Source organism: Malaclemys terrapin, chromosome 2 (genome assembly GCF_027887155.1).
Source record: "Malaclemys terrapin pileata isolate rMalTer1 chromosome 2, rMalTer1.hap1, whole genome shotgun sequence".
Taxonomy (NCBI): Eukaryota; Metazoa; Chordata; order Testudines; family Emydidae; genus Malaclemys; species Malaclemys terrapin.
This window is the reverse complement of record NC_071506.1, coordinates 138,867,547-139,133,606: the sequence shown is the minus strand read 5'-3', so window position 1 is coordinate 139,133,606 and position 266,060 is coordinate 138,867,547. Positions and strand designations below refer to the sequence as shown.

Sequence of the window (266,060 nt, the reverse complement as noted above, 5' to 3'; positions counted from 1 at the left end):
ACTTCTCATGAGACCACACACTCAGTACCCCCTGGGTGCATGCATGTCCAGGCATAGATTGGGAAACTTGGCCAGCAGTGTTTGTGTAATTGCACAGGTAATTTATAATTGGCTGGACTTGAAAGATGGTGATTCTGAAAGAGGCAAATCTTCCTGGGTCATGCTCGAGCAAGGGAGCCAGAAGTCAGGAATTGTTCAGAATAATTGCGACACACAATGAAAATGTGTCCTCACCTCTACTCTGCTCTCAGCCTCAGGAGATGGTCTTCCAAGGTCCCTTCCAAGACAGTCCTCCATATGTCTTTCTGGATGAGCCAGGAGGGCTGCTTTCAGCTCCTTTCTGTAATTTATCAACCACATGGCACCACAAACAAGCCAATTCTCCATTGTATCCCTCAGCAAGCCAGGCTGTGGTCACCATTACACCATTGGAAGTCAGGAGAAACTGTAATGCCATTTGAGATTAAAATCTTGAAGACTCCAACAAGGAAGAATCTCTAGAAGGGATGCATGTTTGGGGGTGTGTGAGAAAGGAATGGGATGCAGGCGATCTGGGTTCAGTTCTTAGCTCTGCCACAGACTTCTTCTGACCTTGGGCAAGTCATTTATGGCTAGGTTTTAAAGAGAGCTCAAAATGTTGAGTGCTCAGTGATTAAAATCAGGCCCTTTTCTCATGGAAAATGAGGATAACACATGCTTTCTCCCATCCTTGTATATCTCTTGTCTATTTAGATTGTAAGTTCTCTAGGAGAAAAACCAAGAGATCTGTGTTTTTAGTAGAAAAACATCCTGAAAATTTCATCCAATATGAACATTTTCTGCAAAAGCGTTGGAAATATTTGATCAGCTTTGCTCCTTAGAAATGCACCTAGCAGTTCAAGAAGAGGGACTCGTTACACAGTGGCCTCCACCTGGTTGTGTTGCTGCATCTCAGTGCTGGACTTCAAGGAAGGTAGGATTGCCATATAGGCACAGAGGACCATAGTGGTAGTATTTCTGTAAAGGGTCTGGGGGTGATAGTGGATCACAAATTGAATTTGAGTCAACAATGGGATGCCGTTGTGAAAAAGGCTGATATTCCAGGGTGTATTAGAAGGAGTGGCATATGTCAGACACAGAAGTAACTGTCCCACTCCACAAGGTACTGGTGAGACCTCAGCTGGAGTACTGGGTCCAGTTCTGGGCGTCACACTTTAGGGAAGGTGTAGACAAACTGGAGGGAGTCCAGAGAAGAGCAACAAAAATGATCCAAAGTTTAGAAAACCTGACCTAGGAGGAAAGGTTAAAAAAAACTGGGCATGTTTAGTCTTGAGAAAAGATGACTGAGGGTGGGAACCTGAGAACAGTCTTCAAACATATTAAGGGCTGTTATAAAGAGGACAGCGATCAATTGTTCTCCATGGGGTAGGACAAGAAGCAATGGGCTTGATCTACTGCAAGGGTGATTTAGATTAGATATCAGGAAAAACTTTCTAACTCTAAGGGTAGTTAGACTTGGTAATAGGCTTCCAAAGGAGGTTGTGGAATCCCTGTCATTGAAGGTTTTTAAGAACTGGTTGGACAAACCCAAAACAAATCAGGGATGGTCTACTCTAGGTTGACTTGGTCCTGCCTCAGCGCCGGGGTTGGACTTTATGATCTCGAGGTCCCTTGCCGCCTGACATTTGTATGATTCTATATTTATCCCTTTTATAACTCTGCTGTTCTCTACTGAATTTGACCTCATGTGTTAGCTCACTAGATAACTAGCAAGGCTCCCAAGCTGCCATCTATCCTTAGAGTCTGTATGTAACTAGGAAAACAGGCATATGGCTTTGGTGAGCAGTTCTCCGTGGCCTTAGATCATCCTGGAAGGGGATGTTATAGAAATATGAATAATGGTGGTTGTCAAGTGGGCCACTTGGGTAAGAGGGCAGCTCAGAAGTAAGCTCAGCACAGCTCAGAGGAGCACTACGCTACCTTTCCACCTCCCGGTTATTCTGCAGTCAGCTGGGGACAGTCTGGCTCCCAGCACAAGCTGTCCCGGTCACAAGGACCATTCTCTTGGCAGGCACCCCTTAGGTTCTTGCCAGTGTCTCCTCGCAACCCCTGGCCTCAGCCCCCACCCCTCACTCCAGCTGTATGCTACCCAGGGCCGGTGCAAGGAAGTTTAGTGCCCTAGGCGAAACTTCCATCTTGCGCCCCCCCCTCCACCCTGAGGCACCCCCCCCGCGGCAGCTTCCCCCTCTGCCCTGAGGCGCGGCCCCCCCACGGCAGCTCCCCCACCAGGAGCCATGCGGCAGCTCCCCACCCCAGCTCACCTCTGCTCCTTCTCCTCCCTGAACATGCCGCCCCCGCTCTAATTCTCCTCCCCTCCAGCTGATTGGCGCTGCAAGCCTGGGAGGCGGGAGAAGTGGAGTAGCGATGGCGTGCTCGGGGGGGGGGGGCGTAGCAGAAGTGAGCTGGGGTGGGGAGCCCTGCGGCTGCTCCCCCCCCCAGGCACTCCCCCCACGGCAGCTCCCCACCCCCCCGGCCCGGGGAGCCGTGCGGCAGCTCCCCACCCCAGCTCACCTCTGCTCCACCTCCTCCCCGAGTATGCCGCCCCGCTCTAATTCTCCTCCCCTCCCTGGCTTGTGCTGCCAAACAGCTGATTGGCGCCGCAAGCCTGGGAGGTGGGAGAAGTGGAGCGGCCGCTGCACTGGGAGAGGGAGTCTGAGCCGCACGTGTCAGCGCACCACCGGCAGCCCAGCCAGGAACGCTGTAAAAAAAAAAATTGGGGGCACCGCTTTTTGGCGTCCCCAAATCTTAGCGCCCTAGGCAACTGCCTATTTTGCCTTAATTATAGCATCAGCCTTGATGCTACCCAACAAGTCTCTACACCTGAGGAACTTCATCTTGCCTTTCAGGGCAGCGTGAAATCTTTATGCTACTGGAAAGGTGCAAAAAAAAAAAAAAGAGGAGACCTGGCCCTCAGAATCGGAACCCAGTCTGAAATTTGCAAGTTCCCCATACATCTATGTTAAACCAAACCCAGACCTCAGCTCTAGCAATCCCTGGGGCTATGGGTGTATTCAGTCTGACCCTTATTCTGCAGCTCTTCCCCCAATTGGCTCCAAGAAATCACCCAATGCCTATTGCATAGGACCGATCAAAGGACAAGCCTACCCTCCTGGAAGCTGTAAAAACTAGCAGAACTCGGCTATTACACAACACAGAGCGCCCTAGGGTGTGAAATGGCAAGTGCAGCATAGGCCTGGTCTACACTATGAGTTCAGGTCGAATTTAGCAGCATTAAATCGAATTAACCCTGCACCTGTCCACACAACGAAGCCATTTACTTCGAAATAAAGGGCTCTTAAAATCGATTTCTGTACTCCTCCCCGACAAGGGGAGTAGCACCCAAATCGACATAGCCATTTTTATTAGGGTTAGTGTGGCCGCAATTTGACGGTATTGGCCTCCGGGAGCTATCCCACAGTGCACCATTGTGACCGCTCTGGACAGCAATCTGAACTCGGATGCACTGGCCAGGTAGACAGGAAAAGCCCCGCGAACTTTTGAATTTCATTTCCTGTTTGCCCAGCGTGGAGAGCACAGGTGACCACGCAGAGCTCATCAGCACAGGTAACCATGCAGTCCGAGAATCGAAAAAGAGCACCAGCATGGACCGTACTGGAGGATCTGATTGCTATATGGGGAGAGGTTTCCATGCTAGCAGAACTACGTTCCAAAAGACGAAATGCCAAAACATTTGAAAAAAATCTCCAAGGGCATGATAGAGAGAGGCCACAATAGGGACTCAGATCAGTGCCGCGTGAAAGTTAAGGAGCTCAGACAAACCTATCAAAAAACAAAGGAGGCAAACGGTCGCTCCGGGTCAGAGCCGCAGACATGCCGCTTCTACGCTGAGCTGCATGCAATTCTAGGGGGGGGCCGCCACCACTACCCCACCTCTGACCGCGGATTCCGAGGAGGGGGTAATCTCAGCCATGCCTGCGGATTCTGTGGACGGGGAAGATGATGAGGAGGAGGACGACGACGAGCTTGCGGAGAGCACACAGCACTCCGTTCTCCCCAACAGACAGGATCTTTTTCTCAGCCTGACTGAAGTACCCTCCCAACCCTCCCAAGGCATTATCCCAAAAAATGAGGCCATGGCAGGGACCTCTGGTGAGTGTACCTTGGTAAATATAAAACATGGTTTAAAAGCTAGCATTTTTTAATGATTAATTTGCCCTGAGGATTTGGGATGCATTCTCGGCCAGTACAGCTACTGGAAAAGTCTGTTAATGTGTCTGGGGATGGAGCGGAAATCCTCCAGGGACATCTCCATGAAGCTCTCCTGGAGGTACTCCAAAAGCCTTTCCAGAAGGTTTCTGGGCAGTGCAGCCTTATTCCATCCTCCATGGTAGGACATTTGACCCTGCCATGCTAGTAGCAAGTAATCTGGTATCATTGCATGACAAAGCCTGACTGCGTATGGTCCTGGTGTTTTCTAGCATTCAAGCAACATCCGTTCTTTATCTCACTATGTTATCCTCAGGAGAGTGATATCGTTCATGGTAACCTAGTTGAAATATGGGAATTTAATTAAGTGGACAGAGGTGGCCGTTCCTACTGGGCTGTTTGCCTGTGGCTGAAAAGAAATCCTTCCCTGCAGTTAGCCAAGCGGGGGTTGGGGGGGGGAAGAATAATTGGCGCTGAGCTTTTCGCGTTTGGCTAGCAGGGATCTTCCACCCCAATTAGCCATGCGGTGGTGGGAGGGGTAAAGCGATCATCCCAGAGAATTGGATGGGGGGGCGGTTAGTTTGGTTTCTGCAGGGATCTTCCCTGATACCAGCCACGCGGTGGGGGGAGGAATAAAGCGATCATCCCAGAGAATTGGATGCGGGGGGTTAGTTTGGTTTCTGCTGCTGCACGTTAACAGGAAAACCGCAGCACTCAACGGGCTTTGCTTGGTATGTGGGAAAAGAGGGTGCTGCTTTAGGAAGACTGCAGAAGCCGAAAGACAATGGCTTACCATGGCTGCATGCAAGCTGAATTCTGTTGCCCGGACCTGCGTCTGTGATCTCTAACACCAAAGCCGCAGGCACTTAATATTAAGATGCAAAATGTGACCTTGTACCGAAATCACATGTGCTATGTAATGTGAATAGTGTTGTTCACCGTGAAAGAGTATAAGCATTGTTCTGTAAAAAGTATCTTTTTAAATACTTCTCTCCCTTTTTTCCTCCCTCCTGCAGCTGCAAATTTTTCAAGCCTCCCTCCTCTGTCCCGAAGGCTATCTCAGATAAGGCAGCAAAAAAAAAGGACGCGAGACAAAATGTTCTCTGAAATCATGGAATCGACCCTCAATGAAAGAGCTTATCTGAATGAGTGGAAGGACACGGTATCAAAGTACAGGAAAGATGCCAGTGAACGTGCGGCCATGAGGGACGCTCGAGATGAGAGGAGGCAGGCTGCAACGCTGGGGCTGCTGCATGATCAAACGGACATGCTCCGGCGTCTGGTGGAGCTTCAGGAATGGCAGCAGGATCACAGAGTGCCTCTGCAGCCCCTGTATAACCGCCCTCCCCCCTCACCATGTTTCATAGTCTCCTCATCCAGATGTGTAAGAACACCGGGGGGAGGAAGGAGGGGAGGCTCTGGGCACCTGCCCACTCCACCCCAGTGGACAGCCAAGCAAAAGGCTGTCATTATTTTGAACTTTTTTAGTGGCCTTTTCCTTCCCGCCTATCCTCCTCCCAAACCCCACCCGGGCTACCTTGTCAGGTCTCTCCCTATGTTTATATTCAATTAATAAAGAATACATGATTTTTAAACGATAGTGACTTTATTTCCTTTGAAAGCAAGCTGTGATTGAAGGGGGAGGGTGGGTTGCTTACGGGGAATGAGTCAATCAAGGGGGCAGGTTTTCATCAAGGAGAAACAAACAGAACTTTCACACCATAGCCTGGCCAGTCATGAAACTGGTTTTTAAAGCTTCTCCAATGCGCAGCTTTTCCTGGTGTGCTCTTCTAATTGCCCTGATGTCTGACTGTGTGTAATCAGCGGCCAGGCGATTTGCCTCAGCCTCTCACCCCGCTATAAAGGTCTCCCCCTTACTCTCACAGAGATTGTGGAGCACACAGCAAGCAGCAATAACAATGGGAATATTGGTTTGGCTGAGGTCTGAGTGAGTTAGTAACGTGCGCCAGCGACCCTTTAAATGTCCAAATGCACATTCTACCACCATTCTGCACTTGCTCAGCCTGTAGTTGAACAGCTCCTGATTACTGTCCAGGCTGCCTGTGTATGGCTTTATGAGCCATGGCATTAAGGGGTAGGCTGGGTCCCCAAGAATAACTATTGGCATTTCAACATCCCCAACGGTTATTTTCTGGTCTGGGAAGTAAATCCCTTGCTGCAGCCATTTAAACAGAGTAGTGTTCCTGAAGATGCGAGCATCATGAACCCTTCCCGGCCAGCCCACGTTGATGTTGGTGAAACGTCCCTTGTGATTCACCAGTGCTTGCAGCACCATTGAAAACTACCCCTTGCGGTTTATGTACTGGCTGCCCTGTTGCTCCAGTGCCAAGATAGGGATATGGGTTTCATCTATCGCCCCACCACAGTTAGGAAATCCCATTGCAGCAAAGCCATCCACTATGACCTGCATGTTTCCCAGAGTCACTACCTTTGGTAGCAGCAGCTCAGTGATTGCTTTGGCTACTTGCATCACAGAAGCGCCCACAGTAGATTTGCCCACTCCAAATTGATTCCCGACTGACGGGTAGCTGTCTGGCGTTGCAAGCTTCCACAGGGCTATCGCCACTCGCTTCTCAACTGTGAGGGCTGCTCTCATCTTGGTATTCTGGCACTTCAGGGCAGGGGAAAGCAATTTACAAAGTTCCATGAAAGTGCCCTTACGCATGCGAAAGTTTCGCAGCCACTGGGAATCGTCCCACGCCTGCAACACTATGTGGTCCGACCAGTCTGTGCTTGTTTCCCGGGCCCAGAATCGGCGTTCCACGGCTATAACCTGCCCCATTAACAGCATGATCTCCAAAGCACCGGGGCCCATGGTTTGATAGAATTCTGCGTCCATGTCCTCATCACTCTCGTCGCCGCGCTGCCATAGCCGACTCCTCCTCACCTGGTTTTGCAGGTTCTGGTTCAGCATAAACTGCACGAGAACGCGCGAGGTGTTTACAATGTTCATGACTGCTGTCTTGAGCTGAGTGGGCTCCATGCTTGCTGTGGTATGGAGTCTGCAGTTTTCACCCAGGAAAAAAGGCGCAAAACGGTTGTCTGCCGTTGCTTTCCCGGAGGGAGGGGGAGGATGTACCCAGAACCACCCGCAACAATGTTTTTGGCCCCAACAGGCATTGGGATCTCAACCCAGAATTCCAATGGGTGGAGGAGACTGGAGGAACTATGGGATAGCTATGGGATAGCTACCCACAGTGCAATGCTCTGGAAGTCGATGCTAGCCTCGGTACATGGACGCACGCCGCCGAATTAATGTGCTTAGTGTGGTCACATACACTCGACTTTATACAATCGGTTGCCAAAAATCAAATTCTGTAAATTCGGATTAATCCCGTAGTGTAGACATACCCATAGAGAGGATGTAACAGCTGCCCTTCCAGAACACACCGCGGCCTTTGAGTCGAGCTCCCTTCCCCCTTCAGTGCTGCCTGCAGCCACACTTCAAATGGGAGAGACCAGTGTCCTTGCATCTCACTCATAGGATAAGTCTAGCCCCGTTGAGTTCAGTGGGACTGCTCATGTGATTAACGGCTGCAATGGGGGAAAGCTAGAGCGATTTTGTCTGGGTCTGAGCAAGGGGCCAGGCTTGGCAACCTGTCTGTCAACAGGACGATCTCTGCTGGGCATGCACAAGATGCCAAGAACCCCGTGGGAGACACAAAACCTTTCCCCCCAAATACCCTGGAAGGCAGAGGGAGACTATGGCACTTAGCACCAGGCAGGATCAGGCCCCACATGCCCATCTAATCAAGGCGTTGCCCAAAGCCTCTCCTCTCCAGTCCACGGGGACTGTGTTTGGCTTCAGTCCAAGGAAAGATGGGGTACAGGGCTACAGGGTATGAATGATCCCGCAGCCCTGGCGCTAGGCACCTCAGCTGACCGTCCCAGAAAAGTCACCGCTATAAAAAACGATGATCCATTCTATCATTTTCCAATCACAGGCCAAGCGCAAGTGCCAATCAAGCCACAAAACCTTCCAGGGCATCAGCTGCTGCCGTTCACAGGCCTACAAGACTAGACCCAAGGGAGAACTCAATGTTGGACTGCTGAGAGCTAGACTAGCCAGTCCATTGGCAGAAGCCAGGTGAACACTTTGGGATTGCATTAGTTACTTATTACAAAGTCCAGACTTCGACTGCAAGCGCTACTGCGGGAAACAGCTCAGTGTGGTTCGGACAAAGGGATTAAGCATAGGTATGAATGACAGTAAAGAGGTTAAAGTTATAAAGCTTCTATGGACATCCATGCTCCAGGAAATAAGCTGATCCTTTCTGGGGTCAGGAAGAAAACTCTCCAGCATTGTTGTGGAGTGGGTTCTATCTTCCCCCAGAGGAACTGAGCCAGTGAAGAGAAGCGTTGTGCCCCTGTCCACTAAGCAGAAGTTGGCAGATAGATAAGGACCAAACTCTGTATTTTCACTAGTGTAAATCCAGGACACTGATGATTTCAGTGGATTTGCTCCAGATTTGCACCAGCACGGCAGGAGAATGGGTCCCATTTCTCTAGCATGACTGCATTAGTAATCAGCACAACATCCTTCTCATCAGTGCTCCCAAGCTCCTGTTTGTCTACGCTATGCCTCGCTAGTCACTCGGGCTTCCCACATGACTCATTCCCATGAGGGTCATCACAAGACACTGTCTGTTCTTGCCAGTTGACAATAACAATAAGTGACCTTATTGACAAGGAACTTCACGCTCGCCAGCCCGTGAGTCTGGGCAGATGCCATGCGACACACAGGGCCCTAGCTGCACCTGAGCCTGACCTCGCACTAGGTTTACACTGGTTTGAGGGTAATTCCTTCTGATTTATAGCAGGATGAGCAAAAGCAAGGAAAGTGAATTGAGATCAAGTAAATTAAGGCCATTTTAATTCTGAATGAGAGTATCCGTGTGTGTGTGTGTGTGTGAAGTGGGAGGGGGATTTATGTGGTTTAACTAATCTACTTTAAATTCAGATTAACTTTTCTGACTGTCCCCATGTAGACAAGCCCTGGGGCTTTATTTAAGTGTTCCATATGGTGCAAAATAGCACGCCACTAAGGGGGCAGAGTTCCGTTTCCACTTGGAAGACAGATCAGCTAATGCCTGCCTCCAGTTTGCTATCATGAAAATACAGGCTGCAAGTAGCTATTCACAGAACAGCATTCTCAGCCTCATCATCCAAACACAGAGCTAGATTCTTAGCCAGTTTATATCAGCTGAGGGTGTGGTTCAGAGTGCAAAGAGACAGAATAGCCTCTCCCCGCTCCGAAGCAAAGCCATCTCTATTTGAAACGTTTCCCTCTGGAAGATGGAGTTGTTTTGTTTCTTAAGACTAGATGTAATGATGTGATGCAACCACATCAATTCAATGGCCTCGTATTTTGGCTAGTGGGTGGAGAGTGTGTTAACATTTAAGTTGCAGTAGTACGTAAACACCACAATGAGGTTGTGCCCTATTGTGCTAGGTGCTGTACAAACCGTTAGTAAATAATATCCATAATATCTCTTTGTGTGGGAATAGACATAAATACTCACACACAGCATTTTTCATTAGTAGGTCTTGAAGTGCTTTGCAATCAGTATCGTTATCCCCATTTGACAGTGGGGAAACTGAGGCAGAGCAGTACAGTGACTTGCCCGGAGAATGGCTGTGCTGCAGGCCTTACTTCTTACCACCAACTCAGCAGGGACATCACAGTCTGACCTTTGGATGGGGAGAAGGCACCAAGGTGTTGGAGGAAAGGGGTGCTTTTTGTGTGTCACTGGACAGATACAGTGTTAGGAAAACAGTACGCTGCAGGACTTGCCAAAGGCCATTCAGGAAGCTAATGGCAGAGCTAGGAATAGACCCCAGCTTTCAGTCCCAGGTCAGTGCCTTAGTTACTAGGCCAGTCCCTCCCCCAGCCAAGAGGCAAGATTCAGCAGCTGGATGAAGCAAACAAGCAGGCCAGGGTGTAATGAGGGGAGATCAGGGAACAGAGATCATTAGGGCCCAGCTGGGAAGAGTGGTTTTACAGTCTTACTCCAACACAGCCAAAGCGAAGCTAGCAGAGTGTCCTGTACAGGTGTAAATTTAACTTTGCTGAAGTTACTCCGGATTAACATCGGCACAACAGAGCAGAATCTGATCCTCCGCCTAAAACTGCGAGACAATGGGGGACAGACCGTCAGCTGGTGTGAGCAAAGATCCATTCCCAGCTGAGGATCTGGCCCTCAGGAGCACCGCGAGCTTTTTTGACGCCCTAGGCGGTGGAAGGTCCTGCCCCCGAAATGCCGCCCCCGACAGAGGCGGCGGAAGGTCCCGCCCCCGAAATACCGACGACGACCAGGGCGGCCGAAGATCCGGCCACCGCGATTGCGGCCCCCGAAATGTTAGTGCCCTAGGCAACCGCCTAGGTCGCCTAATGGGTTGCGCTGGCCCTGCTGGCCCCAATTCTATTAACACCAGTGTAACTCTATTCACTTCAGTGGCATGAACCTGGCTTTAAACCAGTGTGAGATCACCAGCAGGCCCAATGACATCAGTCCCTCATACCGAAACATTCCCAGTTATAAAAATAAGGGCCTGTTCTTCTCAGACTAGTTTGACACTGGTGTAACTCTGTTGGCTTTAGGGGTGTTACTCCTCTGTAGGCTGGTATAAGCAAGACCAGAATCAGGCCCAAGAGTTACAAGCCTGCATCAGAGCCTGGCCTCCCCGGTCAGTCCATTGCATGCTTATCAAATAACCAGTGCCATGCTGTGATATATTTAATAAGGTGTGCAACAAATTTGTAGTGAGCAAATTTTGCCCTAAATTTTCCATCTGGACAAAGAGTTCATGCCGCTAGCTCTGTCCTATCATGGACGATTCCATTCTACCCTTGCATGCTTTAGGTCCTCCAACCTTTCTAGCGACGTTCCACAAAACGGCGTTCTCCATGCGGTGTGGCCTTGCATGTGGGTGCCTGCAAGGTCGCGCCGTGCAGAGGCTGCTGTTTTGGTCTATAACGTGTGTTTGGGGTCCAGATGCAGTCTGGCTGGACTACGTTTTTGTGAATTCTGGGGCTTGGGATGCACGCGTTGCATACGTAGGTGGCACCTCCCTGCAAATAACCTGCAGTTTCCGTTCTGAAAGCTGGCTCAAGCGAGCACACAGCTAAGGGGGATAAAAAGGAATCCAATCAACAAGCAAATGACCTACACAAAATGCATCAGGCAAACTCTCTTACATAAGGGCAAGCCTCAGAGTCAATCTGCTTATGTGCAGCCCTGGAAACCTGACTAACCTCATCTGATCATGAACCAGCAGCTACCCCCGCTAACCCTCCCTTGCACCTCATTCTGGGCGGAATTCCTTAGGTCATGCCAAAGGCAAGTTAGGAACAGCAAATTCCAAGACATCCCATCTCCTGCCTCTGGCACTGGCCAAGACCTGTTGCTTCAAGGGAGGGCGATAAGTTGCCGTAAGGCCCCTATCTTCGCCAGTGCTGCAGACAAGGCCCATTACGGTCAGTGGGATTCCTTCCAGGACTCTCGGGTCAGGCCCATAAAGTGGAGAAGAATTTTGTCCTGGCCCTGCGCAATCCTACACCTTGAAGCTTTAGATGCGGTTATTGCTCAGTGTATCCAGCTGTAGGTCTGACCCATTTAAAGTTATCCATCTAAGATAGCAGAGAGCCAATGCACCCTTAAACCCACAAAACAGGGCTCAAGTGGTGCAGTGGTCTTGTGTTTGCCCCCTGCACAGGGGGAACTGTCACCTTGAGCCATGTGTTGTACCGCTGGGAGGCAGGGGCTGTCTTCCTATGGGCATGCAGCGCTTGCCCTTTGTGGGTTCAACAGAAATACAGGGACATCATAATAAAAGGCAGGCAGGCCAGGGCTTTAGGGTTTTTTTGTGCAGTGGCAGAGTGGGATTTTGTGACCCCATTTGGAAGCGAACTTAGAAGGGCTCATGCAACCCTGTTTAGAGAATGATCCACTGTGGATGAGCTGCCCAAAGCTCTCACTTCCTCTCCGCTCAACACCCCCTCCTAGTAGAAGTGATAGATGCTGAACTTACCCTGCACTGGGAGGGACCCAAGACTGAAATCCAGCCAGTAACCTGGTGCCCTTTGCACTCTTTGCAAAGTACTACGGGTATTTCTTTCTTACACAACGCTGCCAGTGCAAGGCAGCTCCAGGAGCAAGAGTCTCAGATGTATCCTCCTGCAGCATACCATAAAGCACTTTTATCCACCAGCTTGGCCTCATGCCTGTATCTGATGTTGATAAGCAGCTGTGTACTTACTCAAAGACCCACACGTGGCATGTGATAAGATATTGCATGCAAGGCCACATGGGGAACCTATCTAAAATGTGAGTTTAATTCAGATTTATTAAGCTGCCTTTGTAGATTGTACAAAAGGAACCACTGAATTTTATTACATTATATCTGTGGGCAAGAACTAGGACCTTACGTGGTGATCCCTTTTCAGATCTCCAAGGTTTACTCTCAGTTCAGTCACAGATGCCCTGTGTGATCTTAGGCCTGTCTAAGATCTAGGTATTTAGGTTCCTAACTCCCATTATTCCAATAGGAATTAGGCACTTAAATACTTTTGCTGATCTGGGCCCTTGGGCCTGATTTTCAGAAGTGCTCCAGTTTCCATTGTAAATTGTGAGTGCTTAGCATCACTAAAGAATCAGACTCTGAAGCCTCCAGGAGGCTTTTTCCCATCTCTAAAGTGGATTATTTCAACACTCAATTCTTTAGCTTAGAAAGCTACCCAAGATCCTTGGATCGAGGGCACTAGAGAAACACCAACATCCTTCTCTGTAGTACACAAAGTGCTTTAACATGAAGCTTGCACAAGTGTTATTTCCCATATACCAATAAGTTCCTCACCCTAAAGACGGAGGTGTCAAATGGGGCCCTCCCCTGTTGGCTATGGCATGACTCGCTGGTTGACCTCACTCCTGTTTGCCTCAGTTTCCCACTTTGTGAACGAGGGGAATAATGAGACCGACCCACACTCCAAGTGCTAAACAGGGTCACTGTCAAACCTGTATCTCCTGTATGCAGTCCAACGGATCTGAAATGAGCGCTCTTTGAACCTGTGCTTTAAAGAGGGAGCCCTTAACCATGCACAGATTTAGCACCGCTCTTAGCCAACAGAGCACAGAATCTCCCCTTGTGACTGAAGAGTTATGTACTGGGGAAGCTCATTCCGAAGAGAACTGTGCAGCCAGTCACATCAGCTGCTTCGCAAAATAGGCCATGTCAGATCCCAAGTCACATGCTTTGGCAGACGACCTTGGGGAAGCTCTGAGCTGGCATGAGAAGCTACAGTATTAAAACAAAATATTCAGATGCGCCAGTGCCTGTTCTCAGATCTTGAAGGTGGCCCCTTTCCTTTAGCCATCTCGGGGGCCTTTCAGGCCAGCAAACTCCAAAGGAAGGAAATCAGGCCTGTGAAAGTTGCAGCAATATTTAAGTGTGATGAAATGATGGATTTTTAAAAGAGAGATGAAGGGAGGCCATCCACAGAGACAATACGTCCTTTAAACAGAACCACTCTCATTTGCCATTTTTCAGTAATTCTGTGCGGGAAACTTCCTAAATTCCTGTCCTCGTGAGAAATTGTACTGAATACCATGTGCCAAGTTCATGCCTGGTTTAACTAATGTAATGACGTCCACACCAGGGATAAGCTGGGGCTCATAGGTCAGCTATGCCAACCCGCCTGGCTTCGGAGAAAGCCAATGCCGTAGCAGCAAAAAGCTACCACACCGTATGCACACGCACAGCATCAGAATGCCGAGGGCACATTCATACTCCTCGTCTACCCCGGAGGGCCCCATTCCCCACTCACTTTCTCCTTTACACCCATGCAGAATGGGTGTAAAGTGCTGTCAGATCACACTGAGAGTGTCGTTGTGCCTTCTTTGCACAGGTGAAGGCAGCGGGGAGTCTGACCCTTACACTGTGTCTTGCACATATGGACCAGGTACTGCCAGGTCTGACATGGCGCCGGCAGTTGTAATGTAGCTGTAAGGTCCTATCGACTCAGAAATCAAAATGCCAGGTTTGCCTTGGGGGCAGTTACAACCCTGGCTGTGTGTTACCAGATTGAAATGCAGAAGCCCCAGTATTCCTGTATTCCTAGCGCTGCTTTTTGCATGGATTTAGCTACACCTATTCAAAACCAATTTTGTTACATTGGTAGAAGGAGTGGGGAGAGACAGACTGTTTAGACAAGCCCTTAGAGTCACCTTAGGTTCAGGGTAGCACAGATGTTTCTGAATTAAGTCTTGGGGGCCAGGCTTGCTCTTTGCCACCACAGCAGGGGAAGTTTCCTTGGGGATGCAATTCCACTGCTCAAGGGAGTTCAAGACTCGGGGTGGCCTCAGATAGGGGATGAAGCATGAAAGGAGGAAGGGTGGGACAAGGGCAAGGCAGGAGAAGCAGGGATGCTGTTCCACCAAATGGGAATGCTGGGGGGGGTGCCTGCCTGGGCCAGCTGCTCCAGCTGGGTGCTGCAACCAGGATGTACCCCACAGGGGCGAATTACAGCTGCTGTGGAGAACAGGGGACTGGTACACTTTGCACCTCTGCTGTGCTTTGGATGATTGTGGCTGGGAAGTGCAAAGGGGTCCCTGGCAGCGCTGTGGACCTGTGATATGACAGTGGGGTACGGGGGGCTGAGTTACAGAGATAGCAATGTGCCACCATTAAGCATACTCTGCCATCTGTGCCACAGGGGGGCTGATCCCTGCTTCTAGCCTCTGCAGGCATAATGCCGCTGGCAACGGTGCGCCACCTTTTCGCTCACGCCCCCTTCCCGTTCCTATCTTAGTGATAAATGATCCCTCATTGCATATCCCTACAAGGTGCCTTGTCCAGCCCCACCTGCTGTAGAACCAGGGTATTTTCATACAGATCAATAGAAGCAAACCACCCCCGCCCCTCAGCTTAGAACTGGAGCTGCTTGCTGCCTCTTGCATCTTTAAACACCTTTCACTTCCCCTCCCGTCTCTACCCCGTGGGCTGTAACAGGCAATTCCTATTTTTAGGGATTTATTTTGTTGCAAACCAAGATGACTGCATCTTGTATCAGGCTGGAATAACCAAAGAGCTTTCCCAGGCTTTATACCATTCAGCTTTTAGCCAGCTCCCAGGGACTGTTCCTTTGTAACCTCCAGTAGGCATCGGCACTTATATTAGCCTTCCTGCTGCACCAAATGGGGGAAAAACTAAAGGTAGTGGACTCCCGCTGGGTCCAAAGGCAGAGAGTTTATCCTTGCCTGGAACGTGACAAACTGCACGTGGATAACAGACAGCGGTGACCAGAGATGTCATCACGGTCTAGTACCCAAAGAGAGCTCACCCCAGCCAGTTTAAACAAACCTACTGGGGAAGCAGGCACAAAGGACCCCCTCAGATATCAAAGTTGTTTAAACATGTAGGGCTGTCATTGTCATGACTTGGGACCGTGCAATGGCATGTTACATGCGTTTTCTGTAAGTCCCAATGCTAGGAGCTTGTGTTTTTAGTTATGTTCCCTAAATGATTTCTCCATGCTAGCTAGTGACTGGTTCATGCATGTGTGGTTTTGCTGATTGCCTGTCAGCTGATCTCATTCATCTGTCACTGCAAACACATTGTGATCTCCTTAGATCAAAAATATGAGGGAGGGAAGCATGACCTACTTACCGGTAGAAATTGGGAGTCAGGACTCCTGTGTCTAATTCTTGGCTCTGCTTTTAGCTTGCACTGCGATTCAGGATAAATCCCTTACGGCTGAGTGGGGTATTTAGGTTCCTAACTCCCACCCTAAAGACAGGGGTATCAAATGGGGCCCTCCCCTTTTGGTTATGGCATGACTTGCTGTGACCTTGCTCCTCTTTGCCTCAGTTTCCCACTTAAAACTTAGGCTGACCTATCTACAATGCTCAGGGCTGTGAAAAATGTCATGCCCATAGCTCCAGTTAAGTGGACAAAACCCTTGGTGTAGGCTGCGCTAGTGAATGGAAGGATTCTTCCGTTGACCTAGCTACCACCTCTCGGAGAGGTGGAGTAAGTACATCAGTGGAAAAAACCCTTCAATTGATGTAGGAAGCGTCTACAGTACAGTGGCGTAGCATAGACATACCCTTAGGCTCTCACCCCAGTTTGCAGCAAGCCAGTGGCAGATGTGGGAACCGAACTCATCCCACCAATGCCTGCTCTAACTACAGACCATTCTTCTGGTGATTCTTTAGGGATTGTTTCCCTCTCAAAGGAACACAGGTTCAAATCATAACATGAGAGTGGCTCAGTGCTGGGGATAGGCAAGTAACTGAACTTTCCTCATAGATTAGGAACATCCAGGAGGCACTACTGGACAGCACGCAGCACCGTTCTGTGCTTTGCCTGGTCTCTGCTGCTCTCGATGACATCCGTTTCCAGAGACACCTCTGAAATTTGCCCCGAGGCTCAGCTTTGTTTGCTGCGCTGCCAGCCACATGGAAGGCGTAGGGAGTTCTGCGCCTAGTTTAGGCACTCTCTATCTTGGAGAAATAAGATCTGGTGCTTGTAATAGAGATATGATGTGCCTGTCCGCAGCTCCTTTCTTAATTACAGGTAATTGAGCAACCGGTTGCTAGAGCTGGTCCCTCAGGTAGAGAGGAAAACTGCTAGCTAATTAAGTCTGCAAGATGAGATGTGGCCCCAGTACATCCCTGCCAGCAGGTTTAGTCATTTCTCGTAAGTTACAGTATCTACAAGAAAGATGTGGAAAAATTGGAAAGAGTCCAGCGGAGGGCAACAAAAATGATTAAGGGTCTGGAGCACATGAGTTATGAGGAGAGGCTGAGGGAACCGGGATTGTTTAGTCTGCAGAAGAGAAGAATGAGGGGGTATTTGATAGCTGCTTTCAACTACCTGAAAGGGGGTTCCAAAGAGGCTGGATCAAGACTGTTCTCAGTGGTGACAGATGACAGAATAAGGAGTAATGGTCTCAAGTTGCAGTGGGGGAGGTTTAGGTTGGCTATTAGGAAAAACTTTTTCACTTGGAGGGTGGTGAAGCACTGGAATGGGTTCCCTAGGGAGGTGGTGGAATCTCCTTCCTTAGAGGTTTTTAAGGTTAGGTTTGACAAACCTGGCTGGGATGATTTAGTTGGGAATTGGTCCTGCTTTGAGCAGGGGATTGGACTAGATGACCTCCTGAGGTCCCTTCCAACCCTGATATTCTATGATTCTATGATCTTGCATTAGCATCACTATGCAGTGAAGAGTCTGTCATTGATTCTGCTGCTTTGAGGGGTTGAAGAGTTAAGTGTGAATGAGCTATGGGTAGGGATGCCAACTTTGATTGGATGAATTCCTGGAGGTTTCATCACATGACATAATATTTAATTAAAGATTAATCTTTAATTCCTGAAGACTCCAGGACAGTCCTGGAGAGTGGGCAACCCTAGCTATTGGACAAGCCCCAGATCCTCAAAGGTATTTAGGCTCCTAACTTCATAAATCCCTTCGTAGATCAGGGCCCAAGACCCTGTATTCAGAGTTTCAGCCCAAGAGCAAATGTTTTGGAAAAGTCTATTCCACCATATGTGATAGAAGCACAAAACCCAGGGCAGGTGTATGCAGTGGTTAGTTCATGGAGACCCAGTCCCGCATTAGAGATACTGGCAGGGCAGTGGCCTCGGAAGAGCAATGGAAATCCTGTGGGGGGCTGATCTATGTTTCTGCCCCTGCACATCATTACGCTCCACAGAGCCAGGTAGGAACCCCCAGGACCCCTCTTTCTCAGCCTTCTCCCCCTGCTGAGTCTCATCTCCCATCGCTCCCCATTCCCCCGCATCCCTCCGCCTACCAGTCCCCATTTGCAGCAAGCATCCGCCACCTCTGGATGCTGGGAGAGACTCACCCTCCCCCCCCCCCCCCCCCCCCCCGCCCGTCACAGGAGTCTGACACAGCCAAGAAGGAAGCCAGCTGTGATGACTTTGTGTTATGTGGATATTTATCCACTGGGAGGACCTTTTTTTCCATGATCACCGATCCTGCCAGTCTTTGCATGGTGCACAATGGTACCAACATAAGCAGAGTAAAATACAGCAAAGCGGCAGGCGGAGGCCTCTTCACTGAGCAACAATGAATCACAGGCCACTCACTTGCACGTGCCCAAGGTGGAGAAGGGGCAGGGCGTGGGCATGTCTGAAGAGACGTGAGTTTAAGCAAAACCCTCATGCTGCTACAAGAATTTAGCTTGTGCGTCTCTTACATCTTGGAAGGAATGACTTGGTAACATCAGAGCATTGATCAGCCTCCCTCGTGCGTATGACTGTGAGCTGGGCAACTCCCTATCTCCGCACTGAACAAGGATCAGTCCTTAAACTCTAACAACTTTTGGTTGCTCCTGACTAGAGCTGGGTGAAAAATGCCAAACCTGCCACAGAAAAATGGCAAATTTCCTGTTTTATGCAGTGGTGTTGTAGCCATGTCAGTCCTAGGATATAAAAAAAACGAGTGCATGAGGTAATATTGTTAATGGACCAACTTCTGTTGGTGAGAGAAAAATCAGCAAATGTTTTCAGGGAACTAGAGTAATTTGCCAACCAGCATTCCAACCAGTGACCAAAGAGCAAAGGGGTTCATAGGACATTAATTCCCCACGTGATCCAGTCCCCCCAGAAAATCTCAGCACTTCACTTTCCAATAAGGATGCCTTGCATCGGAGATGGAATTAAAGCCACTTGCCCTCGGTTTAAAGTGTGAGATCAATTCTCCAGAATGCCACCCTGATTAGGTTAGCAATAATGTGATTACACAGATCTGCCTGCTGGATACAGTAGCTCATTACAGTGGATTAAAAAAGGAAATTTAGATTTTTAGGGTCCTGTGACGGGAGGTGGTCATAAAAGCCTTGATGGATAATTTTCCCTCTTCTTCTGCTCTCTTTGCAGCTCATTTGCCACAGTGCTCCTGATACAGACCCTCAGCTGGGCTCTGCCTATGAGACACATTTCCCCCCAGGGTAGGGGGCCAGAACAAGGCCTGTGCAGACTTTAGCCCCGTGTTCAGCACTCACACATGCCTGGCAATAGCCCTCTGCACAGGAGTGAGTGAAAGCAATAAAGGCAATAAAAGTAGAGCAGCTCTTTCTCCAAGGAAAAGGAATGGGCCAGAGCTGGGAAGTGCGTGGACTTGTGCTGAGGAACCAAAGCGTGGTGAGTGTCTGCAGCTCCCAGGGACTTCGATGAAGTGGGAATTCCTCAGCAAAAAAACAACTGGAAGGGCTCGATCCACAGAAGAATCTAAGTTGGGATAAACCAATGCCTTTTAACCCTGTAAGTCTGCTCTTATATCCTGAGTCTTGTACCCACTTTGCCAATGTTACATACGCGTCATCTGTGAGTCTAACTCAGTGTGAGGGCGTTTGAGTCTAAGCTGGTGTTACACATACATCAAGGGGCCAGAAGGAAAAAGCGACTAGCAGGTGAGTTTAAAAATGTGTAAATTAAGGTGGGCTGCCCTTTCTTCTGCATCCACAGACACTACCCAGCTCTTATTTAATGCTTTTTATCCATTGAGCTCAAGCCACTTTACAAAGGAAGGTATCATGCCCATTTTACAGATGGGGAAGCTGAGGCATAGAGAAGGGACGTGAGTTGCCCAAGGCCACTCAGCAACTCAGAGCTGGGAGTAAAACCCAGGTCTTTGGAGTCCCAGGCCAGCGCTCTGTCCCTCCAGCAGGCCGCACTATCTCACTCAAGTAGAAGAACCTGAACAGAACCCTCAATGGGCCAGGGTTTGAGACCTCCAGGTTTCTGGCCACGAAGGCAATGCTTACACTTCGCCATCGCTGTGGTAGCTCAGTAGATCAAAAGTAAGATAATGCCTTGCCTGGGGGTTTACATTTTGCTTCTCAAGATCTCAAATCACTTTACGAAGGTGGATAATTATCCTTACCCTCCTTTACACATAGGGAACCTGAGGCACAGAACAGGGATGTGACTTGTCTAAGATCACCCAGCAGGCCAATGGCAGAGTTAGGAACAGAGCCAAGATCCAGTCCCTGCTGCAAACACAAGACCATTCTGTCTCCCCTGCGTAGTTTTAATCCTCTGACTGACTGTGCTGATGGTTATAAAAAGTAAAATCAGGGATTCATTTTCCCTCCAAGTAACATTGAGGTGGAACTACTGAGGCACATATACGTATACGCACACATGTGAGCTCAGAATAGAGTTTGAACCAAGAAGGATACTGACCATGCTATCTACTAACAAATGCCATCAGCTACTGCTCCATAGAGCCGCACTTAGTTCTTATCAGGACAGCCACGCTGAATTTTATTAACATTACTCAGCACCCTGATGTCAGAATAATACAGACCAGTTTAAATGTTAGATCCGAGCGATGAACAGTCAAGGCGGACTCTATTCTGCAGCTGCACGGCTTTGTAATGTCACATTTTAATATTTCACTGAGCAGAGAGAGAGAACCACTCCACATAAAAAGCAGTGTCTCTACAGTACACCTTTCTCCAAACAGGCAGCTCTGTTCTTATTCAATGACCAAGTGTTTCCCAGAAAGTCCACCCAGTGAGCAGAAGGCAGGAACATGTGCAGGACTCAGTCACTCTGAGAAAAGCATGTGGAAAGCAGAAGAGAAACTATTCATAAGAAAAGTAACCCACACACCCCCCCGCTCCAGAGGAAGAAGTAGTACGCTCTATAGGACGTGCAAAGCTGCATGCCTCACAAATTCAGTGAATTGAGAGAATTAAGGAGACAAATCTGGTCCTATTTAGAAACCCCTAATGCCAGCTGAAACAAAAGCAGTTACATAAGATCTTATAAAATTTGAAAGATGCGCTTAAATATTCAAGCAGATCACAGACGCTTAGCCAGTCCATCTGAGCTTCAGCAAGCTAAACCTACTGCCCCTTCATGAAGCGTGATCTCTGCAGCCCTGCATTTTTGACTGCTTTCTACCAGTTCTATCCTTAGCCCATTTGAGACCTGTATATATCAGGCAACTTCTGTGCCTGTGCAAGGAGTCTGGAGAAGGAGCCCAGGAGGCGTGAATCCTAATTGAACCCAGATCCTGTAGGTACATGAGACGAGTGAGACCCAGGGATTTCTTCCAAACCCTAGTTTTGTATCTCAGCCAAAATAAACCACCGGCATTTGCACTCTCTTGTGCGAGGGTGGGACACTGGCTCTAACTTGACTCATGGAAGACTGCCACCTACTGAGTCACTAGCATCATTTCCAGCAATGCAGAGATGTTCCTTGGGGTATGTCTACACTGCAGAAACACCCCGACAGCAGTGACTCTCAGAGCCTGGGTCAACTGACTCAGGCTTATGCTAAGGCGATGAAAATAGCAGTGGAGACATCCGGGCTCAGACGAGAGCCTGGGCTCTGAAATCTTGCAGGGGGGCAGGGTCTCAGAGCCCGGGGTTCTGACGGAGCAGGAACATCTGCGCTGCTATATTTAGCCCCACAGCGTGAGCCCTGCAAGCTGAAGGCAGTTCACCTGGGCTCTGAGATTCGGTTCTGCAGGTCTTTTTTTTGCAGTGCAGACATATCCTGAAAGGCTCCCATAAAAGTGCTTGTCCATTTTGATTTTGTAGGATCCGATAGGCTCACAGCATAAATCTCTTATAAGTTATTTGATTGTGATTGTATCTCCAAAGAGCTAAATGCAAACACTTCTTCCTAGGGAGAGCAGTTCACCCAGCTTTAGTTGGAGGTGACACTGCTAATGTTGAGGTATCTCAATATTAATACTCTTCCTAAATACAGCTGGGATAAAGTTTTGCATCAGAACAGTTTTCTGTCCAAAAACTGTTTATTTGACCTAATCAAAGTGTTCATAGAAACATATTGCTTTTGATTAAAATTTGTTTTAAAAAAATATCTGAATGAAGCGTTTCCAGTGGGGTCAAAATGTTCTAATTTGACCCTATTGAAATGTTTGATTTTATTTCCAAACAATGCTTTCACTTCAAAATTTTTAATAAGTTGCAATCAAAACAAACTATTTTTTTATCTTCTTGAAATGTTTCTGTCGACCCAAAATGAAGTTTGGGTGAAATTTTGAAGTGACCTTTTGGAACAAAAACCTGTTTCACAATCATGGAATTTCCCATCAGATGGAAATTCCAGTTCCAGCACTGCTCTAGCCCTAAATATCAATCAAGGGGATTCTCCTTCATCCTTTCATTAGGAGCAGATGTAAAGTCCATTGAAGCCAATGGAGACACACCCATTAACTTCAGTGGGTGTGGAAGCCAGATTTTAGCACAGTCTGAGATTTATTTACACTTAGGCTAGGTCTACACTAGCGGGGGGGTCGACCTAAGATACGCAATTTCAGCTACGCGAATAGCGTAGCTGAAGGCGGCGTATCTTAGGTCGATTTACCTGGCCGTGAGGATGGCGGCGAGTTGACTGCTGCCGCTCCCCCGTCGACTCCGCTTCCGCCTCTCGCCGTGGTGGAGTTCCGGAGTCAACAACAGAGCGATCGGGGATCGATTTAATCGCGTCTACACTGGATGCGATAAATCGATCCCCGATAGATCGATCACTACCCGCCGATCCAGCGGGTAGTGTAGACGTACCCTTATAGTGCTGCAGCTGTGCCTCTGTAGAGCTTTGTGAAGAGACTACCTCTGCCGATGGAGAACTTCGCCTGTCAGCGTAGTTAATCCACCTCCCCCAGTAGCTATGTCGACGGGAAATGTCTACACCAGGAGTTCAGTCAGTATAATGGTGTCACTCGGGGGTGTGGATTTCCCACACTCCTGGGTGATGTAGTTATACCAACAGAAGTTTGTAGTGCAGACCAGGGCTTTGCATGTGGGAAGCTTCGCCAACCATGAGAGGAAGTTACAGAGGGATGCGTGAGGTGGAACGCTGATAAATGAGCAACTCCTTTGAAATACACTCCCACCTGTGATCAGTGGCGTGAGGAACGCTGGCTTTCATTAGCCTTTTGGAAGCCTTCCCATTATAATCCTTGCTAAATAGAGTAGAAAGGGTCCTGCATTCTTTAATCTAACTTTGAGAGAAAATGCAAATCCAGTTTGTATTCTATATGCAACCATATCTGAGCACATGAGTTGGCTAAATACACCTATGACCCATTCCTTCCAGCAATCCCTTAATTTGAAACAAAATCTTAAATATTTTTAGTGTTTTTTATCTTCAGTGATTTCTGTGCTAGTGAAGCCTTTGGTTTAACTCTTCTGGAGTGTGAAACCCCTTATTAAATCACAGAACATGCCCAGCAGGGCAAGCATCCCACAATGCCCTGGGAATGCTACTTAACCCTCACCTGCAGTGACCATCTTCTAGGAGAGTTCAGTCTTTGGCTTCTCTGTGGTAGCTGCCAGTTTAGGATAAGCTGTGGTTATGAATTTTGTTGTAATGATATGGACACATCTCCACTGAGAATTGGTCTCTGAGTCACTCTCCATTCAGAGGACATTTGACAACAATCAAATGGGTCATATGACCTTACGCTGCTCCTCTGCACAGGGGTGAATTCACCCTCAACAAATTCTCTATGAACCATTCATTGCTCTAACAAGAAGGAGCCTGTTTCCTATGACATACAGTACTATTTGTACTTCCATCACATTAGTGAGATTGTGCACTATGGGAACCAATATCCATCTTCTATCCCACCCTGAGCACAGGTGTCAATGAACATAAGAACATAAGAATGGCCATACTGGATCAGTCTAATGGCCCATCTAGCCCAGTATCCTGTCTTCCAGTAATAGCCAGAGGGAATGACAAGTATAGGGCAATTATCAAGAGATCCGTCCCCTGTAGTCCAGTTTCAACTTCTGACAGTCAGGAGTTTAGGAAACCTGGAGCATGGGGTTGTGTCCCTGACCATCATGGCTATTAGCCATCGATGGACCTATCCTCCAAGAACTTAGCTAATTCTTTTATGAACCCAGTTATACTTTTGGCCTTCACAACATTCCCTCAGCAATGAGTTCCACAGGTTGTCTGTGTGATGAAGTACTTCCTTCTGTTTGTTTTAAACCTGTTGCCTATGAATGTCATCGGGTGACCCCTGGTTCTCCTGTTACGTGGAGGGGTAAATAACACTTCCCTATTCACTTTCCTCACACCAGTCATGATGTTACAGACCTCTCTCATATCCCCCGCTGATGTCTCTTTCCTAAGCTGAACGGTCCCAATCCTTTTAATCTCTTCTTGTATGGAAGCTCTTCCATGCCCCTAATCATTTTTGTTGCCCTTCTCTGTACCTTTTCCAATTCTAATAGATCCTTTTTGAGATGGGGCGACCAAAACTTCAGGCAGTATTCAAGGTGTGGGCATACCATGGATTTATATAGTGGCACTATGATATTTTCTGTTTTCAAATCTCTCTCTTTCCCAGTGGTTCCTAACATGCTGCTAGGAATGCCCTAATAACTCTGCCAGCACCATGAAAGGCTTTTGAATCTCCAAGGGCAAACAGAACAGCTAAAGCTTCCCCATGATGCTCCCAGGGGACTCTATCTTAATCTTTTATTAGGCTATAAGGTGGATGGTGTGGATCTCTGTCAAGCCAGGATCATTGAGGGCATGCCGCCAAGTCCTCTCAATAACCCATATCGGACTGAACTGCTAACAACATACAGCCTGCCCGTGCATGCAGGGTTACCAAATGCCCATACACCAGGGTCCAAGTTTCCAAAAGTGCTCAGCAATCTGTAGCGCTTATTGATGTGTGTGTCCTCAGTAGGGGCTGCGGGATGCCGAGCCCTTTGGGAAATGGAGCCACTGTATGTAGGTGCCTAAATGGGAGCTGTGCTGCCATCATTTGAAAATTGGTCCCCACGTTGGATCGCTAAAGATGATTTCAACTGACGAGTGAAAATGAGTCAACTTTAGACTCTGCCACTCATCAGGTCAATCCTTTCACTCCAGACCGTAGCACACTATTAATATAACATAGATGATTCATGCCAAGAGCTAGATTCATGTCAGAATTAACAGCCCATTTACACAGGAGCCTTCTGTGTTTGTCAGAAGTACAGCTCATGTGCTTCACTGAATAGAAGACACACAACTGGGGCAGATCCTGCCTTTCTCAGGCCTCACGCAGGCAAAACCTCTCAAGAGTAAAAAGTAGAGGGACTGGCTCTTGATTTTCAAATAAATGAACCCCTGGCTGTCATATAAAAGTCATCAACTTCCAGTTATGAACAGACAATAATAATAATATATTCTAGTCTCCGATAAAATACTTTACATCCATTTACTATCTCCTATAGAAGGGGTGATATTATTATTCTCTAGACCACAGGACCTGGAGTGGACTCCTGGATTGTATTCTCAACTCTGCCACTGACCCATGTGACCTAATGTAAGGGCCTCAGTTGTGGTACAGGAGGATTTCAGTCTAGCTCCAAAAATTAGTTCAGCCGGGAGAGCATGTTTGTTACCTTTTCTTTTATCCTTAATGTCAAACTCTGGCATTTTTGCTGTCCCTTGAACGGGCAGTGGAGTAGCAAAGGAGTAAGTGTGGCACAGTGACTCAAACAGAGCGCAACTGAAGACGCTTCATGAAAATATTTGCAGAGCCTGAGTTTTCCTTGCTTCCCCGCTCCACAAGTTGGCGGTTATTTGCTAATCATTTAAGGACTTGTATGCGATCATGTATTTTCTCCAAGTTACAGCACTTTTGAATTGTAACAGCATGATGGCAACACAGTGATGGGAAGTATCTTTTAAATCCTTACTGATGGTGGTGATATTTTTGTCATTTTGTGGGAAGAAGAGAAGGGAAGGATATGGGAAGAGTAGAAAATAGGCAGGTAAAATAGTGCCATCTAGTGTTACATTGCAGCTGTTGGCAAAAAAATCCCTCTCATCACTAATAATTAGATTCTCAAAATAGCAAAATCTGTCCCTAAATTCTGTATTTAGGAGATGAATACCTTTTCATGCAGGTTATGATCCACAGCAATCTTACACTCAAGTCAACCGGCAGATCACAGTGAATTCTGAGTAACAAAACTGAGGATGAACCTGCTGAAAAGCCTATAACAAGGGGGGAGGAGGGAGAGACTAGATCAAACCAGCCAAACTCCTTTTAACTGTAACTTTAGCTACCTCTGAACCCAGGTTTCCTCCAATGAATATTTTCTTACTCAGGGAAGGAATTGAAATCAATTTCTGATCTGTTAAACTGTTATAAATGTGTAGTAACTCTGTTACCACTGTAAATGAGATCAGAATCTGGCCTTAATCAACACCGGACAGCGTAAAACATTGGACTCCATTGCCAGAGCAATCCTAAAGAGTGTGGGGAAGAAAGGAAAGATTGTATTACCGTAGTACCAATGAGCCCCAGTCATGGGCCAGGACCCCAGTGTGCTTGGTGCTGTACAAACACACAACAAAGAGACAGTCCCTGCCCCAGAGATTAAAGGTATTTGGAAGGGTTTCAAGAGCAAGGGAAGCAGCGTGCTGGCTTCTGTCCCCTAAGACAACAATGCAAGTACACAAAGGACGGGAGCAAACCCATGTAAGAATTAGCAAGAAAGTGTGCCTGGTGCTGATTGTACGGGGGCTGAGAAAATCAGCCCCGCACTAGCGTCAATGCACTGAGCAGGAGGCTGTTGGATACGATGGGGGTCTTGTTTAGATACTTGTTATGCCATTAAGGAGAAGGAGAAAGTTTGCTACCTAAGCGGAGATGGGCTCATGCCACAAAGTTTGGACTTAGATTTCAACCTCCTGTAAAACCTGAGGAGTGTGGTTTGGATCCCGAGTTTTAGTCCAGGTGCAAGGTTTGAACAGACGTTTGGCCGGGTGTAAAAACAAGGGATCTCTGGTGTACTGGCCTAGGAAGCATGGAGTGGAATAGTGCCTTATTTGGATATATCATCTATGAATAATATAAAAGAAGAGCACGAGAGAATCTGCACTGCCACACATATGCTGTAGCTATTCTGTGGCTAACCAGAGGACTTTGGTCTCCAGGGCTATCAATATGGGAGCTCACAAGAGCATTACATTTAGTGGAGCTGTAAATATTAATATTTTGCTCTTTTATTGCACCTTTCATCTGAGAATCCACAAACAATTAAGTCTTGCCATAATAACTGCGGTGGCATTTTACATATGGGGAAACTGAGGCACTGAGCCGTTAAATGACTTGCCAAAAGTCAGAGGTGAGACCAGGAACATCACCCAGATCTGTGTCACGTGGTGCTTGCTTTAATTACTAGATAATTCTGTCTCCCATAATTAAATAAAACACAGCAGATTTGATAAATGAGTAACAAAGAGAGAATCTGCCTTTAATTTCTTGGCCCAGCTCACATGTGCCTTTGTATATGCTCTAGTCCAACCACAAGATATATGGGTTTAATGCAGGAGTTATGGGGTCAGATTCTATGGCCTGTCACACTAGATGATGATAACAGTCTCACAGCCTCATAGACTTTAAAGCCAGAAGGCACCACTGTGATCATCTAGTCTGACCTCCTGTACATTGCAGGCCACAGAACCTCACCCACCTACTTCTGCAAAGGCCCATAACCTCTGGCTGAGTTACTCGAGTCCTCAAATGTTGGTCGAAAGACTTCAAGTGACAGAGAATCCACCATGTCCTCTAGTTCAAACCAGCAAGTGACCCATGCCCCACGCTGCAGAGGAAGGCGAAAACCCTCTGGGGTCTCTGCCAATCTGATCTGGGGGGAAATTCCTCTGCAGCACCATTGATCAGTTAGAGGGTGAGCATGTGGGCAAGACCTACTACCCAGACCCAGTCCCTTCTAGCCAATGAATATATGGTACAATAGGTGGCTAATGAATATATTAAGTTTAGAATCACACATGCAAAGTGTGCACATTTCTACAGACCCTTTAAGACTGTAGAGCTGCAGCAGATGGGTGGTTATTTCCTGAGCTGTTTCAGCCACGTTATAGTGCACTGATAGTTTCATACATCCTTTATTTCCTGTTGCTCTAATCCCAGTAATCCAAAACAGACTGCGCTTTCCTGTTTGACCTGATGCAACTCCTTGGAGCACTCGGCATCTCATCATTTGAGAGCATTTGCCTTTCTCTGTAACTGAATGATTCCCATTTACCTCTAGCTTAATGAGCTCTCTGGAAAAGCCAATCTGTGGTGCTATTTTTGCTGATATATTAGGCCCAGCTCCTCAAAAATATTTAGGCACCTAATTTCCATTGATTTCAATAGGCATGAGGTGATGGGCTTTAGGGAACTTGGACCCAATCCTGCAAACCTCTGCACGTGAGTGACATTACACATGTGACTACTCCCACTGATTTCTATTTAAGAGCAGCCCCTCTTCGCCATAGTATCTGAGTGCGTCACAAGCTTTAATATGTTTGTCTTCCAAACACTCCTGGGAAAAGTATTATTATCCCCCATTTCAGCTGGGGAACTGAGGCACACAGACGAGTTACTGGGAGTTAGGTACCCAAATACCTGAGGATCTGGGCTGAAGTGACTTGCCCGGAGCTGACAGGAAGCCTGTCGCAGAGCATGGGTTGCCTCAGCATGGGTTACCTCGCTCCCTCTATGCATCTTGGAAAGAAAATCAAGCAGGGGAGGAGGGGAAGGTGCCCCAGTGCCTGGTCTCAGCCCCCCATTATGCACTGGGGGAGGGAAAGGGGCCCCCAATGAAGGCCTGCAGCCCCCCCAACATGCACTGGGGGAGGGGAAGAGGCCCCCAATGCAGGGCTGTAGACCCCCATTATGCACTGAGGGAGGGGAAGGCACCCCCACTCAGGGCCGGTGCTACCATTAAGGCGAATTAGGCGGTTGCCTAGGGCACCAAGATTTGGGGGCACCAAAAAGTGGTGCCCCCAATTTTTTTTTTACAGCGTTCCTCCCCGAGTGTGCGGTCGCCGCTCCACTTCTCCCGCCTCCCAGGCTTGCAGCGCCAATCAGCTGTTTGGCGCCGCAAGCCTGGGAGGAGAATTAAAGCGGGGGCGGCGTGCTTGGGGAGGAGGCGGAGCAGAGGTGAGCTGGGGTGTGGAGGTGCTGCATGGCTCCCCAGGCCGGGGTGGGGAGCTGCGGCGGGGGTGCCTCAGGGCGGGGAGCTGCTGCAGGACTTGGGGGTGGGAGGGAGGCGCAAGGTGGACGTTTCACCTAGGGCGCGAAACTTCCTTGCACCGGCCCTGCCCGCAGTGCAGGGTTGCAGCCCTCCATCATGCACTGGGGGAGGGGAAGGGGCCCCCAATGCAGGGTGCAGCCCCCCATCATGCACTGGAGGAGGGGAAGGTGCCCCCAATGCAGGGCTGTAGCCCCCCCATCGTGCACTGGGGGAGGGGAAGGTGCCCCCAATGCAGGGTTTCAGCCCCCGTCATACACTGAGGGAGGGGAAGGGGCCCCCAGTGCAGGGTTGCAGCCCCCCATCATGCACCGGGGAAGGCGCTCCCAATGCAGGACTGCAGCCCCCCATCATGCACAGAGGGGGCAGATCACCCCGCCCCACGGCTAACCCCCTTTCCAGCAAGCGGGGACAGGACCCTTTCTCCGGTGCTGCCCCAGGGCTAACCCAGCCCGGCCGCGAACAGCGCCCCCCGGCGTAGAGCGGGGGCGGGAGCGCCGTGCGGCTGCCCCAGGTGCAGCTCCTTAGGGACGCGGCGTGCGGGCTGCTCAGCGCGGGCTGCGGGCGGGCGACTTACTCCGGGGGCCTCCGTGCTGCTCTGCCCAGCTCAGCGTCTCCGGTGGGGAGCGAGACACCTCCCTGCTGCCCCTCTCCCAGCTGAGCCAGGTACCCCCCGCCCCCCACACACAGAGGGGGTGAGCAGTCCCCCACTTCTCATCTCCCCCCGCCTGTGTTTCCTGGGGGGTGCCTATTGTATTCTCTATTAAGTCCTGCAGCCCCTGCATCTTAGGGGAGCTAAGCACATTTGGGGGGCTTCTAGGGCACCCCCATTGCACCTCTCTGGAGTCTTACACCACCAGAGTCATAAGTGAGCAAGGGACACCCTGGAAGGACTGCTACTGCCCCTTCTTGTGTTTTCTGGGGGCTCCCAGAGCCGCTCACCCCTCTGGCGAGAAGTGAACCCCTCCATTGTGCTCTCTGGGGGGTTCCACTGTGGCCATGCCCAAAAATACAGCCGGTGAGCTCTGTGTTACCTGGAGGGATGTATTGAGTGCCCTCTTCCCTCTGCTCCGTGGGGCTGTCAGAGCAGCTAGCCACTGTCACCAAAATACCCCATAGGTGAGCAGTGCCCCCACCCCATTATACCTGCTAGGTGCCCCCACCCAGACTCCCACATTCCTCCTCAAAGGAGTAGCCAGTCCCGTTACCTGGGGCAGTTAGTGGAGCAAGGGAAGCTCTCTCTTCCCCCTACCTTAAGCGCTCCCTTGCCTTGTTGGACCTGAGTAGCAACTGATTTGCTTTGAGACCTCACAGATGGCGGAGCAATTGTCCGAGGAAGAGGAGCAGCCGCAGCAGCACCGGGTGCCTCTGTTGGTGACCCCCGTGCCTGAGGTGCTGGGAGATGTCCTGAGCGAGCAGTTTGGCCCCCTCCCTTTCATGGCAGCCATCACCAGGATGAAGAGGCAGCCCTCCGGGCACTACCTCTCCACAGAGAACTTGGAGGAGGTCTTGGAGAGGAGACAGACGGCTAACGCCAAGGAGAGAGAGAGGGTAAGGGGGCTGCAGGAGCCGCAGGGCCTCTTGTTCTCCATCAAAAATAAACAGCTGCTTTTTGTTTTTAAAGCTTCAGTGGGGCAAATAAGCTGTTGGCGAGCCAGCTGGAGAATTGGGCAGTTGGAAGAAATGAGTCTGAACTTCTACATTTTGTTTCTGTAACGTTCCAGCAGGATCCAGTGAGCAGGGCTCATGGTGGGAACAAGGAGGTCCTGATCCAGGACTACAGAAATTCTCACCTCAGTCTGGATTTCAAACACCCCAAATCATGGAGGGATACAGATACAAAATTTCAGTTCTGGCTCAACGCTTTGCTACAGGGTGCAATTAATGATTAGCTTCTAGCTTATCTTTGGCTCCTATGGAGATCTCTAAATTATTATTCAACACTTCTGTTGGGGTGATGCCGTAAAGTCAGTCAGCTCTGGCCCCCGTTTTGCCCACCCCTGACCTAGCACACTTTTTGGCCTGAGGGCCATATCTGGGTATTGAAATTGTATGGGGGGGGAGCCATGAATACTCACAAAACTGGGGGTTGGGGTGTACGAGGGGGAGAGGGCTCTGGCTGGGGTTGTGGGCTCTGGGGTGGGGCCAGAAATGAGGAGTTCAGGGTGCAGGAAGGGGCTCCGGGCTGGGGCAGGGGGTTGGGATGTGGGTGTGTGTGTGTGAGGGCTCCAGCTGGGGGTGTGGGCTCTGGGGTGGGGATGAGAGGTTGGAGGTGCAGGAGTGTGCTCCAGCCTGGGACCAAGGGGTTCAGAGGGCAGGAGGGGGATCAGGCTGGGGCAGGGGGTTGGGGTGCAGGAGGGGATCTGGGGTGAAGGCTCTGGGTGGTGGTTACCTCAAGCAGCTCCCTGAAGCAGCAGCGTGTTCCCCCTCCGTTTCCTACGTGGAGGCTCAGCCAGGCAGCTCTGCGCGCTGCCCCGTCTGCAGGTGCCACCCCTGCAGCTCCCATTGGCCGTGGTTCCCTGCTCCCTGGCAGGAGCTCAAGGGCTGGATTAAAACGTCTGAAGGGCCGGATGCAGCCCCCGGGCTGTAGTTTGCCCACCCCTGTGCTGGTGCTGCCAGACATGTCAATAGTCTTCGCTCTAAAGAACTTAGAATGTAAGAGTGAGATTTTCCCCCCCCCCCTCCTTTTGGAATGACTTTTTTTCCCCAACCAATGCAGCTCCCCAACTCTCCCTGTGCGGCCTTCTTCAAATTAATCAGATTTGATACTGTAGCCTTACTACAGTAGCAGCTCCATGCGCAGAGCTACTCCTCAAATGAATGGGAGCTCTACACCTGGGGCAGTTACAGAAGACGGCCCATGACATGCACCTGCTCACTTGGGAAAGTTGTCTCAGTTCAGCAACAGATGTGCTTTGAATGCTTGTGAAAGCGACTCTTATCTGCAAATGAGGAGTGTGTACTATGTATTCTAGATAACCTATCCAAATAGAGAAATGACTGGGTGATCAGCACTTGCCAAACATATTTGCAAGCTCGCTTGTTGCTGCAAAAAACTGGTTTTGGAAGACCTACGTCACGGTGTACAAGCAACACTAGATATTTGGCTCGTCACCTACTCCATCAAAATTCGCTGAGTGTAAATAATGTTATGGTCTCGGCAGGGCCGGCTCCAGCATTTCTGCTGCCCCAAGCAACAACAACAACAAAAAAAAGCCGCGGCAGGTCCTTCGCTCCTAGAAAGAGTGAGGGACCTGCCGCCCCAGAATTGCCACAGGTGCCGCCCCTCTCCCTTGCCGCCCCAAGCACCTGCTTGTTAAGCTGGTGCCTGGAGCCGGCCCTGGGTCTTGGTGCAAAAGACTCTGATGCAGCAAAATGACCAAGTTGTTATGAACAAAAAGTTAAGAAATTCAAAATTCATAGCAACTCTAGGTTGGCACCGTACCAAATATAGACTGAGGAGAGAGACCTGAAAAGATGCACAATGTCAATGCAAAATGCATTTGGCAGGTGGGTTTCAAATAATGGCATGCTGATGGAAGTGCACCCTATCCGAATGCTGTGACACATCTGGATGGTTAGAGTGGTTAGTAAACACAGCTGCAGCGTTTTCAAACATTCTCATATCACTAATTGCTAACACAACGTGGTCAAATATGCCAAAGGTCCTTGCCCTCAGCTGGCGTCAGATCCTGCGCACACTTCTGCACCAGTAGTCCTTTTGGATTCAGCGGAACTACTCACAAGTTACTTGCTTGTGTAAAGTTGTCTATAGCCTTGTGGCCTAAGGCCCAGATTTTTCGAGGTGTTTCTGCACAGTCGGCGTTGCCATGCTAAACCGATTTAGGAGCCTCAGTCTCCTTTTCAAAAGGGAGTTGGGCACATAGGCCTAAATCCCATTGGCCATTAATAGGATTTTGGCTCTAAGTATCTAAATCCTTTTGAAAATGAGATTGCGGCTTCTAAATCGGTTTAGCATTGCAAGGCTGAACGCAGCATCACCTAAGTATCTTTTAAAAATCTGGGCCTAAGTACCTGGTGAGCTTAAAGCTTTTACATCGGAATTGCAGTAATCAGACCAGTGACTCGTCTTGGGCATCTTAGGCATTCTGTTCCTGAGAGATCTTCTTGTTTAATGCTGCAGCACCCCCAGCACCTATGCCCTCAGCGTTGCTATTTGATCACAACTGTGTGGTTAGCTTCATTTTTCCCAAGATACGCAGGTGATGGATTATCCCACTTATAGTTACTAATTCAGTTGCACTTTACATTAAGGTTCCATTAATAAAGGGTTAATCAATGACTGATGCATGTGGTAGATGGCACATCAGTGGAAGGTATTATAGATGGTTACAAGCCACCTATCCCTGTGGTAGACTCTACAACCATCGATTAAGCGGTTATTAAAACTGCATTTACTCTTTTCATAAAAGGCAACCAATGATTCTTAATGCAGAATGTAACTGATCTGTCCATTTTAAAAAAATGAGCTGCCTTTAAAAGTTTCCCCTTTTCACCACTGGGTGGATGGAGTTCTGCAGCTAATGGACTGAATTTTGTTTAATTTCCTCTTCAATATCTTTGATAGATAAAAAACTTGAACAGTGGCTTCTCAAAGCTGAAGACCATCGTGCCATTGATACCTAAAGACCGGAAGCCTAGTAAGGTCGATACGCTTAAAGCAGCCACTGAATATATACGCCTGCTCCACTTGATTTTGGAAGAAACTGGAGGCTTTGAGGTACATAAGAACCTTCCCCTCTCTGTGTAATAAATCTGTAATTCTCACAAGGGGTCTTGGTACCGGCACGTATGTGAATGCAACTTCATGACTCTTAATGTCATCACTAACATCCAACCAGAATTTGAGCTTAATTCATGGGTATTTTGCATTCAATATTAAATATAATACGTGTTAAAACATCATGCCCCTTTTCTACCTGTCCCTTCTACTTCACAGACTTCTAATAGCAAGATAAAGCAGCACTTTAGCAATTGAAAAGCTGCCATTTTTAATGTTAAATGTACTGTATTTGGTCATCTCTCCCTGCCATAAATGCTTCCTGTCACTTACTCATTCACAGGAATACAAAAGTAGCCGGGTTATGAAACAAACCTTTCTTATGAGCTAAGTAATGACCTTCCAGTTATAATCCTTGGGGGCTGCTTGAAAGCTCTCAGATGAATTTTTTTGTTGGAAAATGCAAGTTTTTATTAAATAATTTTTTTGCAAGGGAAGAATTTTGTTTTTTGGCTTCTGGAAACTGAAAAATGTAAATGTAAAACCCTGTAAATGGGGGTGGGAAGTAGGGTGACCAGATAGCAAGTGTGAACAATTGGGACGGGGTTGGGTAATAGGTGCCTATAGAAGACTAAACTCCAAATATCAGGACCATCCCTTTAAAATCAGGATGTCTGGTCACCCTAGGTGGGAGAGGGAAATAGAAAACTGAAAGTGAAGAAAAAGCCACTGCAACTATGTCCATGGAGGGGAGGGAAGTCAGCTAAAGTAACTTCTTTTACTTTAAAAAGCAACAGAGAGTCCTGTGGCACCGTTAAGACTAACAGATGTATTGGAGCACAAGCTTTCGTGGGTGAATGCACACTTTGTCGGATGCATGTAGTGGAGATCTCCAGAGGCAGGTATAAATAGACGGTCTATTTATACCTGCCTCTGGAGATTTCCACTACGTGCATCCGATGAAGTGGGCATTCACCCACGAAAGCTTGTGCTCCAATACATCTGTTAGTCTTAAAGGTGCCACAGGACCCTTTGTTGCTTTTTACAGATCCAGACTAACACAGCTACCCCTTGGATACTTCTTTTATTTTTCTTACACTTCCCTTCCACTTTTCAAGTGGAAAAAGTAAAAGGGAGGGTGGGTTCCCCCCCTTCCCCCCCACTTTCAGTTTACTTTTATCCAGTGACAAAAAAGAAAAGGAGGAGGCAAAATTCCAGTGCCCAAACTTTTTGACTTTTTTTCCCCAAACACTGAAAGGGTAAAATTTTTGATTTGAAATAAAAACTGGAGTTTTGAAACTTTCTAGTTCCCCCCCACCCCCCGAGGGGAGGGAAATGGAGGGGATCCCAATTTTTTCCCCCCTACCAGCTTTAGTCCTTCAGCCTTTTAGATTTGGAGGTAGCTTCCACATCGACTACCTCTGAAAATATTTCACTGGAGCTTTCGGGAAGGTGAGTGAGCCCGGTGAGGGTTTGTATGAAGCAGCCCGCAGAATGGAACAGAAAGCTGCAGAAGCACTGAGCCGGCCTGCTAGTGTTTTTTATGCACTGCAACATTTTGTCATGAGCTGCAAGTATCTTTGAGGGCAGTCCTAAAACTCTGCATGTGTATAAAGGAGTTTAAGCTGGCATAATTTACATGCTAAGGATCTGGAAGAAGGTCTACTTTGAAGCAAGGGGGTAGTCTACTTTCAGTTCCATGTTCTTGCACTCTCCTCTCTCCTGGTAATTGAGCTGCACAAATTTAGATGCCTGTATGTCCAATTTGACGCTGAGCCCAACCCAGAGGTGATATGCACTGAGGACTGAGAGTTTGATGTCCGTATCTGCATAACCTGTATGCTGTAGGGGCTAGAACAGAGGTGGGCAAACTACGGCCCGTGGACCGTCCTGCCCGGCCCTTGAGCTCCTGGCCGGGGAGGCTAGCCCCCGGCCCCTCCCCTGCTGTTCCCCCTTCCCCTGCAGCCTCAGCTCGCCATGCTGCCAGCGCTCTGGGTGGCATGGCTGCCAGTCCTGCTGCTCTGAACAGCATGGTAAGGGGGCAGGGAGTGGGGGAGTTGGATAAGGGACAGGGGGCCTCGGGGGGCAGTCAGGGGATGGGGGCAGTTGGATGGAGTGGAGGTTTGGGGGGGCAGATAGGGGATGGGGAACAGAGGGGGTGGATGGGGGAGGTCCCGGGGGGGGGGCTGTTAGGGGCAGGGGGTCCCAGGAGGGGGCAGTCAGGGGATAAAGAGCTGGGGGGGGGTGTTGGATGGGTCAGGGGGTGGGGGGGGCAGTCGGGGTTGGAAGTGGGAGGGGGCAGATGGGGGCGGGGGCCCGGCTGTTTGGGGAGGCACAGCCTTCTCTACCCGGCCCTCCATACCGTTTCGGAACCCTGACATGGCCCTCGGGCCAAAAAGTTTGCCCATCCCTGGGCTAGAATATGGTATAACTTACCCCCTGGGATCCTTCTAGCATTTCTCAGATTCTATGAAGACACCTTCAGCCCACATCTCTCATATTTAAGGTTACAGAGATTATTCTTTGTTACCACTTACCCTCTGTTTTAGTCCTTCCTGGGCTCCTGTACAGCAGCTGCCACCCTCTGGTTCTTAAGGAGGCCAGTTGGTTTGGCTTGATACATAATGGCTTACTGCAATAGCCACCTCTGCAATGCCTTGTTTGAGGGATGGTTACCTAAGCTGTCCTGTCTTTACGCTACCTTCTATTGCTTCTAGAAATTGGAAGACCCGGTTGATCAGGAGTTAGCCAGCAGCGTTTCCATGCCAGTCTCCTTAGAGGAAGGTTTTGTGGGAAATGCCCTGCCACAGAGCGCCAGCTGTTATATCAGGACTGAAAACGACATGAGTGTAGCTTGGACAAGCAATGCAGTGGAGAGCCCTGTATACGTTTGGGGCCGGAGCATCCTTCCTTCTTACTTGGGGATCGTACAAATCCAGAAGAATGGAAGGCTGGTAAGAGCAAATGTCTGAGTTTAATAGAAGTGGGGAGGGACTTCAAGAGGCCACCTAGTGCATACCCCTGTGCTGAGGCAGGATAACACATACCTCCACCATCCCTAGATGTACCATTCTAGCCTTATTTTTTGACCTATAGAGTCCTAAATGGCCTGCAATCTTCTGACCTGGGAAATTGCTCTCCTGGTGTAACACTGTCATCGCTGTGATCAGCAAAGGTGCTTGAAGGGAAAGGAATCAGGTGTGGCTCTATTGAAATGTCCTTAAGTTGCAATTTTCTCCTTTGCCTGTTGGTCCAGAATAGCTTGAGTCTGTTGACCTCTAGGGCATGTTGCAAGGTCCACCTCTTCTCACAGACATCAAGAGAAGGCTTGGGTTTGGGCAGTTAAAGGGTGGGGGATTTTTGTTGAATTTAATTGCCTTGGCTGGCTGGCTGGCTTTACATGGACCACGTTTTTTAGCTTTGTTTTTTTGGAACACTTTTATGAGTTCTCATAGTTCAAATTTTGCGAGTATGTTTAGATCTCATGTTAGGCATTTAAAAAGTGAAACCAACATTATGAACTTGTCTGCCTAAATTAGGCACCTAAATAAATGGGTTCACTCCAGAGGTGGAGTACATATGTGCTTCCCCATGACTTTAACAAACTGGATGCTCAGTAATTCTGAAAATCCAGCTATCCAATGAAGCACCCTTGCTTTAGAGCATAAGGGGATTTAAAAATGGTACATCCTTGTTTAACATCAGGCTTCTGAGTTGCTCCATCCCAAAACCTTTATTGTGAAGTTCACCTTGTGGGAAAAGATCCTTTTTTAAAGTTCAGTAATCATTAAAATAACACAGGGAGGGCATTGTGCATTGGCCAGGCCTCCAAGAAAGTTGCAAAGCTGGCTTCCAATCTTGTAATTTAGAGTTGTACAAAGTAGACAGTAGTTCACACAAACAAGTACTTGGCTGCCGGCAACTCTGTTTTATGTATAGTCGTAACAGACGAGAGCGTGAGAGAAAGCTTCAGATATTGATTCAGAATACGACTTGCTTCTGTTAGCTGAGGCTTTAATATCATTCTTTTTTACGAAGGAATGTGAAACTAACTGCAAACCCTCTAGTTTTTCTAGTATTCATAGAGCTCAGGTCTGATACAGGCTTGTGCACTTATGTTTAAGAACTGTCCTGCAGCAGTTGTTTTCAAATTTGATTTAATACAATCCCCAGAAGCAACTTAATGAATATCCTTGAATAAAGTGTCCGAATTTCTTTTTTTAAAGGTGTATCAGACAAATCACTAAAATGGCAAGCTCTCCTGACTAGTCTGAAGTAAGTTGTCTGTACTATCTAATAACCTGGTGCAGGGCATTTTTAGTTTATGTGCTGTCCGATTATAGTGCATGGATCTTGATGCTACAAATCCTCGTGCAGTACTTAGTGTGAAAGCACAGGGTGGCTGATCTCCATAGGAGTGGAGGCTCTGGGCCAGATTCTGGAGCTATTGCTGATTTATGCAGGCTGAGGATTGGGCCCGATGTGTGGCTACAGGAAAGATGAAATCTAAGGTATTTCCTCTGCCCTGTATTAGCATGCCTCCTGCACCTGCTCCTTTGCAATTATGGAGGGTAAAAATCAAGGGGTGGCATGAAAATGGAGAGGTGACGAGGAATGATCCCCATTATAAATAAACCTAGGAAAGCCTCTAAAGGTGTCAAATTTCTGCAATTTCTTTTGTGATCTCCTTCCTCTGAAGCATCAGGCATGGCCATGGCTGGAGATGGGACACTGGGCCGGGACGGTCAGTGCTCTGACGTGGCACTGAGCATTTTCTCGGGAGGTTGGCTGGCTGATTTTTGCTCATATACTCAGAGTCTAGTTGATCTCCATAAGTGGGGCCAGGAAGGAATTTCTCCCCAGGTCATATTGGCAGTGATCTTGGGAGGTTTTTGCCTTTCCTCTGCAGCGTGAGGGGCATCAGAACGGCCATACTGGGTCAGATCAAAGGTCCATCTAGCCCAGTGTCCTGTCTTCCAACAGTGGCCAATGCCAGGTGCCCCAGAGGGAATGAACAGAACAGATAATGATCAAGTGATTCATCCCCTGTCGCCCATTCCCAGCTTCTGGCAAACAGAGGCTAGGGACACCATCCCTGCCCCTGCGACTTCCCAAGAATATCTGGGTATATCTCACTTAATAATTTCAGGGGCATGATGTGCCTCAGTCCCTCCTGTTCTCTGTCTGTGTCATAGAACAGTCTAATCTCCTGTGAGCTGTAATCTTTTGGTTGCTGGGTTTAGTGTGTGGGTGCTGGATTGTACTAGTGCGATACAAAGGAGGTCAGACTGGATGATCTGGCCTTAAACTCTGACTCTTGACAAGCACTGCCACTAGATATTTTTTTCATTTCCGGGTAACTTCACTTCCTAAAACTGCTCCAAGTTATGGTCTTTTAACCGCACTGTCTTGCAGGTGCCAAACACTATGGATACGCAGATGATCTTCTTTTCAAGTGAGATTTAATGAAAACTTGAGTTTCCCTGGATGGGTTCTTTTTGTTGTTGTGTTTTTTTTTTTTGCTTTACAAAAACTTTAATTAAAAAAATAATCAATAAACTACCCCTGATACCAGAAGCTGTGTATTCTCTCCAGCTTATGTTTTTTTCCCACTCTTGAAACCTGATCTTAGTCTTATTTCACAAAAGAAACTTTTGCCTAATGGCTAGTGGGTGCACAGATGTGCACAGAAATAAGTAGAGCTGGTTGGAAATTTTTTATTTTACAAAGATTTTTTTGTTGGAAAATGGAGATTTACTGAAACGGGGAACAAAAAAAAAATTTTGAAATGTCAATTTGTCATGAAATGGATTTTTTTTCCCAGCCAACCCTAGAAATAACAAAAGGGGTGAATGAAAACAGCTCTCATTATTTTGGTGCAAATCTGTGTGTAGACAAATATTAATATAGTAAACATATGGACTTGTGCGTTAAAAACTTCCTTCTTTTATATACAGTTAGTTTCTGTCCTCTGAATTCCTCAATGAACTTTTCATCTTTAAACTGAGATGCAATTACAAACCAGCATTTAAGGCCAGATTTTTCAAAACTGGCCCCTGATTTTTGTGTGCTGTAGTTTTGGGGATCCCGTCTCTTAAAACACCCTGGCCTGTCTTTTCAGAAGAGATGAGTTGCTGAGCAGCTTCAGGGCTTATTAATTTCAGATAAAATGGGTTGCTCAGCGCTCCTAAAAATCATCCTCTTGCATTCCAAATTGGGGAAATGATTCTTCATAGAGCCAGGGGCATGGGGTAAGGATGTGTGTATGATGGTACATACTGCCTGTCTGAAGAGGTAACAAAAGGCAGAACTCTCTTGTAAGAGGGACAGCAAGAATAAATAGCTATTTGACTGCTGGCGTGTTCTGGTACAGAAAGCAGAGGACAAGAGGGACCTGTGCGACTTTGTTCTAACTCTGTCTGACATTACCTTTCTGCAGCTTTGGACAAATGAGTTAATCAGTTGTATCTCCATTGCCACATCTGTAAAATGCGGATAATTCCTCCCTTATGGGGTATTAAAGCTTAATTAGTATCTTACATCTCCAAAGGTGTGGTTTTTTGTTTTGTTTTGTTTTTTGGGTTTTTTTTTTTTTACAAATATTAAGGATTAGTAGTATGTAAAGTGAGTAAGCAGTCTGAATATTACTTAGTACTCCAGGGCCATCCTGAGGCCTGACAGGACAGAGGCCCCGTGGTGCTAGGTGCTGTACCTAATCTCACAATCCCTACCCCCAAAGAGAAACATGCTCAGCATTGGCCTAGCTCTGCTTGCATGGAAGTCAATGGGAACTCGACCTTTGACGTCCAAGTGAGAAGAGTGAGGCCAAAGCTGAGCGCTTTTGAAAATCCCCCCTCTGCTACAATGTAGTGGGTAGAACAGGAGCTCAGCAGCTTCGGGCTCCTAAAAGCTGAGGCTGCGTCTACACTGTGGGCTAGGGGTGTGACTCCCCTGCTCGCATTCAGCTAGTGCAAGTTTAAATAGGGTAGCTGCTGCAGAAGCATAGCGTAGCCGGGCTGAGTGAATGCCTGAATGCAATGCCTCTGCTGCCAGTACCCATGGCTACGCTGCTATTTATACTTGTGCTAGTCATGTACACAAGCAGGAGAATCGCACCGCTAGCTTGTAGTGTAGACTTGCTCCACAATGATCCAGTGACAGAATTAGGCTAGGGCAAGTAACCATAACTTCTGTAAAGCTGAGAATACACCCCCGGCCCCAATCATGGGGAGCACTAGAAAAGGGCCAAGTACCTTTCATCGCCAAGCATTTTATCAATAGGAGCTGTTTTGTAATGATCTACCAAAGAGAACTTGCATTGCTCTGAGATCGTGAGCTTTGTGTAGATTGACTTAAGCCTTCTTCAGCAGCCCCCAGCAGGTGTTTAGTCACACCAGCAACTTCTGGGCTAGAGCTTGACAGCTGTTTAACAGCGCACAGGAACACTACGCAACCTTTTAGGAAGAGTGTGAAGAAACAGAGTCACGGGTGACTAGAACAGAGAGGAAGATTAACTAGAGTGGAGAGAGGAAGGATGATCCTGGCAAGATGAAGCAGTTGTTACAGGACTCAATTAATAAAGAATTAAAGGAGGGGAATATAATTAATGCCAATTAACATGGGCTTATGGAGAATCCTTTTCTGATGAGGTAACAAGTTCAGTTGATAAAGGTAATACGGTTGATGTAGTACTTAAGTTTCTGTAAGGCATTGACTTGGTACTGTAAAATGTTGTAGAAAGAGCATTGCCAGCAGATCGAGGGAAGTGATTATTCCCCTCTATTCATCACTGCTGAAGCCACACCTGGAGTATTGAGTCCAGTTTTCGTCCCCCCACTACAGAAGAGATGTGGACAAATTGGAGAGAGTCCAGCAGAGGGCAACGAAAATTATTAGGAAGCTGGGGCACACGATTTATGCGTATCAGAGGGGTAGCCGTGTTAGTCTGGATCTGTAAAAAGCAACAGAGAGTCCTGTGGCACCTTTAAGACTAACAGATGATTTATGAGGAGAGGCTGAGGGAACTGGGCTTATTTAGTCTGCAGAAGAGAAGAGTGAGGGGGGGATTTGATAGCAGCCTTCAACTACCTGAACGGGGGTTCCAAAGAGGATGGAGCTAGGCTGTTCTCAGTGGTGGCAGATGACAGAACAAGGAGTAATGGTCTCAAGTTGCAGTGGGGGAGGTCTAGGTTGGATATTAGGAAACACTATTTCACTAGGAGGGTGGTGAAGCACTGGAATGGGTTACCTAGGGAGGTGGTAGAATCTCCTTCCTTAGATGTTAAGGCCCGGCTTGACAAAGCCCTGGCTGGGATGATTTAGTTGGGGTTGGTCTTGCTTTGAGCAGGGGGTTGGACTAGATGGACTCCTGAGGTCTCTTCCAACCCTAATATTCAATGGTTCTATTTTTTTAATTTAAAAAAAATCTAGAATGATATAAAATCAACATGGCATGTGTTAAATATTGGCGGAGAGGTCTCACTGTAATTGTTAATGCCGAATCATCACTGAGCAGGTGTGTTTCTAGTGGGCTCCCACAGGGATTGATTCTTGACCCTATGCTATTTAACACTTTTATTAATAACTTGGAAGAAATTATAATCACTGATCAAGTTTGCAGATAACACACAGATTGGGGGAGTGGTAAATAATGAAGAGGACAGGTCACGGATACTGAGCAATTTGGATTGTCTGGTAAGCTGGCTGCAAACAATGTGTTTTTAATATGGCTAAATGTATACATCTCGGAACAAAGAACATAGGCCATACTACATGGAGGACTCTATCCTGGGAAGCAGTCACTCTGACAAAGATTTAGGGATCATGGTAGATAATCAGCAGAACATGAGCCCCAGTGCAATTCTGTGGTCAAAAGGGCTAATGCAATTTTTGGATGCATAAACAGGAATCACAAGTCGGGTTAGAGAGGTTATTTTACCTCTATTTGACACTGGTATAACCACGGCTGGATACTGTGTCCAGCTCCGGTGCCCACAGTTCAAAAAGGATGTTGTTAAATGGAAGAGGGTCCATAGCAGAATCACAAGAATGATTAAAGGACTAGCAAACGTGCTTAATAGTGAGAGACGTGCAGAGCTTCATTTATTGAGCTTAACAAAGAGAAAGTTAAAGGGTGACTTGATCACAGTTTAGAAGTAGCCACCTAGGGAGCAAATGTTTGAAAATGGGCTCTTTGATCTAGCAGACAGCTATAAAGTGATCCAATGGCTGGAAGTTGAAGCTAGGCAAATTTAAAGTGGAAACCGGGTGTACATTTTTAACAGGAATTATTTTGGGCAGGCTCTATGGGCTGGCCTGAGTCATACAGGAGGTCAGACTAGATGATCATAATGGTCCCTTCTGGCCTTGGAATCTATGGTTGGGGCACTAGCCTATGACTTGGGAGACGTACCTGCTCCGCCACAGACTTTGTGTGTGACCTTGGGCAAGTCACTTGGCCTCTGTGTGCCTTTGTCACCTATCTGTAAAATGGGAATAATAGCACTGCCCTACCTCACAGTGGTGTTGAGGAAAAATACATTGAAGATGGGGCAGAGCTCAGATACTATGGTGACGGGGGAAATATGAGTACCTTAAATAGAATGGAGAAGCACCATCTACACAAATGAGTACTGCTGGCCTGATTCTCTCTCCCCCCTTTAATACAGAAAAAATCTCCATTAATTCTTGAGAGAGCATGGCTGGCCTGACCCATGGTAGCTCAGTTCCCCTTTGGAAATAGAAGTAACTAGTCTAAAACCCTGACCACCTCTTCCCTGGGGGGTACATAGAACACCAGAGGTAAAATGCACCACAGGGCTTCATCTCCATCCAGAATTAACAGCCATTTTCACTGTACTAGACACAAAGCCCAAATCCTCTCTTTGGCTGCTGGATCTGAACTTGCTCATCGCCCAGGGTGGCTTGCATGGAGGGTTATGGCTTAACTTAACTTCCTGTCTATCTTAAGCTTTTATACTGCTACATGTCCCCATAGTATCTTACCCTGAGTTGCTGTAGCCTGATGGTGATATGGGTATGTCCTTCCAAGCCATAACTTCTGCCCTCAGGTGCACATGGTTATGCATCTTCTGCAACAGGCCATCCAGCATGGAGCTGGTTCACTCAGCAGCAGCAATACATGGCCTTGTAGCAAAGGTCACGATGCTCTCTGCTACCTTAATGGCTAATACGTTGCTGCTCCCAGCCAGCGTGCAACTTGTGTTAGCCATCTCTCGTGTGCTTTACGTAGTGACATCATCTCAGCAACAGTGCAGCCAACTTGTGAGTGTGGCTTCAGGGAAAAGATCTTATTGCCATGATTGTTTCCCAACGGCACTTCTCTAGAGATGGTACAGGTTCCGAGGTCTTCTGAGTACACGTTCTCTTCTTGATCGTAGAATCCTAGAATATCAGGGTTGGAAGGGACCTCAGGAGGTCATCTAGTCCAACCCCCTGCTCAAAGCAGGACCAATCCCCAGACAGATTTTTACCCCAGTTCCTTAAATGGCCCTTTCAAAGATTGAACTCACAACCCTGGGTTTAGCAGGCCAATGCACAAACCACTGAGCTATCCCTCCCCGCCTCTAAATCTTGGGCAGGATTTGAGGCTTTGATGTTGAAAAACAATAGCCGAGTTAAAAAAAAAATGCTGTGTGTGTGTGTGTGTGTGTGTGTGTGTGTAAATAAGAGAGGGCAGTGCTAATTTGAAATCTTGTGGTGTGTAATTAATGGAATAATTCTCACCCACCCAGCAACTTCCCTCTGCTAGAGCAGAATTGTTCCATAAACTGATATTCCTACTGCTCTTACATCATGTCCCTTGGGAGACTATTCCATAATCTAACTCAGTGATAGGATTCTGGTTTTTTTACACCAAAATTAAAAAAAAAAAAAAACAGTAGACAAAACTCCTGGCTCTCAATAGGTTTTGTTAATCTATGGCGGAGGGATTAATTGGATGGATGCATTTATATAAAAAAACATGGTAATAAAAATGCCTCATTGCATCATGTTTTCCACACTGCAGCAAGAGAGAGCGGGTAAAGGATTGCAGTCCCCAGTCAGTGCCCTGTTGTTGGGGACATGTACCACTAGAGGGTGCCCGGAATGCGTAGGGAGTTGGTCTTTTGTCATCAAAGGTATTGTCAAATAGACACTTTCCCCTCCAACATCATGTGAGCCCTGGATTTAATTTTGATGCCAACGTAAGGAGGGTGGGAGGAAGTGAAGTCTCACTTCTGCATTCTCCCCCCGCCCCCGGGTCTGTGTGGGAGCCCTAATTCTCTTCCAACTCTATGTCTGGGTGATATTGGCTGGAAAGTGGACTAGCAGGCAGGCGTGGTAAGGAAGCTGCTGCAGCTGACCTGTCAAATCAAAGAGCCTGCAGGATGGATGGAACAAGCTCATCTGCTTAGCTGTTTTGATTGGGAAGGCACGGGAGAAGAGATTAATTGCTGCAGATATTGGGGCTGGGAAACAGATGCTAGAAGATGCTTAAAGAGGTAAGCAATTTTGGGCTAATGCAACTCCTCACTCCTTCGGCTGTTCTGTTTGCATATCTACTATATATTTGCATAATTCAAGCCAAGGTTCCCTGCTCCTTGCTAAACCCACAAAGGTCTCTGAATGCCAGTGTGGGTGGGAGACTTTGGACATAGTGATGTTGACGGTGTTTTAATTTAATTCCTGCAAGTCTAACATGGTGCATTGTCTGCTGCTTTAGGTGGAGTCTCTCAAGGGCTAATAAGTGCATTCTTCAGGGCAAGTAAGATGAGAGTCTGTGCCTTGCTTGAAATGGTATACTCCAAAAGCATAATCTAGAAGAGATATTCCCCACCGCCCCATCTGACTGTGCTCCAAATGTCTGCAATAGAAGATCTTGTTGCACATTTTAATGGGGATATAGGAGAGATCATACACTCAGACGGCTGAGATTCCCCTCCCCACCACCAATTGCTTTTATTTAGGAACAAAAAATTTTTTCGTCTGGTGAGCCTGCTGTATGTCTTCCGCATCGTTTGATCTCAGGGAATCCCTCTTGTTTCCTAGGCAGCAATTCATGTTCTGACACTTGGCTGCAGAGGGGCTGGTCTGGGCGTTGTGGAGTGGCTGAAATGTTAAACCATTTGATGTTGAGACTAGTACGAATGACTCACTGTACTGTTTATTTTGCATGTGTGGGTTCTCTAGCCTTTTACAGGGCAGTTAAGAGAGCGACTTTAAAATCACTGGTTGTATTGTCCCTCCTGCATAATTTTTTTGGAATATCTGGGTTTGGCCTTCCCCGCTGACTGCAAATCACTTTCTTTTGTCCTCCCCCTCTGAAGCTTGATACATTTATCTCTGTGACATAGGGTCACTACACATCTGCTTGCTTCTCTTCCCCACCCCCACTTCTGATGGTACTTTGGAGAACTGTAAAGATCAGCTCTTCCCCACTAATCTAAACCAAAGATGTATAATGTGCCTGAATTTGGCACTTCATAGCATCCAAGTCTGTGGACAACCCTTTCCTAGAGTGGCCAGCATTCTGAGACATTACAAGTATGGTCAGAATTTAAATGAAGCTATGTCTGCCCATTGATATCAATACTTAATTATAGGTTTTTGTAAGTACTCGGCAATATGAAGTCACTTGGAGAAGGGATATTTTGGGGTTCTCTGAATACCTGTAAACTGGGGATATCTCTTCTTCTCCTGCTGCCTCTCCCATGTAGCTTGATTTTTTTCAGTTAATTCGTGGAAAACAATATCACAAAGTAGAATTGGAATCTCTGGTGTTCCCAGTTGTTGAATGTGGGGACTTTGAGGATGGAAACCAAAGTTTCTATGCACTGAAATACTGTCGGTCTTACAGATCTGGGTTAGATCTGGGTTACAAAGCCTATGTCTGCACAGTTAACACCCGCAACTCACCCCAATACAGCTTTGCTGGGTGTGTCAAAGATGCAGGCTGGTGTGTAGATTCAGGGGCTTTTACTACCATATCTTTTCTTCTGAGGAAGATTAGGGGACATGGATTTAATGCCAGAATCTTCCTATGTGCAAACCTTCTGAGAGAAATTTGCGTCCCTGGTATGTCATGTTTGCTACATTTCACTTGCTGTAGATATTTTTTTGTGGGGCGGGGGTCTTGAGCCCAGTACAATTGTCCCCCACTTTTCCCCACTCTCGACAGCCTTGTCTACATGTCCTATTCTACTGAGGAGCACAAATTACAGATCCTAATTTTCCTAGCGTAGTCAGTGCCACAGAGACTGGGTGTGTCGACAAGATGGCATGGGAAAAGAATGTCTTCTGTCAAGGCAAGGGACATGACCATAATAATCGTCTAAAGATGCATGTGCAACCTTTGGGGAACATTTATTTTCAGCAGAGCCTGAAGGACTTAGACAATGGAAGTTCAATCCCCTTGAAAGTAATGGGATTGTGGCACCAAGATCTCAAATACTTCTGGACATTTTGCCCTTCATCTTTCTGTATCAAAATCTTTCTTGTATCCCAGATTAAAAAGTGAGTGGCAACTAAATTTAACCCTCTTCTATTCCAGTGCCCCTTAATTCATAATTTATGACAAATCTCACTGTCTCTGTGTCAATTCTTTGATCGGGCATGTAGATGTTACCTATTCATTTCTAAGTTTAGAAATAACTCATTCACACCTACCAAAAGGCCTGTTTCATAGCAACATAAATTCTCTTGCGCCTTCTGAGTTAACAATGGGTGGATGTGGCAAGGGGATGAAAAATTTCGTAAGTTAGTGTCAAATGTGCTTTTGGCGTCAAAATGCCACAGAGGGTAAATTCAGCCAGACACAGGTGTTTCTCCCTAACGCATGACATGTGGGAATAGGTCATTTGTGATAACCCTTCAGGTGTAAACCGGCTAGCTGGAGTTTGGACTGGATCTCCATCAGATCCGCATTATTACGTGAACCACCTCTTAGGAAGTAACCCAGCCAGTAGGGTTTTTACTGCAGAACAAGGGAGCATGACTAATCAAAGTGTCAGGGCATTTGGGGCTTTCTCCTGAATTCTAATCTTGTACAATTGAAGTCAGGTGAGTAATTGCATCTCCAGAACTACAAAAACATAACTCATCAGGTTATCCGGAGGGCCAGAGGTGAACATAGGTGTATGACCTTTAGAACAGCAAATCACTGAGAGGAAAAGGGGTGTGTGTGTGTGTCAGTGTGTGTAACCACTGTTCTGCTGCTACATCCTGGATATTCACTGTAGCTGGCAATCAAGAGATGTGGTTTACATTCTAGGTGATCAATATGCAAAACAAGAGGTCACTGATTCTGGGTTTGTTAGTAGACTCCTTTGTTTCTCTGAATCTCAGACTCCAAAGGGATTGTTCCTGATTTTGTTTATAAAGGCCTATTCCCCACACCACCTCCCCTGCTGATAAATATGGGGTGAGAAGCTAATACACAGTAAGCCCAGACACCAGACTCATGCAGCTTTTTATGGTCACTATTCTTTATTTCTATTAAACTAGTTCCTAGAGCCCCCGCCCGCAACTGAGACCCCCATTGTGTCTGGACAGCGCCGACCACCGGGGCTCCATGACTGGGCCCCTAAGTGCTCAATGATACAGTCATTAATATAGTGCTCGTTGCTGTGTAAACACAGTCCTTGCCTCAAAGTTTACAGTCTTTACAGCTGAGACAGGTGGATGAAACAAGTTGCAGGCATCCGTTAAACCTTGAGTCTCTGCTGATACTTAACAAGTGCAAGTGAGAGCACACACGCTGCCTAGCCAGGAGATTGGTGCAGTAATCTAGTATTAAATACTTCTTTGGATCACCTTATATTTGCTTATTTACTATGACAGTTTTGCAATTTTTATCATCTGTAGAACCAAGCTCCACGAGTACCTATGCAACTGACTATAGCTACACAAATATTGTTTCCAGAGGCAACAAACCTACCAGCCATGTGCTGTCAGGAGGGCGACTTTAAAAAGAATTTTTGGGGGTTGCTCTAAAACCCAATTAAGCATAAAGTAACACATTTTAGGCACCTGCGTATCCTCTGAATAAACTGAAGGTGCAATTTACCTTGGCCTGGCTGGTTCCCTTTACCCCTTTTATGTGACTTCTTGGTCACTGCATTTGCACACATACATAGACGGTGGGTGATAGCCAGTGACTATGTTGGCTTCTCATAGAATCATAGAATATCAGGGTTGGAAGGGACCTAAGGAGGTCATCTAGTCCAACCCCCTGCTCAGAGCAGGACCAATCCCCAACTAAATCAATACTCCCAGGATGTCTGAGCTCTTGAAACTCAAAACATGACTGATTCTCTCCAGGTACTCTTGTTCTTCTAGGTTTTACTGCAGATGTATGGCTTTAAGGTCAAGGCCACACTTAAGGGGAATTCACTTCTTTGAGACTACTGCTTAGCCACGGAGCTTCATAGTTGAAGTCCTTCATCTACCAACAGGAGTATAGGAGGTAAACCTGGCTTTACCCTAGAGTTCTTGCCTGAAGTGCCATCAATCATAGGCCCAGACCAATATGAGTTTGTAACTTGCTCCAGTCTCTAAGCTTGGGATTAATTTTCCAACCTTTACTATATTGTGGTGTTGCAACTATGGTATGTTTCCCAGGCAAAAAAGATGTGAACAGGCTTTGCGGAGACATGCCAATTAAAAAAGGCCTCAGGACTTATTACAGGGGCACAACTAACCCAGGTGCAAGCCGGGGTAGGTGAATTACATGTCATTTCTGCCCTTGGTTCCTTAACCCAAAAACGTCTGGCAAAGATGGTATGGAACATCACTGGTGCTGGGGAGGCATTGCGGTGGGACACAGCATGTTCAGAGATCCAGGATTTTCTAAATGATCAATTAGCAACCATTCAAAGTGACCTCAAACACCAGGCCTGGCCCACTGCCCTCACAGACACCTCAGGAGTACCATCTAATCTGTGGCCATGGAGGCATACTTGGAGGTTCTCCGGGTGAAGATGTGTACAGTCCCAGTGCTCCTTCCAAACATATGAACCGGTTTAAGGGATGTGGGCTCCCACATACTGAATCCTGCCTGGTCCATGGGGAGGATGGATCTGGGACTGGGTGATTCACCGAGATATATGGGAAATAAAACCACCTGGTTTACCTAGCCGATTTATAGTCGGTGCCCCTAAAATAACACCCAATATTTGGATTGGAAAATCAATGGACACTCTGGCCATCAAAACCCCCACAGCTTCAATGCATGCATAAACTTAAACCAGGGGAAATAGTCACTGTTCATAACAATGTTTGCTGGGAGGGTAAGGGATTGAGGACCCTCTTAAATTATTTCTTCTGTTAAGAGGGTCCCCAATCCCTTACCCTCCCAGCAAACATTGTCATGAACAGTGACTATTTTCCCTAGGTTTTCGATAGCGTCTTCCTGAACCTATTTTTTTTTTCAAATAGAAAAAGGTGCCTTTCAGACAGCCTATCGACTGTCTTCCTTGTGCACTAGTCGAGACATGCTATGTACAGTAACCAAAATTATATACAAACCACACCATGTTGTTGCTATAGGTGGATTAACTATTGTATTGGGATTGCTTGTTTTAGGATTGTGTTTTTTTGCTATTATTGTTGTAAAAAATTACAGACACAGCAATATCCCTTACAACAATAATAGCAAAAACACAATCCTAAAACAAGCAATCCCAATACAAGAGTATGTATCATGTAATTGTGGTTTTATGCTATATAAGCTGTGCAATATTCTGTAATCAGGGGGATTGCTAGTTTACTGGTACCCCCCATGCATGCATGAAAATAAAAAGGCCTCAGGCGATTCTGATTCAAACACAACGCGTGGTCATTTTTCCACAACAATCTATTGAAGAGTTGCCATCTTGGATTTTTGTGTCAAAATGGCGCCCACATCCCCCAACCTGCCAAGGCCCAAACGTAGCATGCAATGTGTGAGAGACTCAGAATGAACGTTGCCCTGACTATTGATGCAGAACAGTCAAAAGGTTGCATGGCATTCCTTCCTGTGGTATAAACGACTTATAAACAACTTATAAACGAATCATGAAAGATTCTTTATTTCTGAGGTAAATTTTCTGCAGTAACAGTGAGGAGATACCAGATGTATGTGGAACTTTGGGACTAAAGTGATGTCCCTCAAAACGAGGGACACTTGAGCAAAAGGATTGGAGGAATATCAAGCCGGTGAGTATCCTTGAGCGAGCAGAGGGGGCATCTTTCCTTCTCTTAAACTTTGTGCATCACGATGCTTTCTCTCCGACTGCTGTTCAGAATTCCTTCTACCTATGTGACCTCACAGCCGCTTATTTTGTTTGTCACATTTATCTTAAACCAGGTTTTCCTTTACCTTGTTCTTGGAATTAAACAATGAGCACTAAAATCTGTATGAGATATACTTTGCTGAATGAAGTTTGATGCAGTACACTGGGATATCTCAAAAGGACCAAACAGTCCTGCTTGGATAGTGTTTATATTTAATAGAGAATGGAGCAGGGGCTCCCAAACCAAAAGGGCCCTGATCTTGATGGAATTATGGTTACTACGCTAATTGTTCTCCATGTGCTGGAGAGAGGATTCTCCATTTTTCTCAGTGGGTGCTGGGTTCTTATGGAAAAATTGGCCACTTTCATTTAGGTGCTTAAACGAATGCTGGGTTCTTTTTAAAATTTGGCCCTAATTGTGGGTGCTGTGCACTTCTGGAAAATCTGGCTGGCCAAGAATAAGTGTCTGAATCTCCCACTCCAGCTTATTCATCAGTTCTTCCTCTAGTATATCAGTTGAATTTGTAGCCATTGTGATTGGTCTCCAAAAAGAGCCGTAGGATTTGTTTGAGTGCAGTAGACTAAATAATCTGAATGTAGAGTGTATATTTTAGGGCACTCGTCACCCAATCGTTTTTTTTTTCCTTTAGATGGTCAGATTTGGCTGCAGTGAGATCCTCAATACATATATGGTGACTTTTTAAAGACCTGATTAATTCTGACAACTATCTGAGTAATAAATAAAATGGACTGGAGTAACTGGCACCATACACAAGGCATGTATTAGCTCCCCTTCCTATAGTGTCTTCCCCACTCTTGACATGCTCTGGTGATGAGTGATAAGATTGGTCATTAAAAGCAATCTAGGGAATAGTCTAGTTGCTTTTGTGGATTCTCATCCGGTTATGGGTCTCATCCTGAAAGACCTCCACAGGCTTCCCATCTACTGCAGAATTACTCTCCTGATTTCCAAGACCCTGCATAGCTCTGCTTCATTTCACTTGTTTTACAAATGCAGCTCAAAGCCTGTCATGTATCTGCTGCCTGAGCTCTGGAATCAGGACACCAGCCTCCCATGGTGATTCATTCCCTTTCGCATCCTTTGCTCCAGTTAGCACCCTCCATTGTAACATGCTTTGGTTAGTGCTGAGCGTGACAAGGTAGTTGTATTAATGCAACATTTCTCCTTCCATTGTCAGACCACGTCCATCATGTGGTCCAGTGGGTATGCATTGGACTAGGACTTGGGTCCTATTCCTGGACCTGACACTTGCCCGCTGGGCAACCGTGAACAGGCTGCTTCAATGTGTCTTTCCCTAGCTGTAAAATGCAAAGCCTCCAATGTAAAATGCCTTGATCTGTGAGTGACAAGTGTGAGACAAACTAAGTGTAAAGAGATGTTCTGGAGCATGGGGATTGCTAGACCTTAGAGATACAGCTGGTAGCAACACCTATATGAAGCTTTCCTAATATTTTCCATGTAACAAGCAGAGTTGGTTGAAACTTTTCATCAACGTTTTGATTGAAAAATGGAGGGGGGTGGGAGGGAGAACACGCACTTTCCCTAATAAATGCTTAGGCCATGATCCTGCAAACACTTAATCATGTGCTTAATGTCAAGCATGCAAGTAGCCCCATAGAAATCGCCATTTTAATTGGGTGTCTTAATGGGAAGTGAACTCTAGAAAATCTGGCTCAAATTGTAGGTGCTGAGTCAATGCTGTTTTCAGATCTGTGCGTGTGTGTGTATGTGAGAGTTGGGGCTTTTCATCTTTTTCTATGTGCCGTGACCTCCTTTCCCACCCCAGAATCCTCCTTTAATCTAGCCAGGACCAACTTCCCATTCAGTAATATGGGAAGGGCAGGGTGGTCATAACCCAATGATTCTTGCTGGCGTCACAACCCCCATGCTCTACGTGGGACAGGATCATGACGCAGTTCTGACTGTGGATCCCATTCTTTTCATACAACATCCCATCCCTTCTGTCCATACTCACTAAGTACTCCTGCTTCTACATGGGTGACCTTAACCTGATGCTCTCTACTACTCGAGCAGTCTTAATATTTCCCATTCTCTTCTTTCCGCCCTTCTCTTTGGCAATCTGATCTCATTGTTCTTGGGTAGAGACAGATGCAAAATAATTACAATCTCTCGTCTTCGGGGATGCTCCTGTCTTTAAGAGGGTTAACTTTTCCCTCCTACTGCTTGCTCTAGCATTTAAAGGAACATGTATTTTTAGTTACTAGAATAAGTGCTTTCCCGTTTTGGGGTGTGTTCTTGCATGGTTTATTCAGTGTTTAATCTGTCCAGTCCTCCCACTTACAGCTTCTAGAGTCTGTTGTTTTTATCCTCAGTGCTGTCACGTAACTCATTTGCCTTCCCCATCCTTGTTCCAATTTGTCTCTCCGTAATTAATCTCAGCTGTCACTTCCTCTGCCTCCCACCCTTGTTCCGTCATCCCACACAGATCCCACAGCCTCGTTCTCCCACTCTATCCTGCATGCCACCCTCTGTACCCTTCTGTGAAACACCTCCCACTCCTTCAAATGCCTCCTTCAAAATTCACGTGGCCCTCTGTCAATCATCTTCACTCGCTGCTGTGTTCCCAAGAGGACAGTTGCATGTGCGTTTACTAACCTGTGTGTGCAAGTGACTAGATGCATTTTCCCACTCACCAGATTTGTGTGCAGTCACAGCATTGTGCATACAATCTAGATGCATAACAGCATGCCTACATTGCCTACAGATGGTGCCTTCTGTGTATTTTCATGGGCTTTTAGCTAATGTAGGCATACAATTGTGTAGCTAGACTGTGTGTATGTAATTAAGGTTCTTGAACACTCAGACATAAATAAAATCTATCAGTGGCTTCAGAATTTTTAGTCATCAATGGCTTGTTGAAATCCATAAAAATGTTTTCTAGTCTTCATGTCACATTCCCTTACGGGCACAATCATTTACCTCTTAATTCTGCAATGTGCATACTAGACTGCTTAAACACTTTTTACTAACCATTCCTGTCTAACCCCTCAATTCTTGTACCCTGAATAAATTATTTCTTTACTTGGAAATTCTGTCTTTCTGATTGCAACACATCCCCCTACAACTATAGGCTCCATGTTCTGATACCCTAGTTGGCTAAATGAGGAAGATAGTCTTCGTTTCCATGGTTATTTTGTATTCAACTGAAATCCTTTAGCTGTTCTCTGAACAGAGCATATGTTGAGTAAAGCAGGAATTGTCCGTTCTCATGTGGATCCTACATTTAAATCTAATGGATACATTTTAAGAGGATGTGATTCTGAATAGGAAAGGTACGAAAGTACTGGTTCTTGGAATATTACCAAGATGGTCCGTGACTGCCCTTTTTTTTTTTTTTTTTTTTTTTTTTTTTTTGGCAAACCTTAACCCTCAACCCCAATTACATCATTGTTGAATGTCAAATGTGAGGCCCCATCCCAGAAACTGTTAATTGTGTGATTAGTTCTTGATAGCAGTTCTGTTATAAACCGGACGGGGTTGCTCTTATGAGTCCAGGTTTGAAATGGGTGGACCTGTGATGTAAGCTCTTTAGAGCAGAGGCATTGGGTAAGTCCTATCTTCAAGAGAGGCTAAAGCACTTAGCCTGAATCCCGCTGACTTTTGTTAAAACTAAGGCTCCTGAGTGCTAAGTCACTTTGAAAATGGGACTTAAGTGCTTTTGAAAAATGTATTACTTGTCCTTTGTTTGCAAATCACCATGTACACTTAGACACCATATAAATAATAATTTGTTTACTGTTTGTGTCCAACTACGACAACTCCTATTTTTGTAATGGTCTGACCCCCCCTCTGCTCTCCATGTCCTCCAGCTTCTCCAAACCTCAACTCCAGACTCTAACTTAGCAGCCCAGGCCCATGTGTATTTGAAACAGCAATGTATTTCCTTCTTGAATACTTTCCTCATCGCTCTTTTCTTTGGGGGAGGGGCAGGGCTGGCTCCAGGCACCAGCCTGGCAAGCAGGTGCTTGGGGCGGCCACTCTGGAGAGGGGCAGCACGTCCAGCTATTTGGCGGCAATTCGGCGGATGGTCCCTCACTTCCACTCAGAGCGAAGGACCTCCCGCTGAATTGCCGCCGCAGATCGCGATCGCAGCTTTTTTTTTTTTTTTTTGGCTGCTTGGGGCGGCCAAAACCCTGGAGCCGGCCCTGGGGAGGGGGGCAGGCAACACCCCCCCGTGGGCAATGGAGGAAGAGAGATTCATGAAGGAAATGATCTAGGTTTTAAGCATCCCAGGTGCCCATATGAAACATTGTGGAGATTTTTTTTTTTAAATGATGGAAAAATGCCTTGAAGACTGTAAAGCCTTTGCTGGTCAGTCTAATTTTTCTAGGCAAATGAGCAGGAGCCAGATCAATCTTGGAAAGCTTCCTAGAAAGACACTTCACCTGGCAAGATGAAAGAGTGGGTTGACTGGGAAGAACACACTATGGTGTAGATGTTAGGACATTTTCTGCCTTTTGGTTGACATCCATCTAACCCTATTGAATCCAGCAACGTAATAGTGTGGTTTCCACTTTATCGCTAAGTTATAATGCCTCATGGGTCCAGAAAGACACATGGGTTCTGATCCACCATTCCTTATGCACTTAAAGAAGTCAACATTTTAGGTACACAAGGAATTTCATAGCATTATCCCCTATTCCAGTGCTAGATCCTACAGGACCTATCCACTTCTTGGACAAATCTATATTTGGCTTTTTCAGCTGTGTTAACACACAGTAACTAACATGATTGTATATTCTACCATCGCCACTTTACAAATGTTTGTTCCTGAGTATGTAGCTACCATTAAAAACAAATAAGGACTAATATTTGTGTAGTGTGTACACTAGAATCAGTTCATTACCATATGTTAATTACATTAACGTGTTAACGTGACTGAAAAGTCAAGTGTAGACGTACCCTTTCAGGGCAAATGGGGCGTTCTTGCCAGCTCTAATGGGCTTCCTGGAAGCCTGCTGAGCGGGTGCTGTTTCAGATTCTTGGGCCCCTTATTGGAGCTACGTGTTATGCCGCCGCCGAATCTTGACACAGAGTCCTTTGCAACCTGGATACGTTCAGCAAAGCCACTTCCATTGTGTGTGTCAACACAAACAAAACATACAGCCTGGACCCCACTGTGATTTAAAGTGAACCTCCTGAGACTTCAATGCTGTGGAGCAGACGCTTGGGCTGGATGAATAATTGATGCTTCTGCCTGCAGCCAGAAAGCACTCTGGGAAATGGCAGTAGAAGTGCATCTTTAATCAGTGATGCATTTGAATTAATCTGGGAGGCGGGGAAAGGAAACAGAGTGCCTGCTGGTCTGAATTCCTGTGTGAATTCAGTGCTCTTGACAAGTGCCAGATAGACAGCTCTGGAGATGGATGTGTTTCAGGTACAGTGTAAGTTTCCTCCACACTTCCATGGTCACTGTGCCTCACCTCGACCAAGAAGCATCACCTCTAGGGCCAGAGGGGACGCATTCAGTTGTTGGTGCCTTTGCTGAGGCTGTGAAACAATGCTGCCAATGCAGTATTGAGCTTTATGATGTGGACACATAAGCACTGGGAGCTGAATGGATGTTGCTACTTAAATAATAATGTTCCACTGCTTTTATTAGAGTGCTCTGCACTCTCAGTATTTTGCAAAGCAAACCAGAGTTGGAGTGAATACAATAGCCCTTGATCGGTGTGCTTTCAGCCACCTGTCTTTCTGATTATCTGGCTTTCCTTCTCTGAAACTTAGTACTCCTTGTTTATTAGTTGTAAGACTAAGTGTTGGGTGACACATTTAAAAAAACCAAACAACCTTCCACTGAAGCAACAGCTCCATCGAACATGGAGAGGAGACAACGCTCTCTGTTGCTCTGTTTCTAAAAACCATTGCAGATGCTCCTATCTCCAGTATTACTTCATTCCCTTTAACAGCATGATAGAGAACTGGGAAGAACCTCAGCCAGCTTCTGAAAAATTCTGAATAAAATTCAGAACAATGTTAACAGGGTGGGCACAGGTATGGTCTTCTGGATGAGCCCTCTCGGGGCACTATCACTAGGAAAGATTGCTTTTACATCCTTCACAAGTAACACCTGAAAGAATTTTAAGGCCCAGCTTGACAAAGCCCTGGCTGGGATGATTTAATTGGGGATTGGTCCTACTTTGAGCAGGGGGTTGGACTAGATGACCTCCTGAGGGCTCTTCCAACCCTGATATTCTATGTTTCTACGAAGGTTAGAGAGACAAAACACATTCTATTTCACTTACCGTGAGGTTTTTGTTGCTCCGTGGCTGACGTACAAACACGCTGCCCCTCCATATAGCCACAAACTAGCCCGTGACAACGTATTTCCAAAGACCACATCCTCCCCTTTCCTCGCAGATGGCTCTGAAAATGGATTTTCTAAAACTGATGCCAATGAGAAAGGGGCTTATTTCCCTAGAGACTGTCTGCCCCGGATTATCTTCTCCCTGATGCAGGAGTAATTCCGTTGAAGTGAATGGATTTCCACCAGTGTGAAGAGAATCAGGCCCTATGCCCCTGGTATCTAAATCAGAGCACTTAATGCATCTGCCTGGTACAGAGCCATCTTGCAAATTCCACTGCTGTACATTATTCATACGCTTCTAAAACGAAGCTGTGTGAGTGAGCATCTCTGAAAGATTAATCAGGCATTGAACATAGCGTGTAAGAGCTTCCCCTCTGGGCTGCGAGACTGCCGGCTCTCACATGTTGGGTGTGGTTTGTACGAGGAGCAGAGTCCGTCATGTAAGCCCAGCGGGCTGCAGAAAGTGACAGCTTATTTGGAAGCGCTCTTTCCTCGGACTAAGTTCTGCATTAAAGGGGTCAGATGGGGAAGGATGTTTGGAGGGGCCCCTGTGTCATAAATGAACTGAAAGATTGTACGTGGCTTTAAGATCCCACTGCAATCTTAGCAGAAGTTGCGCTGCTTTCCTGGCATCCTATACGAATTCCATTAGGGGTTATTCTGCTCTCTGGGGACGTTATTTACAGCCTTCCATTGGATCCAGTGTTCTCTATCTCCTGTCTTTCCATGGTGTTGTCCTGTATTGCTGAAAAGCCTCTGTGTTACAGCCACATGTGAGGTGGATGTCAGTGATGAGTAAAATCATTCTACTGTGTTTAATATCGATCTATATGAATATTGGTGCACTCTACAGGACAATACGTGGGCATAGTTTACACACTGAACTCGCAGAAATGTGAGGCTGATGCAGAAAAAAAATAGTGGGAGAGTAAAAAGCCATCTTGGTTTTATATGACACCTCTTTAAATCCTCTTGTTGGTGGATTTTCCTGCCATGTTCCCTTTCTCCCCCTTGACACACACGTATTCACTGCTCACAATAGCAGATGCTTATTTACTGCTGTGCTGTTTAATGGCTCTTTGTGCCCCCTCTGAATCGGGCCTTTAAACACAGTTGCTAGCAGCCTGGTAACTCTGTTCCCCTAATAATATAATGATAATTAATGGAGATATCCTATCTCCTAGAACTGGAAGGGACCTTGAAAGGTCATCAAGTCCAGCCCCCTGCCTTCACTAGCAGGACCAAGTACTGATTTTGCCCCAGATCCCTGGGTGGCCCCCTTCAAGGATTGAACTCACAACCCTGGGTTTAGCAGGTCAATACTCAAACCACTGAGCTATCCCTCCCCCAACACACTGACCAGGCCCTAATTAGTATAGATGGAGATGAGCCATTTTACCAATGCATGCCATACTGCTGTATCCACACCTACAGCCACAGATGTAAAATATTTAAATCTCTCTTGCTAACATAGCTCTAGTGTGAGCAGAGACTGGGCCATGCTGAATGGCTTTCGTGAGGGGACTCACTAGGGACCGATCTGCAGGACTGACTTCCAGGTTCAGCCGAAGGATATCAGGACCTTGGACAAGGCACTGTCCCTGCTAGGGTATTTATATGTTCAGTTTCAGAGTGGTAGCCATGTTAGTTTGTATCAGCAAAAAGGTGCCACAAGTACTCCTCGTTCTTTTTATATGTTCAGTGTAACCCAAACAGTGATGCCCCAAGACAATAAAACAATCAGAAATAGTCTCTGAGAGTGTTGTTATGCCCACTCACCCCTCTCCCTTCCCTTGTCTTTCTGTTCAGCAAATATACTCTGAACTAAACAGCACCTGTGACAGCAAAAAATAAATAAATCCTGGAACAAACGTCGTGTTTGCTGTTGTCGCATAGATCGTTCTGTCTCTGTGTTTTGTTCCTTTCCCCCACCCATTGTTTGTGTGGAACGTAACTTCTTCAGGGCAGGGGACTATCTGCTCTTGGGTTTGTATAGCCCTAGCACAATGGAGCTCTGATCCTAAATGGTCCGTAGGCACTATCATAATAAACATTAGTAAGAAACTCAGGATCCATGTCAAAATCTAAATCAAGCCTGAAAGGAAGTAACTATGGGCCCTTAATGGGTCCTTATTTGCTAGGTTCCAAAAAGACAGGTAACAGCTGTGAATGAGCTGTTAGCTCTGGGGAAGTTCAGCTACATTTCTCATGTGGAAGAGTTATTGTTCCCACTCAGCTCTTCCTGATTCTGTCTTTTGTCTTAGACCAAGGCAAAGTGGCCTTATTTGTTTCTTTACCTGAATTTCACATTCACTTCTGCACATAAGCGACTGAGGTTTTAACAGGGGGCTTTCCCAGAAGTATTCCTCCTTAGCCTTGATAAACCTAATGTCTCTGGAGTGTGAGGAAGTGTCAAATCTATTGGTTTATTTTGCTGATTAAAGAAACACTTCTCATCATAACCACAGCAGTACCGTTTGGCAAGCAAATGTACTGCGTTCTACTTTGCTAGAAGGGCTTATGCTTTGCATCACAGAAAGTATGCTGAGAATCTTGGGTGAAATTCTATGGTCAGACTCAGTGTGATCCTTTCTGGGATAAAAGTCTATATCTTTAATAATATAGCACAATGTTTGTAAACCTCTATACTGGACCTCTTCAGATACATTGGCAAGCTTTTATTTATAATATAATGTCTCAGAGCTCTGGTGCTTGTAAGCATCGCTTCATAAGGAGGACCATGCTCAGTAGCCCATTATCAAATTGCTATATATTATTTAGATACTTTTACTATGCTTGGCTACCCCATGAATTCCCAGGCAATCTTGTTTTCTGACGTTCTTGTTGAGCTCCGTTTCTGCCTTTGGTCACATCAACACTAACAAAATCCATTTTTCTTTTGTTAGCAATTGATTCCTTAGGGGTTTTTTTTATTAGTGACCGTCGATAAATGGACAATCTGGCCTGCGTTTCAGTTTCCAGCAGGGTTGCCTTTAAAGAAAGGGCCTGCTCCAAAAAGCTTCTAGTCTACATCAAATGTACAAGGAATGAGGGGATAACAAGGGATAGAGAAAGGGTGGACCGTGGTTAGACAGATTGTAAATTGGACTATATGCTATGGGCATGGGAATAAGGATCCACCCCTTTCTGCCTCTGTATGGGGTACCTGGATTTGGGGCAGGCATGCAGGATTAGAGGAAGAGAATGAACTGAATCTCTCCCTCTCCAATGCACTGGTCAATGCAACTAAGCTGTTGCGGGGAGATTGTAACATTCTCCTGGCATAGGCTAGCAGAAAACTATTCCTCACCAGAGCCATGGGGAAACTGAGTCACAATCCCTTCCCGAGTTGTTAAAGGACTGGTGCAGTGTGCACCCCGCACCTGGCTCAGAGCTGGGCTGACCGGTGCAATCTGCCCTTTAGATGTTCGTCTTGAGCTCCTATCTACGAGGGAGAGAGGCGGCAATAGAAAGAATGTGAATCCTGTCAACAGCTGGCTGAATTTTGTCAATTTTGGAATGAAAAATGGTTCTTTGACCCAAATGAAGAGTTTTGTGGCAAATCTTCATGGGAGTTGAAATTTTCTAGGTTTTTATGAAAACGTTGCCTATTTTTTTGGCTTCCTTTTTTCCTGCAAAACATAGCTTTTGGGAAAATTTAAACGGTACATAACGTCCTATGAGAAATAATTGGCATCTTTCAATCAGCTCTAGTCACATTCTATTGTGAACAAACCTTTCAAGAACATCTTAAGGAAGGGAAATTTACTCAGCCAGGGGGAGTGATAATATATGTAACCAGTTATGGAGGGACCAAGTGTCTCAAGCTGCCGAGTGTCTTGAATAATGACTGCGAGGGTCCTCAGCTCCCATTGACTTCCTGAAGTATTGCATATGCTCCATGCCTCAGAAGTCTCTCAGCCCTAAATAACGGGTCTGCGGTATGGGCCTGATTCTGCAATGTCTTTGTAACACAGCAAGGCAGGGTATAAATCTGCAGTATGTCAGTTTGCCATGTAGCAACCTCCTATGTGGATGCAGCAACAGTGCCCTGAAAGTGTTGGAGTGTGGCTTGGCGTATTAAATGTGGCTACTTAGCTTTCAAGCAGTAGTAAGGCAAACTGCACTCCAGGACTTTCACTGCCTCATAGCAGTGTCTACACAGGCGGTTACTGCGAGGCAGGCAGGGGCACTGTAGATTCTCACCCTGACTTGCCACATGGTAACACACCATATAGACAAGCCCCAGGAGCTGGTAAATACCTTCAACTCCTCTTGAATTCTGTAGCAATTCTGGGTCCTGAGCGCCCCTCAGAATGCTCAGGACCCTGTAGGACTGGGCCCTGTGTTCTTGAGACACCTTGCTACTTGCTAAGAGGACGAGAGGCTTGATTTGTGGGAGGAGGATACTCTCTCAATGTGATGAAAAATTGAGTATGTCGCCAGACTTCTGGGAACAGATTCTGTGCTCAGTTATTATCAATGTAAATGTGACTTCGTTAATTACTCCATTGCAACTACTCTGCATTTACAGCAGTGTGGATACAAATGACTACATTCTGCTCGCATTTTCCCTTTTAAAATAGACGTTGAATTTACCCTTCATTTACACGCTATCTTTTCTGTGCAACTTGTTTCCTAAATTTGTCAATTTATTAAAAAATACAAACAATAGACGGAATGATATTATATTATGTTCTATTTATACGGTACCTTTTGCTCTCAAAATACTTTATTTATGAAATCCTCCTTCAATATTCTACCTCGTGATTGTTCTTAGATAAATCAGGGATAACATTTGTTTCATTAATCTTGCACTTAATTAACATCTTCATTTTATCTATCTGGGGAAAATACCTGTGTGTTTATATAAACAGGCTGCTCGATATTAGCACTTTCTGGTTGAGATTTTCAAAGCTGACTAGGGGCAATTACAAATAATGGGAATTGTGTCCCTAAATTCCATAGCTAGATTTGAAAATACCAACCTCTGTTACTACCTAAATTGCAGTACAGTACAGTACCTCAATTTTCCTTTTTTATCATTTACCATTTTTTTCCCATTAAGCTTGGGCAAAAACAGGACTACTTAGTTCTGTCATGAGTAGCTAAAGCAAATTTTGCACTGCAATCATGCTAGATAAAAGAAAGTGCAGTAGTGTATATTTTGGTTACTGTGTACAAAATGTTTGTAAGTATACAGTAGTGAATAGCCAGAGCCAATCCCAAAGCAGATCCGACAGCTTCATTATTCATAGGATAAAACCTCTTGAGAATATGCTCAGAGGCTGTTGTCTAGCTGTCATCTTTAAAGAGGGGGATCATCACACAAACAGATTTCATTTTGCTTTGCTTTGGTAATGCTTCCTGTGTAGCACACTCTCAAACCTAGTTACTGAAGTAACATGTTTTGCAACAATATCAAAATCCAGGTTAGCATATTTTAAAACTCGACATCAACACTTCTTTCAATCTGAGCTTCTTTGGACTTCACCTAGGCTGGGCATTCAGGAAAATACAGTAGAGAGCGTCTTGCCAAATGCATCTAAGAAAAGGTCACGTTCACCCTATCATCTGCATTGCACAGGGAAGCAAGATTTGACCAGGGGGAAAGACAAAATGTTTGTCATTTTTAAAAGACCCCCTCCCCCTTCCCAGAAGAGCATCAATCACCGTGGTCCCAATTCAGCGCAGCACCTCTGTTTAGCAAAGCGCTCAAACGTGCTTAAATCCCATTGAAATCAACAGAACTTCAGCATGTCCTTTGCTGGATAAGGATGGGTGCATGGAGGTATGTGCTTCAATGCTTGGCTGTAATGAGCAGGGGATCTCATGGAAAACGTGAATCCTTAAAGTGGGGTCAGGAAGGGAGAAAAACCAAATTAAAAAAACAACAACCCAGTTTCTCAAGTCAATGGAGCTACTAAGATTTACCCCAGCTAAGGATCTGTCACTTTACCTGTTCAATCCTTTGTGCAATAAACAGGGAAGGGTATTTTTAAGGTAGACTTGAAGCAGAAGTACTTTTGTGCCTGGAAGATGGAACTGTGAGTGACAAGATGCTCATTTGCCCGAGTCTTTTAGGGTCCGATTGTTCCAAATACCTTTGGAAGCTGCTTGGATACACAGTAACGGGCTTGGGAGGAGAACCATAGCATTGGAGAATGTTCCATTCAAATCTAGCAGAATCAGGCCGAGTGACAGGCCCAGTATTAGATAGCATAGAGCGGTTCCTATGCAATACAGAGCCGGCACCTAGTATAATTCTAGTAGTATAATATAATAGTATAATATAATAAGGGAGTCTTGCCCTGGACTTCATTGCAAGCAGGGGAAAATTCTAGCTGTACCTGAGGGCACTTGCACATCGCAGGATCGTGTCTGATTTTTAAGCTGGTTGTGACCTGCCTCGTTTACAGGCCACCCCGTTGTATGCATTCCCTGCTGTCACCCCCATCATCCCATCTCTGCAGTCTAGGTGCTGGGTTGGCATCAACAGCCTGGCTTGCAAATCAGTGGCACCTCAGTAGCACTCCAGCGAAAGGGAAGAGACACAGCAAATGACCTATCAGGATGCTTAAGCCAGGGACCCACTTTGATCCAAAGAACGGTCCCCCGCCCGTGTGCCACAGCCATGGAATATAGCAAAATCTGCTTAACAGACTTAATCATAGAAGGTTAGGGTTGCAAGAGACCTTAGGAGGTCACCTAGTCCAACCCCTTGCTCAAAGCAGGACCAACACTAACTAAATCATCCCAGCCAGGGCTTTGTCAAGCCAGGCCCTAAAAACCTCTAAGGAAGGAGATTCCACCACCTCCCTAGGGAACCCATTCCAGTGCTTCACCACCCTCCCAGTGAAATAATGTTTCCCAATATCCAACCTAGACTTCCCCCACTGCAACTTGAGACCTTGCCATCAGGCCTTAAGTAGAACCCCTGAGGCCAGCGGAGAATCCTGCTAACTCTGAGGGCCAGATCTTTGACGTCATTAGAGTTACTGATACACCAGCTCCCGATAGTACAATGTGACCCATGGGTTGACCTGCTTTGGTGGAAGGAGAATATAAGCTTTCAGGATTCTTGGCCTGCATATGAAGGCCTTGGTGTGACATGAGCGTATTTAGGGTTTTCTGTATCTGGTAGGTATTTTCTGATTATCCCCCCCCATCCTCCCCGATGTTTTATAAGTAGGTAAACTAAAGTTCCCTCTTTTTCTCTTGGAGTCTGAAACAGGGTTTTTAATGACTTCAAGTATTTTTCTCTTGAATTGTATACAAAATTGGGCTCCCTTTGAAATGGGAGATTGGTGAGCAAGGGAAAAATGTAGGTTCTCGTTATACTTATTTTCAACACTGCACAAACTGTAAAAGTCAGGGATTTTCTGTGTGTATTTAATACAAAGAGATTTATTTTGCTTCTTCTGGATTTTATTGGGTTTTAACTTACAGCAGAAGGGCCCGTTTGTATTATAGCAGCTTATGGGCTTGAGTCAACTGATGTAAATTGGGAGCAACTCCATGAAAATCCATGGGCTGGATTCTCAGCTAGTGTCAATCAACATAGCCTCAGTGACTTCCACAGCAGGACAATTTACACTGGCTGAAGGTCTGGCCCAATATAGTGAGGAGAATTGGGTGCTGTGTACTTAACATGCTGATTTTTCTGAGCACTTTAACTGATGCAATCCAAACAAGAAATAATTCTACAGCAGGTGAAAATGGATCCAAGTCTTTTCTCGCCCCAGTGTGACACTGGTGTAACACCACTAAGTCAAGTGGAGTCACGTCTTACGCCTACAAGTCTGGAGAACTGAATTCAGCCCAAGGGTGTGAGAGTTGCAGTTATTTAGTTGAGGCTTCCTTCTTTGTCGTATCAGAATTTGCATGTCCCTTACCATCTCTTTGTACTGAAAGGAGCTTTAGCCTACTGTATGCTCTGATTTGCATTAAGAGACCGCGTGGGGCACTTGGGGGAGGATCAGAGAGTGGGCTTTGATTGCCCAGGGGAGAAATGGGAGAGGGAAATGAGATGCAGTATGTAAATCTAGGAATACATACATAAACATAATGCTCCGTGAAAGCACAGACAAATAACCTATGTGCTCTGCAATCTTTAATACTAAACACCAGCATAAAATACACTGTTCCCTGCTGTCTTCATTAGATTTACAGGACAATGGTCCTTATGGTTGTGTTTCTTTTTGTAGGATTCTGCTACCTTTTTTAAAAGTTGGGTACGGCAAGAAATGGAACACACACAAAAAAAGGAACATAAATGATGCATGCTGCAGGGCGCTGTTGTTGCATCTGGTTCATACCCCAGCCCTGCCCAGTTGCGGGCTTCGTTGGGAATGTGCCAGGGGCCTGCGACTCTCTCTTGATTTGCATGAAATGGAGCAGATTGCAGCTGCCCTGGTCCTCCTTTAGTCTTGGCACTCACTAAAACGAGGTTTACACCAGCGTGGTCAACTTCGGAGGAGCAGCTCTTGATTTGTATCCGGGCAAGAGGAAATCAGAATCAGTTTTGTTCAGTATGATCAGCTTCCCAGAAGGTTAGGAGACTTGACTGGCCAGTTCCCGATTCCCATGACATTTTCCTGGGAACTAGGTGTCCAGATCTCTTCTAGGTGAGACTTTTAAAGCGGCACATGTATTTTTGGGCCTGATCCTGTTAGGTGTGCTGAGAACCTCCGGAGACCCCAGGGGAGATGCGGTGGACAGAAATTTGTACAACTGGACCTCGCTTAAGAAATAATAGCAAGAACACGTGCAGCTAGGGTGAAATTTACTCCTGTGCACAGGGGTCTGCACACGCCTGATGCACCAGTCATTGCCATAGCACTTAGGAACCCCAGCCACAGACCACGACCCCATTGCTGACTCTGTGGGTGCTTTGAAGCTGGAGCTCCCATGGGGGAAAAAGCAGTAGGTACTCAGCACCCACTGGCAGCAGATCAGGGCCTCCTCCTCCCTCCCAGTGCCTCCTGCCTGCCGTGATCAGCTGTTGAGCGGTATGCAGGAGGTGCTGTGGGGGAGGAGCGGGGGCAGGAAGAGGCATGGGCCGAACAGGATGGGAAGGGGCGGGGTGGGGTGGGAGCAGAAAGAGGCGGCGTGGGAAGAGGCCAGGTGGGGACTTGGGGGAGGGGTGGGGACAGGAAGAGGTGGAGCATGGGTGGGAAGAAGCTGGGTGGGGACTTGGGGGAAGAGATGGAGTGGGGGCAGGGGTTGAGCACCCCCCAGGAACAGAGTAAGTCGGCACCTATACCCCAAGGTGCTGTACAAACACAGAACAAAAACATGGTCTCTGCCCCAGAGAACTCACAATCTCTGGATAAGACAAGAGGTGTCACAAAACATGAGACTTCTTCTTTAGTTCCTCAGAGTAGGACTTAAATGTCACCTCCTCTTTGCACTGGCCCGCTCTGTGGAAGGGAAGTCACCCAACCCAAGGAAAATAGAACTTCAAACCTGCCTGGAAATATGGGAATAACCTTCCTATTAATAGAGAATAGTATTAAGGGACATGGTGTTAAATGGCTGCTCAGTGTATAATTCAGACACTATGCATTTATCACCTACCATTGCTGCAGAAATTATCCTGACTATATGGGAGGTGCTTTTATGACCATTTTGGCCTGTTTAGTTTAGAAATTGTATGTATGATTAATGGCCTGTCCTGGAGCATCATGCAGACCTTTTCATACACTCAAAGGAATGAATAAATGACTGGTTATCCTCAATGGAAGCGATCGATGAACAGCATGCTAATAGTGCAGCCCAATCCTGCATTGCTTGCCCACCCAAACCATCACTGACTCCTACAAAAGCCAGGATTGTGCAAAGAAGGCAGGACCAGATACAGTAGAGCCGTGGTGATAATGGAAGAGAAGGCAGGCTCATGAGAGGCAAGTAGAAATACCAGATACAAGAAATGTCTTTCCCATGCTACACAAAAATAAACTGTTGCATGGGCCAAAGCAGAATTTATCCCTATTTTTTTTTAATGGAGATACTTGGATTTTCTGGCCAGGGGCCCATTGTGTCTGTTCAGTCTGACCCCTGCTTAACGCGGGCCATAGAACTTCATCCTTCGTTCTGACGCCCAACGGAGTAAATGTGGTGGAACTAGAGCGTATCTTTTAGAAAGACATCAGGTTCTGATTTTAAGGTTTCGGGAGATACAGCCTATCACTCTGGCAGCTGTTCCAATAGTTAACTCGTTCGCTGTTAAAGAGATTGCCCCTTATTTCCAGTTTGATTCTGTCTAGCTTCAACTTCTGGCTCTTGTATCTTGTTATGCCGTTTTTTGGCTACATCTGCACCACTGTGGTAACCCAACCTAAGTTACGTGATTGAATGACATAGCTGGAGTCGACGTAGCTTAGGTCGACTTACTGCGCTGTCTACACTGTGCTGGGTCAATGGGAGACGCTCTCCTGTTGACCTACCTTAGAGCTTGTCTACACTGCTGCGCGGGGTCGATCTAAGATACGCAACTTCAGTTACGTGAATAGCATAGCTGAAATTGATGTTCTTAGATCTACTTACCCCGGCGTCTTCACTGCGGTAAGTCGACAGCTGACGCTCTCCTATCGACTCCGCTTGCGCTCCTCGTTCTGGTGGAGTACTGGAGTCGATGGGAGAGCACTCAGCGATCGATTTATCGCGTCTATTCTAGACACGATAAATCCACCCCCGCTAGATCGATTGCTGCCCGTCGATTTGGCAGGTAGTGTAGACAAGCCCTTACTCTTGTCGTTCTAGGTGTAGTACCAGGGTCGACCAAAGAGCGCTCTGCCATCAATTTATCAGATCTTCGTGGCACTGACACTTTGGTATTGTTGGTTCACTTCTTGTAATGAGAACAGCTGAGATTTGATTATTTCAATTACAAGTTTATTTCCAGTAACTAAACAAGTTACAAGATCACAGACATGGCTCATTGCCTGTTAGAGCATTTGAAATTCTTTAGTTGTATGTATGTGTGTTACAGAGATATAGAGGAAGCATCTTAGTTGTTTGCCACAGAATGATGTAAATTTACCCATGGCAAAAGCATGTGGAACCCCACTAAAGTCAGAGGAGTTCCCCAGTTTACACCAGAGCTTAATTTATGCCAATCAATTCACTCTTAAAGCAGAGGTTTTACTATAACCTGAGTTGCAACCTGCACATTGCAAAGCGTTGAAACAATCAAAGGCTTTCACACTACTCCACTATACATGGAGTTCCCTTTCTATGCATCTACTCTGCCCCAAATCCTTTTTCTGGCTCTCAAAGTGCCGTGAGTTTCTCATTTTTGTATTTCTGCAAATTGTTCCCATCAGTTGGTGTCAGTTTTTTTTTTCCATTCATTTTTCTTAAATACGGCCCATGTTTGGATGTTTCAACTTACAAGTATTGGATCCAATCCAGACACTTTAACACTGAATACAATGGGACTGCATGTGTGCTCAAAATCAACCAGACGCTTAAATACTTTGCTGGGTTAGGGCCGTGGTTAGTTAGATTTTGCAGCATCTGGATTTTCCCCTTTAGCTGCTTGGTGTGGTGGTTGGGAAACAATCAGGTGCACCTCTATGATTTCCATAAGATAATGGATTTTCTGGTGTATTTCTTTGCACCACTACCAGTTTGCAGATTCCAAAGGTGCGTGATTGCATTTGCACCCTAGGGTACGTCTGCCCTGCAATAAGAGATGTGACTGCGTTCCATGTAGGCATACCTGAGCTAGCTTTGATCTAGCTAGCTTAAATAATAGCAGTGAACAGGGCCGGCGCAACCCATTAGGTGATCTAGGCGGTCGCCTAGGGCGCTACAATTTGGGGGGGGCGACAGCGGCGGTATTTCAGGGGCGGGACCTTCGCTGCCTCTGTGGGGGGCGGCATTTCGGGGTGGGACCTTCCGCCACCTAGGGCGGCAGAAAAGCTGGCGGCGCTCCTGGCAGTGAAGCCACGAGAGCACGGACTAGCTGCTTGCATGTACAGCCCATGCTGCCATGGCTTCACTGCTGTTGTTATTGGCGCTATCTAGATCAAAGCTAGTTCAAGTCTGTCTACACATGCTGCAATCACACCAGTGACTGCAGTGTAGACAGACTCCTGGCATGAAATTGTCAAGGGATTGGGCTAAATGGATGACTGAGGGCCAGAATTTGGGAAGGTGCAAAGGAGCAGGGGCAATAATCATGTTTAGCTGAAACATATTTCAGTTATTCCTCCCTCTTGAAAAACAAACAGCAAAGGAGGAGGAACAGGCAGAGCCTATTCAACTGGAGTAAATCCGACGGAATTACTTTGGCATTGAGCCAGCATGAAGGAATAGAAATTAAACCCTAGTTGTTTGAACTGAACACTGGGGGTGAGTTCCTCACCTGCTGTAAACAGGCGTGACTCTGTTGACACCGATGGAGCTGAGGATCTGGCACATGGAAGTACAGAGGGCGACAATTTCTGGTCCTCACGGCAGTATTCTTAAGGGAATAATAAATCTGACGCTTGGCTCTCGTCCTCCTTGGTTTGTGTGCCGTGCTGATGGCACTTGCTGGCTTTCACCGATCCAAATAGCGCTGTTAAATATTCTGCTCCAAACGGCACAGGGAAGGCAATTAGAGCAGGCTGTTATCAAAAGATAATCGTGCCTCCGGAGGAGCAGAACCAAGGAGTTTCCTTTGTGCTTTGGTATATCTCAGCCCTATGATTATCTTTCCTATTAAGCTCGCCCTCCTTACTGGTGCCGGTGCTTGTGCTGTTCAGAAGCGATCAAGGCATCTCTTTCTTCACAACCCACGTAGAAAGTGCCCCAGCTGCTGTACTGCAGGAATGGCCCTGTTTTGGTAAAGAGATGACACCAGTTTCCTTATGCACACATCTCTCAAGAAGTTGCACCAGACTGGATGTGCATGACATCTTTGCCACATGGCAACTTAAAGAAAGAGCTCAGAATTTACTGTGTTTGAGCCTCTCATTTTCATGGGGTCAGGGCTTGCCAGGGGGAACTGGCTTACTTGCGCAAGGGATCAATGCATGCTAACCTGACACCTCCACAGACCTGAGATCAGAGGCGTCTTAGGTCAGCGGTTCTTAAACTCGTAGACCGTGGATCAGCCGTGATCTAAGGTTGGCCTGTTGAATTAACCCCTTTGAGAGGTGGTCCCTGAAATGCTATCTCAATGATGAAAGTGCAACGTGCAATTACGTTACCGAACCGCTGGTTGATGTCCCATGTGCAATGAGTTAGATGGAGTTCTCTTCCTTAGAGGACAGCATGCTGGTTCTGCAGTGCGTGTGCATGATTTAGTTGGGGATTGGTCCTGCTTTGAGCAGGGGGTTGGACTAGATGACCTTCTGAGGTCTCTTCCAACCCTAATCTTCTACGATTCTATGTACATGTGTGCATGCAGAGCCACCCACTCTTTTTCAGCAAATACCTGTTGTGTGATTTGGCCACCCCAGGTAGCCCAACATCACAACCCTCCCATCGGACACGAGTCTTGACCCATAGATCTGAGTTCAGTAGGTGCTTGCGAGTGGGACAGGCAGCTGGGTGTATTTTGCAATACTTGTCATATCAACAACTGGCAACGAGGGACCCATCAGCTGCATGTAGACTAAGAGAAGAGAAGAGAAATTGCTTTTACCTTTCATTCTCGTTGTTGGTTGCTCTTTCTCTTACTTTCTGCTCTGGGCTCGGAGGAAGAGCAGACTTCTAGCTGATTGAAAATCACACACCAGTTCTTAATTTCCTAGTTGTTTTGCACACTAGAAAGAAACACTCTGCTCCCAGCTACTACTGTGCAGGGGAAATTCATGCCCTTTCAGAGGGAGCTTTAAAAGCACTTTCTCTGCCTCTGGAATACTTTGGTCTCTTCACTTGTGTGAAACTGGCAGCTCTGTGTCACTGTCCACAGCTGGTTGCCACCTCTCTGAGTCTCACTTACCAGTTGCTCCTCTAAAACCTTCCCATAATTCCTTGCATCATCCTAAAGCCTCTTGTCCCCTCTCATTCCACTCCCTGTTCATTACAAGACTGGCTGATGAGCTATAGAATGTGGAACTTGACAGGAGTAGGTGCCTGTAGCCACGAGTCTGCTTCCTTACGATTTCCCCCTTGTTTCTTGTGTTGAAGACTGACACTGAGCATTGCTACAGACTAGTAGCTTATGTCAGTGACAGACTCTGTGCTCCAGCCTCGTGGCTTGCATCAGCCGGCCCGACAGTCAGGAGTTCCCCAGGAGACAAAGAATGTGATGAAGGGAAATGATCAGGGGATGCTGGAAACTCGCTGCCAAGGTAACCTCATCTAATGACAATTGTCCCTAGCACTGATGAGCAGCATGTTGCAGACAGGTTTCGGGTCAGCAGCATTCAGCCTCCAGTGGAAGACAAACCACTCAGATGTTGTTGCAGGCCTTGTCTATTATTTATTTGTATTGCAGCTGTGTCCAGGAGCCCCAGTTATGGACCCCCACCCCATGGTGCTAGGTGCTGTACGAACACAGAACAAAAAGAGGGTCCCTGCCCCCAGAGAGTTTACAAACCAAGTACTTGGGTTTTTTTTTTTTATCCAGCCACCATTCTACCATGGATGCTGCTTCACCAGAGAGTCTTAGGGAGGAACGAACACAGGATGCCACTGGTATTTTAACCACTGTGTTGTCTTGAGTTAAAGATTTTGTGGTTACAGTGCCAGCGATCAGGATTGCTGGCACAACAGACCAAAGTTACTACCTGTGTGTGTGTGTGTGTGTGTGTGTGTGTAGATTATAAAGCTAATTTTCGCACAGCCTAAGAAATCACCAAAAGAATTCAACCTATTTAGACTGCGGGTACAGCTACATTTGAGCTGGGAGCGATGATTCCCAGCGCATGCAGACATACCTGTGCAAGCTCTGCTCAGGCTAGCACCTAAAAATAGCACTGTGTCTGCAGCAACATGGGTGACTGCTCAGGGAAGCCACCCTGAGTACAATCCCACCTGACCCCCCCCCCAAGTAGCTGCCCGTGCCACAGATATACTGCTATTTTTTAGTGCTAGCTCAAGCAGAGCTAGTGTGGGCATGTCTACATGAGTTGGCTCAAATGTAGATGTGCCTATCGCAGTTTCAGGGTAACTGCACCTGTACTCCCTCCTCCATGGTTCACTCCCTGAGTGCCCAGACAGGTCTCAGGTCTCCAGCCATCACCTGGAAGGCAGGGCAGGGACCCTGTCCCACTGTCTTCTGACTGGGAGATTTAAGGCCTTATCCTGTGATATCCACAGTAAGCCAGACTACGTAAAGGCCAGCACCTGTGCTTTGCTTTCGCTGAGGGCTATGAATTTTGTATTGCCAGCAGTTACAAGTCACCACCCAGCTCTTTCTCAACAAGCACCTTTATTCTCAAGGTAAAATCACCACAGAGAAAACATGTTTCAAACAATGAAAGTTCTTCTATGCATATTAAAAGCTCACCAGAGGTCACCTACCAGTCTTAGGGGGCCTAGTAAACCAAAGTGTTTCCAATGCTTCTACAGGGGTTGGGACCCTTGGACAGAGGGTCCATGTCTGAGTCAGTTCAAAATCATCCTTTTGTACCAAAAACCCTTTCTTTGTCTCGGCAAAACCCAGCCCAAAGCAGAATATGGAAACCACTCTGGGGATGGTATCTCTCTAGAGTTGTTTAATCTCAGTAATTCACCTAATCACCGCCCAGTACTTTTAGTTGTTGAAGGAGCTGTGGTAGCCCTCCCTCATGGAGTAGAAGACAATCATACATAAACCTTTCTTAGACTTAATACAATAGGATCCCCAAAGATACTGCGGGGTGGTGATAGCTGTCCTGTACCCTGTGGGCCATGGAGGGGCCACACGTTTGCACTAGTCACTGTTCCGGTTTATGGGTTAGAGCAGTGACAGAAGTGGCCTGCCGGTGGAGTGGGGTGTGAATGCAGGTTTTGTGCCGGAGTTGTTTAAGCTTTATAACACCCCGTGTGATATAACAGCCGCATTCCCGTTTTGCAGACAGGGACAAGTGGAGCAGAGGCAGTTGTCTTTCCCACCATCACACAACTCATCAGTGACAGAACTAAGAATAGAAACTCGGGAGTGGAGCTGGGCGAAATTTGTCAGATTAAAGTATTTTCACACGCAAACAAAAAAAGGAGGTTCAGGTCGACTGAAACATTTTGTGGATTTGGGTCAAATTATTTTGGCCGTAAAAAAAAAAAAATCTGTGTTTTTGTGTATTGGCCTTTCCTAACAAAGGGTTTCAATTCTTTTTATTTGAAATGCCATCTCCTTTGGAATTTCACTGCCATATTCTTTTTTAAAAAAAATACCTCTTCCCCGCCCCCCCAATACAGTTCATTTCATGTCAATTGAAACAATTTCTTCAAACCAAAGTGAAACTTTTTCTCTTTTTTGGTTCAGCTGCTGAACTGAAAAATCCTTATACCCTCAGCTCCACTCAGGAGTCCTTACTCCCAGTTCTTTGCTCTACCCAGGAGGCCATGCTGTTCGCTCCCTTATGATGAAACGCCACCTACCTATGGATCTCGTAATGTGCTTGGGAGAAATGATACTGGATGTAAAAATGGCATGGAAAAGCAATGTATGGATTCTCTGACATGTTTTACCCAAATTGCTAAAAGGGTTTGTCTAAAAGACGCACGGAGGCTGAGGAATAATTTAATATGGCAGTTAGAAATGCTATCCCTGGGTAGCTAATTGGCTTTTTCCAGCTGTGTTGTACTTACTGAAGGACAGATGGAGGGCAGTGACCCACTGTATCAGAGAGCTTATCTGTCAGTGACCTTCTTTCCTAGTTCTGCAAGCTTCATGATGCTGTTCCCAAGAACCTGTTCAGCATCATTTTTCTGTAACACATGTGGACACTGTTATAAAGAGGCATTCTTTCTAAACCAGCATTTTACACAATTTCCATTTCCCCCTGCTAGACTGGGGAGAGTTATTCTGAATTTCTTAGAGGATTTACCAATGTGATCAGATCAGACTGAGGTCCCATTTACTACAATTATTTTGCACTAGAAATCTCAGTTTCAGTGGCATAAGTAGCTCTGATTGTGTGACCCACATAATGTCTTTGTTTTGTTCATTTGCAGTGCTTAGCTATACCTTATCTGCGGTGGAAATACTGAGAGATCAGAGTATGTGACATTTCCCTCCTCCTAGAGCTAGAAGAGTGAATAATAAGCTGCATAATCTCTCAAAATTTCTGTTTTTCAAAAACACAAATGGTGGGGGTGCAGTTCCACGTAGAGATTAGCAAAATGCAATGCAATGTAGATTCTTTCTAATCAGTTTGGTGACATTTATACCTGAATCTGGTGCAGTCAAAATGATGACAGCAAGATGTGATTTTTCCTTTCTTTTTTTGTTTTTGTTCATTTCTGAGCTCATGGGTAAAATTTTCAAAAGTGCTTACAGAACCCTAAGTTCTATTTTTAAGGGTAACTTAGGTTCTTAGGATCTTAAGTCCAGTCATGGCACCTAAATGCCTATATCCAAGCCAGAAGTTAGGCTCCTGAGTCTCTTACGGACTTGAAAAACTTTATCTGCCACTTTTACATCTCAGCAAATTGCTCTTTTATACAAATCCATTCTTCTGCCAAATTTGTCACCTGGTCCATTTGCATTAGGGGTCTGCACAGAGTCTAGTGTTTTGGATTTGTGTTTCAAGCAACGTCGGGGAGCTGGATTTTTTGTTGTTGTTGTTGTTGTTGTTCTCGTACAAATCTGAAATGCAGGCCAGGCTCACAATAAGCGTCAAGCCCTTTGAGCGACCTGCACTTCTTTGATAGCTGAACACGTTTGGCTTTGGGCCTGTCATCATAGCCTGATGTCGAAGATTTCCTACCGGTGTGGGCTACTTCAATTCTTAGGTGTCCAGCTTGAAACACCTTGTGCCTGATTTTTCAGAAGTTCTGAGCACTTACATCTCCATACAAAGTCAATGGGAGCTGGGGTGACCAGAGAGCAAGTGTGAAAAATCAGGACACTTTTTTTGAGCAGAGGCATCTAGTTGTGTATATAAGACAAAGCCACTAATATCAGCACGGTCCCAATACTATCAGGACATCTGGTCACTCTAACGGGAGCCCCGGGTGTTTGTCACTTGTGGAAATCAGGCTCTAAGTGTCTCCAGTTGGGCATTGAAATCTGAGAACTTGGCTGCATGCCTGTACGTATCCAGTCTAGCCGCTCATCTTGTGTGTCCCATACTGCTTTTTTTTCCTGACTCCATCTGCCTTCACACCTCATTCAAATTCCTTTTTAGAAACTTCTTCAAGGAGGCTTATAAACTGGAGCTTAAACATCTTAAACACTTTGAATTGTTTTTTTTTATATCTTCCTCTGCAAGGCTTCCCATCATGTCACATTCTCCCTCACCCTTCTGGTTTCCTACCCTGTCTCCTGATGTTTGTCCTTGTTTGTATTCAGGCCCTGAGTTTGCCAGGGCAGCCACAAGTGTGAACTCATCTTCTCCCAAGGAATCTCCGTGTTGAAAACTATCTGCGCCTGTGGATCCTTTTGCAAGACCAGGCCCTTGGACTCTAATTCTGTGATTGCACCCACGGTGACTTTAATGGAAATCTGCATGAGGCATAAAGCGCTGCTTGTGTGGATCCAGTTTTAGGATTGGGGCTTTAGAGCATAAGCTATAGGGAAGGGAACCCGTCCGGGTTTGTGGGTTCACGTCGCATCCGTAAGAAACAATAACTGAGCACCTTAAACGCGACCTGTATTTGTGGTGCCACAAATTTACTCTCTCCTGTGAATATTTTTCTGATGGCTGTTGGGAGCTGGTTAAAATGATACCTCGCAACACAACTCTACAGAAATAGCTGCTGTGAAATGAGTGGAAGCTTTATGCACTGAAAGTACATGGTATATTTAAACAGACTTTAACCCAGTTTTACAGAGTCGAGAGCCCATTTGCTTTAACTTTCAAACAGTGAGGCAGCTGAGGCTTTTTCAATGTTTAATTTTCTCAAAGAAAATCAGTGAGGGGTTTCTCTTTAGTGGCTTTTACCAGTGACTTCTCTGTAAAGCTGTGCAACACTCAGAGATGCTTTGGGCCTGATTCGCCTCAGTTTCACAAATTTTATTGCCAGAGTAACTCCTTTAATTTCAAGGGAGATACAGTGATATAGGACTGGGTGCAAGAGAGCCAAGAATTGGGCTCTTTAGAACACACAGTGTCCCAAAAAATTGTCCCCATCCGACATGCTTTGTTTAAAATACACTCCAAATATATCTTTTACCAGAGCAGTAAATATTCCAATCTATGTTTCAGATTGCATCTCAGAATACCAGGTATAAACTATCAAATCTGGGTTTATGGAAAATAGAGCCCATCAAACTGACTTTATATCCTTTTTTATGAGATTACAGATTTGGTTGATAAAGATAATAGTGCTGTTGTAATAGCCTTCTGTAAGACATTTGACTTGGTACCACACAATATTTTGATTAAAAAACTAGAATGATATAAAATTAACATGGCACACATTAAATGAATTAAAAACTGGCTAACTGATAGGTCTCCAAATATAACCGTAAACGGGAATCGTCACTGAGTGGGTGTTTCCAGGGGTTTGGTTCATGGCCCCACTCTATTTAACATCTTTATCAAAGACCTGGAAGAAAACATAAAATCATAACTGATTCAGTTTCTAAATGACACAAAAATTGGTAAATAAGTGGTAAAAAAGTGGTAAATAAGAGGACAGGTTACAGATTCAAGGCAGTCTAGGTCATTTCGTAAAGTGGGCACTAGCAAACATATGCATTTTAATAAGGCTAAATGTAAACATATACTTTTGGAAACAAAGAATGCAGGCCATACTTACAGGATGGGGGATTCTGTCCTGGGAATCTGTGACTCTGAAAAATATTTGGGGTTGTGTGTGGATAATCATCTGAACATGCTGTGGCCAAAAATGCTAATGTGACCCTGGGATGCATAAACAGGGGAATCTCACATAGGAACAGAGAGGTTATTTTTCCCTCTGTATTTGGCACTGGTGCGACCGCTGCTGGGATACTGTGTCCAGTTCTGGTGCCCACAATTCAAGAAGGATGTGGATTAAATTGGAGATGGTTCAGCGAATAGCCAAGAGATTGATTAAAACTGCCTTATAGAAATAGTCTCAAGGAGATCAGTCTATTTGGAGAAGGTAAAGGAATGACTTGATTACAGTCTATAAGCACCTCTGTGGAGAACAAATATATTTATTAACAAGCTCTTCAGTCTAGCAGAGAAAAGTCTAACATGAGCCAATGGCTGGAAGATGAAGCTAAACAAATTCAGAGTGGAAACAGGCGTAAATTTTTATCAGGGACGGTAATTAACCATCGGAACAAGTTATCAAGGGTGGTGGTGGATTCTCCATCACTGACAATATTTAAATCAAGATGGGATATTGTTCTAAGAGATCTGCTCTAGGGATTATTTTGGGGAAGGTTTCTGGCCTGTGTTATACAGGAGATCAGACTGGATATCACAGTGGTCCCATGTGGCCTTAGAATCCATGAATAAAACACATGCCATCAACTTTGTTGCTGTTATTAATTATCTGTATTACAGTAGTGCCTAGAGATTCCCAGGTAAGATCATAGCTCCATGGTGCTATGTGCAGTAAATATACATAGTAAGAGACAGTCCTTGCCCCCAAAGAATTTACAGTCTGTGCAGATAAACCAAAGGTGGGAGAAAAGAACTAATATCCCCATTATACAAGATGGGGAAACTGAGGCACAGAGGGAAAGTGACTTGCCCAGCATTATATAGGGAGTCTATGGCAGAGCCAAGACCTGAAACCAAATCTCCTGAGTCCCAGTCCAGTGCCTTAACTGCAAGACCATGACACAAGCTGGCTTGCATCTCATGCAACTCCAGTGAAGTCAGCAGGATTGCTTGGGGAAGATGGCAGGTCAATGCAGAACATGGCCCACCATGTTATATGGTGAGAGATCGGCAAACAGGTCCCCTTCTCTATCTCCACTGTTGATTGCTTGTTTAGCACTGTAGAATTACATGATGCTGTGTAACCGGTAACGTGTGTATTCATGGTAGCAAGTACTATGCTCATTAGAAAGTGGTGGCAGAATTGAGGCACTGATGAAGTAAACTGTGAGCAGAAGGTGACTGAAGGAGTTAAAAGGATTAAGAGTGAAAGTGAAGAGAAATAACAGTCGAGGGGGGGGGGGGTCTCTGGAAAGAAATCTGAAGCTGCTCAGTATGTTTTTTTTCCCCTGCTCATGCGTTAATGACTTGAACAGAAATCTCCCTTTGGAGACCTTTTATTTTAGCATCTGAAAAATAATCCCTGAGTGCATTGCCGCTGAGCTGTCATCTGTGGGATGAGCCACGCCAGAGTAACCGGTGATGGCTGGTAGAAGCTATCAGGTGCAGAAGAAGAGGAGCTTTTCTGTTTAGCTCCGTAGAAAAGCTTTGGAAATATATAGCCACGTTTTCTGCTGGCGCCTGTGGGCACGGCTCCACCGATGTCAACCAGAGCAGCACTGGGAGTTAACACTACACTATGAGCAGGGCTGCCGAGAGTGGGTTCGGGCCCCAGTGAAAAAAAAATTTCGGGCCCCCCAGCAAGGGCGGATCGGCTAAACAGGGCTGACGAGGGGGGAGGGGGGGAAGCCGGGGCCCGGGCCCCCTTCCGGATCTCCGGGCCGCAGTAAGGTGACGAGAGGGGGGAAAGCCAGGCCTGGGCCCCCTTCTGGACCGCCGGGTACTGGTAATTTGTACCGGCCCCCCCACCCTCTCGTCGGCCCTGACTGTAAGGGCCCAATTCGGAATGGATGTAAATGAGGGCAGCTTCATTTGGAATTAGTGAGTTTTGCCATTTATTTTCTTACACAGGGGTAGGATTGGGTCCTTATTTTGCACAGCAGCTTTCATACAAACTGCAGGCCTGACTCCGATCTCACCTCGGCTAACTCTACCCCCTGACAGAACTCCATTAAACCAGTCTGATCTTGGGCCCGGAGTTATGCAAGAGCAGAGGGAGTGAGAAGGTAAAGTGGAATGGGCCAGAGAAGAGAGACAGTCTTCACCGACGCCTGCCTTGAGATGGAGAACCCAGTTGTGTGGAAGTGATGAGTTCACTGTGAAACATAATAAAACTTGTATTTGGCTGCAGTTTCCATTAGAGGAAAAGGCCCTTGGATTAAGAGATCAGATCATCTCCAGGTCATTTCATTTAGCACAGCGCTAGTGTTCACTGAACGGAGGATGACACAGAATACTAAGATCTGCTGCTAACATGAATGGACCCATCTACCTAACATTTGAGGCCAACTTTTTTAAACCTAAAGTTAGGCTCCTAAATCTGTATCTAAGCCCATCAATAGAAGGGTTTTTCAGAAAATGCCATTATCCCTATGTATTCCCGTTGAAGTCAATGGGAACTACAGATGCTCAGTGCCTTTGGAAATCATGCTCTTTCTACTGAAAGGCTCCATATTTATACCCATCTTTATGCATCCATGTTTGAAAGTGTTGGCTCAAGTCTTTATTGGTTTCTGAGCATAAATCAGCTTCGTTTCATCTAGTCTCCAGGCTTTGTCCCAACAGGGTACCTTTTTCTATCCATGCCACATGAAGATGAAATCAGACACTCTTTGTTCATGTGTATGTCGGCCTTCCTAAAGCGATCTCTTCTGTCAGGCTTAATACAATTAAATTAAAGGGTGTTATAGCCAGAGGGGCTTGTAAGTGGGTCCCAGCCTCCTCCTGGACAAATCAATGGAATTCTGACCTTATCCCATTAAGTATGAGGGGAAATGAGAGGAAAACCTGTGTATTACATATTGATCCTCTTTGTGTCGGATGACATGCCAGGCACAATATGTTAGAAGGGAAATATACTGCATGCAGGACATCTTATAAATAGAGAGAATTTATTTAGAGTTTCTGACCTTCCCCCCGCCCGACCCCCGGGTGTACCCTTATTTAAAATTTAAATCTGTTGCCTAGGGCTACCCACAGGCAACCCAATTTTTTATGCTTCCTCTGAGGATGGCTGCTGCAAACTACCCAAGGAAGGTGAGCCAATTAAAAAGACCTTCACACATGTGGCTCTCAGTTAGCTAATTCTGCCCTTTAATCCATCTTGTGCCCTTGGCATGGGATAAGAGACAGCTCCTCCATATGTCCAGGAGGAAGGCAAGTTCCCAGAGCAGTGCATTTGGGAGAGGGTCAGGGGCAAATTAACCTCATGCTTTCATAATATATCAGGCAGGCAATATCTTTGGCCATTTACTATTCAAATCTTACACAGTCGATCTCCGAAGCCCCAGCCAAAATAAAACACTGTTGTTCTAGGTCAGGGGTTGGCAACCTTTCAGAAGTGAAAAGTGTTGTGCCGAGTCTTCATTTATTCACTCTAATTTAAGGTTTCGTGTGCCAGTAATACATTTTAACGTTTTTAGAAAGTCTCTTTCTCTAAGTCTATAATATATAACTAAACTATCGTTGTATATAAAATAAACAAGGTTTTAAAAATGTTTAAGAAGCTACATTTAAGTATGGGCATTGCCAGCAGATCGAGGAACGTGATCATTCCCCTCTATTCGACATTGGTGAGGCCTCATCTGGAGCACTGTGTCCAGTTTTGGGCCTCACACTATAAGAAGGATGTGGAAAAATTGGAAAGAGCCCAGTGGAGGGCAACGGAAATGATTAGGGGGCTGGAGCACATGACTGTGCTCCACATGGCTGGAGGAGAGGCTGAGGGAACTAGGATTGTTTAGTCTGCAGAAGAGAAGAATGAGGGGGGATTTGATAACTGCTTTCAACTACCTGAAAGGGGGTTCCAAAGAGGATGGATCTAGACTGTTCTCAGTGGTGGCAGATGACAGAACAAGGAGCAATGGTCTCAAGTTGCAGTGGGGGAGGTTTAGGTTGGATGTTAGGAAAAACTTTTTCACTAAGAGGGTGGTGAAGCACTGGAATGGGTTACCTAGGATGGTGGTGGAATCTCCTTCCTTAGAGGTTTTTAAGGCCCGGCTTGACAAAGCCCTGGCTGGGATGATTTAGCTGGGAATTGGTCCTGCTTTAAGCAGGGGGTTGGACTAGATGACCTCCTGAGGTCCCTTCCAACCCTGATATTCTATGATTTAAAATTAAATTAAAATGCAGAGCCCCCCCGTACCGGTGGCCAGGACTGGGCAGTGTGAGTGCCACTGAAAATCAGCTCGTGTGCCACCTTTGGCACGCATGCCATAGGTTGTCTACCCCTGTTCTAGGTGCTGGAGGGGCACATGATAAGAAATTTGTCCCTCCCCCAATGGAGCTGACAAGCTAAAAAGACTGGAGGGGAAACGGAGCAGTGACTTGCCCGTAGTCAAACAGGAGATCAGTCACTGAGCTAGAAATATAACCCAGCTCTCCTGAAGCCTAGGCCAGTGCTCTGTCCACTAGATCAGCGTGGCCCCTTCAAAACATGACGTGTTTATGTTTATACATGCTTAGAGTTCTAGGACATCGTTCATCGCAAGGGAGCCTAAGACACGTCACAGACTACAGGCCAACTCCTGGTACAGTGAAAGCTAATCTGAAATCTTGTTCAGCTGACATCTGCTGCAGGAATCCTGCTGGCTGCTGCCACAATTTGCTCCAGCAGGGCAATGCGGGAGAACTGAAGCTGTTCCAAGCAAGAGCAGCATACATCTTCCACTAGCGCTGGCTGCAGCCTAACTTGTCAGCATGGGCTAGCACAGGGGTGGGCAAACTTTTTGGCTCAAGGGCCACATATGGGTATAGAAATTGAATTGCGGGGCCATGAATACTCACAAAATTGGGGGTTGGGGTGTGGGAAGGCAGGTGGGCTCTGTCTGGGAGGGCTCTAGGGTGGGGCTAGGGATGAAGGGTTGGGAGTTCAGGAAAGTGCTCTGGGCTGGGATTGAGGGGTACGGAGAGCTGGGGCAGGGGGTTGGCAGTGTGGGAGGTGGTCAGGGGGGCAAGGCTCCGGGCAATGCTTACCTCAACACAACAGTTTTCCATCGGAAAATTCAGTTGCGTCAAAATCAAAATGTTCTGTGGGCATGTGTCCACTTTGACAAAATTTGGTGGGGAAAAAGTCAAAACAACTCATTTTGACACTCTAGTTTTGATAGTGGTGAAACATTTAGATTCATTTTGGTTTTTACATTATTAATTGCAATATCTATTTTATATCATGATGTTTCAACGTTATCTCAATGAAGTGTGTTTGTGTTATTGAAATGGACCGTTTCAACATTATCGAAGTGAAACTATTTGAGAGTCCCAAACTGAATTTTTTTTTGGAACTTTTAGTCAATGGAAAATTTTGATAGTTTGGCTTTTTGTTTCAATTCCGGGTGGGGGGGAGAAACGGTTGGAATTTTCTGTGGAACAAAAATTCTGTTTTCCAACTGGTTCTATATAATTTATATTTCCTGCATTATGGTCCTGAAAATCAATCCCGTGTGCTGTTGGCATAATCCGAACATATACTGAGCCACTTTTTCAGCTGTCCATTATTACTGTAATTGAACTGTGAGTGGTACTAAATTCTCAGGAGTCCTCCGCTCCTTACATTATTTTAATTTTCATGAGTCATGTTAGCTCTTGCTTAACTCCAACCTTTTACATGCTTCGGTCTTCATTCCTTCCTGGCATGTCTGCTTCTCATCCCCACAAGCCGTCTTTCTGTTCTCAGTGAAATGTTCTGCTATGGGACTTGTCATCCTTTTAACTTTTCATGAGCAAAATAAGGTTTTTTGTCCCCTCCATGCAGCTTCAGTGAAAGCAACTTCATTAAGACATCAGCTATCTAAGAAGAAAAGTGAGGAAGGAGAATTAAATACTTTTCTCCCCAAATCCTGGAATGGCTTCTGGCAGCCTGGTTTTGATGATAGCTTATTAAACACTGCAGCGTCAATGCAATGCCAGCTCCAGTTAGATTCTTAAGTTGCGTTTGAAGTTCAGTGAGAGCCAAAGTCTTAGGGAGCAGTGTGCTGTGGGTTGTGCTATGTGTTGTGTTGGTTTTAGGAAACTTTGTGGACCCCCAGAAATCTTAAACAGACAAATCTCTGCATTTCCTATGGGTGAGGAGGAAGGATGCAGTAGGTGGGGTGGGTAGAAATGTTTTGAATTTCAGTGTGGGGGAGTAGATGGGGATATTAGAGGAAATTATCTTGATTTTTCTCTCACGCGCACACACACACACTCTGAAGCTGGTTGGATTTTTTTAATTGTAAATTTTGGTGAAAAATCACTAATCCCTCCCCCCACCCAATCTTTTCACTCAGCTCTCTTTGGAAGAGTTTGTGCTTTACGGGAGGGAGACAAGTTTTACTGCCACTCTGCACAGGTGTAAGTATTTGCACAAGGTGCAGGACAGTGGAGAATCAGGCCTATTGTATTTGAATATACAGCAGAGGAAAGAGATGTCATGGAAATCTTCCAACTTTAGCCATATAATATGGCTCCAGAGTGCTGAAACGCTGTCTAAATGCTGTGACCACTCATGCTAGCTAATGGCCCACTAAAATGGAAAATAAAATGCAATTCCTTAGCTCAGCCTTCCCTGTTATGTACAAAATAATGGCCTTGTTACGCGAGCTAATGGTCTGAATCTGCTTCCGCTTTGCTGTAAATTAGGTGCCGCTCTGCTGACGTCAGTGAAGTTATACAGGGTAAAGCTGGAGAATCAGGCCTTTTCTAGAGTCGCTAGACAGGAGCACAGTTTTGCTGCTTAAATGTTTACGCTTTAAGACATTTACCATGTCTGAGCTATTTTGCTCTGTCTCTTTTTGCTGCACCACATCACTGACAATATAAATCAGAGACAACCATTCACGTGGCTTTCTGGTTTACTCTTGTTTATTGATCTATGCAACATCACGCTCTCCAGGGCAGGGACTATCTGGATTGTCTGTGTTTAGCAAACATTGTTGGTACTTAGCAAACCAGAGATGCGCCAGGTGCTTGCCAGAATTACAGGTGAAACAACTAAGAATCACTGCACCCACCTCTGAAATGCAGGCGCCTCTAGGGTGGGACATGACAGTATTTAACAGCACATAGCAATTTCATTTATTATTGTTATTTATACTTTATTTTTGTTGTGGCCACGCCCAAAATGTGCTAGGTGCTTTCAAAAGAGAGGATAACATGGCTCCTGCCATAAGAAAGCCTAATTGTTAAAAGGCAAACTGTTCTGGACACGCAGTGATGCAGAATGCCTCATACAGTTGAAACAATCTGGTCAACGTATGCAGGTCAAATGTAATTACTGGGCATGGCAAGCTGCAGAATTTTCATGCAGATTTTAAATCCCATGGTGCTTGGGGATGTATGCAATTGAGGGAGTGGAAGAAGGTTGATTTAATCCATTTAGAAATGGGGCAGGCTCCACTGATCACGCAGCTAAGTTTGAACTTGGCCAGGGCACTTGTTCTAGGATCATCCCCTCTGGCAAAAAAAATGTTCCTGGGCTGAGTCAGGGCCTGAGTTTTGCATCTTGCTTGAAAGAACATAAGAACGGCCATCCTGGGTCAAACCAAAGGTCCATCTAGCCAGTGTCCTGTCTTCTGACAGTGGCCAACGCCAGGGGCCCAAGAGGGAATGAACAGAACAGGTAATCATTAAGTGGTCCATTCCCTGTAGCCCATTCCCAGCTTCTGGCAAACAGAGATTAGGGACACCATCCCTGCCCATCCTGGCTAATAGCCATTGATGGACCTGTCCTCCATGAATTTATCTAGCTCTTTTTTGAACCCTGTTATAGTTTTGGCCTTCACAGCATCCTCTGGCAAGGAGTTCTACAGGTTGACTGTGTGTTGTGTGAAGAAATACTTCCTTTTGTTTGTTTTAAATCTGCTGCCTATTAATTTCATTTGGTGACCCCTAGTTCTTGTGTTATGAGAAGGAGTAAATAACACGTCCTTATTTACTTTCTCCATACCAGTCACGATTTTATATACTTCAGTCATGTCCCCCCTTAGTTGTCTCTTTTCCAAGATGAAAAGTCGCAGTCTTAGTAATCTCTCCTCATAAAGAAGCCATTCCATACCCCTAATCATTTTTGTTGATGGATGGGGTTGTCTGCCAGGCTGCTTGGGAATTCATATCCTTCATTGAGAGCCTTTAATTAATAACTTAAGATTCAGTATTAACAAACAAGCAGGTTCATTGGCTACAACTAGCATGGCTAAGAGTTCGCTAACAAAGCTCCCAAGATGATCTATCTTAGGCTCCAGGGTGCACTAGATCGTCTGAAAATCCTGGAGTTGGATACAGTGAGGCCTGTTTCTTTGTTGTTCCAATGAGCTGGCCTGGAACACAGAGAAGATCATTGCACAGCGTTAGATTTCTTGAGCTTTCCATTTGGTATCAACAGGGGCTGGGACACGCTTTGCATCTTTGAATTACAGTATAGTCAGCCTCAAGCATTCAAGAAATCAGGCTTATAAAATCGTGATTTATTTAAAGCAATAAACCTGGGCTTTTTTTGTTTGCTTTCTGGTTTCAGAGCCTTTCAGTTGCACTCGCTTAAAATTTTCAAGCCTTTCTCTGCAACCAGGAGCCCTAGAAACTTATTTTTAAAATGAAAACTTGAGATTCTCGTGTGATCCCTTGCTTCCAGGAGCTGGGACTTTAAGAAATCTGTCGTGAGAGTTGGCGACACTAGAACTAGCAATTGTTAGTTTATGCTTAAGCCTGGCAGAATTCAGTTTTTTATTTTTTGTAATTTTGGCAGATAATATCAAAGTTTAATTTGAAGCATTTTTTTTCATTTAAGTTTTCACAGTTGCGATAAATTATTGGAAGGTCAGGCAATAATTATATAATGACAATAGACATTGAGACTCAAAAAAAGTTAAAGCTTTATAAGTATTAACACACACATTGTCAACATCACATGTCAAATGTCCTTTCAAACTCCCAGTTCTCAAGCAGCATATTTCTTACTTTTTGCCTATCTGTAAATTTCGATTATGATGGAAATAGTTTTTGTGTATGTCTGGTGAAATCTACATGTATTGACATTTACCGGTAAGAATCTAATCCTTCCAAACCTATTTATGCTCTTATTTGGTCAACCGGTATATTAAGGACATAAGAACGGCCATGCTGGGTCAAATCAATGGTCCATCTAGCCCAGTATCCTGTCTCTGACAGTGGCCAGTTTCTGGTGCTTCAGAGGAACAGAACGGGACAATTATTGAATGATCCATCCTTTGTCATGCAGTTTATATAGCAGCTGAATGAAAACCACTGCAAACTTGTCTATATTAGAAAAACTGCATTGGTGTAAAAGAATCAATTTGCAATTGAGTTAGTTACTCTGGTGCAAACTTCTTAATATAGATCCCGTTAAACCAGTTTGAGCCTTAAAAATCGTTTTAGACTGAATCAGTAAATTTCCAAGTTGAGCTATCTTGATTCTTTTTTAAAGTAATCTTTAAACTGGCTTAAGGGTGTTCAGAGCAGGGGTTTGCACCAGAGTCTTGTAACCTGACCCAAACCTATGACAAGTGTTGGACTTGGGTCAGGTCTGGAAACAACCCAAGTCGGGTTATCAGGGTCCCTTTCCCACTCTGAACTCTGGGATACAGATGTGGGGACCCGCATGAAAAACCCCCCTGAGCTTATTTTTACCAGCTTAAGGTTAAAAACTTTTCCAAGGCACAAATTCCACCTTGTCCTTGAACAGTATGCTGCCATCACCAAGTGATTTAGATAAAGAATCAGGGATAGGACCACTTGGAGACCTATTCCCCCAAAATATTCCCCCAAGCCCTACACCCCCTTTCCTGGGGAAGGCTTGAGAACAATATTCTCACCAATTGGTACAGGTGAACACCGAGCCAAACCTTTCGACCTTAAGAACAATGAAAAAGCCATCCGGTTCTTAAAAGAAGAATTTATTTAAAGATAAAAGAATCACCTCTGTAAAATCAAGGTGGAAGATAACTTTACAGGGTAACAAAAGATTCAAAACACAGAGGATTTCCCCTCTAGGCAAAACGTTAAAGTTACACACACACAAAAAAAAAAAAAAACAGGAATAAGCCTTCCTCTTAGCACAGGGAAAATTCACAAGCTAAAACAAACGATTCTCTAACACATTTCCTTGCTATTACTTACTATTTCTGTAATATTAGATGTATCATTTCAGTGGGAGCTGGATTACTTGCTTGGTCTCTCCCTTTTTTCCCCAGAGACAACACCCACACAGCACAAAACAAAGCCCGTGGGGTCAGTGCAGCAGCAGCTCCATGCCCCACTCCTGCTGGCCCTTGCCGCTATGCCAACCCAAAGGATAGGAGCAGCCAGAGACAGAGGGACAACCCCATGCTCTGAGGGTCCCTCAACCTCTGACTGCCAGAAGTGGGGACTGGATGCCCCCGGACTGGATCACTCCATAAATTGCTCTGTTCTGTTCATTCCCTCTGGCGCATCTAGCACCGGCTGCTGTCAGAAGACAGGATGCTGAGCTAGATGGACCATTGTATGGCCATTCTTAGGCTCTTAGATTGCGGGAAAGTGGCGTGGATAGATGGAAGCTCCCACCAGGCCTTGTTGACGGCATTGACACAGGTTTGGGGGAAGCATCTGGTTCTGGTTGGGTCGGTTCTGAAAACAACTCAACGTTCTCAGGTCGGATTGGCTGTGCTCCGCTTGGGTTTGGGTTGGCCTTTAAAAATTCAGCCTGAGCAGACAGCTAGTTTGCTCCGGCGTAAATAGATCAACTTGGAAATGCATTCGGTTACGTTGGCACAACTTCAGAGTAGGCCACAGCCTGAGAACTTTCAAGTTAAAGTCCAATGAAAAAGCAAATAGGTAAAGGCTGACTTCTGCCCAAGGATTGTTGGGAGCTATTTAACTGATCAAGTGGACAGAGATAGCGTCCTGCCCAGGACTTCTGCCAGTTTCCCATGTAACTACACGAAGGTTTCCATAGCTAGGTTGAAAAATGAGACAAGTGAAACAAGAGCAGTTTGGATGCAGGCCGGCCTGCTCAGAGCAAAGGGACATTGAGAATGCAGTGTGATTGATGTTCTGCTGAATTGCATTTATTGGTTCCCCTCTCCGATTTGGGCATGCGGTTAATCCACTTTGAAACCTGGCTGTGCTAGCAGCAGCAGCTTCAGAATCGCCTGATGGTTCATGCCAGAAGAGCAATTTCCCTAGGGAGGTCAAGCAGAGGGCTGAGGCCCAGGATATTGTTAAGGTGATAGAGAAAGGAGTATAGACTGAATTATGGAGTCAGCTGCTGACCCAATACAGCATGGGACACAGATCTAATAGTGTGGGCCAAATTCTCTGCCCCGGTTACAGCAACTTCAAAGGCATCTGTAGGAGTCTAACAAAGGCGGCATCTGGCGATGGGTGTTTACAAAATGTCACACCACCCTTTTTCAGTCCACTGAGCCATGCAGTGCCTCCTGATTTGTTCACCACCCCCCCATGTTATGTTTCAAAATCACTGCTGTAAAAACAGTGTTGAATATGCATTTGGGAGGTGCGTGTGCGCGTTTCTGAATCTGCCTCTGCATTCAGTGAGGATTTGACACAGGTAAGCCCCACATCCCAGAAGGTTACCATCCACGAATCCATCCCAATCCAATGAAATATGGCACGGATCAGTTCTGCATGACAAAACCTACTCACGCTGTCTGACATGCTGTTTAGAGGGAGCAATTGTCGTCACTGCGAAGCAGCCTGGTTTAGCGGTGACAGCCGTGTGACTCATGCTTCCAGCCTTTTGTGGGAACAGCCTTCATGAGCTTCTCCAGCAGTAGAGGATATCATGTGGCATCTATCCCATATTCACACCCTTCCCCTACCCTTCCCTGACCTGTGTCCTACATGATACAGTCTCTGCAGGTGGTACTGTTTACTGGTCTCAAAGAACCATGTGTACCTAGTGGCTCTAGAGATATGATTAATAACAGCAGTGCTTGGGAAACTGTCAAATCAAGGATGGAATTCAGTTCTCTAAGATAGCATTCAACTGCTTTACCCAGGAGACCCTCCTGTCTCTTCCTGGGGTTTTCTGCATCATTCACCACAAGCCTTCCAACTTCTGCAGTATTTGAGGCAGGGATCTTACAGGCAAAAGCATCTTTCACTAGACAGCCTGATTCATCCCCAGAGCAGATCTCTCCTGTGCACTGAATGAGGTAAGGATCCCGTGGGGAAAAAGGATGTGATCATATCATTAAAAACTGAATCATAATGCATACACACAAGGAGCCATTTGCTAACTTTTGAGTGCTGATGGTTGCAAAATCAATGTTCTTTTAACTCTTTGGTTGGTGTGCGTGTGTGTGTGTGAGAGAGAGAGAGAGAGAGACAAAGACCCAGCAAAGAGATACAGCCACTTAATTCATTCTTGGAAAAACTGATCTTCACTCATCAGACAAGCGCTGAGGACAAAGTCTAGGATTGTCAAGGATTTAAAATGGTGCTGTTTTTAATAACAACACTTAGTTCTTATATGGTGCTTTCCATCAGTAGATCTCAAAGCGCTTTACAAAGGGAGGTAAGTAACACAAATTGGCAGGAGTTAGTGAATTTTCTTTAACGTGACATACCCGACTTTCCCTGCAGAGGGCACTGAGGAGCCCAGAGTCAAAACTCCAGCAAACTGTGAGTTTGCCGCTGCTGTAGAATATTGCAGTGGTTTATAATAAGGGGTGTGGCATATTGTGCAGGGTCTTAGAATCATAGACTGTTAGGGTTGGAAGAGACCTCAGGAGGTCATCTAGTTGAACCCCCTGCTCAAAGCAGGACCAATCTCCAACTAAATCATCCCAGCCAGGGCTTTGTCAAGCCGGGCCTTAAAAACCTCTAAGGATGGCGATTCCACCACCTCCCTAGGGAACCCATTCCAGTGCTTCACCACCCTCCTAGTGAAATAGTGTTTCTTAATATCCAACCTAGACCTCCCCCACTGCAACTTGAGACCGTTGCTCCTTGTTCTGTCATCTGCCACCACTGAGAACAGCCGAGCTCCATCCTCTTTGGAACACCCCTTAGGTAGTTGAAGGCTGCTATCAAATCCCCCCTCACTCGTCTCTCCTGCAGACTAAATAAGCCCAGCTCCCTCAGCCTCTCCTCGTAAGTCATGTGCCCCAGCCCCCTAATAATTTTCGTTGCCCTCCGCTGGACTTTCGCCAATTTGTCCACATCCCTTCTATAGTGGGGGGACCAAAACTGGACACACTATTCCAGGTGTGGCCTCACCAGTGCCAAATAGAGGGGAATAATCACTTCCCTCGTTCTGCTGGCAATGCTCCTACTAATACAGCCCAATATACCGTTGGTCTTCTTGACAACAAGGGCACACTGCTGACTCATATCCAGCTTCTCGTCCACTGTAATCCCCAGGTCCTTTTCTGTAGAACTGCTGCTTAGACAGTTGGTTCCCAGTCTTCTCCCTTCATTGCCCTGTGCTGAAACCAAAGAGCTTCTCTGTAAATTCTGCAAAGTGCATTTTTCCTGGGATGCAGGTATGTCTACAGTGTAATTAAAAACCCTCGGCTGGCCGTGGCTCAGCTGACTCTGGCCCGGGCTTGGGCGAAGGGGCTGTTTAATTAAGGTGGAGTCATTTGGGTTTGGGCTGGAGCCCAGGCTTTGAAAGCCAGTGAGGGGGGAGCGTCTCAGAGTCCAGGCTACAGCCCAAGCCTGAACATTACACTGCTATTTTGACCCCTGCAACGCAAGTCCCAGTCAGTTGAGCTGGGCTCTGAGACTCGCGATTGTGGGTTTGTTTTTGCTGTATAGACATATCCGGAGTGAGCAATGCTGCCCCTTTAAGAGAGCTCCCCTTTTCTCATGGGAGGAGTAGCTCTTTAGTCCATCACTGTCTGTATTCCACCCACCCCCATCCTTAGATTGCTCTTCTTCTCTGTGTGTCTGTAAAAAACGTGACCCTTCCCCATCGGGCAGCTCTGCTGTCTCGAATCAGACACTCAGTATGATGTCTGCCTGCCAGCATTATTATTTTCCAAAGGACCATATGCCAGAGCAGTTTCATGCACAAAGGCATCCTTGCAAAAGCAGACTGTTCCCAATGGGCAGTTTTTAATGCACTGCCCATAGACTTCCATGCAGCATCAAATGATTTCATTGTCTGGCTGATGATTTGCCCCGCCTCCTGTATATTCATTTTAATTGAGCATGCATGGCAGCCTATTGATTTGCATGACTTGACCCTGAACAGACTGTGACGATGGCCTCTTTGTGCATTCTGTTTTCTCACTGCAGTGCGCACGTGTTTCCCAGCTGCAAAACTGCTGCTGCTGCTGCTAATTTTGGGGGGGCGAATGTGGTAGACGCTGAGTGCTTGTGAAAGCAAGAAATTTGGGGAGGACAACTTAGCTGTAGCTTGAAAAGAGCTTACGGTGTTCAGATACCACTGTGATGGGTTCTCTATAGGTAGCTGGACTGCACAGACTCCTATTCAAACTGCCCAGCAGACGTCTAGCAAGGCACCTGTGATAAATGAGAGGGTGGGTATCTCCCTTTTGTGGACACTTAGCCAGCCAATTGGCTATAGAATCCCTCTTGGTGGTGGTTCTCTACTTGCTTTACCTGTAAAGGGTTAAACAGTCTCCCTGCATAGGTGAAAGGAAGGGAGTGGGCACCTGACCAAAAGAGCCAATGGAAAGGCTAGAACTTTTTAAAACTGGGGAAAAAACTTCCCTTTGTCTGTCTGTCTGTCTGTTCTCTGGAGAGAGGGGACAGAGCAGAGACAGGGCTGGGACTCTGCTGTAAAAAGCTTTTTGTCAGGTATGGAAATCATCAGATCATATTTAAAGCTACTCATTTGAAACCCCAAATATGTAAGTAGACCAGCAAATGTCTAGAAAGACGCGATTAGGTTTATCGCTGCTTATTTCTTATTGGCTTGTGGACTCCTCTGTGCTAACCCCAAATGCTTTTGTTTTGCTTGTAACCATTAAGCTGGACTTCAAGAAAATCATTCTTCATGCTTAATTATTATATTGGCTCTTGTTAAATCTAGTAATAGCCTGCATTCAGGATGTATTTTCTTTCTTTTTGTTTTTAATAAAATATACTTTTTTTTTAAGAACGGGATTGGGTTTTTGTGTCCTAAGAGGTTTGTGCACATCTTGTTTCATTAGCTGGTGGCAACAACTGATTTCCTTTTGTTTTCTTTCTCAGCTCTTCCTTGGAGGGGGAGGGAAGGGCTTGAGGGTACCCCACAAGTTTGCCTTCCTGGGTGATTTTTGCACTTGGGTGGTGGCAACATCTACCAATCCAAGGTCAGAGAGAAGCTGTAACCTTGGGAGTTTAATACAAGCCTGGAGTGGCCAGTATTAATTTTTAGAATCCTTGCGGGCCCCCACCTTCTGCACTCGAAGTACCAGAGTGGGGAATAAGCCTTGATAGCACCATAATCCTAACCTGCAAGCACCCTGTGGCTCTGACCTTGCACAGAGACACGTTTTCAAAGAGATGTTCGAAATGCCGTTTGTGACATTTTTGCTTGTGCCAGCACAAGACCGCTCAAATCCCACACTTGTACATGTCGTACTGATTGGTGTGTGATTGTCTCCCTCTAGAGGTTCCCCGTGACTATAGCAGCTTGCTACTAATACAGAGCTAAGAGCTGCTCTTTCTGTTCAAAGGCATAGGTGCTGGAATTAGGGGTGCTGCAGCACCCCCTGGCTTGAAGCGGTTTCCATCATATGCAGGGTTTACAGTTTGGTTCAATGGCTCTCAGCACCCCCAATATACAAATTGTTCCAGCCCCCCTGTCAGATGGTAGGGTCTTGTGCTTTAGTTGTGGAAGATCTCAGAGCTGAGTTAAAGGAACAATTCCATTAGATGGTAGCAGTAGTAGATCCTTATCCTTGTTTGTGGACAAGGCAGGTAAAACACCCCAGGATTCCCCTAAGACTTTTGCTGCCGTAAATTACATGGCCGGGTGTGTGTGAGAGAGATCATGTTGCGACCACAGCTAAAGAGGAGAGCATTCTTGCTCAAGCTGCATCTGCGTGCTTTTAGCAGAAGGTTCTCTTCTCCACTGCCAGTGCAGCAGCTACAGTACTGACGCAGCTGGTACACAGGGACTGGAATTCTTTGACCCCCAAATGGCTTTTTGAATTATTTGAAACCGTTTTTCATTCAAAATGCCTTGTTTTTTCATCAAAACCCAAAAAATAACGGGTTTTTTTAGGGGGGAGGAGGTTGAGGGGGGGTCCTTCCCTTTTCTGATGTGAAGGAAGCCGAAAAATTGAGATAAAGACGCTGGGGAAAGACAAACCAAAAACCCGTGAATTTTATTTTTCATCAAAATGAAGTGGGGGGAAATGAAATGTATTAAAAACATTCTTTTGAAATATTTTATGGAAAATACCATTTTTGACCAGCCCTGAGACACACGCATCACAGACATGCAAATGCTACCCTGCGTGGTTCATGCACTATGGGATTAAATACCCCTTCTGTCAAATAGTCCTTGGCTGGGTCCTCCCCAGAAAGATTCCCGTGCTATTGATTGCAAAGGGCACCCATTTCAATGACAAACAGCAGGGTTAGCATGACGGGAGCATACCACAAGGCGGGTGTGTGCAGCGACCCATACCTTATGATACACACTTTGTCTTATTAAATCCAATATTTATCAAGTACGCAGGAGAAGGCTATGTGGATAAGTGTAATTCTGCACCCGTGGCTTTTCCACGTTAAAATTGGATTGGAAAATAATTGCTGGATTGTGCTCTCGGTTGGAATCTATCTGCTTGTGGAAAATATTAGCTGAGCCCATGTGCCGGGGAAGATTTAATGGAATAAATGTACAGGTTCAGATCCTTGGCTGTGGAGTGCAAAGCCCGGCTCAGGAAGGGTGTATGACTGTGCTTCCCCAATCCTGGGGTGGCCACTCCCTGCTCCACTCCACGGGTGTAAATTAGAGCAGCCTTCAGTCTTCTCTAAAATAAGCCAAGTGCTTTTTGGTCCCAATGGGCTGTAACATCAGCAGTGTATATGGAACACACAGTTCTGCACAGTTCTGCCTGGGCACAACACTCTGTTCTGCTTGCACAAATTCGGATGTGTGCAATCATTGGAAGTACAATTTCGGCCACCACGGCTAAGGTTGCTTCAGTAGACAGCTGAGCCACCCAGGCTGCAGGAGAGGGGAGTGAAATCTCCATTGCGATGCATTGCCTCTGGTGCAGGCCGGCTGATGCTGCATGGGAGAGACGGGCACCATGGGATCTGCCTCGGCAGCGCCCCAGTTATGCCACGGAATGAAGCCTTCCCTTTCCTCCGCTCATCAGTTTAACCGTAGCCTTCATGGTCTGCGATGGCCAAAGAGTGGAGCAAAATGTTGCTCAGGGCGATGTCAAGCTTCCTCTTCAGTTATTTGGGTTCAGCTAGAACAGCCCAAGATGGCGGCTGTGAAGTGAGCTGCCTTCCTTGTAATGAAACCGGAAACACCGCCAGCCACTCTGTCTTCTTTGAGCCCAAGTATATGTCCCCGTTTCTGGAATCAGGGCATTGCATGGGGGCCTCTTGTATCTGGAATTCCGACGTACGCTGCAATCCATTTTTGGAATAACCTTGTAGCAGCTGCATGTGCAACAGTGTGTTCATAAGAACCCCAAATAGTAGGGTTACCATATTTTAAGTGTCCAAAACGAGGACACTCCACGGGACCCTGGCCCCGCCCCAACTCCACCCCCAGCCCCACCCAAACTCCGCCCCTCCCCTGAACGCTCTGCCCCCTGCTCCTCCCCCTCCCCTGCTTCCCACGAACATTTGATTCGCGGGAAGCCTGAAGCAGGCAGGCAGCAGGTAAGCTGGGGCTGGGGCTGGGCGCGAGGAGGCGCGGCCCAGTCCGGCTCCCACAGCCGGGCCCCCGTAGCCGAGTGGCTCCCTCTGGCGGCCGGCTCTGGCCCCAGCGTCTCCGGCCTGGCTCGGCGCCGGCTCCGGTTCCGGCCGAGCGCGCCGGCCCCGGCCCTGGCCCTGGGTGACCAGCGCCAGCCGGCGGCCGAGCAGTCCCGGTCCCAGCGGCTCCGGACGGCTCAGCTTGGGCCCCGGTTCCAGCCGAGTGGCTCCGGCCCGGCCCCGGCCCTGGCAGAGCGAGTGGCGCCGGCCGGCAGCCGAGCACCCGCCGGCCCCAGCGGCCCTGGCTCTGGCCCCAGTGGCTCCAGCCCGAACCCAAGCCCCACGATCCCTCCCTCCCTATTTTCCCGGACATGTGTGACTTTTTGGCAATTCCCCCCGGATGGGGATTTGAGGACCAAAAAGCCGGACATGTCCGGGAAAATCCGGACGTATGGTAACCCTAATAGCCTCCGCTAGGGCTGGTGCATGCAAAGCAACCAGTAGAGAAAAATTGGAGAAATAAGAAAACATGTAGGTACATAAGAAAACATGTCTCTCCAAACTAATATCCTTGATCCAAAGATTCCTGCACTTTGGGGATGCACTGATCTAGTTTGAGCCAGTCTCTAATCCAAAATCAACTGGCAAACAGTTTTCTATCGCTCCTTTTCAATTATTTCTAGATGAAACAGATTTCCTTCTCGCAACCCTATTGCACCGTCTGCGTAACCTTGTCAGGAAATAGTGGAAGCCTCTTAAAACTATGCATAAAGGACAACAACTAATCGGCTATTGCCTCACATGTTCTGCCTGCAAAATTGCACTAGCAAAATGCCAGGTGATCTTGGTTTGCATGCAAAAATGGAAAGGATGCGATTTTCAAGGTGCATTTTCCTAGGAATAAAATTTGGGGCTGGCATGAGACCACCGTGACTCTGTGCAGGTGATCTGGTAACATGAATGAGCCCCTCAAGCATCTCAAGCCCTCTATGGGATTACAACCTAGCCTCTGTTTGTCAGAGGGTGGAGATGGACGGCAGGAGAGAGATCACTTGATCATTATCTGTTAGGTTCACTCCCTCTGGGGCACCTGGCATTGGTCACTGTCGATAGACAGGATACTGGGCTGGATGGACCTTTGGTCTGACCCAGTAGAAGCCGTTCTTATGTTCTTATCCTTTCATTCCTCACCAATAACTGCAATAGTGTTCCAAACATGGGTGCCTTGTGTTAAAAACATGTTCCCTGCAGTAGCAGCCTCTGAAAGCTCCTGGTTCTGCCAGAGCCATCTAGGATCCAGAAAGATCCAACCCATTTGTTTTCCTGCTGTGGAAATCTTATCCCTATTTAATACCAATCATCCAGCCACCAGTGAGCAAATATTCCTCAGCCGCGTATTGGATGGACTGAGGATACAATATCAGATTGACTGCTATGCTGGAGGCCGCTGAAGTCTCCCAGTATGGTTATCCACAGAATATGCATGGTTTGAGCCCCGTGGCACTGCAAGCTTCTCCCATGCTACCCTGCCAATATTCCCTACTTCTGACCCCTGCAAGGGGGCAGTCCATTCTGCATGGCTCAACCTTCCGCTCAGACTGCCTACTAGGGGAGCAATTACAATCTTGGGGATGGGGCCACTTATCCACTGGCAACCGCCCTGAAATGAACCCAGATCACCTCCAACAAGCCACCAAAATAGGAACTTGATGGCAATGCCTGTCAGCCACTCCCCACCAGGGCCAAATTCTTTATGCCGCTTGCATTTCACGCACTGGGTTAAACTCAGAGCTGGCTGTTAGCAGGTGCAGCTGCAGTGGCTTGAGTGGATTTTACTCCACGGCTGAATTTGCACCACTGACTTCATGCTCCAGGGTACTTACAATGTAAGGCGGCTCCTCAGGCTTGCCCACAAAGTGTCTGACTGGCCGATGAGACGCAGCTGAACAATATTAGGCAGCTGCGTAGTTTTAGATCTAGACACAGCTGTATTCGGCCTCCTTTTAAGAGGTAACTTTTTTTTTTTTTTTTTAACATCCATGCCATGGCATGAATAATTGATCCAAATAATTAAAGATATTGGATGAGACAAATAGGCAGCAATTACTTTATCCACAGAAGAGGCCAGGACCTATGGGATGAAGTGGGTAAGAGGCAAAGCTGCGGGCACTGCAAACCCTGCTATGTCTGCCTGCTATGCACAGGGCCGGCTCTAACTTTTTTGCTGTCCCAAGCAAAAAAAAAGAGCGCCGCCCCGCCGTAACACACCTCACCCGCGAGCGCTGCGCCGCCCGAAGACCTGCCCCCCCGAGTGCTGCGCTGCACAAACCCCCCCCCGAGCGCCGCGCCACGCAAACCCCTGCCCCCCCGAGCACCGCGCTGCTGAAGCCCCCTCTGAGTGCTGCACCGCCCGAAGCCCCCGAGCACCGTGCCGCCCCGCCCAAGCCCCCGCCCTCCCGAGCGCCACGCCGCCCAAGCCTCCACGCCCCCCGAGCACCGTGCCGCCCAAACCCCCGCCTCCCCGAGCGCCGTACTGCCTGAAGCCTCTGCCCGCGTGAGTGCCGCGCCGCCCAAAGCCCCGCCTCCCAGAACGTCGCACCGCCCAAGTCCCCCCTCCGAGCGCCGCCCGGCAGAAACAAAAACAAACAAAAAACCCTCCAGCACTGCCCTGCCGAACCAAAAAAAAAACAAAAAACCTGAGCGCCGCCCCACCCCAAGCACGTGCTTGGTCGGCTGGTGCCTGGAGCCGACCCTGGCTATGCAACAGCATGTGCCAGGGAACTCTTAAGCACGGGGGGGTAGAAGTTCTTGTCCTGAATGTGGCTCTTCTCAAAACCTGTGGAGAAGACACACAACAGTAGCCACAGAGGGGTGTTCAGGATGGGACCCAGAGGTTGGCAGGTGTGTATAGGTGGTGGGTAAGTGTGCCATGACAATTGGGCGCCTCTTATTTATGTTCCTGGCAGTAATGCAGTGTGTAATGTGCTATTTAGGGAAGGGATTGTCTCTCACTATCTCTAGACCGGGGTGGGCAAACTACGGTCCAAGGGCCACATCCTGCCCTTTAGACGTTTTCATTTGGCGAGGGCTTGCCCTGCTCTGCGCAGCTCCTGCAACCAGCTCCTACACGTAGGGGCAGCCAGGGGGCTCCACACGCTGCCCCTGCCCCAAGCACTGCCCCCGCAGCTCTCATTGGTCAGGAACCATGGCCAATGGGAGTTGCAGGTGCGATACCTGCAGATGGGGCGAAAGGGGGGACATGCCGCTGCATCCAGGAGCTGCTTGTGGTAAGTGCTGCCCGCAGCCTGGACCCCTGACCCCTCCTTATGGCCCAACCCCCTGCCCCAGTCCTGATCACCCTTCTGCTCTCCGAACCCCTCGGTCCCAGCCCGGAGCACCCTCCTGCATCCCCAACCCCTCATGCCCAGCCCCACCCGAGAGCCCGCACCCCCTCCTGCACCCCAATCTCCAATTTCATGAGCATTGATGGCCCACCATACAATTTCCATACCCAGATGTGGCCCTTGGGCCAAAAAGTTTGCCCACCCCGGATCCATACAGTACCTAGAACAATGTGGACCTGATGGGACCTTTTGGTGCTACTGTAAATACAAATAAAAAATAATATAAAAGGAAGAACTGTCTCAGCCTGCCCCTGTTGGTATATAAAGTAGAGCAATTAAAGAATATGGCAGACCCCCAAATTAATGTGAAAAGTAGGGCTGTCAAATGATTAAAAGAATTAATCGTGATTAATCGTACTGTTAAACAATAATAACATACCATTTATTTAAATATTTGGATGTTTTCTACATTTTCAAATATACCGATTTCAATTACAACACAGAATACAAAGTGTACAGTGCTCACTTTATATTTATTTTTGATTACAAATATTTGTACTGTAAAAAAAAAGTATTTTTCAATTCACCTAATTAATACAAGTACTGTCGTGCAATCTCTTTATCATGAAAGTTGAACTTACAAATGTAGAATTATGTACAGAAAATAACTGCATTCAAAAATAAAACAATGTAAAACTTTAGAGCCTGCAAGTCCACCCAGTCCTACTTCTTGTTCAGCCAATTACTCAGACGAACAAGTTTGTTTACATTTGCAAGAAATAGTGCTGCCCGCTTCTTGTTTACATGTCACCTGAAAGTGAGAACGGGCATTATCATGGCACTGTTGTATCTGGTGTCACAAGTTATTTATGTGCCAGATGCGCTAAAGAGTCATATGTCCCTTCATGCTTCAATCACCATTCCAGCGGACATACATCCATGCTGATGACAGGTTCTGATTGATAATAATCCAAAGCAGTGCAGACTGACGCATGTTTGTTTTCATCATCTGAGTCAGATGAGACCAGCAGAATGTTGATTTTCTTTTTTGGTGGTTCAGGTTCTGTAGTTTCCTCATCGGAGTGTTGCGCTTTTAAGACTTTTGAAGGCATGCGCCACACCTCGTCCCTCTCAGATTTTGGAAGGCACTTCAGATTCTTAAACCTTGGATCGAGTGCTGTAGCTATCTTTCGAAATCTCACATTGATACCTTCTTTGTGTTTTGTCCAATCTGCAGTGAAAGTGTTCTTAACATGAACAGCATGTGCTGGGTCATCATCCAAGACTGCTATAACATGAAATATACGGCAGAATGCGGGTAAAACAGAGCAGGGGAAATACAGTTCTCCCCCAAGGAGTTCAGTCACAAATTTAATAAACACATTATTTTTTTAACGAGCGTCATCAGCATGGAAACATGTCCTCTGGAATGGTGGCTGAAGCATGAAGGGGCATATGAATGTTTGGCATATCTGATACGTAAATACCTTACAATGCCGGCTACAAATGTGCCCTGCAAATGCCTGTTCTCACTTTCTGCTGACGTAAATAAGGGTACGTCCAGGGTAATTGATCTATCGGGGATCAATATATCGCGTCTTATCTAGACGCGATATATCGATCCCCGAACGCGCTCCCATTGATTCCGGAACTCCACCAGGGTGAGCGGCGGTAACAGAGTCGAAGGGGTAGCCGTGGCTGTCGATCCCGCACCATGAGGACCCGAGGTAAGTCGAAATAAGATACGTCGACTTCAGCTATGCTATTCCCGTAGCTGAAGTTGCGTATCTTACATCGACCCCCCCACCCCCAGCGTAGACCAGCCCCAAGAAGGAGGCAGCATTATCTCCTGTTAATGTAAAGAGACTTGTTTGTCTTAGCGATTGACTGAACAAAAAGTAGGACTGAGTGGACTTGTAGGCTGTGAAGTTTTACATTGTTTTGGTTTTGAGTGCAGTTATGTAACAAAAAAAAGTCTACATTTGTAAATTGCACTTTCACCACACAGAGATTGCACTACGGTACTTGTATGAGATGAATTGAAAAATACTATTTCTTTTGTTTATCTTTCACAGTGCAAATATTTGTAATCAAGAATAATATACACTTTTGATTTCAATTACAACACAGAATACAATATATATATATAAATGTAGAGAAACATCCAACGTATTTAATAAATCTCAATTGGTATTCTTTTGTTTAAAAGTGCGATTAATTTTTTTGAGTTAATGGCGTGAGTTAACTGTGATTAATCGACAGCCCTAGTGAAAAGCACCTGTAACTCCCATTTGGACAATCCTGGCGTAGATCAATTAATGCATTCCTCTATCCTTTTGTGTAATGATGGCCCACAGCACACACTGGGAGGCTACGGTATGTAGGACAAACAGATTGTGTTTATTGCAAACTTCTAACAGCTGAGTGACTTGCTGGGTCACTGTTCTTGGTTAATGAAAGTCTGGGGGTGGAGGGTTAGCGTGAGACTTGGCCATGAATGCTGAAAAATGCTTGTGTCTGATTGGCAGGCAGTGTGGTTCGCTCTGTAGCGTGTGACAGTTCCTGGGTGGATCTTAACCAAGTGCCTTCTAAGGGACAGAAGCATTGGAAGCGCTGGCATGGCCAGAACATTATGCTCTGGTGTCTTAAGAACAGGGGAAGGCTAGCGGATAAGCACTGGAATGGGTTACCTAGGGAGGTGGTGGAATTTCCATCCTTAGAGGGTTTTAAGGCCCGGCTTGACAAAGCCCTGGGTGGGATGATTTAGTTGGGGCTGGTCCTGCTTTGAGCAGGGGGTTGGACTAGATGACCTCCTGAGGTCTCTTCCAACCCTAATCTTCTATGATTCTAATGTATGCCACTGCTGTTTACCTTCCATTTAAAAAATGCGCTATGTCACTATAACATGCTTTACTGATGGGACTGTTAACCCAATGCTGCTGGGATGTTGTTTTGCTGACAAAGGGCAAAGAATCCAAGTCTTAAAACACAATCACAGCATTTTCTACTGGCTGAAAAGAAAACCAATGATTAGATCTACTTCACAGCCAGGATAGTGATAACGACCTCTTGTTGGGAGCTTAGTTAGTGTTTCCAAAGAATTCTGAGACCCTCTAAGATGAAAGGACTGTCCTTATTTCACAGGTCTGTGTGCAGTCAGTATGTCTGTAATCTGCTTACACTCAACTGGAGTCTCGCGTTCTGGGTTCAGTCTCTTTCAGCCTTAATAGGGATCTTTCAGAAGTCTTATGATAGAACCAAGTGATGTGTTTAACCCTCTGCTGTGTGGGGAAACATTCCGACAGCCAATGGGTTCTTCTTGGATTTGATCGTGCGAGATATTGAGCCTTGCAGGGGCTGAGTGACCCCCAGCTCCCGTTGAAATTAGAGGAGGTTGAGTGTGCCCAGCACTTTGTAGAACTGGATCTGCCACGAAGGAGCTTTGAGCCTGGAAATTCAGATCCAAAATCAGCTCAGAATCTGTTCAGAGTCGGGGTTCTGATTCAGGCCTATCTGAATCACATCTGATTCCTTCCAGCTTTTGGGAGGGCGAAGAGGTGGAGGGAAGGTTTAGGATCCAGGGGTCATCTCTAATGGCGACATTGGAAATAGCTCAATGTGCAGCTAATTACTCAGTGGCTTCCTTCCCACACTGCAGATAAGAACTAGTACAATTAAATGAACTCAGTGCTTGCATACTACTGTTTCACTAATGAAAGTTTAGAATCAGTTGTCTTGGGCAGCAGGGCAGCTGAGTGCTGCCCCTTCTATTCCACTCCCCCCAAATACAAAAAACACTCCACCCTGCGGTTTTAAACACCCATTTCAGCAAACATCTGAGTTTTGAACCTTTGAATCCCCTCCTGTGTCCCACCTGTCCTGCTTGAGGTTAGGATGGAGCATCACAAAGTTTATGGGTTTGGATGAGAACAAGTAACAAGCCCCCTGCTTCAGAACCAGATGGCTTAGAAAGGTTGGACCTAGTTTTCCTCTGCCCGGCACCTCTGTCACTTCTCTCCACGTTACGATGCTGATTGGGGAATGTTTTGCCCTCACTTCACACAGATGTCAAGGGGTGAGAATAAGTCCTTAGAATCCCCCACGATCCATGATTCTTCCAAGTGTCTTCAGCACAGTTCATCTGCTCAGCCTGTATGAAGGTCAATGGATAAGCATTGGCCTGCTAAACCCAGGGTTGTGAGTTCAATCCTTGAGGGGGCAATTTAGGGATCTGGGGCAAAAATCTGTCTGGGGATTGGTCCTGCTTTGAGCAGGGGGTTAGACTAGATGACCTCCTGAGGTCCCTTCCAACCCTGATATTCTATTCTATGATTTCTATGATTACGCAGCCCTATCTGTCAAGGCTCAGCAAAAAAATATTACTTGGGATTCTTCCACGTGATTAACACTTGCTGGTGAGCTGCCTGCCCCTGTCCCCCCGTTTCAGAGCATTTTATCCAGAATATAATGAAAATACCTTTATATTAATAGTTGCATTAGCCACTGTGGTGTTTTTTATGGCCTCTGGTAGCCAGCAGTGTCCTAGCTTTGGAGCCTGGTGGTTAGCTTTTGGTGCGTATATGAATACTACAGACAAACATGAACGCAAAGCATATTTTAAATAGGCAGCAGATGAGTGAGATTGCCATATTGCTATGTGCCACCCAGGTACCTGATCCTGTGAGCTGCTGAGCCGGTCCGGAAAGGTGCCATTGAGTTGAAGGTGCTCAGCACCCTTGGGATGCACTTATCACCTCTTCAGCTTAGGTGCTAACTGCCCATGTGTGGCAGGTGTTGAATTCCTAAGATTTAGGGTTTTGTGTCAGAAGACTCCAGGTGATCTCTCCCAAGGTACATTCCCAAAGATGGGTGGAGATCAGCCTGCTATTTATCTAATCAGAACAGTGGTTCCCCCAATGTAGCTCCCCGCTGCCTGACACACACAGCTTGATTTGCAGGCTGTAATGAGCACGTCTGATATAAGGGGCTCCTTACACCACCTCCTTCAACTGGATCAGGTATAGTACATCTCTGTGCTGGTGTAGATCCTACCTGTCTTGAACTAGCAGGTCCATTGGAAGGCAATGACCAGCATATGGACACAATTGCTCTGTGCACTGACAACAGGAAATATACCCCCAGCCTCACAGCCCTGGCTTTCTCAAGGGGTTGAGATTTGCCTCTCCTTTATCTCCAGGAAACTGATGTTTGTCTTAATGTGACCGCACGTGTTGCAAACCCTGCATGTGAGAGGGCTGACAGTCTAGTGCATTGGCAGTGCCTGTGCCGGAAAATACAAAGTGTGGGTAAAATTGACCCTGCTTCAAAAAATATTCCCTTTGTTTCTGTTTTTGAAAGCACATCAGGTGGCTTCTTTTCATCTTGAGCCCACGCGCTCCAGGACACACAACAAGGAGCACTCCAGAGTGAGCTGCTAACCCCAAAGGGCAGCTTCACACAGCTCATCTCTGGGAAATGCCGGGATGGGAAAGGAGCTTGCCAGAGGCCAAGCTGGCCTGCAGTTCGGGGAGGGCATACGCTGGTGGATGCCAGGGGACCTACGCAAAGACACTAGCGTCGAAATGATCAAAGATGCCAAGCAATGAGTGTGACACAAGATGCCATGGTCCTGTATGGGCTGCTTCCCTGAGGCTCTCCTACTTGAGCTAAAGGGCAGCTACTCGCGGGTGATGAGGACCCACCCTCTCCTTGCGTGGCACTGGGAGACGCATCACGCGTGGCACCACAAAAGGTCTCAGCTGCAGGCGCGTGTGGGCGATTGGTTGTTTTCTGCATGCGGTGGTGCAGCTTTGCAGGTGGGCGTTATTCGTGCGTGTGCTCGTCTTCTGCATGGGCCTTTGGCCTGTGTTATATCTGATGGGCCCAGTTCACTACCCCGCATAGACCAAGGGGGTTGGCATTTGCACTCCCAGGCAGTGAATCTGTGTCCCATGCAGGTGCACGAGAAACACTGCCAGGCCCTCGGCTATAGTAATCCAAACCCGTACTGCACAGTACTGGAACGTGGCTCTTGCTAAAATACGTGGGCTGCGTTCTCTGCTTACTTACACTAGAAAAAGCCAATCGACTTCAGTGCCTTTGCTCCTCTGTTTCCAGGTGGAGAATTTGGTCTGTATTTGTTTTGTCATACAGGGTACGTCTACACTGCAGTGTAAACCCAGGGCTCGAATTCAGGCTCAAGCTTAACCCCCTTTCCGACCACATACAAACCATGCTAACCCAGGCCTTGGACCCATGGTCCCAGGACCCCATGGGGGTTGAGGGGTTCAAGCCAGGACCCAGGGTCCAAGCCCTTTTGCTTTGCAGTGTAGACGCAGCCCCACTGGATTTATGCTCTGGGAGTCCACCAAAAGTATTCCAGAATCCCACAGGCCCATTTTCTTTGTCCTCTGGACAGTCAAGTTTGGTGGACGGTCCTGGAGTGTTCACTGCTCCATGAACAAATGGCGAGAGCAGCCACATTTGGGGAGGGGGCTAGGAAGTCTGGGATGTGGGCGGCTGGACCCAGGCCTGCATAATGCAGTGTAGATACTGGAGCCCTAGGCTGGAACCCAGGGTTCAACAGTTCTTAACCTGGGATTACAATTTAGTGTAGACTCTGAAGCCTTAGGTTAACAAACCCAGGGTCTGCTAACTTGCGTTCTACGAACCCTGGGTTTACATTGCAGTGTAGATGGGCCCTTTCATGGTAGCTTAGGGGCCTTCTCTGCATGGGGCCGAATCCTGTGGTATTTAAGGAAGATTCCTTTGAAGCAGGGATCAAGGCTGTGTGGTGGAAGAAGTCATAGAATCATAGAAGATCAGGGTTGGAAGGGACCTCAGGAGGTCATCTAGTCCAACCCCCTGCTCAAAGCAGGACCAATCCCCAACTAAATCATCCCAGCCAGGGCTTTGTCTGTGCATCCACATCCCCTTCTTCTCTAATGCTGCAATCCTTGTGCTGCTGGCGCGGGTTGCATAGATCAATTGAGTGAAAGCAAATGCACCTGGTTCATATGGGTATGAATTGCTAATGGACAGTGGAAACTTTGTGAAGTTCGTGCTTTTAAGCTGCTTGTTTGTCAAGGTAGAAAATGAATTTTTGCACATTACTCCCAACTCCCTTCTCCTCAAGTGCTCAGTTTGTCGGTCTGTCTATGTATATCTCTCTGTAGCATCGGAGTGTCTTATTGCGTGATGAGGTGGGAGGGATTTTCCAAGCAGGACCATTACCTATGCCATGCCAGATTGCACCACCAGCCAATCTAGCTGGATCACTGCTAAGGGCAGAATGCCCCGGCCTCATGTTTCTCAGTAGGCGGAGAAAACCTTCAGCAATCACCGCGATGCAGTTCTGTACATGGGGATGGAAGGAGAGGAGCAAGTTCATTCCTGACCACTACCGTGAGCATTGTTTAAGCCCTGAAGCATGAGATTTGACAGCAGTGAGTTAGCTTGGTGCTGCAAAGCCACTCAGTGTGCTTGCATTGTGCTCTAAGCAATGGCCCCACCCCAGCCTGCTTTCTTGATTAGCCTCATCTTCCCAATCAGTCTGTGCACAACCACCCACCCCGGCTGGCTCTTGGTTGACGAGGCCTAAAGAGTCCAGCAGCATCCAGCCGGCTTTATCACCCCTGACATCTGTATTTAGGCAGCAGGCGGTTGCGCCGTGGTGCTGCGGTACCTTAAGACCCTGGGTAACTAGGCAACAGGTCTGATGCTCCTTTCACTGGAGCGGAGGCGAAGGGAAATGACTCCGTTCTGCAGATGCTGGGGGAAAGACTTAGAGAAAGGAGGAGACTGACCTCCCCAAAATAGGGACCTTGGAGCCTGTGGCTTTTGGAGAGGAGGGTCGTGGGCACATAGGTGGTTAGGAGTCTGTAGGATGTACCCAATACTAGCCCAGCTTTGCATTTCCCTTACTCGGTGAATAGAAACTGCTTGCTGGGGCACAAAATAAAAGGAGACGCTGCCGCTGCTCCCCGCACGCCTCATATCCTACCACCTGTGTCCTCATGCTGCAGCGACAGGGTGTCAGAGTGTAGCACTCCTCGGGCAACACCCTAAGCATTAGGGAAAGACCATCAGGCTCCGCCATGGAGCCTTCCTGACCCCTGTTGTGATCCGCTGACACCCTGATGCATGAGGTTTCTTTACCCTAATCCAGTGCGGGAAATATTATTACTGGTCATGAAATGATCCAACCACAGTTTGTTTCTAGGAAGGATAAGATGCAGCTTCAGGCTGGATCAAATCCGTGGTCCATCCAGTGCAATATGCTGGCGCTTTAGAGGAAGGTGTCAGAACCCCATAGTAGCAGTTGTGGGATAATCTGCCCACCCACATACATTGGATCTCATCGTTCTCTGACCATTAATGCTGACAAGTTTTTGGCGGGTTAGTAAACCTTGTGCTTCCGGAGGTAAGCCAACCTTGGACTGTTAGAACTCTGGATAGTCTTGTTATCCATATAAATGTGTACTCCCTTCCTCAGTCTTGCTGAACTCTTGGTCTCCATGACAGCCTGTGGCAGTGAGTTCCACAGTTACAGGTTGTGCGGGAAAAAGTTTCCTTTTTCTCCGTTTTGAATTTGCTACCTCCAGGCCCGTCAAGAGAAATTTGGGGGTTGGGGCCCCACACCCGCTCATATCACTTTGTTTACACAGATGGGTTTTTTTGGGTGGGGGGCTGACCTTGGAGCCCTGGTACATTTGCCCCTCCCCACCTCTTTAAACCCATTGATGATGACCTGTTCTGTTCATTCCCTCTGGGGCACCTGGCATTGGCCACTGTGGGACGACAGGATACTGGGCTAGATGGACCCTTGGGGTATGTCTACACTACGGGATTAATCCGAATTTAGATAATTCGGATTTGAGAAACAGGTTGTATAAAGTCGAAATGAGTGCGGCCACACTAGCACAGTAATTCGGTGGTGTGCGTCCAAGTACCGGGGCTAGTGTCGATTTCTGCACCGTTGCACTGTGGGTAGCAATTCCATAGCTATCCCATAGTTCCCGCAGTCTCCTGCGCCCATTGGGATTGTGGGTTAAGATCCCAGTGCCTGATGGGACAAAAAACATCGTCGCAGGTGGTTCTGGGTACAGCCTCACTTCCTCCCTCCCTCCCTCCCTGCATGAAAGCAACGGACGGCAGACAACCATTTTCGCGCCTTTTTTCCTGGGTGGGTGAACACTGCAGACTCCATACCACGGCAAGCATGGAGCCTGCTGAGGTCAAGACAGCACTCATGAATATTGCAAACACCTCGCGCGTTCTCGTGGAGTTTATGCTCAGCCAGGACCAGAAAAACGAGGCGAGGAGGCAGCGGCGGCGGCAGCGCAGCGACAAGCATGATGAGGACATGGACACGGACACGGACACAGAATTCAGTGAAACCACAGGCCCCGGTGCTTTGGAGATCATGTTGTTAATGGGGCAGATTCTATCCATGGAACGCCGATTCTGGGCAAGGGAAACAAGCACAGACTGGTGGGACCGCATAGTGTTGCAGGTCTGGGACGATTCCCAGTGGCTGCGGAACTTTCGCATGCGTAAGGGCACTTTCATGGAACTTTGTGACTTGCTGTCTCCTGCCCTGAAACGCCAGAATACCAAGATGAGAGCAGCCCTCACAGTTGAGAAGCGCGTGGCGATAGCCCTGTGGAAGCTTGCAACGCCAGACAGCTACCGGTCAGTCGGGAATCAATTTGGAGTGGGCAAATCTACGGTGGGGGCTGCTGTGATGCAAGTAGCCAAAGCAATCACTCAGGTGCTGCTACGAAAGTTAGTGACTCTGGGAAATGTGCAGGCTATAGTGGATGGTTTTGCTGCAATGGGATTCCCTAACTGTGGTGGGGCAATAGACGGAACCCATATCCCTATCTTGGCACCGGAGCACCAAGCCACCGAGTACATAAACCGCAAGGGGTACTTTTCAATGGTGCTGCAAGCACTTGTGGATCACAAGGGACGTTTCACCAACATCAACGCGGGCTGGGCGGGAAGGGTTCATGACGCTCACGTCTTCAGGAACACTACTCTGTTTAAAGGGCTGCAGCAAGGGACTTACTTTCCGGACCAGAAAATAACCGTTGGGGATGTTGAAATGCCCATAGTTATTCTTGGGGACCCAGCCTACCCCTTAATGCCATGGCTTATGAAGCCATACACAGGCAGCCTGGACAGGAGTCAGGAGCTGTTTAACTACAGGCTAAGCAAGTGCAGAATGGTGGTAGAATGTGCATTTGGCCGTTTAAAAGGTCGCTGGCGTTCATTATTGACTCGCTCTGACCTCAGCCAAAGAAATCTCCCCATTGTTATTTCTGCTTGCTGTGTGCTCCACAATCTCTGTGAAAGTAAGGGGGAGACCTTTATGGCGGGGTGGGAGGCTGAGGCAAATCGCCTGGCTGCTGATTACGCGCAGCCAGACACCAGGGCGATTAGAAGATCACACCATGAAGCGCTGTGCATCAGAGAAGCTTTGAAAACCAGTTTCATGGCTGGCCAGGCTACCGTGTGAAATATCTGTTTGTTTCTCCTTCATGAAAACCCTCCCCCTTTACTGACTGATTTTCTGTAAGGAACCCACCCTGCCCCTTCCCCCAGCTTTCTTTCAAACCAAATAAAGTCACTATCATTTAAAAATCATTTATTCTTTATTAATAGATTAGAAAAAGAGGGAGGGAACCCGGGTGGTATTTGGGAGGAGGATTGCTGGGAAGGAAAAAGCCACAAAGAAAAGGTTAAAAAAATGACAGCCTTTTGCTTGGGCTGTCTACTGGGGTGGAATGGGAAGGTGTACGGAGCCTCGCCCCCCGCGTTCTTACACGTCTGGGTGAGGAGGATACGGAACATGGGGAGGGGGGAGGGTGGAACAGGGGCTGAAGCGGCAGTCTGTTTTCCAGCAGCCGTTCCTGAACCTCCACCAGACGCCGGAGCAGCCCCAGCGTTGCATCCTTCATCCTCTGGTCTTCCTGCCGCCATCTCTCATCTCGATCGTCTCTCCTCTCCTCACGTTGGTCCCTCCTCTCCTCACGTTGGTCCCTCCTCTCCTCACGTTCACTGACTTCTTTCCTATACTTTGAAACTGTTTCCTTCCACTCATTCAGATGAGCTCTGTCACTCCTGCTGGATTGCATAATTTCAGAAAACATGTCCTCCCGCGTCTTCTTCTTACAACGCCTTATCTGTGATAACCTTCGGGATGGAGGAGGGAGGCTTGAGGAATTTGCAGCTGCTGTAGGGAGGGGAAAAAAGAGAGAATTGTTTTAAAAGCTACATTTTGCAGAACAATGCTTATACTCTTTCACGGTGACCAACACTGTTCACATTACATAGCACATGTGATTTCTGTGCAAGGTCGCATTTTGCCTCTTAATGCTGAGTGCTTGTGGCTTTGCTGCTAGAGATCACAGGTCTGGGCAACAGAATTCGGCTTGCATGCGGCCATGGTAAGCCATTGTTTTACAGCTTCTGCACCCTCCTTTCCCACATACCAAGCATAGCCTGTAGAGTGCTGCAGAAGCCTGGCCAATCTCAGCCAGTTGGGGGGGGGGGCAGTGTGGGGGGGCTTGTCTGGGCCCCTTCAGGCAAGTAGAGTGCTGCGGTTTTTCTGTTAACATTCAGCAGCACCAGAAAACAAACTAACCCCCCCCCCGCCATGAATTCTCTGGGATGATCACGGTACCCCTCCCCCCACCGCATGGCTGGTATCAGGGAAGATCCCTGCAGGCACCAAACTACCCCCCCCCGCCGCCGACCCCCCCCCTCGCCATGAATTCTCTGGGATGATCACGGTACCCCTCCCCCCACCGCATGGCTGGTATCAGGGAAGATCCCTGCAGGCACCAAACTACCCCCCCCCGCCGCCGACCCCCCCCCTCGCCATGAATTCTCTGGGATGATCACGGTACCCTCCCCCCACCGCGTGGCTGGTAACAGGGAAGATCCCTGCTAGCCAAACGCGGAAAACTTCAGGGCCAATTTCCCATCTGCGCTTGGCTAACTGCAGGGAAGGATTTATTTTCCGCCACAGGCAAACAGCCCAGTAGGAACGGCCACCTCTGTCCCCTTAATTAAGTTCCCGTATTTCAACCAGGTTACCAGGAGCGATATCACTCTCCTGAGGATTACACAACAAGATAAAGAACGGATGTTGCTTGAATGCCAGCAAACACCGGGACCATACGCTGCCAGGCTTTGTCAGGCAATGATACCAGATTACTTGCTGCAAGCATGGCGTGGTCAAGTGTCCTACCATGGAGGAGGGAATAAGGATGCACTGCCCAGAAACCTTCTGGCAAGGCTTTCGGAGTACCTCCAGGAGAGCTTCATGGAGATGTCCCTGGAGGATTTCCGCTCCATCCCCAGACACGTTAACAGACTTTTCCAGTAGCTACAGACTTTTCCAGTAGCTGAACTGACCGCGAATGCAAAGTCAGGCAAAGTAATCATTAAAAACCGTTTGCTTTTAAAACAAGTTTTATATTTTAAAAGGTAAACTCACCTGAGGTCCCTTCCATGGGGTCAGAGTCTTGGGTACTGGCTTGGGAGGCTTGGGAGGGTACTTCAGTCAGGGTGAGAAAAAGATCCTGGCTGTTGGGGAGAATGGAGTGCTGTGTGCTCTCTGCAAGCTCATCCTCCTCCTCTACCCCATCGGCAGAATCCTCAGGCGTCGAGACTATCCCCGACCCAGAATCCACGAACAAAGGTGGGGTAGTGGTGGCAGCCCCCCCTAGAATTGCATGCAGCTCGGCGTAGTAGCGGCATGTCCGCGGCTCTGACCCGGAGCGACCGTTTGCCTCCTTTGTTTTTTGATAGGCTTGTCTGAGCTCCTTGACCTTCACGCGGCACTGCTCAGAGTCCCTATTGTGGCCTCTCTCCATCATGCCCTTGGAAATTTTTTCAAAAGTTTTTGCATTTCGTCTTTTAGAACGAAGTTCTGCAAGCACTGAATCCTCTCCCCATACAGCGATCAGATCCAGTACCTCCCTCACGGTCCATGCTGGTGCTCTTTTTCGATTATCAGCCTGCATGGTTACCTGTGCTGATGAGGTATCTGTGGTCACCTGTGCTCTCCACGCTGGGCAAACAGGAAATGAAGTTCAAATGTTCGCTTGGCTTTTCCTGTCTACCTGGCCAGTGCATCCGAGTTCGGATTGCTGTCCAGAGCGGTCACAATGATGCACTGTGGGATAGCTCCCGGAGGCCAATACCATCGAATTGCGGCCACACTAACCCTAATTCGAATTGCTAAAATCGATTTTGGCGCTACTCCGCTCGTTGGGGTGGAGTACAGAAATCGATTTAAAGGGCCCTTTACATCGAATTAAATGGCGTCGTTGTGTGGACGGTTACAGGGTTAATTCGAATTAAAGCTGATAAATCCGAATTAAAGTCGTAGTGTAGACCAGGCCTTGGTCTGACCCAGTAGGGCCGTTCTTATGTTATGTTCTTATTGAATAGGCTTTTGCTCTTGTGTTAGGAGACGGGGATAACAGTAGTTTCCCCTCTCCCTTTTCTAAACTACTCATTAGTTTATGTATTTCTATCACGTCCTCTCTCATTAGTCTCCTTTCTAAGGGAAACAATCCCATTGTTTTCAATCTCTCTTTATAATGGTTTCCATGCCCCATATCGTCCTTGTCCTTCTCTGAATGTCCCCTAATTCTGCAGTAACAAACCAGTGTGCTCCTAATTTAACACACACGGGCCAGGTCCTGTGCCCAGGTTCTCTGCCAAGCTGCAGTAGCCAGGCTCACCACAGGGTGGGGCTCTCTGGAGAGGGGGAGAGGAATAACCCTACCCACCAGCTCAAGGGTGCTGTAGTTGCCCCCAGTCATTCTGCCCATGCCCTTTGGGGAGCGGCTTATGTTGTGTCAGTAGCTGGAGGATCCACATAGCGATTGGTCAACCTCTCCTATCCCAACTCCTCCCTCAAGCCCGGTGCGGGATGCAGAGCTGAGAGTTGGGCTTCATGGAGTCTCAGAAAGGCTCCGTGAGTTCCTACCCACTCTTGTTGTACATCAGGACCACACCACTTCCGATGCTTTTGTGGAAGGCAATGCAGTAGCAGAGGGGGTCAGGAGTCACCTCTGTGCATGCAAATGCTGACTTGAGTGACTTGAGCCGCTCGAGGCCGGGGCTTCTGAAAACACGGGCATATGGTTTGCTCTTTCACAGCCGAAGGGGGAGAAGAAAAAAATGTAACCAAAGCTGAAAAGAGCTGGGGAGAATCCGTGGCTCGTATGCGCAGCAACTGAAGCAAAAAGGTGGGGAAACGTTCCTCGGGGGGGCACTTTGATCGACAGCCCAGAACTCAAGCCCAGCTGGCAAAGAAAGAAAGGTTGTGACTGCAATGTGCGTAAAAATATGCAGCAAGTTTTATTATGCAGGGTGAGAGCTGTCCCCAGAGGACATCATGAACAATTTGGCAGGGAAGAGGGGGAAAAAAAACAAAAAAAATTTCTTGCAAAGTTTGATTTCCCCCCCCCGGCTTTTTTTGGCTACTTCTTTGTAGGCAGAAATCTCATCATAGCAACTAGACGTGGCTAAGGCTTCTCAAGCCATTTTCGTCCTCTAAATGAAGGGTTGATCCCTGCAATGTATATTTCTGGAGCGGCCTTCACCATGGAAACCAGAGAGCTTTTTTACTTTCGCCAAAGAAGGCAAGAAGTAGAGAAGCATTGGGGAAGAAATTATCAGAGTTTAAATCCTTCGTAGCCTGGTAATTCCCAGCATTCCCTGTTGCTGCTGGAGAGAGTTTCAAAAGACAGGGAAGGTGCACAGATTGCAAGCATCTGCAATGGGGGAGGGAGAGGGAAGGGGGCGGAGAAACAGGTTGAAACAAAACAGCCACCAGAACGTGCTGGAAAGAAGAGACGTTTCCTTGCGCAGGTGATCAAGGGGTGGTAAAAAGGAGGAGATCCGTTTATTGAAAGCAGAATGGGCATTTTATTGCTTGTATAAAAATAATGCATCGTGTCAATCTCTTAAATCCTTGGCTTGGCTCCATAGCTGGTGTGAACTGCCATAGCCTCACTGACTTCCCTGGAGCGATACTGATTTACACCAGCCTCTAATGTAGCAGCAGCACCAGCAGCGGAGGCCCACAACTCTACTGCTTTGTGTGTGTGTGTGTGTCGGCGAAGCAGGGTGCAGCTGGGTTAGCCCGTGGAGGGGACCACACCATGGAGAAGGTCAGCATTCCTCAGGGAGAGCGTTCTGTTCTATTCAGGTTCTTGTACTGTGCCCATTACCTTGGTATTTGAGCGCCTCACTGAGGGTGCAGGGTGACCACATCCCCCAAACAGCCATGGCAGTCGCACTGGGTATGGTGAAGGGCTTTATTCCGGGGAGAGTCCATAGAGAACTTCACAACATAGGGATATTCTCAGCCCTGGCCTGCACTGTCCTGTTAATTAACGACACACCTGAACTCCTTACCCTCATCTGTCTGGAATCAGTTGCCCTTGGGCTCCCCCATAAAGGAATGTTGGGAAGCGGACACTGCATTGCTGTACATCATGATCTCTGGGGGTCATTAAACATCCCCTGGCATTCATCGTAAGAGCAGGAAGGTCCGCCTCAGTGTTCTGTAGTTATTTGTATTGTGCAGCCACTTCGGAGCCTTGTTTCCTGGCACTTCCCCATCTGTCTGTATCCCTCTGTTCTCGCTTGTCTTATCCTGAGCTTGTCATCTCTGTGGGGCAGGGACTGTCTATTTGGGCTGTGTTTGTACAGCGCCTGGCACAAGGGGATCCTGGCCTCTGGGCGCTACAGCCATTCAAATCTTAAATAATAATAATAGGAGCCAGGTCATGACTTCCTGCCAATCTGATCACCTTACAAAGATGCAGTTGCTTATGATAGTTTTCTTCGCCTCCTGCCCTAACCTGTTGTGTAGCATGGCTATGCACTACCTCACTCCACCCCAGAAGTGGCTGTATTTGCATAGGGAATGAAAGGACCCTATATAGTCTTTAGAGCTCTGTAAATGTGAACGGCTGCTGCCGTTGCTTCAGCAGCATCCGCTTGGAGGAAACCAGTGTGCACGCAGCAAAGCCAGGCACTGGCAGATGCAGAAATGTCAGCAGCCGAGAGAGCTGGGGTGTGGCAGAAATGCTACTGGCAGGGAAGAGCCTCGCTTCTTGCCCACGCAGGCTAGCTTGCCAGCACACGTGGGCTTTCCGGCGTGGCTCCAGCAAGCCATTCTAGCTCCAGCGTTCCCCTCCACCCCCATGTCTGCTCCAAGCCGAGTGCTACCTCTGCTGCTGGTACTAGCACACGGAGCAGATTGCATGGGTGCACAGATCTTTCCCTGATGCATTCTGCAAGGGCCAGGGGAAATCAGAAAGGATGCTCAGACTGCTTCCTCCTCGGAGAAGGGAGGAAGTTTGCGCCACCCTCGCTCAGCTCTGCACCCTCCCCTTGTCCGGGCAGTGGCAAAATGCCATGAGAGCTCCGAATGGGTTTGCCAGCATCACATTTTCCATCAGCTGTGCGTTGCCCAGAGCCGTGGGGGTGCTGTGTGCCTGTCTGGCCTGTGCAGTCTGGCTTTAGTCTAGCCTGTTAATGCAGGGCGACCTGTATCCAAAGCAGCACGTTTCAGAGGCCGTAGATCCGTCTCCGACAGCTCACCTGAAGGGCTGGGCTTCCTGCTTAGTTTAGGACAGTCAGGCACGTGTTGTCCTTGCAGATTTGCTATTGTGGGAGGAGTCATGGGGTGCGGATGGGTCTTCTGCAACGTGCCCGTTTTCTATTGCTGTCCGTTTCTAATTCTCTTTCTAACTGCAAAGTCTGCGCTCGGCTGAGAGGGCGGGCAAGCAGCCGGACAAGCTCAGCAATCAGCACCAGGGGAGCAGAGCTGGGTGGCAGCAAAACACTTCATTAAGTTGGATTTTCTCCGAGAAAATCTCCAGTCCCCTCGGGAGAAGTCAACAACTCGGGGATTCGTTTATGGGCCGAACCGAGGCTTTGCTCTTCCAAGCGACGCTAAAAGCTTTGGAATTAACAAGACCGAAGCAGAACTTTGGAGAAATTTGGATCTGAATGTAAACCCTGTGGCCCGTTTTTTCCTGCTACGCTCATCTCTGTAGTTTGTGTCTCAGCGAAGTCTGAGGCCGTCCAGCAGTATCATTTCACTCTAGCATGGGCCATGCATACCCCTAGCTCTAGAATGTAGTTTGGGAGCAGAATGCGATCCCTGACTTCACTGGGGCATTCCCTGTTCCCACCGTTCTCTACAGTCTCTGTTCACGTTGCACTGGCTAGAAGCCTGCAGGCTCCACTATTGCTGCAATGAACCAGTCCCCTTATAGTTAAACACCCATTAGCACCGAGCTAAGGCTGGGACCTGCCCCCCCCCCCTGCTATTCAGGGTCACTGAGCTCCTGTGAGAGGCCCTCCCTATAGGGCAGGTGTAGGTTTAAGTCTCTGGGGCTGTCTCCTGCCCTCTCCATGCTATAAAGACTGCCTTGCTGTGTGCAGACTGCATGATTCCAGCTTGCTGGTGGCTTGCAAAGAGCAGATCTCGCCCTGGCTGAATGCTTCTGGCAGTGGCTCGGCCATGGCTTTGGTGCTAGGCGCAAGCTTTCTGTGTGCCCTCTAGGGGCTAATCACCATTGCCATCTCAAAGGTCTGCACCCAAGGAGTATAGGAGCTGGACAGACTTAGCCCTCTGTACTCAGCAATGTGAGCTGCTTCCCTAGCTGAGAAGAGGAAAGATTAACCCTTAAAAGACTGGGTCTTGGAAGGAAGCGTCCAAGTCTCCCAGCCCCCAGGCGCCAAATTGTTAACATGCTGATGCATGTCTCCCTTTCTCTCCCTCTGGATTGTAGCTGAGAGATGTTCTATGTGTAAGCGGGGGAATGGTCCCGCTATTGTGGGGAACTTTCCTGGCTTCTGCACTACCCCGGTGAAGTGGGCTAGCGAAAGGATCTGAGTCCTCACTCCCACTCCCTTTACCCAGAGGCCTCCCTGCCCTGGAGGGCTCCCCTTCCACTCTCCTGTCTGGCAGAATCCTCGTAACCCCAACAAGGCTGGGCCCAGGATTCCTGGGGGGCTCGACCCCCAACCCTGCTGTGGTCACCCAGGACAGGAGCTAGGGTGTCCCCACTCCAAGGTGTACCCTCTCTGCACTGGGCACCTCCCTGACCCACTGATCATTTCATACAATTTAAAGCAAATACAAGTTGTTTAATTAACAAATAATCTTAAAAAAGAATAAGGAAAAATGGGAAAAAGGAAAAACCATCACCCTGCTCTGTGGCAGGGAACATCACAAACAGTGTCTCTGGAACGTCAGGGCAGTTCACAGTCTGTTCCTTGTAGGTCCCAGGCCTGCTTCTCAGGCCCTGGCTGTGCTGCAGAGAGGCTGCGGGTTGGACACTTGTTCTGGCGGTGGCCACACACTCTCAGGCTCTAGGTGGCAGGACCCTTCTTCCCAGCGTCGCCCCCACCCTGACAGGGTTACGATCCCCCCAACTCTGGTCTGCAGAGCCTCTTGGCTGAGGCGGCTTCCTGTGCTGGGCCCACTGCCCAGGATCCCCCTCACTCTCCCCAGCTGCTCACCGCACCCAGCTCCGGACTGCTCCAGCCCCAGCCCCAGCTCCAGCTCCACTCTGCCTCAGCACGGCTGCTGCTGCTCTGCCTCCAGCTCCCTGGGCTGCTTCTCTGGCCCCTCTGGCTCTGGTTGCTGCAGCTCTCCTCCCAGGGCAGCTCTGCTCTCTCTGGGCTGTGCTCTGGCTTTGGGGCTGCAGCTCTGCTTCCAGCAGCTCAGCTCGGGCCCCTGCTCTCAGGGCCGGCTTTAGGCCGATTCAGCCGATTCGGCTGAATTGGGCCTCGCGCTGCAGCTCTCCACCCCGCCCCCAGCTCACTTCCCCGGCCCCTCCTCCCCTCCCCTGAACGCTCCGCCCCCTCCCCTGCTTCCCGCGAATCTCTGATTCTGTCTGAAAAGAAGCAGGGGCGGGCCGGCAGCACAAGGTAAGCTGGAGTGGTGGGGGCGCGAGAAGGGCTCGGGGAGGCGCGGCCCGTTCCCGCAGGCCCCAGCGGCTCTGGCCCGGCTTGGCTCCAGCCCGGCCCCCGCAGCGCGGCCCGGCCCAGCTCCGGCTCGGCCCCCACGGCGCGGCCCGGGTCGGCTCCAGCCCGGCCCGGCCCCCGCGGCGTGGCCCGGGTTGGCTCTGGCCCAGCCCGGTCCCCGTGGCTTGGGTCGGGTCGTCCCCCCCCGGCGCGGCCCCCGCGGCTTGGGTCGGGTCGGGTCGTCCCCCGGCGCGGCCCCCGCAGCTCGGCTCGGGTCGTCGTCCCCCCCCCCCCCCGGCGTGGCTCGGGTTGTCGCCCCTGCGGCGCGGCTCCGGGCCGGACCCAAGCCCGGCAACCCCGGCCGGAGCACGGCTCGATTCCTGGGGGCGGGGCTTGCAGCAAGCCCCGCCCCCAGGAATCGGGCCCCGCTCTTGCTAAAGCCGGCCCTGCCTGCTCTCCCCTTAACTCGGCCCCACCCTGTCTGACCCAGGCAATTCCAGCTCACATGGAGGACGGGACCCCCCTCCCACCCCGGCTTCCTGACTCTCTGATTAGGCCCGCCCTGTCAATCAGGCTGATCTGGAGTATTGGCCTCTCCCCATTGTTCCTGGGGATTGTCAGTCTCAGGATCCTGATTTCCCATCAACCCTTCCCCTTTTAGTGCTGGGAGCTAGCCAACCAAAACCCCCGCACTGAATGTTAGTAAGGGGGCAACAGTCCCCTTACATTGGCATCCAGCCCCTGATGAGACCAGCGCCCCCCCCCCCATCAGGTTTATCGCCCTCAGAAACGCCTGCATAACACCCTCCGCAGGCGCTGGGGAAACCGAATTAACCCCAGCGCCAAGAGCAAAGCACGTACGTGCTGCAGAAATGGAATCCAGGGTCATTCTGCGGCAGAGCCACTGCTGTCTGTGAAGACACTGCCCTGTTCCCTGCATAAGATGCCCACAGAGAATCTTATTACTGTGACCCCAGCTTGGCTCTGTTCCGAGCACCGACGCACAGGATGCTGCAGAAAGTCATCTCCTTGGAGCCAGGCCGAGGAGGGGACTCTCCGTGCAGGCTGTGTTGTGCCACTTGTTAAATGCACAGGCCTGATAATGATCAGGAAGCAGAGAGGGGACTCTGAACCCTGAGCATGAACTCTAAAATCCCAGCCTTAATTAAGCCTGCTGCTCCGGTATTCATAATTGGTCCTTACTAGCTGATTCCCAGGCACACCTGGAGGATGCAGGGAAACGCTACCGATTTGAGGGCATAAAGACGGTTCAGCACATGAGCGCATTAACCTTTTGCTTCTGGAGGAGTGGGTTTAACTGCTGGTTTAGATCACAAAGAAATTGAGTTTGGTGGCATCTCATCTTCCTCCACCTCTGTCTTAATCACAAAACGGCTGCGCGGAAGGACAGGGGAGCCCATTTCTGTTTGAAAGGCTCAGGAGCAGAGCAGCCGGGTGTGCCGCAGGTCAGGACTGAGATGCATCGGGGAGCAGGAATGGGACTGCAGGGAGCGCTGCAGGACAGGACTGAGGTGCATTGGGGAGCAGGAATGGGACTGCAGGGGGCGCTGCAGGACAGGACTGAGATGCCACTGAGTCACAGGCGGCTAGTGACTTGCCCAAGTAGAGCAGAGCCCAGGTCTCCCAGCCACCGGACCATCCTTCCTTTTTGTGGCTGGTTTGAATAACTCAGATAATATGAACCTCTAGTATTCAGATTATTAGAGAAACTATAGGGTCTGTTATCATAGGGTGGCCAGGTGTCCGGTTTTCGATCACACAGTCGGGTCGAAAAGGGGACCTGATAGTATCCGGTCAGATCTACTGACTGGACACGCAAAGTCCAGTCATCACCCACACCAGCCCCTACTCAGCCAGGGGCACTTCCTACCTGCATTGGGCGGCTGCAGCTCCCAGCCCCAGCTCTGCAGGCAAGTGCCTCCTGATCCACACGGGGGGTCGGGGGAGAGAGGGGAAAAGCAGTGAGCAATGGAGGGAGGGGGAAAGAGGAGCGAACGGGGGGGGCGGGGCCCAAGAGGAAAGGGACAGGGCAGGAGCAGGGCCTCGGGGGAAGAGGAGGGGCAGGGGCGGGTCCTTGGGGGAAAGGGGTGGGGAAGGGGCAGGTCCTCGGGGAAAGGGGCAGGGAAGGGGAGGTTCTGGCATTCCTGCTAGAGTGTCTGTTTTTTAAATATTACAAAGTTGGCTACCCTATGTTATCAACATAAGGGAATCTGCATGCCATGCACCCACCCCCACTCCCCGCGTCCCATTATTGTTAACTGAGTTGTACATCATCCACTATGCCCCTGGGCAACATTCAGAATGGTTTTTTTTTTATATTGCTGTCAGAGGTGCAATAAACACACATTCAGTCCTGCAGGCGGCTCTTGACCCTTTCATCTTTCTGCACAAATAGGTACCAAGAAGTAAACTCTAGACAGCCGTGAAGATGAGCAACGAAACCACCCCGGAGGCAGTCTCTTCCCCCCCGGTCTCCTCCCCGCCCCCCCAAGGACAGCGTTACTTCGATCGGTTCTCCGAAGATGACCCAGAATATCTGCGCATCCGGAACATGGCGGCCGATCTCCGGCAGGACTTCAACATGATGGAGCAGAAGAAGCGAGTCACCATGATCCTGCAGAGCCCAGTGCGTAGAGAATGTCTGGCAACTGGCCAAAGCTAGGGAGTGGGAGTCAGGGATTGTTATCCCCTGTTCTGTCTCTGTATCCTAAGACCTAGCTTCTCCGCTAGCGGGCTCTCTAATACCGGTGCCTCTAGTTATTTGTTTGGAATGCCCAGCTCTGGAAACCAGCTGAAGGTGCTCAGCACCTCTGCAGATCAGACCCACTGAGCCACCAAAATGAGTGGCCAGATTCTTCAAATCTCCCAGCACGTTGGGCGCTGAGCCCTTCTAAAGTCTGGCCTTAGGCGTCTAAAGTTGGACATCCAAAAATGGAGACTCCCCCTGCCCCATTATTAAAAGCCCGCTCTGCAAGCATGAAGCTTTCTCCTCTTGGAGTGGTCACCGGGGCATGCTCTGTGCTTAAGGGACGGAGCATAGAGAGAGCAACTGATGTCCAGTGTCCTCCTTTAGGTGTTGCTTGTTCCCCTGTACCAGCAGGGCTGAGAGTGCTAACTGTGTTTAATGTGCGAGGCCGGGGAGCCTGCTTCCCATTAAGCGCCTTGCCTTGGCGAGGAGCGCTGCCGGCTTTGTCAGGGAGATGCTGGCCCTGTCACGTTCATGGCGTGGCTGTAGGGCAATGTGGGCGCCGATCTGTGAAATCGCTGATGATTCACTGCCTGCCATGCTTCTTTCAGTCTTTCAGAGAGGAGCTGGAGAGCCTTATCCAAGACCAAATGAAGAAAGGGAACAACTCCAACATCTGGGCCCTGCGACAGATCGCGGATTTCATGTCCAGCACTGCTCCCTCCGTCTTCCCCACCTCTCCCATCAGTATGTTGGTGGATAACCCTTCTCAGGGGCTGGAGGGGGGGCGGGGAGGCCTGCCTTGTCGCCAAGTTACCAAACCGGAGTGGGACAGGGATTGCAGGATTCAGAAAGACAATCAAAGGCACCTATGGTGCCCATATCCTAGTGAATTTAAGTTGGATGGAGGTGCCTAATTCTCCTAGGCTAACAAGAAAGTCTCAGCTATATCTCTCCTGTCTCTGAGTGGGGTTGTTCAAAGCTCTCATGGTTTCCAGGGAAATATTCTCTAGTTCCACTGATTTCACATACACCCATACAGTGGTCAGCTTCAATGGCAACCAGCATAAGGATAAGTATCAGAGGGGTAGCCGTGTTAGTCTGGATCTGTAAAAAGCAACAGCGGGTCCTGTGGCACCTTTAAGACTAACAGACGTATTGGAGCATAAGCTTTCGTGGGTGAATACGTGCGTCTGACAAAGTGCGCATTCACCCACGAAAGCTTACGCTCCAATACATCTGTTAGTCTTAAAGGTGCCACAGGACCCTCTGTTGCTTTTTACAGCATAAGGGTAAATAACACTGGGTTTGTGCTCCTATTTGCTTCTTTATATTGCACAAAGCAGGCCTTGAAGGCTGTGCTTTGCTGACTCTATTTTGAAGGGTTTCCCCTCTTTGTTTTTCACTTTAAAAATTCCAGGAATATCAAATCATTCCCTGCTTTTCCTAGAGGTCTCCTTGGAAGACCAGAGAACTGCAGCGGGAGCTTTTCTAGCCCTTAACTAAAGAAATGACTGGCTGTCTCTTTAACAAAGAGAAGCTTCCTCCCAAGTGTCTTTTGTGCACTTGAGTTGAATAAGATAATAAAAGAGGTATTTTAAAATACCCTGAACATAATTGCCTAAAAAAGGTAAATATTAGAGTTGTCTGAAATTTTTTGTTCAACTGCTTTTTGATGAAAAACGTCTGGGTTTTTAAATTGGAATGTTTTTCAAAAAATTGTTGTTGTTGTTGTTGTTGTTGTTGTTTTGTTTTTTTAATTTTCCAGGTTTCTGATCAAGCAAAATGTTCCTCTTTCCTTCCCAATTTTTCCTCCCCTCCCCCAATTTTTTTAATGGCAAAGTGTAAAAAAAAAAGAAGATTTAGAGGAAAGGGGCAAAAAAAGGATGGGGGTGGAATCCTAAAAATAAGATCAACCCTAACCAATTGCATTTAAAATTGGAGCTAGGGAGGGTGCTCCCCTTGTGTTTTTATCCAGCACTCCCCAATCCCAGTTTAAGACTGGCAGTGATGGGTTCGGGAGTCCCACAGATCCTTCCACGGCCCTTGTGGGCTGAGAGGTAAGGTGTGAAGGCTCAGGGAAGGGAACCCACCATGGCAGACAACAGATACGGACTGAAGAGCTCGGGGTAGTGTCCTGCCTCTCATCTAGGGGAACAGATAGAGATTGGATGGGCCAGTTCCAATGGCCTCGAAGCCTCCTTGCTTCCCAAAGCACCTTCTAGCTAGGAGCTCCTCAAACCAGCTAACCGAGCTCTACTTCTCCTCAGGTCTCTCCATGGTGACGCCCATCAACGACCTCCATGGCACCGAGTCGCTGTCCCTAGTGAAAGGGGAGCGGCTCATGCGTTGCAAGGTTGGCAGCATCTACCGACTGCTGGACCTGTACGGCTGGGCGCAGCTCAGCAACACCTACGTCACGGTGAGGGAGGAGCCCCAGTGGTAACATGGACATGGGGCCATCTCTGTAGTGAGGCTGGAACAGGACTAGGGCCCTACCAAATTCACAGTCCATTTTGGTCAATTTCACAGTTGTAGGATTTTAAAAATCGTAAATTTCATGATTTCAGCTATTTAAATCTGAAATTTCACAGTGTTGTAACTCTAGGGGGCCTAACCCAAAAGGGGGTTCTGGAGGGGGGTTGTGGTATTGCCACTCTTACTGCTGGGGGTGGCACTACCTTCAGAGCTGGCAGCTGGAGAGCAGCAGCTGCTGGCTGGGAGCCTAGCTCTGAAGGCAGAGCTGTCGCCAGCAGCAGCGCAGAAGTACGGATGGCCTGGTATGGTATTGCCACCCTTACTTCTGCGCTGCTGCTGGTAGGGTGCTGCCTTCAGAGCTGGGCGCCCAGCCAATAGCCGCCGCTCTCTGGCCACTCAGCTCAGAAGACAGCACAAAAGTAAGGGTGGCAATACTACAACCCCCCTACAATAACCTAGCGACCCCCCTGTGCCTTCTTTTTGGGTCAGGACTCCCAGTTTGAGAAACGCTGGTCTCCCCCATGAAATCGGTACAGCATAGCGTAAAAGCACACAAAAGACCAGATTTTGCGGGGGGAGACCAGATTTCACACTCTGTGACGCGTTTTTCGCAGCCATGAATTTGGTAGGGCCCTACAGATGACCACACGCTGCCGCTGTCCTGCCTTTGCCCACCACATCCTTGTGTGGAGCTGAGATGGAAGCGTAGAGTTCTTGGTCCTCCAGTTACCAGAGTGGACCAAATTTGTAGGTGGAAAGATATAAAGAGAGGGAGTTCTGATTGGGAGACTGATCTCATCTTTTCTATTAAACTCTGGCATCCCTCAGCAAACACTACACCATGTAGCCACTGCAGGAATGTCACATTTGGCACACGCCGTCTGTGCTGGTATCTTGCAGAAGCCAATGCATGATCCTTGAGAGGAAGGGGAAAGGAAAACCTCTCCAACCTACAGTGCTTAAGCACCCGGTTAGCGGTTTAATACTATAGGTGGAGTTGGGGGTTCAAAGTGAATGATCTCATGACGTCTGCTCAGCTGTGCCCTGCATCAGATTACCCCGATCTTACATGCACATGTACATGGTCAGAAAGCATCCAGCTGTGACTTCCACAGGCTGACTTTACAGTCCTAACTTGGGAACTGCTCCTCAGTTGGTTAGATAAGAATTCCCTTTCAGGCCATTCAGTTGATCACTACACAAAGTGGGCCAGATCCTCAGTGGAGCTATGCTGAGCATCTGGACCAGAGACAACTAGAAAACACAGCAAAAAAACAAACAAACAAACAAAAAAACACGTAGTGAGTGGCATAGACACTACTGAGAAATGCCACATCCCTTTATCTTTGTGATCAAAGGCTAGGAAATCTAGCAGCTCCAGCACAGCCGCATGGCATGTGATCATGGAACATTCAGCACTAGACTCTTTGAATTTTTCTCTGTCGCTGACTTCCTTTTTAGTTCAGCCCCAATTTCCAGCGTTTAAAGTTCTTGCCCATTGTGACCCAGTGGTACAGTATTGAGACCAAGCTTGGTCAGTCACGTTTGACTTTCCCGGAGATCTGAAACCAAAATGAAATGCGGTGGAATCTCAGAGATTGGAGGCTTGAGAGGGAAATGCAGATGAAAGGAATTATGTTTGGTTTCTTAGCATTATAGGTGGGCTTGGAAGGATCTAGCACCCTCCCGGATTCCATCCCAGCCCGCGCCTGAACGTCTACACTGCCATTTAACAGCCCCTTAGCCCAAGCCCAAGCCAGCTGTCACAGGCCAGCTGCAGGTTTTTAATTGCAGTGTTGATCTATCCCTAGTCCTGGCCAGGAGTATGCGGTCATGGAATGGACCCTTGATTAAATGACATAGTTTGGAATGGAAATGGCTATAGAAAAGACAGAAACTCTTAGTAATATGAAGAACTCAGAATGTGCCACCAGGAAAGTAAGAATGCACATGCTACTGAAAATTGTCTAGTTAACCCTAACTTGCCTCTCCTCCCCTCTACCCCCTGGTGCATTTCTTTTGGTAGATGCGTGTCAGCAAAGAACAGGATCACTTCTTGATCTGCCCTAAAGGTCTTTCGTGTAATGAAGTCACCGCTTCTAGTCTGGTGAGTGTGCTAAATAACATCCTCTCCCTCCACTTTCTCTCTCGCGAGATGGTAAAGTAAATCAAGGCTGGTAAATCTGGGACCACTTTAGAAGAAGCTGACAGCAAAGAATTCTCTATGACACATGGTTTAAAAAAAACACAAAAATTATGATTTTTTTTTTTTTTTACAAATTCCATCTCCCTCCCACCGTTTTTCTCAAAAATTTGAAATGCTCCAGAGTGGTTTGAAAACTGCGGTGTGAGTGGGAGAGAAATACATGTGGCAATCTCACCATTTTTTTCACCCTTTTTGGGTCAAAATTCAAAGTTTTACATTTTTTCATCACCGTTTTGAAACTCAACATTTTTTGTCCAGCTCCTATCTATAAGGAGGCCTCATCTGTTCATTGAGCCAAATCAGACTCCTGATGGACAGTGAACATTCAAGAACCACCTGATGGATGTTCTCTTCAAGCATGCATGGCACACAGTAGGTTGTGATCCCAACAGATGTCACAAGCCATACAGGAATGGGCTGAGTTGCTGTAAAATTGTAGGACCTGATTCTGTATCCCATACCCACCTCGCAGGCTTAATTTATAGATTCCATGGCCAGAATGGACCATTCTGATAATCTAGTCTGACCTCCTGTAGAGTGCAGGCCAGAGAACTTCCCCAAAATACTTCCTAGAGCAGATCTTTTAGAAGGGAGCACATTCGTTGAATGCAGAGCCACCTGGAAGGTGGATCCAACGGGTTGATGAGAGAGCACGGTGGTGTTCTGCAGATCTGGGGTGAGCCATGGGGAGTGTGAATTCCTCCCCTCCCCGGTAAATCTGCTGCCTCATTTCTTTCCTGCTGCAGATTAAAGTGAACATCCTGGGTGAAGTGGTGGAGCAGGGCAGCACCAGTTTTTCCGTGGACGCTAGAGGATTCGGCCTGCACTCAGCCATTTATGCAGCCAGACCCGACGTCAGATGTATTATCCACTTGCACACGCCTGCCACTGCGGCGGTAAGGAGCTCCATCAGTCATGCTGACGGGCCACAGTTTGCCAGGGTCAGCTGCTGTACAGTTTGCCGTGGTTTGCACTGCAGCTATAGAGAGCTGCAGAGTTCAGCTCCAGCTCTGAACATCCTGAGGGTGGGGAATCCAGGGCTTCGTTCAGGCTCATTGCTGATAACACCCTGCTCACCTCTGTAGTTTTGAGATCCGTGTGTGGCCTCCTCACTCCACGAGTCTCTCAAACACATCACTCCCTCAGAGGCTGATCCACGTCCTGTTAAAATCAGTGGAATTAACGGGGCCTTTGACACAGTGGTATTAAGTTTCATTTCCCTTTAGAAACCGTATGATGTTTTTACAGATCCAGACTAACACAGCTACCCCTCTAATACTTAAATAGGATAGATATTTGCATCAAATAAGGCTGTTACTTCAGGAGCTAATAACAGCAGAACATCTGCTCAGGAGAATAGCCTCTTGTTTCCGGACAGCCACAGCATTTGTTGATCCTGGGACAAAACTCAAAGGCAGTGGCTTCGTTAGACCGAATGTCTAGCACAAGCCCATCTCTGCTAAGTAGCTTCATGCGTAATGGGTTATGAGAGACCAGTCTTTACTGAGGCATATTTTCCAGTGGGATTCAACCTGGTCTTTAAAACTGTACCTGGGAGTTTATAACACCTCCCCAACCCCCGGAGCATGCAAATGGACTTTACTCATGCAAAAATGAGATGGATGAAATTCACCCCAGTGCAACGGATTTGCATCCGTGTGCCACTTTGAACGCCATTTAAACCCTTTGAGGGGCTAGAACTCAGGAGTTCAGAGTTCTGTTGCCACCTTGGTCACTGACAGTGTGACCTTGGGCAAGTCGCTGAATGGCTTTGTGCCTCAGTTTCCCCACCTGTTCCGTGGGGATAATACTTGACTTACAGGGATGTTGTGAGACTACCTGCCCTCTCTTGCCCCTGGCATGCTACTGCTCAGGGGAATTACCCAGAACTGGGCAAGGTCTGTGCTCATCCAGTCCTCTTTGCACAGTGGAACTGTGCTGTTTCTGCCACGCTGCCTGGCCCCAGAGAAGGGGGCTTTATGTGCCCCTCACTTGAGCACTTCTCTGATATATTCAGGTTCCGTTATTTAAGAAATAAACATTTTTTTATCTCCAAACTTCATTTGACTCACCTTCGGTCAGTTGTTTTATGCTTCTAATGTGATGCAGGGCTGCAGAAACTGTGGGTGGGATGCGTAAAAGTAAGCAAAAGACGCGCAGCCCCTGGGAGAAGAAAGGCCAAAATATGTGACTGCTACAAAATTGCAGTTCTCCTGCGTTCCTTTTATTGGCACTGATAGCATAGGCTAATTTTTCACACTGAACCTTCATTGCTTCATATGCCCACGAACTGATCAGCTGATGCAACCGTTGGTTTGAGGGGCCAATGCTGGGAGATGCTGGGCAACCTCAGCTCCCGTTGATTTCACTAAGACAGAGGAAGAAGGATGCTCAGGATACTGCAGGATCAGGGCCGTAAAAGTGCAACAACAGGCCACAGGCTGCAGGTTTGGTCACAGCTTGCAGGTTTGAAAGCTGAGCACAGACTTGACAGGTGCGTTAGTTTAAACATGAGCAGGGAACCAAAATGACACTAAACTGGGAGGAGTGATAGATACGCTGGAGGGTAGGGATAGGATACAGAGGGACCTAGACAAATTAGAGGATTGGGCCAAAAGAAATCTGAAGAGGTTCAACAAGGACAAATGCAGAGTCCTGCACCTAGGATGGAAGAATCCCATGCACTGCTACAGACTAGGGACCGAGTGGCTAGGCAGCAGTTCTGCAGAAAAGGACCTAGGGGTTACAGTGGACAAGAAGCTGGATATGAGTCAGCAGTGTGCCCTTGTTGCCAAGAAGGCTAATGGCATTTTGGGTTGTATAAGTAGGGGCATTGCCAGCAGATCGAGGGACGTGATCATTCCCCTCTATTCGACATTGATGATGCCTCATCTGGAGTACTGTGTCCAGTTTTGGGCCCCACACTACAAGAAGGATGTGGAAAAATTGGAAAAATCCAGCGGAGGGCAACAAAAATGATTAGGGGGCTGGAGCACATGACTTTTGAGGAGAGTGGGAGGGAACTGGGATTGTTTAGTCTGCAGAAGAGAAGAATAGGGGGGGATTTGATAGCTGCTTTCAACTACCTGAAAGGGGGTTCCAAAGAGGATGGATCTAGACTGTTCTTAGTGATAGCAGATGACAGACCAAGGAGTAATGGTCTCAAGTTGCAGTGGGGGAGATTTAGGTTGGATATTAGGAAAAACTTTTTCACTAGGAGGGTGGTGAAGCACTGGAATGGGTTACCTAGGGAGGTGGTGGAATCTCCTTCCTTAGAGGTTTTTAAGGTCAGGCTTGACCAAGCCCTGGCTGGGATGATTTAGTTGGTGTTGGTCCTGCTTTGAGCAGGGGGTTGGACTAGATGACCTCCTGAGGTCTCTTCCAACCCTGATATTCTATGATTCTATGCTGATCTTCCCCTTTGTTTCCTGCGTTCTCTCTGTTTGCCAGGTGTCTGCCATGAAATGTGGCATCCTGCCTGTATCCCACGATGCATTGCTGCTGGGCAACATGGTGTACTTCGATTTCAATGGAGAGATGGAGGAAGAGGCAGACAGGATTGAGCTACAGAAGTGCCTTGGACCAACCTGCAAGGTTAGGAGAAAAGTCACGCTCCTCGGACTGAAAGATGTTATATCTGATCAGCTGTTGGGCTAATACAGCTCAGTGGAGTTGCTCCAGGAATGGGTTTGGCCCAGTCATATTTTCATTGGAGATGGGCTGAAGAGGTGGCGTTCAGATCTGGGTCCAAACCAGGCCTGGGGCTGGGGTTTGGGTTCTGGTTTGCGGTCCTGTCAGGGCTTCACATTCTGACTTGTCGTAAGATTTTGGTCCATCATATGGCTAAAGCACCAGACTGAGAGATCTGGGTTCTACGGCTGGCTAGGCTATTGCCCTGCTCTTTGAGTTTGGGGCCCCCAATTGCTTTGTGCCTCAGTTTACCCATCTGTGTCCTGACATACCCGGAGGAGTGCCACATAGATTAGATCCTGACACAGCAAGAGGAGTGCCACACAGATTAGATTACAAGGAAATGGCCAATAACCCAGGCGAAGTATCAGAACTACTCAACATCTGGGAAGTTACAAAGGTGTTAAATTGCTGTCACTTTTTACAGAACCTGCCATTCCCAATGTGAGCTGAAATAGCCGGCAAGTCATTCCAGGGACCTTCGGGTGCTGGGCAAAAACCCAGACTTGTCATTGGACTGTGTCTCTGAGCCTCTTTAGAAAGAAATGAATTCACAGTGTTAGCTAGTATTTCATTTTCCCCGCAGATCCTGGTGCTGCGAAATCACGGCGTGATCACTCTGGGAGATACAGTGGAGGAAGCTTTTTATAAAACCTTTCACTTGCAGGCTGCTTGTGAGATCCAGGTGAGCAACTCCACCAGGGCAGCACGTTGGAATGAGCATCAGCCCTCGTCAGTGTGTTTGCAAACTCGCTTCTCATTACAATGCTTTGTTACTCTGCTCAGGGCACTGCACTAGGTAGTCTAGATGAATACTCCATCTAACCAGCCACCCAGGTACTTATGACTCTTGTCACTGTAAAGTTGGAGTGTCTCCCATAAGTTAAAGACAAAACTATTTGCTTTCCCTTCCCTACGACCAGTATAGACTGACAGACTCAGGGTGATAACTTGCTAAAACAGGACTGCATTGTGTCTGGTATGCCTAATATGGGGAGAGACCCAGGATCTGTACCAGACACAATGAGTCCTGTGTTTGCAAGGTATCACTGTGCTATAAACTGCAGCGTTCTAAAGCATCCATCCCAAATTTCCAGCCGCAACTGTGAAATACTCTAGTGCTTGGTGCAGATGGTGGGCTGCAGGATGGCAACATCTTGTTTTGACCCTGGGGAGATGTCCCCCAAGGAGCAGATTAAGGTTTGCGCTGTAGGAGAGTGCTGCAGAGAATACAGGTTTCAGAGTAGCAGCCATGTTAGTCTGTATCCGCAAAAAGAACAGGAGTACTTGTGGCACCTTAGAGACTAACACATTTATTTGAGCATAAGCTTTCGAGGGCTACAGCTTACTTCATCAGATGCATAGAATAGAATGGACCATATAGTAAGAAGACATATATATATAGTAAGAAGTTGACACCTTCTTGTCAACTGTCTGGAATGGGCCATCTTGATTATCACTACAAAAGTTTTTTTTCTCCTGCTGATCATAGCTCATAATTAATTAGCCGCAGAGTTGGTATGGCAACTTCCACCTTTTCATGTTCTCTGTATGTATACTTATCTTCTTACTATATGTTCCATTCTATGCATCTGATGAAATGGGCTGTAGCCCACGAAAGCTTATGCTCAAATAAATTTGTTTGTCTCTAAGGCCTGGTCTACACTAACCCCCCAATTCGAACTAAGGTACGCAACTTCAGCTACGTGAATAACGTAGCTGAAGTCGACGAACCTTAGTTCGAATTTACCGTGGTCCAGACGCAGCAGGCAGGCTCCCCCGTCGACTCCACGTACTCCTCGCGCCAAGCAGGATTACCGGAGTCGACGGGGAGCACTTCTGGGTTCAATTTATCGCGTCCAGACAAGACGCGATAAATTGAACCCAGAAGTTTGATTGCCTGCTGCCGAACCAGCGCGTAAGTATAGACAAGCCCTAAGGTGCCACAAGTACTCGTTCTTTTTGCAGAGAATACACCAATTCAATCTGGCTGGATTGCACTGATCATTTATCTCCCTCTACTGGGCAGTCCCTGGAACAGACTTCAGGACGGAAACCAACTTGCTTTTTTTTTTTTTTTTTTACAGCTTTATTTACTGTCGTGGCTTCCAGTCACTCCCAGCTTAATCTTGAGTTTCAGCTGCTGCCCTGTTATTTGAATTGGGGCTTTGCCTTCTCCTCCGCTATTGCCTGTTGTTTGGGGGTGGGATTTTCAGAAGTGTTCGGCATTGGCCTAGATGAGTTCCCACTGAAGTCTCTGGGAGCTTTACCACTGACTTCAATGAGAGCAGAGATTAGCAAATGCTGATTTGGAAACCTCGCCCTCTAAGCCTTCAGAGCTCAGCAAGAGCTCAAATGGGGACACAAAATGAGTGATGTTCTGCATTGCTTGCGGCTGTTGTTCATTATTTATATGGTGCCATAAACGTGTGTGGTGCTTTCATGGTGAATAAAAGACAATGGCCCTGATTTGGCTGTTGCATATACCAGCGTAAATCAGGAATAACTCCACCAAAGTCAATGGCGTTATACCCATGTAAAAACCAAAGCGTGATGTGAATCAGTCCCGAATCAGTCCCGAAGAGCTCACAGTCGGAGTGAGGGTGTAACATGGCAAGGGATGGTATTTCAGGCGTAGTGCATATTTGCTGGGCTAGCTTGGGGGGGCATTCGCCTTCAGTACACTGTCTAGGCGCACCTGTACAAATGCTTTGAGACAATGGTGGTGCAAGTTTCAACCTGAGCCATGTCCCGAAAAAGTCCCTGGCTTCAAACCCCTCACTACATTGGAGCTGCAGTTATTGTAGTTAAAATGATTAGTCCTTATTATTAAGCACCATCAATTCCACTGATTCATTTCTAGGTGTAGATCAGAGCAGAGTGCTTTGCTCACACGCTGGAGGCTTTTGACAGATGTTGAAAACACCCGAGGGCACCAGTGCTTTACTCCACATCTGCCTCTCTTACCCTCTTCCCTCCTGCCTTGTCCCCCTCACTCTCCTTCCTTGCAATGCCCCCGCTCCCTTCTCTTTTCTTTCCATTTAGCTGATCCCCTCCTAACTAAAAATGGAACATGACATTGGCTGCCACCACATTGTTCACTCCGCTTGCCTGTTATGGCCTTTCCCCCACCCTGTGTTTGTCTTGGGTGTTTCGCTTGTAAGCGCTTCAGGGCAGGGAATGGGGAATACTACAATGGGGCCCATCTCTTGGTTGGTTCTTAGGACACGAGTGTCATAATCGTGATTCTGTATAATAATGGTATCAATCAGCACATCTAGAAAGCTATCCTCCCTCGGGTAATCAACATTAGCCACCCAGAATGTTAACAGACAAATGCCCTCAGCTCTGTCACCAACTCAAATTGCCCTGCTCTGTCCTGCTTCCCAAATCCCCATAAACATAGCACACACACAAAATACAGCATTGGTCTCAATCTGAGCAACCCAGACAGAGTCAGCAGGATGCACTGAGAAGAACAGAAAAGGGAATAAACGGGTTGCACTGTTAATAGCTTCTTGTTGGCCACGTGGAGTAAACCGGTTTGTAGGAAGAGTTTGCATTAAGAAAGGACAGTCGTCCAGCCGCTCAGGTTTTCCATGCATGGAAGGGGTGATATGGACATGTTTGTGATAATGCCACAATCCTCAGAGCTTGGCGCTGTTATCAGCATTGGAATCGCTGAAAGCATCAGTGCTCCAATCTCTGCCCTGGCTCCATGCCTACAGCCAATTCTCCTGCAGCCCCACCTACAGCTGCTGTAGATTTCCTTTGTGGGTTGGTTTTTTATTATTTTTATTTTTTTAAACAGTGGCTTGTCAGCAAAGCCTGAAAATGCAACATGAGGATGCTGACTTTCTTCTGCTCTGCTCTTCCCGCGCGGTGCGGGTGCGGCTGTACCGAAGCGGCGGGTTTGGTTGCGCTGGTTAGGCAGCTAGCTTGCAATCAGTGTCATTTATTATAAATGCCGCTGTCCTCCCCTCTGCACATCGACCTACTTCTTTAGCTGGGAAAACGAGGTCAGCAGCGCCTGCTGAGGCCTGGCCCCTGAGCCATCTGCAGGTGAAGGGCTGGGAATACATGCGCTCTGCAGGCTGCCTCCTTCCCACATGCAGCCTTGTTGACGCTGCTACTCATGGGCCTTTCTGCCTGTTTCCTGTCTCTCCTCTCCGCCCCCGCTCATTACTCCCTAGTCATTAACTCCCCAGCGCAATAGCGGCATTTGAATGCCCAGTGACTCCCAAGGCTGCTTGGCTTTGTTTCCAAACCGGCCTGCGCTCTGCCTCTGTGGCTGGCAGGCGGGGAGCGCGCCGGGGTCTGGGGCTGTTACAGATGCATCTCGACTTTCTGAAATACGGCAACAAGCGCCACGCAGCTATTTCAGTGCCGTCAGCTGAGGAGAGAAAAAGGTTGTCAGTAAATAAATGAATTGGGACTGATGCTGCAAACCATCCGGGTGCCTGAGTAACATGCACATTTGCAGGATTAGGGTCTCACATGGCAAGCACTTCAGGGCAGGGGACATTGTTTCCATTCGGGGAGAGAGGGGGTGCGCCTGGGGCCTGGGCCAGCCCCCGTGGGGGATGGGGAGGGAGTGCCACCCAGCTCCGCTCCTGGTCCTGGCTGCCAGCCCCGTGCTCACAGCTCCACTCCTGGTGAGGCCCCGCACCCGGGACTCTGCTCCCGGCCCTGTGCCTGCCCCCAGCTGTGGCCCCAGCCTCATCCCCCTTACCCCTGTCTGTGTCTCCCCATCCTGGAGCTTCAGCCCTGGCTCCAGAGGGTGGGAGGGGGGCATAGACGGGGTAAGGGGGGCACAAGGTAAAAAGTTTGGGGACCACTAGTGTAGGGTAACTCTGGCACGCTCCCAAGGCTGGGCTGGTGGGTAGCTGCTGCAGGAGCCAACTCTAGCAGCTTTATTCCATTCAGGAGCTCCCTTCCACCAAGGGAATTCTCTGCTAGCCAGAATCCTTCCCCTTTCTGCAGAGCAAACGGGGGTGGAGCATAACCAAGAATCTGGCCCTTCCTCAATGGCTTCTCCAGCTGCGCCTGTGTTGCTGTAGTCTCTGTGCTTTGCTCTAGGTCTCTGCCTTGTCTAGCGCTGGGGGAGCTGAGAATCTGATTGTGCTGGAGCGGGAGAAGTACAGGCCCCACGATGTTGGGTCAGTCCGATGGGCCGGGAGCACGTTCGGACCCATGCAGAAGAGCCGCCTGGGAGAGCATGAGTTTGAGGCCCTCATGCGAATGCTGGACAACCTGGTAAGTCTCCAGCCGATTTAGCTGTGGCCCATTCCTCATTCTCCACACTCCCCTTGCGCCTGCCTGGAGACAGCGCGGATATGTCTACACAAGCTGCAACTCACATCTCCAGTTGCAGTGTAGACGTAGCTTCAGTATCTCACAGGATGTGTCCCAGGCCAAACAAGCAGTTTGCTTTCCTGCTAAGGAATCTGCCTCGAAACATCAGGCATGCCAGCTGAACAGACTACAAATCCATTTTGGGGCATCGTTATGTGCTCTTCCTGCCTCTGGGGGAGCCAGTTTTCAGCAGTACATGCTGCTTATCTTGGGAGGGAAGAGGAAAAGATCTGGGATGTAGATAGCCCTCATTTGACCATAGGGAGATGGGCAGATAGCAGAGCTGGCCAAAAATGCTTGAATGAAGAACTGTTTAAAAACAAAATGGCCTTTTTTCAAAACCATTAAATGCGACAATCTTAAATTTTATACTGGGGGTTGTTTGTTTGTTGCAACGCTTTTAAAATGTTCTCTTACCAGAAATGTTGTTGCAATCATCATCAAAACTTTCATTTACTGAAACCATTCCTAAAAACCAGGATTTGGGTAGACAAAAAATGTTAATAAAAATTTCTGTGGTTTTGCAAAAAGGGGAAAAAGAAAAATCAGATCAAACGCTAGATCTGTTTTGAACCCCATGGCATTTTTCTCTAACCTTTTCCCGCCATTTTTTGCCCAGTCCTAATAGCTAGAGCAGGGGTCCCCAAATGTTTTACCTCACGCCCCTCCCGGCCCTTGTCCGCACTCCCCCTCCCGGAGTCGGGGATGTGGCTCGGGGAGGGGACCCGGACATGGGGAAGGGGGCTGGGGCCACATCTGGGGCCAGCAGCCGGGACCCTGGGCATGCAGCCGGCAGGTGGGACCCCAGGCACAGGGCTGGCAGCTGGAGCTGGGTGTGGGGCCGGGAGTCAGGGTTGGGGCCAGGAACGGAGCTGGGTGGCACTCCCTGCTGGGCCCCAGCCATGCCCCCTTGAACGTTCCTCCGCACCCACCTAAGGGGGCGCGCCCCACAGTTTGGGGACCTCTGAGCTAGTTTTCCAAGTAAAGAAGCATTCTGTTTGTGTCCTTCCAGGGTTACCGAACAGGCTACACGTACCGGTACCCTTTTGTCCAGGAGAAAATCAAGCATAAAAGCGATGTGCTGATCCCTGCCACCGTCACAGCATTCGTCTTTGAGGAGGAGGTTGCTCCCATCGCCACCCTCCGACAGCATGCCCAGAAGCAGCAGAAGGAGAAGACCCGCTGGCTAAACACGCCCAACACCTACCTACGGGTGAACGTAGCTGAGGAGAATCAGAGAAGCGCGGGCAGCCAGCGGACTAAGACCACGGTAAGGGGGAATGAGCTTTGTATTCTGGGTACAAGGCACTGTCATAAAAGACCCTGGCCAACTTCCTCCACAACAGCGGAGTGCAGTGGGTAAGGAGTTAAAAGGCCCAATAGATGCTTGGAGCTGATCTAGACATTCTCATGATGTTTCTGGTTGGACTTGGTAGACCCCAAGCCTGGCCTCTCCCAGAGTAACTGTGGCTCAGGCCAGAACCAGAGTAGGACAGCCTGTAAATCGTTACCTTCAGGTTTTGGGGGAAGGTTTTGGGGGGAAGAGGCAGTTTTGCATTCAAACCAGTTCACCCATCCCTGAAAACAACCCCTCGGGTTCCAGGCAGCAAAGCTGCTTTCCAGCAGCAACAGGTACCAACAGGCTATTAGCCAGGATGGGTAAGGAATGGTGTCCCTAGCCTCAGTTTGTCAGAGGGTGGAGATGGATGGCAGGAGAGAGATCACTTGATCATTACCTGTTAGGTTCACTCCTTCTGGGGCACCTGGCATTGGCCACTGTCAGTAGACAGGATACTGGGCTAGATGGACCTTTGGTCTGATCCAGTACGGCCATTCTTATGTTCTTACGTTCATGGGGAGCCCTCGCAAAATTGGTGACTGGTCTGTATAAAAATGTTCGCCTTCCTCTTCTACTGGGAGATGCGCTAACCAGCTGGGGCTTCTACCAGAATGGAGTCACCTGGGGCATAGACAGGAAGAGTGGGCCAGTGGTGAGGGTGACGTTGGGCGAGTCACTTAGCCTCAGTTCTCCATATGTACAACGGGATAATAGCCCTGCCCTGCCTCACAGGAGCGTGGAGGAGAAATACGTTAAAGGTGGTGAGATGCTATGGTACTGGGGGCCCTACAAGTTCCTAAGCTAGATAGACATTTGGATAGGGATTTAACAATTGCTTACTAGACACAAGTCAAGGCAAAACCCTAAAGCTGCGCACACCAGAATCCAGATCGATGGAATTGCACCCGAATGGGCTGAACCAAAACCTTGAATGTCAGGGAAGGGGGTGGATTAGATCTGAATCCAAATTCAGATTCCTGAATTTTGTTGCTGACCCCTCTCTCTATAAGGGACTTTACCCAGCTCTGAATGTCTACGAAGTTTGGAACATCCAAAATTCTGTGATGGGTCAGAAACTCATAGGCTGGGCCCATGTGTCTCCTGGGTCTTAATGATACTGCAGTTCTGGGCTTGATGTATTTTCTTTGCTCTTTCCCTACCCTATCCTTGGTACGGGCCAGTGGATGAAGGCCGACGAGGTGGAAAAAGCCAGCAGCGGGACCCCGATCCGAATTGAAAACCCCAACCAATTTGTGCCTCTCTACACAGACCCACAGGAAGTGCTGGAAATGAGGAACAAGGTGTGGCAGCTCTCAGATGTCTCTCTTGTCACCCCACGCTCTATGGCAGGTCTTAATTTCCAGGTGGCTGAGAATCAGTAGATTCCTCTGAGACTCGAGTGACCTGACTTTCCTGCAGCTGGTAGGGGAGCAGATGAGCCACTTCCTTTTACATTTTCTCTTCATTTTACATCAGCAAGTTTAGTGCTGGTGGCGAGGTCCAGACTCGCCACTTTGAAGTTCTCTGATCACCACCAGAGCAGGTAACAGGGTAGTTCACCATATACCCCTTCCCCAGCGCTGCCTTGTAAACACAATTCAGCCCTGATCAGAATGAACCACCTCTAGGTCAGAGGGAAAGTCCCTCTGTCACCCATTCGGTGCCTGGCCTCCTGGCTGAGACGGAAGTTCCAAATAGTGCCAGTGTCATGCTAAACCTCCCTGTCCTGTAGGAACAGGGCTGAGACGTGCTGGCTTGTTTCACGTAGGCCAAGGACCGGGCATTGGATGGCATTCAGTCGCTACTGAGCTACACTGGATTCAGATGGGCAGCCAAGGAGAGAGAGATTCTGGGCTTGACTCTCTACTTCCTTGCTCCTTGTGTTGTCGTTGATACTGGTGCAAAGAACTTTTTACGCTCCCTTAGTCCACGTGTAAAAGTCTCTCCGAGGCGCAAATCAGTGGCAATTCAAGGCCCGCTCTATTACTGTGCCCCTAAGCCAGCTAGGCTAGACTTTTATTTCAGCTCTTTTTATTTATTGGCTGATTTTTCACCCACAGATTCGGGAGCAAAACCGCCAGGATGTGAAATCGGCAGGACCCCAGTCCCAGCTCTTAGCCAGCGTGATAGCAGAGAAGAGCAGGAGTCCGGTACTCTTATTAACGAAGGGGCTAGCTTCACGGGGAATGTTATAGTGCAGTAAACATCCCTGCTCTCCTGCAGCTCTGCCGATCGAGGCAGCAGCCCTGTGTGGGTTAAGGGTGAATAGAATCATAGAATCATAGAATATCAGGGTTGGAAGGGACCTCAGGAGGTCATCTAGTCCAACCCCCTGCTCAAAGCAGGACCAACACTGACTAAATCATCCCAGCCAGGGCTTTGTCAAGCCAGGCCTTAAAAACCTCTAAGGAAGGAGATTCCACCACCTCCCTAGGGAACCCATTCCAGTGCTTCACCACCCTCCTAGTGAAATAGTGTTTCCTAATATCCAACCTAGACCTCCCCCATTGCAACTTGAGACCATTGCTCCTTGTTCTGTCATCTGCTATCACTGAGAACAGCCTAGCTCCATCCTCTTTGGAACCCCCCTTCAGGTAGCTGAAAGCAGCTATCAAATCTCCCCTCACTCTTCTCTTCTGCAGACTAAATAATCCCAGTTCCCTCAACCTCTCCACGTAAGTCATGTGCCCTATGTGACGGGTTGGATCACAGAAACCCCCTTGGGAGCTGCCACCCGATGTGCAAAGACTATCCCTGCTCCTGTTTTCCCTGCCAGCTCAGGACTCCAGCACCCTGTCTTGCTGAGCCAGACACTCCCATCTGCTGCAACACAGACCCAGGGTCTGAATCACTTGTCCCAAAGCTGCAAGTTTACCTGAAAACAGTTCACAGTAGTGTGCTTGTCCTTAGCACTCAGATGCCCAACTCCCAATGGGGTCTAAACCCAAATAAATCCATTTTACCCTGCATAAAGCTTATGCACCGCAAACTCATAAATTGTTCGCCCTCTATAACACTGATAGAGAGATATGCACAGCTGTTTGCTCCCCCAGGTATTAATACATACTCTGAGTAAATTACTAAATAAAAAGTGATTTTATTAAATACAGACAGTAGGATTTAAGTGGTTCCAAGTAGTAACAGACAGAACAAAGTAAGTCACCAAGCAAAATAAAATAAAATGCGCAAATCTATGTCTAATCAAACTAAATACAGATAATCTCACCCTCAGAGATGTTTCAGTAAGTTTTTCTCAGACTGGACACCTTCCAGGCCTGGGCACAATTCTTTCCCCTGGTACAGCTCTTGTTGCAGCTCAGGTGAAGGCTAGGGGATTCTTCAGATGGCTCCTTTCTCCCCTTTGTTCTCTTCCACCCCTTTATAAATCTTTTGCATAAGGCGGGAACCCTTTGTCCCTCTGGGTTCCCCCCCCCCCCCCACTGGAAAAGCACCAGGTTAAAGATGGATTCCAGTTCAGGTGACATGATCACATGTCACTGCAAGACTTCATTACTCACTTGCCAGCACACACATATACAGGAAGACTCACAGGTAAACACAGCCATCTGCAGACAATGGGAGTCATCAAGATTCCAAACCATCATTAATGGCCCACACTTCACATAATTACAATAGGCCCTCAGAGTTATATTTTATATTTCTAGTTTTAGATACAAGAGTGGTACATTTATACAGATCGGATGATCACACTCAGTAGATTATAAGCTTTGTAATGATACCTTTCAAGAGACCTTTTGCATGAAGCATATCCCAGTTACGTTATATTCACTTTTTACCATATTTTTCTAAAACTATCCCAGTTACATTATATTCACTTATTATCATGTTTTTATAAAACCATATAGACTGCACAACGTCACACCCTACCCCTCTAATCATTTTTGTTGCCCCCTGCTGGACTCTCTCCAATTTGTCCACATCCTTTCTGTAGTGGGGGGACCAAAACTGGACACAATACTCCAGATGTGGACTCACCAGTGCCGATTAGAGGGGAATAATCACTTCCCTCGATCTGCTGGCAATGCTCCTACTAATACAGCCCAATATGCCATTGGTCTTCTTGGCAACAAGGGCACACTGCTGACTCAGATCCAGCTTCTTGTTCACTGTAATCCCCAGGTCCTTCTCTGCAGAATAAGCACACGGGTTCTAGCTGTGAAACTCAGATCAGGGGAATCCTGATGGTGATGTGTTGGTGTTGAAGTGGGGGGGCTCTCTCCCTGCTCAGAGTTGGAGTGGAGCTGCTCCCATCCCGTTAAAACTACACTGTGCCCCAACTCCATGGATGGCAGTATCAAATGGAAACACAGAGTAATGGATCCACTAGCCCCACTCCCCATAGCAGCCCCCTAAGGTATTTCTCCCACCCTGGAGCTGAGTTCATGCCACACAGGGCTTGTGTGCCTTCCCCATAACCCGCTCCCCTTGTGCGTGGTGGAATCGCACCAGTTCTGCTGCACACAGGGCTTTGCTCCCTGCAGATCAGGATCGGCGTCGGTGAGAACAAACACTTAAACCATGGGCTGGGCTCCTAGAATACTGAGCCTTGGGTCCATTACATAAGAGGATCGCTAGCCCACAAAACCCACTAAACCTTATCCCCAGCCCTTGTGCTGATGGTGCAATGTCATGTCTGCGGTTGGTTTCAGTCTGCGGAGAGTAACCTGGCTTCCAAAGCAGACACGGAGACACAAGAAGAATCCCAGGAGGAGATACCAACTGAGCCAGAGCCCCCAAACCCGTTCAGCCAGCTAACCGACCAAGAGCTGGAGGAGTACAAGAAAGAGGTGGAAAGAAAGAAACTGGGATTAGACGGTAAATAACCGGAGGGAGCGGCCATGGCTTTGTTCGGTCACGTGAAGTGTGTGTGTGTTCCGGGAGGTTAACTAGGGCACTGGCCAGGGAATCCAGGTTCTTGTCCTTGCTCTGCCTGGTTCAGAGCAGAGTCTTTCCTCCCAGATCACTGTGAATCGAGCAGAGCAGGGACTTCATCTGGCTCTCCCACATCCCTGTGTATGTACAGCGCTCCCAGAAAACCCTCCCTATGGAAACCGATACGTCTTCAAAACATTTGAGCTTGGAGGAAATACGTTCCAATTAGCCGTACCCAGAAGACAGGCGGGGAGTGTGTCTTTTGGGATCTCGCCCCCCATCTTTTACATAGCACTTGGATGTCTTCTCTGCTCCTAGGTGAGAGAGACGCGAGCGTGGAGGAATCTCAGGCTTCTCCTGTGAAGTCTCCCTGCGCTTCCCCACAGCGAAGCCCCACAAAGTCTCCACCAAAGAGCCCACCCGTGTCCCCCGCGAAGTCCTCAGACGGTAAGCTGAGCCTGTGTGCCAGGCAGTGATTATGCTGCATGGCGGGAATTGGAGCATTTGGGGTACTGCCTAGGGTGGATGCAGCAGTGTTCCTGCAGTCGCATCCTGAGATAAACCTGAGCCCTGTCACATGGGCAGCAAGGCATGGGCATACTGTAGGCTTGGAGGGGCATCTTCCACCAGTGGAAAGATAATCCAGTTCTCCTTTTCTTTGTTAAAAGGAGGGTGGGTTATTATGGCCATAAGTTCTGCGCCACCTTTGTCCCAACAAATCACACAGGAGGCCTTTGGAACGAAGATGTCTATTTCTTTATTATTTGCACCGCAGGAGTGCCCAAAGCCCTCCCCTGGAATAAGCTCTCCATTGTGTTAGGCGCTGTACAAACCCATGGAAAGACACCGCCCCCGTCCCAAAGAGTGGGCAATGTAACTTGAAACAAGGCGCAACCAGTGAGCATAACAATACGTGTAGTAAGAAACTGCTGGCTATGGACCTGATCCAAACCTCTTTCTACTAATTCCAGTGGGCTTTGGGTCAGTCAAATGTGTGTGAGTTAGTCCCAGGGGTTCCAGAACATTATTTATTTATTTATTTATTTATATATATATATATAGTATGTCGCCTCTGCTCTTACATTGAAATCCAAGGCAGGAGATAGATATATATAGCTATATATCTATATTTAGAGAGAGAGAGAGCTCTATATCTATCTATCTCCTGCCTTGGATTTCAATATAAGAGGTGATATAATACTATCAGAGGGTATCAGATAGCTAAAATGAAAACACGTCAGCGTTGTGTTAATCAGTAGCTGGGCATAATGCGGGGGGAGAAATGGTGTGAGTTATTAGCATGCTCCTCAGATCAGATGCATAGCTCACTGGAGACAATGAAGGTATCTGGCTGCCCTAGGCAAAGACGTGAACTGGTCCATGAAAGTCAATGTTGTGGCTTTACTCTTTTATTGTTCTCATTGTGTCTCATTGTGTTGGTGTATGTCTGTCCCCACAATTTCTTCCTTTCTCTTTCCATGTGTTGCTTTCTCCAAAGGACTTACCTCTGATTCTGAATACTTGTCACTGTAGTAAGTATAGAGAGGCTGTTTTCTAAGCTCGCCTACCATCACCTTGCGGGAGGTGGGATGCTTCTCACAGGGGAGATAGAGGGTGGATGGGGAAATCTTCCAATATGTTCACAGCAGGGATGCAGCTTCATGGAAAAGCTTCCAAATGTGCTAGCTTTCAGTTCGCCCAGTATCAGTCTTTCGTCATATGGGAGACCAACAGGCACCAGTTTTCAAATGTTGGGCACCTTAATAGAGCCTGCACGTTCTGCATTTGGCTGTTCCGATCAGCACTTAGGCTCAGAGGCAGAGTGGCCTATTGGACAGCACCAGCCTGGCACTTAGAAGATGTGGGTTCTATTCCTGGCTCAGCCCCTAGCCTGTTGGGTGACCTAGGGCAAGTCACTTCCCCACTCTATGCCTCAGTTTCCCCCTTTGTAAAATGGGGATAATGCTATTGACCTACTTTGTAAAGCACTTTGAGATCTACTGTGGGAAAGTATTACATGAGAGCAAAGCATTATTATTATTATCATCATAAATTCTATCTGTCGTTTCTCTAGAAACCCTCACCATTTTATGTAAGCACTGATACTTGAAAGTTCCCACTTTACCTGCCTGTGTGCTGATTTGACCACCCAACTGTGTAATTTAGTCCTCTATTAAGATGCCGATGCCTCTCACTTCAGAGGGATTTTTAAGAAAGGCTCCTTTCTTATAGGCTGTTTCAGAAGAGTTGCTCTGACTTTTTCCTTGCTCAAGATTTTGAGAAGGATTTGTTTTTATGCCCCATTTTTATCTCCTGTCTCTCTTCCACCCAAAGATAGTCCTGAACGTTGTAAAAAGAAGCCAACTGTAGCCTCAGGTCTTTGTAGAAGGAATCTCCCACCCTCAAAAGCACCGCACCAAGATCACAAAATCTGCTTAATGGACACAATTCTACCCAGGAGGGCTTGACAGTTTTCTTCTCGCCCTGTTCACAGAACTTCCGCTGAGCTCAGTGGGTAGCATGACCAGACAGCAAGTGTGAAAAATCAGGATGGGGGTGAGGGGTAATAGGTGCCTTTTTAAGACAAAGCCTCAAATATCAGGACTGTCCCTATAAAATTGGGACATCTGGTCACCCTATCAGTGGTGGATCTGTGCATGGGGGAGGAATGGAATATAGGATTCAAGATCTGCTGGGCAGATCTGAGACCAGAGCTTTGTCCTAGCTTACTGATTTCAAAACACCAACGGTATGAGTTCAAATGGCCAGCATCAAAACTGGCCAGCAAAGCTATTTACGCTTGCTATAAACAGCTTTTCTTGCAGTTCTTCTGTCTTTTCCCCATTGCTTTCCATTGTGCATATCACTTTCCGCTGTTGCATACACAATTTGTGCCTTTAGTGTCCTAAAAGACAGCATGGGAAAAGGAAAGCTCTAAAATTTGATGAGGTTTCTGGTGGTAAGTCATTACTGGGGTCGGGGCGGTAAAATTAAAAAAAATTAATGTTATAGATACTTGTAGGAATCGTTTCACCTAGCAGCTCCCTCTCTGCCATGCAGGAGACCAAAGTCTGGGCAGGTTTCAAGCTCCTATGCCATGTACATTTAAGGATATTACAGAACGCAGGGTCTGGGGGTGATGCAGTGTTGCATTCCTCATGCCACCTAATGTGAGAGCGTCTTACAGAGGCAAAGATTTTTTTCAGAATTTTTTTTACTCTTTTTTTCCCCCTACCAAAACAATTTGGCGAAACTGACATCTCGTGAAACGTCTCCGTGTTGCCAAATCTACATTTTGCTTGGGGGGGGGGGGGTGGGAGGGGGGAAGGGGGCAGAAAGCTGGAGCTGAAAAATTTCACCCAGCTCTATTGAATACACAGCCTGTCTGAGAGCTGAAGCTACTTTCTTTCTTCAGTCCTAGCTGGCTTATTACGCCTTTGCGTTATTTCTTTATTTGAAAATGTGTGGCTGAATTCTTACTCTAGTACTTTCTCAGGACTCGGCACTGTGCTTCTCTCGCCAAAGAACTTCTCACGCCAGCCATTGACTGACATACCTTTGCGTAGTGACGGGTGTTCCTGTTTTAAGTAGGCAAAAATCTAATGGCTTGGTGTAGTCAAAATTACAGATGGACTCTGGTCTGCTTCAGATTTGGATCTTTCTCAGTGCTGACCAATCTCCTGTGATGAGAGGGACGGAAGTAAGGGCTTGTCTACGCAGTGTGACAGACCCAGACCAGTGGGGTACAGGAGTCTGGTAGAGGGCAAATATACTGGTCACTGGATGAGTCGTTTTCTGTTCCCTGAGTGACCAGAGCAGGGGCTGCACTAGAGTAATCAGGAACCTGCTAGAACCAGTTAAGGCAGGCAGGCTAATTAGGACACCTGGAGCCAATTAAGAAGAAGCTGCTAGAATCAATTAAGGCAGGCTAATCAGGGCACCTGTGTTTTAAAAGGAGCTCACTTCAGTTTGTGGTGTGAGTGTGAGGAGCTGGGAGCAAGAGGCGCAAGGAGCTGAGAGGGTGTGCTGCTGGAGGACTGAGGAGCAGCTGCAGTCTATTTTTAGCGCATGGGCTTGCTCAGAGATAGCACAGGTATGTCTCTTTGATGATCCACACCCCAGCTTGAAGGGTAGATGTACCCTGGGTCTCTGCGTAGAGAAGCACTAATGTTTTTTAAACTGTATTGCGTCTGGAGGGTCACCATCATTCTCACTGAGTTGCACCTAGTCACAGGAACAACCCCAGCAGAGACGGGTGCTACGCATTGAGTAAGTACCGCTCTGTGCTCGCCAGGATCGGGCTCTAAGTCAAGCACTGGGTGGAGGTGCAGGCAGGCTAGGAGTCAAGCAAAGAGCCAGGCTTTACAAATGAAGGCAGCCAAGATTGGGGGTTGACTGCCTGATTGCAAATGTTCTCTGCACTGCAGGCTCTGAAAAGAAAGCTTCCTCCTCCATGCCATTTCCTTTCTATCCCAAACCCTTATGGAATCATGGCGGGGATGCCTGCACAAAATGTATTCACTGTCTGAATAATTAACAAGGTTAATGTGTCCTTGCAGCCAGCCTCTGGGAGGGTTGGAGGGGGGAGATCCAGCTTTCACCATACCACATATTATCCATATTTTGATGCTAGCTCTATCCCAGTGCTAGCTCTAAAACCAGCAGCTCGGCAAACACCAAAGCAGTCCTATCACTTTTTTAAGCGTGGTCCATAGTTGCCTACGGCAGTGGTTCCCAAACTTTAACAACCTGTGAACCCTTTTTACTAAAATGTGAAATCTCGTGAATCCCCTCCTAAAAATGAATATTTCCAGGGATTTAAGTTTAACTCTCCTCAGTGTGATGCTAACATTCACTCACCTCTCACTGAAGCAAAACAGCACTCCAGAGAAAATGACTTAGTATCGAATTACTGAGGCACCTGAACCTGCTACAGTGACTACTACCTGGTTCCAGCGGGTTTGGGGCGCAAACACTTTTTGTTCCACCACCAGGGCTATCCCTAGGAGGGTGCCCCGCGAGGGACAAATTAGCCTGGACCACCCCCCATGTACAGCGTGGCCCCTGCTCACTCTGCCCCTCATGCCACCCAACTTCCCATCTGCCAAAGACAGGGGTCCAAGCTGCCACCTGCGTGCCTGGGGTCCCAGCTGCCGCCCTGCCCACGATGGGGCTCAGGCTGCTGGCCCCTGCTGGCCGGGCTCTGGGCTGCCGGCTCTGCACTCCGTGGGGCTTGGGCTGCTGGCCCCACGCTGACTGGGGCTCGGCTGCCCACTCAGCGCTCCACAGTCTGCGCTGCAACTGGGCCACACCTGCTGCCTCCCATGCCTGGGGTCCTCTGGCCACCATTAAGGAAATTTTTCTGGCGAACCCCCTGTAACATTGTGCGAACCCCCAGGGGTTTGCGAACCCCAGTTTGGGAGCCACTGGCCTATGGGGAAGGGGTGAAAGGTAATTTGTTGGCAAATATATTCATGGGAGCAATATATTCATGATGAATATGTACAAAGGGAACAGCTGCTCCACTACGTAAAGCCCACGCAATATACACAAGCTGTGACAAGTATCAGCCAAGAGTGCGGTCTAGCAATTAGAGCAGGGGATCCATGGGTTCTATTCCTCACTCTGCTTCTTACTTAGTGCATGACCTTGGGCAAATTGCCTAAATGATCCATGGTTCAGTTTCCCCATCTGTAAAATGGAGATCATACCGCAGGGCTCACAAGGGTGTTGGGTGGCTCAGCACCTCTTTGTAAAGCCCTTTGGGATCCTTAGTTGAAAGGTGCTATGGAAGTCTGGTGTGTTCATTATAATTATCTTAGTAAATCCAATAAAGAAATCTACGGGACAAGGGAAAAAAAGAGAGAGGGAGAGAAGAAGGAAGAGGAAAAGAGGTATGCATGCAATTGTTTAATTGATTCTTCCCAGAACACAGCTTCCTGCGTTCATTGTCAAAGAGGATCATTCATTAACCTAGTTGCAAAAGACGCCCTTTGCAAAACACCACACTCCTGTCTGTGTTTGTGGGCTCAGAGGAAAAAACATCATGAGTGAGCAAATGGAAAATCCAAGTGCTTAGGTACCCTTAGCACTGTTTAAATGTACCGGTCACTTAGCAGACAGGCTTCCAGGAGTTCTGACCATCCTTGGCCAATCTGCTCCTGTTGGGCACCCATGTTTGCTTAGCAATAACCCCTTCTTCTCTGGAGTTCCATAGACGAAATTTGCAACCTCTTTTTCCCAGGGACGAAGTTGAGAAGACTTCTGGTTTTAAACCTAGGCCAGACCTACGCATAAGCCTGGTCTACACTGGGGGGGCGGGAATCCGTCTAAGATACGCAACTTCAGCTACGAGAATAGCGTAGCTGAAGTCGATGTATCTTAGATCGACTTACTTCGCGTCCTCGCGGCGCGGGATCAACGGCTGCCGCTCCCCCGTCAACTCTGCTTCCGCTCTCGCCCTGGTGGATTTCCGGAGTCAACAGGAGCGCGTTCGGGGATCAATGTATCGCGTCTAGACGAGACGCCACACATCGATCCCCGATAGATCAATCACTACCCGCCGATCCGGTGGGTAGTGTAGACATACCCATAGACTGACCTAGTTACCTTGCTCAGGGGCTCTGAACAATTTTGCACTTGGAACACTGTAATTAGATTGACCTCACCCTGGTGTAAACATGGCTAGGTTGACGGAAGGATTCTTCCGTCAGCCTCTCTGAAAGACAACCTCTTCCACTGCTGTTGGAAGTGTCTACACCACGGTGCTACAGTGGCATAGCTTCAGCAGCATCGCTCTGCCACTGCAGCGGTTACCATGTAGACATACCTTTAGTTCCAACTTCTAGCTCTGCCTGCATTCAATGAGGAAAAATTAAACCGAGGAGGCAACGTGAAGCACAAGATCTTTCCTCAGGTCCAGGAGATGTGGGTCAGAGGATTCTTCCTGGCCATATTGTCTCAACCCATCAGTGTCCCATTTTCTCCACATCACAGCAAGACTGCTCTGGCTTTTGTTGAAATCAAGGGCCAAATTCCCATTCAGTGGGAGCATGATAAGGTCTAGTCTGTGTAAATACCATAGGCCTGATTCCCCACTGCCCTGCACCTCCTGTGCAAAGTGGATGAAACACACCACCAACTTCAGATCACGCCCACTTTGCAGAGATGTATAGATCCTCAAGGTGCACGGCACAGGAGAGCCAGACCCAATGGACTTACAATGGTGCCAGAGAGAAGGGAATCAGACCACGACAATGTCCTTGCCCCTTGGGCCAAATTCTGCTTCTATTTAAACTAGTGTCAAGGTAGAGTTTCCTCATTGGAGTCACTGGTGGAATGATTATAGTAAGACCACAGGGCTAGCTCTAGGCAAGCTGGAAAATGCCCACTCCTTATTAGCCTGCAATCTCCCAGTCAAAACCACTTCGCAGAGCCAGGCGATCCGGCCCTGTAGCCACACAAAATAGCAGCCCTTCTAGTGAGATTGGGGACCCTGCCCCCATAAATCCTCATGCCTTGTGTCTTTCTTTTGTGAAGGTGCTAAGAAGACGGACACCAGCCAAGCCCTTGCCGATCCCACTGCTGCTGGAGAGGAGGTGCAGCTGGCAGCGGTGGTCGTGAACGGGAAAGATGACGACCAAACTGCAGAAGACACCCTAAGCAAAGGAATGAGCCAGATGACCACAACCACAGATGCTGACCCAGATGCCCCTAAGGACAAAACCGAGTCAATTACTAGTGGGCCTGTGTCCCCAGAAGGCTCGCCATCCAAATCTCCCTCCAAGAAGAAGAAGAAATTCCGGACCCCATCCTTCCTGAAAAAGGGCAAAAAGAAGGAGAAGGCTGAATCTTGATTCCTCTCCAGGCCTTCTCCTCCTGCTGCTTCCTTCCTTCTCCCCCACCCACCAAGGTCACCAGAGCAGTAGAGGAAGCTGATAGCCAATAGCTGCCTCTCCTAGAATGGTTTGTGCTGAGATAGAACCAGAGGTTGAGGGTCCTGGAATGACTCCTGTGTAATACGTGTGGCTGAGACAACATCTAGACTTTGGGGGAAATGAGGCAAATTTTCTGGGTACTCATGGCGCGAGACGTATCATTCCCTGTTAAACCGGTTTTTGAAGAAGTAAGCGAGTTTAGGAATGATTGTGGTCCTTATTTTCTGCTCAAGGGAGCTAGTCACTAATTTCACAAGCTGTAAAACTGGTTCTCTGTACCAGTTCCTCCTCGTCACAGCACTAATGCTCCAAACCATTTATCTCCTGTGGGCTGTTTTTCCACATGCTGCTACCTTTACAGCCCATGTGGCCGCCTTTTAGAAATAATTTGGTGCAAGAAAAGACCCTCGTGAAACAGGAGGGGACATTGACAATGATTGATTCCCTTTTTCCAGTTCTGCAGTGGAATCCTGGCTAATTACAGTGTTGCAATTCGCTGTATAATCTCAAATGGAGACGATCCAGTTTTATCAAAACCCAAAGGTGAAGGATTGCTCTCCTAGAAGGAAGGGTCAGGCTATGGACCCATGACCTTTTGCCTCCTGGGCCTTACACCTAGGCCAACAAGCCATTTTCAAGTTCCTTTCTAGCCAGAATGGTGACACCAAGTTATCTAACGATCCATTTGCTGCAGTAGTGAAGCCTCTTGGAAATGACTATTGTGTCTCAGTCGGTGGGGAAGTACACAAATCCCTCCCTCACAATAACACACAAGATAACGTGTCCCACTATATTTATAGTGGTAAGAGCGGGGAAGGAAAAAAGCCTCCGGGAACTCTCTATGTTAAGTTTAATAAGCAAGAAAATTTCAGTCACTAAGTGCTATTTTGTTAGTTTGGAATAAATGCACGCTGACGATATCGCTCCTGTAATAATCACTCCAGAATGAAAAGCCTATAGAAAATGCGACTTCACCCCCACTTGCTGCGCTACTAATTAATTACACTTAGATGAGGCTGCGATGCAGATATGAGACCTTTTAGCACTTTTCATTGCGTTCAGCTTCCGCTGGCTCAGCACATGCCATTCTGGACTGGCAGCGAAGCGGGGTTGTGAGTGCATTCCCTCTTCCCCACCCGCACTCTCCCACCAACCCCGACTCCAGAGTGAAAATGAAACACGAGTTCACACCTGTGACATGTTATTGCCAACTGGCTTAACCTGCCCCCCCCATCTCTAACCTTCACCCCCTCTTCAAAATAAGACAAAGTTACCAACAGATGAGGATTATTACAATTTACAATCAGAGAATCATAGAAATATAGGGTTAGAAGGGTCATTGAGAGACCATCTGATTCATCCCCCCATGCTAAGGTAGGATTAAGTAAACCTAGACCATCCCTGACAGGTGTTTGTCCAACCTGTTCTTAGAATCCTCCAATGATGTAGATTCCACATCCTCCCTCGGTAACCTGTTCCAGTGCTTAACCATCCGGATAGTTAGAAAGGTTGAGCTAACATCTAACCTATCATGCCACAGTTAAAGGAGATAAACAGGCCAATGTTCCTCTGTCAGTTTGAGGACTCTGGCATTAAAGGTGCTAACCAAATGAGAGCTTGATCTTGCTCCATTGAAACAGGATTTCCATTGGCTTAAATGGGAGCTGGATCAGACCCCGAAGGCTTAAGGTCGCTGTTCTCAAACAATGGGCTATTGTTAGTCCGCAGAATGGCACTTGGAGAACCATGCAAGGGGGTGGGGGGTGTGTGTGTGTGTGTGTGTGTGTGTGTGTGTGTTGAGAAACTGGGAAAGAGGTGGTCCATGGAGAAATCTTTCTCTGTCATCAGGTCCACAGAATGGAAGGCTTGAGAACAACTGACGTAGAAGGATATTGTAGTCTGTATACTGACGCAGTATTCTGGGTCAGGCTCATCGCTAACGTCTACCAGTAGTTCTATAAGATCAGAAAGCGAGGCTACTTTCTGTAGTGGCCTGGACTTGAAACCGTGACGCTGAACGCCAATGAAGTTTGGATTTGGATGTGATTCCGGTTCCATAATTTGTGAGCCGGATCCATCTCTGCCTGTATGAAGCAAAATGGTTGGAAAAATTCTGATAAAAAAGCAACACCTTTCGTTGTGGTGTTGTGGTTTTTTGTTTTTTTTTAAAATGTTCCAACCCTGTGGTTTTCAGAGTCTCATTTGTGCTGGAATGAGGCTGTGGGGTCTAGTGGTTAAAGCACATAACTGCATCTTAGGATAAACCAGGGTTCTATTCTCCGCTCTGGCCTGGTGGTTGACCTTGGATTAGTCTCTGCACCTCAGTTTCCCCTATGTGCTTTGAGCTCTGCTGTTGAAAAGTGCTATCTGTGAACGCTAGGTATGGTTATTTATTATTCCCCTTCACAGTAACAGAATCTGTTCAGGCAAAATGTCCTTGAAATAATCTTTTTTTAATAAGGCTCTTGTGGTGGGGAATCCAAGAACGTGCATTCCAGCAAGATCCATACTGAGAAAGTAGCTGATGCATTTTCTTCATAGGGTAGGGAATCAGCTCCCCAATCTTGCATCACGATTTGCCTTAATACAGAACTTTGGGGTGATTCGCAATTTTTAATAAGCACCAATATCTTGCTTTGCCACCTTTTTTGGGGAGGGGGAGGGGTAGAATGGAGGGGAAGATATTTTGAAAACACCAGTTATTTTTATTTTAAAGAGCAAGTTACTAGGTATGCTTGGCAAATGTGGAACATGGAAAAAAAAATCAACAAAAAAAACCTCAGCAGCAAAAACGCCGGACCTTTTAGATATGTGCTCTTGGTGTTCATGTATGCTAGATAAATTAAATCCAGGTCCTTAAGGTTAGCTGTGCTTAAGTTTCTGTTGCCTAAATCCATTGTATGCACGATGGGCAGATTTTGACAAATTAAAGGCCCAAACCTATAAATATTTACTGTTGGATGTTGTGCTTATTAACATTAGATTTTAAGGCCAGAAAGGCTCATTATGACCATCTAGTCTGAATTCCTGAATAACACAGGCCAGAGAATTTCCCCCCTGAGTGATCCTGTGGAGTCAATGGTTATTATTGACCATGATATCTTATTGTTATTTAATATCTGAATTACAACCCTGCCCAGAGGCCCATGATCCGGATTGAGGCCCCATTGGACTAAGTGCTGTATAAACATAGATGAAAGTAAAAAGCAACAGAGGGTCCTGTGGCACCTTTAAGACTAACAGAAGTATTGGGAGCATAAGCTTTCGTGGGTAAGAACCTCATTTCTTCAGATGCAAGTACAGTACTTTTTACAGATTCAGACTAACACGGCTACCCCTCTGATAGATGAAAGTGTGGTCCCTGCCTCCAAAGAGCTTGAAATCTTGGGTCCTGCTTCTGCAACAGATGCCACAGACCCATGTGAAGGGGTCCGTCTATGTGGTGTCAGTCACAGTACTGGGCCTAAGACCCCTAAGACCTCAGTCCTGCAGTCAGATCATGTGGGGGTCTCACAAATTCCAGTGGGGCTTCACGTGAATGCGCACGCACCATGTGGATCAGACTGCAGGACTGGGGATTAGAGTGGTGCCTGAGTCTTATGCTGAGGTGAATTCCACCCTTAGTACAATTAATACCTGGAGCAAAATTCAGACTTCATATAGCTAATCAGCTCCATTGACTTCCTTATTTGTTACTTGTACTGGAGTTGCATCTGTTTACACCAGCTCTGATTTTTGCCCTGTGGTGTGACCAGTTTTAAGGTCTGGCGCTGGGTGTTGGGCACCAAAGAAGAAAAACATGAGCCAACGGTCTGCTCCGTGCAAAGGCAAATGTTGAGATGGGTGACCGGGTAAGCCAAGAAGGGCCACGTGAGGAACATGTAGGTTAGAGACATACTCAAAGAAACAGCCATAAACAAAAGAACGAGGGAGTGCAGGCTCAGATGGTTTGGTGATGTAAAGCGCGGTCTAGACAACTATGTGGGTAAGAGAGTCCAAGAGATCAAGACTGAAGGGAAAAGACTGCGAGGCTGACCCAAGAAGAAATGATGGGATGTCATAAGGGAAGATACAAAAACAACTAGGAATCTGGTGGCACCTTAAAAACTAACAGATTTATTTGGGCATAAGCTTTTGTGGGTAAAAAACCTACTTCTTCAGATACCCACAAAAGCTTATGCCCAAATAAATCTGTTAGTCTTTAAAAATAACAAGGAGTTGCCACCGCACTCCTTGTTATTTTTGTGGATACAGACTAACACCACTACCCCTGATAAGGGAAGATGTTAGTTTGTGGTGTGATGGAAGCTAAGGCATTGAGCAAAGTGCTTTGGGATTAACACCAGGAAAAGAGGAGGGGTGTGTGTGTGTGTGTGTCTAAGTCAAATATATAGGTGCATAGAGCTAGGCTTAATGTCTGAAAAAATCATGAGCAGAGGCAAAAGTAATATGGCTCCTCACATTTTATTTAGAAGAAAATAAAGAAAGGCTGAAAGCTAAGTTCTTGGAACGTCTCAAGCCACCATTCCCCCAGATGAGTAAGAGGTTCGCAACTTGGTCCTAAGACTTTTTACTTTTCTTCTTTTTCCTCTTTCCAATCTGAGCCTTTTGCGTCTCCTCTCACCCCTTCTGTACTCCCCTGCTTTCCTCCACTTTTGTTTTCTATCTGCCATCTTGGATATGTTTGTAGATAGCTCCAGAGCCGATTGCCACATCCTTCCCACTCCTTCTTCTGTAAAGTTGGTGTCAGCTTGACATGCGCCTAGTTCAGAGCTGTATTTTGGGTATAGACACCAGTACCACCAAAGTTAAGGGATGTTTAGATCCCGTGTTCTTGCTGGACCTGTCTCTAGCAGAGATGAAACCATTCCAAACCCCCTGACGCAAATACCCCCAAATTTTGCAGTCTGGGAGTGGAGATCATCTTTAATCTTACCAGTCTACTAAATTGCAGGCTGCATGGCTTTTATCACACAAGGCAGCAAAGGCCAAAACCCAACATACAAGATCAAGTATGATGAGATTCTGAGCCATGAAAAGCGGCACGAAATCAAGATAAATCTCCACTCCTTCTACTTCTGCCTTTTTGTTCTTTGGTGAAATGTCACACTCAGTATTGACTCTAATGTCTCTCTTCCCAGCCCTTACACATCTGGACTCCCATTGAAATTAGGGGGAATCTCTCTTGTGTGAAGCGTGCAGGGCTGGGGTCTAATAGATTGTCTTTAAAACAGCATAAATTATAAGCATTATTTTTAAAGTATAGGAATTAAAAAGGGAAAAGCCATTCACCAACTGGGATCAGAAAGAAAGTGCAACTGCCCTTGTATGGGGAAGTATTGCATTATTAGATATAATTACAAGATATTGATCCCTTCTTCTGAAGCACTGTCTACTGTGAGAGACAGACTCTTGGACTAGATAGATCATTGATCTGTTATGGACACATTCCTATGAAATGCAGGGATTTCCTATGTTTAAGACTGAATGTCTAGCAGTGTTTACATATGAGTTTGCATGTAAAAGGAAAACAAGCCCTGAATACCAGAACCTGAGCTGCACACATGCTGCTTCCAAAAAAGGCCTGGCCTAAGTGACTGGGAGTCCGCCCAAGCCCCAGACATGATTTAGAAGCGTCAGATAAAATAGCCTGAAAGGGACCTGAACCAAAATCCTGAACTGTGGTGAAGCTTGGATCTGAATCCAGTTCTTGCAGCCTAAGGCCGTCTCCTCTATAATAGCCCTTGGATTTGACCCTAATTTGGAACTGAAACCATATTGGTAAATATTACTCACTTTACTGAATAGGTACACCCATTCCTAACAAGTGGTTCATTGAATAGTTGTGCTGGGGGCATTCAGGATGAGATTCTGAGCTTCCGTTAATACCCACTGAAATCCTGATTCTAATCTCGTTTCCTGTGGTTTCACGCCAGCATAGCACTATTGACTTTAGTGGAGTCAGTCGTGAGTTGAGGCCTGATCCAGAGCCCACTCAGATCTATGGAAGTGTTTCCATTGACGTGAAGGGGATTTGGAGCGGGCCTTTTCATCAGTGTAAAGGAGAGCCAAGTCAGGCCTGTGGACATCGGGGTGCTCAGAATCAGGCCCATGGAGAGGCAAGGAGAGGCTTTCACACATTAGGCACAGAACTGCAAAAGCCTAATGCACCAATTCCCTCAGAATAACCAGAGCCACATAATTTAGGAATCTCGGGGCTTCTGTTGGCTTTTTTTTGTTGAGCTGTTCTGAAGAGAAGCACTTGAGTTAATAAGGAACAATGACCATAGACTAGCTCTGTAATTACATGATATTTACTTACTGGTTATTCATTTATAAGTTTACATCTGTTCACGGTAACACTTGTGCCATGTAATCGGCAAGGCATAAATAACCATGTAATTATTCTGAAATTACCCCCTAATTATCCCCGCCATTATGGATCTGATTTATGGTTATTTGTTCCAAAGGGGAGGGGGGAGAAGAAGAGGAAAAGCTCAGTGTGAAGCAGTGGCTGAAATGTACGGGGTCTAATTCTGTCTTCTCCACCCTCCCTGAATACTCCCAATGATTGGCTGGATTCTTGGAGAAGGGGCTTCATGCAGAAGTGTTTTGTGATTCACAGAGGGCTGGACTGGCCCCTGGCAGTCCAGCCTCATTAAGGGGCAGCATGGAACTGCAGTGCCCCAGGGAAAGCGCGCAGTCTCCATTGTGACGGTGAGAATCACAACTGGATCCCTGCTTCCTCTTTTTTCCACAGGGGAAATAATCTTCCTCAGCCCTTTTACTGGCACACCTCACTTCCCCCTCCAGCTGGTTCAGTTACGTTGGCTGGCATGTTAGGGGAGGAGCCAGTGCCCACCCCTCCCTGCCCACCTGCATCAGAGGGGGTGTGGCCTTCGCTTTCCCCACTGTACAGGGGCTGGGGCTGCAGGTACCCAATCCAGGTGAATACACAGGCTTACACTTATATGCAGCTGGGCTGATGGCTGATCCTGGAGATGCTTGATCAAGGTTATAGCTCTACAGTTTGGAGATTGGGAGGAGAGGAGGGAGAGGGCTTTTTACAAATACACACTCAGCCTGTAGCCCTTTTCTTGCAGTCATACACACACTGGGGTTTGAGCACCTACCCAGAGAAACAGGCTGCTTGAAATACAAGTTAGAGGGAGGTTGTGACTGTCCATTATCCTGTGTCTGAGTAGAAGAGCTTCATTCTTACTTTCAACTTCATACAACAAGGCCTGCACTGTGGCCCATACCACACAGGGACTGTCTTTGTCTTAAGAAAGTATTTTAAAATAGCCCCAAAGCTTCCAGTTCAAATTTGTTTGCTAGATTTTTTTCTTTTCTTTTTTTAAAGAAAGACCCTGGGCCAAATTCAGCTCTGGATTAAGCAGGCACAAATCCTCATTCTCTTCTGTTTAGGTTCATAGACTGTGCCCATCACCATGGTATCTGAGAACATTGAACCGGATTCTCCTCTCACTGATACTTGTGTAAAGTAGGAGTGACGCTATTGAAGCCAATGAAGGTGTAAACACAGAGGAAGGTCTTAATCCCATTGAAGTCAATGGAAAGACTCCATTGTCTTCTGTAAGTGTTGGATCGGGCCCTCAATGAGAGCAGCATAAGGCCTGTTGACCTCACAACACTGCAGTCACTCACAAGACCTTTGGTCCCATCTCTGCTAAGTTACTGAGGTGGGCTGGTGCCTTGAGCAATTATTTCCATCAGGGTTTTCTATCCAAGGCCAGTGCATATGCACTGGTCTGAACGGAGTGTTTGGGCATTAGCCTGACAACTGTCAAACACCAAACAGATTGGGAGGGTGGAAGAAACTTGTTTTTCAAAGAAACATTCATCTAGAACTGTAGTCCCTGTGTATCTTTCCTTTCCAGCATTGAGTTCACCACCAGTAGCTGGCCCGATTTGAACCACAGTTGCAGGGAAGGGAAGGCAAAGGCCTAGGCACTCCTCATGCTTCAGAAATAGACATCACAATAATTCAGCCCCCTACCAACATGAATCTTAGTGAAGATGAACTTTGCAGAGAGACCCTCCGTGCTAGGCGGTGAGGGGAATAAGAATATGGCCGTAGCAGGGCTGCTAAAGCAATGGAAATGGCTAACAGGTGACATCAAACCAATGGAAATTCCAAATAACATCAGATTTCCCTTGCTGATTGACAGGTGAGCCTGCCTCAAATCCACAAGCAGGTGTTTTCCATCCTTCAAACCAGCTCTTTATGCTTTGCCTGTCACAGCAAATTGGCTGAGGGTAACAGTACACTAAAATGTGTAGTAACCCAGGGTAGCCTGATCGGTATACTAACAATAACCAAACTAAGTAAGGTACAATGTTCTGTATATCAGTTGGGCTGTTAAAGTGAAATGTCTGTGTCTGACAATCGTTGCTTGAAAGTGCTGTTTAATGTCCTTGTCTGTAAATAAGCCCCAGTGTTTGGCCTTTTGCTAATATTGTGAAGTTTTACATTAGGGTTCTGGTGTAAATAACTTTATTGCTACTTAGACCCTGGTATCTTGTATCTGTGCATAATTACTTGAAAGCTATATTTTTTTCTGTATGTCGACATACACTTTTCTAGTGAGCGGGACATTCAGATTTGCAGTTTGTTTCCTGGCGGGGGGGAGGGTTCCTTTGCAATTTTATATTCTGTTTTGGTTTCTAATCTTTCAATGCCCAAGTCATCCTGCTGTTTTAAAGAGAATTTTGTGGTGTGATTTGCAAGCCCTTTATCTGCATTGGGTTAGAGTTCTGTTAAAACTGCATGTCCCTGCATACAGATGATTGTATACGCTCTTCTTTTCTGAATGGATATTACTGTATTAAAGCAACTACACTCAGTGTGGGTATGGTTCTCTCTTTAGGCCTGTGCAGGTCCAGCCTGAGTGATGTAAGGACCAGAGGCTCGCTGTTAAAATGCTATTCCCCTTTGATAGCTCTGGAACAGCAGCAAATGAAATAAACTTTCACCATAACACTTACAACACATTTTCTTTTCATGTGAATTTTGCTTTGGTAAGTGAAATCCTTCCATGAAACCACTTCCATGATGCTGGCCTGGACTGGGGGGATCAGCTTCAGGCAGAAGAAGGGTGTTCAGTCTTCCTGTCTTTCACTACTATGCTGAAACTGCTCATTAAAAATGCTACTGGCGACTTTCCTACTCAATGACTGAAACCTCCCAAATGGATTTCACACAGTTATTAGCAGGACCGGCTCCAGGGTTTTGGCCGCCCCAAGCAGCCAAAACCACACACACACAAAAAAAAAAATCTGCGGCGGCAATTCAGCAGGAAGTCCTTCACTTCGAGCCGGAGTGAGGGACCATCCGCCGAATTGCCACCGAATACCTGCACCTGCCGCCCCTCTCCGGAGCAGCCGCCCCAAGCACCTGCTTGAGAAGCTGGTGCCTGGAGCCGGCCCTGAATCCAGCATAGCATCAGAAGGTGCCATCTTTCAGTGGAGATATAAAACCCAAGGCTTGAGTAACTGTGGGCATTAAGGAATCCCCATGGCAGGGCCGGCTCCAGGCACCAGCAAAGGAAGCAGGTGCCTGGGGCGGCCAATAGAAAGGTGCGGCAGTCCATCCGTTGTTGGGGTGGCATGTCCGGGTCTGTGGCAGCAATTCGGCAGCGGGTCCTTCAGTGCCTCGCTTCCTCTTCGGTGGCACTTCGGTGGCAGCTCAATCGCTCCGCTTCAATTGGGTCTTTTCTTTTATTTTTCTTTGCTGCTTGGGGCGGCAAAAAAGCTGGAGCCGGTCCTAGCTGGATTATTGTCTCACTACTCTTTCATAGGGAAAAGTACCACCTACTGAATCACCAGCATCTTAGATACTCCTTGGATGTCTCCCCCCAATGCAGTGATCCAGCCCAAAGCTACTTAGATTGCTTACAAGATCTGATGTGCTGATCAAAATATAAGTTGGAATGGCTGCAAGCAATTATAGTGGGGGAGGAGAGGACTCAGCAGCATCACAAAAAACAAAGCTGAGTAGAAAATTGTGAGAATCCAACACATTTAAGAGAAAGGAGCACTGGGCGTAAGCTAATTTGTTGTAATATACAGATGGAGCATTTCATAGCCTGTGACCTGTCATGCTTCAAGATTACACTTAGCCTGAAGGATCCCATAGTGCTTCCATATGTAACACCCCTGAAATGCAACTACCTCACAACTGGAGGACAATAGTTGGTGCACAACATGCTGCAAACAGCAGGGAGAAAGGGAATTGTGTCCAAAGACACTTATGAAATTCCTGTCCCTTATGAAAAGTTCCCTGAAATGACTGTCTAGGCAGAGGAAACAGGCTACAGTTCATAGAATCATAGAACTGGAACAGGGGCTGCTAACAGGGAGTTTCGCAAGGGAGTTTGGAAGGGGATCAGGAAGAGAGCACGAGTCCCTTGCCGGGTTCTATCTTAAACCCTTTATTCCCCTTAAAACATATAGCCCAAACTACATTCAAAACTTCTTGCTTTAAACAACCCCTTCATTAACTAGGAGAAAATGCAGGCAGAAGCCCAGCTGCAGAGTGGGGGCTATCCAGTTGATTGCACTGAGTGTAGCATGTATGATTACCTGCCCCATGGGCGGGTGGCATATGTGTGCATTCGGTGCAAGGAGCTCCTGGCCCTCAGAGACCACGTACGGACTTTGGAGGCCAGGGTAGCGGAACTGGAGGAGCTAAGAGAGGCAGAGAGGTATGTTGATGAGGCTTTCCAGGATACTGTAGAATTGTCCCACCTCCGGTCAGACAGCCCCTGCTCTGTTGAGGAGCATGGAAGGCCCAGGGAAGCAGAGCAGTCAACGGGAGCAGAGGGAAACCTTCCCATAGTTGGGACCCTCCTTCCAGATGGTGCTGCTGTTGTCTCTCGCACTGAGGTTGCCTCTCCAGGGGAGGGAACTCCAGTTGCTAGGAAAGGGCAGGTATTAGTATTGGGAGATTCGATCATTAGAAACGTAGATAGCTGGGTTTGTGATGACCGGGAGAACCATACGGTGACTTGCCTGCCTGGTGCGAAGGTTGCGGATCTCTTGAGGCATCTAGACAGACTTATGTGTAGTGCTGGGGAGGAGCCGGTGGTCATGGTACATGTAGGTACCAATGACATAGGGAAGGGTAGGAGAGATGTCCTGGAGGCCAAATTTAGGCTGCTAGGGAAGAGACTGAAATCCAGGACCTCTATGGTGGCATTCTCAGAAATGCTCCCAGTTCCACGTGCAGGGCCAGGTAGGCAGGCAGAGCTTCAGAGTCTCAATGCGTGGATGAGACGATGGTGTAGAGAGGAGGGGTTTACATTCATTAGGAACTGGGGAAACTTCTGGAATGGGGGGAGCCTATATAGGAAGGATGGGCTCCACCTAAACCAAAGTGGAACCAGACTGCTGGCACTAAACATTAAAAAGGTTGCAGAGCAGTTTTTAAACTAGGAGATGGGGGAAAGCCAACTGCTGCAGAGGAGCATGTGGCTCAGACAGAGACTTCTCTTAGGGGAGAGTCTAATGATAGAGAATCTCCAGGTTATAGTCAGGAGCAGAGGATGGAAGAGGATAAAGTAGGGGCCAGATCAGATGATAAACATTCACATAAAAAAGAATCTGATACATCAGAAAAGGGCAGACAAATAAACAGTGACAAGTTTTTAAAGTGCTTGTACACAAATGCTAGAAGTCTAAATAATAAGATGGGTGAACTAGAGTGCCTTGTGATGAAGGAGGATATCGATATAATAGGCATCACAGAAACCTGGTGGACTGAGAGCAATCAATGAGACACAATCATTCCGGGTACAAAATATATCATAAGGACAGAACAGGTTGTGCGGGGGGTTAGGGGGGGGAGTGGCACTATATGTGAAAGAAAATGTACAATCAAATGAAGTAAAAATCCTAAGCAAATCTGCATGTTCCATAGAGTCTCTATGGATAGAAATTTCATGCTCTAATAAGAATATAACATTAGGGATCTATTATCGACCACCTGACCAGGACAGTGACAGTGATAGTGATGATGAAATGCTAAGGGAAATTAGAGAGGCTATCAAAATTAAGAACTCAATAATAGTGGGGGATTTCAATTATCCCCATATTGACTGGGAACATTTCACTTCAGGACGAAATGCAGAGATAAAATTTCTTGATACTTTAAATGACTGCTTCATGGAGCAGCTGGTATGGGAACCCACAAGGGGAGAGTCAACTCTAGATTTAGTCCTGAGTGGAGCGCAGGAGCTGGTCCAAGAGGTAACTATAGCAGGACCGCTTGGAAATAGTGACCATAATACAATAGCGTTCAACATCCCTGTGGTGGGAAGAACATCTCAACAGCCCAACACTATGGCATTTAATTTCAAAAGGGGGAACTATGCAAAAATGAGGGGGTTAGTTAAACAGAAGTTAAAAGGTACAGTGACTAAAGTGAAATCCCTGCAAGCTGCATGGGCGCTTTTTAAAGACACCATAATAGAGGCCCAACTTCAATGTATACCCCAAATTAAGAAACACAGTAAAAGAACTAAAAGAACGCCACCGTGGCTTAACAACCATGTAAAAGAAGCAGTGAGAGATAAAAAGACTTCCTTTAAAAAGTGGAAGTCAAATCCTAGTGAGACAAATAGAAAGGAGCATAAACGCTGCCAAATTAAGTGCAAGAATGTAATAAGAAAAGCCAAAGAGGAGTTTGAAGAATGGCTAGCCAAAAACTCTAAAGGTAATAACAAAATGTTTTTTAAGTACATCAGAAGCAGAAGCCTGCTAAACAACCAGTGGGGCCCCTTGATTATTGAGATACAAAAGGAGCGCTTAAAGACGATAAAGCCATTGCGGAGAAACTAAATGGATTCTTTGCTTCAGTCTTCACGGCTGAGGATTTTAGGGAGATTCCCTAACCTTATCTGGCTTTTGTAGGTGACAAATCTGAGGAACTGTCACGGATTGAAGTGTCATGAGAGGAGGTTTTGGAATTAATTGATAAACTTAACATTAACAAGTCACCGGGACCAGATGGCATTCACCCAAGAGTTCTGAAAGAACTCAAATGTGAAGTTGCGGAACTGTTAACTAAGGTTTGTAACCTGTCCTTCAAATTGGCTTCTGTACCCAATGACTGGAAGTTAACTAATGTAACGCCAATATTTAAAAAGGGCTCTAGAGGTGATCCCGGCAATTACAGACTGGTAAGTCTAACGTCTGTACCTGGCAAATTAGTCGAAACAATAGTTATGAATAAAATTGTCCGACACATAGAAAAACATAAACTGTTGAGCAATAGTCAACATGGTTTCTGTAAAGGGAAATCGTGTCTTACTAATCTATTAGAATTCTTTGAAGGGGTCAACAAACATGTGGACAAGGGGGATCCAGTGGACATAGTGTACTTAGATTTCCAGAAAGCCTTTGACAAGGTCCCTCACCAAAGGCTCTTATGTAAATTAAGCTGCCATGGGATAAAAGAGGAGGTCCTTTCATGGATTGAGAACTGGTTAAAAGAGAGGGAACAAAGGGTAGGAATAAATGGTAAATTCTCAGAATGGAGAGGGGTAACTAAGTAGTGGTGTTCCCCAAGGGTCAGTCCTCGGACCGATCCTATTCAACTTATTCATAAATGATCTGGAGAAAGGGGTAAACAGTAAGGTGGCAAAGTTTGCAGATGATACTAAACTGCTAAAGATAGTTAAGTCCAAAGCAGACTGTGAAGAACTTCAAAAAGATCTCACAAAACTAAGTGATTGGGCAACAAAATGGCAAATGAAATTTAATGTGGATAAATGTAAAGTAATGCACATTGGAAAAAATAACCCCAACTATACATACAATATGATGGGGGCTAATTTAGCTACAACAAGTCAGGAAAAAGATCTTGGAGTCATCATGGATAGTTCTCTGAAAATGTCCACACAGTGTGCAGAGGCGGTCAAAAAAGCAAACAGGATGTTAGGAATCATTAAAAAGGGCATAGAGAATAAGACTGAGAATATATTATTGCCCTTATATAAACCAATGGTACGCCCTCATCTCGAATACTGCGTACAGATGTGGTCTCCTCATCTCAAAAAAGAAATACTGGCACTAGAAAAGGTTCAGAAAAGGGCAACTAAAATGCTTAAGGGTTTGGAACGGGTCCCATATGAGGAGAGATTAAAGAGGCTAGGACTACTTCAGCTTGTAAAAGAGGAGACTAAGGGGGGATATGATAGAGGTATATAAAATCATGAGTGATGTGAAGAAAGTAGATAAGGAAAAGTTATTTACTTATTCCCATAATACAAGAACTAGGGGTCATCAAATGAAATTAATAGGCAGCAGGTTGAAAACAAATACAAGGAAGTTCTTCTTCACGCAGCGCACAGTCAACTTGTGGAACTCCTTACCTGAGAAGGTTGTGAAGGCTAGGACTATAACAGAGTTTAAAAGAGAACTGGATAAATTCATGGTGGTTAAGTCCATTAATGGCTAGCCAGGACGGGTAAGGAATGGTGTCCCTAGCCTCTGTCTGTTAGAGGATGGAGATGGATGGCAGGAGAGAGATCACTTGATGATTTTTTGCCTGTTAGGTTCACTCCCTCTGGGGCACCTGGCATTGGCCACTGTCAGTAGACAGGATACTGGGCTAGATGGACCTTTGGTCTGACCTGGTACGGCCTTTCTTATGTTCTTATGACCTTGAGAGGTCATCTAGTCCAGTCCCCTGCATTCAAGGCAAGGCTAAGTATTATCAGTTCTTAAAGTCTCATCTCAGAAGCACACACCCAATGAATCAATTCCATAGAACCTTGCTAGATGAAAAGGCTGCATGGCTAGGTTGACACCGAACTGGGTCAAGGCTTGATCACCCAAGCCATCTTTGAGCCAGGGAAGTAGTGGTGAGCACACAACACGAGTCACAACGTTTGGTGTGGGCAAGAGAGTGATGAAAATATGAGTGGCGGTGTCTGAAAGACAGAGTTGTGTGACTTGTGACTCACACGCATGTGCATGATCTGTACTAATCAGCAATATCCTCGGGTACCAGTTAGCCCCCTGGCGTGCAGACAGGTCAAATGTTGTGTGCAAGCACTTGTGGTTGTGAAAACAGCTTGCACGCTGTGACAGAGAAGACACATGTGCCACGGAGCACGAGCTGGGTTTGAGCTGGTGGAGCAAGCTGGCACTGCAAGGGAACCCAAAATGGAGACAAATGCTTGTGTGTTAACACGTCGTGAGTGGCGGGGGCAGCCCTGGGGCTTCAGCATGGAGAGGAGCAGATGCTGGGATCTTATCCTGTCTGTGCTGGGATCTGTGGCCACCAATGCAGTCCAGACGATCCCCGAGGCAAGGGGGCTAACCCCACACTATGGGTTTGCTGGGGGCTAACTCCAACATGGCCAGGCCCTGAGCCCACGTGTGCTGGGCACTGCAACTCAAGACAAACCCTAGTGGTTGGGATCTGCCAGCTGGTTGATGTGAGGTGGGGGGATACTGGCAAGGCTGTGCCCTGAGGGCCTCCCCCTCCCCCCGACCAAACCCAAACCCAAACCCAAAGAGGTGCTCAGGGGAACCCCATCGGCCCGGAACCAAAGTGCGGCGCAGCGAGTTCCCAGCCGGAGCGGGAGCGGCGGCGGACTACCCTCCGGAAGTCCCCGGCGGAGCGTTCTTTTGCTGGACGTGCCTGCCGGCCGGGGGCTGAGGCCGAGGGAGTCGCCAGGGTCCGGGCTCGGCGGGATGGTCCGGAGCCGCTCCAGGTCCCCCCCGCGGAGGGGTGAGTACCTGGGGAGGGGAGGGGGGCGGAGATACCTGGGCACCCCCTGCAATGGGGGAGGGGGGGTGTCAGATGCACCGTCCGCCCTCGGGAGGGACCCGCTGGTCCGCGGTCTACGGCGGGGGGGATGGGAGGTAAACACGTCCCTGGAGTAGGGGAAGGAGCCCTTGATCTTTGCCCTGGGGGTCAATGGACGCTCCCCCCCAGCGAGAAGAGGGGGACTCAGATCCCGGTGGGGGGGTGTCAATGGAACCTCCCTCCTCCCCCCCCCCCCCCGAGAGAAGGGCAGGTGTACAAATCCTTGCCCAGGGTATGTGTAAATGGGAGATATTACCTGCATTATCCAGAGAGCGGATCTCTGTTGGGGGGGGGGTATTACCCCCACCAAGAAAGGCAGGATTTCTCTGATCTCTGCCCTGATATGGGGCGGGGGGGGGGAGTCAGAGATCGCTCGGCAGCAAGAGAAGGGACCCTGTAAAGCCAGATAACGGGGCAAAGGGGACACCTACTTGCATATGGGGGGGTAACAGGGGAGCTTTGCCTCCCTCCAGTAGAGGGGATCTCTGATCCCTACCCTGATACAAGGGTGGAGGGGAGATGCACCACAAAGCAAAGGAAGGGAGCACGCTGTGAAAGGAATGGAAATAAGCTGGACCTAGAATCCAATCCACCTGTGGCAGTGGATCGCTGACCAAGATCTTGTCTGTTAGGAGGGATGGTCCCTATTTTTATTTTAGTAATAGAGTCTTAACCGTTCTTCCTCTCTTTGCCTCTGAAAAGTTCAACTCAGAATTTTGCAACAAGTACTGTCATGTGTCCCTTGTCTTTCCTTCTCTGCTCTTGTTGCTCTTAGGACAATCCTCTTTACCCCTGAGGAAGTCTTGAGGTTTAGGGGATGGAAGAAATCCCTTCCCCCTTTTTTTAGTTTAGTCGTAGCTAAACATAGGGGTTCACTGAAACTATAACAAGGATGATGACAGTTCTAGCTAGCCACCACTAATCAGCACCCCCACTTCTTTCCCCAATCACGGCTTCTTTCAGAACGTAGGCGCTCTCGTTCTGCATCCCGGGAGAGGGAGAGGAGGCGACGGGAGCGTTCGAGGTCCCGGGAGAGGGACAGGAGGAGGAGTCGTTCCCGTTCCCCACACAGGAGGCGATCCAGGTGAGGAGAAAATATCTGAATTCTCTGAAGGCAATAAGCAGAGCTTCTAGTTGACAGCCCCATTCCCCCACTGTTCCTATTGGTGTCATTCTTACTGTGATATCAACAGGGTACTAGTGTCCCTTGATGTGGGAAATGGGGCATGCTGAAGGGAAGAAAAAACAATTCTAGAGTCAGACAGATCTTACTATTAGGGGGCTCTTTACTAATATTCAGCCTGTGTTGCCCTTTACTTAACTAGGGCAAATGTGATGAAATTATGCTGCCTTGTATTGATTGTTTGTTTGTTTTGGAGTGCATTAGCACCTGTGGTCTCTTGTCATGGGTCAGGGCTCCGTTGTGCTAGGTGCTGTACAAACGCAGAACAAAAAGATGGTCCCTGCCCCAAAGAGTTTACAGTCTAAGGATAAGATGAGTCAACAGATAGTGTTTCCTTGTGCGCCCCCTCTGCCTGTATCTAAGACAATGCCAGCCATTGTAACACCACATAACCATTATTCTACTTCCTGGGTGTCACACGAAAAGCTGTAGGTGGGATTGTAGTTGAGTATTGTTGTTGGATTGAAATCTGTACTTGTGTGAAATTCTAGGTCCCCGAGACGGCACAGATCCAGCTCTTCTTCCCCATCCCGGCAGAAGGAAAGGCGAGAGGATGAAAAGAAAGAAAACAAAGACGCTAAAAGCAAAGAGCATCAGATCACCGGTAACAGAGCAGAGTCCTAATCTTGGGAAGCAAAGCTGGCTATTGGGGCTTTGTGTTTATCTTACCTTGATGTGTGGAGAACCAGTTAAAATCTAGTGGACCTAAATAAAATTGGTAAATGGAGTAGATGCCCGTGAAAATGAGGGCCTCTGCAACTGCATAAGCCAGGATTACTAAAGGCAGGTGCTAGTCAAATTTTACCTCGATTTTCCTTTCCCATCTGTGAGTGCACCCCAGTCCTGGACCCGTGCAACCCTTTTTAATAATACTTTGCCCTCTTAGGCCCCACTCAATGTGCTTAATCATAGTTAATGCACAAAAAACGTTCTAGAAGAGATATGAAACCTCATGCTTCAGGGCACAATTCAGTCACTAACTAGTAGGAGTTAGGATGTGACCTTCTTGTGCGGCAGATCATCTCATGATGCCTACTGTAGGATTTCTGGCATTTTCCTCTGAAGCATCTGGTGCTGGCCACTGTCCAAGACAGGATACAGAACTAGATACACCTTGGGTCTGATTGAATCTGGCAACTCCAGTATTTCTGCAGTTGGTTCTTCAGGGGCAGGCATTTGCAGCTTCATGGAGGCCCATTAACTGCAAAGGGACTCCATGCAGACCTAAGAGTCAGCCCTTACAGATCTGATCCCAAGATCTAAGGCCTGACAGTGTCTTTAATCTAAGAGGATCTCTAATCACTTTACAAAGGTTAATGAATTAGGCAGCACACACACAGGATGAGGTAGTAGTTGTGGTTTGCCTGATATTGTGCAGCCCATCCAAAGTGCCATATTGTGGGTGGGGGGACGACAATGACTCTTGTCTGCGTTCCTAACAAAGCAGTTCACTTTCCTCTGTCATCTGAGATACTTTATTTTAAAGCAAAACTTAGCAAGTATCTTAAGTGTATGTGTAAAAACCAAAAAAGAAATTGAAACCACAGTGTCTCCCCTAGAGGAGGTTTCCCTTCTATTTTCTGTTGCCTCCTATATTCCACCTTAATCATCTGTCATTGTATGCTTCTAGTTATATATCTCTGTCTGGCTAGATTGCCAGCTCCTGAGGGCTGGGATCGTGCATGCCTATTCATCTGTAAAACACCATGCACGTGTGTGGTAACTAATACATTAGTAAGACTGAGATTAAAAATAAATCTAAATTTCCTTGTGCTCTTCTTGCTGTTCTCTTTGCTCAGTTCTCCGCTAGCTCAAGGGTCTCAAACACTGTAGGGGAATGTTTGGTTTTTTTCTTTGGCATTTAAAAGCAAATGAACTTGGGAATATTTTTATCATATACTGTAAAAACAAACATCTGCGAAACCTCCATTTTTGGGCCATATCTGACCTTGCGTTGTTCCTCTACCCCCTGGACCAGTTTTCTGTTCCAGAGCTGTGTTTGGGCAGACCAGAGAGCCAGTTTTGCAATACACATAATGCTTTTGTCACATGCACAAATCTTTATTCCTTACCTTCCTAATCAGCACGTTAAATAAGTTTCCATCAAGTGCCTGGTAATTTTTCCTAGTATTGTATTTCATATCCCTCTTGTATCTCTGTCTTTTCAGAAGAAGATATGGAAGGCAAAACAGAGGAGGAAATTGAGATGATGAAAACAATGGGATTTGCATCCTTTGACACAACAAAAGTGAGTGGACTGTTCCATAGAACTTGAGTGAAAAGTCATGGCCTTTTTCTTGATTATATTTACAATTCATTCTTGGGTATAGCCAAGCTATCTTGGTAAGTTTAGGAAAATCCTTTACAAGAGGATGGAGGAAGGTTCGCTGTTTTGCCGTAACATTAAATCTCTCGATGCTACAGGGCTGTGTCTCAGCTTTTGAATTTGTCAGTAAGTAGCAAGAAATAACTCATCAGTGTGTTGAAATGTTGTGTCGGAAGAGTATTGTCGATAGGAACTACAGAAGAGAGCCAGTATTCATCTTATAATACAGAATTAGCATGGGAAGTCAACATACTGGTCGTGATTGGCAGCCCTGGCCCTTGGGCTGTGAGTCCCTAGGCCCTCACAAGATAAGTAAGGTGGGGCCAAGTCAGTGTTGTGCTGGGACAGAGGGAGTGTTGCCCTGGAACTTGAACAGATACCCCAGTGTGGTGCTGTGCTTCTAATGGTACTGGCTTTCAGGTGACATGTTAAACCCTTTGGGTTTCGTAGGGAGCAGGGCTTCCTATATTGGCTTCTATTGTGGAAAAATGGGTATGTCTTGATTTTATTTTCTTGTTGCTTGCTTCTGCTGCTTTTAATCAGCTAGCTCCTGGCTATTAGTTGCAGAGCTTGGATCAGTCCTTTAGCATGACTCTGTACTTCTCCCTAAGGGTGTGATCCTGCAAACACTTAATACTGATCATAGTATTTACTACCCTATTGGCGCTAATTGAATCATAACTGTAGTATTTGTCTATACACCACTCACGCTATAGAGTCTGAGCACCTTGTAATCATTATTTGCCCCTCAGAACTCCCCTGGGAGGGAGGGTGGTATCATCCCTATCTTACAGGTGAGGCACTGTGGCACACAGAGGTTAAATGACTTGCCCAGGGTCACATAGGAAGCCTGCAGCTGAGCCAGAAATTGAGCCCGGGTCTCCTGAGTCACAGACAAGTGCCCTATCCACTAAACCATCCTTCCTATTCCTGATGGATACTAAGGTGCCTTTTACTCAGAGCCCTGGGAAGGCCTGGTTACAATGTATAAAAACATGTTCCAACAGTGTCTCCCTATCCATGCTACAGCCTTGGTTAGACAAAGCTGTATCCTGCCACTGTTCTTTATGGAAGCAGATGGGAGTTAACACTGAGCTTTGTGATATGATGTGACCCTAGGCAAGTGATTAGGTCTGTAGTTATTGCTTCTGAAAAGGGGGTTTGCTTTTAGTTCCATGCATCTGCATTGTAAGACTAACCTGGCAAAGACCTAGAAAGTTGCTACTAACTGGTTTCAACTTACATGCAGTGTTGTTGTAGGCTTCAGGTCCGTGTAAGCTTGAAAGCGCGTCTCGCTCGCCAACAGAAGTTGGTCCAATAAGAGACAATACTGCACCCACCTTGTCTCTGGTTTCAAGTTGGCTTTCTTAAGAATGACATACACTGGGTTAGATGTGCTGATCCCAGCTCCACAACCTGGGCCCTTGTCTGTGCCTCTTACTGAACAGTTCTCTGTAAAACACACTGAATTTTGGAGCTCTCTTTCCCATTGTATCTTTCAGGGGAAGAAAGTGGATGGCTCTGTAAATGCCTACGCTATAAACGTGTCACAGAAGAGAAAGTACAGGTTTGTGTTTCTACCACTTGGACAGACTTGCTTTGATTTGGAGGCTGTAATATCTGATGTCTGCATGGGTATGTTGGAGGAGACGTAATTTCTTTTCCAGGACAATCTGATTCAGAGAAGGCTTTGTAGTCCTGGTGAGAAGTGTGGCGGTCTCTAGGTTTATTGACTGAGAGGTCATTCTCGTTTGCGTTGAGGAGTGCTTGTTGATTTTACATCTAAGCAGTTGTTATACACTACTCAAAACAGTTATGTTTCTTGCCTCTAGTTTCTCTAAAGCTCCATTGCTAATGGAGAGAGGAGTGAACCAAAGAACAAAGGTGCACTCGCTCCCTGTTTCAATATATGCAACTCTGTACAGCGCTCAGATGCTGCGGCAATAAACGCTCTGTAAATACTTGGCTAGAGTGGTACAGAATGTCACTGCAGCCCTGGGAATCTTCTCCCTCTGCTTCTTGTAACTACTTAAAAAATGTAGCCTATCTTCTCTTTTGTATACCCTGCATCTCTAAGTTAAACCTAAGCACCTGTGAAACGTACTGTATTGATGGCCCTGGGGACTGAAGTCCTTTAGCCATTGAACACGAACAGCCTGGCAACGGCATGGTAAGCTTCCAGACCAATGTGCCTCAGCCTGACATAAGCCAGGTTTGCACTAGAATCTTTTGCCAATATAACAGGAGTGTGCTGTCTGTTTTGTCAATATTTCTAAACTGGCAAAAGCCCTACTGCAGATCCAGTTATACTGGCATAAAAGTGCCTTTGTCGGTATAACTTATTTTGCTCACTACCTCAGGAAAAGCTATGCTGGCAAAGCGCCCCCTGCCCTCCCTCTGCTTTTGTTTTTTGGCCAATATAAGCTCAATCTAGACTTGGAGGGTTTGCTGGTGTAGACCTGACCGTAGTGATTAGCTCCAGTGGTTGGGTGAGTTCTCCATGGTTCATCCAATCATGACTTCTTTGCTGAGACTCCCATCAGACATGCCAGTTAGTGCCAATCCTCTTTGGTATGTCTCGAGAACACCCAGCTCATGTCACACAAGGAATGGACAAGCTGTCGTAGAGTGGCAGCAGCGTTCTGTCCCAGCCAACCTGTGCTGGATTTCCATCAGCACTTTAAAAAAACACCAATCCCATATGAGTAGGTTGGAGCCCCTAAAGCTCATCACAAGTACAGACAATTAAGTTCTAACTATGCTGATTTCTTTCCCCTCATCACAGGCAGTACATGAACAGAAAAGGCGGATTCAACAGACCGTTGGATTTTATTGCCTGATGTCTAGTCTTGTTACCTGTGAAGAATGACCTCTGGAGCATGAATGGTTAACATTTTATTCTCTCGCTATGACTTGTGTGTGCTGGGATCTCAGAGACAGGAACTCAGCTTCTCACCGTAAAATGAAATCAGCTTATTTATGAGAGTCCAGAAACACTTGCTTTGCCTCCTAGGAAGAGAGGGTAAAAATTATGCTTTCTAGAAACGTTGGGTTTGAATATGTTCAGGCCTGTTTTGTTCCCTGTCAGGACTTTCCTGTTAGATGTATTATTTTTCATTTCTTCTATGAGTTTTTTTTTTTTAAATAACTAAATATTGTCAGTTACAATAAAAACCAGTATATATTTACTCCCACCCCATAATTAAAATATGATGGTGTTGCTCAGGAATAAAGCACTAGAGAGGAGGCTGTTGGAGATATGTCTGAGCAATTTTTTTCCTGTCAAACAGAGGGATAAATCACTCTGAAGATAAATCTGGTTTAGGGTTTAAAACAGAAACAGGATTATGCTGAAAGTGTGCTCATGGGAGAATCTCAGGGAGCCACGCTGTCTCTAATGTTGAAAGAGAATTGTTTTCCTAATTTAAGATCTCTCCCTCCCCCCCTCCTTACTTTTCACTTATCCCTTTCCTTACTAGTTAATAATCAAAGTTGTCCAGAACTACCGCGTAGGATAGTATAGCATAGTGGCAAAGGGTTGCAGTGAGTTTACTTACTATTTGGCTTGGAAAAACATACCGTGTTGGAATAGTCTTTAGTTTTCATATTTGTTTACAGATTTCTTACTTAAAATTCTTCTTGAGGCTGATTCTTCTCTGAGCAAAGTTTGGAGGTAAATCTGGGTTATATTAAAGACCCAGAGGTGAAACATTTAACGCCTTCCGCTTTCATTGCTTACTATGCATCTAGATTATTTTTATAAACAACCTTTTCCAAAGGCCATGGTTTATTTGCTGTTCCATTTCACACACATACCAGCAGGTGGCAGCACATGCAGGGGCTGATTTCAAGAGGTGGGTTAAAACTTATTCATCGTGGTAGACCACATGCCCATTTGACATAAAGTGCCTAATGAACATCTCTGCTCCCATTCACAATCATGTACACCTCTCCCATGCGTGATTACATAACGTCCCTGTGGCAAATACCGCCATTACTTACATGGCAAAGGAACATTTGAAAAGTGCTGCGTGTATATTAGCTCTTCCTCGTTCAATAAGCAGTGTTTGTCCTTCTTTGAAAAATATTAATCATGTTCTCTATTATTCTTCATCTCCTCTCTCCAATTTGTCTGTGGGACCAGTCTGCTGTCTCTGAACCATCAGCATCTGATCCTAAAGCACTTGTGGACTGAGGTTTTGGGAACGTCTGATCAGAAGTTTGATAACTCTCATGTGATGCAAATAGCTAAAATCTCTTGCATACATGTACCTTTTAACCTCCGAGACGTGGATAGCAAATAGCCTTTGCCTTAGATGACTTGTTTTTCTTTTTTAATCATGCTCAGTATTCATGCCTTGGCAAGTGAGATCCTTTCCTAAAGCTGCTCCGCTACTCCAGCCTTCACATTTTATCACAGCTTTTCCTGTAGCCTCCATGACCATTGACAAGCAAAACATGGTTTTATATTTTCCTTTCCCCCAACTAATCTGACAGAGGGAACAATCCAGATTAAAGTCACATGTGCAACCCTGCAATGACCTAGAATGGCATTAGAATTTGTTCAGCTCACACAACTAAATGTAGGGACCTAACACTAGCAGGATGCTAACATGCCACGCAGGCAGAAAACACTCAGGCCAAGCACAATCTGAACCCTGGCAATGGTCACTGTTGCCATCTGAAATTGGGCAGGCAAAACCGATAAATAAAGGTAGGCCAGAGCCTGTTTAAAACAGTGAGTAAAGATTGTACTGCATATGACAGAAGACTGGGGAAGTTGACAGCCTGCAGTGTAGAACTGCCAGTCATTAGATGAGGAGGAAGAAGATTTTCAAAGGCACAAATAAGTTTCAGGTGTTCAGCTAAAGCCTGTAGAAAATCTAAATCTCTAACATAATTTGTGCTAGCTTTTGAAATCTTTTCCCATTTGGAAGATTCTGTTTTACATGAGGATGATGATATTCCCCCACCCCAAAACACAACCACAGGAGAGATGAAGATGTTCTGTTAAAGCTCATGCCTAATTCTTAATCTCAGGCAGGATTCCATTTTTCTAGTGGGCCTATGACAATCAGAGATTAAAGCAGCCTAGAGGTGAGGGCAGTGTCTTTATTCCAAGGCTTTATCCTACCATAAGTCTTGATTAGCAAAATATAGCGGAAGGCCAGGCAGAGGCCTCTTTTTTGCTGACCTCTGCTAAATTCCCTCTGGTTGCCTGAGCCATGTCAAGTTAGCAGGATGTGAAATACAGTATTACTACCTTAAATCCTTTACTGATTGATTAAAAACCAGTCATTAGCAAGTGTCTGGTTGTCCTAGAACAACATATCCTGATTTTAAGATGAATTTTTCACCCGCTCATCTAAACCTAGGAGGTGACTCTGCACTGGTATGGAGGCCCTCGGGCAGCAAACAAATGCTCCTAGTGAAGCACTAACTTATCTTCTCTGTGCATTAGAATCACGTGATGCTTCTCTGGGAGATCATTGTCCTGCATGTCTCACTGGGGTGTGGGCTAGGACTAAAGCAACTCCAGCAGTCCTTCCATAACAATCTAAAATAGCTTAATTCCAGGTGTTTCAGGAATTCACCTGCAGTTAACATTGTACTTCTCCCCCAACACTGCTAGCCACATGCTTAGAGATGTAGCTTATCCTGACATTGTCCTTAGAAAAACTGAAGGACTGGAAGCCATGGTATTATTTTCAAAATAAGAGAAGATGGCTTGCTATGCCCTCTGTCACAGCAAGAAATCCCCAATTCAAGCAACATGGTTAATAGATGCCTAGGGACCTTTACTAATGTATATTCCTACTATCTATCAGAGTAATATTGAGCCTTTACTGTGATGTTGCCTAACTAGGTATGCTAGAGCCTACTGAGTTAGTGAAAGTGTAGTAGCATTATCAGCTGGAAGAAAACATACAAATTCTGACATTCTTGCTTAGAGGTTGGGTAGACAGTGCTCTGGAGAAGCAGAAATGAAGAGAAGGTGGTAACAGGCTGGGATACACAGGGGAAAAGGAAAAACAAAACTAAGAATAGGTGAGAGGAGAGAGGCACAATTAGAAATGACCATTCTGTGAGGTTAGCAAGAGTCTCAGGGGAAAGCAAATATTTGAAATAGATGAAAAATAGCAAAATGAGTCTGGAGGCAATACAGACCTGAAAAAGACCAAGACACTAAACTTAAATAGGAGGAAAAGTGGAGGCAAGCAAGCAGGAAAGAAGGAGAAAAGGCAGGCATAGTAAGTTTTTGTGCAGACATGTTTGCTTTAAACAGTATTTAACTGTGACTTAATGGTAGTTCAGCTGTTTGCAGCAACATTAAACATGCTCTTCCCTGGTGTTTGGAAAGAGGAAATTGACAATCTTTGGCTGTGGAAGGTTCCCCCTACTCTTTGAAAAGAGCAGAGGTAACCTGCCTTTCTCTGTTGCTTTAACTGAATGCTATTTTCTGTGATTGCTTTTTATGGCTCCATTTACTGATTGCTGCTTTAAAAATGGATCTGAAATGTAGTTGTCCCTCATTTACATGTGGAGGTTAGGGTCAGTGAGGCAAATGTTAGCCTTCTTGTCTGAATGCTGTAGGCAAGAGAACACCTGCCAGTCACTTCTGATCATGTAAAAGTTGTTTGTGTATTTCCTTTGTACATGAAGTCATGACATGATAGGACATGGTTTGATTTACAAGAACAGAAACAAAGCATGTACAGCAATCTATGTTTTATTATTGTCAGTTAAATGGTCTAACTACTGTTTAGATTTATATGTCAGGGTTCATGCCATAGGGTCAAGTTGCAAACCCCCCAGTAACAGGTGATTTCTTGGGAGGCTGGTCTGACAATATCAGTGTGTGCTAATTGTTTGAATGAATTTACCAAGTTGGAGCCTTCTCCATGCCTATCATGCCCTGTTCTACTGTATGCACCTTTACCAGCATAGTTCAGCTTTGCATTCTCACCAATGGTGGCAGAAGTGTTTGAAGCAGCCTTTCCCCAGAGCAGGTCTGACTTTGTGCCCATGAGCATGAAGCAGGTAGTAATGGCATATCAGCACAGGGCAAGGAGAAGCCATCTAGACAACCAGTTCTAAAAAACCTGAAGGGCTAGTGCTAGCGATGCACAGCCCGATGGGAGTTCCTGATCTATACCTAGAGAATAATAGAAAGGGAGGGATGCACTAAAGCCTTGCAAAACATCATGCCAAAGCCCTCCCACGGGAGTCCTGTGATGCTCTGTTGTAAAAGGGTGGGGATAGCTCCTTTTTCTTTCTGGGTGGCCTTTTGTTTTGTCTAATCAGTGTTCCACTGTACATGTCTGCAGCTATATCCCCCACTGCATCCAGCCACCTGGGCCGTCCATCTTCCTTCTATACTCCCTATATCTTATGTACTGTCTCCACCTTGCATCTCTCTCTGCCCCCTCGAATCCAGCCCTTTGTATCCCCTCCCTGCATTCCCTCTTTTCTCTCCCTCCCTTGCACCTTGGAATTTCCTGGTCCTTGCACCCTCCCTGCATTGTTAGGCTCCAAAGCCTGACATCTGGCCCCAGGGGCCTTGTCCCCGCCTCTTCGGCCTTGCTGCTCACTGATTGGTTTGTTCCTTTGGAAGGAGCCAGTGGGCGGCTGGACGGACGGTTGAAGTTGCGAAGGGGGGAGCTTTACACAATAGAGGGAGGGCCTTTGGGAAGGCTTGACCAATCAGAGGTAAGAAACGGGGCATTGTTGGCTAAGCTTATTGGAGAAGACTAGGTGGGGCGGAACCATGAAAGTTCTAACCAATCGTAACTTCCGAAGGCGAGAGGGGCGGGGCCGTTAGAGCAGTTGTCCTTTTGGACCGCGCAATGGGTGGTGCTTCCTAAGAATTGGCCAATTAGAAGGTAGCTAAGGGATGGGGCCGGGACCTAAGGCTACTGGGCCAATCAAAGAAAAGAGGCGGGCCTATAACCAAGAGGCGGGAATGTGGACAAAAAGGCCAATCATAGGCGAGGAAAATAGAAGAGAGGGGGGGTCTTTATATGAGCCGACCAATTAGAGGCCGGGGCTTGTCTCTGGGTATCCAATGAGCACCGCGCTGGCAGGGGGCAGTGGGTTGGGTTGCGGGGGGGTTGGTTGCCCGGGGTCTGTCAGAGCGGAGCAGGAGGGAGGGGGATAAACATTCGGGCTGTGGGCACCGGCTGTTGCAGCTGCTGCTCCGTGAGGCTCCGCGGCAGGGCGAGCGCAGGGCCCCGGTAGCGGTGTAAGATGGCGGCGGCGACCCGGGTCTGTGTGAACATCCAGATGCTGCTGGAGGCGGCCGAGTACCTGGAGCGGAGAGAGCGAGGTACCGGCCCCCGGAGACGGCAGCCAGCCCGCCCGCCCCCCTTCTCTGGGGCCTGGCTCGGGATCCCGCCTCATCCTCGGGGATAGCGGGGGGGCCTCCCGCCGCGGGAGAGACCGGGGTGCTCCCCCTCCCCCCGCCGGGCCCGCCCCCCATAGCAGAGACCGGGGTGCTCCCCCTCCCCCCGCCGGGCCCGCCCCCCATAGCAGAGACCGGGGTGCTCCCCCTCCCCCCGCCGGGCCCGCCCCCCATAGCAGAGACCGGGGCCTGGTTTCGCCCCCCCCCCCCCCGCAGGAGAGACCGGGGTGTCGACAGCCTCCTCCCCCCCCCCCCGCCCGGGGAGAGGGTCCAGGACCAGCCCCCGGGAGAAGGGCCTCCCCTGAGGCCGAGCTATCCCCGGCGGCGGGTGCTGACCGAAGACCGCTCCCCACCAAGGAGCCAGCGGCCTGCGCCGCCGCTTCCCCCACCGGTCGTCGGCAAAAAGCGGAACCGAAAGGAGCCGGGATCCCATCCCGAGCGCGGAGTCCCCTCTCCCGAGCGGTGACCATCGGCGCTGGCTCCCGAGAACGCCCTGCACCGGCTCCCCCTTCCTTAGCCCGGCTGCTGTTACCCCTGCCCCTCGGGGCCCACCCTAATCCCCCTCCCCCATCCGCTCTGCTCCCCCAATCGTCCATCTTGGGGTGTGGAAAGATCCTTACCCCCAGGCACACATTGCAACTCCTGGGGTATAATCCCACCACGCACAAACGCCCTGGCTTTTTGTGTAGATCTTTCCATGGAGGGGTGTCCCCTCCAAGAAACAAGTGTTATGGAGATTCCCATGTGTGGAATGGGGAGAAAGGGACCCATCTTCCAGATCCCCACTTAAAAATCCCTATTGCTTGCCGTTTACATGGTTTCCCCCCATGTATGGCGTGGGCTTGTCATCCCCGTGCGGGAAACAATGGATTGCCTGGACCTGGAGGGTTTTGTATAAGGCTCTGTGTGTTATTCATTAGCAGATAATTTAGTAATCTTCTTGATTTCCACCGTTGGACTTCCAAATATGTTTTCCTCCCACCCCCAAATACTCCTGGATGTCTGTATGTTTGGGGCTAACTTAATGATCGAGTGAAATCCTGGCTTTTTTTAGAAGCTGAACATGGCTATGCCTCTATGTTACCCTACAATAACAAGGACAGAGATGCCTTAAAACGGAGAAGCAAGTCGAAGAAAAACAGCAGTAGTAGCAGGTAATGGCAAATATATGGTACTTGCATCTGTGTGTGTGTGATCTGATTTATGCAGAAGCTTGTGGTGCAAAATTCTGCCATTTCTACTATGATTATAGCTCTGTGACAATGTTGGCTATGTGTCTTTCGACTTATAACTCACCATACAGTGGTATTTTTAATTAAAGAGTTGTTGTTTTTCTCATTCTGTGCTTTCTCACTTGACAAAATCTTTGTGTTAACAACTCAGATTTTTAAAACATTCCATTTAGTAACTTTATTTAGGCTTTTTACTTCTATCTTTAACTTGGGAAATGAAGGTACTAATCAGTTTCACTTTTGCTTTCAGTCAACTATATGTTTAGGCTTTCCTGCATTAACACAACAGTTTAATGTTTGGATTGCAAATACTGATGGGGTATGTCCCTATTTAGTTTCAATGCAAACCATTTAAAAAATAAAATGAGGCGCAATGTGGTTATAATAAAGGGAATATATTGTAATTATATAATGCCTCAGTCAAATTCGGCCCAAACTTTGGTTTTGGCACTTCAAGAAAACAGAAGTATTTTTAACACACCCGTTCAGATATCTTTTTATGTCAGTGAAATAAAACTTTTCAACTAGAGCATGGATACTCAAAGGTAAAATTTATAATATTTCTTACTGAGATAGGTGTGCATACATTTAGACTATTGTGTGCATGTTTAACTGCAGTAATATATGAACATAGTCAAACATTTTGATACTAGTTACTTTCTAGGGAAACCTCTAAAGAACAGAAACTCTAATTTTTTTGCTGTATTTGATTTTTGTTTCTCAGAAAATGTGGAATTTTTGCCATGCGACATGATAGAAATGTTTTTTTCTAAAGCTAATGTGAAAATTGAAGGAGTCTTATCTTTCATTCAAGATTTATGTGCAATGTTAAATTCAAATTTTCTAACATTTTCTATTTCACTTTAAGTGTGCAGGAATTCTTAACTAAAGCTAAATTATATGACTGAGTGCAGAAAGTGACATGGTTCTAGTTTGACACTTTGATTAAATCTTGCTTCCAGTGCCACTTTTGTTTGACAGCCTGATTTATTTATTGTTCATCTTGAAATCCATCTAGAGATTTGCTGCAGATTATTCATCTTTGGTTTAATATACATCTTGTTCTGGGGGCAGCTAAAAATGCTAAATCACCCAGTACTGGAGATGTTTTGCTGGGATTTAATCCATCCAAATTCATTTCAGTCCAAGCCGCTGAACTTTAAATTGGATAGGCAACTTCTGCAAGCCTTTTTTAGTGAAGTTTTTTAGGTCCTAAAGACTTGCAGGTTAAAACTGAAATTCCTGTCTTGTTTTAGGTGCTTGCAACTCTCTCCATTTAGTAGTAGTATGTATAAATGCAAACTGCTACTTTTAGGTAATGCTTGTACTGTGATGGAGACTCATAAAAGCCAGGAAGTTCTCAGTTAAAGCTCTGTCCTTAACTCACCCTGTTTTTACTATGGTTAGTGGCCTAAGCTTAGTACGTGATGTGCACCATATGTGCTGCAATATTTTGGTACAGCATAGGAAAAGAAGGATGGAATTTCAGTGTGAACTTTGAACTTGGGTTTTTGTCCCAACCTCGGTGTTTAGAATCTTACTTGGGCTGTAGACTGTCATTTCAGTGCATGTCTAATACAGAACGAATATTGACCAGTGCTAAAGAAAAGTCTAATAGTCTTGATGACTTCTTTGTATCTCTATACTAAGAAGGACATATTTCACAATGCAGATGGAAGGCCTCTCAAATTTCAAGAAATTTTAAGGGTTTGATTTATTGAAGTACAGAAAGATGTCTGAAGGATTTTACAAATGCTCTCCCCCCCCCCCCCCTCTTATTTTTAAACCTTCTGGGCCAAGATTTTGTATGTCATTTTTTGTCAGAGAGAGAGTTTTGCAGCTGAGTACCCTAGAAATCCTTTAGAAATGGAGGTTGACAGTACAAGAGCTGATTTACTTCTTAATGTATCTAGTGAAAATTTAATCAGCATTTTTTTTTTCAGCCTGTCTCACAGAATTCTGTAATTACAATCTTAACTATTAAAATGAATTGTAAAGCTCAACTTTGTAACTGACCTGCAGGAATAGTATATTTAAAGGTGTGCAATGTTGGCATTGGAGAGTGAGCTCTTTCTTATGTATACATTAAATGCTCTAAAGATCAGATCATAATTAATGGAGAAATAGTACGATAGAGAGAAAGCAGTTTGAGCAAATTCATCTCTAAATGTCGTGTGGGTGAGCCTGGCCTGTTTTTAGCTGTTCTGTCTAGGGACTAAATATTTCCTGTTTCATTAGGAAATGTGAAATGACTCCTTGTTTTAATCAGTTTAATTCTTTAGTGTCCCTTTAAACTTTTTAATTAAGACAAAATCTGCTTTTGTTAAAGTAATACCTAATATTACAATAGCTGAAATATTAATGGGCAGGAGCATAGAGATGGGCAATTACTTTGTTGGACAGCTCTGTATATAGTCAATTTCAGTCTGTGTAGTCTTTTTAGGCCTACTTGACTTCAGTGGAGGGCAGATTAGGTCTTCTATCTCCTGTTTGTGAGAAACTGTCACTGAAATGGGGGAAAAGGCATATGTTAAACAGGAACATCTGATTGTAAAACACAGCTTGGCAAGTGGCCCCAAGGGCATATATAATACCTGAAGCTACTTCTAATTCTCTTTTTTTAAAAATGGTTAGATTACAAGCTGACGGTTTCCCTTTAACACCAATTGTGGAGGTGTCTTAGAGTAGCAAGAATAACTTATTTCTGGCCTACATAACAATGGAATGAGTTAATACTGAGTTCATATGGAAAATGGTGCAGCCATTTTCCTGTATCTGTAATGGAACAGGTGTTCATTAAAAGGTCAAAGTTCAGAAGTAATCCTAGTTGCATGCCCAAATTCTGCATTTAAATTCTAGAATGTGATCGATATTAACTATAGTATAGTTATAGGTCTGTGTGACCAGTATGATTGACCATTTTATTGTCCAATATCAGCTAACAGTCTGTCAGAGAGAGGTGAGGGTATTTTTTTATATTGAGTTTAAGGTTGGCATTTTATGCTAGGTCTGCAGACCTGTCACTATGCCATAAGCATGGTTAAGCCTGCATCTTTGGAATGGAAATTCTGCAACACTGCTATTCACAAAAATGTGGCAGTGGCTTCTGTAGCTAATTAGAGATACTGTCTCTTTCCCTTTTGGAAGGGGAAGAAGATGGGTACTATGTACACTGGACAGCCATTTAGCTAGTGTAGATATGGTTACTGTGCCCTTCTCTGTATTAACTTCCTGGAAATGGTCTCTGTTTGTTTGGAGTTCTGAACACAGAAATTGATTGCTATCAATGTTGCTTTGAAACTGACAAACAAAACACTAACATCTCTTGAAGTTATTATGCTCAGTCTTTCCACTTCAGATAAAAAATATTTGAATACGTTCCAAGTAAAGGAAACTAACGTTTATCACTAAGAGCTGAGAATCTTGTCTACATGGTAATGTGCAAACTATCCACCTTAGGGTTTATGTTGTAAAAATAGAATTCACCAGCTAATAGAACTATATTTTTGGATACAAAACTTAACTGTGTCCAGGAACACTTTACTAATGGTAAGTCCAGAGAGGATGTATTTCATTAACAAACTAGTTTGTAACAGACATCTGAAACTTTTGGAACCAGTATTGAATTGATATGTCCTATTTAAGACACAACAGACCACTAGTAAACTACAAGTTAATTGTAATGTCTTGGACTTGGGCAGTCAAAATTCGGAGGTGAGGAAGGGCTCAAACTTCTTTGTTTCTCTGGTTTTTATCCAGAAGAGTCAGTGGGGAAAACCGGTGGAACCAAAAATACGTCTGTCCTCTTTTCAGCCATTTACAGATGCCCTAGCAGGGGAACTTGTGTCTCCATTACATTTCAGACTAATGTGCCTCCATTTAAATGATCTACTAAGAAATATGGACCTTTCATTCTCAATGGAAATCAAAATATCTTGTGATTTTTTTTTTTTTTTAAATGTTTCGAAGCTAAATGTTTGCATTTCAGAACAGATCACTTTAAATAATGCAATCTGAAAGTAAACAAATGGAGCCATGTTAAAATTAATGTCATTAAAAAACTGGAGGGAGGGGGGAATAACTTACCAAACAAAGATAAAGCTATTATGAATGAAGTTTCTATGAGGGATTGCAAGCGAGTAAAAATACCAAAAATATAATTTGCAGTGACCTCAAAGTATAAGTTCCTAGTGTTGCTTATTTAGCAATAAAATCTGCTTAATTTATTGAAACCTCTAGAAAACACAGTGGGAAAACTGGCACTCTCTGGCTCAGGCACAGGATAAATCAGATGGAAGGCTTCAGATATATACATTCCATGGTTGTGGTTTTTCCCTCGGGTTTTCTGTCACGCAGTAATGCTATCCCTGAACGATAACAGGCTTCGTTTAAAGCTTTAAAGAGTAGTTGTGGCAGATTTCTGTTATGAGCATGTGTGCATATATTAGGAGGCCTCATTTCAACATTAAGTCAACAGTAACTTGAAAACTATTTAAATCTCTTTAGTTATTCTGGATCCTCTTCTTTATAAGAGAACCCTGCAATAGTTCTCTTGTTTTCTTACTGTTTCCCTAAAATCTTGCAGGGGGAGAAGGAAGAACTTCTGAATTATTTGCAAACCAATATAATACCAATCTAGACTATAACCTTACATTTAATATGTCATTCTTCCATGTAAAAATTAAAAGCATTATAGTCTGTCATTCGCCTCTGGAAAAGTTTTCTACAGATCTCCTGTGTTCACGTACCCGATCTTCAGGATATTATTTCTCTACAAAGCTGGTGACTTAGTGATTGAATACAGTGTACAAGTCACATGGTTCAATTGGTATCACTCATTGGTATCCATAGGCCTTGGGATCAAATCTGTGTCATGCTCACTGCTACACTGTTTAAGGTGCCATCCTTTATAAAAAGCTGGAAGCAGAAGTTAAGAATTCAATAAGAGTTAACAAGGATTCCCGTGGCACCTTAAAGACTTAGATTTATTTGGGCATAAGCTTTTGTGGGTAAAACACCCCCCACTTCTTCAGATGCATCTGAATACAAGTTAAGGCTACTCGACATTAGATTGTGGTGTCCAGACTGTCTAAGCACTTGTCTGCTAGTGTTTAATTATTGTTGTGTTATGGTACTTACCTCATTATTTTGGGATCTCTGATGTTAAAGGTGCTATTTAAAACCATATTTTATTCTGCAATATAACTCTTAAAGACACAAATATATAACAGTGTTTTCAGGCAAGAGTTACAAATACCACCTAAGAGTAACAAAATTCAGGCAACTTTTCTCCATTTCTTCAGTGTTTTTTTTCTTACTTTGCATTTTATAGGAGTTTATATGTCAAGTTGGCTTCTCTCATTATGTGAATCTTTTGCACAGCAATAGGGAGATAAATACTTAAAAATCCTCCCCAAACCACCAGTTGGCAATGCACTCAGGGGCATGTCTGAAACTATACTTGACTCTTAATTGATTAGATGTCAAATAGTGTTAAGATGGGGCAATTTGCCATTCTCTTCCTATGCTAAAATAACCACATTTTTGGTCTGCACCACCATCATGCTCTTGGCTTTGCAGCTCTTTCTGGGCTTATATTGCCATTTTGCTGGCAGAAAACCCATACTGTGTTGCTCCACACTTCTTCACTTTGTCCTGGTTGCTTCCAGCCTTTTTGGTGTCCCCAGGGTAGCTAGTAGCTTTCTCTGAAGTGTGTTAGTGGCTTGCAGCTCTTGCAGTGAATGGTTACAAAAACTGTTGCATTGATATTCTTAATCACCGTGCATGTAGTTATCTGCAACTGACAACCATTAAATAACTAATTCCTTGTTTATCTTTCAGGTCAACGCACAATGAAATGGAAAAGAACAGGTGAGTTTGTAGGATTCATTAAGTATTTGCACTAACTTTTATTCCATTCCCCTGCATCCCCCACTGGGATTGTCCAGGTCCTCCTTTCAATGGAGCAGTAATACCAGAGGGAGGTGCAAGGTACATCTTCAGGCAGGACTGATTCTCTGAGCAGTCTCTAAATCTAAGAGTTCAGTTTTTATTGAAGTTGTTTTTTTTTTTTTGGGGGGGGGGGGGGGAGGTACCCTTGAGTACCCTGTTAGCTTACCCATATAGGCATGGGTAAGCTAAAATGTCACTTTAAACTGAAAATTGGTGTGGAAATATATCCTGCTTTCTGACCACAACATCTGCAGTAAGCAAGCATAAACTGCAATGTGGGGGAGAATGGCAGTTCTGTGTGAGCTCAGATGTGTGCATTACAGCAACTAGAGACTACTGATTCTAGGAATTATGTTTTCATCAATCCCAGATCTTCTGGGCCTCTTACCTGGAATATGTTGTTCATCCTTCAGAGTCTAAGCGCTGATCGGGAACATTTCCTCATAACACCCGTGTGCAGTTATTCCATAACTGCCTTCAGCAGTATTTCTTGGACCTTTTCTTGAAGCTACTGGTTCTGGTCACCTTCTGTCAGGGTACCTGGGTCTAGATAGACCACTCATCTGATCAACTATCGCACTGTTTGTGTCCTTAGCACTATACAGAATTTAACCTGTTTTTTGTTGGCTGTTTTGACAAGGTTGTGGCATCATTAAATCTGCCCTTTTACCCTGTATCTTGGTAAATGTACTTTGCAGTCAAGACACAGGAACATGGTTTTTAAGACTATAACACTTTAAAATTGGAGAACTTCATAATAGGGCTTAAACTTTGTTTTCAGCTCTTTTGGCTCAGTCAGCATACTTCTTGCAGGGAGGAAGGGGGCTGGGAGAAGGGCTATTGTGTATGAATACTTGTAAAGTGAGGTATCCTTGTGTTTGTGGTGCTTCGATAAGTAACTTGGTAGTTTGGGAAAAGAAAATAACAAGCTGACACTCCCCTTAGTGTGAAACCCCAGGCTACCATAATAGTTGTAAAAAGAACAGGAGTACTTGCGGCACCTTAGAGACTAACAAATTTATTAGAGCATAAGCTTTCGTGGACTACAGTCCACTTCTTCGGATGCATGGCTCTCTTATGATCTATTACAAGATGTAAATAGCAAATTTCTCATTAGCTAGCTCTGTCAGAGTTCAGTGTAAGCTTTTGGGTAGTTACTTTCCAGAGTCACAAAATTATCACTTGATAACTTGAGAAACTAAAGAAAAAATGCTTTAAAAAACTATTGAATACATTGCATCTCTCCTACTTACTCTGCAGTAGCAACTACACCATAGCTGTATTGAAATCCTGTTTAAATTATTGTCCAAACAATGAAGTACAGCAAGTGTCATTTATTTTAAGCTCTTATCGAAAAGGTGATTAGGAAAACAGCCAGTGTATTTCTCTGGAATGTATTCTCTTTCTAAATAAAATTGTTATTCTCCCATTGTTGTACATGTAGGAGTGAAACAAAGTATTTTGATGTCTAAGACTTTAACTGCTGCTAGTCTCAAGAGTTAACTACTTAGATGCCTTATGGAGACTTTAAAGTGGCTCCTCAACGTTTCTGTACACAAAGAGTTAATATCAAGCTGTTAGGACTTTGCAGTTATTCAAAAGTACACCTCTACCTCGATATAACGCTGTCTTCGGGACCCAAAAAAATCGTACTGCGTTATAAGTGAAACCACGTTATATCGAACTTGCTTTGATCCACCAGGGTGTGCAGTGCTCCTTCCTCCTCTCCCCCCTCCCCCACCCGAACACTGCTTTACTGTGTTATCGGGTCGCCTTATATTGGGGTAGAGGTGTACTAATTTTGCAGTCAACATTGGTTATCTGTTTGGAACTTGAATAGTGTGGGAACCAGTTTAACTTGATAATTGGGGCCAAATTCTGGTTAGATAAATACCACATCGCATCTAAGATGGAAAATTAAGCTTGTTGTTAAGCATTATCCTTAATGTAAGGAATCTGATTACTTTCATTACAAGGGACTTGAAAGATCAATTGTCTCTGACAGCAAACTTTATTAATTGAGGAATTTGGCTTTGCCAATGGGAGAATTTTGTCTAATCTAAAACTGTGGTTGTATTGTCACTCAGTAAAAATTATGCTGAAATATGCTTTAAAAGAAGTTTAAGCATAAGTCTGCTTATGTAAAGTAGAAGTTGGATCTGGAAAATCAAGGGTCATGCAAAGTCACATGCTAGATTTCTAGGAATCTCACTTGCTGTTGTACAAACTCCATAATGTTAAGGGTTTGACATCTAACAAGTGACTTTGAAATTAACTTGATGCCCACTACAGTCTCTCACTTAAGTATTGTGGACCATAGTTGTAATACCTCTATAGGTACTACAGACCGTTCTTGTGTAACTCCATTAAGGCAGGTTGGATAAGTCTGTTCTGAAGGTAGGAGATCTTATTTTGGGGTTGCAAACAGTGTTAAGCAGGGATTCATCACTGGGCCCCATCATTGGATTTACCATAGGAGTAAAGATTATCCACTCTGTTTGCTTACATAAAATGCTTTCAGAACTACAGCGCAAATGATTGTTTGTTTAACTTGTAGTGTGCTTAGAGCAAGATATGCAGATAATTGCAACATCTCAATTTGAACTTCTTATGACAATTAGACATTTCAAAGACAGGTTATGTTGCAACCACTGCCAAATAATATGACCTAAATGTCAGGATCAACAAGAGCATTTGAATAGTATTGAAACTCACCTGTCTTGGAACTATCCTCACTCCCAATATCCTAATGAAGCCGTTTCCTTGAGTATCTAAAAAGCTAGCTCTGCATATTGTCATCCATATGCCTGCTTTATGAAAGCAACTGGGCATTTCGCTATGTGCAAGGATCAGATTAAACAGTGTACCCTGTATATATGGACTTCTAGCCACTGTCAAAGTGCTAGAGAACTCCTGTAGTGGAAGTTGAATACTGTAGCATAGCCTTGATGAGGATGCAACTTCACTAAATGGATTGTTTATGAATGGAGATGCATACACCAGAGCAATTGATCTGAAACTGGCTAATGGGAAATAAACAAAGGTAGGCAGAGGAAACATTTGTAAAGGTGCATTCAGAGTTTACAACTGTGTAATATTGACATGCTACATTAGAGGAGTTAGTTGTCAATGGAATTAACATGAGGGGGTGAAGTTGTTTGAAAATAGTTGGTGCACCCAGGAAGCAGTGTCAGATAAGCCTTCAATTGCAGCTGATGTCACCCTTGAAAACACTAGTTTCAAATCTCCTTCTGACCAAATGCATAAGGCATCATTTAACCTCTGTGGGCTGGAGATTGGGCTCTGGGACCCCACAAAGGGGGAGTGTCCCAGGGATGAGGCTGGAGCCCAAGTTCTAATGTCCTCACTGCAATTTTACAGCCCTGTAGCCTGGCCCTTTGAGACCTAGTCAGCTGACCAGGGCTCGCTGCAGGTGTCTTATTGCAGCGTAGACATTTTCAGAAGCTCTCAGCTTTGGTAACTCTGCCTTGAAGGTGTGGCGAGACAATAAAGGGCTTGGCTTTTTTCCTCCCCAGAGATGCTGAGTACCCATAACTCCTATGAAAAACAGTGGGAGCTGTGGGTGCTTAACACTGCTGAAAACCAGCCCTAAGTCACTGGCTCAAGGTCCTATGCATGCTAATTTAGACCCATGGCAGAGCTGGACTGTGACTAGAACTTAGATGTCGACTGATTAGAGGAAAAGACTGGAGCCAGGACAACATTCCAACAAAATGAATGTTGTGTGAAATGTCTTGTTTCTCTAAAGCATTGTGACCAAAACACTCATCAATCAGTCAATGCTTTTTACCTTAAATGTAAGGTTAATACTTAATGGTCAGGTCTGTATTTGAAGTGCTCTTAACACTTTGCTGACTTACAAACCTTGGATTGTAATTCAGAAGACCACACCTCATAGTGCTGTTTCTTGTTCAGTCTCTTTCTCCTGGCTATTCACAGATTATTTTTAAGACACCTTTGGTTTTAAGAATATACTTACACTGCCTCCTGCACAACACAGCAAAAGGCTGATCTACATAGTACCAGAGCCAATGTAAAACACTTTACAGAATGAAGAGATGTAAATAGTGGTGCCCCCAGGGGATCTGTACTCAGACCAGTACTAGTCAACATATTCATAAATGATCTGGAAAAAGGGATAAACAATGAGGTGGCAAAATTTGCAGATGATCCAAAACTACTCAAGATAATTATCTCCAAAGCAGACTGCGAAGAGTTACAAAAAGATCTCACAAAATTAGGTGACTGGGCAATAAAAAGGCAGATGAAATTCAATGTTGATAAATGCAAAGTAATGCATTTTTGGACAACATAATCCCACTCTACATATAAAACGATGGGGTCTAAATTAGCTGTTACCACTCAAGAAAGAGATCTTAGAGTCATTGTGGATAGTGCTCTGAAAACATCCACTCAATGTGCAGTGGCAGTCAAAAAAAGCTAACAATGTTTGGAATCATTAAGAATGGCATAGATAATAAGACAGAAAATATCATATTGCCTCTATATAAATCCATGGTATGCCCACATCTTGAATACTGCATGCAGATGTGGTTGCCCCATCTCAAAAAAGATATATTGGAAAAAGTTCAGAAAGAGGCAACAAAAATTATTAGGGGTATGGAACAGCTTCCATATGAGGAGAGATTAATAAGACTGGGACTTTTCAGCTTGGAAAAGAGATGACTAAGGGGGGATGTGATAGAGGTCTATAAAATCATGACGGGTGTGGAGAAAGTAAATAAGGAAGTTTTATTTACTCCTTCTAACACAAGAACTAGGGGTTACCAAATGAAATTAATAAGCAGCAGGTTTAAAACAAACAAAAAAGTATTTCTTCACGCAACGCACAGTCGACCTGTGAAACTCTCTTTGCCAGAGGATGTTGAGGACCAAGACTATAACAGGGTTCAAAAAAGAACTAGATAAATTCATGGAGAATAGATTCATCAATGGCTATTAGCCAGGATGGGCAGGGATGGTGTCCCTAGCCTTTGTTTGCCTGAAGCTGGGAATGGGTGACAGAGGATCTTACTTGATGATTAACTGTTCTATTTGTTCCCTCTGTTGTATCTGTCATTGGCCACTGTTGGAAGACAGGATATTGGGCTAGATGGACCTTTGGTCTGACCCAGCATGATCGTTCTTATGTATTAGTACTCCCTATACTGTAACTAAAAATGGGGCTCTGTCAGTCTGGTGGACTTTTTTTGCACTGTTGAACATTTCAGAATTGAAAGGCTTTTCTAATAAGATGGGAAAGCATAACTATCTTAATCAACTATTAGCTCAAGAAATACCTCAAACCAGTCTTTCAAAACTGTTGCTTTTCTTAAAACTTATTTCAAAGTACTGCATACTGGGTACAGCAAGTGGATACTATGAAGACATGTCTTGTAGCTGAGAGTAGCCATTTCTGATATAAAAGACTTAACATTAAAACCTGTCTTATCCTGTAGGATCATTATTATTGTTTGTGGAATTAATTTGTTCACTGACATAAAACCTGGGGACATAAACAACCTGTTGTAGTAAATGGTGCAGAATTATAGATTGTCATGAGAAATGTTTGATCAGGTCTAAACTTAGTTTTGCCAGCCTAGCTACATTGGCGGGGGGAGAGATGGAGAGGGGAATCATAACTCTAATCGACATACCTATGCCAGCAAAAACACTAGTGTAGATGCAGCTTTTATTGGCAAAAGTCCTTTTGTCAATAACTAATCTTATTCAGGGAACTAGGATAAGCTATAGAAGCAAAAGCCCGCTTTTACCGGTATAAGCTGTTTCAAATCTAGGACAATTTGCCAGTATAACTATACTGGCAAATCCTTTCCCTTGTAGACAAGGTGTTAGTAACCAGCAGTGGATGTGGCTAGAAATGCTCATGGAAGAGATTGTGTTGAATAAGGTGATGTGTACCTGCTCTACTTCACATGGTAGCACCTGCAGTAGGTGGTCACAGTAGTTACTCTACAGTAGGGTAGGGAAACTATATACTGCTTGAGCGCTGATTGGGAAAAACATTATTGGCATGTATTGGGCTTTACATGATGTGCAATGTGATGTTGCTCTTCCTGTTTTCATTTTTAATTATACCACCTTAATGACTGATGTAGTTCTTGAATTTTAATATGCATGAAGATGGTCATGGGTATAACGAGTGTAGGTTGAAATTTTTCTCTAGCTTGTCCTCCTGCTGCTTAACATTTTCAGTGTAATTGAAACTCTTTCTTCCAAGCCATTGTACCTCTGTTTCTGGAATGCTAGTGCTTCATAGTACAGCTCTAAGGGAGAAAATGCATCTGAAATTATGCCAGGATGCACTATTCATCTTCCAAAAATAGAAAGGAATGGATATCCTTATTCTTCTAACACCAGCTGCTGATGTCACCAATTGTATTATTTACTGTTGTTATATTTGCCATAGCTGCTTGCAGATGTGAGGTCCTCTTGAATGTTGCCTAATCCTACCTAGTTGCTGTTGACCACATAATGAATATTTACATGATGTATGAACTTTGTATTTTACAGACGTGCTCATCTGCGGTTGTGTCTGGAGAAGCTGAAAGGGCTGGTACCACTTGGGCCTGAATCCAACAGACATACTACACTGAGTTTACTAACAAAAGCTAAATTGCACATAAAGGTGAGTTCAAGTTAGTTTAATCATGTAAGTGAGCACGCCAAGCATTACTGAATGCTGTAAAAACTATTGCTTTGACAACAAATTGTGGATAAAATCCTGTTTCAGAACCAGTTCTTTAGTCATGTCCACTTCTGAAGTCTGTCTCCTGCAAACAAGAGAAGTAATCTTCACACATATGACTGAAATGGCATAGGGATGAAAGGGACAATGATTGTTCCCCAAAATAATTTCCTGCTGATGCTCTTAGTCGCAATCAGTGAAGACCAGATCTGTCTAAAAGTTTTTAACTTAATTTCTCAGTCTCTCCGGGGGGTCTAAAAATAAGTTTCAGCTGGGTGGACTGCTTCTTACCTCCAGCTGTAGCTGGACTGGTCAGTGCTTAAAGTAGCAGGATGAAGCTCTATGCTCCTGCCAGTGAAGAGATGGGAGGAAAAAGTTCCCAAGAGGGTCACCTTTGTGGGTTCAAAAAGCTTCAGCGCTATGGACAGTAGAAACCCTTTGATCTTGATTCAGACACTAAGATCAGCCTTCATTCTGACCCTATAATGGTAAGTGTTTCAAGTTGTTGGTTTTTTTTTATACTTTTGTTGAGAAACATCAGTCTCCTGATGATATGATTTGTCTCAAGGAAAACACTGACACACACTGAAACATGGAATCCATATGAATTGCATACCTGAAGACCTTACTATTTAAAGGAAGAAATATCTCTCTTCTAGCCAAGAGTTAAGATATAACAATACTAGCTTTACAGTAGCACCCTGACAGGGAGAAAAGGCTTTGATTCCCAAGCTAATTGTGATGCTGTAACTTATAGATGCTAGTTGGTTAACATTTTTCAGACATGCTAACATGGTTAAACTGGCTGACCGGCTCAGCTGTGGATTCAGGCTATTGTTAATCAAGACTCTGTCCTTGTATACAGATTTTTTTCTCATCACAATTATCTATGGACGTGATTTTAATGTTACGTCTCACGTATATTACTGTAGCATCCAGAGGCCTGAGTTGGGACCTTCAGACTGTTGGGCATTGTACAAATATAAAATCTGTGCCCCAAGGAGTTTGTCTCAATATTTGTACTATTCGATAGCTTGCTTCTTTTTTTAAAAAAATTAATAAATAAAAAAATATTTAACTTTCAGTTGAATGGTTTTGATATCTTTCCTTAGCAATACCAAATATTTTTAGAGTACATAGTATTGTTAAGTGGAAGATCAAGGGGGTGGCACTGAGGGACTTGGTTGGCGTCAGTCTGATTACAAATAGCTAGCTATCAAAGACTTGGAATGTATATTAATAGGATTGAGACACTGCCAGATAATTGCATAAAAACAATTTTGAGGGAAGCATTATTTATACACATCCCCATGTGGCCATTAGATAATTCTAATGCAGCAATAGCTCAATCCTAACCGTGCTCTGTGAGATCTGGCTCTTGCACCAAAGCCCAGCAGGAAAAAACCTTCCCCTGTTGTGGCCACACCATGAGAACACCCAAACTTCGTTTCTTTCCCACTGGCCAAGTAAACAGGAAAAGTCTGCTTCTGTAAATTCTAATGAACTCTGTTTACTTCCAGTGTACTGTGATGCATGGGATGGGGTTAAGGGGAGGGGAGAGATGAGTTGTCTTGAAAGTTCAGAGTTCCTGCTCTGGATAAGCAAATGTGCATTTGGTATGTGAGGCATTTGGAATAACTTCAGCTTTGGTGCTGGTTTTGAAAACCGCTTTAACTGGCAGTCGCCTTTATTGGTGACCAAAGTCTTGTCTTGTTGAGATGAGTGGAGATGCTCACAGTGCACATGACAGCACAGGATGATGCTTTGTGTACAGATGGCAACACAAACCTCAAACCTTTAGCAAGTCTGAAATGCTGACCGTGCAATTAAGGGTGTAATAAAGCAGATATATTTTCACTTTAGCTATGTGCTTCAATTGTTTTCCTTTTAAAATTTTCTTTGGCTCATAACTACCTCGAATACATACTCTTAAAATGTGTAGAACATGCTGACCTAGATTCAAATGCAACTACCTGTCATCAGTCACCTAAAGCCATAGTTAGGTGCCTAAGTGACCTGTCTTTCAAAGGTGCTGAGCACCCATGTCTGAAAATTAGGCCACTTGCTTAAGTGTGTGAGCTTGTAAATGTTGGCCTTAGTCCATAATGTCCAGAAGAACTAACAATGCCTTTTAACCCACAGAAGCTTGAAGACTATGATAGGAAAGCAGTACACCAAATAGATCAATTGCAGCGAGAACAGCGGCATCTGGAAAGGCAACTGGAGAAGCTGGGTATTGAAAGAATAAGAATGGACAGTATAGGATCTACTGTTTCTTCAGAGCGTTCGGATTCTGACAGAGGTGAGTCACTCATTTGGCTAAGACTATCTATACTTGTAGCTGAAACCTTAAAATGCTTTATCAGGTTGTTCCAACACTACTCTTTTGCTTACAGAAGAAATTGATGTGGATGTCGAAAGCACAGACTATTTAATGGGAGACCTAGACTGGAGCAGCAGCAGTCCTAGTGATTCGGATGAAAGAGGAAGCATGCAGAGCGTCTGTAGTGATGAGGGCTATTCCAGCTCTGGCATTAAGAGATTAAAGCTGCAGAACAATCACAAGCCTTGTCTCAGTCTATAAGAAGCAACTCAGTAGCTGTTCCATCCATTGCAGTTTCCCTGTTGGATCTTATTAGGTAGTATATTGGACCGTCCCACAATTCTCTTGCACGTAAATTTAATGTACCACCAACATTAGCGAAATCAGCTTTGCCTAAGTCCTGAAACAGTGCATAGGGTTGTGGGTTATAAGCTACTCTCTGGAGCACACATCTGATTGCATCCACTAGCTTCTCTTTCTGTCATAAACTCATCTCTGTGAGACTGTACATTCCAACCAAATTTTGAAGTACCCAAGAATATTTTAGCAGTAATAGAGAGCTAAAAAACCCTCTTTTTTTTTTTTTTTTTTTTTTTTTTTTTTTTTTGCCTTGATGTTGTTGTCTAGTATTCTAGACCTACCTTGTCTTTGCTTAGCAACATAATATATCTAATATCCAGAACTAGCGGCTAAACATAACTTTGTTTGATCAACAATCTGAAAGGGGAACCCAACTTCCTCATAGTACAGATCTGGAAATGGGTGGACTAAACTTTCAAAAGTAGAGTGTGGAGCATTGTAGCTGTCCTGTCTCTGATACTTCGAGATTTTGCTACACAATTCTCACAACTGTTGCTTTGGAAATTTACTCCTATATATTATGGGTATTGCATTTTTAGTACTGTGGCTGTATTACCACCTGACCCAGTCCTCTTGACCTAACTCATTCAAAGCTCCCATTGACTTAAAGTTCAAAGGGCTGTATATTTGCGGCCTTTACTTTCAAGAGTAACCCCATTGAACTCTATCTCAGATTAGCAGCCAGCAAATGACAGTGGGAATTTTGACTAGTGCAGGACAGTGGGACCAATTTTGAGATGTTCTGAGTAGCTCTTGGAAGATAGTAGGTAATCAGCACCTCGCAGGATTGGGCTGCAAGAACTTGGCAACACAGATATACTGCTCCACCTCTTCCAGATACCTTGATAGGATGTCTTCAGCCTTGCACATCCCAGTTTCTTTAATACCTAAACCCAAATGGTACTATTTCTCTAGTGCAATTTATTGTGACCTCATTGCATTACAGCTGCATATTACTGTTCTAGGCAAGTTTTCCTAGAAGTTTGTTCTTGCTTCTCATCTCTGGGACAATTCTTTTCTACCTCAGAGAGATGAACAAAGATTATCTCAATCCCTTTAGCACAAAAATAATTATGCCTCATTTGTTTCTATAAGCAATGCTTGGTCCTCCTCAAATCTGTTTTACTACAAATTTTAGCAATAACTGAGTGATGAAGCTAGCTGTGCTAACTTTGGGTGTCAGTGATTGGGCACATTTTACAGGATGTTGCTAATACTACCTTACTACAATTATTCAGTGAAGTGCTATTCGCATTAAAGCTCTTCCTCACCGGGTTGAATTATAAGGCACTCTAAAACTGGCTCATAAAAGATTTTGTTGCCAGCCTAAACCTTAATATTTTCCCCCAAAAATGTGGTTTTCAACCTTGCAACATTTTCATTTAAGCTAAATAGAGCACATGTAAATGTACATAATACACATGATCTATAAATAGTATTTATTCATTTTATATAAAATTAATGTAATGGAGATACATTCTTATGCCTTTGTGCTTTTATAGATGTTCTGGAAACTTTGTATGTAGAGGTCTGCTAACAGATAGAGAAATATATATATATAGAGAGAGAGAGAGAGAGACAGATTTCTTCAGTCCTCTTTGCTTGAAACATTTTAAGGTCTTTATATTCAGCCCACTTGGCAAACTCCTCACAATGAATATTCAATATTTGATTCTGGTAGTACAACCAGCTGGTACAAGGTAACCAGAGAAGCCCTAATATCCAACTGAGCAATTTTCACTATATAAAAGGGCTATGTAGTTTATTTAGTGATGGTCAACAAAAGTGGGCTTTCACACTTGCCCGCAGTCTTTAAAAATGCAGTTCGTGAGACTGAACTAGTCAAGCTGCCAAAAGCCACTAAGACACTCTGTAAAGTGCAAATGAGCAAACTATATAAAATTTAGATTTTTCTTAAAATATCCTCAAGCTATTTTTGGATAATTTGAACTCTTTAAAAAAAGAAAAGATGGGAAATGGGGCTAGTGGATTGCTAAAAATCTCCAAAGTATATTCTTTTTGTGTGCTATGCTTTAAAAAAAAAAAAAAAAGGAAATTTTTTAAACAGCTGGAATTTTCAGATGTCCAGCAGATTTGCACTGAACTACAACTTGTATGCCTTTTGCATTTGTAAGCCTGCTTCCTGAGTACAAGCAGAGAATCTTCAGAGAGCTAGCTCAAAACCTGTAAACTTAAAAAAAATGTTGAATATCTGCACTTTGAGGTCCTTTGCTCAATATGTTTTTTCCTTGAAACCTCTTGCTTTCCCCCCCTTCAAATAAGTGTTGCATAAACTGCTTCACAAAACCAAACCTAGAGTTGCAGATATTGCTATCTTTAAAAAGTAGCAAAGTAACTTTAGATATTTGGAAAGTGTCGGAGGGGTATATTTGAAATATTAAATTGTGTACTTTTTTAATTTTAATTTAGAAATACTGAGTCTTAAGGCTTCAGCGTAATGTGTTTTTAATTGTTGTGCCTTTTGAGTTAACTACATTCTTTTTTTTTTTTTTTTTTTTTTTTTTTTTTTTTTCCCCCCTCCCTTTGGTGAAATATTGAGTGTTTTGTCCCTATATAAAACAGTAATTATTTGACCTTTGCACTGTTTGGATGTGGTCCTCTCAATTTTGATGGCATAGAAAATGTTGAACTTTGAAAATGATGCACTAATGTCAAAACTGACACAAGGGTATACGTGGTGTCTTTTCCAAAACTCTAGGCGGGTGCAGTAAATTTTGCTACTGTGGGCTCTAAAGCCACTTTTGTATTGGCTAGGACCATCCTTGGCAGCTTCAAATCTCTCTGGTCCTCTTTGCTAGTCAACAAGCCTCAGGCAGCTAAGTCTACTTCCAAGGCTGCTGAAATGGTAGCATTTTTCTCTGTTTTGCCAGCCTTTTCCTCGAATTCACTGATCCACCAGCATTATTACTAAAGCTGCAGAAAATAAAAAAATTTGTAGATTGTTAGGGGAGTGAGGGACTACTCGAATATTCCAAGTTTACGATTGATAGTTGCACAGATGTGTGTAAATATAAAACACACTTTTTCTTGTGAAAAGGGCAGATTAAAAAATACTGCCATCAGTAACTAAGTTTCAGTGAAAATGGTGAAACCAAGCACACGCTCAATTGGAAGAGAAATCCGAAATTCTTGCACTTAATAATCAGAGCAGAGAAAACAAATTTGCAGTAACTTATGTGTTAATGATGGTCTGTCTTAAACATCTTCAAGTACTGTTTGTACCTATTGATCTTGTTTTCCTGAGTGTTGAGCACCCAGAATCTAATTTCTTCTACAAAGCAGAGCTTTCAACTCTTCACGGTGCTGATAGTCACATCTTGTGAATTTCCAGGGTCCTTGCTAATTCCAATTTATGATGAAAAATCAAAGAGCACTTTTTTGAGCAGCCCTGTAGGTGCCACTAACTTCACAACATCTTATAAGATGATCTGAAACACTTCAGAGCTCTGGACGTTAACAGGCCATGGTCTGCCAGTTGCCACGTTAGCACTTTGTTCTCTAATAAGGCACTTCTCTCCCCCGGTCCTAAACCCACTATAGCTCTATATCGGCTCTGAAAACAAAGAGAGCCCTATATCTGATGTCACTCCAGAGCTACAAATCTGTGCATTAGGCCTACCAACCTAGCCAAGAGAGAGCCCTATGTTATAATGTATGGTGGCTTTTCCTTGCTCATTCAAAGTGTGTGAACTAGATGAAACAGGCATCTGAAATATTATCTAGCAATACGTTCGGGCTTTGAGTTCTTCTTTTGCCCCTTTTGTAATAAATTTCAGGTTTTGACACTGTAATGTATTGGGAAGAATTCTGCTTTTGCCAGGCTATGTATCTGCTCCCCTGAAAGTGTATATTCTGTTGCTTTTTTTATTGCTGCTTGGTCTGCAAGTTGTTTATACTGTCTAGTAGTAGAAACAGGTACCTCGGTCCCAAGCATTACTGAAACATGCGACAGCTGTGTGAATAGCTAGCTGAGTAGACACTCTGGGGTATGGAAGAAATCACCAAAAAATTCCAGCCCCAAATAGTCATCTAGCGTTCAAACGTCTCTATGCTATAGCCAGTTTTTTTTTTTTTTTTTTTTTTTTTTTTTTTAAATCTGGGGTGTAATAAACTTGATCCCTCTTTTTTTTTTTTATTTGGAAGAAGGTTTTTTGTACCATGTTGTTCAGGTGAAAGAATAAACTCGGAGGCAGCTCTACCCAGTTGCTGTTTGCTGAATAGCTGTTGTATGACTGCGCAAAAAAAAAAATTCCAAGTACCTATATCTTCTAAAGTGCCCAAACCTTAAGCGACCTGGGGTTTTGACCAGTTCTATTTGTGCTGTTTTTTCTCCCAAATTGATAAAAGAACCAAACTTGCCTATCTCCCTTTCTCAAGTTGGTGCTCTTAGCAACACTGCTGTTGAACCATCAGTTTTATTTTTGGCAGTCTTCCAAATAGTAAACGGACTAAACAGGGGAGCAAGCAGATGGGAGAATATGAATTCTGTTTCCAGATGTTAAGTTCCTAATGTAAATACCACATCATTATGAATCCTGTGTCAAGACCATATAATGGTGCTTTTTATTACAGTTAGCACATGCATTTTTAGAAACTACATGTTTTAGAAGACCTTGCTGTGTATATGTATACTTCTGTATTGTTCAACTGTTAGATAATAAATTATTTCATTACTAAAGAGAAACAACGTCCTCCCAGTGTTCTTCTGGTTTGACTAGAAAATGCCTTGTGGCGTGAACAGTTTCACTGATTTGTCAGGTACCTTTCAGTAAATGGCAGTCAAAATGTTACTAGCAATCTAGTGATGAAACTCATTATGGCCTCTTGGGCACCCAAAAATTGTCACCCGGAATCACATTATTCACTTTTGAAAACAGTTTCTAGGAGGCAAGAAATTAGTAGGTGGAAATGGCTTAAAGTTATTCCATTCCCTTCCCATTTTAATGACAGGGGAAGAATAACCTTTAAATGTTGCCTGGACTAACGCTTTCAGCTTCCCTTTCAGCAGTAGTTTGTCCCCCAAGAGCTGCTTCCAGTTTTTTGTACTAAACCTCAATTTTGAATACTGAGCATCCTCAGTTGAGATTCCTCAGAATGAAGTGAGCTAAGTGCTTGAGAGGGCCACAAACAACTGCTGAAGGGGAGGGGTTGTTTAGAACTTTCTCCCCTTCTGTTCAGGCCTACACACGCTGTGGCTGTATGCATTCATGTTTTCCAGCCATACAGTGTGAAGGGGGCATGGCTTCATCTCTGCGATGGGGTCGCAACTGTGCATATTGGATAGTTGTGCAGGAGTGTGACTTCACTGGAAAGTCCCAACTAGGTAGCATCCAACGCTGGTGGGCTTGGCACTCTACAAAAGAGCACTCTGGAGCTCGAAAGCTTTTCTCTTGGACTGGAAACTCTTTGGTCATCTCGAAGCAATGCAGATCCTTACTTGTCTAGAGACTCAACTTGGAACCTAATCATAATGCTTATATTTTAAAAGGTAGTGTCAGGTTTTGTTCCTTCCCTCAAGTCTCCATGCAGTTTTTGTGGTTTTACAATCACTCCCTTCTTTCTCTCCCTTATTTTTATATTCAGGACCTACACAACCAAGAGGAACTAATTGTGCATTTGCCAGCACTGGGACTAAAGTGAACTGAAAATTATTTTTCCTTCTGCTGTTAGTCTTGGGTGCTGCATGTCACACTAGCAAATGTACAATCTCAGACCGAATTGTGAAATCCCTTCCCACCCTAAAACCACACCTGTTTCTCTAGTAGCTTAACCTTGCTTGCAGATTCAGACCTTAGTCGGCCTTTAGCAATGACTACACTCCAGAGAAATATGAATCACGAAAAAGCATGCTGAGAGAAAAGGGTTACTACTGCATGATTAAGAATGGCTTTTAATGAGGAAGCTATTGCTATTCGTGTAGCACACCAACTGCAGGATGCTTCAGAAACAGGGAGTATGACAACATCCCAGCCTCAAAGAGCTCACGGTCTAGACTCTAGACAACAGTTAGCAGCATTACAGACTAGATCAGGCACAGCATTCTAACTGTTGTTGTCATAGCTAAAGTGTATATTGAGAAGAAATTGGCCAATTAATTCAAGCTAGATAGAGGATTGCCTGGAGAGGGGTGAAACATAAAACCATTCTGTTTTTAAAAGTAATTTGTATCTTTATCTGCTTGTGTTCGCAGATTACAAACTCTAGGGTAGGGATGGTGTTTTGTGGGCAAACCTGGCATAATGCAGGCACTAATGGCAGGCAGACAGTGGGGACTCTGATGTACAAAAGCTTCGTGCAGTCAAAGCAGATTGATTTTTTTAGAGGGTTGGCATTAACTTTAAAAGATGGAGATAACTGTGAAACAAAGTAAAGTACAACTTTTCCAGTGGATCTTTGTACAAGTGTTTTGGATCTATGAATGGGACCTTATTTATCACCGCCTCTTGGACTTTTTCAAACCAGGGTTATGACTGTCAGAAAAATGGCGTAGCCTAGAAATGTTCTCGATAACACTGACATGACACACCCTACGGCAGTTCTTTAGGATGTGGAAGTCCTTGAGAGTAGCCAGCTGCTGCTGTCAAACTGGGGACATCTTTGAAATTGACATCTGGCTCTATGTTGGGCTGTGCATTTGTGTCTGGACTACACAGCACCCATCACTCCCAAGTCTGCTGAAATGCAGAGCTGCTGCATGACTTTCAGTATTGCAAAAAATACATTTTTTTTTAAGTATAAAAGCAAAGAATTGTGAAGTGAGTAGGCAAGGCTTTATTGATGCTACAGCATCTTTTCAAGAATCTATTTCCTCTAGGATGTAACAAGTGTGACAGACCGAGACCAGTGGGGTACAGGAGTCTGGTAGAGGGCAAATATACTGGTCACTGGATGAGTAGTTTTCTGTTCCCTGAGTGACCAGAGAAGAGGCTGCACTAGACTAATCAGGAACCTGTTAGAACCAGTTAAGGCAGGCAGACTAATTAGGACACCTGGAGCCAATTAAGAAGAAGCTGCTAGAATCAATTAAGGCAGGCTAATCAGGGCACCTGGGTTTTAAAAAGGAGCTCACTTCAGTTTGTGGTGCGAGTGTGAAGAGCTGGGAGCAAGAGGCACAAGGAGCTGAGAGTGAGAGGGTGTGCTGCTGGAGGACTGAGGAATACAAGCATTATCAGACACCAGGAGGAAGGTCCTGTGGTGAGAATAAGGAAGGTGTTTGGAAGAGGCCATGGGGAAGTAGCCCAGGGAGTTGTAGCTGTCATGCAGCTGTTACAGAAGGCACTATAGACAGCTGCAGTCCACAGGGCCCTGGGCTGGAACCCGGAGTAGAGGGCGGGCCCAGGTTCCCACCAAACCTCCCAATTGACCTGGACTGTGAGTTCTCCCAGAGGGGAGGATCTCTGGGCTGTTCCCCAACCCACATGGTGAATCTTTGAGGCAAGAAAATCCACCAATAAGCACAGGACCCACCAAGATAGAGGAGGAACTTTGTCACACACTATACCAGTAGACCACATTATCGAAGCAGTTGAAGGTCCTTATGATTTGGCAGGGCCATCTTTAGTGGGATCTATGTAGTAATATGGCCCCCATCTGCCTGGTATTGGAGAACTACACAATTATTTATTATAACAGCCTAGCAGTACACAGGGAGCCTGTGGTAGAGGTGAGAAATGAACCTATAATAGAATGAGTTATGAACACCAGTTATGAACTGGTCAACCATGCAACTCATTTGGAACTGTAAGTATGCAATCAGGCAGCAAGGGGGGGGGGGAATAAATACAGTACTGTGTTAAATGTAAACAAAAGGGAAGTTTAAAAAAAAAAAAAAGATTTGACAAGATAAGGAAATTTTCTGTGCTTGTTTCATTTAAATTAAGATGGCTAAAAGCAGTATTTTTCTTCTGCCCAGTAAAGTTTCAAAACTGTATTAAGTCCATGTTCAGTTGTAAACTTTTGAAAGAACCACCCTAACTTTTTGTTCAGAGTAACAAACATTTCAGAATTATGAACAACCTTCAATCCTGAGGTGTTCGTAACTTTTTGAGGATCTACTGTAGGTCTTCTGAGTCCCAGTTCTAGGCCTTATCAACACAAATTGCCAAGCATTTCAATAATGCTTTTCAGTGCTGTGCCCAAATAACTACCGATTTTACAATGACCAGAGCACTGGCAATATGACCAGGAGAACTGATTTCTCTTATAAAGGCAGATCACAGTAGTTTAGATTTTACTTCCCCCACCCCCATAATTCGCAGTGGGTTCCAAGGATAAATACAGACCACTTCTCTCACTGTCAGGTACTACCACAAAGAAGTAGTGTTTGGGTTGCAATCTACACTAGAAATCTCTTAAATCTGACCCGTTGTTTTTTGTGGAAATACTTGATCTGATGTTTGGCTTGATCTGATTCCTTTCCCCCTGGTGCAAATCAGAAGGAACTGCTGTGCCACAGATGTAGTTACATTGATGTAAAATGAAATTAAGAATCCGGTTCAAGGTGTTTAATAGAATCAAATCCATGAACATTTCTATTTCTGATGAAATGTGTGTGTAATCCACCTGCTATTGGTTTGGTACCTAAAATTCCCAACTTTTTCCTTTAACATTTCTTCTTCCTGCAACCTTAGACTGTTTTCAGAGGGCAAGATATAGCAAAGTGATTGGAATTCCCCTATGATATTGTACATAGCCCACAGACTGGAAGCTTATTGGCAACCGTTGAACTTTGTCCCCATTCATGACTTGTTTGCTTAGACATATGTAAGCAAGTTGGTTGCTCTTGATTATACTTTCACCTCCTAATTAAAGGCTGTAGACTTCTGGATACTGGAATGGGAATAGACTCATTAGGTCAGTGGGTTCATATCTCTGCTATGACGGGATTGGTTCTTACAAGTTCACTGTCTAGGTTTAAAAAGCTGCATCCCAGTATTGCTAGCAGCAGCGGGCTGGTGGTCAGAGGTCAACGGAGATGCATGGTCTCCCACATTGCAGGATCAGGGCCTATGGGCCAGATCCTCAAAGATATTTAGGCACCTAACTATAGTTGAAATCAATCCGAGTTAGGCCCCTAAATGCCTTCTGAGGATCTGCTCTTAACCTCTAAATGGGTTTTTAATGCATTTAAAACATCAATTCCATAAGGACCAATTGAGCTAACAGCTTGCAGTGAAGGTTCCATTGCCTTGGCTTTGTCTATCACAACACTCTTCATCCCAGACTGGCTTTGCAGTCCCATTACTGCTGTCAGAAGATGTTTTTCTGTTAATAGAGGCTGCTGAACCATTTTGTTCTGGAGCGGCTGGTTGCCCGGCCTCTGTCACTTTGATGTCGCACTTTAATGGACAGACGCATCAAAAGACTGGGGTCCCGTGACTGCTATGGGCTGTGTGCTGTCAGGAGCTGTGAGCACATCCATCCTGCCATTGAAAACAATTCACATGTTACTCACAATGCCAGCAGCACAGGCAAAGCGTGAAGTCAAGCTGGGGTGGAGATTAAAGCCCCAAGGGTCAGACAGCAGTGGGGATAGAGCCAGCTTGGCTGGAGCCGGTTACAATAAGCCCATTGCATTGTTATTCATCACGTATAGTGGTGCCCAAATTAAGACCTTGACGTGTGGATGGGGATACTGCTACTGATGTCCTATGTAACCTTTGGCAAGTCACTTCCCCTGCCCCGTGCCTCAGTTTCCCCATGTGTAAAATGGGGATAATGTTAGTGCCCCGTCTTTGTAAGGCATCTTGAGAGCTGCTGATGAAAAGTGCTATATAACAGCTGGGTGTGTCAGGCCCTAGTGAATATAGCCTGTAACCCCTATCAGCTGGAGGGCAGGGGGAGGTAGCATCCTCTTTATACAGATGCAGGCATGCACACCACTCTGTTCAGCGGGGGAGCGACTCCCTGCCACGGGGCAGTGCTGTGAATTGATGTCAGGAGGCTGCTTCCAAAGCAGACATCCCACTCAGTGATCCCAGCCACCAGTGTGACAGCACCAGTGCAGACCACAGCAGCTGTTCCCACCTATGTTAGGGCTTTGACCCACTGCAGCTGTGCCCGGCTGGCTGAAATCTCCAGGGGCAGCAAGGCCATAGACGTAGCGTGAATCATATTTATTCCAGCAGTGCCAAGCTCACAGCCCCATTGTGCTAGGCAGGGCCAGCTCCAGGCACCAGCTTACCAAGCAGGTGCTTGGGGCGGCCACTCCAGAAAGGAGCAGCACGTCCAGCTGTTCGGCAGCAATTCAGCGGATGGTCCCTCGCTCCCGCTCGGAGTGAAGGACCTCCCGCTGAATTGCCGCCGCAGATCGCAATTGCGATTGTAGCTTTTTTTGTTTTGTTTTGTTTGGCTGCTTGGGGCGGCCAAAACCCTGGAGCCGGCCCTGGTGCTAGGTTCTGTATCCTTGGTTGTTTTCTTTAATCTACAATAATACCCTCCTGGCCTGGGAGCACCTGTTTGTGTGCAGTAATTCTAACAGGACCAAATCTGGGTGCCTTTTAGCTATGCCTGGGAGCAGTCAGCTAGGGAGAGAGATACAGTGGCTGTCCGGGTCCCAGTGGCCTTACTAAAGAATCTGCATAGTCATCATTACAACTGGGTCATGGCTCTTTTCTGCCTCCAGGGACCCTGCAAGACCTAATGGTACTGAATAGCACCAACGCCTCACCGTCCCTGGTTACCCTGGCTTGAAGGGGTATGGAGAGCCAAAACTGGCTGAGCCACCGTTCCAGCAAGAGATCAAAATCACGGTCGGTCTTATCGGGGCTCGAGGCAGGAGGGGGAGGCTGCTCCAGCCTGAAAACCACAAGGCACATGCATGGAGGAGTCCAGAGGGGGAAGGACCAGGAATGCTGAGTTTGCATCTAGTGAGGCTGAGGACTGTTCTTGTGTTTTGGTCTATGAGTCATTCAGCGGCTGGGAAATGTTGTTGTTTGGTGTCTGGGAGTGAAGCAGGGTCTGCCCTGATAGAACTTGCTAATGTTGGTGACTCAGGGATAACATGCGTGGGGTGAGTGAGAGAGCTTCCCTGCCAAGCTCTCCCAAAGAACCTGGCCCTGATGCTGTGTGGGTTAGCAAAACTTGAGCCCAACTCAGGGGCTAACTAGCTGAGAAATGGGGCCTTGACTATATACTGTAGGCCGGAAACCCACCTACCTTCCCAGCTATTGGACTTCCCACCCTCTCTCACCAAGACCCTGCGACAGTCCAGGAAAACTGCACCTGTAATCTCCCTCCGTAGTCCCTCGACGGCACCCACCCACGGATCCTCAGCCATCACCTCTCTTGGGCGGAGACTCGCGTCTCCCTCCTGATTGGTGTTTTTCCAAGCTGCACAGTTCTCTGCCTACACAGTGATATCCCTGTGCTTTACTTTCTCTTCAAAGGCTCTGAACAGCTGTAAGCGCCTGCAGTTATAAGTTACCAAATGGCCCTTTCTAAGCAAGCACATGTATTCTTAAGGTGAAAGCATTACAGGAAAAAAAATACTAAAACCAATAAAAGATATACGGTCACCAGAGATCATCCTAGAAGTTACTAGATCGCAGGCCCTGGTTCTCATGGGAGACTTTAATCACCCTGATATCTGCTGGGAGAGCAATACAGCGGTGCACAGACAATCCAGGAAGTTTTTGGAAAGTGTAGGGGACAATTTCCTGGTGCAAACACTGGAGGAACCAACTGGGGCAGAGCTCTTCTAGACCTGCTGCTCACAAACCGGGAAGAATTAGTAGGGGAAGCAAAAATGGATGGGAACCTGGGAGGCAGTGACCATGAGATGGTCGAGTTCAGGATCCGACACAAGGAAGAAAGGAGAGCAGCAGAATATGGACCCTAGACTTCAGAAAAGCAGACTTTGATTCCCTCAGGGAACTGATGGGCAGGATCCCCTGGGAGAATAACATGAGGGGGAAAGGAGTCCAGGAGATCTGGCTGTATTTTAAAGAATCCTTTTTGAGGTTACAGGAACAAACCATCCAGACGTGTAGAAAGAATAGCAAATATGGCAGGTGACCAGCTTGAAATCCTTGCTGATGTTAAACACAAAAAAGAAGCTTACAAGAAGTGGAAGATTGGACAAATGACCAGGGAGGAGTATAAAAATATTGCTCAGGTATGCAGGAGTGAAATCAGGAAGGCCAAATCACACTTGGAGTTGCAGCTAGCAAGAGATGTTAAGAGTAACAAGAAGGGTTTCTTCAGGTATGTTAGCAACAAGAAGAAAGTCAAGGAAAGTGTGGGCCCCTTACTGAATGAGGGAGGCAACCTAGTGAGAGAGGATGTGGAAAAAGCTAATGTACTCAATGCTTTTTTTGCCTTTGTCTTCACGAACAAGGTCAGCTCCCAGACTACTGCACTGGGCAGCACAGCATGGAGAGGAGGTGACCAGCCCTCTGTGGAGAAAGAAGTGGTTCGGGACTATTTAGAAAAACTGGACGAGCACAAGTCCATGGGGCCAGATGCGCTGCATCCGAGGGTGCTAAAGGAGTTGGCGGATGTGATTGGCCATTATCTTTGAAAACTCATGGAGATCAGGGGAGGTCCCGGATGACTGGAAAAAGGCTAATGTAGTGCCCATCTTTAAAAAAGGGAAGGAGGGGGATCGGGAAACTACAGGCCAGTCAGCCTCACTTCAGTCCCTGGAAAAATTATGGAGCAGGTCCTCAAGGAATCAATTCTGAAACACTTAGAGGAGAGGAAAATGATCAGGAACAGTCAGCATGGATTCACCAAGGGCAAGTCATGCCTGAGTAACCTAATTGCCTTCTATGAGGAGATAACTGGGTCTGTGGATGAGGGGAAAGCAGTGGATGTGTTATTCCTTGACTTTAGCAAAGGTTTTGATACGGTCTCCCACAGTATTCTTGCCAGCAAGTTAAAGATGTATGGGCTGGATGAATGGACTATAAGGTGGATAGAAAGCTGGCTAGATTGTTGGGCTCAACAGGTAGTGATCAATGGCTCCATGTCTAGTTGGCAGCTGGTTTCAAGCGGAGTGCCCAAAGGGTCGGTCCTGGGGCTGGTTTTGTTCAATATCTTCATTAATGATCTGGAGGATGGCGTGGACTGCTCTCTCAGCAAGTTTGCAGATGACACTAAACTGGGAGGAGTGATAGATACGCTGGAGGGTAGGGATAGGATACAGAGGGACCTAGACAAATTAGAGGATTGGGCCAAAAGAAATCTGGTGAGGTTCAACAGGGACAAGTGCAGAGTCCTGCACTTAGGACGGAAGAATCCCATTCACTGTTACAGACTAAGGACCGAGTGGCTAGGAAGCAGTTCTGCAGAAAAGGACCTAGGGGTTACAGTGGATGAGAAGCTGGATATGAGTCAGCAGAGTGCCCTTGTTGCCAAGAAGGCTAACGGCATTTTGGGCTGCATAAGTAGGGGCATTGCCAGCAGATCAAGGGACGTGATCGTTCCTCTCTATTCGACATTGGTGAGGCCTCATCTAGAGTACTGTGTCCAGTTTTGGGCCCCACACTACAAGAAGGATGTGGAAAAATTGGAAAGAGTCCAGCAGAGGGCAACAAAAATGACGAAAGTTTATGCTCCCAATACTTCTGTTAGTCTCAAAGGTGCCACAGAACCCTCTGTTGCTTTTTAAAAATGATTAGGGGGCTGGAGCACATGACTTATGAGGAGAGGCTGAGGGGAATTGTTTAGTCTGCAGAAGAGAAGAATGAGGGGGGATTTGATAGCTGTTTTCAACTACCTGAAAGAGGGTGTAGTAGGTTTGGGCCGAGGTTCGGCCCTCAGCGGGGCTGTGGGGTATCCCACCGCCTCGCTCTGGTCCGGCGGTAGTCCGGGGCAACAGGCACACAGTTAGGGGCTCAGGCCCATAAGCAGGGGCTGAGTCCAGAGGTCCGAAACCCAGGCCCTTAAGCAAGGGCTGGATCAGGGTTTGTAGCAGCCCAGGCCCTAGGTCAGGGAAAAACGGGGGAGTCTGCCACCAAGGAGTGGGTGGCAGGGGGGACGCAGGCCCTCCCACTCCACTGCATCCCAGCCTGGGGCCCTAGCAGCGACGGAAACTCGCTGCTGTCAGTGGGGATCCTGGCCGCAACACACTGACATCGGCTCTGGCAGTGCAGCAGCCAGACTGGGGTCGGCTGCCCCCGGGCTACTTCCGCACTCCCCCTCGTACGGTACCTGGGCCGTCTTGCTGTCGTCGGTGCTCTCCACCAGCATTGGCTCCTCTGGGTAAGTGGCGAAGGGCAGGCTCGGCTCGTCCTCGGGGTAGCTGGCACGGGGCAGGCTCGGCCAGTCCTCCTCGGGGTACCTGGCAAGAGGTAGGCTTGACCGGCCCTGTGACTCAGCAGGCCGGTCGCGGCCTGCGGCTCTTTCCCAAGCGGGAGCTCAGCCACGGACGTCTGCTCTCTCCGCCGGGCTCCACTGAGCTCTGCAGGCGAGCTTTTATAATTCCGGGTCGGGGCCGTGACCTCGGAGGGGCGGGCGCCGGACCCGGTGGCTCCACCCACATTGGGATTAGGGGAGGTTCGGCCCTCAGCGAGGCTGTGGAGTGTCCCACCGCCTCGCTACAGAGGGGTTCCAAAGAGGCTGGATCTAGACTGTTCTCAGTGGTAACAGATGACAGAACAAGAAGCAATGGTTTCAAGTTGCAGTGCGGGAGGTTTAGGTTGGATACAAGGAAAAACTTTTTCACTAGGAGGGTGGTGAAGCACTGGAATGGGTTCCCTAGGGAGGTGGTAGAATCGCCTTCCTTAGAGGTTTTTAAGGTCAGGCTTGACAAAGGCCTGGCTGGGATGATTTAGCTGGGAATTGGTCCTGCTTTGAGCAGGGGGTTGGACTAGATGATCTCCTGAGGTCCCTTCCAACCCTGATATTCTATGATTCTATGATCCCCTCACTCCAGCACATGTTGGAGTCTTCTGTGGTTACAAGTTCACAGCAGTCTTAGCTCAGAACCAGAACACCCAGGAACAGTTCAGTCTTTCCTTTATAACAGCTTGTCCCTTTGATCTTCAGACTCCGGGAACAGATAATCAGCAGAGAGTAGTCCTCTCTTCAGGACATAGCTTCAAGAGGCTGGGGTTTGCCATAGCCGAAGGGAGGAATCTGCAGCCACCTCCCCCAGAGCGTCCCCAGGCAAAACACTTGATACTATTTGTCGCAAAAGTACATTCTTGTCTGGCACATTGTTCAATTCAGTCCTCTGAAGTTCATATTACTTCTCAGGGTTCATATCCTATCTCCCTCCTTGAGCGGTTACACATCATCCCAGCCCACAGTAATGCATAAACCATTCATTTAACAATGGACCTCAAAGACATTTAAAGGTAATGCAATAGGCTCTCCGATGGCTAGTGCAGGAAATTGCCCTATCTGTCACAGCCATAGCACTGAGCATTGCTAAATCTGCCTAGAAATCTGCTTCCTCTTACAGATGGAGCCACTTGGAAGGAAACATACTGTTTTGTTTTGTTTTGTTTTTTTCCCTGGGAACTGAGGATCAAATCTAACCCTGCACTCCCAGGGCATGCTGGCATAAGGCTCTCCCTTTACTAGAAGGCTCACTGTTTTCTGCTTCCTGCCAGCTGTGTTTTGCCAAGCCGGGAACCACTCCTTTTCCAGCTGGGCAAACAGCCTCTGATGGGCAGCACCCTGTTACCTGGACAAAAACACATCGTGTTATAAAATACCGTCACATAAGGGTCTGGGCGAAAGCAGTTAACATAAAAACATTAAAGACGCCTTGAGTCTGTCACCGTAAACCATTCAAAAGCCGTTCGGCCCCAGTACCTGTGTCAGCAAATTAATTTTTTTCCAGCCTAAAAACTTAAAAGACCATTTAGCCCTAAGATGTATATATGAAATCCCCAGGTGTGTTTGGAATGAACAGCCTGCTCCAAAGCCCACTGAAGTGGGTGGCAAGGGTCAGTAGCCTTTGGCTCAGGCCCTAAATACCTAGCAAACACTCGGAGGACATTGCTAAGTGTTAACAGACTATCTAGCAGAGTGTCAGCCTTGTTCTCCCTTGGCCTGTATCGCTCCAGAATGGCGAGGGGCTGGAGGGCACTGAGATTGGTAAGGGACTACGTCACCTGTAGGAAGCTAGTCCTGCTTTGTAGTGACAGCAACGAGAGAGGCCCATGAGCGGGGTCAGACTCCCACTGAAGCCACTGGGGCATTGTGTGGCTGCAGGGGCCTTACTGCGCAGTGATCGCTGCCTGGATGGAGCAAGTTTGTATCTGAACTGAGAGGTGTCCGGCACACCACGTCACTGCCAAATCTCCAGGGGCATGATGGCAGCCTCAGCAGAGGCACCATGGACTGAGAGCCACAAAAGCCGTAGTCAAAACCTGGGCTAGGCCTGAACGTCTCTTGATGTGCTGGTGGCCGGTTTCTAAGGGGACTTAGCCTCAGCGTTGCAACGCCTACCTTCTAGGTGCCCTGCTGCCTCCTGGGATCCCCTGCTCTGAGTTAGCACCCAGGCTTGAATGCGCCGGGGGAGTTAGGCACCCAAGAATGGGCTTCACAAAAAAGCCGGCATGCTGAACAGGGAGCAGCTTGATAGCCAATGGGAAATGCCAAGGAGAAGGGTGAGGCCTAAACTACCCCCCTCAAACGGAGTTAGGCACCTCGAGCAATCTGGGATGGGAAGCTGTGAGCCCCGACCTGGACTTAGGACTGACCTGGTTAAATGCTGCTGCCACCGTCTTCACCCAATAGTTAGCATCCTCACCCAGGTAGTGAGAGACCTGGGTTCAGATCTTTCCGCTGCCTGATGTAAAGAAGGGATTTGAACCCCTTTTCCCCACATCCTGGGAGGCAGTACCTAACCACTGGGGCTATAGGATATTCACAGGTGCCAAGCCCAGAAGGAACCACTGTGATCATCTAGTTTGACCCCCTGTATAACAGAGGCCAGAGAACTGCCCCCAAAACAATTCCTAGAGCAGAAAACAGCCAACCTTCTCGGTCAGGCTCTCTCCTGCTGAAGCTGTTCCGCTTTCTGTAACATTAAAGATCCAGAGAGGGTGAGAAGAGGGTGAGAAGGACCCTACAAACTGGTGGTTAGGGTGCTCCCCTACGGGTGGAAAACCTAGGTTGAGATCACTGCTTCAGGGGAGAGCTCGATCCAAAACATCCCCAAGGAACAACTGAGATGGCTGGCTCAGAACCATGCGATCAGCATCTCTGCCTAATGGAGCCTGGCAACATCTCCAGGGGGAGGGCGTGCACACACCAGCCCAGTGGGGCCTTGCTAATACAGGGCTTGTGCCCGTACAAGCAATGCGCTCCAAGGACGTGAAGCAGGAGGCCACCTGATATCTTTGTTCTCCAACACCTTCAGTTGGCACCTTTGCAGGGGAGGGGCCCAGGCCATCAGTTGCCAGGAGAGAGGGCGTCAGCCATTCTCTGTGCAGACAGCATCACACTGACCCTCTAAGGCTCTGCAACAATCACACCACCTTATCCCACCACCTAGATACTTAAGAAATGCACAGGGGAAACTGAGGCACCTACCCTGTATTCAGAGAAAACATTAAGAACATTCCCACTTCGTCACAGAAGCTGCTCCGCAATTAGCTCACCGCCATGTTTTTAGTTCCAACTTCGTTGCTTAGTAAACATGACACCTAAACAGAAGGGCCACTAATTGTTCTTTTGCCAACATCTTCTGTAAGAGCCACAGGATACCCACACTGATCCCAGACTCAGCAGTTCTGCAGGGCGAAAAACCTGCCCAGCCTGCCAAGCCAGTAAGAAGGAGCAACTAGAGAGAAATTGGTGGGACAGGAGGAAATGCATTTCTTTGCGAGAGCTGCCTCTGTCCCTGACTCTCCAAAGATGGTGTCTCTGGATATTTAGTGCACACAGGCTAAGCCTATTAAAGTGGCCAGTGATTTTTTTTTTCTTTTTCAGAACCCTGGGAGTTGGTTTATTTTTGGGTATCTTGCGACACCTGACAAAGGCCTGATGTTTAGGGCACACAGAGCATCCGCCTCTCTGAAAACAAGGTCCCTTTGCAGTGTTTCAAAGAGGGCACTCAAAGTCCCTAGCTTTCCTATCGGGGCTGCTCTGGGCAACAAAAATAAATCTACTCACAGCATCTGCAGGCTGGGCCCTTGCTGCTGTGTTTAAATGCATGACAACAGCTGGGATGAGGGGGAGGGAAGTAAGGGAGGGGAGCCTAGTTCCAGCCCATAATACTCTGGGTCACCCAGGTAAGCCTATCATGGCCACTTAGCTACACAAGTTGCTTCTGGGAAATCTCAGTAGTGGAGGTGGCAGCTCTGGGATGGGAGCTGCCTGTGTGTCTGTCCAGAACTGTGTCCCCCCATATGAGCTGCCTTGGTCTTGGTATTTAGAGGACCCGGGTTTGGTTTGGCCAGAGCTTTTCCTGGCATTCCGGACGCACAAAGGCATTGACTGGGCTGTCCCTCCTGGCTATGCCCCTCTCCTCCCCATGCATGCTTTCCAAACACGCTGATCCCCCCACTGCTGTCCCCCTCCTCTAGGAGCGGCAAACCCAGGGTCTGTGACCCTGTGGATGCAGTAAGAGGTATCCCGTCATCATCTCTCCCTTGCTGCGCTACTGAGGACCACAGCGGCGGCTGCTTCCTGCTGACTGTAAGTAACCGAAGGCATGTCCAACTTTATGAATGGCTGTTTCATTCATGGTTGAGCCTCTTTTTTTATTCTTCAGTTTAATGCCCTTGCGTAGTGCCACAGACTGGCTGAGGTTGGCCTTGCTGCCTTTAGCATGCGGCATGTCCCCTTCGTTCTCTGTTACCCAGTCGCTGCGTGTGGAAAACCTTCTTTGAGAACCTACACTGATGCCTAAGGAAGGCAGCATGTGATGGGGAGGCCTAGTGGATATGGGCACTGGACTGGGAGTCAAGCCTGAGGCCTATTCCCAGCTCTGCCACTGACCTGCTGTGCAACTTGGGGCAGGTCATTTTCCCCGCTCAGTGCCTCAGTTTCCCCTCTCACCTGTTGTTGTCTTGTGTACTTAGATTGAAAGCTCTCTGGGGTAGGCACTCTCCCAAGGCTGGCCTTAAGGAAAATAGCACCCTGGGTGAACTTGTATTTTGGCGCCCCTGGCCACTGCCTCCCCACTCACCTGCCCACCAATCCCCTGCTACATCCCTGGCCTCCCCACCCATGCCCCCCAGCTCTGCTGTCTTCCCCGGGTTCCTCCCAACATCCCTGCTGCCTCCTCCAGCCTCCCACCTATCCCCCTGCTGCCTCCACCAACCCACTGCTCTGAGCTCTCTTCCATGGCCTCACACCCTAGGCACAACCCGCTTCTTGCACTGCATCCTGGGCAGTCACCCACATCACCCACCCATAAGGCCGGCCCTGCATTGTCCTTACTATGCTTAGAGTCTGAGCCTGTCCCCCTCCCTTGAAGTCGGGGGAGCAGGCACAAGTTTTGATGTAGCCAGCTGTTGATGATACATCATATAAATCTCCATGAGGAGATGCCACTAACAAGGGAAGTGCTGTCGGAGTCTGGGAGCGCAGGGGGAAAAGGATGTGGTGGGAGGGGAGGGAAGGGGATTCTTAAGGGGATGTGTGGCACTCTAGGACTGGGTTGCTCTGAGCATGAGGATGAACCAGGAGAGTGGGCAAGGCAAGACAAAGTATGTGGGATCTCTTCTGGGGTATCGTTTCTTCCCCCTCCCACAAAAAGCACTGGCTCAGATACTAAGGTCTTTGTACAGGAGAGACAATGCTGGTGGGATTGTTGGAACTTCCACCTAAACTTGATTGCTGGTGGGACATATGGATCCTCCCCCTACCCAGTAAAAGTCCAGTTCTTTCCAGACTTACATTGGTGCTTTCAGTGACTGGAAGTTCCCAAAAAACTGTTGCCATCTGATGGCTCTTGGGTGAACTATATGAAACCAAGGAATGAGCTCACCTAGTCAGCAAATTTGATTGGCGGTCCAAGAGCTCCTTGCTGCCTGTTGAGAGAACCTGTTCCCTCCCCCCCAATCTAGTCAACATCACTGTTGCACCACTAGTGGTCATAACACCTGGAGCACCTCAGCCCAAGAGCTCCTAAAAGTCCTGAGGGCATAAAGAGTCCCTTAAAAGCCAGCAGCTAGGCAGGTCAGGTTCAGTGTTGCTCTTGCTCAGCAAAGTATAACATCTTTCCATGGTTCTCTCAAGGTCTATTAGGTGATGGGCTGGGTTGCAGGTGCGCATGGTAAAGTGAAATGGAGCTGCCTGAGCAATGGTGAAAAGCTCTTTGTGAAAACCCTGGGGAGTTTTAAAATGCTCTTATCCGGCATTTTCATCAGGCTTTTGAGTTTTCCCCTCTGTGTTTTGCCCCTCCTTTTCTTGCCTCTGAAAGGAGAGCAGGAATCCCAAACTCACCAGAAACTGGACGAAAACTTGTTCCAGTGGGAAAATGGCACTCTGCCGTAGAACCAACGTGTTCCTCCGTGCACGGCCATGCCTGGTGCTAGGGAGCAGATGTGCATCGTGTGAGGGATTGTGTCTTTGTTCTGTGTTTGTACAGTGCCTAGCACAAAGGGGTCCTGGTCTGTGCCTGGGGCTCCGGGGCGCTATCCATATAACTAACGATGATAAGTAACAAAGGAACAAATAGCTGGATGTTAAGACAACATGGCGGCTTCTCATTCAGCTCTGTCTTTAGCATCAGGGCTATCTTCCCCTCCTCTTTAAGAAATAAATAAACTTCAATGGCATTTAACAAATCCGCAGTGCAAAGGAATGCACAATGGATAAAACAATCCCAACTCCGTATGTATAATGATGGGATCTAAACAAGACAGAGATCTTGGAGTCACTGTGGCTAGTTCTCTGAAAAACTGCAGCTCATTGCACAGCGGTGGTCAAAAAGGCTAACAATGTTAGGAACTATTAGGAAAGAGATAGAAAAGAAGACAGAAAATAGCATAATGCCACTATATAAATCCGGGGTGTGTTTGTATCGTCACCTACCCCTGAATGCAGTGTCCAGTTCTGGTCACCCCATCTCAGAAAGGATACAGTGGAACTGGAAAGGGTCAGAGAAGGGCAACAGAGATGAACAAGGGTATGGAACAGCTTCCAGATAAGGAGAGGCTAAAAAGAGGAGGCCTAGCAAAGAGATGACTAACAGGGGAGATGAGAGGTCTCCAAAATCATGAATGATGTAGGAAATGTAAAGAGAGAAATGTTGTTTACCCTTTCCCACAATACAAAAACCAAGGGTCACCCAATGAAATTAATAGGCAGCAGGTTTAATACAAACAAGAGGAAGTGCTTTTGCACACAACACACACAATTAACCTGTGGAACTCACTGCCGGGGGATGTTGTGATGACCAAAAGTATAACTAGGTTCATAAAAGAACTGGGTCAATTCATGGATAGCTCCATCAATGCCTATTAGCCAAGATGGTCAGGGACACAACACCATGCTCTCTGCCACCCTAAACCTCAGATTGTCAGAAGCCAGGAGGGGAAGACTGGGTGAATCACGCCAACTGCCCTGTTCTGGACATTCCTCCAGAAGCTCTGGCACTGGCCACTGTCAGAAACAGGATACTAGGCTAGATAGACCATTGTTCTGACGCAGTTTGTCTGTTCCTATGTTCATTTGTGCAGATGTCACGCGCCTTCTGACAGGAAAGTGTGCATGGGGAGAGGGCATTGGAACATTCAACACACAGAGCTTTGTGATTTAAGCCATTCCTGTATGATTAGAACAGGGAACTGCAAGTTATTAAGGTTAATTCAGGAATCACCGGGTGAAGCTCTGGCCTGCATTGTGCAGAAGGCCAGAACAAAGGATCCAAATGGGTCCTTCTGGGCTTTAAATGGTGAATCTTTGATCTCAAGTATAGAATCATAGAAGATTGGGGTTGGAAGGGACCTCAGGAGGTCATCTAGTCCCACCCCCTGCTCAAAGCAGGACCAATCCCCAACTAAATCATCCCAGCCAGGGCTTTGTCAAGCCGGGCCTTAAAAACCTCAAGGATGGCGATTCCACCACCTCCCTAGGGAACCCATTCCAGTGCTTCACCACCCTCCTAGTGAAATAGTGTTTCCTAATATCCAACCTAAACCTCCCCCACTGCAACTTGAGACCATTGCTTCTTGTTCTGTCATCTGCCACTACTGAGAACAGCCCAGCTCCATCCTCTTTGGAACCCCCCTTCAGGTAATTGAAGGCTGCTATCAAATCCCCCCTCACTGTTCTCTTCTGCAGACTAAATAACCCCAGTTCCCTCGGCCTCTCCTCGTAAATCAGTAGTTAGAGAGCTGGTTGGATTATATTTTTTTGACAGAACCATTTGGCTTTTCTCATGTTGATTCATTGAATTCCACCGTTCCTGTCATATTTCAATATTTGTGTATGTGACCGATATTATATTTTATATCGGTTTGCCATTATTCAAACAAAGCATTTCAATGCTTCTGAATCAAAGTTTCTCAGCATTTTCATTCTGTGGGACACTTTGACTTTTCATTCCAATTCAGAACAAAAACGAATCTCGAAATGTTGGAATGGCCTGTAGAACTGAAATTCAATTTTCCGACCATCTCTAGTTAGAGATGATCCGCAGGCCAGGGACCTTCTTGTTCGTCTCTCTTTGTACAGCATCTGGCACAAGGAGGCTCTGGTCCCCGACTGGCGTGCCAACGTGCTACTGAAATACACATAATTAATAAAAACCAAATTCCCCTCCCCCGAGCCGGTTGCTGATAAAGGTTCAAATCTGGCTCCAAACGTTGTGACTCAAGTCTCTCTCTGCTATTTACCAACAACCTAGCAGAATGCTTTGTCTCTGAGTCATCCCTCTCATGCACACCATCTCCTGGCATCTAATCTGCAAGCAGATCAGCTCGTGCAACCCGATCTCTCAATAAATCACACTTCCCTGTGCTGACAGGGGCTTCCCTCTGGTTGTTTTCGCCACAAGGAGCTAGATTTGAACTCATGCCCACTCCTCTTTCAAGCTGGCAGGCAACACATTTTCCACTGGGACCGGGAGTGGGTGGGGGAACGCCAGAGCTTGGCAAGCGCAGAAAGAAATAATGCCAATTGCTGCTCAGTTATTTGCACACGGATTTAAAAAAAACCAAACCCCGAATGTTTACGGGCTGCTTCAGGAGCACATGCAGCGCGTCTGTGCTGATCACTCAGATCTGTGAGACCCAGGCTTGTGGGCTCGATGTTTCCAAGCCCACATTGGGCCGGCCACGCTGCTTTGTAAACCTGGGCTTACAATTGCTGGATCCGGGTCTCACAGCTGACTGCACTACGCACCACGACTTGGGTCTGCGGCTTGAGCTGCGTCCACACTGCAAAGGGTGTGGACCTGAGCCCCGGTGGGACTAGGGTTCTGACCCACCCCATTCACAGGCTCCTAGGACCTGGGTCCCGAGTGCTTGCTGACCTGAGTCAGACTGGTTTGTGTATGGACGGAAGTGAGTCTTGGGCTCCAATCTGAATCAGAGCCCAGGCTTAGTGTCCAATGCACACAGACCCAAGAGCTCTCAAAATCTCCAGGGCTCACTCTGAAGTCATGACTCAGGCAAGAATCCCATTGAAGCCAGTGGAATTCTTGTCTTGTCTATACTGCAATCTGGGGGGGGGGGGTGTTTGCAGCTCGGGAGACAGACCCAGTACCTGCGCTAGCTTTACCTGGGCTAGCATGGGTAAGGTGGGCTTCAGCACTTGCAAGGAGAGCAATGCAAGTAATTGCTTCCAGGTGGGCTCGTACGGCCCATGCTGAACCGATTCTGCCATGTCTACCACCATGCTGGTGCACCCCCCCCAGGTTGCAGTCACACCTCGGACTGCAGTGTAGACATGCCCAAGTGTTAACTTCCTCTCCGAAAATAACATTTTCCACGTGTTGGTACTGGCTTCCCACTGGAAACCAGCCAGCGAGGAAAACTAGCCTGTTCCACATTTAATGTCTCAAATGTGCCTGCAGGAAAAGCGTTTTCCTAACTGGAAAATCTCAAAGGGGATTTTTTTTTTTCAGGAAAAATCCTCCCGTTTCAGCCCCATTTTTTAATTTCCTCCTTAAAAAACCCACTTTCACTGTGCTGCTTAGACTGGACTAACTCCTTGCTAAGGGATGTGGACAAGTTGGAGAGAGTCCAGCAGAGGACAACGAAAATGATCAGGGGGCTGGGGCACATGACTTACGAGGAGAGGCTGAGGGAACTGGGGTTATTTAGTCTGCAGAAGAGAAGAGTGAGGGAGGATTTGATAGCAGCCTTCAATTACCTGAAGGGGGGTTCCAAAGAGGATGGAGTTAGGCTGTTCTCAGTGGTGGCAGATGACAGAACAAGGAGCAATGGTCTCAAGTTGCAGTGGGGGAGGTCTAGGTTGGATATTATGAAACACAATTTCACTAGGAGGGTGGTGAAGCACTGGAATGGGCTCCCTAGGGAGGTGGTGGAATCTCCATCCTTACAGGTTTTTAAGGTCAGGCTTGACAAAGCCCTGGCTGGGATGATTTAGTGGGTGTTGGTCCTGCTTTGAGCAGGGGGTTGGACCAGGCCGGCGCAACTCATTAGGCGACCTAGGCCCGCTACAATTTGGGGGGCGGCAACCGCGGCGGTATTTCGGCGGCGGGACCTTCTGCCGCCACTGTGGGGGGTGGCATTTCGGGGCGGGACCATCCGCCGCCTAGGGCAGCAGAAAAGCTGGCGGTGCTCCTGGGTTGGACTAGATGACCTCCTGAGGTCTCTTCCAACCCTAATCTTCTATGAGTCTATGATTCCACTGGGTCCTCCAGTTGAGGAGTTGACGCAGTGAATTATGTTAGGGATTAAATAAAAATTCCTAGTTGTTCCCTGTCCCCCAGTTTCTGTCTAGTTGTCTGCCTGTCCTGAGGCTGTGAGCTCCTTGGGGCAGGGGTCATCTCTTCTCAAATATCTGGAAAGCAGCTAGCACATCGTGGGTAACTAGTGGGGCTGGGTGCCGAAAGGAATTCCAGTTTGCTGAGGACTTTCTCGTTTGTTTTTTCAGTCCGAGTGAGTTTTCAGGCCACACTTGAAAACCCCAGATGCTGAAATTCTCTGAAAGGGAATGCAGCCCCGGGGCAGTCTTCAGTGGAAGGCAGCAGACAGAGTTAGGCTGGAAGCAACTCAGCCACATGGACAGAGCAGCGCACAGAGTTTCATAAAGCTGCATTCTTTGGTAGGCTCATGGTGGGATTGCCTTGGATCTGTGGAACCTGGAAGCCCTGGGGGTAAGTTGGCTGGTGGGTGAGCTCCAAAAGCCCCTGCCTGTGTTCCATCATAACGTCAGGAAAATCAAACAGTCTCTGCACAATGTTTGGATTGCACCGAATTGGCAAATTCTCACCAAACAACGCTTCCTCTGAACTTTTCCAACCAGCTCTAGTAGCTACCATATGCTGCTAATCATCTTTTGTACCCACTTCACTTCCAAAGCACTAGTGACAGCCATAGAGTAATAACAAAACAGCTGCTCCAAGACACCGAAAAGGAAAAAAAAACATCTGTTTCAACGCACGTTTCTCTCTGTTCCAACTGGGAGTGGGGGAATGGGGAAATGTGGATTGAACAGAATGAGTTTTTGATCTGGTTGCTACATGGGAGCATGAGCCTATGGTGATCCATAGGTGCTACGTGATCCATAGGGGACATGCATGTTGCCTTCTGGTCACATGATGCCACTTCTTCTTGTCACGTGATGTCCAGTCTGGCATTTTGTTTTTCCACTGGTGAAAATAGACACAGGTTGCCTCTCTCTCTTTTCTATTTTTAATGCCAGCCTATTACATGCTCCCAAAACATAATTGCTGACTTAGAAAACTACGTAAGAATGGCCAGGGGTCCATCTAACCCAGTATCCTGTCTACTGACAGTGGCCAGTGCCAGGTGCCTCAGAGGGATTGAACAGAACAGGTAAACATCAAGTGATCCATCCCCCGTCGCTCATTCCCTGCTTCAGGCAAACAGAGGCTAGGGACACTATCCCTGCCCGATCCGTCCTGGCTAATAGCCATTGATGGACCTATCCTCCAGCAACAATAGAAAATACCCCCTGCATTGTAACACAGGAAAGGGATTATGAAAGCACAAAAGCTTGGGACAGCTTTTCTGAGTAGTTACCTGTACACGCCAGAAGGAAAATATTAACACCTCATTGAAACCGGCCCCTTTCACTGCAGAATGGGAAATTCTTAGTTCCCAGGAAAAACAGACTTGGAGCAGGTGTGGAGACAAGGTATTCAGGAGCAAATTCTCCTCAGCTGGTGTAAATCAATTCATGCCGATAGAGCTACGCTGAGCTACACCAGCTGAGGATCTGGCCCACTGGCGTTACCCTGGTATGAGTGAGGACAGTATCCTGCCTATTAAAAAAGCAGGTGGGATACTGGTGCACATTGATACTGAGAGCAGAGCTTCATGCATGGCTTCCTCACATGCGCTATCCCTGCTCAGAGCAGGGCTAACTTGCATAATCTGTGGTGTCTAGGAGCCATTACTAGGCCCAGCATTAAGCGTCCACATGTATTGACAGCTTTCCTGACCCAGTTTTCCTAGGGCATGCCCCATGACACCCCTGTGTGTTGGCAGTCGAGGAAAGCCTGTGGAGTGGAACTCCGTACAGGAGTGTAATGAGTGGCTTCCACTTCTGCAGCTGGCACTCATGAACTTTCTGATGCCCGTGTTGATGCAGCACTAGCATGAGCAGTGCTGGGAACTGGTTGAGGGTAGCTGTTGAAGGGGGTAATTTGCTGTCTTCCGGTTCTCGGTGGGAGATTCGTATTTCTCCTTAACCTGGAATAAATCCTCCAGACTGGAAGCACATGCCTTGCTCTCTTGCAAAACCACAATAACCACGCCGAGCGTCCACAAGCCCATGTGACATGTCACTTGCTCTTTAGCTGACAACTTGAATTGTCTTGCCGTGCTGCTTCTAGTAGGTCAGGCAGACTTCTGGGGCCTGGAGTCTCACAGTTGCTTACTGTGGTTCTACACTGGTTGAGCTCCACTGAAAGAAATGGGAGTCACTCCGGCTTTATCTTGGAGATTTGGGCTCTGGGTACTTACAACTGGGATTTTCAAATGGTCTTAAGGGGATTAGGTGCCCAAATCCAATTGAAAGTCAATGAGAGCTGGGTGCCTAACTCCCTTAGCTCTCTCGAGAATCCCAACCCAATGTGGAATGCCTGCCCTACAAGCCGCATCGGGGTAATCTCCCCAGAACTGGAGTTAGAAGCTACCCTCTCAAAGCTCTGTATGTGCATCTCGCATTCGCTCTGGCTTGCGACGTTCTTTCGCCCACACAAGTGCACACTTGAGTCCAACTCTGCCCGGTGGTTTCTGCTCTTACACCTGGAATGCAGCTTGGGGGCCAAATGCTTTGGTGGATCAAGTACTTAAATATCAAACGACTCGACTTGCGTGTGTGCCCGCGCCACTTGAGCTCCCAGATTTGGGGGGGTTGCACCTGCTGAGGGCGGTACGGGCAAATCTGCCAGTGTAAATAGAAAAGCAGAGCTGAGGCCCCCTTGAATAACACAGCCCTGTACATAATACTCACTTCCAAGGTCAGGAAACGTAGCATAAGGAGGAACCCTTAAGTGGACTTAAAAACAGACTTAGGGAGTGGAGCCAGGAAGCGGAGGGTGGAGACAGGTAGCATGTAAAATGCCGCAAGACACAGCTGGGAAGGCTTGAACCGGCTGTGTATATAAATGACCTTTGGAAGAGGGTATAATTTCTAAGGTGGCCAAAACCAGCTGGCACCGCTGGAGGCCAGGGTGCGGTCAGTGAATGCAAACAAAGCCAGGCTGCACAAAGTGACAGCGTAGGGGTGGGGCGGTGATCTGGCATTTGTATCCAAAGCCCATTTGGGCACTTGTGCAGCCTCTGTTGTATTTAGAGACAGGGCCGACTAGTAGCACTGGGGCTCCCTAAATGGGGGAATGTGCGTCTCAGAAAGTCTTGACTCTGCAGAATGAGTGCTCCCAAGGTCCTCTTCCCAAAATCAGGGGCATTGTCCAGGCAAGCCATCATTGTCAGGAGCTGGTTTTTGTGTATGTGCTGCGCTTTCTGGGATAGAACTGGAATTGTTCTCCTGTGGGTCACGGGCCCTATACTGCTAACAGCTGCAGTCAGGTTTCTTTCGGCACCAATGATAGTTGAAGCTAGACGAAATTGGATAGGAAATAAAGCATAATTTGTTAACAGCGAGGGTAGCTAACCAGTGGAACTACTTACCAAAGGTTGTGGTGGATTCTCCCTCCCAGACAATGTTTAAATCAAAACTGGATGTTTTTCTGCAAGATCTGCCCTAGCTAAAACAGGGATTATTTGGGGGAAGTTGTATGGCCTGCGTTACGCAAGAGGTCAGACTAGAATAGATTATCACAGTGATCCCTTCTGGCCTGGGAATCTGTGCACCTATAAGGCCCCATGTTTACGGGGCGGGAGCCAGACTGTCCGTTAAAGTGTCTCCAAGTGCTTTATGATTGAGCTAACCTTCGCCTTCTGTTTGGAAAATCATTATTTAATTGCTTGACCATCGCACCCAGGAACCCCAGTCACAGCCCAGCACCCCCATCGCACTAGGCACGGTACAAACACAGGACAAAAAGATGATTGTGCCCCACTGAGCTGACAATGTCAGACAAGAGACGACGGATGGATCCGGAGAGTGTAAGGAAACAGTGAAACAGTATTGTCTAAATAGGCGGACACAAGGTGGGGGTTGGGGTTGAACACCCCCAGCAGCGTGACAGGCTGGTGGTGGCAACGGTGTGGTAAGGCCATGATTTTCATCGGCGGGTCGGTTGGGTTTGGGGTGAGTTTCCTTAGACAGTGATCAGCGAGGTGGGAAGGGAAGGAGTGAGGGGGGCAGCAGGAGGTGTGGAGCGAAGCTGAGGTGAAGAGACGGAGTGGGCTGGAGGGAGGAGGAAGGCTGAGAGCAAACAGCCCGACTGACACAGGGCTGAGAAAGCTAGAGAACATTCTACATGCTCTGTGTAGACCCATATCCCCGCTCTGCGCTGGAAGAGACCATCGCAGTCACCAGGACGGGATACCACACCCAGTCTGCACTGGTGGCCGTGGCGAGAGCAGGCGGGGGCACGGTGCGTCCACGAGCAGCTACAGCACGGTGCATTGGCAACATAACCCAGGAGACATGCCTCACGCTCTCCCTGTGGGGGCCATGTGCCCGAGCAAGATGGTGGGTCAGTCTCCATGGCCCATTCTGCTTTCTGCAGCTGGGGCAGTGGCATGGGCCTGGACTAAGACCACAGACTTGCCTCAGAGTGTGGTTGCCAGAGATTGGGGGGAAGGGGGGGTGTCCAAGAGCCTTTGCCTCCTCACTGTTTAAATGGGGGGGCTGTGCTCCCCATTTCTGAGAACTTGAACTTGGCAGGTGCAACAAGGTGGCGGGAGGGGGTTCCAAGGGCGCTGGGTGGTGTAATGGGATGATGGAGGGGCAGCTGGGTCAAATTTGAGTGTCTGGCATAGTGACCTGGCACATAGCTTCACAACACCACTCCAATTTGACCAGTTTGGGATCCCTCCTCCCTACCCCCACACTTTTGCCATCCTTCCAATGTCCCTGCTTCGGGGCACTAACCACTAACGATATATGGCACCTCAAGACTTTTTAAAAACAAACATTAATGGCTTTTGATACGATAGTGACATCGCAACTCCTGCTAACCAAACTGGTCCCTGCTGGTGGTAATTTAACTACTGTGCACAGGGTGTGGTCTGTTGGGCTGAGTTACCTTGGACAAACTCAGAATGAAACTTAAGCTTACCCACTCAGGTTTCTTTTTTAAGCACCAGACTGAGGCCAGGAGTCTGGCCTCCGGCTTATCGCAAGGTATTCTCCCCACAGTTGTCTGGTATGTGACAGACGTGCCTACAGAGAGGAATGAAATATTGGCTAATCAGCAGTGAATCAGCTGCTGCGTGTTATCATGTAAGCCGTAGTCTCCCCTGGTTACAGGAAAACATGTGGGGAAACGTGACATAAAGCATGTCACCTTGATTGCCCTTATTGGAGAAGGAAACAAATCTTGCGTTCTCTTAGAGATCCTTGTGTTTGTGTGCCCCTATGTATGTTATTTTTCTACATATGTGTATAATGTATATATAAAAATGGTCTTTGATTTTTGGATCCGGTTTAGAAAATAGATTTTCAGCATTTTCATTTCCTAGATCTTGAAACAGGCCCCATTTCATTTTTTGTGACGCTCAGCAAAACTTTTTTCTGAAGCTGATGCTACCTGCGGACCAACAAGCCCAGTTTTTGGTAAACCAAAACCAGAACGTTTTGCTCACTTCTACCACAGTTTCACAAAAGCTCCAACTTCAAGTCCATGGCTCTTCTATGTACTTTTTTTTAGGAGAACTTTGTCAAAAAATGAAAATGACCCCTGGCTGTACTTACGGTGCTCTTCTCGCAAATCAAGATGCAGCGTGGGGTTGAATTGTTGGAAAAAACCTGTGACAATGTCCTGTGTTGCATGCACCTAATTCTTAATCTTACTGTGAGTTTAAGAAAAATAGAGAAGTTTCTCATCTAAATGGAAAGCCTATAAAGACCTTGCCACTATCCCCTGCGTAAGGAAAAAAGGCAGTTTCTCTGTTCTTGGGTGAAGATTTCAGCTTTGCAGGCTGTCCTCTGTACAGAACTTAATTAAGGATGATTGTCTACTAGAAGCCACAAGATGAGACAAAGGGTAAAACTTTTCAAAAGTGCCCAGGTCCCATTTTCAAAAGTGGCTGAGTGCCCACATCACTTTTGAAAATGGGACTTAGGTTCCTAAGTCTCTTATGCACTTTTGGAAGTCTTACCCCAGGACATGGAAATTATCGTCATGAAATCCAATTCATCAGCCAGATCCGCCCAACTGAAAGCAATGAGTTTACGCAACCATTGAGCTCTGCCTTCTTCCAACTAGAATTCGATATTTTGGGACCTGAAAGAGCATCTTCTAAAGGTATCCTTCATGGCAAGCTTGCCTCTCTCTCCGGCTGCTGCTGCAGTGAATGAGCAACTGACTTCAAGCTGACGCAGAACGATCAGATTCCTCGCCAGCAAAACTAGGGAAATCTCCCCAGCTACATCAGAAGGGGTGGGCAGATATGTGCATGTAGCTAGCTCACGTGGGTCTCTTTTCCTGCCCCAAAGTCTTGCAGGTAGCTTTTGCAATGAGTTCATACTGATGATAAAACCCACCCAGATGACTGATTGCCCCCTGATGCCCCTGATCCTGTTGTTTTCAAGTCACAAGATGGTGATTCACAATATTTCTTGTCACTCTGTAGGACAACATATATTTTTCAAATACTCTATTAACAAACAAGGCAACGCTCCCTCTTTCTATAGAGGGGGAAACTGAGCCACGGGAGGTGACTTGCCCATGGGACAAAACTGGGAATAGGACCCAGGCCTCCTGCTGCCCATTTCAGTGCCCCGTTCACTGGACCAAAGTGTTTTGGCTGTTTTGAGGGGGTGTCTCAGGCGGTTACGGTAGAATATTAGAGCATTTTGGAGACCCACTGGCACTGCCGGAGGATAGACCTGTAGCCAGGAATGCATGTATAGATAATATCATTGACTGCCGTCCGTCTGTCCATTCCAGCTAAACAACCTACAGGGAAACCTCCCTGCGGCTAATGATGAAATAGATTGTCAGCAGGCTCCATATGCCAGCAAAAAGATTGTCCACTAGCACTGGGACCTTCCATTAAGCCTCAACCCAACATTCCAAAAATGTATCCAAGAAACTAAAACCGTCTGGAAATGAAGGAAGGATTTCTAAAGTTATTGACGCTCTGGTTATTGCAGGACCATTACCTATCGGTATCGAGTGCTTTGTCCAGTTTCACGTTGAGTAGTTTTAGGGGATGGGGGTTTGGGTGATTTCACAGTGCAGCAGCTGCTTCTCTCTGCCATTCGCCAGCCAGTGCTTGCAAACATCTGAGATACGGGAAATCTCTTGGTGGAACGCGGTACCTGGCACGCACGGAGTGTGAGCTCCACCCTTGTTATCTCCTGGGTCACTGCCCTTCTATCTTTTACCTCTGGCTGCGCGGGACAGTACATCAGTTTCACTTGCTGGTCCCTTTTCTCTGCGGTGGGTGGGTACTGATGTTGGGAAGTGACTGACGCCCGCGGTTGCTCCGGGAATGGACAGGCAGTCTCAAAGTCCAGAGGTGGGGCATTTGGTTCACAGAGCAGCGTGCCTGCTTACTACTCCTCTGACCATGTTCCCTTCTTGCCAACACACTGACAGTAAAACTGGGGTTATTTTCCTCCTATTCAGCTTGTTTTAGCGAAGGTCAATAAAAAATGAAACTGGCCTAAAGCAAACTTCCCCACCCGCTTTGGATCCAGCATCCCAAATCTTCGTATACATGGGGAGAGGGAGTGAGAAATGTTTAGTGTCTGGATCAACAGGTGAACCATGTAGCAAGGGGTCAGGCTGCCGGGCACTGACAACTAATCAAGGAGAAATGCCTGATCCTCCAGATTTACACAGGTTCAGGAAGAGAAACTCCATTAAAGTCAGGGGCGAGAGGCGATTAAACTTGGAGTGAGCTGGATGATGCGAGGGGCTGTGTAACTGTGGGATGAAAACAAGCAAAGGAAAATGTGGGGTGCAGGGAGATCTGGTCCTAACACTTCCACCTATGGTCCCCTCCTTGAGACTGTAGCACAGCAAGACGGCAAAGAGGAGAACAGTTGATGATCTGCCACCGCCTGTGTCCTCCTGGAATCCAAGCCAGTTCAAGCAACTGAATAGAGAGGGCAAAATTCTTAGCTGGGGTCAGTAGTGGGCCTGATCCTCGACTGGTTCAAATGGCAGCAGCAACACTAAATTGTTTGACAATTAGCATGGGCCAGAACCTCAGCTGGTCCAATCTGGCATAGCTCCACTGAAGGCTTTTAGGAGATCAGAGTCCTGCGGTCAGAGAAGACACATCACTGCTTCTAAGGGGGAAAATATTTTAAATGGCTGGTAGACCACAGTATATTCTGTCGAATCTCTATATAAATACCCCTACCTGTAGGGAGAGCAGGTCATTTGGAAGGACCCTTCTTCTGCAGAATCGAAGAGTGAGGGGGGATTTGATAGCTGCTTTCAACTACCTGAATGGGGTTCCAAAGAGGATGGAGCTCGGCTGTTCTCAGTGGTGGCAGATGACAGAACAAGAAGCAATGGTTTCAAGTTACAGTGGGGGAGGTTTAGGTTAGATATTAGGAAACACTATTTCACTAGGAGGGTAGTGAAGAATTGGAATGGGTTACCTAGGGAGGTGGTGGAATCTCCATCCTTAGAGATTTTTAAGGTCAGGCTTGACAAAGCCCTGGCTGGGATGATTTAGTGGGTGTTGGTCCTGCTTTGAGCAGGGGGTTGGACTAGATGACCTCCTGAGGTCTCTTCCAACCCTAATCTTCTACGATTCTATGATTCCTCCCCCTGTTTGGAACAGTAGCCGGAGATGCACCAAGAAGGAGAGTCACATGTTCATATTATGCTTCTCCTCCCTCCCCCCATCCATTCAGGGTAAAGGCATGCAGTTCGACTATGTGGATTCTCCACACATCAGACTTCTAAACCCTTGAGATCAGGAGCTTCCTGTCCAAAGATGCCGTGCGGTGACTGTGAAAGGGGGAATGGAGAGAGGCAGTTCTTCTTGAGAAACTGGATTTGCATCACAATGATGTTGCAATGCCTGTTTGTGCAGCCCTTGGAAGGTGTGGCGCGTGTGACTGAGCTATTTGGTGTCATCTTGGGTTATAAGAGCAGCCACTGACGTTCCTCCATGTCTGGTCAGTAGCTATCCCTAGTGACTGCTGTGGTTCATTGGTGGAGCTTCCATATAGGGTGGAAGGATGGGTAAGGAGCCGGACTGGAGATCCAGGTTAAATTCCAAGCTCTGCCACAGACTCTTGATGTGGCCTTGGGCAAGTAGTGTCCCCTTTCTGCCTCAGTTCTCCAGCTGTAAAATGGGTATACTACATACACAGCTAATGTTGTGATGTGAAAATATTGAGCTGCTCAGATATTACAGGGATGTGGGCCTGCTAAGTACCTAGGGAAGTACTATGCTCTTGTTTGGGATAAGTTACGTTTCCGACACAGTGTATTTGCCATGCAGGATAGTTGTACATCTCTAAATTCCAAGTTCTCATGTGTCTGTGTCTAAATCATAAAGAAATCAAATCTTCAGGAATGATTTAACATCTTTAGTCACGGACTTATCTCCTTAAAAGATCCAGTCAATTACCAGAAAATGTATACCCGTTACACGTATTTCTGGTTTAGTGGCACTAGCTTTGTAATTATTGTCCTGGTTTAAAAGTTTGTACCGGTCCAGACACAGTGTGGTAAAGTATAAGGGTGAGGGCAGCTAACCCTGGGAACAGCTTAACAAGGGATATGGTGGATTCTCCACCATTTGGAGTCTTTACATAAATCTTGGTGATCTTTCTGTTCAACCACAAGCTAGTAAGGTCAATGCAGGAATCACCCGAGGTGAAACTCTATGGCCTGTATTATGTAGGAGATCAGAATAGGAATTGCCAGACAGGATCAGACCCAAGGTCCATCTTGTCCCGAGTCATAGCTCTGACTCAATGGCTGGCAACAGATATTTCAGTGGAAGAAACAGACAGTGCATAAACATGGGATAATCTCGACCTCACAGTAGGTCTCATCCATATCTCAGATAGGCAGAAATTGGTTTAAGCCCTGAAGCCTGAGATTTAATATCCTTTCAAATTGTGTTAGCAATAACTGTTATATTCATATTATCCTTCTAAGGGTCCAATCTTTTTTTTTTTTTAAATCTTGCTGAATTCTTGGCCTTGTCTATTTCCTGTGGCAATGAGTTCCACAGTCTAATGACACATTGTGTGGGAAAGTTGCCATTTATCAGTTTCAAATTTGCCACCTCCTTAATTTCATTAACTGTCAACTTGTTTTTGTGTTATGAGAAAGGGAGAAGAGAAGCTCCCTTATGTGACTACAGATTAGATTCTCCTAATAATTCCTTCTCACCTTGATCCATAAAACAAAGGCATTTTCTCATCTCTTCTACATCCCCAGCCCCATCTGGACTCCTTTTTATAATGCCCCCAAGACTCAATTGTAGCTATCCCTCCATTTTGAAGTGTACCATCTAGGGGTCCTGATTAGCATGGGTGGGAAACGATTTTCCCATCCTGTGCTAACTGTTGAGATTTTTTTAAAAAATCCTGTTCCGCATTAGGACAAAACAGGCCTCTTGAAATTTTTGAGACAGATGTAGCCCATAGCCAGTTAGAGCATTTGCCTGGGATGAGGGCGACACATGGACTCAAACTTGGGTTCCTCATGTCCCCAGTGAGTGCCCTAATCCCCAGTCTAGTGGCTATTGTGGGATGGGTGTTTTTCTGTGGTTTTGACCAGAAATCCCATTCTGAGAACTCTTCCCAGCAAAGGTTTAACTGAAACCAACCCTTTCCCCTGGAATATTTCTATTTTGATGCATTGACAATTTTGATGGAAAAACTATTTCGTTAAAAAAAAATCCCAACTGATTCTAGTCCGCATCCTGCAGTCTGATCCATACGGGTGGACCTCGGTGCCGATGCACCATTCCATTGGCTTTAATAGAACTCAACGTGAGCAAAAGGACCTGCCTGCACAGAGCCCCATGAGAGTCCGCAGGTCTTGACTCATGCCGGTTGTTGCCTGGGAGTGAAACTGAATAGCAGCACACTCCTCTTGCTGTTCCCTTTGTTTTTCCTCCACGGGCCGTGCCTTTCTGTCTCCTAAAGCACATTACAGCCCTAGGGTGTGTTAGAACAACCATCTTCGTCCTCTTACTATGTACTGGGCTAGTCGCTAAACCAAACTGCTGGTGAGCTTGTTGCGATCCAGCTGCCACTGAAATCTGTGGGAGCGCTGCCATTTCATACAGGGCGTGAGACCCCTGTATGAACTCACTCGGCTATTTTTGGTCCAGGTCTGTGTCAATATTTGCAGGGAGAGGGAGGCCAGGGCAGCTGGCCTAGGTACACACTGGTTTGGAGTGACACTCCATCTATTTTTTGCACGCTACTGAGGAAGGAGCTGTAATGAGTAGCCGGGCCACCTAATGACTCATAAAGGTGTTTCCTCCCATTAGGATAATGACATATAAGTAGGGTTATGGTTTCCTCGTTTTATTTTTAAACCTGTACCTAGGCCCTTCCCACTAGATCAGCCCACTGATGATGGAGCGCTTTCTTTGTAGCCAGAAACAGATGGTGCCCTTGGATTGGCTAGTTCAGCATTAAGGGATGGAGGCTAGACCAGTTCTTCGATGTGGTGTTTGCTGAGGGATAAGGAATGTGGGTGGTACTGCTGGAGGGGGCGGGGGAATAACTTGCTGCACTATACACAGTGTATGACCTGTTGCTTAGAGCTGGACTCTAGGAGCAAAGAGATCCGGTGTCTAATCCCTTTTCGGCTGCTGGATGACTGTGGGCAAGTTGCTTAAACCTCTATGCCTTCTCAGCCTGTTAAAACGGGGATTGGTGACTAGCTAATGTCAAAGGGCAATTGCTGATGTCTTTCATAAACGCGCCCTGCTGTTGTATACGGAAGCCTGAGTTTCCATTAACTTATTTCAAATATATCTTTGTACGGCTTCTCTTTAGAGACCGAAGGGAGGTGGTACCCAGCAACAGGTAGCCTGGACAGAGTTGGTTCAAAAAGCAAGCATGCCTTTACATATCTTGTAAACTTGGGTTTACTAATTGCAGGACCTGGGTCTCACAGCCGTGCGAAAGCATCCATGGTGCACTAAACAGACCTGCTGACTCGGGTCTGCAGCTTGAGTCCACACTGCAAAATGACAGGGCTTGGACCAGAGTCTCAGCGTCTGACCACTTCCTAGCAAGGTTCTAGGACCTGGGTCTTGAGTGCTTGCTGAACCGAGTCAGACTGATTAGTGTGTAAATGGAAGGGGGTCTTAGACTCAAACCTGAGTCAGAGCCTTGGCTTAGTGTGGGGTGTAGGCATACTGTATGTGTGTGTGGGAGGGGTGGGGGGGTATGTCAGTATTTCCTTGTCTTCAGCTTTTAAAATGCCTCCCCTTAATGATGCAAGTTAAATGCCAGACCAGGTGACTGATAGCACTTCCACCTACACACCTTGCTTTGGAGGAGACGTGGTAGTCACCTGATGGTGTCTATTGCCTACGACATTACTCATCCCTCCTGACAGTCAGGACCGCCTTCTACAAGAAACCCAATTAGCGTTTGGGCAAGACAGCCGCTGGATGAGGTAGTGTCTTGTATGGTTCACTTGCAGTACAGCGAGAAGAGAGAGACCTTAGCCTTAGCTGCTGGGTTCACCCGGAGAGAACAGGTCATGCATACGCACGAAGAGAGGAATACTCACCCCACAGTTCATGACAGCTTTGTGTACACACCCGACTGGATGGTATTAATCATCCGTCTGTCATGGATACACACAGCATCAACAGGATTTGAATGCAGATCCGAGTAGGCCTCAGGCTGCTTAGCATGTGAGATGGGAGTGGACCTGCTCAGTATTTTGTTGGGTCACCGAGGGAGAGGCTGGGTGTTTCTGGCAATGGTGTAAATCAGAGGTGGGCAAACTACAGCCCGCGGGCCATATCTGGCCCACAGGACCATCCTGCCCGGCCTTTGAGCTCCTGGCTGGGAGGCTAGCCCCCGGACCCTCCCTTGCAGCCATGCTGCCACACGAGCATCGCTCTGGGTGGCGGGGCTGTGAGCTCCTGCCGAGCAGAGCGGCAGCTTGTCTAGCTCCAGCCTGGCGGCGCAGCTGCCAGACATGCTGCTCTGAGCGGCATGGTAAGGGGCCTGGGGCCGGTTGGATAAGGGGTGGGGGCAGACAGGGAGCAGGGGGCGGTTGGATGGGGTGGAGGTTCTGTGGGGGGAGGCGGGCTAGCAGTCAGGGGATGGGGAACAGCGGGGGTTGGATAGGCATGGGGTCCTGGGGGGCCTGTCAGGGGGCGGGGGTGTGGATAGGGGTCGGGTGACTGGGAGCAGGGGGGGTAGAATAGGGGGTTGGGTCCTGGGGGGCGGTTAGGGGTGGGGGTCCCGGGAGGCGGCGGTTAGGGGACAAGGAGCAGGGAGGGTTCTGAGGGGGGTGGGAAGTGGGCAGATAGGGGACAGGGGCCTGGCTGTTTGAGGAGGCACAGCCTTCCCTACCCGGCCCTCCATACAGTTTTGCAACCCCAATGTGGCCCTCGGGCCAAAAAGTTTGCCCACCCTGGTGTAAATCATTCAGTAGTGGCACTCTGCCCTCTAAGTAGGTGTCAGACCCTTACCTCCACTTGGTGTCCTAAGGGTATAACTACACTGCAATAAAAAAAAAAAAGCCAACACCAAATCTCAGAGCCTGGGCCAAGAGACAGATCCAGTCAGACTGGCATAACGTTGACTTCAGTGGGGTGATTTCAGCTTCACACTGACATAATGGAGATGGGAATCTAGCGCTCAATGTGGCATAAGAGGGGCATCCCCAGTATGTGGCCTCTGGGAAAGGCCAGAATGTAGCCTCTGGGAAAGGCCACTTTGGGCTACAGTCAACAGCTTCCTATAACAAGCTCAGGCATCAACCCCAAGCTGAGCCCTGCTCTCTGCATTCTGGGAGCAGGCATAGACGGTGTGGCTTAGTGGGTCAGGGCCTAATGAGCATACTGGCCTTAAGCCAGTCAGGGGTGGGGAACTCACCGATTCCAACCCATATGACCTGGCTGGAAGAAATTTAGCTGTGAAACCCTCCTCTCTGTGGGTGTATGCGTATTATGAGAAGATTGGAAGTTTAGCGCCTACATGCTCTGAGGGGGTCTGTTGGGGGATGGAGCTGTCCGAGAGGTTGGCATGGACATTTGTGTGTGTTGTACCAGAAAACAATTTTGCCCTGTCTAGGAATAGGATAGTCTCCTTTTAAATAGCGGTGCTCACTCTGTTCTGTTTGAGGATCTGCCAGGGCAGCAGTATGTATGTTGCTAAATCTTGCATGGTTATGTATAGCTAGTAAATGGTTATCTAGACACAGCAGTGTCTGTGGCTTCTTCATATTTTGCTTCTGTAAAGAGAAAAAAACCCAACAACGGGTGACCAGGACGGGGTAAGGCGGAATAGAGTGACTGGAGATGCCAAGTGAGACCGATCCAGTTGAAAATTATCTTTTGGCTCTGAGCGAGGGAAAAGTCCTGTTGGAGACGACTACCCTTGTTGTCTGGTGACTTTGGAAATGTCGTCTGTTGGGGTAGCGTGGCACTAATTAATCCTTCCGTTGGCTGCCTCAGCAGAGACCAAAGACTTACGTAGGCTATGAAGGCTGAACTGCTTTTTCTATCCTTCTAGGGTCGGGAGCTGATTTGCAGAATCTCTTGTTCAAAGCTCCAAATATTCTGCTCTCTAGAATAACTCGCCTCTGAGCTACAACTGTGCATGTATGTCTTCTTAAAAGGGCCAGATCCTTAGCTGGTGTCCATCGATAGAGCTCCATGGATTTCAATGGAGCCGTGTGCAAATGTATACCACTTAGGGCTCTGCCCTGAAGGTGGTGTTGGCCATATCCAAACCCTAGGTGGCTTTGTTCCTTTCGAAAGATGTTAGGCAACAACTGCCGTGACAGAGGATTGGCTCTGGCTTGTCGGATGAGATTGTTGCCTCAGTGTTGCAGATATTGCTCCACATGCTTTCAGAAGTGTTTTTGTTTTTCCTCTGACTCACTAATAGTTGGGCTGCAGAAGAGCGGCTGCTTTCAGTGAGCTCACTGTGAGTTAGAGGTGCCATCGGAGAGGTGGAGGGAGCCTGAAACAGCTGACTAACCTCCATGTCAGTCCCCCCGTTCTCTCTCCCCCGTCCCTCCACCAGCTTTCACATTCCTCCTCCAGACCAGTCTCCAATCCCTTACTCAGCCTGGACTCCAGACAAACCTCCATAGGGTCTGGGTGGGGACAAGGTTGAGGGATGGTACATGGGACTAGCAGATTCCTTTTGCCAGGAAGGGAGAGCCATGCATGGAAGTTCCTCTCCGTGCGCAGAGCTAGGAGTCCAAGCCGGTCCATCTGCAGACCTCTCATGGATCCTTCTCATCACATAGCTGCAGATGCAGCTCCATAACTTGGCCAGCTACCCTGCCTGTGACCAGTGGTCTCAGTTGTGTCCATGGCCATCTGCTCTGCACTAGGCTCATGAACCTCTAATATCACCTCTGAACCGGATTTACCAGAGAAACAGACAAGGGTTCCATCCAGTCTGGTGTACCTAGTGACTAATATGGGATGTGTTAGAGGAAGATGTAAACATAGAAAACTGTGAAATACCTTATCAAAGGAGAAGATGGATTTGATCCTGATCATCAGCTTATCCTTTGAAGCATGGAGACCAATAGCTCTTGGAAGTCTACCTAGCATAACTGTTGGTGCCATTTGTATAAATGCTGAATCCATTCCTTTGAAAACTCATTAAGCCATTTACCCTGTGGCATTGAGTGAACTGTCGCACTGGGTCTCTGAACGCTTCTCATAGTAAGACAAGAGATATTCCTAGTCATCATTTAAGAGACTGTGAGATACAGAGGCCTGCTCCTAACACAGTGGAGTCTTGGTCCGTGACTGCAACTCCTAATAGCTACAACAATAAAAAAAATCTAAAACCTTGGCAGTGTAAGTATTATTATGGCCCACATCCTGAGATCCTTGACCCAGATATTCAAAAGGGACTAGTGACTTTGGGGCTCAACTTGGACTCTCTAAGGGGCCTGTTTTTCGGAGGGAGAATGGGGCGGAGCAGGCCTCTGTATCTCCAGTTGAGCGCCCAAAACCACGAGTCACTTTTGAAAAATCTAGCTCATTCTCTCTGGCAAAATGCCCATTGGATGGACCCCGTTTTTGCTCTTGATTAAATAGATAGAAGGAAACCCCCTGGCTTAAATACGTACTTGGGACTGACATCAGTGAGAATGAGAGAACGGTCTTGTCCTGCCGACTCCAAATGGAGTTGGCTTGAGTTGCGAATTGCTGGAACGTGGATGTATGAAAATAAACCTTTTGATCTCTCAACTAGAGAGAGTGCATGCATACCGCTAATTAACTCTGGCTTCAGTCAGATGTGTTCAGAATTAAACAGGGGCATTAGTGGAATGGCACAAAGGTTGTATACAGAAGAAACCTTTTGTTTTATTTACTATAGAGGTTCTGAAGCTTTCTGCAAGAAGTTTTAGTCAATTGTATCCAATGGGATTTCTTAACACTGACCCAGGCCACTCATTCAACTTCAGCATTAGCTCCGTTTATTCCTGATCAGTAATGCTGTTATGTAGTCAGGTTCTGGCTTGTGCTTAGGGCAGGATCATTTAAATTAGCTAAAGGATCTCTCTGTAGCTTCACTCTGATGATCAATTGCAGGCATTTGGAATTTTCTTTCCCCAGAGGTACCAGCAGAATCAAAGGGGTGTGGACTAAAATGAGAAGAAGGGGTGTAGTCTAAACACTAATCTGGGAGCCAGGAGCTAACAGTGCTTCTGGTACTGATTTTCCTTTTTGGCCAAGAGCAAGTCATTTAAGCTCACACTTCCATAGCGGTCCATTCATTTTGATTGTCTCCCTTTCTGAGGACCCAACTTGAGATTCAATAAAGGGATTTCATATTGACCACCCCAAAATTGAAGGATCTAAATTGAGTTGCAATGGCAGAAAATGTTGGCCTGGGTGCCTCTGCCTCAGTTTCCCCATCTGTAAAATAGGGAGAATATCACTTGCCTACCTCACATGGGGTTGGCATGAAGAATAGCTTTATGCTTTGAATTCTAGCCATTTATGTGGCTTCAAAGAGTTTGGTTGCCTCATGTGCTTGTAATATTTAGGATCGGGAAGTTACTGTTTTACATTGTTGTTGTTGTGAGGGGCACTGGGTCCGCCCCCCCCATCCCCACACACATCACTACTGGATCAGTTATTGGGGATCTACTGTTGGGGATCCACTATGCCTATCTCACATGATTAGCTGCCTGTACTTTCATTGTACTCTGATTCCACTGAAGAATGTCCCTTGCCTCTACAAACAACCTACAGTCTGTCTGTGGGCAACACATCTGGAGGGAAGCTGGACTGAAAAGAGCCCTTGTCCTCCAACACTTGGTTTATACCATAATCCCTGATGCTTTGTGGAGACATGCAAAAATACAGCTGGAATTGAAGGTTTTTTTTTCCCACCGACACCATTGTGGTTAGCTCTGCTGAATGGGCAGCGAGATAGTTTAGCTGCAGAATGGAAATGTTCTGTTAGGGAAAGACAATCAGACAAGGTCCGGATAGGACATAGGAATGCCCATTCTGGATCGGACTGGTGAGCTCAATTTCTGTTCATCTTTTGTGGAGGAAGAATAAAACCGTTTGCAAATGGGCGCATCTTGGATTTAAAACTAACAGGACCAGATCCTTGGTCAGTTCAGTATTGGTTTGGCCACGCCTGTTTATGCCACTGTAGATTAGGTGCCCTGATTTGCATGCGCATTAGCAAGCTGCCATGAGAGGCAGCATGGTCTAGTAGACAGAGCACTAGACTGGAGAATTGAGTTCTATTCCCCATTCTGTCACTGACCATGGCTAAGTGACGTCCCCTCTCTGTATCTTTTTCTCCCTTCCAGGGGTGGCTCTAGCTTTTTTGCCGCCCCAAGCATGGCAGGCAGGCTGCCTTCGGCGGCATGCCTGCGGGAGGTCCCTGGCCCCACGGATTTGGCGGCATGCCTGTGGGAGGTCCTCCTGTCCCGCGGCTTCGGCGTACCAGCCGCCGAATTGCCGCCAAATCCACGGGACCGGCGGACCTCCCGCAGGCATGCCGCTGAAGGCTGCCTGACTGCCGCCCTCGCAGGGACCAGCAGGGCGCCCCCCGCAGCTTGCCGCCCCAGGCACGCGCTTTGAGCGCTGGTGCCTGGAGCCGCCGCTGCTCCCTTCTACAGTCTTTTTTAGACTGTAATCTCCTTGGGGAAGAGACTGTCTCCTGTGGTGTCAGTACAGCACTTGGCATGATTGGGCTCTGGTCCTAACGAGGATTTCTAGGCACTGCCATCATACAACAGATAAATTGCCAGTGCAGCCATTGTTGCAAAGTTTCGGCTCCCCTGCTACATGAGTGAGACGACAGTGCATCGTTCGGTGACATGCATTCAAAGCGGGCCTTGTAGCAGTGAGGACACTTTACGCCCACTCTCAAGAGATCCAAACGTGGCAGCAAAGCTCCCCTGCTTTTGAAATGAAAGCAAGCAGCAGCCACGTCTAAAGGAAACCCACATGTTGGCAAACCACTAGGCGGAAACACAAACAAAATGACACTGCAATTATCTGCGGCCAATCTCCTCCTCTACGTGCTGCGAAACTTGGCTCCCGGGCTGACTCTCATCCTGCTTTAAAACGTAAAACTATTTTTAAACTGGCTGAATCATTTTTTGAAGCTGGAGCTCGGCCCAAAATAGATCCACTTCTTGGCGTCTGAGACAACCTAAGCACGCTGGCCAAATTCCAGTCTGGGGAATCGCATCGTGCCTACCTAAAAACTCTGTTCCCATGGTTTCACTCCAGAGGGTATTTCTCGGGCCTTGGGAGTTGTGTGGTGTCTGAGATAAAGACGCGGTTGGGATGGTTGCTTCACAAACGCATAGTAAGATGGTGCTTGCAATCTATGGGCTTGCTCCCGCAGACACTTACACTTGTACTTGTATCTTGCTGGAGTCTTGCTCAGGTCCTGTGATCCAGAAAGTGCTTCGATGGGACATTAGCATGTGCCAGACAGAGATGCTTTCCTGCATCAGGGCTCAGGTGAACATACCTCTCCAGGCTCAAATGGGGAACACGGTGATTTAGACCCCAAATGACAGAGACAGACATTCATGCAAGAAAACGGAAATATCTTCGGGATTCCCTTTTCTTGCGTCAATAACTCTCCATAACTTCTGTTTGTCTGAGTGGGACGCCGGGGTGAAATCCTAAATCTGTGTGGGGCCTTGGAACGGCGAGACCCTTCAAACGAGGGTCATTGGAGACTCCTGTGGAAATGTGTACAGGGTTGGGCCCTAATTTAAGACTGAAGGGTGTAACAAGCCATGCGGGAGGGAAGATTAGGGTAATGGAGATGGGAATTCATAGATTAGCCATGGATGCTCATCAAAGTTAAGACTCCAAGAGCTCTGGATCAGGCCCCAGGAGCACAACTAGTTAGTCTTGTATCACCTGAGTCATGAATCAAAAGTCAGCGGCTGTTTGGGTCTGTGGATCGGATCTAGTCCCAGCTCTGCCCCTGCCCTGCTGTGACCTTAGGTAAATCCCCGCCCCTCTCTGCCTCAGTTTCCTCTCACACCCTTTATCTAGAGTGTTACCAGTGATGCTGGGCAGCTGACACCTTGGACATTCAGGTGGGTCAAAGGCTGGAGGCCTGATCTGTGCACCTCCATGTACCGACTGATCCAATTGGCTTTTGAGGGAGATCAGCATTCTGCTGGGTTAGGTCAGTGTCCAATAACTCCGCTTAGTGTTGAGACATTGAGAACACATTAGCAAGTGCTTATGCAGCCAGGTAGAAAGGGAGAATCTCTCTGCATAGACCACTGGGCTGGAAAGACAAGAGGCGCGGGGTTGTGTTTGCAGTGGTGGGCTTTGGACAAATTGTCTTCCTTCTCTGCTAACCATCTTGGCCCACCTTTTGGGTAGTGGTGTGAGATCTACAGACGGACAATCTGGATCAGAGCTGTGCACTATTAGTGTAACAAATGCGGGAGCTTCTCCTGAAATGTGCTCATCTCGGTCTTCCTCTTGGAATATTAAAGCCTATCAGCAGATGCCCCTTTAAAAGAGAAGTAAGTAGGGTCGGAGCCGCCCGGTGGTAAAGCGATGGAGCACATAGCACGGATTTACAATGCATGAGTCACTTTTACAAGGGTTGTTTTTCACACCGCATCAGCAGGCCCCACGTGCATCTGGTATGCAATCAGGAAGTGGCGGTTTACAAGAATTGATGAGGCTTTTTCTTCTAGAAACAAACAGCATCAGCTGATTTCAAAGAAATGACTGAGGAAGGGCTGGGAGCCCTCTATAATGGCACAAGAGGTTGTTTACAGTAACAATACCTAGCTCACAGCCTTTTTCAATGGTAGATCTCAAAGCGCTCCACGAAAGAAGTCAGTATCATTATCCCTATTTTACAGATGGGGAGACTGAGGCCCAGGGGGAGGACGTGCAGTGAATTGGCCAAAGTCACCCAACAGGAGAGCTGGGACTAGTCTCAGTCATGTGTGTTATCCACTAGGCCATACTGTCTCCCTTAAAAATGTCTTGTTCCACAGAGCAGGTGTGAGGGATGAATGGGCCATTTTTGCCTAGTCACCCTAGAGAAGCTCACTGAAGCCAAGTGGAACTTGGGTGGCACTGGTGTAACTAAGAGCAGAACATGGTCTAACGTCGGCCTTCGGGGGTGATAGTTACAAGGAAGCAGAGAGTCCTGCTCCCTCTTGATGCTCCTGGCCATGACTTTGGCTCATCCAAAGCCGAGACCTGAGCCCAGCGATATTTTTTGGCTAAAACTTTTTTTACTGAAACATGCAAATTCTGGTCGTCTGAAACATTTCAAGAATTCATGTTGATTTTTGGCAAATGGTTTTTGTTTTTTAAATGGGGCTAAGATCACAAAACAGAGCAGGTAATGCGAGGGCATTCACCTGGGAGAGGGGTGACCTGGGCTCAAGTCCCTGCTTCAGAAGAGGGGTTCAAACCTGGGTCACCCCATCCCAGGCGGAGGCGGTGTTTGTGTCACTGCCACCAGTGGTGGGGGTGCCACCTCGATTTTATGAATCTAGCCCAAACTTTCATTTGTTTCATTTTAAAAAAAAAAGTTTTAAATGCCCCAAATTGAAACAAAACATTTTGGTTTTGATCTGAAATGAATTTTTTTCTCACATTCTGAGTCACCGAAGTCTGAAATTTCAGTTCAGGGTTGAACCAAAGCAAACTTTTGATTTTATTTCATTTTGTTTTTTCAGAACGGCTAGTGAACTGGGAAAAAAAACAGTTGTTCACAGAGCTCTAGTTAAGCCAGTTCCTAAAGAATCCATCCCAGGGCCAGGGCCTTATCTGGGGTAAACCAGCGTAGCTCTATGAAGTTAAGTGGATTTGCGCCCACTGAGTATTTTGCCCTTCTTTTTTGAGTGACGTTTCAGAGGGCTGTTTTCTATCCAATTTCCCTTCCCAAGTTTGAAGCAGACTGGTATCTGGCTTGAATTACAGCTGTGAGATTGAGCCCACATGCTGTCTGAGATCTTGGAAAGTCTTCCTGTTAAATTCTCCTAGCCTCTTTATAAGTTTCTAGGGCACTAGCACTGTCTATTAGTCAGACACATTCCGTACTGTTCCATCAGTCTATGAAATATCTCATCTCACCTATAAAATCCCCAGCTGCATAAGCTACTTGGCCAAATGAAAACGAATCAATGACGTTTGGTTTGGAAAAGTTCCCATGAAGGCACTTAGACCTGGATCCACAAAAGTACTTACCCCCAGATGTAGGCACCTAAGTCCCATTTTTAGGCTCCATTGCTATCCACAAAACCTTGTAGGCGCCTAAACTCACTCGGACTGAAACAGACAGAATAAAAGTTCCCTCAACGACCGTGTTCCTGCTCGCTATGTATCCAGCACAATCATCTGCTAGTAACAACTTCTGGGGAAAGCTGGTAGGAAAACACAATAGCAACCCTATGGGGAGATTCTGACATTTTGAAATTTTGTTTTTGTTCCAAATTGTGTGTGGGGGAAAAATAATCAGAAGTTGGAAACATAGCAGAATGGGAATTCCAAAATTTTTTGATTCTGAAGCTTTTTGATAAGATAAAACCATTATAATAGCAAATATTCAATATATTTTATATATGGAACATTATAATTATTATAAGCCAGAACAATTTGTTTTTACCTTGATTAAACAATTAATTTCCATCTAAGCTGACGTGTTCCCCTGAAAGGGTTACATTTGAACAAAACTGCATTTTCCAATGGAAAGCAGCTCCATCGACATTTTTCGACTCTCTCTACTTCTGGGCAGGAATGACCCAGGCCTCTAATCAAACTGGAGATTAGGGGTCAGATTCTTCTAATTTACATCACCGTAATTCAGCTAACTTGGAAAAATGCTGGTGAAGGAGGAGCAGAATAAGCCCTTGGAGGTCAAACAATGCTTTGCACTCTTGGAGTCATAGAGTTTAAGTCCAAAAGGGACCACTATATCATCTATTCTGACCTCCTATCTGTCACAGGCCATTGACGCCACCCAGCACCTGCTCACTAACCCAATATCTGCAATGAGACCAAATTATTACAGCCCACAGGAGACTAGAGAATTATGTGCCACAGGCAGAGAGTAGGAGAGACTGAGGTGCCCCAGCGCTCGAGGACCCTGCAATGGCAAGGAAGTGATTGTGAATCCTGGCAAGTGACCCACACCCAGCAGAGGAAGGTTAAAAAAAAAACCTCAAGGTCACTGCCTGGGGGACAAGTCCTTCCCAACCCCACACATGGCGATCAGTTAGACCCTGAGCATGTGAGCGAGAACCAGCCAGCCAAGCACCTCAGAGAAAGAATGCTCGGTACCACCTCAGAGCTTTGGCCCACCCCATCCAGTGTCCCATCTCCAGTCGTGGCCATCTCTGATGCTTCAGAGGAAGGAGATGGGGAACAAAAACAGCATACATTGGAGGGGGGGATACTTTCCTGACCCCTTCCAGTGGCCAGCTGAACCCCTGAATCATGAGCTTTTAGGAACACAAGACATAACCTCAGGGTTCTCAAAGCCCTCCTAGGCCTAGAGCTGGGTTGAGGAGACTAATCCAAACTAGTAAGACCCTGATGCAGCAAAGTGCTTAAGCACTTGCTTCACTTTAAGCATGTGGGTAATTCCATTGAAGTCAAACATGATCTTAAGCCCTGCTCCAGCAAAGCGCTTAAGTTAAGACCAAGGATGGCATTAGAGGGATTGTTTTAGAGTGGTACAAGTGAGCGTATCTAGAAGCTAGGGGATGAAAGGGAGCAAAGGATAATGAAAACTGAACTCAACATATTCTTGACAGTGAGATCTGCAAGGTCATAGAGCAGAATGCCAAGCACTTGGAAACCCCACTGCTAAGACATGCAAGAGTAGACACGAGGACACACGCAATTTAGCGTGGTCGTATATATGAATAGAGTAGTATCTCTTTAAATAGTTTGAGTTCCTTAGTGGCACTCACCACTTACCATGTTCCATGTTCTGGATGCCACCAGAAACTAGTCCAAGCCAGCTATATACATCATGCTGGCTGGATCATGTTAATAATCATTACCAAACCAGCATCTTCACAGGGAAACGCTTTCTGTTTTTTTAAACAGAAGAGTCTCCCCAAAAGGAGATGCACCGTTCCCGGAGACACTGCAATACCAAGTCAATGCATGGGGTGGACAGAGCAAGCTCCTACTCCAGCCCCCTGTTTCAAAAATCAATTTAATATACAGTTCTCAAATAAAGGACATTTTCTTTGTGTAGAGGAAACATGATTATTTGGGATCCAGCTCTGCCCAGGCCATTCCTGCATCTTGTTAGTTGTCATCTCTTGCTCTTTACCCAAAGGTGCAATCTTGCACTGTCTGAGAGAAAGATGGATAGGTTCTGTTAGGATCTAGTCCATTCTAATCCCAATGGCTGCTCATTTTTGTGTTTAAATATGGGGCTGGATGCCCAGAGCTGCAGCCCAGTCAACGGGGACATGCTGATTTACATCACCTGATGATCTGTCCCCTGGTCTCTGAGCCGGCCTAAAAACTGAACCTCAAACATGCCCCTCTCCAATTACCCCAACCTTACGTTTGGCAGAAATTTGTTATCTGTCGTAGCTGAATGTCTGGATGAAACTGCTTTCAGAGGGAAGTGGTTAGGCCCCATGTACTTGCATTCAAATGAGCACAAGCAGTGCAGCAGTTGGGTTCCTGTGTTGCCTTTCGTGAGCAGATGGAAAGAACCCCCGTTTTCAAATTTGGTGCTTTCCTGGTGAACTCTCAGCACCACAGAGCGTAATCTGACGAAGGATCACTCTGAAGCATGCACTCTGCAGTGCAGCGGCATTATGTAAGGAACGAGGGCAATGCCAACCTACAGCCATCTGTCATCATTCTATAAATACACCGTGTGCAGAGTAAATGCACAACACCCGAGCTGCTTAGCGATTCCCATCCAGTCTCGCCCAGTGCTCTGGCTGGCAGCAGCCTGTGGGAATGTGCCATAGCTTGGGTTATCTGGACTCCATTTGAGCTCTCTTCTTTGCCAGCTCTGCAACGTTTCTGCAACCTCAGCTCCAGAAGTTGGGGGTGGTTTAGATCTGGGGTTCTGATCCTGTCTTGCCTTTGTACCAACGTAATGGGCCCGAAATCTGGTCTTGCTTCATTTCAAACGGGACTCCCAAGAGAACAGGCCCAACTCTCTTCACCTACAGCAGTGTAAATGGGGCATGTCGGCAGGGCCACGTTCTGATGGCAGTTACGCTGGAGTAATCCGGGAGTAATTCTGTTGAAGTCAATGAGGTCACTCTGGATTTACATGGGTGCATCTGTGAGCAGCATCTGACCTAAGGGAGTCACCGCAGGGTATGTGAGATCAGAACTGGCCCTGGACGTATAGAATACAGAGGGCTGCATGGTGGCTGGATGATTGGCACTGCCACTGGCAGCTTTACAGAGGATGCCCGTACTTGCAAAAAGAAGGGCTTTTCCAACATAAGTGCCATCTCTTCAATGGGATTTAGGCCCATGCTTAAAGTTGGTGCTTTTGTGAATTGGTGCCTATGTACCCATGGAACAGCCAACCTTTTGTTTTAAAGAATGGCCACGGTAAGCAAAGTAACTGATCATAGGGCAACTTGTTACCCCACAGAACTGTTTCCTCAATGGCATTCTGCTCTGACACTAGCATAACGTGGTCCCCTGCCCCAAGTGAGAGCCCGAGCCACAAACCGGAGACCCCTCTCCCAATTTTTCATGTGTGCCTGCGTGATCCCAGCACCTGCAGCAAATATTGACCTGCCTTCCCCTGCTCACTCCTGGGAAGGGGGCACTATGGAGATCCATGCATTTCTGGGGGTGCAAACATTGGAAATGTCCCTTTATCCCTTGGCAGCTGCACCTACTTTTTAATAAGGACTTGCCAGCCTCTGGCATTAATAACCCCAAACATCAGCAGTTAAGGGTATCTGGGCAAAACATGAAATATGGCCAGGTTCTGTGATAGAAAAGACCTGAATGGAGCTGAGCACTAATGGGATTCAAGACTGAAAGGAAAGGTGAACAAAAAGCGGTGAGCACACTATAAGTAGAGTAGAAAACCCACGTAGAGTGGGAAAATGCAAAGCCAGAAGAGATCCTGGGATTTGTTCCAAGCAAAAAAAATGTGTCCTTTTGGCCCCGGCCACTTGTTAAATGCCTCTCTAGTGGTTTATTTGTTCCTGGCAACATGCCACTTTTCCACCCCTCATTCGTTGGGATGGTGCAACCCTTAGCAGACTCTGGAGCAGACCTGAGACTGCGCTAAGCTCTCACTGCTGACTAACACAGTCCCCTAGGTGACTTGGTAAGCATTGTGGGGTGGACTCTGACCATGCCCCTGCACTGCGTGGGCACTAGCAGTGGATGGTGTAGATCCAACTTTGTACCATCCCATAATTCTCCGATGCAGGAGGGAATTGCCAGCTGGGCCTTTAAAGTTGTTTTAAGTCACCTTTGGGTCATCGGTAATGTGGATCTGGCCTGTTCGAGGCAAGAAATATTTCAAAGGAGAGAAACCTCTTGTAATGGGGCTGGGCATTTCCATTGATTTGTTGTAAGTTAGTATTTAAGAACTGTGCTGTTCATTTCCAACTGGGTCCTATGCACTAATAATATCTGCTTAGCTCCTGTGTGGTGCCTGAACTGAGCTGAGAAATGACCTTATAGGCAAAAAAAGCTGGAAGCCGACATTTTCTGTTGGTTTTGCCTGATAAAGGTCCAGAGCTAGAGAGACTTCAACCAGCTGATGGTCTGGCCCAGTGTGTTTTCTATGCCTTGCTCGGAGCCATGAAAATGTGAAGCCCTCTATGAAATGGTGAGCTTAAGCTCTTGAGCTTGGAAGCGTCTGTAAAGCCAGATTTGATGGCGAGGCAAATGCAATATGCTAGAGGAATAATGATGAGTTCTTTCCAAAGGTTCTAGCAAAGTGTTTACCCAGGGCTGGGTGAATACCATGGCGTGACAAAGAAAACAGAGCCCTGCCCTGCACACCGAGTGTGTGGTGAACTCGCCAGATCTGACCCAACCCCAGCTTTTCCCAACTGCAGCGAATGTAGTAACCTAAAAACAATTGCTTCCACCCCAGAGTTAACTTCACAACTCGGTATCCTGATGCTTCTTCTGTAGAGAAGTGTTCAGAATTACTTTCAATCCTGGGCCAAATTCTGCTCTTTGTTACAGCTGTATGACGCTGGAGTGGCTTCCTTGGCTACCCTTGATTTACTTCATTCTAAATAGGAGCAGAATTTGGCACTCTCATATAATATATATAATATCTCTAAAGCTAGGGGGAGTGGGGAATCGCTCTGCTCTTCATGAGCCAGATTCTGATCTCAGTTATACCAATGTGAATTCATTGACTGATACAAATCAATCAGGAGTTGCACCAGTGTAAGTGAGCTCAGAACTTGGCAGGGTGCGTGTAACTCCCCATCGAAGGATCTTTGAATTTACACATTAAAACAGAGAACGGACTTCTGGCACACAACTGATTGCGGCTATATTCATTTCCCAACAAAAATCTGTTTTTTATTAATGTGGTTCCATTCTTATAATTTGTGAGTGGGGGTGGGTTGTCTGCTTGTTTTTTCCCTTGAAGTGAAAACACAATTCTTGCAGAGACCCCAGCAGATTTTCAAACGTGATGGCAAATTTGAAATTGGTGAGAGGACTGGGCGCGAAGTCCTGAAACTACAGAATAGTTGCAGACTTTTGCATAATCCTGTGCAAAAACTCAGGACGGCTCACATGTTGAGTGGCTTGCCCTTCAGAGCTTTGAAGGGGTATTCCCAGCTCCCAGATTCCAAAACTGAATCAGCACCCCCAAATTCAGAGATGAAGAAGAATTTTTCATGTGTCTTCTAGTTTTTAAACTTGAGGGTGCATTTGGGCACTGGTGCACTGGTGGCACAGAATAGTCTAGTCTTCTGAAGGCTGTAATACTTTGGTCTCATTTTGGTTGGTGGGTTTAGTGTGCAGCTGCTGGGTGGGGTTGGAGGCCTTTAGAATCATAGAATATCAGGGTTGGAAGGGACCTCAGGGGGTAGGGTGACCAGACGTCCCGATTTTATCAGGACTGTCCCGATGTTTACTTGTTTGTCCTGCGTCCCGACCGATGTTCAGTCGGGACACGAATTGTCCCGATATTTTGCCCTCCAGCGAACAGGCAGAGGGGGTTCGTGCCCCCCCAGCTCCAACTCCGCCCCGGCCCCACCCTGACTCCACCCCCTTCCTCCCCCATTGAATCCCCCCAAATGCCCGCCCTTGTCCCGCCCCCAGCCCCGCCCCCTCACTGCCCCATTGGATCCCTCCCCAAATCCCTGCCCTGGCCCCGCTTCTTCCCCAAGCATGCTGCATTCCTCCCCCCTCTCTCCCAGGCTTGCACTAATCAGCTGTATGGCGGCACAAGTGCTGGAGGGAGGGGGGAGAAGCAGGATGCAGCAGGAGGCGGAGCGGAGGTGAGCTGATGTGGGGGGGCGGGGCGTGGAGCTGCTGGTGGCTGCTCAGCCCCCACCAATTTTTCCTGTGCTCCGGCGGCTCTTGTTTTTTTTTTTTTTTTTGCTCCCCCCCTCCCCCCCCCCCCCCCCCCCCCGCATCCCAATATTTCATGTCTCTCATCTGGTCACCCTATGGGGGGTCATCTAGTCCAACCGCCTGCTCAAAGCAGGACACAATCCCCAACTAAATCATCCCAGCCAGGGCTTTGTCAAGCCAGGCCTTAAAAACCACCTGCCTAGGTAACCCATTCCAGTGCTTCACCACCCTCCTAGCGAAAAAGTTTTTCCTAATATCCAACCTAAGCCTCCCCAACTGCAACTTGAGACCATTGCTCCTTATTCTGTCATCTGCCACCACTGAGAACAGCCCAGCTCCATCCTCTTTGGAACCTCCTTTCAGGTAGTTGAAAGCAGCTATCAAATCCCCCCTCACTCTTCTCTTCTGCAGACTAAACAATCCCAGTCCCCTCAGCCTCTCCTCATAAGTCATGTGCTCCAGCCCCCTAATCATTTTTGTTGACCTCCGCTGGACTCTTTCCAAATTTTCCACATCCTTCTTGTAGTGTGGGGCCCAAAACTGGACACAGTGCTCCAGATGAGGCCTCACCAATGTCGAATAGAGGGGAATGATCACATCTCTCGATCTGCTGGCAATACCCCTACTTATACAGCCCAAAATGCTGTTAGCCTTCTTGGCAACAAGAGCACACTGTGTCATATCCAGCTTCTCGTCCACTGTAACCCCCAGGTCCTTTTGTTTTACAGGAGGTCGGACCGGATGATCTGGTGGTCTCCTCTGGCCTGTGACACTCAGATCAGATTTTCCAGTTTTCCTCTGCAATGATGAAGGCTAGAATTGTGCTGAGATTGTCACATGGTAACATGACCGCTGTAGCCGGGGCTTTAAGATGACATCAAGTATTATGAGCCTTGTTATAATATTTAACCTTGTCGACACTGCTAGAAGGGCATTTAGCTTGCAATGCACATCCTTGGGCTGTCAGTGCTTTGGTATGGTTTCATTGAGTAACTACCCTGATTCTTATTAGGGTGAGAGCAGAATCCGGCTTTTTATCTGCTTGTTTCAGTGGTGGGTGGTTCCTTGCATGCTGCCAGCTGTGAGGCTTTCAGTTTCCTGAGCCCAGCTCTCATTATTGAGTGCACCAATTGCATCCCTAGTTCTTGCACACACCTCTGGATACTTGGGCACACAACTGTCTACATAAGTTAGGCGCTGCAGTCCTGTGCATGCAGTCATGGGCACCTGGCTCCGATATGGTTAGGGGCAGCAGTAACAGCACAGGGAAGGAGAGGTCAATCCTGGGAACCAAATGGAGGTGTCTAACAAGTTCTAAGTTCTAAACTTGACGTCACCATGATGCACAACATTTTTCTTTTTACTTATGACCAGATACTGGCTTCCCTATTCCTTTAAATGCTGTCAGCCTCTTTGTTTTTCTCCCAGGATGTGCTCTCATGTGAGTAATATTTATCAGACAGATACACTCAATCTGTGGTTTTTAGCCATGCATCTGTGGTCCATACTTGGATGGGAGGCTTCTAAAGGTATCCCCGGTTATTGCAGGAAGTGGTGTTGCTGACTGAAGCACAGAGGAATCTCTCATTGGAGTCTGAGGTGAACCAGTGTCCAATTATTTAAGAGCTGCTCTGAAACCCAGGCCACTAGCTTTCATAGAATCATAGAATATCAGGGTTGGAAGGGACCTCAGGAGATCATCTAGTCCAACCCCTCTCCCCCCACCCGCATTTGTCACTCCCCAATGTTATAAAATGGGAACAATAAAATTTCCCTGGTTCAAAGGGAACCTGTGAGAAGAGCTCAGTGATTTTTTTTCGGCAAATAAATTATTCCTCCGAAAAATTTCATCCAGTTCTAGTTCTGAGGCCAATAGGTTTGCAGATGGCTCGGAGAAGTGCTAGAGAAGCTGCTAAGCTCTCTGTCCACTCAGTATCCTGAGCATGTCATCCATTTACACGAAACTTGCCCAGTTCTCCTAGAAGGGCTGAAAAAGCCTCTAAACAATTGGATGACGCTTAGTTGCTCTACTTCAGGGCAGGCCAATCATATGCTACTTCTGCATACTGTCTACACCTGTTCTAGTGACAGGAGATACCACACTCCTTGCAGCAATCACACTAATTATAGAAAATGGGCATTGCCATAAAACTTAAAGCAGAGAGCACAAAATGCCAGGCACGCCTTAATAACACACTTAGCTTTGGGAAAAAGCCAGACAGTTGAAGAGTTCAACTCAAACAAGCTGCCAGGAGTTATAAAAAAAAAAAAAGGAATTTCCCACAGTGGGGAAACAAATATCAGGGTGTTCTTCGGTGAATAAAGCAAATTCCTTTTATTCAAATAATACCTGGAAGTCTTATCTTCATGAGTGATCTAGAAGGAGGAATACAGTAAAACCTCAGAGTAACAAACATGTCAGGAATGGAGGTTGTTCGTAACTCTGAAATGTTCGTAACTGTGAACAAAACGTTCTGGTGGTTCTTTCAAAAGTTTACAACTGAACATTGACTTAGTACAGCTTTGAAACTTTACTATGCAGAAGAAAAATGCTGCTTTTAACCATCTTAATTTAAATTAAACAAGCACAGGAACAGTTTCCGTACCTTGCAAATCTTTTTTTTTTTTTCAAACTTTCCCTTTATTTTTTAGTAGTTTACATTTAACACAGTACTGTGCTGTATATGCTTTTTTTTTTTTTTTTTTTTTTTTTTGCCTCTGCTGCTGCCTGATTGCGCACTTCCGGTTCCATATGAGGTGTGTGGCTGACTGGTTGGTTCATAACTCTGGTGTTCATAACTCTGAGGTTCTTCTCTATATGGTGCACTGGCATCACTGATCCTTAACGAGGAGGAGCTGCAGAGAAATAATGCAAAGGGAGCTTGAGAGAATAGAAATTTGGTCAGTCTGGAAACAAAGTGATCTGAAACATGTCTCTCCATCAAGAGGAGAAATAGGGGAAGCAGTAACTTTCTTTCTTTCTTTCTTTCTTTCTTTCTTTCTTTCTTTCTTTCTATTACATGTGGTAGCACCTATAAGCCTTGCATTTAGGCACCACTCTTGCAAGAACTCATCCCTCTGTGTTCATTGGACATTTGGATAGCTCTAGCTGCCAATAATTCTCTTTTCTGCTGGTTCGAGGTTCATGAGGGTGCAGGGCAGGAGTTCCTGAGAGTGGGATAGGAGAAAGCAGCTTATGAAGATCTGGCCCCTAATTAGATGCCAGAACAGGAGAAGCAACAGAGGGTCCTGTGGCACCTTTGAGACTAACAGAAGTACTGGGAGCATAAGCTTTCGTGGGTAAGAACCTCACTTCTTCTGTTGCTTTTTACAGATTCAGACTAACACGGCTACCCCTCTGATACAGAACAGGAGAAGAGATCTCTGTCGACAGTGATATGGAACACACCCCTTCTTCCCTTTTGGAGTAGTGTCCTTGGGTTTGAGACATCTGCCTTTTCTTTGCTGTTTCCTTTTGTTTCAGTTGAAGCACTTTCCAAATGCAGAGTGCGAAAGATGTGGCTGCTGCCCAGGGGCAGGACTAGGTCGTGTCCTTGCCATTCACACCACTGGATGTAAGCTTTGGCTCTCACACTTACCATGCCCATCCACTGGAAGAAGAAGTGCTATTGTATAACAGGCACGAATACCCTTTAGACTGGGAACTTCTGGGGCTGTGCCTTCCCTTCTCATGCACAGTAGACAGATGCAACTCCCCGAGCCCCGTGGTTGCATTGCAACTTGCAAAACGGGGCCTCGTGGGTGACACCTAAATGGGCATAGACAAAGGATCTGTTGATAGAAAAGGTCCAAGCCCGACAGCCTCTGACTTGATTTGCAAATATGTGGGGGCACGCCCAGAATTAGACCTGGTCAAAAAACGTTGACAACATTTCTGTCGAAAAATGCTGTTTCATTGCACCTGAAATGTTTTGCAGACACACGTTGGTTTTGATGAAAACTTTTTTTCGGGTCTAGGATGGAATGGAGAGGAGACACCCACCCCAGAATTGCCAGTACCCACAGGGACTTGAACTTAGGTCTCCCCAGTCCCGGGTGAGTGCTCTAACCGCTGGATTGCTGGTTATTCTGGGGTGGGTTAGCTCTCCTGCTTGTCACAAAAAATGTTGAAAGATCGCTGTTTCGTTCCGCATCGCAACAAAAACGCGTTTCAAAATCTCAACATTTTTTGCGCCACAGAATTGTTTTCCAGCCAGCCCTGGCCACAGCTCCCACTGGCGTTGGTGAAAGGAGCCCAGGAACTTTTTGTGCCTGAGTCAAAGATGAGCTAGTTCAGATGGTCCAGTCCTCTGTGCACAACCTACGGAGCACCACTCCCATTCCCAGCATGGCTAGCTCCTTTGCTGCCCTGACGGTGGTCATGCTTGTAGGACTCCTGCAATGGGATCATGGGTGAGGGAGAGGCTGTTAAAGCCGCTCAGGGCTTGAGGGAGGGACAACGGTCTCTCTTACTGTAGAATGCTGTAGTGATTTCTTTAATATGAGGTAGCACAGGTTTAAGGAAATTGGAATAGAAGAGGGGAGGGGGTGATATCAGAAAATGGTTGGTAACATAAGAGCATTTCCCAGAACCTTGTGATGTTGTCAGGCCAACTTCCCAGCTGACCACAGAGTAGATTTCAACAGGCCTGACACGTTACTTACAGCGCGTTACTCCACATCCCAGGAGTGATGCAACAATTATAAGGCCAGAAGGGGCCACCAGATCATCTAGTCTGATCTCCTGTACATCACAGGCCACCAGCCACTCCCAGAGAATGCACGCTATACCCGATAACCAACAGATTACAGCCCACAGGAACCTATTCTGTGCTACAGGTGGAGAATAGGATCATAGAATCATAGAATATCAGGGTTGGAAGGGACCTCAGGAAGTCATCTAGTCCAACCCCCTGCTCAAAGCAGGACCAATCCCCAACTAAATCATTCCAGCCTGGTCTTTGTCAAGCTGGGCCTTAAAAACCTCTAAGGAAGGAGATTCCACCACCTCCCTAGGCAATCCATTCCAGTGCTTCACCACCCTCCTAGTGAAATAATGTTTCCTAATATCCAACCTAGATCTCCCCCACTGCAACTTGAAACCATTGCTTCTTGTTCTGTCATCTGCCAGCACTGAGAACAGCCAAGCTCCATCCTCTTTGGAACCACCCTTCAGGTAGTTGAAGGCTGCTATCAAATCCCTCCTCACTCTTCTCTTCTGCAGACTAAATAAGCCCAGTTCCCTCAGCCTCTCCTCATAAGTCATGTGCCCCAGCCCCCTCATTATTTTCATTGCCCTCCACAGTGGCAGGAATTGATTAATTCCCCTGATGCATCACAGTCTGTATTTTCTCTCTCTCCCCCACCTGCCCCAGGGAAGTGTAGGGGCACAACCAGCTACAGCAAATGCCAGCCGCTAGATGGCACTGGCAGATCATCAGCTTGCAGGGGTCTGTGTTTCTGTCTAGCGTCTCTTTACAAGCCACCTTTGTGCTGGAAAAGCTTCTAGGGGAGCCATCTCCAGCAGGGTGTCCTGCCTTTCATCCCAAACCACTCCGTGTGAGCATCCATCAGTCCCTAGCCCGAGACCCTCATGTCCCTAGTTGTCGGTAGTTCTCTAGCATCCTGGCTGGAAGCTAATTAAGGGACCAGGATTCTGATGGTGAGCTCTTGGTAATAGGTTCTTTTTCCTGGCCCTTCCCATGAGCCTCTTGGTTTGTCTATTGTGCCACATGCTGAAGACTCACATCCCTCTGAGGCAGAGATGGTTCCAGGCAGAGATGGTTCCAGGCACCTCCAGAATCCAGCTACCTCTGGGAACCTCTGAAGGCTTCCGAAGGCTACTTCCACTCACCTTGTTGACCCCTCCATGTGGGAACCAGGCCAACTCATGTTCTTTGTTTCTTTCTCCTTTCCTGCCCCATTGTCAAAGGGAGGTGGTGGAGAAAAACGTGTCACATTGCAGGCCAAAGGTTATTGCAGCTTAAAGTCAACCATTTTTAGATCCCAAAGGCTGGGGAATTGGCGTTAGACTGCATAGCATGAAAGGAGGAGTGAAAATCCAAGAGAGAGGAATAGGAAATGGGGGAAAATGGACTCAGGGTACTTGAAGTCTCCTGGCCTGGCTGGTGAATAGCCCGTATTTTTCACTTGCCTGGTCTTGAATTATTGGGAGTAGAAACTCACTTCAACGATGTGGAGCAGATTGTTCTAGCTAGATCGGCTCATGAGATATTGGCCCTTCCAGTTAGAGCTGGCTGCAAAGTGCCAGTTATTAAGGAAAAAAATTCATTTTCAAAACTTCCTGCAAAAATGTGGGTTTTTTTTTCTTACAAACCAAAATTTGGGGGTGAATTTTTGGCTTTTGAAAACACAACCCCAACTTTCTCCTGAAAACGAAACCAACAGAATTAAGACTCTTAACCAGAATATTCCATTTGTTTTTTTTTTTTTAATCTAAAATTTCAGCCATAAAGATGGTTTTTGGCAAAAAATGTTTGCAGTTTGTCAAGTACATTGATGAGAGTACGTGAATCGTATTAGCTGAATTACTCCTCCGCATGTTTGCTGTGTCCTGTGCTTATAGAATAAGATCTGGGCGGTTGGCCCAGCCGATCAGCCCTGATGGAAAGGGGGATGAAATTGATCACTGCAACTTTTAAAAGACATCTTGTGGGATGGTAATTTCCAGAGCTGCTCACCTGGTATCTTCTCACCAGCACGTAGAGATGGATGCATAAAAAAGAGCTCAGCATCCTTCTGAAAATCTGGCCTCAGTCGCAGGTGCCAGTGCTTGCAAACCTGCCCCTTGCGGTTCTCTCTTCGAACCGGAGCAGCGTATGGTGCAGCACCGCTGACTTCCAAGCACTGTCCCATCAGCTGTAATCTTCCACAAAGTAGCTCAGCCTTTCTGCCTTCACAACTGAAACCGCTACGGATGGACCTAGCGCGGCTCCTGCTGAAGTCGATGGGTTGCTATTGATTTAGATACAGTGTGGCAAATGATCTGCTTGCTAGAGAGGCAGGCGGGATTCTTTCCCAGGCCCCCAGCAAATCATCTCTGCACTGGGGGCGGGAGGTGTCCCTCTCAACACAGCCGTCGTGGGTTCTCCTCTTGCACAGCAGTCAGCAATATGGAGAAACCATGCTGGCACGGCTGAGTCCCAAATAACTATATTTACTAAGCTATTTGAAGGGATGCTGCCCTATTCCTATTCCTATTCTCCTCTTTGGTAGCTCACGCTCTTTGAAAGTATTTCATTGGTTCTGAGAAGTCTCCAGTTCGCCCCCCAGGGAAATTCCCAGCTGAGTGATCTGAGTGTTTCATTTCTTCTTTGGAATTTCTCCAGCTCTGAGATTTCCCCTGTAAGCTCCCGTTCCTGGCAGGAACCTACGTTTCTATCGGGGACGTCCTTTTCCAGCTTCCATTTTTACTTTTGTTTTCATATTCTCACCTGGCTGACTCAGTTGCAGCTGATGCAACTCACGTGGCATTTACTACTAAGAGAACACTCAAAACGAAACTTAATCGGGCAGGGCAAGGCCAAGCTAGGTACCAGGGCAGGGTAGTGACTGGAGCCAGGGATGGAGTCAGGACTCCTGGGTTCTACTTAGTTAGACCATTTTCTGACACTCCCCATAACTTCCCACAACTGTGAAAAAGTAACTCAATATAAATCAAAATGATGCTTAAAAATAAACCTCAACATTATAGAATCATAGAAGATTAGGGTAGGAAGGGACCTCAGAAGGTCACCTAGTCCAACCCCCTGCTCAAAGCAGGACCAATCCCCAACGAAATCATCCCAGCCAAGGCTTTGTCAAGCCGGGCCTTAAAAACCTGTAAGGATGGAGATTCCACCACCTCCCTAGGTAACCCATTCCAGTGCTTCACCACCCTCCTAGTGAAATAGTGGTTCCTAATATCCAACTTAGACCTCCCCCACTGCAACTTGAGACCATTGCTCCTTGTTCTGTCATTATATCTATTGAAATTATTTTTAAAAAAATGTGACGTTTGCCCAGCTGAGTTATACTGAGCTGAGATGTTATTCCCTGGCATGCCCACCTACGATAATCACAGGTTGCAGAGCTCTGTACATTAACTAATCTCTCAGTTGATTGACCAGGGAGATAGCAGTCTCTCTTCTTGAGTTGTTTATACCTAAAAGCCATGAGCCGCATGTCCTCCTCCAGAGAGATGTCGCTGTTGCAATTGCCCGTGCTTGCCCAAGTAAACCTCAGGTTTCTGTTTGAGGCTGAAAAAGAAGGGGCCCTCTCCAACTCATGCCGCATGCACAGGCAAAGGCAACTCATGCACGCCAGCGTGGCAAAAGCTAAGAGGCTGAAATGAAGTCTGCCAATGTGGACCGAGGCTGAAGGGCTGGACTGCAGTCAGGAGGCATGATTGCAGCCCGTGTAGACATACCCGAGCTATCTTTGATCCAGCTAGATCAAAGCTCGCTTACGTAACAATAGCAGTGAAGCGACAGCAGCACGGGCAGCTGCCTGGGCTGCCCTGCTTGCTCAGGACCCCGAGTCCATGCTGCACTGCTGTAGCTTCACAGCTATCTCGTCTAGACATACCTGAAGTTATGGGAGCTGTCTTAATAGACAGCTGTGGCTGGCAACACCGACCCCTATGCAGAGCACCCAGGCCTACGTGCCTCCAAATCCCACGTATGGCCCATTTAAGTGGGTGTAAGTTGTCTAGAGGCCTCGTGCTGGCTCTCTGCTGTCCCATGTGGATGTAGTGGGGGTTTTACAGCTCCGGGGCTCCATTCCCATATAGTCAGTAAAATCCGGCCCTACGTGTCATAGCGGGAGCTTGCTGCGAGCTGAGCTCTCTGAAAAGCCTGGCCCCAACGGTGGGCACTGAGCGTTTGAAAATCTGGCCCCCCAGCGACTGACTTGCACCCTGGGGAGCCCCTTCTGCCTGTGCCACGTGTCTGTAGAAGGATACCGTACCAATCCCCACCCACGCTGCACAGATATAAGTGACTCCCCAAGCTGCAAAGCGGGGAGGGGGGAATTCGCAGGCTACAGTGTGTCAGTTTCTCCACTGTGCTGGTACAAAGGGGTGCAGCTACACGAGCATCCTCCACGCGACAGACCAGACGTCTGTGCTCATGTGAGCCGCCCCACTTGCTTCGGTGGGTCACTGTGCATCAGTGAGGCTGGACCCTGTCCACCAGCCCTTAGCCCTGGAAGCGCCACCTTGGGGTGAGAAGTTGTCTCTATGGTCTCTCTATTGAGATGGCCACCAACGGTGCCAGTTGGGATGGGCAGTTACCTCTGTGGTTGGTAGGGTGACCAGACAGGAAGTGTGAAAAATCGGGACGGGGTGTGGGGTTACAGGAGCCTATATAAGAAAAAGCCCCAAATATCAGGACTGTCCCTATAAAATCAGGACATCTGGTCACCCTAGTGGTTGGGTCACTTGCCTGCTGGGAATAAACAAGCTGACAAAGAGCCATCAGAACCTCTCTGCTCTCTGGGGCCAGATGTCCATGGCTGACCTCAAGGCAAAGGGGTAACTTTTTGTGCGGCAATCTGCATTTTTATCGCAATTGCCCTCTCGGATTCCCCTGCTCTGACACTATGCCAGCCTCAGAATTCTCCCTTGGAGATGGAGACAGGCAGAGCCCCTTGTTTCACAGGTGGGGAAACTGAGGCATGGAGGTGCAGTGACTTGCCTGTGGTCACCCAGGCCTTGTGAGTCATAGCCCTTCAGAACACAAGACACAGTGAAACCTGTGGAATTCCAGCCAAACGTTTAGACAGTCGGACTGATGAGGATTGAAATGGACGGTACGGCAATGTGGCATGGAGACATATGATGCAATTCCGATTGCACATCTGCTCGGAGCCATGTTATAAATGACTGCAGCTTCCTGGCCCAGCTTCTGTCACAGGAGTTAATCAGGTGAGGCAGAGTAGCCTATCAGATTTCACTGGTTGCTGGGAGAAAGAGTCCAGTGTAATCTACTGGGCAGGGCACAGAGTTGTTTGAGATTCTCCTGTGCTCACAATTAATTAAAGGAGGCCAGGGTTGCAGCCAGGGGCCAAAAGGGCTTGTTCTCCATCTGGCGAGGAGGTTGCAACCTGCCAGGTGAGGTGCTCGCCACCATGTCTCTATCACCGCAGTGAGCTTCACTTGAAGACTCCTGCTACCTCATGACATGGCGGGCTGCCAGTCCAGCATTGTTCCTTCTCCTCAGCATGTCTCCCCATTGCTCTATAGACTCCTGTTTTCAGCCTCCAAAGGTCTCTGTGGTTTGTGCCTCATTTATCTGAGGTCTCTCCTCTTTCTTCATGTTATGAGATAAGCTGAGGTCCTTCAGCAGGTGGACCCTGTATGTGTAAGTAGGGGGGGCTAGGAACCTGCCGTTCTCAGTGGAGTGCCCTTAACTTTTGGGTATTTCTAAGACACCTACCTCCTTGATATCTTAGACTCGACAAACCACTCCATCCCTCTCAGTCCAACGGAATTTGGGCATGCAGGGCAAAGTTTCTCTCCTAACTGAGGCTTGTAAAGACTGGGAAGGGTTCTAGTCTCCATGGGATGGGCAATGCTTTCTCTGCCATTAGACTTTTCGGTTGAATGGGCCTGTTGAGCTCTCCAGAGGTGCATCAGGGTGAATTTCACCCCCAGAGAGCCAGGACCATGTGGTGCATAGTAGAGCTGGCTGAAAAATGCCAATTTGTCGAAAGCAAACCATTGGTGGAAACGTGTCTTTTTTGACAAATCTCGTGAAAGAACAAAGGCCAGGTCTGGAGGGAACTTTGCCTGCTAAGTTATCATTCAAAACTTGCAAGTTATGCAGGTTTTCATGCCAGGGCATCTGCCCCGATGCTCTGCAGGCTGCCTGAAGGACTCTCCTGGGGTCAGGGACCCCAGAGCTTCTAGGCCCCCTGTGTTTTAACCACAGGGTCATCCTTCTGTTCTGCTCCCACCTCTGTGAGTTTACCTCTGGATCAGTGGGGGGAATGACCTAGCCAGGAGTTCTCCAGGCCACCACCCTCTCATTGCTGGAGATAAAAGGGACATGACACAATGTCCATAAGAAGTGAACCAACCCAAAATAAAATAGGAGGTCCAAGCAATTCCTTTCCTGTAGTGCCCCAGTTCCATGTTGTTTTCTCTGTGTCTATCTTTGGCCATAAGTAGCTATCACTGGGGATTGAACTTTGGGGCTTCCAAAACTAACATAGGGCGGTAAGAGGCCTAGAGACGTCATCAAGTGCAGCCCCCTACGCTAAGACAGGACCAAGTAAACCATCCTAGAGCATCTCTGATAGGTGTTTATCCCCAATGACCAGAGTTTCCACAGCCTCCCATGGGAACCTATTCCAGAGTTTAACTACTCTTAGAGTTAGAAAGTTTTTTTCCTAATAGCTAACCTAAATCTCCCTTGCTGCAGATTAAGCCCATTGACATGGAGAACAATTGATCACCATCCTCTTTATAACACCCCTTAACGTAGCTGAAGACTGTTATGTCTCCCCTCAGTCTTCTTTTCTCAAGACTAAACAGGCCCAGTTTTTTAACCTTTCCGCACAGGTCAGGTCTTCTAAACCTTTTATCATTTTTGTTGCTTTCTTTTGGACTCTCTCCAATTTGTCCACAACTTTCCTAAACCAGGCACCCAGAATTGGGCTCAGTACTTCAGTGGAGGCCTCACCAGTGCAGAGTAGAGTGGGACAGTTATCTCCTGTGTCTTACATACAACACTCCTGTTAATATATCCTGGAATGATGTTAGTCTGTTTTGCAACTGCACCACGTTGTTGGTTCATATTCAATTTGTGATCCACTGTAACCCCTTTTTAGCATTACTGCTACCAACCAGTTATTCCCCACTTTGTAGTTGCGGATTTGATTTTTCCTTGTGAAGTGCTTGGCACTCGTTTTTATTGAATTTCATCTTGTTGATTTCAGATCAATTCTCCAATTGACCAGGATCATCTGAAAATATTAATCCTCTCCTCCAAAGTGCTTGCAACCCCTCCCGGTGTCGTGTCAGCTGCAAATTTGGTAAGCATACTCTCCACTCCATTATCCAAGGCATGGATATTCAATGAAAATATTGAATAATACCAGATGCAGGACTGACCCTTGTGGGAGCCCACTAGATATGCCCTCCAAGTTGACAGAGAACTGTTGATAACTACTCTTATCATGCACTGCTACCTCTTGAGCCCGGGTGCTAATTCCCCTGGTGGGGATTTGTATCAGGCTTTGCAGGACCCAGAGGGGTTCCCGGGCCATGCATTGAACAGTGGGTTACAATACAGTTTCATATATCAGGCAGATGCATTTGAAAGACTGAATGTTTTGAGCGCAAACCTGTGTCCAGTTCCAATTTCAGCCTGGGGCTCAGTTTATAGATTTGAGTTGAAAGTGCATGAAACACAGCAGCTCTGAAAAATCCTTTTGCAAGGGGAGACGGCGAGTCTCTGAGCCAATGACTGCAAACCTTGACCTATCTCGGTCAGAGAACGAAGATCTCAGTGAGCCGGTCACCTGACGCACGCAGCAGAGAATGGATCTAACTGCAGCTGACAAGACAGAGGCCAGTCAGATAGTCGATAGATGGAGAAATAACCCCTGAGAGAAGCACCTCTGATATAAGCGAGAACTGCTGCAGGGTGAGGGCGGGTGTAGGGTGACCAGACAGCAAGTGTGAAAAATCGGGACGGGGGGTGGGGGGTAATAGGAGTCTATATAAGAAAAAGACCCAAAAATCGGGACTATCCCTATAAAATCGGGACATCTGGTCACCCTAGGTGGGTGAGATTCTCCCTTTGCTGGGTTGCTGCTGATGGATGCTGCAGATGGGTTAGTTCGGGGCGTTAGCTTTGTGCTCTTAACATGCCCAGTACAAAGACTGTGTCCCCTTGGCACTGGCAGCCAAGAGATCTGCGATGTGTTCTCCAGACCGCTCAGCTGTTTGACCTCAGACACGTAACTTCACCTTTCTTCCCCTCTCACCCGTTGCTGCCCAGTTAAATCGACAAGTTCTATGGGGCAGGGCCTCTCTCCCTTGGGGCAGTGTTTAGCATAGGGTGACCAGATGTCCTGATTTTATGGTGACAGTCCCGATATTTGAGGCTTTTTCTTATCTAGAAGCCTATTACTCCCCCTCTCCCTGTCCCGATTTTTCACACTTGCTGTCTGGTCATCCTAGTTTAGCACAGGCGAAGGGGCTGTTACGAGTGGCACGAAGCTCATTTGCAGCGCAACGCAAAGCAGTACTTGGGATGTTCAAATCAGGAAGAGAACGTGTCCACCCCACTGTGCAGAGGGCCAATGTAAGTTTCCCTGGTCCTGCAAAACCCAGGGACGGCCACATATTGTCGTGGCCCTTTATCTAGGAGCTCTCTACAGCCTTGACATTCCTGTAACAGGCCACGATCTTGGCTGGTTTGGGAGCAGGCGCTCCCATAATACAAACAATAATTTCATCTGGGTTGTCTTTGACCAATATATAATGAGACCTGCTCAATGAGCCAGGAGATCTGCCCAAGGACCGCTCCAGGTGAGAGGTGAGATGCTGCTTCCATGGGATCTGTAATCCCCCCTCTATTGGACCGGGCAGTCATCGCACTAGTGCACAGGGAAGGAGTTTTCCCTCCCCCTTTGTACTTTGCATTCAGGGATCAGCCAGACTTGTACCCCATGCTCTCCTTAGCGCAGATATTGCTGCCTGCTGCACCCCTGGAGCATGGGGAGAGGTAGGGACTTAGCCCCACTCCCCCATCCTCACTGGCTAGTGGAGGGGTGTGCACTTGGGAGCTTCTGTGGGGGCTGCAAACTGCTGGATCTCCCCTGGGGCAATACCGCTCTGCCCCACCTCCAGCCTGTGTGAATTGCAGCAGTTGACTGGAAGAGGTGACCCGGCTAGAGGCGAGCGAGCTGGGTTCTCTCCTGGCACTGCCCATGCAAACATCAGCAAGTGGCCTGCGGGGAGCCTGAAGCGAGGTGGAACGTGGAGCAGAGAATCCAGCCGAGGGTGAGTTTGCCTCCCTGGCAGCTTCAAGTAGAGCAGGCCCGTGGTTGAGCACGAAGCAATACGGAGACCCATGATGTCATTCTCCGGGATTCGCTTCTCGGGCCACCACTGCAGGAGCGGGCCTGGAGAGTCCAGCCGTGCTGCGTATGGAGCGCAGGGATGCTCCGGCATGCGGCTGGCAAATGGTGTTCTGCAGCACAACCTGCTGGAGGGAACTGCAACCGGCTGCCTCTAACCCTGGTGTTTACTGCGGGATCTGAGCACGTGGAGGCTGGGCAGGGGAAGAGATGACGTAATCTAGCTCAGGGAGAGCATCTTCAGACTGGAGTGTCTAGCACAAGCCTAATATCCTCCTGAGCAAAACGGGTCTGTCTACACTGACCCTAGGCAAATCAGTCTGACTCAGGTCAGCAAGTACTTGGGGCCCGGGCCCTAGGATCCTGCTAGGTGGGTGGGTCAGAGCCTGAGTCCTGCTGAAACTCGGGTCCAAGCCCTGTCACTGTGCAATGTGAATGCAGCTCAAGCTGCAGACCCGAGTCACAGGGTCTGGACAGTGCGGTATGGACACGTTAGCACTGCTGTGAGACCCGGGCCCGGCAATTGCAAACCCAGTGTAGATGCTCAAGTGCGGGCTTGGAAACCCTGAGTTCACAAGGCCCGGTCCCACAGACCCAGGTTTACAATGCAGTGTAGATATACCCCATGTCTGCTGAGCGCTGACTGCCCAGGGTCGGCTGGTTGGACCACTTCCTGCAGGCTCAGGCTTCACGGCTTTCCCCTTTGCTCTGCTTTGTATTGCAGTAGGACCTTAAGACCCCAGCTGATATCAGGGCCCTGTTGCACTCAGAACTGTACATAGTTAAGCAGTACCTGTTTCCAAGGACCTTCTGATCTAAACGCACAAAGGATGGGAGGGGAAACTGAGGCACGGAGCAGGGAAGTGACTTGCCCAAGCTCCCACAGCAGCCCAGTGCCAGAGTTGGGAACAGAGCCTGGAGCTCAGGTACCGGTCTAATGCTCTACTCACTGGATCACACTGGGATGGGTGAGGGAACCCTCTCAGATGCTCTCTGACCCTGTGCCTGACACACTATTCGCTCTCTTGGGGTCGCTCCTGAATGCTAGTACTGAGCCCAGTCTTCTTCTCTAGCTTCCCTTTTCACACCCCTTGCCCCTCCCCTGGACCAAATCCACCTGGAAATCTCTGGATGTGACTCCTAGGAGGAGGTTAAGTGTGGAAACTCCTAGAGGGAGCAGCCAGCATTCAGGGCCCCGCTCAGCAGGTGGATGAACTATGCAGGATAACAGGGAGGTGATGGCTGCTCCTCAGGGCAGGCAGTGGGATAGGAGGGGACGACCTGGTGCCTGGGCCTGGTTTTGAAATGGATACGTTAGGATTCTCACCTGCTGCTGTGAACTGGCTTGGAGGGACTGTCTGGTTTTTGTTTTCACCTGCTCTCTTCCAGAGGCCACCAGCGAAGGGACCCACATGCACAGGACATGCTGCCAGCTAAAGGATCTAAAATTGAAGGGGTGGAGGGAGACTCAAACTCTGACACTGGAGTCTGATCCCCCTCTTTGTTTTGAGTAGGGGCTGGCTCAGGTCTCTGGATCCAAATTTGCTTCCTATGGGCCTGGTCCCAGGTCAGATCTGAAACGGGAAAGGAGCTCAGTATTCCAGTGAGGGTTTGGAGGTGTCCGAAATCTCATGAGAGCTGCTATTCTCCTAAGGCTTTGACCCAAGCTGGCTGCTCTCGTTGTCAAAAACGTACTTGTGATGTTCACATCATGAAGGGTGAAATTCAGCCCTGGGCAGAGAGCCAGTGCACGGTCCGTGCACCACTTAAGGCCTCAAAATAGCACTTGAGTGTTGCATGGGCCTTGTGCTACAGGATGAATTTCACCCTAAAAGAAGAATGTCTGAAAATGTTGAAATGACAGGTGACTCTGAACCTTGGATTACTGCTAAGCAAACAGTGCCATGCAATGCCGTAGGTTTATAGGTAGATCCTCACTTGCTGTAAATGGAGTCAGAGCAGCTCTGCTCATTTTACATTGGGTGAGGAACTGCCCCGCTATATCTGTTGATAGTTGTTTTTCTATCTATTAAACATATCCACTTTGTACACACTAGGTGCATGTGCAGGGGCCTTGATGGGGTCTGATGTCCAGATTGTCTCCTGCCTCTGTGGATACCAGCGTCGGCCTCAATGCACAACTCTGCTGCTTTTCAATAAACAGTGCAGTTTCCAGGCTGTCACCAGGAGGCACCATCCACCTGCCAGAACCAGCCTCCTGTGTCATTCATAATCCTCCTTTCTCACCTGGTCTCCAGGGCTCTTGGCTACCTCATCAGTTCTTCTTTGCAAGAGGGAAGAGGGCTCCGTGGAGTTTTGTATTGCAAACCACGCACGGCAGATGCCTTGCGTCATTCTGTACCGCCTCAGCGTCAAACAGGTGGATGGAAAGGGAAAAGTGACCTTGAAAGACCTGCTGTTTGCAAGATGCACATTATTAAACATCTGCTTGTATTTGGAAAGGAAGACAGACATCATTATTAAACAGAGGCAAAGACTTTTCCTCTAGGCCAGGGACGAGCTTTTCTTTTGTGATAAGAACATAACACTTTTCAGAGCCCTTTGAGATCCCCGGGTGGAAGACGCTAGTAAATTAAACCTGGAGAAAACACCCCAGTGAGGTAAGTAGATGCTTATTATTCCGTTATACAGCCTGGGGAAACCGAAGCCCAGAGGGGTTAAAGTGACTTGCCCGAAGCTGCGAAGTGAATTGGAAGAAATGTAAAATGTGAGGTTTTGCTCACTAACAATCCCACGGAAATTGTGGAAAGGAACAATGAGTTAGCTTTGTCTCTCCGGCCTACTGCCAAATGTGTTACAGTTAACCCCCTGAGAGCGTATCAAATGAAAGTGCATTTTTCACTTGAAAAAGACAAGTGAGGGTATAACATTGATCAGAATGGTGTCAACCAAAGTGTGCTCCCTAGATCTGCCAACAGGGGTCAGGGTAGGCTAAAGCAAGTGCCTTTGAGAGCCATAGGATTGCTTGGGGCTGAAAAACTTGGACTTACTGATTTTCTAGAGATAGGGACTTTAGCCAAGTTCACGCACAAGTGCCAGATATATGCTGCTAAAGTGACACTCCCAGACCGGGGACAGTTTTAAAACAGGGGTTTTATTGTAGTTGGCATCCAAAACCAAACACAACAGCTTGCACAAACCCCATTGCTGCTGTGGCCTTCGGCGCACACCATGGTATGCTGCTGCAGGCACACATTGTCTTCAGCGGCAGAGCACAGCCCAGCCCAGCTAAATACAGCCCTGGCATTCCCTTGTGCGTGCTACACGACTGTCCAGCATGCGTCTGGACTGTGCGGAGGGCCCAAGAGCCATAACCAATGTGATCAGTAGGCGTCGCTGTTTACAAGAGTCAGTCATGCAGTTTTATCTGGGTGGAAGGGTAATGTGAATGCAGAAGCAGCTTGTAAATAACATCCAAGGGATAGAGCCTCGGCTGGTATAAATCTTCACTGCAGAGCAGCTGCATTAGTTTACACCTCTGAGTGTCTGGCCCTGAGGAGGGAAGAGATGGGGTCCCTCTGGGGCTGCCCCACTCCTGGAGAACAGGGATTAAAAGCAGCCAAGCTAGGCTGATGGGGGGAGCAGCCACAGCTGGGGCCACGCCCAATCAGGGCCCAGCTGGCTCTGATAAGAGGGCTGGGACTCAGCAGCTGGAGGAGTCTCACTCTAGCCCTAGAGTGGGAAGGGCTACACAGGTAGTGGGGCTACAGCGGTGCAGCTTGGACTGAGGCAGAGGCAGCCAGTCTGAACCCCTTGCCAATGATGAGTGGCCATTACAGGCTGCCCCAGGCAGTGGGGGCTAGACGGTGACTGGCAGTAGCCACAGAGGCAAGGTGGGTTGAGAGGGTTGGGGGTTCCCCTGGAAGGGAGACCCAGAGCGTGGCGGGGTACTGCTGGGACAGAACCCCAAGGTAAAGGGCACCGGGGTCTGGAGGGACACAAGGGCCAGTGGCAGGCGAGACACTGGCCACCAGGAGGCTCTCCGAGTGCTGGAGAGCTAATTCCCAAGACGACCAGCAGGCGGCGCTGCATGGGTGAGTCTTCGCTTTGCTACAGGCAGGCATGAGGCATATAGAGGTCTTAGGGTGGTCAGTAGTTTGCTGACACACTGAGTGTGCTGTACTTGTTAGGTGGGTAGAGATTTTCAGGCTCCCAGGCTGTCAGTACAGTCCCACTGAATTTACTTACTCCTGCAAGACAAAGGGGGGTGAATCTAGTCATCCCCCGTGGTCAGATCAACGCCCTGACTCACACTGAGGCGTATGTTACTCCTTTGAATGATCCCTACGATTTCAATAGGAGAACGCAGAGTCAGAGACTACCCAGCCTGAACAAGGCCCTGAGTACAAATCGCTTTTAAATCATGGCTAAAGCCGTAACTGAGAGCGTTTCTGGTGTTCACAGCGGAGAGACACACAACACAGGTCCTGCAGTGGTACTGAAAGCAGTTCTCCCTCCATAACCCCTTCGCACCTGCGACACACAGCTTCAAACACACCTCTGACATCCCCCCAACAAGGGCGGTGGAGGGAAGAAGCCGGGGAGAAAAGCCGAGGCCTGCAGCGCAGAGCCCTGCTAATTGGCATGAAGCTTGGTCAGAACAAGAAGCAATGGTCTCAACTTGCAGTGGGGGAGGTCTAGGTTGGATATTGGGAAACATTATTTCACTAGGAGGGTTGTGAAGCACTGGAATGGGTTACCTAGGGAGGTGGTGGAATCTCCATCCTTAGAGGTTTTTAAGGCCTGGCTTGACAAAGCCTTGGCTGGGATAATTTAGTTGGGGTTGGTCCTGCTTTGAGCAGGGGGTTGGACTAGATGACCTCGTGAGGTCTCTTCCAACCCTAATCTTCTGAGTCTATGATTCTAGGGGTGGATACGTTGATCTGGTGGAGGTGTGAAGAGGACTTGAGGGAGTCTAGGCTCCCTACAAGGTGAGCGGAGTGCAAGAGCAGCAGTGATGACAGTAGAAAGGCCTTGGGGGTACTGCACCGAGCTGGAGAGCCACCACCAAGTGGCCTTTTTCCCCACGGAAGTGGCTCTCAATGAGTGCGGCCCTTCCCACGTCCCCAACCCGGGGGTGGCGCTGACGCCTGCAGGCCGCTGCGTGGAAAGGAGGTTGCCAGCATGAAAGCAGAATGCAATGGGGGGAGGTGGCATCCCCAGGCTGGAAAGGGGGCAGCAGCCGGGGGAGGGAATGCTGTATCCAAGCCAGGTGGGCGGAAGGGGAGCGCTCCTGTGCACTTTAACCCCTGCGTTGCCGGCACTTTGCACTGCCCCAGTGGAGTTCCTATCGCAGGGCACGTGCCGGCGTCTGCCAGTCTAGACCCTGGAGTTAATCTGGCCCAAACATTTTCTCTTGTTTAATAACACTTCCCCTTCTCCGCCCACCGCAAACAGTGTTGAATGAGGAAGGAGTGAAGGCTGTGGGCTAGTTAAACTCCAGCTGACCTACCAAGTAGCTCTATGAGCACTCGGCATTGCTGTAATGGTGTGTCTGGCCACGTGGCCTTTTGCAGTGAGTATTTAGCTTTCGAATGTCATTGGCAGGAAGATATCGCCACGTGGACGTGAGTGAGAACACTTGTGGGAGAGAACAGTTCCTGGCCCTGTAGCTTCTGATGGAGTTTCCATCAGTTCCAACCCTCTGCCTGACAATCAATACTTGGCTGCGTGCTATACGCAGGTCCGAGCGCCGCATGCATCTTTTACAACATGTAAATTAGGTTTGCTTTGTTCATCCTCACCCCCACCTCCCCTTGTCACTGTGTAGGAGTTTATTCCCTAATAATAATCAATCCCTAAGACAACCTCAGGGACAGCCTATGTACTCCTAAGGCCAAATCCTCAGCTGGTGTAAATGGTGTAACTCCATCGACGTACAGCAGCCGAGGATCTGTCCCCAAGCCCTGGGTGAACTGGCTCTTGTATGGGACACAGCAAGCAAACTGGACAGAATCTCGGTCTACCCGAGACAAAAGGATTTGAATGCAGACACAGTTCAAGCAAGTAATTTCCCTAGTGATGAGATGAAGAAAGCCATGCTGAGGGCATTATTTTGCTGCATGAAAACATGGATTCAATGGTACTGAAGGCAGAGAGCAGGGATGTTTGAAAATGGGAATATACGGGCCAGATGGTCAGCTAGTGTCAATCTATCTAGCTCCACTAACACCTTTGGAGCTGCTCTGATTGACCCCAGCTCAGGATCTGGCCTGTTAAGGTTAGAACA

The 266,060-nt window shown here is 47.0% G+C and overlaps 4 protein-coding genes and 1 pseudogene across 5 annotated transcripts; 4 read left to right on the top strand and 1 right to left on the bottom strand.

Moving 5' to 3' along the window:
- Positions 1-29,898: 29,898 nt before the first annotated feature.
- FIGLA (folliculogenesis specific bHLH transcription factor) lies at positions 29,899-39,476 on the top strand. Its single transcript, XM_054017274.1, has 6 exons — positions 29,899-29,962; positions 30,602-30,847; positions 33,885-34,037; positions 36,755-36,991; positions 38,264-38,312; positions 39,453-39,476. The coding sequence occupies exons 2-5, from the start codon at positions 30,611-30,613 to the stop codon at positions 38,282-38,284; spliced, it is 648 nt and encodes a 215-aa protein (XP_053873249.1). The 5' UTR covers positions 29,899-29,962; positions 30,602-30,610; the 3' UTR covers positions 38,285-38,312; positions 39,453-39,476.
- A 5,838-nt stretch (positions 39,477-45,314) lies between these two features.
- On the top strand, positions 45,315-151,441 carry ADD2 (adducin 2). The gene is made up of 15 exons (XM_054020139.1): positions 45,315-45,541; positions 120,300-120,530; positions 121,202-121,337; positions 122,861-123,012; positions 125,095-125,175; positions 126,021-126,170; positions 128,725-128,868; positions 129,551-129,649; positions 134,044-134,220; positions 135,332-135,589; positions 136,840-136,959; positions 137,719-137,808; positions 140,329-140,494; positions 140,870-140,998; positions 148,091-151,441. Exons 2-15 carry the CDS (start codon positions 120,333-120,335, stop codon positions 148,405-148,407), a joined length of 2,217 nt encoding a protein of 738 aa, XP_053876114.1. The 5' UTR covers positions 45,315-45,541; positions 120,300-120,332; the 3' UTR covers positions 148,408-151,441.
- Positions 151,442-164,139: 12,698 nt separating this feature from the next.
- On the top strand, positions 164,140-171,554 carry SNRNP27 (small nuclear ribonucleoprotein U4/U6.U5 subunit 27). Its single transcript, XM_054018586.1, has 6 exons — positions 164,140-164,251; positions 165,293-165,413; positions 166,004-166,116; positions 167,681-167,760; positions 169,341-169,405; positions 170,624-171,554. The coding sequence occupies exons 1-6, from the start codon at positions 164,215-164,217 to the stop codon at positions 170,676-170,678; spliced, it is 471 nt and encodes a 156-aa protein (XP_053874561.1). The 5' UTR covers positions 164,140-164,214; the 3' UTR covers positions 170,679-171,554.
- A 4,457-nt stretch (positions 171,555-176,011) lies between these two features.
- On the top strand, positions 176,012-197,267 carry MXD1 (MAX dimerization protein 1). Of its 2 annotated transcripts, none has more exons than XM_054019860.1 (6): positions 176,012-176,164; positions 177,294-177,393; positions 183,313-183,342; positions 189,979-190,093; positions 192,296-192,455; positions 192,553-197,267. In XM_054019860.1, exons 1-6 carry the CDS (start codon positions 176,086-176,088, stop codon positions 192,735-192,737), a joined length of 669 nt encoding a protein of 222 aa, XP_053875835.1. In that variant the 5' UTR covers positions 176,012-176,085; the 3' UTR covers positions 192,738-197,267. The 2 variants fall into 2 exon arrangements, with proteins under 2 accessions (XP_053875835.1, XP_053875834.1); XM_054019859.1 differs by having other exon boundaries at positions 192,550-197,267.
- Positions 197,268-241,279: 44,012 nt separating this feature from the next.
- On the bottom strand, positions 241,280-241,440 carry LOC128833235 (U2 spliceosomal RNA; annotated as a pseudogene).
- Between the last annotated feature and the right edge of the window lie 24,620 nt (positions 241,441-266,060).

What these genes read in the sequence shown, in the direction of transcription:
- FIGLA (XM_054017274.1), top strand. Translation starts at nt 30,611, where the DNA reads ATGGCGGAGCAATTGTCCGAGGAAGAGGAGCAGCCGCAGCAGCACCGG. An exon ending in ACGCCAAGGAGAGAGAGAGG is followed by an intron (nt 30,848 to 33,884) that starts GTAAGGGGGCTG and finishes TATCTTTGATAG; the next exon opens with ATAAAAAACTTGAACAGTGG. An exon ending in TCCAGAAGAATGGAAGGCTG is followed by an intron (nt 36,992 to 38,263) that starts GTAAGAGCAAAT and finishes CTTTTTTTAAAG; the next exon opens with GTGTATCAGACAAATCACTA.
- ADD2 (XM_054020139.1), top strand. Translation starts at nt 120,333, where the DNA reads ATGAGCAACGAAACCACCCCGGAGGCAGTCTCTTCCCCCCCGGTCTCC. An exon ending in ACACGCCTGCCACTGCGGCG is followed by an intron (nt 126,171 to 128,724) that starts GTAAGGAGCTCC and finishes TCTGTTTGCCAG; the next exon opens with GTGTCTGCCATGAAATGTGG. An exon ending in GCCAGCGGACTAAGACCACG is followed by an intron (nt 135,590 to 136,839) that starts GTAAGGGGGAAT and finishes GGTACGGGCCAG; the next exon opens with TGGATGAAGGCCGACGAGGT.
- SNRNP27 (XM_054018586.1), top strand. Translation starts at nt 164,215, where the DNA reads ATGGTCCGGAGCCGCTCCAGGTCCCCCCCGCGGAGGG. An exon ending in CAGGTCCCCCCCGCGGAGGG is followed by an intron (nt 164,252 to 165,292) that starts GTGAGTACCTGG and finishes GGCTTCTTTCAG; the next exon opens with AACGTAGGCGCTCTCGTTCT. An exon ending in TCACAGAAGAGAAAGTACAG is followed by an intron (nt 169,406 to 170,623) that starts GTTTGTGTTTCT and finishes CCCTCATCACAG; the next exon opens with GCAGTACATGAACAGAAAAG.
- MXD1 (XM_054019859.1), top strand. Translation starts at nt 176,086, where the DNA reads ATGGCGGCGGCGACCCGGGTCTGTGTGAACATCCAGATGCTGCTGGAG. An exon ending in CCTGGAGCGGAGAGAGCGAG is followed by an intron (nt 176,165 to 177,293) that starts GTACCGGCCCCC and finishes GGCTTTTTTTAG; the next exon opens with AAGCTGAACATGGCTATGCC. An exon ending in AAAAACAGCAGTAGTAGCAG is followed by an intron (nt 177,394 to 183,312) that starts GTAATGGCAAAT and finishes TTTATCTTTCAG; the next exon opens with GTCAACGCACAATGAAATGG.